This window comes from Mus caroli, unplaced genomic scaffold (assembly GCF_978045245.1).
Source record: "Mus caroli unplaced genomic scaffold, Mus_caroli_1 scaffold_16, whole genome shotgun sequence".
Taxonomy (NCBI): Eukaryota; Metazoa; Chordata; class Mammalia; order Rodentia; family Muridae; genus Mus; species Mus caroli.
In genome coordinates this window covers 23498091-23760703 of record NW_028227271.1, presented here as the reverse complement: position 1 = coordinate 23760703, position 262613 = coordinate 23498091, and the positions used below count along the sequence as shown (strand labels likewise).

The following is a 262613-nucleotide window of genomic DNA, read 5'->3' as shown; positions in this document are numbered from 1 at the left end:
CAGGCCACAGATGAGGTGCTGGAGACCATGGGGGTGTTAAGCAGTGGGTATTTTTCTCTCACACAGCTTGGGAGGCAGAGGTATCAGGCAGATTAGGGTCTCAGTACTTGGTGAGACTTATCATCCTGACTTACAGACACAGTTCCTCCAGGCCTCGTGACCTTAGCCTAAATAGAGCATCTCCTGAGAGACATCCTCTGTTTACTTTGGGTCCTCACATCTTCTCCTTTGTGCCTGGGGGTGGGTGGTAGGTGGAGACAGCCAGATCTAATCTCTTCTTGTTCTCATAAGGATGCTATTCCTGCTATGAGCGCTCTACCGTCCTGCTCTCATCTAGTCCAAATCAAAGGCTCTACCCAGAGAACCCTTGTTTTGGAATGTGAGGCCTCAATGTGTGAAATTAGGGCATAAACATTTACTCCAAAGCAGAGACCAGGCACAAACTCCTGAAGACAGATGATCTGGGGTTTGGCATAGAGGAAGGACAGTGGTATGTCACCCAGGACTCTGTGTGGGGATAGACAGGTTATGGTTTGAATCTGAAATGTCTCCTACTGGCTTGTGTTTTGAACTGCTTGTCCCCTAGCTGGCTAACCTGTTTTGGGAGGCTGTGGATTCTTCAGGAAGCAGGGTCTACCTGGTGGAAAGAGGCTACCAAGGGCCTTTCGTTCCTATCTCCTTGCTTCTTGAGTCCACCACGATGGGAGAGTACCCACCCCATAAGTTTTCACCTCCATGATGTCCTGGCTAAGCACAGGGTAATTGAGAACCGAAACCATGGGCTAAAATAAACACCTCTTTCCTTGTGTCGTTTCTGTCAAGCTTTTTAGTCACAACGACACGAAAGTATCCAATATGCTGCGTGTATGCCATGAGCCACCTAACAATTATCTAGTCTTTGATGGACCGTGCTCATGATGGTGGCTGTACTTGTATAGTCTGAGTGTGCAGCCAGCTGTAGACAGGTACGTACTGCGATATTTGCACAATGACACAACCTCCTAAATGGTGCATTTGCCAGAACTGATTCTCATTATTCGCCAACATGTTTCTAAATATTGGTGTGGAATTGGCTGGTGGGAATCGCATTCAAAAACTAAAGGGAGGGGTGGGGCAGGGCCAGCCAGGTTGGAATTGTCTTGTCACAGGTTTAAGCAGAATCCCCATTTAAGGAATGGGATGGAGTTATTCCCACCACCAGGGAACTCGGTGAGGATGAAGACATTGACAAAACACTTCCTAGAATACCTAGATTTGTGTTTGATTAAACAATCAGGCCCAGTAATCATCATGTTGCCTTGTAACCAAGGGTCACAGCTTGGTTCAAATTCCAACTCCAGCCTTGCCGGCAGCAACCAATTTGACACATTTGGATGTCATCGGCCAGAGGCTGTGACACTCCCAGGAGGCTGCTGGGGAGGGCAGCGGAGGGTGTGAGTGTCGGGTCCTAGCTGGGTCTCCTCCTGCTTGCCTGTCACCACAGACACTGTTCAGGAATGTCACCAGCAGCTGGAAGGCAGTCCAAACCTCCACAGCGATCAAGGGATTGATGGTCTCTTGACACGTTTGCACAGGAGGCTCTGGCTGCTGCCAGGCAAGCTGTCACCTGGACTGAGACCGTGGACTGAAGTTTGTTTTAGCATAGATCAGGCCTGCCAGCTCCAGCCCCGAGCCTATCTCCAGAGTATGTTACACCATTTCCAGGAGCAGTCAGACTAAACTCAAGGGTCCCAGCTGCTCCAATCTAGGCAGTGCCCTGCCTGGTTTTCTGTCCCTAGTGCTTTTACCCCAGGGATCATATGTCAGACACAGACCCACCCAAGCCTCAGCTTGAATGGGCCATCTCCTGAGACTCACAATGGCCATCACCCTTTTGTCTCAGGTCACCTACCTGTTCACCCTTGTCTGCCCAGAAACTTCTTGAAAGCAGAAAACCCTGTGGGCTAACATAGGGCGTAAGGTAGGGGCTCTAAGATCCTAGGAGGTATGGAAGCCCTTTCAGCTCCCTCTTTCCCTTTGCAGCAGCAGTGGAGTGGGCCCCTCAGGCTCTGTACCCAGTCCTGTCTCTGGATCTCTAAGCCTTGTGAAGATTTTAGCTAAGGTGTGCTAGTTGCTATGCCAGGTACACAAGAAGTTATTCCTTATTCAAGTGATATCCAGTATTGTGTGTGTCTCCCCTGTAAGCAGGACCAGTGGCCTGTGAAGCTCTTATTTCCAGCATGGAAAAGTCTGTGTGGGAGGCATTTTTGGGGCAAGGCTGGAAACAGTACCCTTCACTTGTACTACAGTGGCCACACATAGCTGCAAGGGAAGCTGGGAATGCAATCCAATTGGGATCCCCAAATACAGGAAGGTATGGAAGGCAGATGAGGTGCCAGAAATTTCTTTATTCAGTGCAGGGTTAAGTTTGCAAGGAAGTAAAAGGCATTTCTAACAGTCAGACACAAGCAGGGAGCAAGAGCTGACCTCTCCATGCCCATGGAATTGTTGAAAGAGAGCAGTATCCCTGGTTTCATTGTGAATTTTTATATTTGTTAATTCTCTCTCTCTCTCTCTCTCTCTCTCTCTCTCTCTCTCTCTCTCTCTCTCTCTGTGTGTGTGTGTGTGTAGTGCGCATGTGTGCGTGTGTGCATGTGCACATGTGAAAGCCAGAAGCTGACTTCTAGTATATCTCTCAATTTCTCTCTACCTGTCTTCCTCCTCCATCACTTTCCCCTCTTCCTCCTCCTCTTCCTCCTCCTCCTTCTTCTCTTCCTCCTCCTCTTCCTCTACTTCCTCTTCTTCTTTGTCTTCCTCCTCCTCTTCCTTTATTAGATAGAATCTCAATACATAGCTTTGGCTGGCCTTAAGCTCAGAGATCCATCTGCCTCTGCCTCCACATGGTGGGTTTAAAAGTGTATGTTACAGCACCCAGTCTTTTACCTTATTTTTGAAGATAGCATCTCTCAAATGAAGCTGGAGTCCATCAATATGGCAAGAGTGGCTGGCCTGTGAGCTCAGAGCTCTTCCTGTCATCACCTCCCCATAATTGTTGTTGCAGGCACTCATCTCTGCACCTGGACTCTTGCATGGGTGCCCGGGGCTGAAGTCAGGTCTTCACGCTCATACGGCAAACACTTGATTAACTGAGTCATCTCCTCAGCTCCTGTCTTATAAATCTTAAAGAGACTATGGTTGGAGATAGAAGTTAAAGGCACTTCTGGGCTTCTCCATCTACAAGGAAATTACATATACACATATGCATGCACATACATTCATTTGTATGCACACACGTGTACACATGCACATGTATACCCATACACATGCATGAATATGCATGCACACGCACATACACATAGACACATGCATGCATATGCATGCACACATGCACACATACACATAAACACATGTACGCACACACACACAAACGCACACATGTGTGTATACATGCACCCCCTTTCTTCTTTCCTAGTCAGCCCCTCTCCTCTTCTTCAGTTGGAAAATTTTGCAACTTTTTAGTAACCTCCTGATGCCCACCAAAAGCCAAGCCGGCGCTGACTCTGCATGGTCCTGCTGCCCTTTGTTTTGGGCTTTTTCTAAAGATCCAGTCAAGGGACCAGTAAAACATCTTTGAGCTTCTCCCGTGTCCTTCAGACACCATCTCTTCCTCCTCTATTTTCCACTCCAAACCCTCGTTTCTTGGATCTGTTCAGGGTCCCAACAAAGTCCTTTCACCTCTCTGTTGAAGCTGTCAGCCACCTGGCAGGGGCCGTAATCAGAACACCACGGGCAATTGATCCCAACAAGCTTAAGACATCCCGTTCCAGGAGAAGGCCCTGCTGACAGCAGAAGCAGCTGCTGTGGCTGCTGGCAAGCCTCCTGTAGAGGCATCTGCCAGGCCCCCCACCCCTCATGCGAGATAGGCCCTGGTAGAGAAGCTTGCTGGGTGATCCGGGGATATGGCTACCTCCCTCCTCAGTCAAAGAGCTGGGACCTGGGGGCATCCCTAAGAGATATCCAGAGGATTTGAGAGTTCCAGGGTAGTAGAGGTGGGCAGCCTGGGGTGCTCAGGTGGTTGATTTATGAGGGCAGATTAAAAAGATGGATGGCCTGTCCCTTAGCCAAGAAATGAGTCTTGTTGTAGTCCTTTGAAGGGCATGAAGGCGGAGGAGGGAGATGCTTGCCGAGGAGTGCAGTGGAGTAATGAGGAATAATGGTTTGAAACAGGGCTGAATACCAGGAAGGTACTTTGTCTATGAAGCCCGTGAGGGATCGCAGTGTCTCCCACAGCAGTAGCAGGGCTTGCCTTCTTGGGTCATGGATGCTGATGGATCAGGCACGGGAAACCCATAGATGAGGTAGAATCAAGCTCTCCCAACAGTGCTATCTGCAGCCTCTGCTGGTCCTGGAGTTGTCCTCTTCTCTCTGGGTCACTGAATCCTGAAATGGGCCAGGCTCAGTCTGCAGCCCCATTGGTGGGAACACCTGAGGGTATCTGTGGGTGGAGGCCAAGATTGACAGGCGTGGTGGGAGGAAAGCTGCCAGTGTGGCTTGAGTCTCATCTATCCTTGGTGATCGTCCTTAATCTGGATCCTGTGGGAGGGAACCGTGGGCATGAGCACCCACGACAGAGACCACCTGGGGCTCAAGTGAATGTTAAGGAGGAGGAATTGCAGGCACCATGCAGGCCCATCTCAGAGCTCAGCATTCTGCTTAGAAGTCCTTCGAGGAAGCCCTAAACAAACTACTACAGGGGACTGACCTGCTTCCTGCTTGGCGCATGCCCAGTGGGCAAAGAGCCAGAAGGCTAGGCAAGCTTCCCTGGCCACTTCACTGTATTCATGGAAAGCATTTTGTGAGATGTCTGAGATACATTCTGGAACTGAGGAATCCAGACCATTTGTAGGGGAGCGGAGGATATCTTGGAACCGACCGCAGCCACCATGAACGGATAGTTGAACTTTCCTAAACTAATGGCCCACCGGCACGGTGCTTGTGCCTTCCTTGGGTTCAGATACCACCTCCAGCCCCGACAGGGTTCCATACATCTCTGAGTAATTGGGCCATGCATGCCAAAGCCAGTTCCCGCCTGGAGGAAATGGCTGTGACTCAGTTCTGATTCAATGCCCAGCCCGTGTACGTGGGCTGTGCTGGTTGAGGTATCTTCCCAGGAGATTTTGGACCCTGGGATGTGTGGGCTGCAGGGTATGGCCCCCTCGCTCATGCCATGCTGTGCAGTCCATGTTGACTGGGTGTTTACTTGGGCGTGGGATGCCTTGGGAGACAGAAGGGAGTCTTTGAAGAGAGAAAGGAGGCCTGTCCAAGATGAACTATGTGGCTGCTACGTGGGCTTGAGCCCTGGCAGATCTGACTCCAGGGCCCATTCTCACATCCATCTGCTGTTGCTCCCCAAACTTTGGGAGGTAGGGTGCAGACCTCACCAGGAGAGAGGCAGATCTGCCTGGATCACCTGCCTTGTGGTCAGTCATGAGACCTTGTGTGAATCGCTTCACCCATGATCCCAGCCTCATTTGGGAAGAGGAAAACCCTCCCTTGGGCCTTCTGCCTATGTGGATGGGCTTCTAGACAGCCAGTGCCCTTAGGTGATGGTCACATGTGCCTCTTGCCTTATGAGAACCAGCATGAGTATGGTTCCCCCCCACACACAAACACACACCTCTGCCCCTCAGTCCTTTCAAGGTCCCTGGGCTACAAACCAGGGATGCTGAGCTCCTTGTGGAAAGCCCAGCCCTACACAATGTCAGTGTTATCCCAGTCTGCCCAGAAGGCCTGTCCCCACACTTAGGTGCCTACTTGTCTCAGCCTCACTCTGTACTTGGCTTCTTTCTGGATGACAGAGAGCAGCTGCCGGGGCACCAACTCATTTGTCAGCTTTTAATTCCCTGTGGAAGGTGGGGTGTGACAGACTGGATGAGCATCGACAGCCAAAACAGAAGGTTCACCCTGCCTCCGTGCCTGTCTGCCAGGCCCCACAAGCACTGTGGTAAGAGCCTTAGTCTTGCTTCTCAGGGTGACCTTCTGGCTCCCTAGAGCTCTGAACAGATACAGGGTGAAATGTTTACCTGCAGGGCTACTGGGGGAAAGTAATAATATGAGAGAAAATAATAATGATGATGATGATGATGATGATAGTAGTAGTATAGTATAAAATCAGGAGGAGGCAGAAGCTGCCCAACACACCCAAACAAGATTTCTCATTAGTTTGAAGGATGGACTAGGAGTCTAGCCCATAATGAGAAAAATGGATTGAGTCCTGATTAAGTTGTCAGGGGACCTGACGCCATCCTGCAGCTCCAGCATGTTCTGACCTTCACAGAGGTCCCCCAATACATTCAGCTTCCAATCCAAAGAGTCTCTGCCCAGGAGGGGTGGTTTTGAAGTCCTCTGTTAGCCTACTAACTATCTACCAACTGTCTGTTGGCTGCTCCAACATAGGATTTGATCCCCCTGCCTCACAGGTGTTGTGGGAAGTGGTATACTGGTTGGAGGCACCGTATCTGCTCCTGTGGCTGTAGCCCTTTGACTGGTCAGTGACATTGTTATTTGGGACCTTTGTGTTGTGGCTGCTGAATGACCATTTGTGTCTGGCCTGTACAGTGCTCTCAGGGACACTCATTGTGAGCCATTGTGTTTTCTGCTGCACTGGGGCAGCTGGTGACAGGCCAACTTCCCCAAGACCAGTCGTCTGGCCAAACTTCCGGTGGATCCAGGACACTTGCTTCCCTATGGGATGGAGGCAGAACTATAGCTCATCTGGAGCACTGCCCTCACCCCCAAAGTGTATGTGTATGTGTGTGTATGTGTGTGTGTATGTGTGTGCGTGTATGTGTGTGTGTGTATGTGTGTGTGTGTATGTGTGTGTATGTGTGTGCATGTATGTGTGTATGTGTGTGTATGTGTGTGTGTATGTGTGTGTGTGTATGTGTGTGCATGTATGTGTGTGTGTGTGTGTGTATGTGTGTGTGTATGTGTGTGTATGTGTGTGTATGTGTGTGTGTATGTGTGTGTATGTGTGTGTGTATGTGTGTGTGCGTGTGTGTATATGTGTGTGTATGTATGTGTGTGTGTGTATGTGTGTGTGTGTGTGTGTATGTGTATGTGTGTGTGTGATGTTCATGCCCATGTGTGCATGTGTAGAGACCAGAGGTACATGTTGAATGACTTCTTCCATTATCGTGCTCCATCTTGTGTGTGTGTGTATGTGTGTGTGTGTGTGTATGTATGTGTGTGTGTCCCACTGCTCACCATTTTGGCTAGGCTGACTAGCCAGGGGGCTTTAGGATAGTCCTTTCTCTCCCATCAACCCCCTTAGAGTTTCAGATGCCTGCACAGTGTGTAGGTGCTGAGGATCAAAACTCTGAACCTCATGCTAGCAAGGCAAGCACTTTATCCCCTGAGAGCCATCTTTACTTGGGATGCCAAGGCCTTCACATGGGTACCAGAGAGATGGACTTGGTTAAACAAGACCTGTGTGAGTAGCCCAGCTCCAAGGTGGGTGGTGGGCAGAACCATTTTTCAGCTCAGCTGCATCTTCTTTGTGCAGAACTTTTTTTTTAATGCGCCCAGTAAACAACACACACACACACACACACACACACACACACACACAGTTTTTTCATTCGAAGCTTCTGCAGTGACATTAGCATCATAAAAGTGATCAGGGCCATTTATCCTGTCTTCAGAACATAAAAACAGAATCCCAGGGCCAGGCTGTAAGATGCTGATGGCATTTTTGTTACCTGCAGCTGACAAGCAGCACCCAGCCTTCCAGAAGCCTCTGGGGACAGCCCAGGGCTATTATTAGGGAAGGTTCTACTCCTTAAATTAATGACTGGGTTTAATGGCCCCAAGGGGGGCCTCTCCTTCCCCTGGGCTCTGCTTAATGGTTTCGGCCTGCTGCCTCCTCAGGCCTCTTTCTCTTGACTGTCACTGCTTCTCCAGTGCCTCCAACAGGCTGATGTTCCCCTGGGCTCTGGGACCAGGTCAGCCCTGGCCTTCAGCTGTCTGTGCTCGGGCTCTGAGCCAACGGAATCTGGACATTACGCTCTGAGAACTTTCTAGCCTCAACCCCTCGGTGGTAAGGTGGCTCACTGACTGAGTGGGGAAAGGATTGGCTCCCTACCTGCCTCCCTGACACGTCCCCCCACCCCACCCCCAGCATCTGGGGTAAATACAAATGACCTGCTCCACCTGTCTCTTACGTTTGGCAGATCCTGGTGCCATCAGAAGGGGCTTAATATCTTGGTTGTCTGTCCACTCTTTCAGGTCAGTCAGAGTGTCCTCTGTTGTCCCCTGCCCCTCCACTTAGGGAGCCTAAATGCTCTATTTCACTGTTTTCAAGGTCTCATGTAAACCAGGCTAGTCTTGAACTCTAACTTTCTCTCTCTCTCTCTCTTTCTCTCTCTCTCTCTCTCTCTCTTCTATTCACCCTGCCTCCATGTCTAAGAGCTGGGATTATAGGTGTGCATCACTATGCCCAGTTTATTCAGTGTTGGGCCCTCGGACTTCAGTTACAGCAGACAGGAGCTCTACCAACTAGGCCACTACATCGAGGGGCTCCTCACTCTTGGAACCTGCTCAATGGAGGCCAGCTGCCCTGCCCTGAGGGCATGAAGGGACCTTGCCCCCATGAGTTCTCTACTAAAAGGGGAAAAGATCCGAGAGCAATGCGGCCCATCCAGCTGTCTTTTGGGCTCGAATCCTGCTGCCATCAGTGGATCATATCTGTAGAAGGGCCATGCAGCTCAGAGTCTCTACTCAGCCCCCAAGAGAATGACAACATTTTGGTTTCAGCGTGTTGTCACAGCAGGGCCATTGGGGGAGGACCTCGAGGTGCTGGGGTGGCATGGAACTGGAAAGCTCTCAAGTGACCGGGCAAGTGTACCCCACATTCTAGGAGTCCATGAGGATGTGACAGGGATGCAGATGGCCCTGTCAGTTTGAGGAAGAGGGTCATGGAATGCTCCTGTCCCCTGACTGTGCCCCTGCTCATCATGATGACAGGGTGGAGCAGGGAGCCCGGCAGGCTGTGCAGTGTCACTGTGGGAGGAAACCCTCCTACTGTCTAACTTATGTAAGCCTCAGCCACTGTGCTCTGGGAGACACTGTGTTCTTGTCCCCTGCTGCAGGAGCCACCTAAGGACAGTAAACTTGTGCTGGCTCTAGAGCGAAGCTGTCTTCATTACCCACGGCCTCCAGAGCCCAGCCCAGAGCTCAAATGTCAGTGAAGGGAGCCATACCCAGGTGGCTTCCCACATCTGGGCTCAGCTCACACAGACCCTGCTGCCATGGGTGGTGCAGCCTATGCAGCTGCCCTGTTCATGAGTTTCCAGTGCCTTCCATTTCTCAGTAATAGTCCCGTGCAGACCCATCCTCATGGCTGCCAGAGAAACAGATTCAAGACTTTTTCCCCTGAATTTTTGAGACTTCATAACTCAGGCCTCATCCATGCTCCCTCCCCTCTGCCTTTTAAGAGCTGAGATTGCAGATGTGCCACCATGCTTGCCTAGGACACAGGATTAAGGGCTACGTCAGGGACTTGCACTCTGGCTTTGAGAACTCTCTAGAAACAAAGGCTGTGATGGTTTGTATATGCTTGGCCCAGGGAGTGGCACTATTAGGAGGTGTGGCCTTGTTGGAGGAGGTATGTCACTGTGAGCATGGGCTTAAGACCCTCATCTTAGCTGCCTGGAAGCCAGTATTCTCCTAGCAGCCTTCAGATGAAGATGTAGAACTCTCAGCTCTTTCTGCACCATGTATGCCTGGACGCTGCCATGCTCTGCCTTGATGATAATGGACTCGACCTCTGAACCTGTAAGCCAGCCCCAAATATATGTTGTCCTTTATAAGACTTGCCTTGGTCATGGTATCTATTTACAGCAGTAAAACCATAACTAGGACAAAGGCCATGAAGGATTCAATTCAGTGGCATTGGAAGCAGCTCTCTGGTGAAGATGGTGTGCTATGTGGTTTCCTCAAGGGCCTGTCAAGAACTGTGTGGCTCTTGCTTGGGGCTGACAAGAGTCTTCAGCACAGCAGGATGGGAGCAGAGGAGCAGGAGCTATAGACTGAGCTGGAGGGGCCTTCTGCTGGGGAGCAGAAAGGTTGAGGAGAAACATCAGTTTATTGGGAGGATTCAGGGGGCTCTCAGGGAGGGAAGGCAGCTCCTGGGCCTTCTTCTAAGACTTTTGTTTCTAGCACTGACCCATCTCTGAGGCAGTCTCAGTCTCTAAGCCATGGGCTGGCTTGCCTGCCACGGCTGTCATTACCGTCCCACAGCCTGTCATGGTATGTAGGCCTAGGCTGATCTCTGTACCTTCTGAACCCAGAACCCTCTGCCTGACATCTCAGCCTTTCCAAGTGCCCAGGACAGAAATCCCCATAGCCCTATTTCCATCAGGGGTGGGTGGACAGGGGTGGTTTCTGGAATGGAGGGAGGGGTGCTGTGACCCTGGCTGTAGAACAGATCTCCTCAGAGGGCTCCTTTGTGTGTCTCTAATACCCAGGTGAAGGTATGCAGGTTATCTATAGATGGCTTTGTAGGGCTTGGAGAGGAGACTGAAGGCTGCATAGGGAACATGGAGATTTCATGGAGGAAGAGGATCTAGGTCTGTCCTGAAGGCTCTGAAGGCTGGGTATGGCCTAATGTGAATGCTCAGCACTTGGCCCAGGATCTGGACCAGAGGAGAGAAGGGATGGATGGATGGATGAATGAATGAATGAATGAATGAGTGGAAGAGTAGTTGTCAAAGCCTGAGTGGGGTTGGCTATGAGACTTACCTGGAAGCTTAAGAGAAATGGAGAGGTGCTGGGGCTGACAGGACATCCCAGCAGGTTGTAGAGTTGAGCCAGTAGGTGGTGTCCAGGGAGGCCTATGACCTTTGACCCAAGGACTGCATTCCCAAAAAATTATTGAACAAATACACAAAGCTACTTATAGCAGTTATGGAAGCAACCCAAGCTCCCATCAAGACAGGGTTGAAACTGATAATGAGGCATTTCCCCTGGGTATCATGGGATTCCAAGAAGCCACCAAAGGGGACAGACTCCATTTGTGTGGCCTGAGAGAAAAGATCTGCAAGGGGCATCTGGACCATTCTTAAATGAGACATGGCACATGCACAGCCAAGTGTGGCAAGAGATGGAAGGAAGAAAGGGAGGGTGGAGAGAGGGAGGAGGGAGGAGAGAGGACAGAGGACGGAGGAGGGAGAGAAGGAAGGAAGCAAAGAGAGAGTGAGGGAGAAAAAAAATAAAAAAGGAAGAGAGGGAAGGAGGGAGGAAGGGAAAAAGAAGAAAAAAGGAGGGAGGAGGGAAGGAGAGAGGGAAGAGGGAGAGAGGGAGGAAGGAAGGAGGAGGAAGGAAGGAGGACTTAGAGTACAGAGTTGATGTGTCTGCTTTGGTGGTTTAGGCAGAAGAACTGTGGGTGGGGGTTTAGAAAGGAAAACTGACAGTATAAACCTGGCTTCGACCCTTTTTATTTGATATCTTGGTTTTAAAAAAATATTATTAAAATGGGAAACAACATGCCATGCTTGTCCACCACCTTTCTGGCAGGCAGGTGCAGGGTCCTTGCTGATAAAAGATTGACTTTAAGACAACTTCCCTCAAATGCAGAGGTCCAGACCAGGTCAGGCTAGTGCTGAGAGAGACCGAGTTAGCTCTATGAGTATCCAGGAAAGAGCAGCTGGAGGTGGGCACAGCCTAGCATGTGGGCACAGGAAAGATTCAGGGCAGGGTGAACAGATAAATCAGGGCTACTGGGGTCTCCCCGGGGCAGGAGAGCCATGCCAGGGCCTGGCAACACAAGTAGCTGTCCTGGTGTGGACATCAGAGTGTGATAATAGAAATAGAACAACTGGGGTGTCACGGGCCATGTTCTAGGCAGTTCTTACCCAGAGCATGAAGACGAGATTGGGAAGGCTGAACATGCTGGGCAATGGGGAAAGAGCATACACAGACTGGTCAGAATTTATTTAAAAGAATCTTGTAAATTTGTGATTAAAATGCAAATAAAATAAAATGAAATATTTATTTATATGAATATATTTATTTATATTTATTTATTTATATAAATATGAGTATATTTATATTTCTAATTTTCGTCCATGCTTGCATGTGTGCATGTGTAACCACATGCATTCCTGGTTCCCCTGTGGAGACCCAAGAAGAGAGTCAGGTCGCTTAGAGTTATGGACTGTTGTAAGCACTATGTGGGTGTTGGGAACCCAACCGGGCTTGTCTGGAGGAACAACCAGAGCTCTTGATCATGCAATAATCTCCCCAGCTCCATGAATTCCTTGCTTTTAATAAAAAGTGGCTGAAAAGAGGCATGACCCAAAGGCCCTTGGGGAATTCCTGTACAAACACTAGGGGACTGCCCCCTCCCCAACTGCTCATGTTCGCTCAAGTTCTCAAGAACATTTGATGTCCCATCAGTCTCTAGATGGATTTGGTTGGATTAAACATGGTCAGTGAATCTCTATGTGGCCAGCCATTGAGATTTCCTATGTGGCCATAGAACTCAGCCTGGCATTTCCCATAATCCATTTCACTTTGTCCAACTGTGATACCTTCAAAGTCATTATCCTGCTGTCACAGATGAGGAAATGAGTGACTGACATCTCATTGTAGTCACAGCCTGGCCTGGAAGCTGCTGGCCTTGCAACCCCAGCCACAGCTCATAAGAAGCCAGATGCTGGTCCTGGGTTAGGCCTCTATCACTGTCCCATGGCTCAAACTCATCCCAGGTTTTAACAGCTTTCTCTCTTGCAAGGCTCCCAGAGACAGGCCGGGCAACAGTCATATCTGAGGAAATGCCGTGTTGGGTCCTGCCACAGCAGCTCTCTTTACTCCTTGCCTTGTCCCCAATGCTCACTGACCACCCAGAGCCTCTCCAGACTGTCATTGCAAACCCTGCCTGCCTTTCTCAGAGTGTCCCAGTTCTTGTTATGGGAATAGGTCCAAGATCCTGAGCCAGGGTTCTCATACGAGCTTGAGAAAGGTTGCTTCTTCCTTCTGAACCTGTCATGTGTGGGCAAGAACAGCCACTCCTGAAGGAAACAACAGAGCTAAACATCCCTGTATGATGTCTAACATTCTAGCAGTCTTTTGCAAACATCAGCTTTTGCGCTATTGTAAAGACTTCTTCAGGCCCCAAAGAAGGACTGCCTGTTCCTCACCTCTGGATTTCTGGTAGACACAGCACCAACATCCTGGTCCTCATTGGGTCCTCCTGTCTGCCCTCCTGGACCCTATCAAGGGTCAAACACCTAAGGCCACACACTGAGAGGATCGCTGACCCTACCATCCCATCCATCTTCCTTCTAGTCTTGAGCTCATGCTTTTGGGACGCTGTGCCCTTCCCCCATCCAGGACCCTGCCCCACAATTTTCAAGAGATAATTATGAACAAATGAATGAGATGCTACAGGCTGATCTGGCATCAATTATGCTTTGGGAAGTCCAAGTAGGGCACTGGGGTTGAGTAGGCAGGGTCAATGATATTCGATACTCAATGAACAACAAGTCACATTTTTTTTAGGCTCCAGGTGCTGCTCCCAGAGTGAGCAGAAGCCAAGACCCTGATTATTTTAAGCTTGGTGATACCTCAGCTATGCCCTCAGCTAGGCATGAAAGCCTTAGAAGGCAGTGATGCTGTTGTAAGTGAAGGTTCCCGGAAAAGCCACATCTGTGTTGGAAATCCAGAAGACTGATGGATTGCCTGGCTGTCCTGATTGTGGGGAGATGAGTTATTGCTGATTGAGAAAGAAAATTAACTTGGGCCACCTAGAGAGAAGTGTGTCATCACATTATATAAAAACCCATAGCAGAGGCTTCCCCCCTGCCTGTGCTCCTACCAATGTGTTTGGAAAATGCCTTGCTCTATCACTAGATTAGTCGGAGACTATTAAAGTTCATGTAACTTCTTCCACAACAGGATGCTATTCAGGTCTGTATTCAGACTGGTCACCCATACTTAACTTAGAACAAAATGATCTTTTCTTTGGCACAAGAGCTGTCATTTGCATTGGTAACAGGATATGTGGTCACTCACTATTTGGGTTATCCAAAGCCCTATCTGTGGTCAGGGAAAATAGCCCACTATATCGTGAGTACTGACAGGCTTTCCTGTTTTCCTTGCTGCTGGAGGCAGAGCACACTTGAGCTTGGACTTGGTAGTAAGACTGAGGGCGTGGGGCCTTTATTCTTCTCTTTTCTCTAATGGCAGCCATGTTGGTTTTCAGGTCAGTTCTTGGTGTAGAAGCTACTGTAGTGTGAACTTTGGGCAACAAGATTCATTGAAAGCAAGTCCCTGGAGGGCCAGACAATCCCCCAGGGTGGGGCTAAGGCAGCATTGCTCCTTGGTGTGGGATGTAAAGGGCTGCGTCTGGAAGCTCTGGTATGTCCTCTGATTCTATTCCTTGAGCCTGTGTTACTGACTTATGTAAGGTTGGGTATATACATAAAACCTGGAGTCCCAGGTGACAAGAAGCTCTTGGCTCATGCCTGTTCACTGCTCTGCCATCCTAGCTTCAAGTTGACAGTGATCCGGCACCTTCGTGTCCTCCATAAATGCCTGGGCTTGCTTTTGGTAGCTTAAAATATAAGTGGCTACTTGGTTTGTGATGGGCCTAACTGCTTTGAACAGCTTTGCATGTGCCTTTGGGCAGACCTGTTGATTGTTTTCTCTTGAACTTGTTGTTCTTTTCCTAGAGGAAGAATCACCCATGTCACAGGGAAGGCCTGTGCTATTGGCCAGAGATATACTAGTATTCTAGTTTGCTTCCTGCAACAGTGATAAAACACTCTACTCAAAAGCAACTTAGAGGAAGAAAGTTTATTTTGGCTTATGTTTCCAGGTCATAGTCCATCATGAAGGGAGGTCAGGGTGGAAACTTGTACAAGAACTAAAGCAGAAACCACAGAGGAAGGCTGCTTCCTGGTTCATGCTCAGCTAGGTTTCCTATACAGCCCAATTGCCTAAGGGATCGTGCTACCCACAGTGGACTGAGCCTTCCCATGTCAGCCATCAACTGAGACAATTTCTCACAGACACGGCTACAAGGCCAATCTGATCAAAGCAACTCTTCAGTGGAGATTCTGTCTTCCCAGGTGATTTTGGGTTGTGTCTTGTTGCCAATAAAAACCAACCAGAAGAATTGGTTTAACCGCCAGCTTGCTGGGGGAAAAAGCACCCCTGATCTGTAGTACTAGCTATCTAGGTGCCATGGAATAAACTACACCAGCATGATGGCTGCCATTGCACGGGCACACATGTGCACACATACACACACACACACACACACACACCCCACAAGGATCTGGAGTCCATATGAACTTGCTCATGAAGGCCACTTATGTCTCCTTTTTCTTTCTTAAGAGTGTGTGCAACTGGAACAGGGCCTCTTGATGCAGCTTGTGGGCTATGATGTGCCCTAGGATGTCTTATGTATCATATATCATCTTTCTGTCCATATTCACTTTCCTCTTGGTACTTAACCCAGGCTTTGGGATAACTGGCATGTGTCCAGATCTTACCAGACTGTGTACCTCTCAGAGCAGTGTGACCATAACAACAGGGTCCGAAGGGACTATCCCCATGGTGAATTACAATGAAGAGCTGTCCCGTGTCCCCCCACCCCTTCCCAGGAAGAGTATGGTACCCTACTCGCTTCCCTCCTACCGTAGAAGATCTGGGTCTTACTGCTTTGAAGAAGGAGACTTTCTTATAGAAATCCTGAGATCTTGAGGGCTTGCTTTAGATCACATGGTAGCATGAGGAGGTAGGCTTGGATGTCCCTTCAAAGTATGATATTCACAAAGGACTTGTTTAGCAAGGAGGTAAGAGTCTGTACTGATGTAGAGAGTAAATGGCTCCAGATATCCTAAAGAGCTCCCCAGGAGTCACTCAGTGGATTAGACTAGACCAGCCAGGCATCTCAGCTTCATTCAAAAGCCCACCCCACTCCATGTCCCCGTCACAGTCACCATGGGTAGCAAGAAGCCATCCTTCGACAGTTGGTGTGTATGATGTCTCCTCCACCCAGGTATGTGGTGGCAGGCAACAGATCCACAGATTCTCTGAAGGCCTACAGAACTAGGGGCACATCTGTTCCCTAAAGTGCTTCTTGCCAATCTTCCTCTCTGCTCCAGTCAATTGGGTTTAGTGTCCCCATGGCTTCCAGCTGCTGCCCCTGGCTCCCTTGTGGCCACCCAGCAGGGGTTAACACCCCTGATCATCTCTCAAAGTCTCTCGGCTTTTGTTGCTGCTTGCAAGTCCAAGTTTAGACTCCCGAACTTGTCCTCCAGGGTCTTGAAGATGGTGCCTGCCACCCCCGTACCCCTTGCTTTCTGGAACATCTCCTGCTATTTATTCACCAGCTGGTCTTTCCCTGAAGGCATCCTGTTCAGCCATGAACAACCTGTCCTCTCTGCTTGGTGTACCTTCCTCCCTTCCTTCCTGGAGAGCTTGTCACTGAAGGCCAGTCTTCCTGAATGTGTTACCTTCCACCTTGGGAAAACATGTCTCCTGTCATCCCATACATGACCACCCAGAACAATCTATATGGCAATAGGGTCTCTAGTCTGCCATCAAGACTGTAGTCATATCTCCTATCTTTTTGTGTTATCAGTGACCACTGGGCTCTGGTGGAGAATTCACACAGTTTGAGACTGCCACCATCAGCTTCCTCCTTACAGTTGTCCAGAATAGAGCATGGAGGGTGACAGATATGGACTCTGAGAAGGGGTCCCCAAGCTCACTGTGATGGGAATGGTAGGAAGACCCCAACCCTGGAGCCTCTTCCCTGTCTCATGTGTTTCTCCCTCATGCCTCTGCATCCCACACTCTCCTGTCTTCTGCAAGGGGGAAGAAAGACAATGCAATCTTCAGAGTCCCTCACATCATTCTTGAGCAAGTAACCAAGTTTAAGAGGGAGGGAAACACCCCTCTCCGGTTTCAGTGGGTGTCTGTTCTCCTATAACTCTTCTCAGTGGGGAGATGACCACTGAGCCTGCATCAAGGCTCATCATGAGTGGCTTTAATGTAAATCCGAGGCTTCTGTCTGCTGTGTCCCCTTGATGGTCATTCTGTGCTATAAGGAAGAAGGGAAGGAAGTGGCTGGTGCTCCTGGGGGTGAAGACTGGGATAGTGTTTTCTCTTGTTCTCTTCCAGAGGTCTGTACGAGGGTATGCCACACCCTGAGATCAGCGGGCCTCACGGGAAGTCTTGCTGAAGGTGCAGAAGGGCATTAACCAGAGTAAAATAGACCCCTGGCCAAGGTGGAGTCAGTTCTGCTCTCAGGGAGGAGGTCATGGGTGGGCCAGGGTGCTGTAGCAGGGTGGGCTCAGGCGAAGCTTTGCAGAGGCTCAGTGGCTGTTGAGACCAGACCTATTCTGATTTATCCCACGCTGTGTAAAACAGTGATTTTTCAGACTGTACTGTGTCTTGACAGACTCCATGTTACAAGCAGCTTCTGACTCCATTTTGAAGATGGAGGATGACTCTGTACCTGGGTAGATGCGGAAATGCCACCATCTATACAGAATCACCCACGTGGCACAAAGTGGCACATGGCTTCTTGTTGGCAAAGGAAAGAGAGCCACCATTCAAATTTATCCAGGTGAATTGGGAGTATAGAACCACACATTAAAATTATATCGGGGAATCCAGGAACTTACTGAACATACTGGGGAAAGAGTATAATTCCATTTCCTATGCCCCTAAAGAAGAGGATGCCCAGTACTGTGATGACAATAGTCCCCATTGTCACCCCACCCTCTGGTGTTTATATTAAGGGACCAACAGGCAGAGAACTCATGATTGGTTCAGGGCCTTCAGCTTGGATCTATTCCTGATTTTGATGTGACCTATTCGATTGCTGCCTGTCCATATGCCCATCTGTCCATCCATCCATCTGTCTGGACCTTATCTTACCCCTCACTTCACCTCACTCCTGCAGCTCCATTCTGACTCTGCAGCCTGACTCTGGCTGTCAACCTCAGCAGCTCCCCTTGCTATGTTAGCACATTCTGCTTTGCACAGAGGCTCCATTTGTACCTCCATCAATTTCCCTGCTTCTCGGGCCTCTGCAACCTCTTGAATTCTGTTATGGCCACTTAATCTTCTATAGTTATTCTATAACCTATACATATACATAAATATGGCTCTCATTGTGTATATATATATAATTTCGATATGGTCAATATGCTGGGCTGGAGCAATGCCTCAGTGGGTAAGAGCAGTGGCTGCTTTTCCAGGGGACCTAGGTGGTTCACAACTGTCTGTAACTCCAACTCCACTGATGTGAGTTACTACCTGGACCCAAATCTCTCTTTTCTCTCTGTCTCTCTGTCTCTGTCTCTGTCTCTGTCTGTCTGTCTCTCTCTCTGATACACATACACACATACACACACACACACACACACACACACACAGAGAGAGAGAGAGAGAGAGAGAGAGAGAGAGAGAGAGAGAGAGAGAGAGAGAAAGAGATAGAGAGAGAAATCGATCAAGTGGGGGGTGACCAGGTCTGGGGAGCTACAAGGTGTCAGCATGATCAGATGGGAAAGTTCTCTGGGTCATGGTTGGTTGCTTGAGGATCCAGATTTGAACCTCAGAACCAACCTAAGAAAACTGGGCATGGTTGGACATGTCTTTATTCCCAGCACTTGGGAGGCAGAGGCAGGAGGCTATTGTGAGTTAGAGGCCAGCCTGGTCTACATAGAGAGCTTCAGGATAGCCAGGGCTACATAGGGAGATCATGTCTCAAACAAAACAAAACAAAACGAGAAAAAGAAAAGAAAGAGAAAGGAATGGAAGGAAGGAAGGAAGGAAGGAAGGGAGGGAGGGAGGGAGGGAGGGAGGGAGGGAGGAACGGAGAACTGGGCATGGTGGTACATGCTTGAGATCTCGTGCTAGGATAGTGGGAGCTCTCAGGCAGATCCTGGGGCTTGGTGGGCAGCTAGCCTAGCCTGACATGTGAGCTCCAGACCAGCGGAAGAGTCCATCTCAGTGAGGAAGGTGGATGATAGCCTGAGGAACGGCACCTAAAGTTGTCTTCCAGCCTCCACGTGCACACAAAGTCCCATGTGCACAAACACACAATGGCTAAGATGCCTACTTTTGTGTCATGCACATTTTACCACAAATTTTTAAAAAAGTGTGACAGCCACTTTGAGTGTGGAAGAGGAAGGTGGTAAAGGAGATTTCATAGAAAACTAAAGGGTGTGGGTGTGAGGATTCCTTTTATATAGAAGACAGATGAAGCAAAGGGGGTTGAGGGGAGCAGGCTGAGGATGGCTGCCCCCATCCAGGTTACTGTTTCATAGCCTCTGAGTCAGTGCCCTTCACCCGGGAGAGAAACTGATATTGCTTGTAACATTTTGAAAGGTCAAAATCACTTGGAAGTTCAGTCTGCTGCCTAAATACATGATAATAGCAAATTTAAAAATTAATTACCAGGCCCTCTCCCGCTGACACCAAGAGCAGGTGGCTCTAAGGACCAGAGAGAGGCTGCCACTCAAAGGTGCCAAGGTATTCGGGGGGCCTTTTCACCGTCTCCTTCTATTCTCTGGAGCCAGCTATGTTCTGCTTTATGCCATTGTCCAAGACAACAATACATTTGAAATGAAAAATGTTCCAGGCGGACACAAAGGGGATGCCTTCTGGATTCCAAGCCCAGGCAGGGATGAAAGCGCTTTTTAACTGAAGGTAGTGGAATAGTCACCTCAGCTGGAGTCTGGGGGACCTTGAGTTACCTTTGAACTTCCTGAGCTGTATGGAAGCCCCTGGAAACAGAACCAGCGGAGTGAATGGAACACGGGTCAGCAGGGACGAATGCTTATTGGGTGCTTGTTAGAGCCAAGGGTACCACATATGTCATGCCTAACTACCCTGCAGAGCAGTTCTCTCATGTGCACCTTAAGTCACTTGCTCATGGCCTCAAACTAGAGCAGGCAGGCGGAGCGTCTTTGGATTCAGTCCCCACTCTGCCTAACTTGTCAAGCCCTGTGTAATTCATGATGGTTTCAGCCTCCTGCCTGGGTAGCCCAGGCTAGGAGACCTCAGGCAAGTGTGAAGTTTGGTGGATTCATCCTGAGATGGGAATCATTTCTGTATTAGCCCGTTGTGGCTGCGGTTTGCTGTAGGGATGAGCATCCATCTACTGCCGGATACTTGGCCACTCTGCTCTGAGTCTGTCCCAGGAAGCTAAGTCATATGGGGGGAGGCATGGGGCTTATAGAGGAAAGGCTTCATTTACATTAAAACAACTATTTATTTATTTACTTACTTATTTATATGTGTGCATCTGTGAGTGTTTATATGTACCATATGCAGTGCAGGTACCTATAGAGGGCAGAAAAGGCTATTAGATCCCCTAAAAATGGACTTACAGACAGCTATGAGTCTTTTGACAAACCCAGACCCTCTGCAGGAGCATTAAGTGCTCCTAACAATTGAGGCATCATTCACCCGCATTGTTAAGTGGCTTAGCCACAGCCAACCTCTGGGGGTGGGAAGTGCTATTCTGCTCTGTGCCTGGGCGGTGGTGTGGGGACCATGGTTATATGATGATGAGAGTATTCATGCTTACATGGGTTTTTTTCCCTTTGCTTCACCAGCCTGTCAAGATGAAAGGAGAGAATTGTGTATGAAGCACGTGGAGGAACACCAGGCTCTCTGCAGATGTAAATTATGGATGTAAACCACAGATACAAAATATTAATGTAGGGTGGAGGGAGCCGGCTATCAGTGAGGGGCTTGCTGTGCAAACGTGAGGACCTGAGTGTGAACCCCGGAACTTATATAAAAGGGGGTGCGGTGGTGTATGCAATTATAGTGCTAGGAGGGGAGGTGTGGACAGGTGGATTCTGGGGGCTCCCTAGACAGCCAGTTCAATTGAAACTGATGGAGAGAGACTGAGAGGGACACCAGTATCAGTCCCCGGCTTCCACACGCCCACACACAAATACGCACGCACATACACACATTACATACATTATATTTGCTATGGCTACTGATAATAATAAGTCCTCTTGCTTATCACTTCCTGCCAACAATGTGCTGAGGCCATCGCCCCAACGTCATGGGGCGGGGTGGGGGTGGGGGAGGAACCTCTCCCCGACAGGCCAAAGACAGAGAGCAGTCCCTGACCTGTGCCGCATCCTCTCTGCCTGGGACTCCCGGGTATTGATGTCATTAGAGTGCCTCCTCTCCCTCCACTCAAGTCCCTATCATTTTCTGCTTCCCCAGCCACTGGAGCATCAGAATTTTAATAGGCTTGAGCTCCGGAGTCCGACAGCCAAGCATTGCAATGCGCCTGCGCACGGGCGGGCTTGGTGTCTGTGGATGGTGGTGGGAGAGTGGAGTCTGAGAGCCATGCTGGTGGGCTGCTGGAAGACTTATGGGGAATTCTGGGTAGTGGGTCACCTCTTTGATTGGCTTTGTTTCCTTGCCCCTGGACCTGGATCTGTCTCAAAGTTAGGTTGGGTACCAGCACTCAGAACTATTTCATCATGAAAGGTCTTTATCTTTTTAGAAGTTTCCAAGTGTTGACATTTCTAGATGCTTTTCTCTCAGCCTTTCCCCGTTGGCTTCTGGCAGCTGTTTTTTCCTTTCCTTCCCGCCCATCTCTTGTAAGCACTCATAGCCCTCCATCTCTCTTCTCTGGTACGATATAGTTTAGAATACACACGTGGCTTCAGGCAGACCCCAGATCAACGCCTGGCTTGTGCTCTTGGGGCGTTCCCTAACCACCCTCAGCCTGATTTCCTCATAGAGCACAGAGAAAGTAGTGCCTGGATGCTAAACTTATAAACGAGCCTGCTGTGTGGCTGAGTTTCATTTTTGTCTGTCTGTCCCTCCATCTCCTCACTACCGTTCACCTCCCCAACAGCAGGGCCTGGCTTAGTCTGTTCCCCAGGGTTTTCCCAGGTTGCTGTGACAACGTACCCCTCTCCCATACACACATTGTGTCTAGAATACTGTCTCTGTTCTATGGAGGTTGAGGCTGGATGAAGTGTGGGTAGCTACAGGTGGGTGGGTGGGGGTGGGTAGGAGGTGGCAGGGCTTTTGTGATAACCAGCTGGGTAATGGGGTGAGAAAGTCCAGCACAGCTAGCTCTGTGGGAGCTGGATTCTTTAAACCTTCTAGAGCTTTAGACACTAGGAACAATAGGACCTGCTTGGCCATGGGAGGAGTAATGCCCCCACTCAAGGGATTGCTGAGTCACTCTATCTATTTAATGTATATGAGTACACTGTAGCTGTCCTCAGACACACCAGAAGAGGGCATCCCATTATAGATGGCTGTGAGCCACCATGTGGTTGCTGGGAATTGAACTCAGGACCTCTGGAAGAGCAGTCAGTGCTCTTAACTTCTGAGCCATCTCTCCAGCCACCAAGCCACTCTATCTAGCTCAGCTTTTCCTCTGCTGTTATTCAAATCCTCTGGGGACTCTGACTCTCCATCTCCCTCTTGGAAGCAGATACAACTTGAGGCTTTCACTGCAGCAGTCTCCACTGTTTGTGGGGAGTGGTCCTCAAGTCACCCTGATACCCAGAACAAGGTCATGGCTGTTGTGGCCTGTTAGCTGAGCTGGTGGCCAGCAGTGCACGGGCACAAGAGTCACTTTGCACTGTGATCAGGAGGCAGCTGACGTGCAGGAATGAAGAACATCTCTAGGTCGTCAGCAAGCAGTCACCGTGAAATGTAATATGAAATCAGCTGTAATTGTGGAACTTGTAACGTGTCATGGGGTGATGCTGCCGTCCAGAGGAGCTTCTAGAAGCCAATGAAGAATCAAGGAGGAGAGTTAAACCAAGAGCTAACGCTGGAATGGGGAGCTTCAGGGCAAATGACTCCCCCCACCCTACCCCTACCCCCTCACATTCTCTGAGCTTCTGCACCTATCCAGGTATTCTGGCTTTAAGAGACTTCCTTTCTAGAAAGGAAAGCACAGGGGCTGGAGATGTAGCTCAGTGGCTAGAGTGTTTGTCTGGCATACATAAAGTCCTGGGTTTGATCCCCAGCCCTGCATCACACAGGTGTGGTGGTGCCTGTAATCCTAGCATTTGAGAGATAGAGGCAGGAGGACCAGAGATTCAGGGTCATCCTTGGCTACATGTTGAGTTTGAGGCTAGCCTGGACTTAAAGAATGATCTGAGGTCAGAAGAGGGCACTGGATCGCTTGAAACTGGAATGACAGACAGCTGTGAGCTGCCACGTGGGTTCTGGGATGCAAACTTGAGTCTTCTGTCTGGGCAGGCTTCCTTAGGCTTAGGGTTGCACGGTCAGCTGCTTGCTTCTACAGCTGAACCCCCTTTTGTTACCCTCTGCTTTCCAGGTTGTTGCTACTCCTCTGCTCTCCCCATCACAGGAGACCAGAGCAGGCACATAGAAACCCATGCCAGTCTTTCTAGCCTTGGCTTGAAGAATAAATCCTGCCAGGCCCGATAAAGCTGGGATTCAGAGTCTGCAAACTCTGAGTTGGAAGGGCTCCAGCGAGGAACAGCCTCACATGAGCATCATTTTTGAAGTGGGCTGCATCCTTGCCTGGCCACAGCCAGGGGTGGAAGAGTGACAGTCCACCTCCCCGCAAGCATAGTGACGAAGCTCTGGTGCCTCTGTCCCTGATGAATATCGCTCCTTGGGATGAAGGCTCTTAGGCACAGTGTGATTGATTTCTGGAGGACAGACACAAAGGCTCGCACACTGTGGAACCTGGAGACACAGCGCCTGTCAATCAATTCCAGGCATGGTAGTTGGCCTGCATCCTTTTCAAAGGAGGCAGCCTGTCAGTTGGCTAGGTACCCCTCTGTGGCTTCGAAAACTCAGGCACTGAGAAATGCTTTACCTTGTGAACTAAACAAAGCACAGACTCAACTGAGGAGCGGCAGGCATAGTAGCACAGTCTAAGTAACAAGGGCGGGTCAGCGACAAATCCCAGGACCACGCAAGACATGGAGGAGATGTTAGGGAAGGAGTGTTTACTGAGCATCTGCCGCACCCAGCCATGTGTACACTCGATCTCACTGATCCTTACACCTGGAAGGAAATGAAGGTTTAGGAAGGGTGGGTTTAGGTTGCGGGGTAGAGACAGGAAGGGGTGGAGCCAGATATAAATCAGCGATGCCTGATCCCATCGCCTCCCAGGGTCCCAGCTCTGCCTGCATACAGTGAAATCCACAGGGGATCTCTGTTTCAGTTCAGGACTAGAGGGAGCCAGGTGGCTTGCTTGGGACCAGACAGACATGGATGGAAATCTTGCTCACAGGTGAACAAGAGAGGCTGCACATGAGTCCTGGGGACTTCTATGGGTGGGTTTCATTTCTGTTGCTATGACAAAGCGCCCTGACATCAAAGGCAGTATATGGGGAGAGAGGCTTTATCTGACTTACAGATCCAGGTTACAGTCTATCACTGTGGGACAGTTGAGGCAGCCGGTCATGTACCTGCCTTGGCGAGCCGGATAAGGCAAGCTAGTAAGCAATGTTTCTCCATGGTCTCTGCTTCACTTCTTGCCCTGAGTTCCTGCCCTAACTGCCCCCAGTGATGGACTGTAATCCGGGTCTTGTAAGATGAAATAAACCCTTTTATCTCCAAGTTGGCTTTGGCTGCAGTGTTGGGCATAGCAACAGAAGGCAAATTAAGACAGGTGCCACACTTTCAGGCAGGTGCCCCCTCAGTCAAAGCAATCATGGTCTCTCCATCCCAGCTGTGTCCACGAGCCAACCTGATCTGGATAACCTGAACTTGAGGCTCTTCTCAGGTGTTTCTAAGTTGTAACAAGCTGTCAATCAAAAGGACGGCTCGCTGGGGTCTGGTTATCAGCGGTCCATCTCAGCACGGAAGGATTGAGGTTTGCCTTGAGTCTTCTTTCAAAAGTGGGCCCACAGTTACATGACTTTCATGCTGTGTACTGCTGTGGGTTTCTGTCTTTTTCTTGTCTCTTCCCCAGACTAACTTACTGACCTCATCAGAGGTGGGATGCATATCTGGTGTTTCCGTGATCCACGGCTTCAGGCATCTCCCGGGAGTCTTGGAACACATCCTCTGTGATGAAGGGACTCTGTGTCTCTTCCAAAATACATGTTACATTCCTAATCCTAGGAGCCTTGGTGTAGGACCTCATTTGGAAATAGGGGTTCTAGAGAGGTAATGGAATGTGGTCATTTGTATAAACTAGCTCACTCTTGTTTTCATGAGAAGGAAGATCTGGGGCAGAAGCTGCCTTGAACAATGAGGGCATCGGGAGGGACATTGGGAAGCCATCCTAAGGTAGCTGGAGCCTGGGGAGAACGTGTGTGCACAGGACCAGTGGACATCGGGGCTAACTGCAGAGGCTGGGCAGACAGGAGCTGCTCTGCCCCCAGCCTCAGAGGACACCAACCCCGCGCACACGTTGGTTCTGACCTTGGACTCCTTGCTTTCAGAACTTCTGATTTGGGGCCATCCAGCTCATGGTATTTTGTTGCTGAACAACAACAACTACAAGGGCTGTGGTGGCCTCAATGTCCTCTCTTCTTGGAGGGATCCAGCTCTGTTTCCATGGAAATTTCAAAGCCCCCAGACCCAGCTCACCCTCCTCTGAAGGTCTACTGCTGCCCCAGGAGACACAGGAATTCCCAAGGGAGGTCCCCTCCCTCTATCCTGGAGGAACTGCGGCAAAGCTGCCAAGTATCATGTTTCCAGCTAGGTCGGCTGTATATCACCAAGGGACAGGTTAACACTCAGTATAGATAAGACGCTCGGGCACATTGCCAGTGGCCCTGCTTTCTCTAGCCATAAAGACAGAAGAGAGGCATACACCGCTCTCAACACTGTCCTGACACTATTTACCCTTTCTTTAAGATTCACAAACTTGATCTGGGGGCAGTGGAACACACCTATAATCCCAGCATTTCGGTGGAGGCAGAGGCAGAAAGATTATTACAGGTTTAAGGCTAGCCTGGGCTACTTAGTCCAGGGCAGACTGAACCATGTGATGAGGTCCTAGCTTAGAAACACTCACAGTTTTAAAACAATGCAACTTGAATAAACTACCCAAGCACCCGCACTTCCCATGTGTTAACGCTGATGTACCAAGGCTGGTGAACGCTGTGTTCTAACACCAGTCAGTGTAAACTGCAGCAGAGAAGTTGCTGAAACTCTCCTTTTAATGTTGTTCCCTATGGCTCCTTTGAGCCTGTGGATGCTCTCGCCTTTTCTAATACTGTTCTGGTAACTCCAGCCTCTGCAGAGGAGCAAAGATCAACAACCCACATAAAAACACCAATTTCCATGTATTCAGCGCCATGATGTGTGTTAATGGCTTACACAGGGCTCATCTAGGAGATTAAGAATATGGAAGTTGGTCTTAAGGGCAGAGCCTCCCCCATTGAGTTTGGGCAGGAGACTGGAATCCAGATATTTCCCCCTGTACTTCTGGGAAGATGCTAGAGACCCTGGAGGTGGGAATGCTCTTGTGGGATTTGTGCCTCGCCTTTCAAACACTGCATCCCTCCCAATGTGGTGGGGTTAGGAAGCGGGCACTTTCAGAGGTTGTGTTAGCCGGCATTGTATCACTAACAAAATACTCTAGGCTTGTTGTTATTGTTGCTTGTTTTTGAGGTTGTTTGGACTCTGATTCCAGAAGTTTATGTACAAGATTAAGTGATCTCATACCTTGGGCCTCAAATGAAGACAGGATTTCACTGCAGGAGAAAGTGGTAGAATAAACCACCTACCATGGGAGCCAGGATGTAGAAGAGTGTGGAGAGTAAATTCCCATAATCTCTTGCGAAGGCTCCATCTCCTAAAGGTTCTCCACTGTCCAACCAGCACCATCCTGGTGACCAAGCCTGTGACACATGGGCAAAGGGCGAGTGGGTAGGATCCTACTCATTCAAACCATAACAGGAGGTTGTTAGGTCTTCAGGGATGAGTCCTTTTACAAAGGAGACCCAGAGAGCCCTCTTGTCCTTGTAGGGATAGAAGAGTGAGACCCTTTCTCTCCAGCACACAGTCTCAGGAGGTGTTCCTATAATAAGAGAAATATATGGGAGTCCCAGGACCCAATGATTTTGTTTGTTTTGCTTGGGTCTGATAAAGAATGAGCAGCTCCATAGAAACTGCATTGGACTGAAGAGACCTATCAAAATGGGTACCAGAATGTTCATGCTCATCTTTTTCTTGTCATTTCTGGTTGCCACACCCAACAGAATGAGAGTCTGATGACAAGACAGATTAAAGACTTTGTACACGATTTGATTTGTGTGTGTGTGTGTGCACGCATGTGAGTGTGTGTGGGTATTTTGCCTGTAGGTTTATGTGTGTATGTTCATCACCTGCATCCAGTGCCCATGGAGTCTGGAAGTGGGAGTTGGAGTCCTAGGAAGTGGATTAACAGACAATTGTGAGCTGTCATGTGGCAGCTGGGATTGAACCCAGGTCCTCTGGAAGAGCGGCTAGTCCTCTTAACCACTGAGCCGTCTCTCTAGCCCCACACCCCCCAGGTTGGAGACTCTCAACAGCCAGTTGCTTTGTAGAAAGGTGGGGAAGGAGGCTTGCAGACCTAGCTCTCTGACATGTCCTTGGGGGGAAATGGAACTCTAGCTTCTATAATTTGCTTTGTTGGGGAGAAGTAGATGGGAGTCAGTACAGCTGAAGGTCAGGGAGAGACTCCCCCTCAGAGGCCTTCAGTGTCCTCTCTACCAGCCTCTCAAAGAACCACACTTTGGGTTCTTTCCAGGGCCCTAACATCTCTGCTGTGCATGGATACAGTGAAGACTATTCCAGGATCAGGACAAACACACTTTAGTTGCTTGTCAGCCACTCAGTCCATGGTCCATTGTTCAACAGCCAGAACAGGCTAAGGCACCCCCAGTGTCAGAAACCCTAGGGAGGCATTCCAGCAGACTCCACACCACTTTCCTGAGCCAGTGACTCAGGCTCCCTGAGACTCCCATTCCCTTTCTGGCAAGCTCTCCAAAGAGCTGTGGGGAGAAGCTGGGCTGTGTTCCTGTTCCTGTACTTTTCCCACTGCAGAATGTGTCACAAGTGGTATGGAGCAGGGGCCCCCGGGGACAGTGTGGATTGAGCAGGGGACAACTTCTGAGAGAAACACATCAGCACAGATAACCCGGGTGCTGAGAGCTTCCTAAAATGTTCTAAAAGGGGAACTTTGCAGTCCTGGGGGGAGGCATAGCTGTCTCCCACCTCCATAGCAGGTTAAATAGCCTTGGAACCCTTCCTTCCTGAGCTGCGCGTCACTGCTGTCCCTTATGGGGACACCATGACCTATGAAGTGTCTTCCTAGTTGGAGCAGCAGCAATTCAGACTGATGTTGCTGCACTTATCAGGGGTCCCAGAAACAGCTGGGATAATGTGTTCAGTCCACAGACACTTCTGGGATGGACAACTGGTCCCCCAGGGCCACACTGTGGGAATCTGGATGGATAGTGTCTCTGTAAGCCTCCTATCCCCCTGGATATGGTGACACAGGAGACTTTTGGCTTCATGTTTCCTGATAGCCCCATGGAGACTATGTCCTTTGTGGTGCCCTCCAAGATGAGAAGGGCCTTATGTGTCTGTCATAGGCTAGACCCTGTGTACCTACCCATAGAGATCCCTATTGCCCACCCTCTGCCCCTCAAGCCCTGATACCTATCTACTTGGAGCCAGATTCTCCAAAATGTCCCACCGATTCCTTCCCCGAGGGATCCTAGATGCCAGCAGAGGTGGAATGCTTGGTATTATTGACTGGCCACTCTTTTTTTTTGCCTGCCTAGATGTAGGCCCTTGTGGGAATAGCTTAATCCAGGTCTCCTGCGGCCTCTTAGCCTGTGGGGCCCTGGCTTATTTTCTTTACTCTCGCCAGTTCTCTTTCTCTTTGCTGGTTGTGCTTTTTAAGCTCTGTCTTTCTTTTCCCACGTGTGCCTCCAGCTCTGTCTTCCTTTGTGTGTTGGTTGGCATGTGAGAGGAAGGGATATGGGATAAAAGGCAGCTTCGGGGTTAGCGGCTCCGGGCTCTCCTTGGGATTCCCATATTTGGGGGGAGGTAGAGTATGGAAGGAAAGCAAAGGCCCCTTCAGCAGCGCAGACCCGGGGAATCAATCTCTCAGGGGGTCACGCCTAAGGGCTCCTGCTTCATATTTAAAAAAATAAGTAAAGACATACCGTCGCTTTGTGGAACTGGCTCCAAACCGTTTTCCCTTTGGTCTGTTGGCTATTTCTGGGTTGTTCTGTGTGGTTTTTCAAGAGCTTGTGACACGCTCAGGAGCAGAGACCCATCAGAGAAAGCCTTCGTTCTCCGAAGCTAGGGTGAGCCCTGCACACAGGCCCCAATTAAAATCAAACTGTGTGTGTGTGGCTACATGACATTCCTGAGGCTTAATTAGGTGGAAAAGAGAGAGGTTGGGCCTGCCTCTCCATTTCCAAGCCTGCTCTTAAAGCACACACACCTCTGCCCAGGCCTCTCTAATTTGGGCCTTGATAAGAAAGGGGAAAGGGAGGTGGTGGTGGTGCCAGTGTCATGGATACAGAAAGCTCCTTAAAATCAGGGCAGGAGGAGCCTGTGAAGGAAGATCTTGAGGATGTAGGGTGCCCACTTCAGCAGGATGGTGTGGGAGGCCCTACCTGCTCTTCCTGCCTGCCATGCCCAATGAGAAACTTTGAGAGGCTCCACGGGAAAGCTGGCCAGGGTTCAAGATCTGGCCTTGAGTCCCGTGATTTTGTGTGGGACCCTGAATGCATCCCTCAGATCTCTACGTCTTAGCTCTTCGAGAGGAAGCCCTGGGACACCAATCCCTTCCTGGTGGGGCTGCTGAGCAGAGCTGAAAGCGTTCAGGGCTCAGACAAGCAGATACCACGCTGTCAGCTGTGATCACTAAAGCCAGCATGACAGAGCTCAGTCACAACCATCTGCCTCTCCCAGTCTCCAGCTTCAACAAATCTCTACTATGCTTTGCGTGTGAAATATCTTCTCTAAATTTCATGTTTCTCCTCGGCTCGTGAGTCCAATCACTGAGTGGTTAAATCGTGAAGTCTCTGACCTGGTCAATAGACCAGCGGTCAGCCACTGACAAGATTCATAACCTGATGCCATTGTTAGGAGGCAATGAGAACTATTAGAGGCGAGGGAGGCCTCGTGGAGGCAAATAGGTCACTGGGGGCTCCTCTACCTATCATGGTATCCTGCTTCATGACGCACGGAAGCAACAGAGTGTGAAAGTGACTATGGATGGAGAGTCGTGGAACTCTGAGCCGATGCAGCCTTTCCACCTTTAAATTGTTTCCCTTAGGGACTCGTGAGAGTGTAAAAAACACATGAAGATGTAATCAGTTATGGAATTCTAGACCATCTTCCTTAAACATTCCCCTCCAGCCTGCCGACTTTCCCCTGCCTCTCCTCTCTGCTCTTGCTGCTTCTTTCTTGGCTTGGGCTGCTGCTGTGTGTGAGGTCCAGGGTGTTGCCTGTGAATATGGTCAGTGTCCTGGAAAGGTCTAGAAGTATGTAGGGAGTTAGAATAGGGAGGTAGGGGATGCCAAGTGTGTGCCAAAGAGGGGACAAAGTGGGACAGCAGAGGCAGGGGACGATGTGGCTATGTTGAGAGAAGGTGGGGGGGGGGCGACCATGGCCAGCTCTGGAGCTTCTGGGCTGTGGCCAGAATGGCAAGTGAGAGAGAGGCAGGTGGGGAGGAAGATGGCCAAGCTCAGATGGGTTGCAAGGTTCAAAATGGAAAGTGGAGACCAAGGTACGCCTGCATCTGTGAGTTGCTACATGAGTTCCAATCGTTCCCTTTGCCAGTTGGTTGATGCTATTGACCTCGGTGGATGATCATCTTGGCAGTGACATGGGTTTTAGGGATTGATTGGCATCAGGTAGGTCCCACAAGGAGCTGAACAAATCAATCATCCACCCGAGACAGCAATTACACAACCTCGAGATGGAATCCGGGCTTCTTAACCTGCTTCACGGTCTGGCTTAAGCCGGTTCAGCCTAATGCCTGAACAAGTTTTACAGGGTGGTTCCTGTCCCATGGCTCCCATGCTGAAGAGGTGAAGAGGGCACCTCTGAATCCTAGCTTTGTCACTAAGCAGCTGGGTGGCCTTATGACAGTTGCTCAGATGCTCTCTGTCTTGACTTCCTCGTTTGTGAAGGGCCTGTTGAGTGTGTGAGATAACACTGTCAAGACAATGCATGGGGCTGGGAGATGGCTCAGTCAGTAAAGTTCTTGCGGTGGAAGTAGGTGGGCCCAACGTTCAATCCTCAGCACAGGCACTATGGTGGTTTGAGTGAAAAAAGGCCCCGCCGGCTCATTGGGCGCCTCACTGTTAGGAGGTGTGGCCTTGTTGGAGGACATGTGTCCCTGGGAGTGGGTTTTGAGGCTTCAGGTGCTCAAGCCAGGCTCTGTGTCACTCTTCCTCCCTGCTGCCTGCAGATCCAGATGTAGAGCGTTTAGCTCTTCTCCAGCACCATGTCTGCCTGCAGGCCACCATGTTTCCTGCCATGATGATAACAAACTAAAACTCTGGACTGTAAGCCAGGCTCCAAGTAAACATTTTCTTTTATAAGATTGCTGTGGTCATAGTGTCTCTTTACTGCAATAGAAGCCCTAACTAAAATAGGTACATGTGTGTACACACACACACACACACACACACACACACACGCTCTGCAATGTTCTAGCGTTTCCTAGATGACGCCCTTTGCCATTCCATTGTTCTCATTGACATCTGTAGGTCTCTTTTGAACCCTCTGTCAGTCACTTTCCACAGTGATGAAATGCATCACAAACAACTTGAGAGGAGGTCTGCTTTCACCTGGGATTTTAGTTCATCCTGGGAGGAGCGGCTTGTTCTGAGATACTGGGAGTGTCAGGTGCGACCTGTCACATCATGGCTGGTCAAGAAGCAGAGACCTAGTGGAGATGGGACTAACTTTCAGAGGCCTGCCCCTACTGGCCTATATCCATCAGCTCAGCTCCATGTTCCAAAGGTTCTGCGACCTTCGAACACAGCACCACCACTTGGGACTAGGCATTCTAGCACCAGGGCGCTGTGGGTGGAGACATTGCAGATTCAAGTCAACTCAAGAGTGGTTTCTCTGCTGGGGCACCCATGCGTGAGGCACAAGTGTTCTTGTGACCTCCAGGTGCCCTATTGCTCGTCACTCTGTCATCTTTCCGCAGTGGTAACCAGGGATTGATGCTGTTTGTACCTGATGCCAGGAAGGCTTGTCCTAAGGCCCTGCTGGTGAGCCCATACCACCCTCAAGTCTTTACCCACAGGTCATCAGACTGAAACCTTTGCCAATCATCCGACTGGAACCACAGTTCTTGGTACCTTAGAGATTCGTATTTTACTGTGCGTGCATTCCTGTCCTAAATACAGCCTCCTTGACCTATTTTTTTTAAATTTTTAATATTTTTATTACATATTTTCCTCAATTACATTTCCAATGCTATCCCAAAAGTCCCCCATAGCGCCCCCCACTTCCCTACCCACCCATTCCCATTCTTTTGGCCCTGGCATTCCCCTATATTGGGGCATATAAAGTTTGCAAGTCCAATGGGCCTCTCTTTCCAGTGATGGCCGACTAGGCCATCTTTCGATACATATGCAGCTAGAGACAAGAGCTCCGGGGTTCTGGTTAGTACATCATGTTGTTCCAACAATAGGGTTGCAGATCCCTTTAGCTCCTTGGGTACTTTCTCTAGCTTCTCCATTGGGAGCCCTGTGATACATCCAATAGCTGACTGTGAGCATCCACTCCTGTGTTTGCTAGGCCCTGGCATTGTCTCACAAGAGACAGCTATATTTGGGTCCTTTCAGCAAAATCTTGCTAGTGTATGCAATGGTGTCAGCGTTTAGAAGCTGATTATGGGAAGGATCCCTGGATACGGCAGTCTCTAAATGGTCCATCCTTTCATCACAGCTACGAACTTTGTCTCTGTAACTCCTTCCCTGGGTGTTTTGTTCCCAATTCTAAGAAGGGGCACAGTGTCCACACTTTGGTCTTCATTCTTCTTGAGTTTCATGCGTTTAGCAAATTGTATCTTATATCTTGGGTATCCTAAGTTTTGGGCTAATATCCACTTATCAGTGAATACATTATTGTGTGAGTTCTTTTGTGATTGTGTTACCTCACTCAAGATGATGCCCTCCAGGTCCATCCATTTGGCTAGGAATTTCATAAATTCATTCTTTTTAATAGCTGAGTAGTACTCCATTGTGTAAATGTACCATAATTTCTGTATCCATTCCTCTGTTGAGGGACATCTGGGTTCTTTCCAGCTTCTGGCTATTATAAATAGGGCTGCTATGAACATAGTGGAGCATGTGTCCTTTTTACCGGTTGGGACATCTTCTGGATATATGCGCAGGAGAGGTATTGCTGGATCCTCCGGTAGTACTATGTCCAATTTTCTGAGGAACCGCCAGACTGATTTCCAGAGTGGTTGTACAAGCTTGCAATCCCACCAACAATGGAGGAGTGTTCCTCTTTCTCCACATCCTCGCCAGCATCTGCTGTCACCTGAATTTTTGATCTTAGCCATTCTGACTGGTGTGAGGTGGAATCTCAGGGTTGTTTTGATTTGCATTTCCCTGATGATTAAGGATGTTGAACATTTTTTCAGGTGCTTCTCAGCCATTCGGTATTCCTCAGGTGAGAATTCTTTGTTCAGTTCTGAGCCCCATTTTTTAATGGGGTTATTTGACTTTCTGGAGTCCACCTTCTTGAGTTCTTTATATATATTGGATATTAGTCCCTTATCTGATTTAGGATAGGTGAAGATCCTTTCCCAATCTGTTGGTGGTTTTTTTGTCTTATTGATGGTGTCTTTTGCCTTGCAGAAGCTTTGCAGTTTCATGAGGTCCCACTTGTCAATTCTCGATCTTACAGCACAAGCCATTGCTGTTCTATTCAAGAATTTTTCCCCTGTGCCCATATCTTCAAGGCTTTTCCCCACTTTCTCCTCTATAAGTTTCAGTGTCTCTGGTTTTATGTGAAGTTCCTTGATCCACTTAGACTTGACCTTAGTACAAGGAGATAGGAATGGATCGATTCGCATTCTTCTACATGTTAACAACCAGTTGTGCCAGCATCATTTGTTGAAAATGCTGTCTTTCTTCCACTGGATGTTTTTAGCTCCCTTGTCGAAGATCAAGTGACCGTAGGTGTGTGGGTTCATTTCTGGGTCTTCAATTCTATTCCATTGGTCTATTTGTCTGTCACTATACCAGTACCATGCAGTTTTTATCACAATTGCTCTGTAGTAAAGCTTTAGGTCCGGCATGGTGATTCCACCAGAGGTTCTTTTATCCTTGAGAAGAGTTTTTGCTATCCTAGGTTTTTTGTTATTCCAGATGAATTTGCAGATTGCACTTTCTAATTCGTTGAAGAATTGAGTTGGAATTTTGATGGGGATTGCATTGAATCTGTAGATTGCTTTTGGCAAGATAGCCATTTTTACAATGTTGATCCTGCCAATCCATGAGCATGGGAGATCTTTCCATCTTCTGAGATCTTCTATAATTTCTTTCTTCAGAGACTTGAAGTTTTTATTATACAGATCTTTCACTTCCTTAGTTAGAGTCACGCCAAGATATTTTATATTATTTGTGACTATTGAGAAGGGTGTTGTTTCCCTAATTTCTTTCTCAGCCTGTTTATTCTTTGTGTAGAGAAAGGCCATTGATTTGTTTGAGTTAATTTTATATCCAGCTACTTCACCGAAGCTGTTTATCAGGCTTAGGAGTTCTCTGGTGGAATTTTTAGGGTCACTTATATATACTATCATATCATCTGCAAAAAGTGATATTTTGACTTCATCTTTTCCAATTTGTATCCCTTTGATCTCCTTTTGTTGTCGAATTGCTCTGGCTAGGACTTCAAGTACAATGTTGAATAGGTATGGAGAAAGTGGACAGCCTTGTCTAGTCCCTGATTTTAGAGGGATTGCTTCAAGCTTCTCACCATTTACTTTGATGTTGGCTACTGGTTTGCTGTAGATTGCTTTTATCATGTTTAGGTATGGGCCTTGAATTCCTGATCTTTCCAAGACTTTTATCATGAATGGGTGTTGGATCTTGTCAAATGCTTTTTCCGCATCTAACGAGATGACCATGTGGTTTTTGTCTTTGAGTTTGTTTATATACTGGATTACGTTGATGGATTTCCGTATATTGAACCATCCCTGCATCCCTGGGATGAAACCTACTTGGTCAGGATGGATGATTGTTTTGATGTGTTCTTGGATTCGGTTAGCAAGAACTTTATTGAGGATTTTTGCATCAATATTCATAAGGGATATTGGTCTGAAGTTTTCTATCTTTGTTGGGTCTTTTTGTGGTTTAGGTATCAGAGTAATTGTGGCTTCATAGAATGAGTTGGGTAGAGTACCTTCTGTTTCTATTTTGTGGAATAGTTTGTGAAGAACTGGGATTAGATCTTCTTTGAAGGTCTGATAGAACTCTGCACTAAACCCATCTGGTCCTGGGCTTTTTTTAGTTGGGAGACTATTAATGACTGCTTCTATTTCTTTGGGGGATATAGGGCTGTTTAGATCATTAACCTGATCTTGATTCAACTTTGGTACCTGGTATCTGTCTAGGAACTTCTCCATTTCATCCAGGTTCTCCAGTTTTGTTGAGTATAGCCTTTGGTAGAAGGATCTGATGGTGTTTTGGATGTCTTCAGGATCTGTTGTTATGTCTCCTTTTTCATTTCTGATTTTGTTAATTAGGATGCTTTCCCTGTGCCCTCTAGTGAGTCTGGCTAAGGGTTTATCTATCTTGTTGATTTTCTCAAAGAACCAGCTCCTTGATTGGTTGATTCTTTGAATAGTTCTTCTTGTTTCCACTTGGTTGATTTCGCCCCTGAGTTTGATTATTTCCTGCCGTCTACTCCTCTTGGGTGAATTTGCTTCCTTTTGTTCTAGTGCTTTTAGGTATGTTGTCAAGCTGCTAATGTGTGCTCTCTCTAGTTCCCTTTTGGAGGCACTCAGAGCTATGAGTTTTCCTCTTAGAAATGCTTTCATTGCATCCCATAAGTTTGGGTATGTTGTGGCTTCATTTTCATTGAACTCTAAAAAGTCCTTAATTTCTTTCTTTATTCCTTCCTTGACCAAGGTATCATTGAGAAGAGTGTTGTTCAGTTTCCACGTGAAGGTTGGCTTTCTATTATTTATTTTGTTATTGAAGATCAGCCTTCGTCCATGGTGATCTGATAGAATGCATGGGACAATTTCAATATTTTTGTATCTGTTGAGGCCTGTTTTGTGACCAATTATGTGGTCAATTTTGGAGACGGTACCATGAGGTGCTGAGAAGAAGGTATATCCTTTTGTTTTAGGATAGAATGTTCTGTAGATATCTGCCAGATCCATTTGATTCATAATTTCTGTCAGTTTCACTGTGTCCCTGTTTAGTTTCTGTTTCCATGATCTGTCCATTGGTGAAAGTGGTGTGTTGAAGTCTCCCACTATTATTGTATGAGGTGCAATGTGTGCTTTGAGATTTACTAAAGTTTCTTTAATGAATGTGGCTGCCTTTGTATTTGGAGCATAGATATTCAGGATTGATAGTTCTTCTTGGAGGATTTTACCTTTGATGAGTATGAAGTGTCCCTCCCTGTCTTTTTTAATGACTTTGGGTTGGAAGTCAATCTTATCAGATATTAGAATGGCTACTCCAGCTTGTTTCTTCATACCATTTGCTTGGAGAATTGTTTTCCAGCCTTTCATTCTGAGGTAGTGTCTATCTTTTTCTCTGAAATGAGTTTCCTGTAAGCAGCAAAATGTTGGGTCTTGTTTGTGTAGCCAGTTTGTTAGTCTATGTCTTTTTATCGGGGAGTTGAGTCCATTGATATTAAGAGATATTAAGGAAAAGTAATTGTTGTTTCCTGTTATTTTTGTTGTTAAAGTTGGCATTCTGTTCTTGTGGCTGTCTTCTTTTAGGTTTGTTGAGGGATTACCTTCTTGTTGTTTCTAGGGCGTGGTTCCTGTCCTTGTATTGTTTTTTTTCTGTTATTATCCTTTGAAGGGCTGGATTCGTGGAGAGATAATGTGTGAATTTGGTTTTGTGGTGGAATACTTTGGTTTCTCCATCTATGTTAATTGAGAGTTTGGCTGGGTATAGTAGCCTGGGCTGGAATTTGTGTTCTTTTAGTGTCTGTATAACATCCGTCCAGGATCTTCTGGCTTTCATAGTCTCTGGTGAAAAATCTGGTGTAATTCTGATAGGCTTGCCTTTATATGTTACTTGGCCTTTTTCTCTTACCGCTTTTAGTATTCTATCTTTATTCAGAGCATTTGTTGTTCTGATTATTATGTGTCGGGAGGTATTTCTTTTCTGGTCCAGTCTATTTGGAGTTCTGTAGGCTTCTTGTATGTTCATGGGCATCTCTTTCTTTAGATTTGGGAAGTTTTCTTCTATAATTTTGTTGAAGATGTTTGCTGGTCCTTTGAGTTGAAAATCTTCATTCTCATCCACTCCTATTATCCGTAGGTTTGGTCTTCTCATTGTGTCCTGTATTTCTTGGATGTTTTGAGTTAGGATCTTTTTGCGTTTTACATTTTCCTTGATTGTTGTGCCGATGTTCTCTATGGAATCTTCTGCACCTGAGATTCTCTCTTCCATCTCTTGTATTCTGTTGCTGATGCTCGTATCTATGGTTCCAGATTTCTTTCCTAGGGTTTCTATCTCCAGTGTTGCCTCATTTTGGGTTTTCTTTATTGTGTCTACTTCCCTTTTTAGGTCTAGTATGGTTTTGTTCATTTCCATCATCTTTTTGGATGTGTTTTCCTGTTTTTCTTTAAGGACTTCTACCTGTTTGATTATGTTATCCTGTTTTTCTTTAAGGATTTGTAACTCTTTAGCAGTGTTCTCCTGCAATTCTTTAAGGGATTTTTGTGCTTCCTCTTTATTGTCTTCTACCTGTTTACCAGTGTTCCTTTGTATTTCTTTAAGTGTGTTATTAAAGTCCTTCTTGAAGTCCTCTACCATCATCATGAGATATGCTTTTAGATCTATGTCTAGCTTTTCCGGTGTGTTGGGGTGCCCTGGACTGGGCGAAGTGGGAGTGCTGGGTTCTGATGATGGTGAGTGGTCTTGGTTTCTGTTAGTAAGATTATTACGTTTACCTTTCGCCATCTGGTAATCTCTGGGGTTAGTTGTTGTCGTTGTCACTGTTTAAAGATTGGAGTAGAAGCTGTGTTCCACTCACCAGAAGTCTCAAAATCCTGTGGCGGGGGTTGTGGGTAGCTGGCGGGTGTCAGCCGACCCTGCGCTCTAGCTACCCCGGTGCTGTTCAGGCCGGAAGAGGCCTGTGGCCCTACTCAGGCCGGATTTCTGCCTCCCCAACCAAAGCAGTCTCAGGTCCCGCGTGATTGGACTGGAGCAGAAGCTGTGTTCCACTCACTAGCAGTCTCAAAATCCTGTGGCGGGGGTCGTGGGTAGCTGACGGTACCCCGGTGCTGGTCCGGCCGGAAGAGGCCTGTGGCCCTACTCAGGCCGGTTTTCTGCTTCCCTAACTAATGCAGTCTCCGGTCCCGCGCGCAATTGGATTGGAGCAGAAGCTGTGTTCCACTCACCAGAAGTCTTAAGATCCTGTGGCGGGTGTTGTGGGTAGCTGGCGAGTGTCAGCCGACCCTGCGCCCTAGCTACCCCGGTGCTTTTCTGACCGGAAGAGGCTTGTGGCCCTACTCCTCCTTGACCTATTTAGTACTCCACTGTGGGAGGTGTCTGTCCTTCCTACCAGACTGCGGGCTTCCCAGAGCAGGGCTGACGTATCTATTTATTTATTTAGCATGTGCTTGTGTGACGTACCCATGAGTAGCGGTCAGAGGTCCATGTCAAGTGTCTTTCTCTACCTTTCCACCTTAATTTCACTCTCACTGAACCTGAAGCTCACTCACTGGCTGGCTAGCAAACTTCTGATCCTGTCACCCGGGATGCAAGCATGAGACATCATGCTTGGCCTTTTACATGGATGCTGGGGATTTGAACACATGTCCGCATGCTTGCATGACAGCCATTTTATCCACTGAGCCATCTCCCCAGCCTCACAGTGGGCTTGTTCAAATGTGTTTGCTAAAGTGGGTTGTACATTGGCATTGACAGACAGGCCGTATTTGTATATGTTCAGCCCCGCTCACTTTTTCCTTTTGAGGCAGGCTCTTATTGTGTCTCTCTGACTAGCTGTGAGCTTACAGACATCCACCCTCTTCTACCCCTGAATGCTAGGATTGATGGTGTGAGTCACCATGCCTGGCACCACCTGTTCATTTTTCATAACCCAGGCTCAGCGATTCTTTGCCTTGAAGCTCCACCAGACAGCATCCTCCTGGGGCATTCCACCCGGAACTGCTTAGTGTTTCCCTTTGTGTTGAACCTTGCACATGCCTTTTACTCTTTGAGTGCTGCCTCTTTTCCTCTGAGGGTTCCCATTGTCCTGGCTCCAGTCTGTTTTAGGAAAGGTGCTTTCTGCCCACTTCGGAAACATGGGGCTGGTCCTGTTGGGCCCAGAGTGAGAGCAGCCTTCATGAATAACCATGACCATACCTTCAAAAACAGCTTTCCCACACATGGTCACTTCTGCACACACAATGATGACAGGCCAAGTCTTCTATGGCTACTGAATCAGTGACAGTCATCAGAAGCCCCATCATCCCCACAGATCAGTGAGCCCTCCATCTTCTAACCATGGTTTTAACCACTTTGGGATGTGCTAAGGGCTTTTCAGTTAGCAAATGGACTGTCAGGCACAGGGATGTTAAGAGAAGTATCATTTAGTAGATTTTTGATTGTGTAATTAGTGTAAGAACGTGAATGGACTCAATAGAACATGGCAAAAAGCAGCGCCTGGATATTAACATGATGTGTTTGCTTTGTCAGGGGCGTACCTCACTTCTGTCACCCTGGTCAGCTGAGGGTGTAGACCAGGCTATCTCCTCCTCCATACTACAGGGTTTGAGTTATGGTGCATCTATAGGAAGAGAGCCTACAAAGAGTCCCCAGAACCCATGTGGAAAAAGCCAGGCATATGAGTACTAGGGGCAGAAAGGTTTAACTGAGGAGGGGACAGATGTGACTGGGGAGTGGGGGTGGGAGTAATCAAAATGAAGGAGGTGTGAAAAAGCCATATGGGAACCTACTATCTTGGAACAAAATTAAAAATGTTATTTATTAAGACTTTTAAAACATGTCTGAAGTGAGACACACTTGAGTGTGTGTCTGAAAAAGCTGCTCTAAGAATCCATGTATTCTTAGCTTTCTTAGCTTTCCAGAAGGTGCTGCCCAGGCTATTGGAAAAGAAAGGGCATCAGTGGTGTGACCCAGCTACAACCCCTGTAAACTATACGACCAGCAAGGTGTGTCCATGTGTAGTAGTGGCACCACGACTCTGGGGACAACCAACTGCTCTCTGATTGGATTTGACACCTGCTCCACAGGAGTGTATCTGTGCTATAAACCTGGCCATTGGGCTACGGTGGGGGAAATCATAGGCCCCAGGGGGAACTGAGCACTGTTGTTTCTCTAAATTACATACTGTCGAATTACCTTCTAAATAAATATGTTTATACCCATAGACAAATACTACCCTCAGCCTTATTTAGAGAAGCCTCTTTGCAGTGAACAGTGTGGTGAGTGCAGAGACTTATGGCTGCATAACGTGCTGAGAATAGGTGACAGATGAGTGCTCATCTCTAAATAAGACAGTCATACCGTCTCCTGCAAAGCCCAGGGATGGAAACAATGTAGGAACCAGAGCATAGGAAGCAGGTTGTTAAATGCCGCCACTTGGGCTAGACAGCCAGGAGCTCACAGCAGCTGGGGTTGCCTGCACTGGGTCTGTACAGAATGGGCTCGTCAACTGTCATGGATGGATGGAGGAGGATGGGCTCAGGAGATCCAGCCTCTCCCTGCTGAACTGTTGGCTGTTGATAGGTTCTGGGGGATGGGTGTCTTAGTTACTTTTTCTACAGCTGTCGTTAAACTCTACCAACAATGTAACGTAGAGAAGGACACGTTTCCTGGGGCTTTAGGGATCCAGAGGGTTAGGGATCCATGGCTGAGAAGCACGGCAGTGAGAGGCAGGCACGGCAGCAGGAGCAGGGAGCTGAAAGACCATGTTTCTTTTTTAAACCACAAGAACAAAGCCGATAGATGATACATACATACATACATACATACATACATACATAGGTAAGTAGATAGATAGATAGATAGATACATACATACATACATAGATAAGTAGATAGATAGGTAGATACATACATACATACATACATAGATAAGTAGATAGATAGATAGATAGATAGATAGATAGATAGATAGATAAGTAGATAGAACTGGAAGTGGGGCCAGGCGATCAACTCCCAAGTCCTGTTCCCTATGATACACTCCCTCCTAAAGGCAACTCTCCTAACCTCCCTTAAGTGCCACCACCAACTGGAAACCAAATGCTCAAAAAGCAAGCCTATGGGAGACATTTCTTGTTCCACCACCACAAGGAGTAACTGTCTTCAGTTGAGAGCCCACTGATGACCCGAAGAGACTCCAGTGACCAGTTCCCATTCAGGGGTCACATAGATGGCCCTGGCTAAACTAAATACACCACAAAAGAAAACTGAAAGTCGTGAATGTGAATAAGGAACTGGTAGGAATGGAGTGGGGAGGGCTAATGGGAACAGGAAGGAGAGAGCGTGTGCAAAGTAGGCAGAATACATTATGTACCTGTATGAAACTGTCAAATAACATCAACAAAGCTTGGTGCTATGCCTAAGGGAGACAGGGGGATGCCTGAGGTGCTGGCCAGAGATCCTATCTTAAAAAAAATAAGATGGAGGGTGTCCTGAGGAACATCTGAGGTTGGCTCCCAACTCCCCGCACACACATGTGCATGCACAGACACCCCCACACCCATGCCTGTACAGACAAGCAAATCCATAGTATATGGCATAGGGGACAGATGCTGAACTTCAGCATCATCGAACGCATAGATTGTGGTGTTTTATAATGGAATTTTACTGTTTCAATAGCTGCAAACGCCAGCAGCCGTATTTCTGCAGTAATTACCATATCTTTGGGAACTTTCTGCACCATCAGTGAGAAAACAGAATTCGAAATTACCAAACAAAATCATGTTGAAAACCCAGCTTCTTCGGAGCCAATTTACTCTTTTCCCCGAGCCTGCCTGCTGATAAGAGGCAGCACATACGTCTGCCTTAACGACAATGTACTTGGCCTCGTCAAATTCCTCGGTCTTCTGCAAGAAATAAAAACCTCTCAATTCCATATCTCTAAGCCTATTTTATCACATCTCAAAATCCACTTTGTTGAAAATACAGTAAAGCCTTGAGAAGAGGTACCCAGAATACTAAATACATTATGGAATCTCCAAGTTGCTCTGATGGTCACACGGAAGGGTTCCGTGCCCACTTGGGCACATTACGGTCACGGTGAGTTCATGTGGCAGGACGGTTATTCAGCAAGGCCTCTGTAAATGTTCCCCAGAGTCAGCGTTTGTTTTTGTCAGCCCGAGAATGGTTCTTAGAAACCCACTCACCCCTGAGTTTCTGTGACATTTTCCGTACGATCGATGCCTTTACTTGTTACTCGTTCCTTTTCTGAGTGTGTAAAGGCCAACCTTGTTGTTACCAACAGTGCAGCCACTGTGGACGTGCTCAAACTCCTGACCTTCCTGTTGGCACATCCTGCATTCAGGCTCCCATTGTCGTGTTGCCACCACCCAGATACAATATCCTTTCTGTTTCACTCAGAAAGTTCTGTCTCCCTCCTCCTTCTTCTGGGTGCTTTCCTGCTTCTTCCAGATTCCATGTGGACTACAGTCCCTCTGGGTGATATTCCCGAACCCCCTCATCCTGCCTGTGCCCTGTACCAAGCCCAGCCTCACCACCCTGTGCCCCTAAGTCCATAGGCACCATGTACTGAACCCCAGCTACCAACTCACTCATTCAGATGGCCACAGCACTGAAGCTCTGACAGGGGTTCATCTATCTCCTTCACATTGTGTCCTGATGTCTGGCAAACTGCCTACGCCTAACAGTGCTTTATAAATATTTAAAGAACAAGCACATGAGTAATTTGACAGTAAGCAAACTGTAAAATATGTTTATAACTGCTTTATAATACGATCCCCAGTTCAGACTAAAACACTCTGAGAGTAACGTCTCATGAAGTATTTTTAATATGAGGTAATTGCGGAGTCAATCAGAATAGACCCTCTCTTGATTTAAGCCAAGTTTTCCCTACTGGTTTAATAGAGTTGGCTAAATAGAAACTCACATAAGTGCTTATTAATTATACTAATTAGCAAATGGTTGTATTAAAATATATGAGCTATGTAGAACCTAGTTATAATTAGAAGTGACAATGCAGTAAGTGCATTGTGCAGTAAGTGATAAACGAGGGTGTTTCACAAAGAGGTAGTTTGTGTTGTAGTACCCCGCTGTTACTTGTGGGGTCCCCTGTTCAACATCCTGATGTGGCAGCGTTGGGGGATATGAATGGGGAAGGGAGGGTGTGTTTTGATTTTATGCTGTTTTTTTTTTTTAAAGACTTATTTCCTTTTTTATTTTATGAGTGATTGCCTGTATGGATGATGTGTGTGCACTATGTGTATGCATCACTTGCAGAGTCCAGAAGGGGGTGCCATATCCTCTGACAGTGGAGGTACCGATGGTTGTAAGGTGCCATGTGAGTGCTGGGAACTAAACCCAGGTTTTCTATAAGAGCAGGAAGTACTTTTATCCACTGAACCAGTTCCTAGCACTATTCTTTCTTAATAATGTATAACTGAGAAGTGTTTGAGCCACAACAAAAATGGGAGCAATATCCTTACTGTAGCCCAGAACTCTGTGGATGGAGCTCCCAGATAAAGACTTCCAGGCCTTCTGGTGTCTTCTTAGCATTATATTTTAATGTACAAACAACTCTATGTGCCCAAAATATTCTCAGAGCATTTGTCCTGGAATTTCATATTTCACCAGCTCTATGGTTAATGTTCATCAAGAAAATTTTCCCAATTCCTCAGTATCTGCAGCGTCCTTGCACATCTGAGAAAAGGATTTGGCTAATCTGATCAACTTCATCCAAACTAGGCCATCTCTGTCTTCTCAGTGCTGGACTACTATGTTATTACACCTAGCTGGAAACCGTTTCTCTGTGACTTTAATTTTTTTCAAGCCTTATTTTTAATGAGGGTTTTAAACGCTTTAACCTCCCTTCTAGCCCATCACCCACCAGAGGTAGTGGAAAAGAAAGGCTCTGTGGGTAGTGGACCTGTTTACAAATGGTTCTTCGGAGCAAATCCTATCTGCATTGTCAGGAAACCAGCAATTCAGTTCACAGGTCAGCAGTGACAGCTCGATCCACTTGCAAATATTTTACGGATACACCAGCAGTCCAGTCTGGTAGAGTCCAGATAGCAAGCACAAATCAGCATTGATGGCACTACCTAGCAGAGACTGCCTAAGCATTGTACAGCTAGTTCTATAAGCAAGCCAAGCTCAGCCTCTGTCACTGTCCATTGAGTCCTTTTTATACTAACCTCCAAAGATCACACGGCCCCCATGGGTCTTGCTTGCCTCACTACCTGTCTTGACTTAGCATGTGCATTTGTCTCAGCTGTCATCACTCTGCCAATCAGCCAGAGTCCTCAGAAGTGGCAAGAAACTGCAGCACACCACCAGAAGTTTTTTGATGCATTTCTCTTTACGGAGTCCTGATGAATGCAGCTCAACTATGCAATGTAAGGTGGACCCATACATGGATTGTTAGCCAAGAATCCTTCATCATGTGTCCTTTCACATGCTTGCTTTAGCAGAACATCCTTCTATCTGAGTCTGCTTCAGCTAAAAATGTTCCTTAACTAGTCTGCATTAGCCTCTAACCTGTGTCCACTTGAAACACTCCTTCACATGTTTGCCTTAGCAAAACACCATCCAATTAACTTTCCAAAGAGCCTTCAACTTTCCACTTCCCTTCTCCCTAACAGAAGCTGTTGGGTCTAGAATCTTCCTAGTTTTATTGAATGGCTATTAGAGTAGGAAGTCTAGCATGGCTGTGCCTTCCAATAAAGTGACACCCAGTGGGTACAGAGCTAGGATGGGAAATGACCATCCCTAATGAAGAAGTTAAGTTTGGGATTAACCTGGATTTTTCTGGAGGCTTCCGTTGTGATCTTGATGTACCTAGCTAGTGTGATGGTGTTTTCTGAACCAGCAATTATACTCCATGGTGTTCACATAAAAGAACCTGTCATGACTGGTTTTGTCAACTTGACCCAATCTAGAGTCTCAATGAGGAACTGCCTAGATCAGCGTGACTTGAAGGCATGTCTTTGGGGAACTGTCTTCATCATTTTAATTCATGTGGGGAGACCCATCCTAAAAATTTCCTGTGTTTGGATCCTGGGTGTTTTAAGTGTAGAGAGAGGGCTGAGCACAAGCAAGCAGGCATGCCTGCATTCACTCTCTGCTCTTGTCTGAAGTGATGAGCTGCTTCAAATTTATTCCTTGACTTTGCTGTGTGGACAGACTTGTGTGAGCCAAATAAGCCCTTTATCTCTTCAAGTTAAAGCATTTTATCACAGCAGCAGAGCAGAAGCTAGGACAGGACCTGAACCACATGGTCTCAAAGTGTTTGCAGTGGCAAGATTCCTAACAGCAAGAAAGTGTACGCAACGCAAACTCGATGACTAATGGGCAAACAACACATGGTATCTACAAATGATGTATGTTACTTTAGCATGTAAATAAATGGAATGCTGGCTTGTGCTACAGCATGGATGAATGCTGAAATAGGATGCTTTATGACGGAAATAAGACATGGATCCTCATGTTTATGATTCTTCCCTGAGCTGGGGATGTATGCAGTTGGCTGAATGGATGCCTATATGATTCCATTGATATAAAATATTGCGGAGGCAGACAATACATTTGGTTGTCAAGAATTTGGAAGAGAGGGTGTTGTGTGATATTGTTCCTGGGGAGACTTGAACAAACATCTATTCACCTCAGACAAGTGACTAGCAACAGACCAAAATCAGGATGCCACTAAAGTCTAACTTGATGAACCAATGAGTTTTATTGAATAGGAATATGGGCGAGGGGTTATTTACATGGGCAGAAATGACTCAGTGAAGGCTCACCCCAGCACAAAGCTAGGAACCTGGAGCTCACTGCACAGCCTGCAGGTAGCTTGGATAGTTAAGAGTGTCCTTTCCAGACATCTCTGCTGGCCTCAGTTTGTCTGAGAGTACTGCTCTCAGACAAGCTGTCTTAACTGCTTATATATGCCTGGTGAATCTGATCAGTTTCAGGGACTTCCTGAGCTTGGTGAATTTCCCCCAGGATGGAATGTTTCACCTCTCCTTAGAACAACCTGAGTATTAAGGAGATTCCCTACAAGATAAAGATTTATCTAAGAGGAAAACTGTTACACAACTGAAAGGTTTGGGGTTTTAACATAAAATGTTTCCTGAAGGTGCATGAGTTTGAATACTTAGCCCCTAGATAGCAGCTATTTCCAAAGGCCGTGGAACCATTAGGAAGTAGAGCCTTGCTGAAAGAAATGGGTCACTGGGGGTGGGGTGGGAGCTGGCCTTGAGGCTTTATAGCTGGCCCCATTTTCTCTCTGCACTCTTCTTTCTGACTACTGATACAATGTGAACAGTGGTTCTGCCTCCCGCAAGCCCTCCCCCTCCCATGATGCACTGTATCCCTTTGAACTATAAGCCAGAATAAGCTCTCCTTTCTTTAAACTGCCTCTTGTAGCAACAGTGTGGAAAGTGAAGGGCAGAGGAAGAGAGAGGCACAACATCTGCCCCAGCTACTGGGTCCCCAGTCTTTTGTTGTGAGAAAAATGTTCTAGAAGTAGGTGATAGCTGTTTAGCCTTGTTAAGTCATGGCCCTTAAAGGACAAAATTTGTGGTACATGAATTATATCTCCATCTTTTTAAAATTTCATGGGATGCAGACTTGCTAGCCCTATGTTACTGGTTACTATGTCCTAGTTAACTTGTTATTGTTACCATGACCATAAGACCTCTACATTTGTTAGTAAGAACATCTGTTAACTGTTCTTAGTGAAGATATGCTTGAAAATACCTTCAAGAGGGCCAGTGAGAGGGTTCAGTGGGTAAAGAGACTTGCAGCCAAGCCTGCCAACTTCAGTTCGATCCCTGGGACCCATGGGGTGGAAGGAGAGAAAAAGGAGAGGAGTCTTTTCTTTTTTTCTTTTTTTGAGATTTATCATACGTATGTGAGTACACTGTCACTGTCTTTAGACACACCAGAAGAGGGTATTCAATCCCATTACAGATGGTTGTGAGCCACCATATGGTTGCTGGGATTTGAACTCAGGACCCCTGGACGAGCAGTCAGTGCTCTTAACTCCTGATCCATCTCTCCAGCCTGAGAATTGACTATAAGTTGCCATTTTATAAGTGGTCCCCTGACCCTCACAAGTGCTGTGCACACCCACACCCATACACGTGTGCAAATAAGTAAAAATGTGGGGAAATCTAAAAAGACATTATCTTCAAAAAGCATTAACCTATGGAAGACCTGTGAAGTAGATTTACATGTGCCCTTTCACGGCTCCCCTTTAAAGCTTCATTTACTTGTGTCAGTGAATGAGGGCACACACAGGCCACCAGGGGCCTGTAGAGGTCAGAGGTCAGTTTCCAGGAGCTGGTTCTCTCTCCACCATGGTATAGGAGCCCTGCTGGAACCTAGCGCTGCTGTGCTGAGACCAGGTAGAAAGGGAGGAAGTCAGCAGAATCTCTCAGGACAGCTAGCCTGGGCACAGTTGACCCTGCAATAAGTGTGGTAGAGCACTGGCCTGGCCTCTTGGTTCCATCCCAATACCACAACAAACAAACAAACAAACAAACAAACACTTCTGTACTGGATCCAGCATGTACCTGGGTGGGAAGCGCTGGTCTGTAATACTCAAACTAGGTCATGCTTGTCTAAGAGCAAAGATGACATTTTTGTTTGAAAAGTTGTTTTAATGAATTTTAAAATTACACAGTAAGTTGAGAAGATCAAATTTATTTATGAAAGACAAGAAAAAAAAAGAAATGCACCGGAACTTTCTGGAAATCGAAATAAAAAACACGCAATTGTCATCCTACCTGCCTCAGCCTCACTCCTGACCCTGTGGCAGCTGAGGAGACTTCAGGCCCTTGATTTGTGGGGCTTCAATTTGAAAGGCTAGAGATCAGGCAGAAGCCTGTTGGCAGCTCCACATCAGCCCTGGGGAGGGGGAGGTGCTGGGGGTGGGGAGCCAGGGTCTTTCCTGGTTCACTTGCTCACCCAAAAGCCCTCCAACAGCTATTTGCACTTTAGAGTCTCCCCAAGACCTGCACTAAGGCTTACTTCACTAGGGATAAAGTTCAGAAATGTAAAGAATGACAGAAATACCCTTCAGTTTCAAAGGGACCAATAGCTACACCTAAAATGATCAAAAGTGACTTCTTAGAAAAATCTAGCCCCACATGGCTTTGTCAGTTTGAAAGGCGGTGCTAATGAACTTGACAATGAAACATTAAGTCATTGCCTTCTTGTCTCCACAGCAACAGCAAGGAACCCCCTAGGTCTGTGGGCAGCAGAACCATGGGGCTCCAGCAAAATGGCTAGGTGACTAGATAGGGTCTGGGCTCCCCCTGGGAGACTGGGGGTCCTGCAGGGTCTCACTGACTGTTGGGCTGCTGCCACTCAGGTTGCCTAGGTGGTTGTTGATGACACCAAGTTCCTGGATCACCAGGCTCAGGTCATGATGGAGCTGAACTACAGCACTCTTCACCTCACCTAGCAGAGTGCGGATGGCCCGGGACTCCGAGTCCCTGGACAAGCCTGCGCTTTCCTGAAAGCGAAAGCTCGCCTGGGGCAGCCCCGGAAAGGGTGCTCTAGTTAGGGTGGAAAATGCTCCCCGGCCGCTGCTGAAGCTGTAACTTGGCTCCTTCATGGTTGAATCGGAGTTATCTGGAAGAGTGGGGCACTCCTCATCATCTGAAGATGCTGTGCTCGTGGGAGCAAAGGGGTGACGGACCCTGACTGCCTCGTTTTGGTCTGTGAAGGGGTCAGAAGGTGACTGTGGCTGGGGCAGAGTCCAGAAGGAAGAGCTGGCCATAACCGGGATAAAGCACCGGGCTGACTTCTCTGGATGGGCCAAGTCAGGAGGCGATATAGACAGAGTAGAAAAGGAAGATGTGACCTCTGAGGTGGCGGAGACTAAAATATAATGGAGAGAGAGATGAATGTAACATATACAAGAGTAAAAGCTACAACAACTGTGCTGTGTAAACACCTACCTGGAAGGGCTCAACCCAGCTCGAATTTTAAGAGTTAAAAATTCATAAACCTGAAAACCCAAAGCAGGAAACCGAGACAAATTTAGAGATGTCTTATATCTGCCAATAATGCCACAGAAATGAACCTAAAATAGAATGATCAATATTCATCTTGACTTCAAACCCTGCCCAGCATATTTTTACACTACTGTAGACCTTGTCCGCGAGAGGAAGGTGTTAAGTCTTCCCCACGGCCTGCCGGAGCTTGCTGTAGGCATCTGAAGCAGAAAGGCAGAGAGAGCCCTAACGGGGGCCTTTCATCTTTTTCTCCATACAGATATTATTATAACAAACTCCAGCAACTCCAGTGAGCTTCGTGAATCTTTTCCTCTCTGTGGTTAGATACAATAAAGACTAAGTTCAACCCGGCTCTGGCACCGAGCTGGGTAGCTCACCGTTACCACTCTTCTCATCAAAGATCTTTGAGCAGCATGAAAAACCACTCTGGGCCTGTTTCATAAAAATTAAAGGCTTGAGAACAACTTAATCTTCTTTCAGGCAAAAACCATATCAAATGTCTTCTCCGATCTACCTCACCCTGTTTTCCCAAACCATACTGAGTATGTTCCTTAAGACAGCAGATGCTGGGGCCGGACGGCTCAGTGGTTATGAGCGCTTGTTGCTCTTGCAAAGACCTAAGTTTGGTTCCTGTTACCCACAAGGCAGCTCGCAGCCATCATTGATTTTGGTTCCAGGGCATCTGACCCCATCTTCTGACTTCTGGTTGGTACCCAACCAGGCACATATGTACATACATGTAGGCCAAACACCTACACAAATAAAATATATCCTTCTTTTAAAAAAGCAGGTAAAAACAGGGCTTTGCGGCCATGTGAGACTGCGCACTGCTCACTGCTCACTATACCTCCCATTAGTTAACTATGTCCATTAGCACATTTAGAATGAAGAGAAATCTACAGTTTTTTCTTTTACTGGGTCTCATGTACAGAAGGCTGGCCTCAAACTCACTAAGGAGTAGAGGATGACCTTGAACCCCCGATCCTCTCGCCTCTGTTTCTCAAGTGTTGGGGTTACAGGCATGTCATAACACTAGGTTCATGTGGCGCCTGAGAATCGAACTCAGAGCTTTGTGCATGTTAGCCAACCACTCTACCCACTGAGCTACATCCCCAGCCCTCAAGCATCTTACCCAAGTGTTTCCCAAACATTTTTGGATACAGGACCTTTCTTTCCTTCCTCTCAGAATACGGACTTGGATTTATTTTTGGATATGTGGTACAAATTGGTGGAATCTAGCCCTCAGGTGTCTGCGATTCACTCTGAACTTGCTACTTTAAAGATTTACTCGGCCAGGCGCACAGCAGGGAAGCTGAAGCCTGCCACTCAGCACTGGGGGGCGGGGGGGGGCGACTTTGCTTTGTTGGTAGATTTCACTACATATTCATGTCTCTTTAGAACTAAACTAGAACTCATAAAAAACCGGCCAGGGCAGGTGGCCACTCTCTATTTTTCGCTTCTAAGCTCTTCAAGGCCCATCTCCAGTTCTCAGGGAAAGTTCCAATCACAAAACTTGTTTTTGGATGCCAAGAGTATTCTCGGCTGGTGAGGCCCCAGGGATGACCGGGAAGCAGGGACTACGCATGCTCAAGGCCAGCAGCGCTCATGGGAGAATCTGGGTCAGGCTAATCCAAGCCGCTCTGCTCTGTTCTGGGCTGGGAAGGGTGGTGCCATGCTAGTGGGCATGTGGGTGACGAAGGCCTCGCTGCGGCCCTGGACTCCTGTGTTCACGTGCTTTGTGCTGGATCGCAGCTGTCATCTGCCACATCCTTCACCTCCTGGGCTGGCTCTCTGCTCTCCAGCTTTCGTGTCCCCTTCTCTCTTGTTTTGCTCTCATTTGGGGATAGTGCGGTGCAATCACCAGCAGGCCCACGGCAAGGCGGCCCAAGAGGCAAAACGCTGGAATCTTCATGTCTGAAAGTGCTCTGTTCTACCTTCAGGCTTAGTGGCAGTTTGTGGAAAGAATTTTAGACAGAAAATCTTTTCTTGTGGACTTAAAAACTTTGTCTCTCTCTCTGTGTCTGTGTGTCTCTCTGTGTGTATACGTGAGTGTGTGAGTGTAAGTCGGAGGACTATCTAGGGCATTGTTGGTTCTCACCTTTCCATCTTGTTTGAGGCAGGGTCTTTTGTTCACAGCCCTGTGCAGCAGACCAGCTGGCCTGTGAGATTCTGGGGATTCTTTCCCCATCTTTACGCTGGAGCACAGGGATTACGGAGCTCACTGCCATGTGTGGTTTATGTGAGTTCGGTGAATGCAAACTCAGGTCTCCACAAGAGCACGGCAATTGGTGGACCACTAACTCTCGAAGGCCATCTTCCACTGTCTTCTTGTTTGATCTTCCACTGTCTTCCTATTTCTAGTGAATGATAAGCCATAGTCATTCTGCTCGTTTTGAACAAGGTTTATTTTCATTTTCTGTGTATGGGTGTTTGTATGTATGTATGTATGTATGTGAGGTTAGAAGAAAGCACTGATTCCCCTAGGACTGGAGTTACAGACGGTTGTGAGCCACTATGTGGGTGCTGGGAATTGAACCCAAGTCCTCTGGAAGAGCAGTCGGCACTCTTGACTTCTAGACCGCCACTCCAGACCTGCTGTTCTAATTCTTATTCATGGCACAGAGCCTGCTGCATCTCTGAGGTATTAGTAAATTTCCTCTTCGTCCTCAGCACACTGGAATCCTCAATGCTGCGCACTGAAGCAAGGCAGTTTTCATTGACTGAGGTCAAGCGAAAGTGAGTTTTAATCAGGCAACTCATTTCCTTCAGATTCAAATGTTTTCTGAAGGCTTCCATCAGTGACTGCTCTCTCTCTCTCTCTCTCTCTCTCTCTCTCTCTCTCTGAACCTCTGGTTTGCATGTTAGAGCAGCTGGACTATCTTCCAACTCTTCGCTTTCTGCTGTGCCCAGCGTGTGTGCACACATTCACTCGTGAAGTGCAGGTAAACACCTGTGCCCCTGCAGTCGTGGGGAGGTCAGAGGACACTCTTGGCTGGGGGGTCCCCTCCTTCCACTGTGATGCAGAGCTTATTGTTGACCACTGTGTTCAGGCTAGCTGGTCTGTGAGCTTGCCAGGGTTATTCTTCTCCATCTCCCAAGTCAACGCAGACACAGCGGGAGGGATCACAGACGTGAGCTGTCACATCCCTGTTCTGGGATCTGGATTCTGCACCTCAAGCTTCAGCAGCTCTTTATCTACTGAGCCACCTTTCCAGACTGCTTTTTTTTTTTTGCAACTTTTTATTGGTTCTTTGTGTAATTCACGTCATGCACCCCAATCCCACTCATCTCTCCCTCCCCTTATACCTGCCCTCCACCTTTGCAACCTCCCCCCAACAGAAAAAAAAAATCTCGTTGTGGGAGCTGTAGCGTCACAGTGTGTCTCACAGTACACCCTTTGTCTATCCTTCCTTGTTTGCAAATGTGCATTGCAGTGACTCCTTGGTCTCTGGCTTCTGCTACTCTTATCAATACAGAAACCTCACCGGGACTCCTCTTGGAGATCCTGCTGTTGCCCTGTGTCATGGAGATCCTGTAATTTTGGATCTGTACGACTGGCCCTTTCATGAACTCCAGCAGTTCATCAATGGGGTAGATGTTGGGGTGGGTCAACTCAAAGCCCTGGTTCTGGGCCTTGAAAGGTATCTGAGTTGGTCAGCCTGCCAGATCTACTGCTCTAACGTCCTCGGAGCTGGCTCACCAGTAACCCACCCCACCCCCAATAACCAGGGCCAGCTTTGTACCCTGTTGCCCAGGCAAGGTGCAGGGCCCACTCTCCCAAGTGTTGCAGTTGGTGAGGGACATGGCGAGTTCTCCCACTCTCATGACCCCAGGGCCGACTCTCCTGCCTGCCATAGACGGTGAGGGCAAAGAGAAGGGAGGAGGGCATCTCTCCTTCATTCACACCACTGCCCAGCAGACAAGAGGTGGAGTCAGCTCTCTAGCATTCAAGTCTTTGGAGGCCTGCTCACGTGCAACCGCCACACCCAGGGCCAGGTCTCCTGTTCTTCCTATGTGAGGTGCAGGGCTTGCTCTCCCACTCTGATGACCTTGGTGCCAGATCTCCTGCTTGCTGTAGGTGTCAAGGGACGAGACAGGGGTATATCTTCCTCTCCCATGTCACTTCATGGCAAACAAGTGGCGGGCCAGCTTTGCTCACACCCTTGAGGTCAGCTCTCCTGCACCCCTGCCACCAGGGTCAGCTCTACTGTGTTGCCCAGGCCAGGTGCAGGGCCCACTCTCCCAAGTGCTGCAGCTGATGGGGGCAGGGCCAGCTCTCCTGCTCTCGTGACTCCGGGGCTAGGTTTCCTGCCTGCTGTAGGTGGTGAGGGGCAAGGGAGACGGAGGGTATCTTGTGCTCATCCGTGTCACCACACAGTCGATGAATGGTAGGAGCACCTCGGTCACACTTGTATCCTTGGAGCAGGCTCATCTGCAACTTCCACAGTGAGCAACTTCCTGCTCTCCCGAGTACTGTAGCTGGCTAGGAGCAGGGCCAGCTCTCCCACTATGCCCAGGTGAGGGGTGAGACCAGTTCTGTATATTTCTCAACAACTCACTATCAACAACTCACTGGGCAGCAGCCCAGGCCAGGGATGTCTGCCCAGCCTTTGGTGGTAACAGACCCCTGCGGCTGCAGGGCCAGACAGACCCAGACATGGACCCCGGTGGCAGCCCAGGGCAGGACCCCACCATGGTCCCAGGTGGCTACTCACATCAGGCTGCTCCTCACTACCTTCAGGTCTCCAGCTCTGCCTCTTCATTGTGCCCACACACTTCTTTCTTCATTTCTCTATCATTTATTTGTTCCTCTTAGTGGTGCTCAGGATCTCTGAGTGACTGGGTTGTCTCGGGAGCGCTATGCCCCATATGTGCATTATGGTGCTAGCTGGGGTCATCTTGGGCATGGCCTACCCTCCCTCCCCCAGCCTGCACAGCATCAGACTGGTAGTCACCCGATGTTCTCAGGTCAGAACCCTGAACTGAGACATAGCTTCTCTCCTCTTTGCTACCTACTCATGTGACACATCATTCGACCCAGCAGCCACACATGCAAGGCCTCTAGGGGCAGGCCAGCTCTCCTTTTCAAATATTATTAATAGTATGCATGCACGTGTGTGGAGGGCAGGGCACCTTTGTGGAGTCAGCTCTCTCCTTCAACCTTTAGGTTGGCTTATTCCGGAAGTGTCTTTACTGCCAGTCTTCTTCCTGTTTCTTCTTCCCCTTTCTCTCTCTTTGCCCTGCTTCCTTGAGGTTTTGTTAGCCTGAGTGTCCTTCTGATGAATTTCTTGTTTCTGCAGGATTTTATAGAGGTTTTTTGTTGTTGTTCTCAGAAATTTTCAAAATTGCTTGTTCTTGTCTCAGGGACACATTGTATCATTATATATATATATATATATATATATATATATATATATATATATATTCAATCAATCTTTGGCAGATTTTTTTTGTCTTGTTTTGTTTTTGTTTTTTTGAGACAGGGTTTCTCTATGTAGTCCTGGCTATCCTGGAACTCACTGCTGCCCTGGCTGTCATGATATGAGCCTCCTCCACAGAACTCCACTGCTCTGCACCTTCCTCACCACCAGAGCTGAATCCTTGGAAACCATGAGCCAAAATAAATCTTTTTCAACCCCCCACCCCCACCCCCCGATAAGATGTTCCTGGCAGATCTGTGGCAATGGCAACACAACAACCACCAATTCAAGGACTTACTAATATTAATTAAAAGAATTACTAATATAAATTCCATATGAGCCATGCATTCCAGGGGAAATGGCAGGCTTCCTGACATTCAGGGAGCATGTGACTCCCTGGCAAGGAGGTCACACATCCAATGGCAGAAAGACATGTCCTTGATGAAATTTGGCGATCCTGGGACCTGGAACATATTTACGGAGTACTAAGAAACTATTTCAGAATTTGACAACAAGAGCATAAGGCCAGCGGTGTGGATGACTACAAGGAGACAGAGTCTCTGAACACAGGCAGTGCCATGTGGACATGTGAGCTCACAGAGGCTGCGGCAACATGGACAGACCAGTGCAAGCCAAGTCAGGCCAAATGCAGTGTGGAGGTGGAGGTGGGCAGAAAGCCCTAAGGAAGCCTAGGGGCTAACGGCAACCCCTTCCTGCTGGGAGAGGGAGGGCCAGCTTTCTCCAAGAGAGGAGCCCCTAACTAGAGTTCCAGGAGCATCACACAACCATCTAGCACGAGTGGCCTTGATGGAGGTGGGTAGGGAAGAACACAAAGTTGGGTGGGAAAGAAAGGAGGGCTGAGTGTGGATATGGAAAAAGAAAAAAGAAAAAAAAAGAAAATGGGAGAATTTGAGCTTGCTCTGTTTAGGAAAAAGGCCCTCAGAGAAAAGCTCTAAGGAGCCTAGAGGAAAACCAAATACAGTAGTCAACTATTCATGAGGAGCTATCCCCAAACAAGGACACATGTATGTGCACACATGTGAGGCTGCTAAGACCCCACAGTGGTTCTTTTTTTCTTTTTTTTTTTCTTTTTACTTTTTTTTTTTTTTTTTTTTTTTTTTTTGGTTTTTCGAGACAGGGTTTCTCTGTGCAATCCAGGCTATCCTGGAACTCATTCTGTAGACCAGGATGGCCTTGAACTCAGAAATCTGCCTGCTTCTGCCTCCCAAGTGCTGGGATTAAAGGCGTGCACCAGCACTGCCCGGCCCCATGGGTCCAGACTCCTTCCAGGTCACATATCAGATGTCCTGCACACCAGATATTTACATTATGATTCATAACAATAGGGAAATTACAGTTATGAAGTAGCAACGAGATAATGTTATGGTTGAGGGCCCACACAACATGCAGAGCTGCATGAAAGGGTCGCAGCGTTAGGAAGACCGAGAGCCATGTCTCGGTTCTTAACTTTGTGTTCCTGTGAGCCACACCCAGGGACTTGTCTGAGTGTGGTTCTTTCCCAGCTCCAGGTGTCTGTGACTAGGAACCAGTGCATCCTCCTCTAGCCACCTCCCTGTGGCTTTTGTGCCACCACTGAGTGACAGCCAGTGCTGGGCTCCAGCTCTGCTCTGCAGGCTCTGTGCCTGTGAAAAGCCACTCAGCGCTAATTGCCGCACACCAGCTCCCTTTTGTTTCCAAACACTTTGCAGCTGCATCGCACCCTTCAATCTGCTCCTGGGGCTCCCCTCCTCTGCCCCTTCTCTGCACCCTTCAATCTGCTCCTGGGGCTCCCCTCCGCTGTCCCTTCTCTGGCTCTCCACAGAAGCGACGTGGGCATCCTGTTAGCATCCATCCTCTTTGTGTAGCGAATATTGCAATAAGATACAGTAAGTGGCTGTGTTTTAAAAGCTGGTCGTGTGATACACACAGGCCAGTTGTCAGCTGCTCCAAGACAGCACTGACGAATTCATTCCAAATGCCGATGTGTTATCTTTAACCATTTATACTATAAATGCAGAAGACTTGCTAATTAAGAGACAATAGCTTTCCATTTAAATGGCATTTAGAACTGTGCTGCAAAGATGAAAAAAATGTATATTTCCAGGGATAATCGGATGCTGCACAAGCATACAAGTGTTTATCTGGAGCAGCAGGCCCTGAATGCCCAGACAGATTCCCCTTTCATTCCTGAATTCATCTCTTTCAGTGTTTCTGATGGTGTACAGTGACTTCCAAGTGAATAATACATACAAGCTAAAGCACTGTCACCCCCTCCCTTAAGAGATGTAACATTCTATGTGTTTGCAAAGGATTTATCTGTGCTCTTAAAAGCAGGAACAACTAGAATGTCCACTGACTTATCAATGGGTCAGTAGCCTGTCACCTGCAAAATGGAATACCATCTTGTCATGAAGAAGGATGGACTGTTGCACGCTACAACCCTCAAAGTATGCTGAGAGAACGTAGCTGACAGGGCCTCATAGGGGATGGTGGTTGGTGGTGTCCAGAAAAGGCAGCATACAGGCATAGAGAGGTTTGGTAAGGCCAGTAGCTGGGGAAAGATTAGAAAGCATGCTCACCGGCACAGGGCTTTCTGAGGCAAGGAAAGTGTTCTGGAATGTGGGCAGCTGCACAACTCTGGGAAGATATAACATGCACTAAAATATATGCCTACATGTGTCATGCATGCATTAGCGCATGTGTCATTTTCTGAGTCAGGGTCTCTCACTGAACCTGCAGCTCACCAATCAGCCTCAGCTGGCAGGCCAGGGAGCCCTGGAGATCCTTCTGTCTCTGTTGCCCCAGTGCTGAGATTACAGGTGAAGGCTGCCATACCTGGCTTTTTACACTGATGCTGGGGATTTGAACTCTGGTCCTTCCGCTTGTGCGGCAGGCAGGCAGGCAGGTGTTCTTACCCACCGAACCATCTCCCCAGCCCCACACTTCCTCACTTTTTAAAGGGAATGTTTTTGTTTTTGTTTTTTTCTGGCTCTGAAGGCTTTTACAGTTCAGAGTCTGCTGTGCCTGTTTGGTTATCTCACTAGCAGAGGTGAACCCACTGAGAACTGCACAGAACTAACTGTTGAGTAAAGACAGGAACACTCTGAGGCCAGAGCACACAGCACTGCTGTCCCGCATCAGTGCAGCTGTGTACCTCTAGAGACTATGCAGCAGGCAGCTGTGACTTGAGAGCAGGGGGTGAACAGGTCACTCCCTGTCTGTTTAGGGTGATAAGGAAACATAATGACAGAAAACAGTACGCTGTCTGAGCTACAGAGAGTAACAAAATCAAAGCTAGGGGAGGCAGTGGGCTGCCCAGGGGTCCCTCTTCAGGACCAAGGGTCATAAGGAGCTGATGCTCAGAAGACTACTGAGGTGTGCAGGTGGTGCCTCCACCTACACACAATCACCGAGACAGGCATGTGCAAGTGCGTTTGAATTTGCTCAATTTACTTCACTCCAAAGAGTAAGTGATGTCAGGCTAGGACCCTTCATATAAACACTTCGGAAAGTCAGAAGAGCTTCCTCATTCTCCATCAGCCCTAGTGTAGTCTTTGGACATGAGATGCCCACCCAGACTCATTTCCTGAATTTCTCCATGGCTGTGACCTTCAGCCACCTGGAACACGTGAATATTCAGAACTGCCCTGCTCACAAGTCTGGGTCCTCAGATTGCCTTACTTCTCGCTCCCATCCAACCCTCTCATCACCCTTCAGCATTCACAGGAGCCCCACTGAGGCTGCAGAACCAGTGGCCCCTCTGTGCTTTCCCCCACTATCCAGTCTCCTTTCTCCTCAGATTTCCAACGCTCACCACTCCCACACTCCGCCCCTGTGCTTCCTGCCTCATCTGCTAACTTGCATTCCTTTGCTGTAAGGACAAGATGTCGAGAACACTGTGGTCTCCAGCGCTGTGTGGCCTGGGTGGCAGTTACTGTCCTTTACTGCCACAGTAGCACAAAAGCTCCTGAAGCCTGTCTGTAGGGCAATCGGGCTGCATGCCAGGCACTTTCTTCCCCAGCGCAGGCTGTGGCCAGAGGCGCTCTTCTGCTGGCCTCTCCTGACCCTGTGAGAGTGAATTCTCCATCTCTCTCATCCTGCACCCAGGCTGCAATTCCTAGAGACCTGAGCTCTGTGAAGCAGAGGGCATGGGTGTCTGCTCCTATAGGACCAGTGTTCCCTCAGCTTCTTCTGCCAAGAGGCACTCTTCATGTCTCTAACCACGCCAAACCCTCTTCTAGGCTCTGCAGAAGTCTTCGGTTACTTTATTGCTGCTGTGACCCACTCAAGAGAGGAAGGGTTTTAGCTCCCTTGTCAAAGATCAAGTGACCATAGGTGTGTGGGTTAATCTCTGGAAAAAAGACAGCATTTTCAACAAATGGTGCTGGCACAACTAGCGGTTATCATGTAGAAGAATGCGAATTGATCCATTCCTATCTCCTTGTACTAAGGTCAAATCTAAGTGGATTAAGGAACTCCACATAAAACCAGAGACACTGAAACTTATAGAGGAGAAAGTAGGAAAAGCCTCGCAGATATAGGTACAGGGGAAAAATTCCTGAATAGAACAGCAATGGCTTGTGCTGTGAGATCAAGAATCAACAAATGGGACCTCATAAAGTTGCAAAGCTTCTGCAAGGCAAAAGACACTGTCAATAAGACAAAAAGACCACCAACAGATTGGGAAAGGATCTTTACCTATCCTAAATCAGATAGGGGACTAATATCCAATATATATAAAGAACTCAAGAAGGTGGACTCCAGAAAATCAAATAACCCCATTAAAAATGGGGCTCAGAGCTGAATAAAGAATTCTCACCAGAGGAATACCGAATGGCTGAGAAGCACCTGAAAAAATGTTCAACATCCTTAATCATCAGGGAAATGCAAATCAAAACAACCCTGAGATTCCACCTCACACCAGTCAGAATGGCTAAGATCAAAAATTCAGGTGACAGCATATGCTGGCGAGGATGTGGAGAAAGAGGAACACTCCTCCATTGTTGGTGGGATTGCAAGCTTGTACAACCACTCTGGAAATCAGTCTGGCGGTTCCTCAGAAAATTGGACATAGTACTACCGGAGGATCCCACAATACCTCTCCTGGGCATATATCCAGAAGATGTTCCAATCGGTAAGAAGGACACATGCTCCACTATGTTCATAGCAGCCTTATTTATAATAGCCAGAAGCTGGAAAGAACCCAGATGCTCCTCAACAGAGGAATGGATACAGAAAATGTGGTATATTTAAACAATGGAGTACTACTCAGCTATTAAAAAGAATGAATTTATGAAATTCCTAGGCAAATGGATGGACCTGTAGGGCATCATCCTGAGTGAGGTAACCCAATCACAAAGGAACTCACAAAATATGTACTCACTGATAAGTGAATATTAGCCCAGAAACTTAGGATACCCAAGATATAAGATACAATTTGCTAAACGCATGAAACTCAAGAAGAACAAAGACCAAAGTGTGGACACTTTGCCCCTTCTTAGAATTGGGAACAAAACACCCATGGAAGGAGTTACAGAGACAAAGTTTGGAGCTGTGACGAAAGGATGGACCATCTAGAGACTGCCATATCTGGGGATCCATCCCATAATCAGCTTCCAAACGCTGACACCATTGCATACACCAGCAAGATTTTGCTGAAAGGACCCAGATAGAGCTGTCTCTTGTGAGACTATACCGGGGCCTAGCAAACACAGAAGTGATGCTCACAGTCAGCTATTGGATGGATCACAGGGTCCCCAATGGAGGAGCTAGAGAAAGTACCCAAGGAGCTAAAGGGATCTGCAATTCTATAGGTGGAACAACAATATGAACTAACCAGTACCCCCCTGGAGCTCGTGTCTCTAGCAGCATATGAATCAGAAAATGGCCTAGTCGGCCATTGGTGGAAAGAGAGGCCCATTGGTCGTGCAAACTTTATATGCTTCAGTTCAGGGGAACGACAAGGCCAAGAAGTAGGAGTTGGGGGGGGGAGTGGGTAGGGGAGTGTGTGTGGGACTTTTGGGATAGCATTGGAAATGTAAATGAAATAAATACCCAATTAAAAAAAAAAAGAGAGGCAGGGTTACTTTGGACCACAGTTCAGTAGCACATTGTGGTGGGGAGACCATGAGGCCAGGAGCACAAGGCAGCTGACCACATTGTATACCTAGTCAGGAAGCAGAGAGCATTGGATGCTGGTGCTCTGCTCTGTTCAGTCCAGGCTCTAAGCCCCTGAAATGCTGCAGCCCACAGCAGGGTGAGTCTTTCCACTTCAATTAACCTGATCTATAAAGTCCCTCATAGCCCAGAGGTCTGTCTCCTGGGTAATTCTAGATCCTGTCAAGTTGCCACCACAGGTGCCCCCACCCCTATCCCCATGCCTCATTACCCCCATCTCCCTATTCCTCCACCTCCTGGCAAGAAGGAACTAAGGCTGGAACTTAGGAAGCAGGCTATATAGAGGCTTTCAGCGTCAAAACAGCAAGCAGACCCCAGGGGAACAGCCTCTTGCCTGCACAAAGACACTTCTGTTTCTTTCTGGGCTCTGGACCCAGGTCTAACTTCCAGGAACATGCCTCACTGGGACCCCTGGCTACCTCCCTGCACCTCCTCCTCGCAGTCTTTAGTTGCTCTGCACTAGAATTACTGTGAGTTCTAGTCGGAACTAGAATTACTAAGTGGTTAGGAGCTGTCAGAGTGGGTGTTGGGAACCAAGCTTAGGTCCTCAGTAACAGTAGTACGGGCGCCTAACTGCTGCGCCATCTCTCTAGCCCTCAAGTTCAAACTGCTTAACTACCCTTCACTCTCCTGTCCCTCTGGCCTAATGCACCAGTGTCCCTTTCTATATTTCTGTGACCTTGCACCATTTCTGCTATCTAAGCTGCTTTTAGCTGACTTACGAACACTAACACCTGCTGTGTACAGGTGCTGTGCCTGGAGCTGGTGGCGCAGCCACACACTGGACAGGCAGGGGTGCTACTTAGATTCTAGCTGGGGAGGAGTGTACCCAATGAGTCTATAAGTAGCTGATGTTTAGTAAGAGCAACCGAAGGCATTATGGGAGACAGAGGGGAGATCATGAGCCGGAGCATCTAAATCCCAAGGGCACATGTTTGGGATGCTCTTGGAAGGATAGACAGGGGTGGCTGGGGCAGTGGTGGGCAGGTGAACGCCAACGAGAGGGAACTGCATCAGAGGATGAAACAAGAAGTATCTGACAAGAGAACACAGGCTGCTGAGAGGCAGAAACCTGGCTGCTCAGGGCTTGGAAGGCAATTTGTTCTTTTTGTGAAAAATGTGGTAATCAATCCACAGCTGAATGGCTGCTTCCTGGGGACTGAGCTGGAGCTTTCCAGAATCTCTGTGCTCAGTTACATCTCGGTACCATTCCACAGTGAGAATGGCTTTTTCTAGGAGGAAGGTATTGTGAGGGCTAGTTTTATGTCAACTTGACACAAGCTGGAGTTATCTGAAAGCAGGGACCCTCTATTGAGAAAATGCCTCTGTACAATCTGACTGTCAGGCATCTTCTCAATTAGTGATTCCTAGGGGAGGACCCAGCCCACTGTGGGTGGTGCCAGCCCTGGGCTGGTGGTCCTGGGTTCTATAAAAAAGCATGCTGAGCAAGCCATGGGGAGCAAAACCATTAAGAAACACGCAAAACCATTAAGAAACACTCCTATATGGCTTCTGCATCAGCTCTTGCCTCCAGGCTCCTGCCCTGACTTCCAACTGTGATGCATATGGTTACCTGGAAGTGTAAGATGAAATACACCCTTTCATTCCCAAGCTGCTTTTGGTCATGGTGCTCCATTACAGAGACAGAAACCCCAACGACGACAGGTGTGTATCGTCTGAGTAGGCAAGAGAAGGACGCCAACAGAGAGATTCTGAGGGTGAGGAGCTGGCTGCCGGGCGTGCAGCTCTAAACACATGTGCATCTGAGCAGCAGGAACAGAGACTGCACATCTGAGTATCAAGTCCCCCACAGAAGGCGTGGCTTTTATGAACTCCATGTAGCAGAGCCATTATTATCTGCCCCACAGAGAGGCCGAGTGTCTCACTCAGTTACTATACTGTGAGAGGCAGGGAAACTGGGATCATAAACCCAGACGGTCTGGCTCTAGAGTCAGCGCTGTCACGGAAATGCTTCCAGCCTATTAGGAGCCCTCTTTAGGTCTCCTGGTGAGGTTTAAAGGGTTTGGTTTAGTCTCCAGTCTCCCCAGCACTGAGAAATCTGCCATCGTTCTTTATATCAAATTCAGTGTCTCTTCTGTCAGGGCTCTCTGGGCTGTTGAGATGGCTCAGTGGGTAAGGTACCTGCAGCCACGCCCGATGAGTTGAGTCCTATCCCTGGGACCCACACGGTGCAAAAGGAGAATTCTGCAGTCTGTCCTCTGACCTCCATAACTGAGCTGTGGCACATCCACACAACCACATCCATGATAGATAGATAGATAGACAGACATACAGACAGATACAATAACTTGAAAGAAGTAACCAACACAAACATAATTTAATGCTAACTTAGTAACAGAGATATTTTAACAATTTGCAGTAAGTGTAAAATTTATCAATGTCACATAAATATATTATCTATCTCTCCATCTATCATCTACCTACCCATCTTTCTCCTCTTTTAACAAAATTGGAAAAAGAAATTAAGGTCCAAATTAATTTTTAAAGAAATCAAATATAGATTATAACTAAGAGTCAGGGAAGAAACGGAGCAGGCAGATTGAGTTCCACTGCGGCACTGCAGGACAGATTAACTCTGCTGCTATTCAGCTGGTCATCCTGACTGACGGCCAGGGCCTCCCACCCAGGGCCTGCACTCCAACAGCTGTAAACGCTTCACACTATAAAATCAATGCTCCTGTCCCTCACATTTCATGCATTATGGTATCTTGCTTCATGATGTGTCTTGAATGGTTCTGCTTTGGCCTCTTTACATACATGCTTTCTGTTTCCAATGGAGAGTAGTGTAAGAGCCAACTGGTCAACTTCTAAGCTGCCTTCTACCCACAAAAGCCTTCTGGGGCTGCACTTAGTCAGCAGAGCAACACCCAGACAGACGGCATCTTGGCCAGTGATGCTGACTGGATTGGGTAGAGCACCTGCCCATTTGCTCAGGCCCTCAGCTGCTCTCAGAAACAGTACATAGTTTTCAGGGCAGGGGCTGCTTTACTCTTTCTGCGACATGGTCTCATGTACCCCAGGATAGCCTCTACTAAGTAGCTGAGGAGGATCTTGAACTTCTGACCTCTCCGTACCTCCCCAGGGCTGGGATTATCGGTGAGTGCCCCATGCCTGGTTTATGCAGGGTTCAGGATGGAACCCAGGGCTTCCTATATCCTACCAACTGGGTCACACCCCAGCCCTCAATGTAAGATTTTTTAAAGTGCTACTAATGCAAATGATACTGTTCCTTTGCTTTTTGTTATTTTTAAAAATACTGTGTGTGTGTGTGTGTACGCACACTCGCACCCAAAGAGGCCAAAAGATGACATTGGGTGCTCTGGAGCTAGAGTCACAGGCATCTGGGAACTACCCAATAAGAGTTCTGGAAAGGAAACTTTGGCCCTCTGCAAGGGAAGTGCAGAATTTAACTATAAAGCCATCTCTCCAGTCCCTTTAATTCTAACTTCTAACTGTCCACAGTTGGTGAACAGTAATACGATTTCCATTTTGTCTGGAGATAGACCCCTGTTCTATTGCTCAGGCAGGCCCTGAGCAGCACCTGGCTGTCATTTATTTTACATGGTGACCTTCTGTCCTTTCGGGGGGGTATGTGTGTGTGAATTTTCTACATAAAGAATCATATTGTCATTGGACAAAGGCAATGCTCTCTTTTCCTTTCCAGTATTCATGCCCTCTATCTCTTCTTATGGCCTACTTGCCGCACCAAGCCCTCTCACACACCACTGAATAAAAGTGGTGCCGGAACACACACAGCCTCCTTCTGAAGCAGTCAGAACAGCACTGGCTCTTTCATCATTAATTATGTCTGCAGCCCAGATTTTAAATACGCTTCTTATCAGCTTTGAGGGAAGTTCCTTTTTATTCCTAATTTGCTTACATTTTTTATAATCATAATTGAATGTACAATTGTATCAATTCTCTACACGAATCAAGACAATTATATCATTTTAAATCTTATTCTATTAATGTGGTGAATTGCCCAGATTCATTTTCAAACGTCAAGGCAATGCCACAGCTCTAAGAAGAAGCCCCTGGGTCATGGCACATCGGCACTTTTCAGGCTTGGTGGACTCCATTTGCTAACACCTTAAGAATTTCTGCATCTGATGTTAATCTATGTCGTTCTCTAATTTACTTTTCTTGCATTGTTTGTTGGACCTGGGTAGCAGATTAGCCATCTTCATGAAGCGATGGGTGATGCTCTGTCAGTGTTCAGGAAGGACAGGTGCAAGACTGATGCTCCTCCTTCCTTAGAGGTTGCCAGGAAACTACATGGGACTGAGTCACTGTTTCTAAGACGTTTCTGGAAACATACTCAGAAATATATATATATATATATATATATATATATATATATATATATATATATATATGTATACACACACACACACACATATATATATGTGTGTGTGTGTATTTGTGTCTATATGCATTTCCCTAATATATAAGTGCCTTTAACATAGGCATACATATGCATATATTATAACACACACCTTTCATATGGAAACATACACGCACATGCACATGAAGCTCTCATTTATCTATGACTTGATAAATAAAAAGGTCATCTCAGGTCAGTTTCTGCATTTACCAGCTTATCCATCTCAACTGAGGAGCCACACCCATTGATAATATAATACTCTATTATAATCCCTTGAAGTTGGTATTTATAGGATCTTCTCTATCACCCCTCCTCACACCCCACTCCCCATGGCTGGGGATTAAACCTGGGGCTCAAGCAGGCCAAGCACATGCCCTACCACTGAGCTACATCCTCACTCCCCGTTCCTGTCTTTCTTATTATCAATCATTGTTGGGCGTATTTCCTCATTTAACCTTCAGTTTCTTCTTTGTCTCATAGGTAACATTTAGGGTTCTTCTGAGAATTTTATTATCACTTCTAACTTAATCTCATTGTACCTGGAGAACATACACTTCAAGGTTTGGGTTTTTAAAAGTTATTGCTAGATTTTACGTTTGTGTGTGTGAGGGTGCGCTTGAGTGTGGGTACCTATGCACTAGAGTGTGTATTTACAAGGAGGCCAGAGGCTGACGTGGGGTGTCTTTATCCTTCCTCACTTGCATTGTTTGTTGGACCTGGGTAGCAGAGCCAGGACACTTTGCTGAATTTGCCAACTCACTAGTCTAGCTAGGCATTTTGTCCAGGGGACTGCCATCTTACCTCCCTAGCCTGGGACCTAAGGGCCTGGCATGCCCCGCTCTGTGTGGTTGCTGGAGATAAAATTCAGGTCCTTGGGCTCCCACAGCAGACATCACATTACGGTTTAGGCTGTCATCAGCTCCACTAATTTATTCCATTTGTTTGATTTTTATCCTTCTTTCTTTAAAAAATATTTATTTATTATGTATACAGCGTTCTGCCTTCATATATGCCTGCAGGCCAGAAGAGGGCATCGGATCCCATTACGGATGGTTGTGAGCCACCATGTGGGTGCTGGAAACTGAACTCAGGACCTCTGGAAGAGCAGCTGGTGCTCTTAACTGCTGAGCCGTCTCTCCAGTCCTTTTCTTTCTTTTGTATTAAATATAGCTTTAGTATTCTAAATTAATTTTCTTTCTTTCTTCTTTCTCTTTAGTGCTGGGGATAGAACCTGGGGCTTTCTGCACCCTTGGCAAGTGCTCTCTCCTGGGCTAGAGCCCCAGTGCTTAGTTTTATAAGACAAGGTCTTGCTGTATTCCCAGGCTGACCTTTCTACTCTCTGTCCTTTGGCCTCTCTCTCTGCCTCTGCTGGGTTACAGGTTTGGACCACCACACCCAGAACCACATTTTCCCCTTTCCTTTTTTTTTTTTTTTTTTAAGACTTACTATTCTAAACAATGTGTTTAAGTATGCCTGTGTGTGAGTGTGTGTGAGTGTGTGCACATGGGCGAGGGCACTCATGGAGACCAGAGAGAAGTTAAGACTACCGGAGCTGTGAGCCACCGATGTGGCTGCTGAAACCACAGTCAGACCCCTGCTGAGCCACCTTGCCAGCCTACACTCTCTGTTTTCAAAATGTGATTAAATACATGTTTACCCTCCTATGAGTCAGGGTTAATACTGCAGTGTTCTGTGTAAACGTGGACTTCATTAATGGTGCAATCTCACGAACTCCATCTTCTCTAGGCTGTGATGGTACATTATTTCTCTATGTGTTTTAAACACAAAAATACAGAATTATATTTTTGCATGTATATTTTCTACATGTTCTTTTTAGACGAGAAGAAAAATATCAGCTATTCATCATTTCCAAGACATCATTTTTGTAGATTCAAGTTATAGTATAGTTTCCTGTTTGTGTAAATTTTTTCTCAAATTTTTATAGATTTTTTTATAGATTTCTTGATTATGAGTTAAGTTTCTGTCTTTGAACACTTTTTTTCATTTATTTAAATTTTTTTTTAGATATGGAATTTCTGACTGGTAGGTTTTGTCTTCTGACCTGTGAGCTGGCCTCTTGCTGTTTCTCAGAGCTCCTGACGGAAGCTGAGGCAGAGTCCATACCGCCAGCGTCCACACCGCCAGCGTCCACACCGCCAGCGTCCACACATGATTTTTGTATGAACACAACTCTTTCTCTCACTGCTTTTAAACCTTGCCCGTGGGATCCATGTGTCTAGTGATGACAGTCTTGGGCATAGCTTTCTTTGTATTTATTCTGTTTGAACATTTTCAGTCTGGGAGCTTATTCTAGCCACACATTTAGGAGGCTGGGCCCAGGATCTCTTCACATAATGTTTCTGCCTTCTCTACTTTCTTTGTCTTCTGGGACTTCTGTCACATCAGCGTCCGACTGCCTGTAAGCTCCTGCAAGGCTGTCTCCCTCTACTTATTTACCTCCCATTTTCCAGACTGGGTAATTCCTGCTGATGTATCTTCAAATTCAGTTAGTTTTCCCTCCTTCATTTGCAGTCTACCGCTAAAGCCATCCAGTGAGTTGGTCATTTCAATTTGTTTCCATCTCTGCTCCGTTCAGTTTTTATAGTGTTGTCTTCTGAGACTGTCCTCTCTGTGCATCCATTTCGACACTTTAAAGTCCTGGAATACAATGTTTCCTTGTTTGTTGCTACAGTGCCCTGCTGTGTCAGCAAGGCTACCTTCACACTCACTATGTGCTCTAGACTAGCCTTGAACTCACTATCCTCTCGACCTAGCCTCATGAGTGCTGCATAGCCAACATGTATTCCCCAGCATGCCAGGATACTTTCTTGAATACAGTTTTAATGGCTGCCTCATGAACTCATCTGCTAATCCCAGTATCTCTGTCATCACTGCCAACTTCTAGAAACTTCTTCCATGTCTTCCTTATGGCTCACATTTTCCTATTTCTTCAAATGTCTGGAATTTATTTATTTATTTATTTATTTATTTATGTGTGTGTATGTGTGTTGGCGCATGCATGCGTGCGCGTTCGTGCATGTGGATGCGGTGTCTGTGGAGTATAAAAGAGATCACTGGACCCCTTGCAGCTGGAGCTACAGGCTGCTGTGAGGTACCCAATGGAGCTGCTGGACACTGACCTTAGGCCCTCTGTAAGAGTACCACATTCTCTTAAGCACCAAGCCAACCCTCCAGCTCCATGCCAGGCATTAAAAACACTGAAGTATATGTTTGTTGAGCCTCTTGGTTCTATGACAGCCCTCCAGAGACTACTTTCATTCCTGTAGGCAGATAACTTGCCTGACTCTTCAAACGGTCGCCACAAAGTGGACAGAAGCTAAAGGCTTTCTTTCCTTTCTTTTGGTTTCCCACAGGGCTTGGAGGGTACTCTGTACAGTGTACCAAGGGGTACACTGCAGTCCCACTGTGAGTTTAGTTAGTAATTAGCCACAGATTTGGGCAGAGTTTATACACAGTTTATGGGTTCAGCCATCTCAGTCTTCCCTAAGATTTCCTTCACACCACACTAATGCTCTGTTCACTGAATTCTCCCCTGTTGCTCTACCAGAGATTTCATACACATGGTCTAAGCTGCATGTGGCCGCATATAGCTGAGGACATGCATGAATCCAGTCCAATTAAAGATCATGAATTTACTTAACATATGAGAGTTCTGTGAGTTTTCCTGGTGTGTTGGGGCACATTGTGTGAAGGTGTGAAGGCTCTGTGTACTCGATTGTTAGTTCTGTACTGGCAGAGAGCTAAATGCTGGCAGGATCTTGGTATTGTTATTCTGTGGCCCATCACTGGTCTCATATTTTATATATATTTATTCTTCCTCACATAAAGGACTAAGGGCCACCAGGCAGTGGTGGTGCACGCCTTTAATCCCAGCACTCGGGAGGCAGAGGCAGGCGGGTTTCTGAGTTCAAGGCCAGCTTGGCTTACAAAGTGAGTTCCAGGACAGCCAGGGCTACACAGAGAAACCCTGTCTCAAAAAACCAAAAAAAAAAAAAAGAAGAACTAAGGGCCAATAGCTGGGCAGAAAGTAGAGGCTGGATCCTCTGGGCAGAGAGAGTGATGCTAGAAGAAACAAGACATGGGAGATTCCAAGGACAGACCAGGGAGGGGCTGAGAGGCAGAGCTGTCCACACGGCAGGACGTAGTGCCAAGATTAGTCCGGTTAGAGTATCTGGGAGACTGCCCTAGCTGAAAGGCCTATGTTTATAAATACTAAAAAGCCTCTGTGTCATTATATTGCTGATGGCTCCTGCCTTGGTTCTTGTGTGTAAACTTTGTAGGTAACAGTGTTGTGTGACAGTATCAAAGGCTGGGCGTGCCTGCCAGACCACATGGAGTAGCATATACTCAGGGGCTTCATTTCAGGACTCTATTTTTCAACTTTAAATTTTCCTCTGAGCCTTTATGCAACATGGATAGAAATGACTTGATGGAAAATTTTCATAAAAAAATTATAGCAGCTTTCACAAAAAAGTCTGTCTTCTAGATGCCAAATGGAGCCCGAGGCAGTCACTGTGTTCTAGACTATGTGGATTTTCTGCATGAAGGACAGTTCTGTGTCTAGTGTTGTCCTTCTTAGAGTGTAGCTCTGAGTGCAGAGCCTGTCAGGTCCCCAGGGCCCAGCTGAACAAGAGAGGAGCATCTGCCCAGATGCTGGCTGTCTCCTGGCGTCACACGGTCATCAGAGGCTCCGCTTAGCTGTTGGTCTCTAAGAAGCTCCCCACTCCCCCGCTTTAGTTTCTTCCTTGCTGAGAACACACAGCTCTGCAGCATGCACTTGCAGAGACAAAGAATTCCTTCCCTGTGGTTTCTTGTTCTGGCCCTGAGTCACTTTGGGCTTTGAGATACTTTGGAACCCCAAACTCAAACTGTCTCCAAAGCCCAGTGAGGCTAGGGACCCACTTCTTACCCAAGGTGGGGAAGGACTGAGGTCAACAGGACTCATCAGAATGCTCTTCTCCCTGGGTGCAGGCCACTGCATTTCCCCTTTAGAGAGGCTTTTGATAAACACGCTTTGAGTAATTTTTCAGCTTTAATATTATTAGAGGTGTGTCAGAACATGATCCAAGAATAGAGCTGTGAGAATTCTGAGTGCCGTGAGAACACTCCAAGAAAACAAGATGGGAGTCTGACGACCCCAGCTTCTTCAGAACATGGGTTGTCCTTGGAATGTCATTCGTGCTCCTCCCAGGTGCAGCGGACAGGAGTGGGTTTAGCTCCGATTACTTTTTGTTGCTCACTGTTGTTATTCAATTCAATGCCTCTGTGAAAAACATGCTTTCGCTGGTCCTTGTGGCTGTACACTGAACTCATGCGATTCTCTTTAACCCTCAGAGTACAAATTGTCCGATGCTCTGAGTAAAGTTGGTTATTGCATGAGACTTTGGTCTCACTCATTTATCGGCTCCATTCTCCCAGGTTCCACAGGCTTTAGACTGGTACTAAGAGGTGGGATTAGAAGGTCTATATTGGCTTCACTGTAACCCTAGCAGAGGACAGTAACCCTTCTCAGAGGACAGTCAAGTCAGAGGCCACCAAGCATAGTGCTAGGTGGCTTCCTCTGCAGGCAGTCTCTGAAGGAAAGCGAGTTTGACGACAAAACAAAGATTCATTCTTAAAATTACATTTTATTTGTTATCCATCCATCCATCCTTCCGTGTGTGTGTGTGTGTGTGTGTGTGTGTGTACACTTGTGTCACGGTGAACTTGAAAGTCAAAAGAGAATGTGCCGAGTAGCAGGTGCTCTGCTTCCTGTGTGGTATCCTGTGTGGTATCCTGGGGGTCAAACTCACATCATCACCTGCTGAGCCATCTTGCCAACCCTAAGACTCAGTTTTACTACCTTTAGATTAGTCAATACCAAAAAGGTTTAAATCTTTGAAATCTCGTTTTCAAAGAGATTCTTCTGTTGTTCGCTACCCTTGACACCAAGATCAATTCATTTAACCCCTGCATGCTGCTTCCACCGCTTTATTAATATGTAGGTTTATATGCTGGCTGCCAATATTTTTGTTTATATGCATTTTTAATTTGTGTTTGAAGCAGTTTAAAAGACTTATGTTAAAATCTTTGAATTTATATGAGTTGGTAAGCATTACCATACAGAATCACCATCAAAACCACCACTTTGTTTTTGAAAAATTCATGCACAATTTTTTTAACCAATTAACTTTGCAAAAAAACCCATAATTGCACAATGCAAGATTTAATAGCTGGCAGTCAACAGCCGGGCTCGATCCTCTATCACCTGTCTAAATCAATACCGCACACAGCCCATTCCATTCCGTTTTGTTTTACACCAGGGCTCATTGCATAGCCCTGCTTCCCTTGAAGTCTATCCCCTTCCTTGGCTCCAGAGTGCTGGGGTAACAGGTATGTCCTGCTATACCCAGCTCCTTGATGTTTATATAAAGACAGAGGAAGGAAATCGTCCCTTGCCCCATTGATGCAAATAGTATAGAGCCTTAAAGAATGTATACACAGCTGTGCACACATGTGCCAGTATACATAAAAAAGCCCCATGCCTTTTGCACACAATCCCTTCATGAGTAACCTACATGTCTAACTGGAAGCCTCAGGTAATGCCAGTAACATCTAATTTGGTTTACACAGAAATTTTTAGAACTGAAGGTAATATACTCGATCAAGTACTCGCTTGAATTATCTGCAACTATGAAAGAGACACAAGACCACCCAAGAAATCCTTCAGTGGTGCATGCAATGTAATAGAATTGACAAAAAATGAGAGGAGACAAGACAAGGACAGAAGGAGAGAGGCCACACAATGCCTCTGCAAAGCATTCTCACCTGCCTCACTGGCTTGTTTCGGGGTCCACTCACCCCGCATGGCTAAAGGCTTGAGACACATGTCTTCCATCTGGCAGATGCTGAACTGTGCAGGTGTCTGGAGGTCCTGACTGGTCTCGTTCAGTGGGCTAATGGTTTTGAATCTGGGTGAGACGTAGAGTGTTTCCACAGAGGACTGGGTGTGGAATATGGACTCAGACTTGGACATCCGCAAAGCCAGGCTGACGAACTCATCTTTACCTGATGGCCAGAATGCTGGTAAAGGTGTCGGCATTTCAAAGCTTTTTGCAGCCATCTGCTTTTCCTGAGGAGTTTGTGGGGGACTTTCTGTGATAGTATTTGCAATGGCACTCTCCAATTTCTTGCCTAAACTTACACTTGTTTGCATCGATGGGCTTTTTTCTGGGGGAGTAGACACAGCTTCTGTAAAATAGCAAGTAACCCCAAATTAAAACCGAAACATTCCATTTAAAATCCATTTTAATAAATAGGATCTTTCCTATTTAGTCCTCTGCTTTCCTGCTAGGCTGGTATGTTCTATTTCAAGTACCCTCGAGCTATAACTGATGCCTTAGTCATTTGGTGGCTGCCTTCTCTCTCCTTCTTTCAGTGGTACTAAAACACAAGGCACAGAAATTTTCAAATAATGTCCCTTTCAGTGTTTCTCCCTTCACCCACTGATCTGACTCCGAGCCACTATATCTTTAGTATCTTCAAACCTTCATCCTTTACAAGATAAACTAGACACACTACACATCACTCTATCCTTAGGAAACCCGCGTCTCTCCCAGGAGGCACATCTGCATCACTTCACAGGGCTGCATCCTTTTAGTGAATCTCTTGTCTGTGTGAGGACAACAGACACTCTTCCAGAGCTGCTCCGACGGCCCCTACAATGTAAACGTTCTGTCCATTCTGTCAGTAGATACTAGCACACAATAGCACCATGGGAGCCCAGGACAGACTGGGCATCATGAATAGAAGCGGCTGAAACAGGGTAAGGAACCAAATCCGCAGGTGAACCTAAGTTGTGACCACTGCCTGATCCCACACATCTGGGGCCTGGACAGAATTTCTAGATAGGACCAGATCCCAACTCCCCGTGTGAGGGGCTGTTCTCAGAAAGTCTCATCCTAACTTGGATATGCAAAGGAAGAAAATTGTTTCTTAAGAGATTGATGAAATGAGAAGCATAACATAGTGAGAAGAGCATGTGTATTCTCTGGCCCCTCCTCCAGGGAGAAGGATGTGCTGACTGTGAGCTCACCGTTAGGTGATTCTCTACAACACCAAGTGCACTATGTAATACGTCAGAACGAGCACACGGCCCTCAGAACTTTTGGAGGCTGGAGAGAAGCTTGTTATTGTAGTTGCTTCATTGTCATTGTGCAGCTCGTCCCAGTTCATGTGTGGTCACTCAGCAAAGATGCCTGAGAACACAGAACCAAAGCTGAATGCTGGAGGCTACTGTCTACTGTCCCGCGCTAATTTTCCCGCCAGCAAGAAACAACGCGGCACACAAACAGGATCCTTCTGTGGCAAGCTTTAATGCGTCTTGAGAGGGAGAGCATCAGCTTCTCAAGGCGGAGACCCCAAGCCCGAAAACCGCCTCCCTTAAATAGGAGATTTCTCTCGCCTCGGACGTGGCGATTCCCTATAGGCCAAATTCTTGTCACCCGAGGTGACGTTGTCAGGCGAGCACCTGGCACCATGAACGGTTAATGCCAGCACATGCGCGGATCACTTGTTCATCTCCAGAGGCAGGCGATGTCGGCGCCATCTTATAATGGCGACGATGTGGGGTGGCGCCCCACAGTCTACGTCTTCACACAAGTTTGCTGACCTATCTGCACATGTGGGTGGGAGGTCCATGGACAGGAAACACATCTGGATGTACACTTGCCCTTGGTTGGATGTAGGTGGAAGGTATGCAGGCAGGAAGTGCATCAGGATATATGCTTGCCCCTGATTGGACCTGATGGGAAACATGGTGGCCTTGTGGTACTTTTGCCTTTTTAAGCCCCTGCAAAACATGACTTGTGGCCATTCCCTGGGAACCCAAGTATGGACCTGGCCAGAGTTCATCCTCCTGGCCAGTATTTAATCAAAGCTTGCTTCAAAGTTGGCTTTAAATTGTGGTAGTGGCCTTATTCTCAACCAGTGGGATTAATAAAACCCAGAACCAAGACCAACCAATGGAGGAGGAAAAGGTTAAGACTTTTCCCTTGACCGGGGCAGCTGGGGCGCAGGGTCAGCTGACACTTGCCAGCTACCCACAACACCCGCCACAGGATCTTAAGACTTCTGGTGAGTGGAGCACAGCTTCTGCTCCAATCCAATTGCGCGGGACCTGAGACTGCATTAGTTAGGGAAGCAGAAACCGGCCTGAGTAGGGCCACAGGCCTCATCCGGCCGGATCAGCGCCGGGGTAGCGGGAGAGCAGGGTTGCCTGACACCCGCCAGCTACCCACGACCCCCGCCGCAGGATTTTGGGACTGCTGGTGAGTGGAACACAGCTTCTGCTCCAATCTTTAAACAGTGACAACGATAACAACTAACCCCAGAGATTACCAGATGGCGAAAGGTAAACGTAATAATCTTACTAACAGAAACCAAGACCACTCACCATCATCAGAACCCAGCACCACCACTTCGCCCAGTCCAGGGCACCCCAACACACCAGAAAAGCTAGACACGGATTTAAAAGCATATCTCCTGATGATGATAAAGGACTTCAAGAAGGACTTTAATAACACACTTAAAGAAATGCAGGAGAACACTGATAAACAGGCAGAAGACAATAAAGAGGAAGCACAAAAATCCCTTAAAGAATTGCAGGAGAACACTGCTAAAGAGTTACAAATCCTTAAAGAAAAACAGGATAACATAATCAAACAGGTAGAAGTCCTTACAGAAAAACAGGAAAACACATCCAAACAGATGATGGAAATGAACAAAACCATACTAGACCTAAAAAGGGAAGTAGACACAATAAAGAAAACCCAAAATGAGGCAACACTGGAGATAGAAACCCTAGGAAAGAAATCTGGAACCATAGATACCAGCATCAGCAACAGAATACAAGAGATGGAAGAGAGAATCTCAGGTGCAGAAGATTCCATAGAGAACATCGGCACAACAATCAAGGAAAATGTAAAATGCAAAAAGATCCTAACTCAAAACATCCAAGAAATACAGGACACAATGAGAAGACCAAACCTACGGATAATAGGAGTGGATGAGAATGAAGATTTTCAACTCAAAGGACCAGCAAATTTCTTCAACAAAATTATAGAAGAAAACTTCCCAAATCTAAAGAAAGAGATGCCCATGAACATACAAGAAGCCTACAGAACTCCAAATAGACTGGACCAGAAAAGAAATACCTCCCGACACATTATAATCAGAACAACAAATGCTCTAAATAAAGATAGAATACTAAAAGCAGTAAGAGAAAAAGGCCAAGTAACATATAAAGGCAAGCCTATCAGAATTACACCAGATTTTTCACCAGAGACTATGAAAGCCAGAAGATCCTGGACGGATGTTATACAGACACTAAAAGAACACAAATTCCAGCCCAGGCTACTATACCCAGCCAAACTCTCAATTAACATAGATGGAGAAACCAAAGTATTCCACGACAAAACCAAATTCACACATTATCTCTCCACAAATCCAGCCCTTCAAAGGATAATAACAGAAAAAAACCAATACAAGGACAGGAACCACGCCCTAGAAACAACAAGAAGGTAATCCCTCAACAAACCTAAAAGAAGACAGCCACAAGAACAAAATGCCAACTTTAACAACAATAATAACAGGAAACAACAATTACTTTTCCTTAATATCTCTTAATATCAATGGACTCAACTCCCCGATAAAAAGATATAGACTAACAAACTGGCTACACAAACAAGACCCAACATTTTGCTGCTTACAGGAAACTCATCTCAGAGAAAAGGATAGACACTACCTCAGAATGAAAGGCTGGAAAACAATTTTCCAAGCAAATGGCATGAAGAAACAAGCTGGAGTAGCCATTCTAATATCTGATAAGATTGACTTCCAACCCAAAGTCATTAAAAAAGACAGGGAGGGACACTTCATACTCATCAAAGGTAAAATCCTCCAAGAGGAACTATCAATCCTGAATATCTATGCTCCAAATACAAAGGCAGCCACATTCATTAAAGAAACTTTAGTAAATCTCAAAGCACACATTGCACCTCATACAATAATAGTGGGAGACTTCAACACACCACTTTCACCAATGGACAGATCATGGAAACAGAAACTAAACAGGGACACAGTGAAACTAAGAGAAATTATGAATCAAATGGATCTGGCAGATATCTACAGAACATTCTATCCTAAAACAAAAGGATATACCTTCTTCTCAGCACCTCATGGTACCTTCTCCAAAATTGACCACATAATTGGTCACAAAGCAGGCCTCAACAGATACAAAAATATTGAAATTGTCCCATGCATCCTATCAGATCACCATGGACTAAGGCTGATCTTCAATAACAAAATAAATAATAGAAAGCCAACCTTCACGTGGAAACTGAACAACACTCTTCTCAATGATACCTTGGTCAAGGAAGGAATAAAGAAAGAAATTAAGGACTTTTTAGAGTTCAATGAAAATGAAGCCACAACATACCCAAACTTATGGGACACAATGAAAGCATTTCTAAGAGGAAAACTCATAGCTCTGAGTGCCTCCAAAAGGAAACTAGAGAGAGCACACATTAGCAGCTTGACAACACACCTAAAAGCACTAGAACAAAAGGAAGCAAATTCACCCAAGAGGAGTAGACGGCAGGAAATAATCAAACTCAGGGGTGAAATCAACCAAGTGGAAACAAGAAAAACTATTCAAAGAATCAACCAATCAAGGAGCTGGTTCTTTGAGAAAATCAACAAGATAGATAAACCCTTAGCCAGACTCACTAGAGAGCACAGGGAAAGCATCCTAATTAACAAAATCAGAAATGAAAAAGGAGACATAACAACAGATCCTGAAGACATCCAAAACACCATCAGATCCTTCTACCAAAGGCTATACTCAACAAAACTGGAGAACCTGGATGAAATGGAGAAGTTCCTAGACAGATACCAGGTACCAAATTGAATCAAGATCAGGTTAATGATCTAAACAGCCCTATATCCCCCAAAGAAATAGAAGCAGTCATTAATAGTCTCCCAACTAAAAAAAGTCCAGGACCAGATGGGTTTAGTGCAGAGTTCTATCAGACCTTCAAAGAAGATCTAATCCCAGTTCTTCACAAACTATTCCACAAAATAGAAACAGAAGGTACTCTACCCAACTCATTCTATGAAGCCACAATTACTCTGATACCTAAACCACAAAAAGACCCAACAAAGATAGAAAACTTCAGACCAATATCCCTTATGAATATTGATGCAAAAATCCTCAATAAAGTTCTTGCTAACCGAATCCAAGAACACATCAAAACAATCATCCATCCTGACCAAGTAGGCTTCATCCCAGGGATGCAGGGATGGTTCAATATACGGAAATCCATCAACGTAATCCAGTATATAAACAAACTCAAAGACAAAAACCACATGGTCATCTCGTTAGATGTGGAAAAAGCATTTGACAAGATCCAACACCCATTCATGATAAAAGTCTTGGAAAGATCAGGAATTCAAGGCCCATACCTAAACATGATAAAAGCAATCTACAGCAAACCAGTAGCCAACATCAAAGTAAATGGTCAGAAGCTTGAAGCAATCCCTCTAAAATCAGGGACTAGACAAGGCTGTCCACTTTCTCCATACCTATTCAACATTGTACCTGAAGTCCTAGCCAGAGCAATTCGACAACAAAAGGAGATCAAAGGGATACAAATTGGAAAAGATGAAGTCAAAATATCACTTTTTGCAGATGATATGATAGTATATATAAGTGACCCTAAAAATTCCACCAGAGAACTCCTAAGCCTGATAAACAGCTTCGGTGAAGTAGCTGGATATAAAATTAACTCAAACAAATCAATGGCCTTTCTCTACACAAAGAATAAACAGGCTGAGAAAGAAATTAGGGAAACAACACCCTTCTCAATAGTCACAAATAATATAAAATATCTTGGCGTGACTCTAACTAAGGAAGTGAAAGATCTGTATAATAAAAACTTCAAGTCTCTGAAGAAAGAAATTATAGAAGATCTCAGAAGATGGAAAGATCTCCCATGCTCATGGATTGGCAGGATCAACATTGTAAAAATGGCTATCTTGCCAAAAGCAATCTACAGATTCAATGCAATCCCCATCAAAATTCCAACTCAATTCTTCAACGAATTAGAAAGTGCAATCTGCAAATTCATCTGGAATAACAAAAAACCTAGGATAGCAAAAACTCTTCTCAAGGATAAAAGAACCTCTGGTGGAATCACCATGCCGGACCTAAAGCTCTACTACAGAGCAATTGTGATAAAAACTGCATGGTACTGGTATAGTGACAGACAAATAGACCAATGGAATAGAATTGAAGACCCAGAAATGAACCCACACACCTACGGTCACTTGATCTTCGACAAGGGAGCTAAAAACATCCAGTGGAAGAAAGACAGCATTTTCAACAAATGGTGCTGGCACAACTGGTTGTTAACATGTAGAAGAATGCGAATCGATCCATTCCTATCTCCTTGTACTAAGGTCAAGTCTAAGTGGATCAAGGAACTTCACATAAAACCAGAGACACTGAAACTTATAGAGGAGAAAGTGGGGAAAAGCCTTGAAAATATGGGCACAGGGGAAAAATTCCTGAATAGAACAGTAATGGCTTGTGCTGTAAGATCGAGAATTGACAAGTGGGACCTCATGAAACTACAAAGCTTCTGCAAGGCTAAAGACACCATCAATAAGACAAAAAAACCACCAACAGATTGGGAAAGGATCTTCACCTATCCTAAATCAGATAAGGGACTAATATCCAATATATATAAAGAACTCAAGAAGGTGGACTCCAGAAAGTCAAATAACCCCATTAAAAAATGGGGCTCAGAACTGAACAAAGAATTCTCACCTGAGGAATACCGAATGGCAGAGAAACACCTGAAAAAATGTTCAACATCCTTAATCATCAGGGAAATGCAAATCAAAACAACCCTGAGATTCCACCTCACACCAGTCAGAATGGCTAAGATCAAAAATTCAGGTGACAGCAGATGCTGGCGAGGATGTGGAGAAAGAAGAACACTCCTCCATTGTTGGTGGGATTGCAAGCTTGTACAACCACTCTGGAAATCAGTCTGGCGGTTCCTCAGAAAATTGGACATAGTACTACCGGAGGATCCAGCAATACCTCTCCTGCGCATATATGCAGAAGATGTCCCAACCGGTAAAAAGGACACATGCTCCACTATGTTCATAGCAGCCCTATTTATAATAGCCAGAAGCTGGAAAGAACCCAGATGTCCCTCAACAGAGGAATGGATACAGAAATTATGGTACATTTACACAATGGAGTACTACTCAGCTATTAAAAAGAATGAATTTATGAAATTCCTAGCCAAATGGATGGACCTGGAGGGCATCATCTTGAGTGAGGTAACACAATCACAAAGGAACTCACACAATATGTATTCACTGATAAGTGGATATTAGCCCAAAACTTAGGATACCCAAGATATAAGATACAATTTGCTAAACGCATGAAACTCAAGAAGAATGAAGACCAAAGTGTGGACACTGTGCCCCTTCTTAGAATTGGGAACAAAACACCCATGGAAGGAGTTACAGAGACAAAGTTTGGAGCTGTGATAAAAGGATGGACCATCTAGAGACTGCCGTATCCAGGGATCCATCCCATAATCAGCTTCTAAACGCTGACACCAATGCATACACTAGCAAGATTTTGCTGAAAGGACCCAAATATAGCTGTCTCTTGTGAGACGATGCCGGGGCCTAGCAAACACAGGAGTGGATGTTCACAGTCAGCTATTGGATGTATCACAGGGCTCCCAATCGAGAAGCTAGAGAAAGTACCCAAGGAGCTAAAGGGATCTGCAACCCTATTGTTGGAACAACATGATGTACTAACCAGAACCCCGGAGCTCTTGTCTCTAGCTGCATATGTATCGAAAGATGGCCTAGTCGGCCATCAATGGAAAGAGAGGCCCATTGGACTTGCAAACTTTATATGCCCCAATATAGGGGAATGCCAGGGCCAAAAGAATGGGAATGGGTGGGTAGGGAAGTGGGGGGCGCTATGGGGGACTTTTGGGATAGCATTGGAAATGTAATTGAGGAAAATATGTAATAAAAATATTAAAAATCAAAAAAAAAAGACTTTTCCCTTTAAGGCAAAAATTTTCCCGTTAATGTCCTTGTTCATCAATACTTTCTATTCAAACAAAGACTTTTTTTTTTTTTTTGAGGGAGTGTATTTCAAATTCATCAGATGCTCTGGGTAAGATCAGCGATGAGAGTGTGGTAGATCCTAGTTATCACTCTGGGAAGGACCTGCCTGTTAACCTCATCCCCAGAAACAAGGCCAACCCCTCACTGTTATGGACACCGGAACCGGGATGACCAAGGCTAACCTTGGCACTATTGCCAATTTAGCACCAAGGCCGTCATGGAGGCTTTGCAGGCTGGAGCAGATGTCTCCATGGCTGGCCACTTTGGTGTTGCCTTTTACTCTGCCTGTTTAGTTGCTGATGACGTGATTGTGGTCACCAGGCATGGTGACGATGGGCTGTACACCTGGAAGTCCTTAGTAGGGCCATCATTCACAGTGAAGGCTGACACTGTGAACCAACAGGCCATGGGACACAGGTTGCTTTACATGTGAAAGGAAACCAAGCCAGAGTGTCTGGGGGAAAGGAGGATGGAGAAGGTTGTGGAGAAACATTCCCAGTTTACTGCCTGCCCCGTTATTCTCTCTGTGGAGAAGAAATGAGAGAAGGAAGTCAGTAATGATGAGGCTGAAGAAAAAGGAGATAAAGAGCAAGAGAGAGAAAAAAAGAAGAAATAGAAAATGTCTGGTTCTGATGAGAAAGGAGAAAAGGGTAGTGACAAGTAGAAGAAGATGATTAAGGAAAAGTACATTGATCAAGAACTAAGTGAAACAAAACCTGTTTGGACCAGACATCCAGAAGAATATGGTGAGGCCTGCAAGAGCCTACGAAGTGGTCGGGAAGACCATGTTGTGGTAAAGCATTGTCTGTTGAAGGATAACTGGAATTCCCAGCCCTTCTCTTGTCCCAAGACACATTCCTTGTCATCTCTTTGGAAACAGAAAGAAAAAGGGCCATCAAGTGGCACGTACACAGTTTTCATCACGGGTAACTATGAGAAGTTAGTTCCTGAGTATCTGAATTTCATTACAACAGTGGGGGGTTCTGAGGCTCTCCCTCTAAATATTGCCCATGAAATGTTTCAGCAAAGCAAAAATTTGCAAGTTATCAGAAAGAATTTGGTCAAGAAATGCTTAGAACTATTCGCTGAACTGGAAAGGGAAAGAGAACTACAAAAGGCTTTATGAGCAGGTCTCAAAATTGTAAAGCTTGGAATTTAGGAAGACTCAAAATCGAAGAAACTGCCAGAGCTGTTGTGATGCTGCACATCTGCTTGTGGGGAAGTGGTGCTTCCTCCCAAGGACTGCGGCACCAGAACGAAGGGAAACCAGAAGTGCGTCCACTTTATCTCAGCTGAGACCAAGGACCAAGTAGCTAACTTGGCTTTCATGGAACATCTCTGACACCGTGGTTTAGAAGTGACCCACTCGACTGAGCCCACTGATGAGTATATGTGCACAGCTGAGGGCTAGGGTGAGACTACAGTGTCAGTTACCAAAGAAGGACTGGAAATCGCAGAAGACTAAGAAGAGCCAAAGAAAACAGGAAGAGAAAAAAGACAAAGTGTGAAGAACCTCTGCAAAAGTATGAACGACATCTTGGAGGGAAGGTCGGAAGGGTCCGAGTGATTGGCGGCATCCCTAAGTGGTCTCATCACAGTACATGTGGGTGAACAGCAAACACAAAAGAATCAAGAAAGCCCAAGCCCTCAAAGAAAACTCAACAATGGGTGACACGGCAGCACAGAACTGACTGGACTGCTCCATTGTTGAAACCTTACGGCCCAGGCTGACAGAATGGCGGGTTTGTGAAGGATCAGGTCACCCTGCTGTATGAGCTGGACTCCTGACTGCTGCCTTCACTCTGGAAGATCCCTAGACAAAGAGAACAGGATCTACAGGGTGAGCAAGCTTGATCTGGGAACTGATGAAGATGATCTCACTTTGGTCGAAGCTAGTGCTGCTATAGCTGAAGAAATGCTTGCCCTCGGAGGAGACGAGGACACGGCGAGCATGGGAGAAGTAGACGAAGAGTCAGCGTAAGAACCACGAGCTCCGTGTTCATTTCCTTCCCTCTGATGATGCTTCTCCAAGGAGTTTTGTTTATTTTTGTTCACATTTTGTTAGCATCTGTGTGGCATGAAAATTAAGGGGAGATAAACTTTCCTTCTGCTTTTTTTTTTTTTTTTTTTTTTTTTTTTTTTTTTGGTTTTTCGAGACAGGGTTTCTCTGTGTAGCCCTGGCTGCCTGGAACTCACTCTGTAGACCAGGCTGGCCTCGAACTCAGAAATCCGCCTGCCTCTGCCTCTGCCTCCCGGGTGCTGGGATTAAAGGCGTGCGCCACCATCGCCCGGCTCCTTCTGCTTATATCATGAGACAGTAGGCTTGTTTCAAGAGGCCTTAGAAAGTTTGTTTTAAGATGTAATGTAACCTGTTGTTAACTTTGTGGTCTGAACTATTTAAGCTGTTGAGCTGGATTCCTTAGTAGACCAAATCACCTGTCACTGAAGTGTTCTAAGACATAGCTTCACATTTAAAAGGGAAAAAATTGTTAAGACACCTTGAGTGCCAACTTCGAGAATCCATTTTTTAAAAAGTTTTCATACTCTGTAGTTAATTCTGTATATACTAGTCTTAGAAGAATACAAGCTGAAACAACTTGACAGGAATTTCCCACAAGGCTTGTTTTCGAAAGTAAAGTACCAAGAACAAAATCCTAAGCTTCCCTAAGTCTTGTAACTCAACGATGCTTATGAATGGAAATATTCATTTAAAAGGTAAATAAATATTACATATTAATATGTAATATATTGTTATATAATTTGTATTATATGTGGGTATATGTCTATCTATAGATAGAGATTTATATTGTTTTCCATTACTTTTGGGGGGTTTGAGACAATGACTGACTCCATAGTCATAGTATGACATAGAATTCAAGGTCCTCCTGTCTGTCTCTCGAGTGCTGTGATTCCAGCCTTCTACTGCAATGTCTGCCTTCTTCTATCTTTGAAAATTCAACTCAAGTACCACTGTCTCTTCAATGCCTGCCCTGGCCCTTCTGTATTTGCCTTGTCTTACTATGCCCTCCACTACCGAAGACTGGATGGAGCCTGATGAGCAACTGAAACACCGCACTCCTTCACTCCCGCCTCATTCCAGTCGGTTCCATCACCCCAAGTTGCCTCAGTCCCAGCACCCAGCAGTGCCAGTCCTGGAGGATGCACTCAATCAATGTCTTTTCAATGGAAGGAAAAACCCAGACCCAAGAACCAACGAGAAGGTAATGCTTGTTTTCTAAATTTAGCACAGTTTAACAACTTCATAATAATGGAAGGAAACAGAAAATTGGTGGATGAAAATAACCTCTTCTGAAATATTACTAATTAGCATGTGACCCAGTTATATTTCGTTGGTAAAAGGTTTTGTTAGAAGTACTAATACATCCTAGTAGGAAACCAGAGTTATGGTATTTCAGAATGCATGTATATGTTACTATATTTGCTTTAAAGTACTCTTTAAGAGGGATTTTATTTAAATATTTCCCTTGACACTCCATTGTATTTGAGAAAAATGTTTTGCTCTTTATGTAATGAAATTATTTCCAAATGCAGCGGTACATAAATCAGGACAGCCCAGGATGGAAATCGCTTTCCCTTGAAAATGGCTTAAGACTACTTAAGGCAAATATCAGCGTTTGCATGGGTAGAGACTAGACGCCACGTGAGTACTTAGTACACAAGCTAAAAATTAAACACAAGCTTAAGAATGAATGAGATGGCAGGGGGTAGAGGCTCATGATGTAACCTCTGTCTGGCACCTGGGATTTGGAGGCAGGAAAATCAAGAGTTCAAGGCCAACCTGGGCTACATGACACCCTACTTCAAACCTACTTATTTAACCAAAGTAAATAAATATTTTTAAAATTCAACAACATCTTAGACCAAAGTCCTTCTATTTTTATCAATCCCTTTCAGTCTAGAAGGAAAACTGCAAACTGGCTACTTGGACTTTTATTAAAACTAGTAAGTTGGGTGTTTTTTTTTTTTAACTATGTTGGGAATTGAACTTAGGGTCTCATCTATGCTAGGCAAGCATTTGTCTACTGAGCTGTATCCTCAGCCTCACACTGGTAATGTATTCAGTGAACTGAACACTTCGATATAAAAAGAGTACGATGATGGCTGGGGATACAGCTCAGTTGGCAGAATGCTTGAAAAAAATGATTTCAAATGTACAGCGCATTTTCTTAAAAAGAAAAACATTTGCTTGAGCAGAAGATGGAAGTGTTCTGAAGAGTCTATAGTAAGGCAGCCTGGTTCTGCCCCGTCCTTCTATGCAACATGCCAACTTACTTCTCTATAGCCACTGCTCTAGTTATTTATAGTTTGTATGTGGAAGCCCCTCCTATGCCAGCTACCAACTGCATCCCACAGCTTCGGCTCTTTATGGTTACCTGCCACACACCCAGAAACGACCTACAGCCAGGCCCTGTGCCGTGTTCTCAGGCTGACTCCAGTCCTGCTCCTGGTGTCTTGCCTACCAGCTAACCTTCCTCCTTTCCTGGTTTAAACCCTACCAACCCCACAAGACCCATCCCAAACAATTACTGCTTCTAGAAGCTATTTCCACGGACAAGACTTCACCCTCATCCTCGCCTTTTCTGAAATGATAAAGTGTGCCTCTAAGAAGTCACTGTTTTACTTAATTACACACAATATAGTGCCAATCATATATGAAGTTCCTGTGTTCTGACCTCACAGCCTTCAGGATGCTTTTACATAGAGAGGAAACCCAAAGGTCTGTTAAATTTAGTCCCTAATGTGCCTCTCCCTGACATCAGCTTCACATGCTATCACAGCATACTGTATGTGAAACTGAGAATCAAGGATGCTCAATCAAGCAACACTTTGGGGGCTGGGATTTGGCTCAGGGGTCAAGTGTTTGTCTAGTACGAGGGAAGCTCTGTGTCTGATAGCAAGGACCATGAAAAATAACAAGGCAGGGATGAGGGAAAGACGGCGTGAGCACTGGAGGGAGAGGAATGGCCAACTAACTGATACCTGATATTTACTGTGGCTGTAGTGAGGCTCTGGAGAGACACTGCGTAGGCCAATCATCCAGCAATACAAATACAGTAAAAAGTCAGAGCAGAGGAGAAAAACAGGAGAGAGCCCGAGTAAATGGAACTTCAGCAAAGAAAGAAGGCTGTAACCAGCATCCACGTCCCAACAGCAGGGCAGGCACAAGCCATGTAGTGTTATCAGTTATTAGTGGGTGGTGGAAAGGGGAGGGTCTCCATCCAGAAAGCCAGGAGAAAGCCAGGCCTGTGGGCCTCTTCCCTGATGTGCAGGAGTTGGGAGGAAGGAAACAGAAATCGCGGGGCACTTTCAGAGGCTTGTTCCTTAGTCACCTTGGTGGAACTTTGCTCTCCTCCTATTCTCTGGGCAGCCTTCCCATTGTCTTCTGTGGCACCCTTTTCCTCTGAAATGTCACCAGCATATTCTTGCTTCACTTTTTCTGACCACAATGAAGTGTCATCTGCTGCTGGCCTCAGCTAGAACTAGGGTGGTCTGTCTGCAGTCCACTCACATTTTTAACCTGGTCTTTGCTGAGCTCTGCCGCTCCCCATCCTGACCTCCTGTCCTTGATATCTACTTTACCTCTGTTGACATCCCCATCAATTTCCCTCATACCACAGTCTCTGGATCTTCCCATCTGCCTGCTTGGTCCACCCCACACAGCACACCAGAGTGACTGGTCCTCTAGCTATCTAACACAGTTTACACCTCTGCATGATTAAGTGCATCACTACCCTTGGAGAACCATGGCTCAGCGATGCTTTCCTGTCCTCATACTCCACGCCCCTCCTTACAGCTGGCCAAGGGTCACCGCTTTCTGGGTGGGCGTTTCTTAGAGGGGCCCTTGCCTTGCTCATGAGCATGCATCAGCCAGCAGGACTCTCTCCCACTCTAACAAAGATGATTTAATTCTTCAAGGCCCAGTCCAATTTCTTACTTGTTAAATTTTTTTTTTAACTTTTCAAGTTAAAATGAATCTGTTTTCCTTACTCATTATTGCATAATGAATGCTGTATATGAATCCTGCTTTTTCTTTAGCCAACCTCATTATTTCAAATGTATCCATTCATTCGACAAACGTGTATTAAGTATGGAGATATGTCAGACAGCATCCTAAGCTCAGAGATCACAGCACTAACCAAATGTGTTGTTTCTAACTCCGTCTAACTCCTTGTGTACAGATCTGCCACCTCCAGTATAATGACACTCCTTAGAGTGTAAACCCTATTGAACTGGTGGAATATCTGATAGTCATTGCTGTCCCCAACGATCTGGTCACTAACGAAATCATCTGTAGAGCCAGGGAAGGAAGAAAGGATATCCCGAAATGGTCCTTTAATACACATGACCTGGAGGTGCCCAGATATCCAGGAGCTTATTCAAGATCAGGCAGGATTCAAGGGCAGGAGGATTAGATGAAAGACTCATGAATTTAACATTCTTCTGCCTGGGGGACCGAGGAAGGGACAGGACGTTGGTAGACCCAGCCGCACTCAGGAGTTTCTCCTTTACTAACAACCCTATGCCCGGAAGACATGCATGAGTCCATAACTGCCTCACGCCTCAGCTCTACCTCGGGATCACTTTGTTTATCCATAGGATACAGGGCCTGTGAACAGGATCAAGCTGGTTCGTCTGAGTCTGAGCCTGTTTATCCTTTCCTGGGAAGAAGGTCTGGGGAAGATGACTGCTGAGCACATGAAGGGGGCCGGTGTTCAGGGATGTTCTTCTAAAGCTCTCAGAACGTGAGGGCTCTGCTGGAGTATGGTACGGCACTGGTCCTGCCTTCCTATATTTGAACACAAATATGTGGTTGCTCCAAAAGGTGTCCCAATCTTTTCCAGGAGAGAATTTCTGTGAATTCCACTGAAAAGGCAGGGAGGGGTTCTGAGTGAATTAATTTGTTTTTTGCCTGGCTTTATCTGGTTTCTCATTTTCTCTCAATTTAAACCTGAATGTCAGAGTTTTCTCTCCAGCATCTCTCCAGCTGACTCCTCAATAGGAGGCTCAGTATTAAATCATGAGACTGCACCAGCCTGCCTTAGTCACCTGCCAATATACCTGATTAATACAACATGGAACCCTGAGACCCAGTCATCTTAGGCTTGATAGTTATCCTACAGGACAGTGCATTCTCTGTGGAAGACACCAGGCTGTGATTTTTACACAGACTAATATGAACATGCCAGAAAACACCAAACCCAGCAAACTGTCTCTGTGCCAGAGAGCCAGCCTGCTTATTGGGTCAAGAAGGGTTAGACCAGTGGAGTTCTTGGCCAGTGTAAGATCACCCTGACAGCCTTCAGGTTGGTTGAGTGAAGAGGCTCTGCTGACAGACAGGAACGCCCCCCCCCATCCCCACTCACACCCCTTTTTCATTTTTCAGCAGCTCTATGGGCTTGTTCTAGAGACTATAATCATTGCCTGTTATTATGTATTTGTTATTATAAATCTAATAATGGGCGTTCTACTTCAACAGAGCCAGCACTGTGCTCCTTTCTCTTGTTGGTCTGACGCATAGGATCCAATTACAGCTACAAAGGAGAGCGCTGGCAGACATGACTGAAGATGGATGCCAAGATACAGCTTTCTGTAGCTTAAAAAGGCGTAACTGAAGGATTTTTCCCCTTTTAGTAATTAAGTTAATCAGAGGAAACAGGATGTGAAGATAATAATGAGGTCATTTTGCTAAGAGGCCACAGTTACAAATTATTAACACAGGAGTGATTTAAACTGCTTACTAATATATTGGTTTAAAATAGGCAGGCTATTCACCTAAAATGCATATTGAATGTAAAAATTAAATCATATGCATGATACACAAAAAACTTAGCTGGTTTTTGTTTTGGTTTGGTTTGGTTTTAGTGGTGCATGCGCAAAATCCTAAATAATTATAAATCAGAACAGCTAGTGGCTCCTTAGGGTCTGTGCTAAGTATGGAAGGGTTGCATGACCCATCCAGTGGTGCTACAACTACAACCAAGTGTGGAAGAAGAAACATGGTGGGCATGGACCTGCGACTCACAGATGCATGGACTGCTGCTTCAGGAAGCCTTTCAGGAGCCTGGCTCAACCCTAACAAGGAGACAGAGATTGGAACATACAGAAAAAGGCTTCTAAAAAGCTTCAAGTGGGGCAGCTAACAGCCTCCATGGCATGAAAATGGACTGTAATCATGGAATGATAAAATAGGCACCGAGTGCTCATTACCAAGTTTCAGGTCACCGCTAAGGTTCACCAGTAATAAAAACTCCCATCCCTTCCCTAGAGAGCAGACGTAGAAAGGAGGATGCAGGCCTTTGCAAGGCTGGTGATCAGTGCCAGCCCATCTCACAGTCCGTGTCTCTAAGGAGCCAGAGAGATGAAAGCTGGTATCTGCCATATAAAGGTCACCCTGTGCTTCGAGCACACCTCGGCCCTGGGAGATAAGCAGGTACGAGGCAGTGACCGGAAGACTGACGGTGACAAATGATGACTCCAGAAGAGGGAAAATTAAACTAAATTGGGTCAGAGGTTTAATTCTAGCCAGAATTAAATTATTTTAGACTACAAAATACTTTAAACGGTGGTTGGCCCAGGGGAAACACTCGCAGGTCCAAAGAGCAGTCATTAGGAGCCAGCTGTGGCAGTGAAGCACACAGCCCTTGTCATGGCTTTCCCTGGAAGTGAGCAGAGCATGAGCAAGCCCTGCTCTTACAGACCTCGGGTATGGTGTGTGGCCTGTGCCCACAGGTCCTCAGCAGCGGCTTCTGGGACACAGAGAAGGGTGCACCAGGAAGACCGAGAGGAGACAGAGTGGGAACTCACCTATGTTTTCCCACTTAGGCATGCAGCCCAAGAATTAACTTTTTTACTTCAACAGCAAGTGAACATCTTGGGTAGGTTTATAGCATAGCAACCAGCCTTTAAATACCATTTCTACTGTGAATGAAGAAGAAATGCTGGTTCTGAAGACGCATGACTGCATCTTATTCAAAATACGCCAAGGAGACCGCCATTAAAGCCATCGGCATTCTCCCGAGAGCACACCCCTCTGGGACCACCTCACTGACTTACAGAGACAATGCAAACCGACCCCTTCCCCTAAACAGACTGCTGTATGACCCATCATTTCCTGCAGCCCTCTGCTCACATTTTTCTTGACTGGTTTGCAGTACAGTTCCATGACTTATCTATGTTTGGCTTATTCTCTCTCATTGCAGCACATTCTACATATTTTCATTCACGAAATAGCACTTGGCAGATAGAATGTGTACCGAGGAGGCACAGCCCAGAAAGGACTTCAGTCACTGCAATTGTTAGGTGTGGAAATAAAACACCAGATATACCAGCTAAGAGAGAAACATCTTTCGGAAAGATGAGTGAAGAGTAAGATTACAAAACTGAAAGTAGCAGATTATTCATTAAAGAATCCAAGTAGAATACCTAAAACTCTAATAACTGGAAGGAATTTCAATGAGTCAGTAGATGACAGGAAACAGGAGCTGAAGACAGGGGCAGAGATCAACGGGGGCTGGGGTGGGGGGAGTCCAGCAGCAGGGTTGAGCGCCATGGCTGGCGGAGAGTGGGCCCAGCGTCCCTCTGACTGGAGCCTGGCTCTTCCAGCCTTATGGCCTGCACTGCAGGCTGGCCTCTGGGCACATGAGGTCCCACCTGCTCCTGTGCCCTCTCCTCTGCACCTTCCTTCCCCACTCATCCTGAGATCTGTGTGACCTCTTCTTGTCCCTAGTGTTCTATCCTGTGGGTGTCAGAACAGAGAAAGCACACAAGTGATGGTGGTGTCTGTCTCTTTCTCTCCTGGTCACTGTCATTGTCCCTCTGCTGGTGGTGGCTGCTCTGGCTATTATGGCTCTGTGACAGCTCCTCCCCAACTTCTCCCTCTAATGGAGTGAATCTGAGAGTCCTTTAAGGTGACCTCGAGAGCCTGTTCTAGCTTCATAGGGGAGGAAAGGATTTATTTTGACTCACACTTCTATGTCCCAGTCCATCACTGAGGGAGGTCCAGGCAGGAACTCAAAGCCAAAACCTGAGGCATGAACTATGGAGGAATGCTGCTTACTGGCTCACTGAGAACCACACTGTGCTGGCTTTCTCATGAAATGCGTGACTATCTGCTCACAGTGGGCTGGGCCCACCTACATCAATTAAGGCAATCAAAACAAGTCCCCACAGACATGCCCACAGGCTAGTATGACCTAAGCAAGCTCCTCCACTGAGATTTCCTTCTTACTCCAGGCTGTGGCAAGCTGACAGTTAAAGCTGACGAGGCCCTGACTTCTACTGTGGTTCCCTTGTTGGGATCCAGGCCTGAGACATCTCCCTCCAACTCTTTGCATCTCCTGACTTTTAACCTTTGTAGATTACCTAACACCTGGAGTTCCGGCTGGAAGATGCACACCACTGAAACCTCATGGTCCTGCTGTTCAATGGAGCATCAGGAGAGACCGTCCTTTGCATGGTCTTTTAGCCCTCGTTCTCACACACAATTCCAAACCCTCACTGCTGTCTTCAAGTGCCTTTGTCAACATGACCTTTCCCACTTACTTTTTAGCAGTTGATCTTCTTCCATGAGCACCAGGGAAAGACAGACTTTAAACTGAGCTGCCCTGGCATCCCCTCATGCTAGCCAGCTGAAGTGCACTGGGCCTGTGCCCAGCCCTCCCTTCACCCTCAGCCTGGAGGGTCAGGAGCCATCTTCTCAGCTCTCTCCTTGTTCTATGGCTGTTACCAAGGCTCGCTCTGGTCAGTGCTTCTTCCTGGCTTCAGCTCTGTATTAGCTGCCCCCTGGCCCACAGACGTGCTCCTCTGTTCCCACACTAGCACATTCATCTTTATTAAGCTCCACACACAGGAACTGTGAATGTCTATGTGATTTTTGGTCTAGACATACAATATGAAGTTAAATGAAGCTAATTAAATACCTACCACCTCACTCACTAACCCTTTTGTAGATGTTTAAGCTCTCCTCCCTTAGAAATTCTCAAGCGTTATATTGTTATCTATTGGGACACTACGCTGTACAGTGAGTCGTCAGGGCCTCCTCCTCCTAGTGACATTACTTTTGACCGACATATCTCCACACCCCAGGAACTGCCTTTCTACCCTCTGCTTCTGAATTCCTTCTGCTTTGGAAGACTTCATGTGTGTGTGGAATCATGTGTGGTTTATTCTGCGGTACCTGGCCTATTTGAAGCAACACAACGCTCTTCAGGTTCACCCACGTGGCTGCTGCAGACAAGATCTCCTTCTGTGAAGCCATGAGCATTCCACTGTGCACACAGAACACCCTTTCTGTGTGCACCCCTCTGCTGATGGGCACTCTGATTACGTCCACATCTGGGCTGCAGGGGATGTGGGAGGACATCTCGTCCACATACAGTAATTTCACTTTCTTTGAGAGTGTTCTCAGAGGTGTGACTACTGGATCACATGAGAGTTCTCTCTTTTTAGCTGGTCACTTCCACTTTAAATTCTTCTCCTAGGCCCCATCTGACATTTCTGTTTTCCTTTCTCTTGTTACACTTACCAAACAACTGGCAACAATACTTCTTTGCATTAAATTCACTTCTTTCTTTACTATTTGGCTCCTTATAATACTGTAGCATGGCCCCACTCTTCTCTCATGGACCTGCCCCTGTGGCCAGCACTGGCCTGTCCATTGCTGAATCCAGTGGAAATTTTTCAGTCCTGTCTCAGGACATTTCGGTGGCATTTGAGATTGACGAGCCCCACCCACCCCTTCTGCTCCTTTCATTTTATACACTCATCCATTCAAATGATATTTATTAGGCGGTGTGTCACACACTATTCTAGGTACTAAAAATATGACAGTGCACAAAAAGATGAAGCCTGTACCCCCTTGGAGCTCAGATTACACGGTGGGGGAGGGGAAATGAATAATTAAACAAGGATTTATATTTAGCTAGTCAGACAGTGATAAATCCTATTGCGGTGGGGGGGGGGATAAAACCCTTCAGGGGGAGAGGCAGAGAACGAGCAGGCTAGTGGGGACCATGTTACTACTTCATGTAGGATGATCAGAGGGGCCTCCACTGAGGTTGATCATGAGCACTAGAGGAGTCTAGAACGTTCTAGAGGGAGAAAAGTCCCTGCAGATGGTGACACGTCCCAGGGATGCTCGTGATCTTAGATGGCTGTAGCAGGGTGACCATGTAGGAAAGGGAGTAGGAGAAGAAAGGATATAAGGGACAGGCCAGGTCACAAAGCTGCTACGGTGACGCACAGAGATCGTGGAGGTGACAGGATCAGATGCCAGTGATGAGCTGAGTCTAGATGTACCTCCATTTTGGAGGGAAAGGTGACATGAGAGGATATGAGTCACAACTGACTCTGAAGCTTGGGTTTGAAAACCTAACTGTGGGTGGCACTGTTCTCTCTGACCTGCAGTGCCTTTCTCTATCCTCCAAGACAAGACTCAAGGTAACCATGACGACCCCCACCCCACCCCCAGCTCACATACATGTAGTCCATGCTCTGACCAACCCCAGGGCACAGGCCATAGAGGTTCGCCACCAAAGCCACACTGTCCCTCTCCTGCAGGTGGAACCTGACTATCACCACCCAGCAGGAAGCAGGTTCCTAGCCTGGGGGCCACCAACCCAGCACATTCTTCAAAGCCTCTCACAAGGTTGGGCTAAGCAATGATAGTCTACCCACTGCAGAAACAAGTCAGGGGTTATGCTGAAGCCTGGGGGGGGGGATGTCACTAGTTTAGGCGTCTCTTGGAGGAACGTCTTCCCAGACTTTGGGTGCCCTTCTTCTGAGTTATCCACTCTCCAAGTCGCCTAACATGGCGACAATAGCCTGGGGGAGGGGGAAGATGAGACTCAGTGTGGCACCAAGAAATCTTACCACTGCCTTCTCACCCATCCTTCCTCTCTCCTCCCCTGCTCCCACCCTCTCTTTTTGTGTAGGTGTGTGTGTGTGTGTGTGTGTGTGTGTGTGTGTGTGTGTAGGTGTTTCAAGAGTCCTAGGGTCTGTTTTCATCCATTTTTTTTAAAGAAACTTTCATACTTGACATCTGATGTCTACTTTATTATTATCACCTAAAGCAAAATCAGATAGGGCTAAAGAGTCCCACTTTAGCATCCTATATACATATGTAGGCAGGGGGTACATAAAGCTCCCATATGAACCCTCCTCTGGGCCCTCAGGGTCCTGAAGCAGTTGCCATGGTTACTCGACAGATTAGTTTTCATTCTAACACCACAAATTAGGTGTTATAATTATTTTTCAGCTGATATTAATTTTGTTTTTAATTACCTTTTCTTCATGTGATTCACAGACGTGCGGAGTGTCCCTCCAGTCTTCCTTCTAAGTGGCAGAGGATCTTAGCTCAAGGCTTAGGTCTCTGGCTGTGATGCTGGGGTCTGCGGTCACAGTAGGAGGCCCTGTCTTTTGATTTGTTTACATTTGCAGCTACGTGCTCCAATCTTGGTTCAGCTCTCAGGTCTGCCTTTCCTTTTGCCCTATATCATTTCCCCCCAGCTCCCAACCATGCACACAACATATTTTCTCATCCTCGACTCACTTCATTCATCTGCTTAAATGGCGGGAAGACCTGTAGCAGTGTGGTCCTTACTGCTGGAACCCTGAGAGGCCAGGAAGGCTGTTCAGAAGGGTAAGTGACAAGATGGTAAACAGATATGAGGCTCAGGGAGGGAGAGCACGAAAGGAGACGCAGTCCTGGCAGGAATGACCAGGCTCCACAAGAGGCGGAGATGGCAGTAAAGGTGTGATCAGCAAAGGACTGTCACAAATTCTACAGTGGAGAATTTATGAATAGCTAACTCTCCAAGGTTACAGAAGGGAAGGGACTGGCAACGGGCATTAACTATGGCGGACTCCTCGCCGTGGTCTTCTTTTCTACGTTAAATGAATCACACACCTTCCTAGAAGCAATGCCCCTTTCTGATCCCCATTCACTTGAAGGAGCTGACCACAGCAAGAGCCACAGTGAAGCTCTGTTGCTACCACCTTTGCTCGCCCAGGTTTGTAATTGCTGCAGCCCTCTGCCTACAGCTTTGGCACACTGCATGCTGACCCAGCAACACAAGGGAGCCTGTGGCAGAACTCTCTAGGTTTATCTAGAGAGGTTCTGGAGATCTACGGTGTGCTACTGCGTTACCTATACACACTCTCGGCAGGAAAAAAAACAAAAAAAAAACCCAAAAAAACAAACCCCCCACATACCAGAGATAAGCTCACTGTGAACACAGCTTAGTTCTTGGCCACAGTGAGATGCTAAGTGTCTCCCAAAGGCCCAGAGGGTGAAGGCATGACCTCAGAGTGGGAGTATTGGGAGATGATGGCACTTTTATGAGGTGGAGCCTGATAGGAGACCTTCAGGTGTCTGGGGGCATAGCCTCGAAGAAGATTGTACGACTCAGCCTCCTCTTCCTCGCTTTTGCTTCCTGACCACCCGGGTGGGAGATCTCCGTTCTTCCATGGGCTCCCATCATAAGGTGATCTCTTACCACAGGCCCTGAAGCAGCAGAGCTGACTGACCGTGGACTGACACTGCCAATGCTGTGATCCTAAATAGGCTTTCTCTCTATGAGCTGGGCCCGTGGGTGTCTAGTACGATGACTGAAGGCCGACTGGCTGCTCTAGAGCATGCTCATTCTGCTCTGCGGAAGACAGCAGTACCCAGATGAATGTGCCAGAGACCACTCATGTTTGCCCAAACTGCCAGCTTGAGAAATGAAGCAAGAACTTGAACATGAACTGTAATCAGCAAGGAGGTCAGGGGTCAACTACTAGGTTGGTTGCTTTATTTTTTTCTCACAGAATTTTATTAAAAAGGCTGGGCCTGTCTGGCAATGACCTGCATTCAGTGTAATGGAAAAATCAGACTTCTTAAACGTACAGCATGCAATTGCCATCCAGGAAGCAGAGTTAGAATTTTTAAAAACCAGGTTTCTCAGGGAAAGAGATCCTGACAACTGCCTGCCTGCATTCTGGTCTAGTTGTCCCCAGTGCCTCGATTACAGTCAGTCCTCCCAGAGCAGAATAGCTGATGCAGTTAACATGCTGCGCCCCCACCCCTGTCACACCCTTACCTTGACAGCTCAGAATGCCTGTCTCCTTTTCTCTGTGGCCACTGCTCTGTCCAACCACAGCTGCCAGGCACAGGGGCCTCTCCATCCCTCTGTCCTCAGCAGTCATCCACACACTCCCCTGCCTCCTGAGCTAAGGATTGTATCATCTTGTCCCACTACCCACTTCCTGTGCCACTCCAGCTCTGTGGCTCCTTGTAACCTACGGGAACTTAACTCCCCCTCCTGGCCTACAGGCTTACTGCTTTCTGTCCTCAGGAGGACACCATGAGAACAAGACCCATAGAATTAGCTAAGCAGGGCTCACAGGGGCTCACAGAGATGGAGGCGACAATCAGAGAGCCTGCACGGGTCTGTGCTACGTCCTCTGCTGTGCCACTTAGGAGGAATGAGGGTGTGTCTCTAAGTCTGTTGTCTGCACTTGGGACCCTTTTCCTCCTACTGGTTGCCTTGTCCTGCCTTGATATGAGGGTTTGCGCCTGATCTTATTGTAATGTGTGTGGTTGGTAGCCCTGGGAGGCCTGCTCTTTTTATTGATGAGAAATGGTGTGGGTCTGGGGGAGAGGGGATGTGTGGGGGAAGAAGGAGGAGAAACTGCAGTTGGTGTATAATATATGAGAGAAGAATAAAACAGGCAGACAGACAGACAGACAGACAGACAGAACGTGCCTCTCCACTGTCCTACCTCACTTCCCATCGCTCTGGGAAAGGCACTTCAACACAAGGCACCACAGACTTATGGTCTCGTTTCCTCATTCCATGTACCACAGCTGTAAGTACTGTAACTGTTTATCGTCTGCTACCTTAGCCAGAATGGAATCGTCTAGGGGACATACAAGGTCTGCTGTACATCCATGTCCACCATAGCACCTGACACATGCAGGAATCCAGCAGCCTTTTGTTGAATTAAAATCTAATTTCCCAGTCTTTCCTTCTGGAACTTTACATCTACTTTGCAACTGAGATCTAGTTGATAGCTATTCTAGTTTACGTTTGCAGAAAGGGAACAATCTCTGGGTATTGGCTTTAATTTAGTGTACGAGCCTGAGGATAGCTCTTACCATGTTGCTCATCAATAAACAGTGCCTCAATTAGTAAGTCACTTAGTTTCACTGAGTAGGATTTGATGAGCCCTAACACCCCTGCTCCCAGTCCCAGTCTGTCTTAACCCTCTGGTCACCCCCAAGCTTCTGTTTCTGTCTCTTCTCATTGGTTCTGCACTCACCAGACACCCCAACAGCAATCCCTGGGAGTCTTCCAGGAACTGGGGACACAAAAGCAGAAGGATGGACAAGTATTACCAGGTGGTCTCTGTTCCCACAGCTCCACATACCACTGAATCCCCAAAGCCCTCCCCCAAGCACAGCCACCTATAAAAGTCACCACTGCCCAGCCAGATGTATGATGGGTCTAGAGACGGAAGTCTTCAATGAATAACAGACCGTGCTGGGGGTGTAGTTCAGTGTAGAACACTTGCCTGATATGTGCAAGGCTCTAGGTTTAACTCCCAGCACTGCCACAACAAAGAAACAAAACAGACACAAGCTACATTAGTAGCAGAGAAGGCTCTGAGAAAGTGGACTGACTTGGCTTCTGCAAAGCGTTTCCAACCCAGTCTGGGCTGGGGGGTGGGAGGAGGTGGGGTCTTGGACTTAAGCCTGATCAGGGCAAAGCCACAGAAGCCTCAGCGACCCAGGAGGACTCAGGACAAGCACCTTTCAGCCTACTAGCTAGCTACTGTTTGAGCATTCAGCAGTGAACAAGACTGAGAAGTATCTTTCACTCCCAGGGCCAAGAGGATTGATTCAACCGGCTTTGCAGGTAAAGCCTGGGACAGTGACCTGTGCCCTCTTCACCCTGACAGCAGATCAGGACATAGTGCTGGAGAAGAAATATCACATTGGTAGAAGGGAAGGGAGGGGAAGGTGGCCCCTGAGCCAGACACTCAGAGTCTCCCATAGGAGGTGTAGGAGCAGTTCCAGCAGCTTCTGGGGTCGGAAAGCCATTGGAGGGGATGGTGTAACGGACAGACCTCACAATGGGGTGAAAAGGAAATGGACCCGCATAGCCTGCCAACTTTGACCAGGTCAGTAGATGCAGGCAGACACAGAGGTAATCCTAAAACAATGGCATGAGATTCCTCTCACCAGAGGCCACACTGAAGAAATGCCTAAACACAGGGGAGCAGGTACTCCCCTCTGCAAAGTCAGAGTGCCAAGCCTCCTTGGGGAGCTTGGGGGAGGAAAGGAAACCCTAGACTGATCTGGGTTGAAGATGGATATAAGCAAACTCCCAGAATAACCAAGGAGATTGAAGGTTATCTTGAAACATCGAAAAACACAGCTATCCCTTTTGCATACTAACAGTCCGACTTGAAAACACTACGCCTACAGCTCAAGCATCAACAAGACACCCTCTCTACCTCTGAGGGGCCTATGCTAACTCAGCATGAACACCATCTCTCTGGCTGCTGCAGGAATACTGTTACTCTCCACCCGTAGCCCTGCCTGCTGACTTAAGTGACTGTCCCACATCTAGGAACCAGTTCCATTTGGTGGCGGAGGTGGGGAGAGGGGCACAACCACTGATGTGACATCTCTGGGGACAGCTCTCAGATTGGCAGCAGACTGAAAGGAGGAGCTCAGTGGATGATACCTGGGTCTGGCCAAGGCTCACTGCACTCTGGACACTATCTCCCATTCATTGTTTCTTGTGTGGTCCCTCCTTTCACACAGAGCCTTAGCTAGCACAACAATCAAGTGCCACCCAGGGATGGGAAAGTTCTCTGAAGCTTTAAAAGGCAGCTCTGCGGGCAAATGAAGCCAGCCTGAACTCCAAGCACTTCCATTGTGTGGCTCAGGCCACCTTCCTTTTAAAGCTGTGAGAGATGTCTTTGAAGCTGCTTTTAAAGTATATGCAAGGAGCACAGGATGAAAACCCCAAGGATGGCTGTAGTCTAGTTGTCGCCACGCCAAGTCATCGAAAAGCATTTAGGGGAGTACTAGCTGCTCCCAGAATTATGGACTAGTGTGGAGAAGCAGGGCCTGCCCCTGGAGCCTGGGGAGGAGCAGAAGCAAGCTGTGCCTTCTGCATGCCTGGGAAGGCTTCCTGGGAGAAATGGCATCCGAGATAAATGATGAATCCCAGCCAGAGCCAGACAAATACAGAGAAGTGGCAGGTAGGGACAAAGCCAGAGATCACAGAGTCTGGGAGGCAGCGCTCAAGTTGGCTTCCATGTGGGAGGAGTGAGTGACTCTTCCAAGTGAGCAGACACCAGTGCAGGACGAGACCTGGAGCATACCCCATTGTCTGTCTAACCACTACCTGCCCCGCTTTGCTCTGCAATGCACGAAGTCTCACAGGAGCTTCAGGCTGCATCCTGTCCTACCTTAAAGCACCCAAAAGGCTCCATCCATACTGTTTTGGACACCACGGAAAGCCCTCAGTGTGGCTTCTCAGGGCACTGGGCATCCATGCCATGTTGCCCAGGAATATCCAGCTTTATGGTTATCCTAACCAACACCACGGCCAATGATTAGTCATGGTGTTCTCTCACTGTCTGGAGGGTTTGGACACTAATCTATGGCTCCCTTTACCCAGAGTCCTGATTGATTCTCTGGCTTCACCTGGCACCCCTCCTGTCACCAACTTAGTCTCCAGGCCTCCCTAAGCTGCTTCCAGTTCCTCAGAGCCGCCAGTTCTCACTCTGAACCCCTGAGCCTGGCCCTCCTGCTCTACCCTCAGCCTCGCCTCGCCCCTCCCCTCCCCTTCCCTCCCCTCCCCTCCCCCTCCCCTCCCCTTCTCTCCAAACCTCGACCCTGACCTTGAGCAGGTTATTTAAACATTCCTTGTGGATTTTCCTCATTTATCTCAGAAATTTCTTATGCAGATGAAAAGTGCATTTCAAAGCCTGCAGGGCACCCAGCACACACAGGGCACACAGCACATGCAGGGCTTTGGTTGGCCATTGTTTTTGTCATTGTCCACCCCTGTGGCTCTATCCTGGATAACACCTTCTCCAGAAAGCTTCCCTGGTGTTCCAAGGTGAGGCTGGGTGCCCTGCTGGCAACCACTGTGACCTCCCCTCCTGACCCCATTTATCTGATATGCTCTGACCGTGGATGTCATCCTACTAGCCTGAAAGGCAAAGACCCTGTTTATTTGTCTTTGTTTCTCTTATTGAGACAGGACCTCGACATGGAACCTTGGCTGACCTGGAACTTTCTATGGCGATCAGGCCACCCTCCTGCCTCTACTTCTTAAGTGCTAGATCACAGGTGTATAGTGCCACCCAGCAAGGCTCTTGCTAATCACAGGCTGTTTTGTGGATGTACAATGCCTAACACACAGCAGGCATTTATAATTTTTGTGCAGTGGATAATGTATCCACTCTTGATAATAAGCACACAGCCATGTGTTTCATTCAAATAAAGTCAGCCTGGGACTTGCACCCCTAGGAGATCATAGCCATTCTAATAAGTATGTCCACTTAGTTTACATTGAACTTGATTCTCCCTATTGGAACTGTCAATGGGGCTTGCATGACAGTTTAAAAATGTATGCATTCATCAAAATGACTTATGTTGGATCACTTCTTCAGCTAAAAATGCATAAACAGTTCAGAAGCCAGCACTGCTCAGCATTTCTGAATTTTATTGTATATTTATATTGACTATAAATTTTATTGTATATTCTCTGATAATTTCATACACAAACACAGTGTATTGAGACCACTCCTACCCTGCAAGTCCTCCGTGTGAAGCAGTTACTGGCCTTATCTTCACTCGGGTAGTTGGGTTTCTTCTGTCCATTCACTCACTCAATGAAAGCCTTTTATTGTTTAATTCATGTCATCCATTCTCATACTTTTGAATAAAAGGAAGAAAAGGTGAGTTCTAAATGAGTTTAATTGGATTTCTTATACCAACCACATTACACAGTTACTATGCTGATAACATTCTGTATTCTACCACCAGTTCATAATCCCAGGCATGCTTTGCTATGCTCTGATGATTGGCATAATGGACATTCACAGAAGAAATGAAGGAACATGATGACTGCCCTCAAACAAAAGGCACTAAGAAATGAGCCTTGTCATGAAAAGAACATGCAAATTTCACACAGCTTGGAAAAGCAACATACGCATTTAGAATTGACTAATAGCGGGGTCCAAACCTGGTGCTGTACTAGTGGCAGGGTCCCTGTGACACCTGAGGGTCACATGCCTTTAGATAGGCTCATAAGCTATGCAGCATGCCAGATGCTGAGAAGTACTACAGAGAACACTCACGGGGAAGAGAAAGGCGCCATTAGTGGTGAGGAGGTGGCTGGGGATTCTTAATATCCAAGAAGGCCTCCCTGCATCTATAAAACCACAGTGAGATGAAAGTGTGACACTATGTTGCATGAGGACTTCACTAAGACTAGGTGTGAATACTTACACACACACATACAAACACACACACAGCCTTCTCTAGAGGCACTGGGAGGCATTTCCAGATGTCATAGAAAGGGAAATACACACGTTCCCCTATCTTATGTATAGTTGCTCTGAAGGGACACTGGTATCTGGAGCCCCAATAGTGCCACTACAATCTGCCAGCCAGCCACAGGGGATTTATGGGAATCAGGTAGTGCAGGGATCTTAGTCTGGAATCCACCTCACCACGAGACCTGTTGTTGCATGGTCTCAGAATGTACAGAGAACATACATGCTTCCTAATAGACAGACTGTTATGATGGCTCCACCGCCCATGGAGGGCAGGCTGCTATGGCTAGGGAAAACAAAAGCCACCTATAATTACACCATTCCCATCTTCCTGGAAGTTGTAATGGCAAGTCTTACAGAGTCCAGTATGAGCCTGTGCTGAGAAGCCAATGGGCTGGAGCCTGGCTGCTGCTGACCAGGCTGTGCTGCCTGACACAGCTCGACAGAGCAGACCAATGTCGTCTTAGTGTTCAGCTGCCAGCCTCCTACTAAATGGTATCAGCCTTCATGTGTCAGGGACAGAGACTGTACTTTTACTGTTTTGCTTCAGAGCCATGCTAACTCTGCTGCCTTCTTTTTTTCTTTGTCTTGAGACAAGGTCTCACTCCATAGCCCGTGCTGGCTTCAAACTCACAGTAATATACCTTTCCAGCCTCCTGGATACCAGGATTATACCAAGTGGTGGAAGGGGGGGAGCACTATGCCAGTTTCTGCTGAATCTTCTAAGGATTGAACCTCCTTCATCCTAACACAGAGAACATCATGCTGGCCACTCCACTGATGGCATGATGTTGACTCAATTGTGTGCAGCTAGCAGCAGGCACTCCTGGAATTATGTACACTCAAGTTCAGGCCCAGTCATGCCTGTGATAGGTTTAGAGTGCTCAGTGGCCTGGACAATGATAAGAACCGCCCCCTCCACATACACACACACATACACACACACACACACACACACACACACACATACACACACAAGTGACAGACAAATTGTGAGCAGCTTCAGTTGCCCAACATAAAGAATGAAACATAGCAGCCACAGCCTGTCTGGGTTCCAGAGAGCATGGTGCGCTGTTCTACTGGTCATTACTTGCACTGAGTGAAAACTGCAGCAAGGCAAGGCTCTGCAGCAGGTATGGGCCACCAGACAAGCCTCACAGACTGCTGAGCTGTGTAGCCTGGTGGAGCCAGTCACACTGCAAGTGCCTCAGGCAGACAGGCATAGAACCTCTTACAGGCCCTGGAAGAAAACCACAGGGCTGGCCTCTCTATCACTGGTGCAAGGCCATGCTTTCTGCCTATTATTACTGTCCACTTGAAAAACAACTCTTGGCTGATGATGGGGCCCTGATAAGAGAACATATGTCTGACCACAGAACAACAAGTAACCGTGTCCCCCCAACAAATGACTTTTATCTGATCCGTGGAGCACAAAGCTAGATGCACACAGCAGCATTCCACTGGCAAATTAGATTGGTGCACATGACACAGGTCACGCCAGCTCAGAGCCCGTGAAAGCACCACAGGCTGACAGCAAAGATGCCACACCACCGCTGCCGCTCCCTCAGCCCACAGATTCATGGAGAGCACTGCAGCTATGGGGAGGGACCAATGTCTTAGCTAGGCTGTTACTGCTGTGAACAGACACCATGACCAAGGCAACTCTTAGAAGGACAACATTTAACTGGGGCTGGCTTACAGGTTCAGAGGTCCAGTCCGTTATCATCAAGGTGGGAGCATGGCAGCATCCAGGCAGGCATGGTGCAGGAGGAACTGAGAGTTCTACATCTTCATCTGAAGGCTGCTAGTAGAATATTGACTTCCAGGCAGTTAAGATGAGGACCTTAAGTTCATGCCCACAGAGCCACAGCTCCTAAAAGTGCTGGGCTAAGCATATACAAACCATCACAGACAAGGATGGGACTAGTTTCTGAGGAAGCCTGCAAGACACTGCTCAGAAGTGAAGGGACCAATTACAGCCCCACTCAGAATGCCCCTGAACTTAAACAGGAAAACTCTTCCCATAGACAGAACTGCAGGAAGAAGATCTTCATATGAAGCAAGGGGAAAGGCAAGCCGTGGAGAAGCATCAACAGGAATGCATGAGCAGTGGCTGCAGGGTCCTCACCAGGGGCTTGGAAAGGATAAGATAAGAAGATTGGTCACAAGAAGGCTGGTAGACGGAACCCTGAGGACACGTATTTGAGGCGAGGACACTCATGTCCCTATGAACACAGGCCTGCCAGAAGACATTCACTGTGGAGCAGGCACTCCCACATCAGCTGGGGAATGCTCTGTTCAGTCAGAGGCAATGGCTGCTGGCTGGGCTGTGTTGCTCAGTGGGCTGTGGCTGAGAAACAGGGATACTAAGACTTTGAACTGCCCTGCAGATGAGGCTGCAGTGACAGAAACTTTCCCTCATAGGGTGATCTCTTTACCATGAAGAGTGCTCTCCTGACCATGAACACTACTACCCAAACTGCTTAGACTGGAGGATAACACTACACCTCAAGTGAGGCCGAGCAAGGCAGGTTCACATGGACATCTTCCAATCCAGCAAGGTGGGATCCATATGGGAGAGCCATCCCTGCCTGCCTGCAGGCTTGAGGACAGAGCACACTGTCAGAATGTTTACAGGTCTCCCCTTGTGCCTCTCAGCGCCTCGCCTTGCAGCACTGCACATCTCCATCCAGGAGGTAAAAAGAAAACACCTCCAGGATCAAAATACAACGAAGAGAAGCTGAGAGAAGATCAGCCTAATGCCACTCGAGACACGCGCACTTAGCTCCTGAATAAAACACCGCTAAACCAAATCCAGAAATAAGCAGAAAAGGGAATTTGCCAGGCCAATTGAGGGTTTTCTCTGAAATTCAAGGTTGCTTTAATATTTAGAAATCAATAATTTATAAAAGTTGATAGTCTAAAAGAGAGAAATCTGTAGGTATCAAAATAGATGCTAAGTGGAGAAAATCTGAAATATAGTCTTGATAAAAACTGCTGATAAATTAACAATGGGGATCTACAGTGTACAGTGCACAGCGAATGTCTCCGATGAGTTGGGGTTGACACCAACCTCTTGTAGGTATGAACCAGGTCTCAGAAGCCTTGGCCGTGCTGTTACCCAGCAGTGTGTGGAGTGTGTGTGTGTGTGTGGGGGGGGGGGGGATGGGAGAGCTACAGAGTTTGCCAGTGAAGAGCTAAGTCTGCCATTATTTACAGATGATGTGGTTTCCAACATGAGATGCTCAGAAGGATCTATCCACAAATCAGGGAAATTGCTAAGAGTTTAAGGGTATAATCAATATACAAACAATAATAATTCCACTCATCTGCACCATCAACAAACAGAAAATGGAATGTATCAAATGAAGCTTCTTGGAGTAGCCATGAAAACAAAGCTATGTCTCAAGACTCGAGGCGAGCCCCATGAGGCAGACCTGATCAAGCTGTTGTCAACTGACCACAGGGCAAACTGACAGTGCAGGAGGATGCCGAGCTCAGCTGCCCTCTTAGAACCCTGCAGAGCACCTTGGAGAGAGAGCCCAATAAGACCACAGGGCTGACTGAGGACTCGGCTCTCAGCCTCCAGCCAGCACCACGGCAAAATACGTGGCAGATTGCTATCCCAGAAAAGACCGCAATTCCAAATCTGAAGTGAAGTTTTTAGGCTTTAAGTTGAAATTTCATAAGTGTACCATCTTGCACTGAAAGTACACGTACATTAAGCACAAGGGACCAAATCTAGCCAAGATCACAAGACACCTGTCTGTGAAAAGTGTAAATACAGAAGGTAAGAATTAAGGCAATGAGATGCTTTGCTGTTACAAAGACGTCATTTCTCTAAATTGACTTAAAGATTCAATTCTGTGCCAATCAAAACTCCAATGGGATTTTTAAGGAACTTGCCAAACTTTGGTGCAGGAGAGTGGAGGGGCGAACCAGTCCCTGTTGCTGAAGGAAAGCCCACCAAGAGCTGTTATAAACATGGTGTAATGGAAACTGTTTGCTGTACAGCTGACTTCACATACCTGATGGCTCTAAATAGAGCCCAGGAGCACACTTGTGTGCACGTGAACCATGCTTTAGGATACGGGTGGTCCTGCAGGTCACTGGGGGAACGGACAGACTTTTCAATTAATGATTTCTATGGAGAAAAACTGGATGCCTAATTCAATTACACACCACCAGCAACTGTGTATTGGTGTTTTATTTGTGAAAAGCAAACTAGTTTTAAAACTTGGCCCATATAGTATTACACTCATGCTCTCAGGACAAGGAAGAAATGTCCCAAATCAGAGAAGACACAAATGCTGGGGTCATACAGACTAACACTCCGCCTCATTAAAGCTCCGAGCTAGTGTTCTGCGAGGCCTCCATCTGCAGCATAAAGAGCACAGGGAGCTTCAACCACACAGGAGATGGCGGGCTCGGCCGCCCACCCGGACACAGACTCCTACAGACCAATTAGGAAACACACAAACAAGCAAGCAGAAAAGTGGCCAAGAGATACATGCAGATGCTTCACACAGGGAAGCCCCGGTGAGTCAGCGTGTGGAAGGTTTCCACACTTGCAAACACACTCAGCTCCATTCAAAAAAAAAAAAAAAAAAACCACAGTTTAGAACAAGCAGGAGACCATCTCACCCGTTACCTCAGCAGCTTTTCAAACGTGACAGGATCGGGGCTGGGGAAACTTGTAGAAACTAGGTCTTTAGAAAACAATCTGGCATGGTTACGTGTTTTCAAGGAGCCCAGATCTAACTTACAAATAACTGGCTTGGGAATTTCTTGTCCATGACATCTAGTAGTCTTGGACAAGTTATAGGAGTTTATACAAGCCCTGCGTGCAATTAAAAACAAAACAAAACAGACAACCAACAAACGTGACACACAGTGCCAATGACTGAGTGCATCTACAGGGAAACGCAATGCAGCAGTGAAGGGTGATTGCCACATACGGAGGTGTAAGGCTGAGGGTCCACCACCAGGTGATAAGGAAAAGCTATAACCGGGACGGAAGGCAGGACAATGAGCAGAACGGAAGGCCTGGCCAGAATAGCTTTCTTATTTTATTTTTGCCATGGGCTGAAGTTGCCAAAATCAGAACATGGAAATCAGAGCCATCTGTTGACAGGGTAAGTTAGAGAGCTGGACAGAAACGCAGAAGAATGTGTTTTGAAATCTGCATCAAATCACAGAGACAGAAATAAAAGCCTGCCTTGTTCTAGCGGGGAGGAATAGTGTCATTTTGCCACCGTTTATGTAATAGTAAGAGTGCCATCGTCACCCATGGGAACAGCACTAAGGTGTGTTTTTAGTCGTGGTCACTGCACAAACTGAGGTAATCGGGAAGAACTGTTAAACTCAGGGCAGGTTCCAGAATCACTACAAGATTCTTCAATCTTGACCAATCCCCGAGATGCTGAGGAGATGGCTCAGTGGGGAAATGCTTGGCATGTAAGCTTGAGGACACGAGTTCGGATCCCATACCCACATAAAAGCCTGCTGTCACCACATATGTCTGTCACCACAGCACTGGAGGGTAAGACAGGTGTATTGTAGGGGCTCAATGGCCAGCCAGACTAACCACAATGACAAGCTCCAAGTTAAATGAGAGACCTGATTTCATTAAAAAAGAAAAAAAAAAGGTAGCAAAGCTAGAGGAATCTAGCGAGTATAGAACTCAGGACTCCTCATGCACATGCTGCACAGGCAAGTACTTATGAGCACGCGAGTGTCCCACCTCGGCCACGCCATCCGGAGAATGGGTGAAGTGGACTAAGCTATAAGTATTCTGAGAGAAGTGGCCGGCCAAGCTGTTGTCTGCAACCTCTCACAGACACCAAGATGGATGATGTAACTCAAGCCATGAAAATATAGCGGGGTAAAAACATCCCATGAGCTTGGGGAACCAGTCTTAGAGTGTGTGTTTAGTGTTGTGTATATGTGTAGTGTGCGCATGTTGGGCTCATTCCCTTGTGTGTGGACGACTGGGGTTGACATCTAGTGTCTTTCCTCAATCTCTCACCACCTTTACTTTTATTTTTTATATGATTTTTAATACTTAGAACAACACATGCCCATGAGCACCCTGGCATGTTTGTGGAGCTCAGAGGACAATTTGTGCAAGACCACTCTCTTCTTCCATGTGTGGACTCCAGGAGTAAACCCCAGCCTGTCAGGCTTGGCAGCAAGCACCATCATCAGGCTGGACTGGCCGGCCAATGAGCTTTAGGGGTCCCTGTCTCTGTCTCCTTTCCCTAAAGCTATGATTATAAGAATACAAGCATTATATCATTTTTTCTATCAAATAATTTAATTTTATGATTATAATATAATTATATTTCTGCCTTCCCCTTTCTCCCTCCAGTTGCTGCCATGTACCACCTCCCCTGCCTTGTTCCCTTCCAAATGCATGGCCTCTTTTCTTTAATTGTATACACACACACACACACACACACACACACTTACTTCTAAATACATACATACATACAACCCGATCAGTCTGTATAATGTTACTCGTATGCATGTTTCCAGGGCTGACCACATGGAGTTGAATAACTAATTAGGACTCGTCCCTGAGGAAGGCGACTCCCCTACTCTCAGCACTCCTTGCTTGCCTGCAGTTCTCTGTCTAGGGCTGAGGCTCCCTGAGTGTCCTTTCCACATTAGCATGCCTCTTGGTATTGTCTACATTCAGATCTTGTTTAGGCAGCCATGCTAGTGCGACTTCATGGGTGTAGAATATCTTGTGATCTCCTAGAAGGCGTCATCTCTCAGCAGACATCCTGCTTCTCTGCCTTGCACGGCCTTGCTGATCCTTCCTCTGTTATGACTCCTGAGCCTGAGGTGCAGGAGTTGAGTTGCAGATATATCAGTAGGACTGGGCTTCAATTGGCTGTGGTTCGGCAATGGTTTCCCTCTGTGACAAAGAGACATTTCCTTGATGAAGGGTGAGGACTACACTAATCTGTAAATATGAAGGTAAATATGATTTCTCATCTAGATAAGGACTGTGCTCTTTTTTAAAATGACAGTTGCAGGCTCTCCTCCGAGATCCATGACTCAGTACCCTTGAGTAGTTGGCTTCGTTTCCAGAGCCAGGCACAGTTTCCTTCTTGGTGAGAGAACTGTTGGTTCCTGCCACAGGATGCAGGTCACTGCCGCACCCTTGATGCGGTCCATAGGCAACAACTGTGCCATGCCGGCTGTTGATGCAGTCAGTCCATAGGCAACATGGCTGGGTAGCACTGCTGGTTGTCTCCCTCCTTGGGAGCTGCATGTCACCTTCTGGCCATGAAAACTAGACCTTAAGGAGGAGGCTTGCAGGTCAGAGCCAGCTCAGGTCCTCTGGGCCCCGTGTGTCTGAAGTGCACGGTGTCTTCAGGAACAGGGACTTACCTTCTACCTCTTGGGGGCAACCAAGGACAACAGAAAAGACTGTAATGTTTGGTGGTTTAGGGTCTCTTGGACAACCCTGACCAACAACTCCAAAGCGCGCTTCTCAGGCCTCCTTGGGGACTATATTAGATAGTCTATTTTGTGCCAGGCTTTTTATAGGCCCTGGGGATCTGAACCCAGGTTCAAGTCCTTACACTTGAATAGCCAGCACTCTACTAACTGAGCCACACCTCTAATTTGATGGCTGCTTTTCACCCTGTGAAACACACACTCACAAAACTATGAGGGAAAGAATCCTTAAACTTCTCTGAATACATCACTGAGAAAGCTGAAAGACAAGCCACAGCCTAGAAGTGATTTGCAACACAAATTATATGTGCATATATATGTAACGCTACAAAATCAATTCAGATGAACAACAAACAATACACAAGACAAATGGGTTAATTATATAAATAGGCAAGTCACAGAGGAGGAAATAAAAACATCCAATCAATATGTGGAAATATTCCAATTATACCAGCCATGCAATGCAACTTTCATACAAGTTATAAAAATATAAGACTTGACAATATCAAGTGTTCCTGAGGGCATGAAGAGATGGGTGCTCTCCTGTGCTGCAAGCTCAAACTGGCACTGGTGTTTGAGGAGCTCACTGGGAGCAAAGATGAGCATGGACACACAATACAGCTGAGGGAAGCCATCTCTAATGGTCCGGCCTGAAGAACACACATGTATGTGAACAAGGCTATTCATCAAAGCTATGAGTAAAATATATCCAACACCAACACGCCAACCAGCAGGGTATGAATCAGCTATACACTCAGATATTACAGGAGATTAGGAAAAATCTCTGTCTAGTGACAAACACTCAAGGATGACCAAGTGGTAGTGTGTGTGTGTGTGTGTGTGTGTTTACTGAACTCTGGTCTTAGAACAGCAAGTGCTTTTAACACTGAGCAATCTTTCTAACCACCGCCCCCCTCCCCCACACCACACAGTGGTATTCTTAAACTTCACATAGTTTCAGGAAAAATATAGAATAATGTTCCAAAACAAAATAAAGTTAGCTGTATGTAATTCAAAATACATATTGTACAAATACACAGAGAAAGGTCTAGAAAATACCCACCAAATTACTGTTAATCCTGTGGGGAGGACGGTGTTGCCTAAGAGACAGTCAGGATGTGGAATGCTTTTATTTCCAGTGTTCCAAGGGTTTCAATGAGTGAATACACTCATTAACTCATGTAATTATAAAGCAAGTATAATTTATATAAATTATATAGCAAATTTTAAAATACTGTAACAGAGGTAAGGGGAAGTCACACGAGACCATACTGAAATGAGACCTTACTTAGCACACAGAAAGATTTTCTAACCGCTGTGACATTTTCATTGGATCTTGCTATTTGAATAGGATTTTGTCAAATGTTTATAATTTGATAGAAAGCTGAATGCTGATTGACATTTTCCAAACACACATCCTGGCGCATATCAATGTGCATCTCATTCCAGTGCCTTTTTCTTTCAATGAGGTATGGCCCTCCACAAAGAGGTGGGGGGTCGGCTCTGCTCCCCTGTCTCCTGGGCTTAGGCAGGACTTTGTGACTGGCTGGATGAAGAGAACACACTGGAAGCACAATGGCCTGGCTTCTGAGATTGATTACACAGCTTCTGCTCTCTGCTTGGACAGAAGATGCTCACCCTGGGAACCCAGCCGCCATGCTGTGAGGAAGCTCTCACTAGCCCACGTGGAAAGGCCTCTTAAATGGGCTCATGTGGAGAGGAACTGAGGCGCCCCAGTGGATAGCCAGCAGCAACAGCCAGACACCAGAGGGAGCAGGCCTTCAGAAGATCCCTGGCCTGGCCGTTGAGCTCCTCAGCTGAGGCTCAGAGATCTATCCATCATGGGAGAGGCGAGCCATTCCCACTGTGTCTTGTCCTAATTCCTGACCCAGAGAATCCATGAACATAATAAATGGTATTTACATCACAAAATTTAGACCAGCATGTTACCCTGGAACAAAGACAGTCTAAAGAGAAGGGACTACACACGGGATGTCACAGAGCCTGTGAGTACTGGCTGCTTGGGATAAGGGGACCTGAACGATCAGCTGGGATCAAACTATGGAAATTTCATATGACAATATGAAAAACTTAGACTTATCTCCCTGGCAGCAGAGAGCTGTTGACAGTTGTGGAGCTGGGAAGTGAAATGCTAGGATCTGCATTTTAGCAAGCCGGGGAAAGGCTGGAGAAAAGAAGGGCTTAAAAATAGGAAAAGGGTCTGGAGAGACGGCTCAGGGGATAAAGTGCTTGCTGCAAATAGAAGCCGGGTAGGCATGGAGCCTGCCTGTAATGCTAACACTCAGGTGGCAGAGACCACATCCCAGGGCAAGTAGGCTAACAAGACTAGGAATTGGGGAACTCTGGGTTCAGGGAGAGAACTTGCCTCAGTAAAAAAAAAAAGTGGACACCCACTGAGGAAGACACCTGGCATCAACCTCAAACCTCTTCCACATATGAGAGGCACATATACTTGTACATATATGAACACACATACACACACACACACACCCCACATATACCACACACACACATACACACCCCACATATACCACACACACACACACTACATACACATATATTAAAAATAACAGGAAGCCCCCTCTGCCTGACATGGGTTCTGGCTAAGAACCCCAGGGAGGCATTCCCTCATGTAGCATGTTCTGAAGCTTCTCTTCAGGGCGGTCTCTGATTCTATACTCTATTCCACGTGTGTCAAAGTGTTAGAGGGGAAATGAATATTCACACAAAAGCCTGCCTTGCCTGTTTACTTTATACTGCAGAACCAAAAGCGACCAAGGTGGCTTCCAGAGGGAAATTACTAAACTGAGATATCTTATTCCACACTCAGAAGAAAGGAGTGATCCAGCCATGAGAAGAACTTTCAAGGCAGGTTACAACCTCAAAGAAGCCGATCTTCCTTCCTTCCTTCCTTCCTTCCTTCCTTCCTTCCTTCCTTCCTTCCTTCCTTCCTTCCTTTTTTCTCTTCTCTTCTCTTCTCTTCTCTTCTCTTCTCTTCTCTTCTTTCTCTCTTCCTCTCTTCCTCTCTTTCTCTCCTTTTCTTTTCTTTTCTTTTCTTTTCTTTTCTTTTCTTTTCTTTTCTTTTCTTTTCTTTTCTTTCTTTCTTTCTTTCTTTCTTTCTTTCTTTCTTTCTTTCTTTCTTTCTTTCTTTCACACAAGGTTTCTCCATGTATCCCTATCTGTCCTGAAACTTGTTTTTTAAACCAGGCTGGCCTTGAACTCACAGAGATCTATCTACCTCTGCCTCCCAAGTGCTGGGATTAAAGTCATGCCCCACCATGACCATCAGGAAGCCAATCTAAAGTGGTGCCCCTTGCATGATTCTGATGCTATGACATTCTAAGAAAAGACAAACAAAAGAGGTTGCTGGCTGCCAGCACGGAGGGAGGCAGGGGTGAGTAGTGGAGCACAGAGGGACCTTGGGACAACGAGGCCACAGTGTGTGGTAATAGTGTATGTATGTATGTCACGTGTTCATACCCACACACGAGTGTGGGACAAAACTACAGACTGGTGTCAATACAGGCCTGACTGTAATAAATGTGGATAGTGACAAGCCATGTGCGTTTTGCACAGGAGCTCAGTGTGGGACAAAACTACAGACTGGTGTCAATACAGGCCTGACTGTAATAAACGTGGATAGTGACAAGCCATGTGCGTTTTGCACAGGAGCTCAGTGTGGGACAAAACTACAGACTGGTGTCAATACAGGCCTGACTGTAATAAACGTGGATAGTGACAAGCCATGTGTGTTTTGCACAGGAGCTCAGAGACACTTTGCACTTTCTGCTGAGTTCTACTGTGAATCTAAAGCTGCTCCCAAAAAGAAAGTCTATATTTGAAATGTTAGGAGGAAAAAAAATGTTAGGCGATGTTAGAATACAAGAAGTTTTCCCCATTGCTCTTCCTTCGAGCTTTTAGATTTGAGCTGTTTGCTTTACAGGGCCGTGAAGACTAAGCAAGGCGGATGTGGTGGCGCTCGCCCTCAAGCTCAGCACCCAGGAGGCAGAGGAAGTGAGTTAGAGCCAGGAGAGCATGGAATGAAAAGCTGGGGTTCCATGCAAGCCAAGGCTACACATAGTGAGACACTGTCTCAAAGACAGATAGACAGATTTAAATGTCAAGTAAGCTGTCCCTGGATTATAGCCATTTACAATGATTATCTGTGCTAATGCCATCTCATACAACCTCAAGGTTTTGTTGCATTTATTAAAATTATTATTAAAAATATTCTTTTAGTTCTCACAAGAGTTTATAAGAACTATTTATAAATGTGCGCTTGTACAGAAAGTCTATGCTAACACTGTGGTTTTTCAATTTTGGGTGTTGCAGATCTGTATGAGGAAGAACTTTGAGGTATAAGGTCTGAGAACAGGGAAAGAGAGAGTCTAAACCATGAGGAGCCACCTCTGTGAGGCAGGAAAGGTCAACCAGGAGCTAGAAAGCAAAAGGCAGATAAGGCACTGCTCAGAGGTACTCAGGATGCCCCACTCATATCTTGGTGATGGACAGGTCACCCCTCTGGCTGAGCAAACCTAGAGGAGGAATCTATTGCAACCAGGATGCAGCTGGCTATGCAGTGTGCACTTAGCATGCTCGCCATGAGGCCTGGGCTCTGTCTTCAGCCCCAAAGTGTATTGCAAGTTGGGACTTCATACAGAGCAATGACAGGAGGGAGACAGACCCCAAGGGGTCCTGACAACAGCAGAACCCAGGTGGAACTCAACATTGTCATTCACTAGAGGTGACTTTGGTATCATTTTGTGTAATTTATCCTGTGCCCTTTCCCCCCAAGGTTTTTGAGACAGGATCTTATACTGTAGTCCAGGTTGGCTTGGATGGGGCTGGCTTTGAGTTTGTGGCAACTCTGTCTCTCCAGGATTGCAAATGTGAGCTACCACACCCAGCTTTCCCCTGTGCCCTTTTCTAAAGTTAATGATTCAGGAGCTGTCTGACCGAGCTGTGGGACTGACGCTCTTCATTCTGCTCCTTCACATTTCCACTTAATGCCTGCTTTAGTTGGGTCTCATTCATTAAGCTTCATCAGAAATAAGTCTCACTAAAAAACATACTAAAATTGGGCTGCAGAGAGGGCTGCTCTCACAGAGGACCTGGGCTCAATAGTCAGCACCCACATGGTGGCTTACAGCCATCTATAACTCCAGATATCCAGGATCTAACACCTTCTTCTGGCCTCTATGTCACAGGGCACACATGTGGTACACAGACATATATGCAGACAAGACACTTAGACATATGAAAATAATAAAAAAGTCTTTTTTAAGAACAGAAAATTAGTTCTACTCTTTAAAACTTTCAAAGAAAAGTGTAAGGCTAGCAATTAATTTTTAAACAAAGTGAGAAAGAAGAGAAAGAAATAAGAATCCCAGAAGCAGGTGACCAACAAAATGGGAGTCAAAGGCCACACATGGGCTGGATTTATCATGCCAGTCCTGCCGCTGATGACCAATCATAAACAAAGCCAACCATTGCTATATCTCAAAATCAAATCTTGTATTTGTGTAACCTTTCCTTCAAGTGCATCTCACTTCCGTTTCTGAAGGAAATTTCATCTGTAACCAAATTACCTGTGTCCCAGAGATTGCAGATTTCCGTTTCCCCTTCTGACAGCCAGGAAGCAGGAGAGGTAAAGGAAGGAGGTAACCTTGTCACAGGTTGCTTCGGATGCTCATAGGAGTACAACAGTGTTAGGTCCTGACAGAAACAAGAGAGGGCACAGTCACTGAAAAACAAAAACTGCACCAGAGAGGTGACCGGTCAGCCATTGAGAGTGTTGCTGTCTTTGAGAGGACTGGAGCTGAGTTCCAGGGTGTACGCCCAGCAGCTCACAACTTCCTGCCTGTCACTCCAGCTCCAGGGGCCCTGATGCTGCTGGCCTCCAAAGACACTTGCACTTCTGTGCACAAACCTTGACACACATTATCAAAAGAAAAGTCAGCGTGTGCTGGCTAGTTTTGTGTCAACTTGACACAAGTTACAGTCACTGAATAGGAGGGAGCCTTAACTGAAAAATGCTTTCATAAGATCTGGCTGTAGGCAACCCTGTAAGGCATTTGGTGTTGTTGTTGTTGTGGGGGGGAGGCTGTTGTAGGGTGGCTGGAGTGTTCCAGACAGCATTTCTCTGTGTAGCACTGACTATCCTGGAACTCACTCTGTAAACCAGGCTAGTAGGGAACTCAGAGATCACCTGATTCCACCTCCCAAGTCCTGGGATTAAAAGGGTGCATCACCACTGCCTGGGCGTTTTCTTAATTAGTGATTGATGATGAAGGGCCCAGCCCATTGTGGGTGGTGTGGTCCTGGGTTCTATAAGAAAGCAGGCTGAGCAAGTCAGTTTACAGCACTCCTCCATGGCTTCTATCTGCATCAGCTCCTGCCTCCAGGTTCCTGCCCTGCTTGAGTTCCTGCCCTCACTGCTTTTGACAATGTTATATGGAATTGTGAGTGAACAAACAGACCCTTTCTTCCCCAAACCACCAAATTGCTTTTGGTCATGGTGTTTCATCACAGCAACAGTAATCCTAACTAGGACATCGTGTTTGGAATCTGACATGAATTCAGCCAGGAAACAAAGCAAATCTATCCCGGGGTCCTATAACTCTGTTTGGCATGTCTGTAATTTTGTCCTTTAAAGTGTGGTATATAAATTGGGTGACACAATATGCAACCCTTTAGGATTGACTCTCTTCATCCAGCACAGTTCCTAAAGCTCTACCCAGGTCGTCGTGTACACTGAGAGTCCCTCCTGTCTCTACTGAGGTGTATCCCGGATACTGATGTTTAACCCTTTCAAATGTATCTGATATCCTGTAAAATTTGCAGAGTTTCAGATAAAATTTCTGGGTACAAGTTTTTGTATAATGTAAGTAAATTTCCACACCTGTGAGATGACTAGGGGTACCATTGCTGAGGTATATGGGTGGGTGTTATATATTCAGGTTCTGTTGTTGTTTTTGAGACAGTCTCACTATGCATTCCTGGCTTGCCAAGAACTCACAGAGATCCACCTGCCTCTGCCTCCGAGGTTAAACTGAACCTAGATACTCTGCAAGAGCAGGAAGTACTCTAAACCACAAATCCTCTTCCCAGCCCATGTGTTCAATAAGGTACCGCCTAATTGTTTTCTAGGGTGACTTTACCTTTTGAAATTCCTACTAGCAAAGCAGGAGTGGTCTGACCTCCCACATCCTCATTAGCATAAGGGGCTGTCACTGCTTCTGTTCCAGCCGTTCTGCTATTACACTGTGTGCATCTTAGGATGACAATGCTGGCCATCTCTCCCAGCATTTCTTTACTATGCATATCTGCTGAGTGAGACTATTCATACTGTTTATCTGCCATATGATTTCCAGTTTGCTGAGTTTTTCCATAGATGGCTGCTGGACTGTATCAAATGTACTGCTCTATCAAGTGAAATTATTATATGCTTTTTCCTTTAGCTTTTTGATAAGGCAAAAAGCATGAGCTCAGACTGACATGCCATCAACACAAGCCTATGACAATCTCTTCTGCCATGTGTCTATCTGCATGTCTTTTCTTCCATGCTAAGGATATCAAAGATAATGCAAACAGAGAGTATCCATGGTTACCTGTTGGATTCTGCACACATTAAACTCATCATCATCTCAGAGCAAAAATACCATTGCGGAAGAAAAACCCCAAGTGAATGCAACTACATTAATTTCATTCTATATTTTAGGAATTGTGTTTTATAATGATTCAAAGCTTTCCTGGTTCTCAATGACAAAAATTTATACACATGTATATGAGTCTGGCTTATTCTACCATATAAATGTTCGTGACTGTTTTATTCATGATTAAAACTTGGAAGTAAGCTTTGGTAGGAGAATGGGGGAATGGTGCTCCCTCCAGACAGTGGAACGCCATTTAACATAAAAAGAAATGCACACTTCTACATACCGAACTCATATTTCCACTGAGTTTCCTGGGTGTGCAAGTGTGCAAGAGCACGTGCCCACACACAAGCATCTGAAGCCTGCGGGATCATAAGGATCTCTTCTTTCATTCGGTGCCTAATTCTCTCGAGACAAGAGCTCTCACTGAACCTTGAGCTCGCTCACTGTGTTTGATGGTAATACTCCTGTCTCTGCCCTCCCCCTCTGCTCCCCTCCCCTTCCTCTAGCACTGCCCCCTCTTATGTGGGTACTCAGGATTTGAACTCAGGTCCTCATGCGTGCACAGAAAGTGCTCTCACTGACTGAACCATCTTTCCAGTCTCATAAATAAAATTCTTAGCAGAACAAAGCTTTCAAAAGTAGAACAGGGTTCATTAGAGTATGACTTTCAAAACTAAGGAGACCTTTTGTGTTTATGATTGACACTGGTCCATTTTCTTTCTTCATACTGTCCAGAGTTTTTAATCATTAAGTTTGGTAATAAAGTTATTTAACTATACCTCAACAAACAAACAAACAAACAAAAATGCCCTTTCCCCCCCTCCCACTAAGAAAATAAAAAAACAACGTTGCGATTTTGGTTTTTTGGCTGCAGCTGTTTCCATGGCAACTGATAGGGATGTTGTGAAGTGGCTCACACAAAATTAAGGCTGACCAAAACCTTCGATGTCTTTGTGAGTTGCTAAATCAATAGTGATGGATGATAAGTGTCTGTGTTCTGCTGCTTCCATTTAGGATTTTGCAAAACGAAGAATACACAAATTTTGCCCTTTGGTTTATTTCTGTGCAGTATGTCCTATTTGCAAAATTTTGACCTCATCAGAGTTGCTGGAGGAGTGGAAATTATGCTGATCCTGATTCTGATTCTGATTCTGATTCTGACGGTGTGTCACGCTTGTCTCAGCTGTGTCACTGCCTCTGCTTCAAAGCCCACTTTAAGGTCTTTATTTGTGCCTTTGTTATTATTTTATAGATTATAAAATACTCATTGCAAACACACCCAATAATGTGAGTGGTAAAGAGCACAGAGTTTCTGCTCACTTCCCCACGGGCTGCCATCCTCTGCTGGGGTAGCTAGTACTCTGTCTTAAGAATTTCGGGGAAATTTTCTGTGTCAACACATTTTTTAAAAGTGAAATGAAATCGTTTTATGTATATATATATATATATCCTTCTCAGGAGTAAGTACTCTATCTTGGTCATCTTCCTACATAATAATATAATCACTCATTGTGTGCTGTCCCCGCAGTGACTTCGTTCACTGAGGTATGCATTACAAACGTGCTTTTCTCAGGACAGAGCTGAGCTGTGGTCCTGACATGTAACCTGACTTGGTCATTCCCTTTGGTAATCAGTTTGAGATTTTTCTTGTTTCTGTCTATTACAACTGTTGCAATAAAACGCTTCACAGAGCCACCTATACAAGCTGTGTGGTCACAGTGACATCTCTGAGCACTCACACACGGACTTGTCTTGAGTTTGAATGATGTCAAATTCTACCCTTAGATGCCACACCTGCTTGTATCCAGCAGCGTGCTGGAGGGGCCCTTTTTCTCAGTGAAAATACAGGGCGGTAGCAATTAAACATTTTTTTCATCAGTGTGAAAGGCACAAAAGCTGTGTTTTACCTAATTCCATGTGAGACTGAGCAATAGTCTGTGAGGTATCTCACCGTCTCACGTGTCTATGTGTGGTGCTGCAGAAGTGGATGAACTTCTTAAATACATTTATTATATTGATTTCCTCATTTCAGCATGGACGGGCAAGGTGTCCATAAGGCCCCACCCCTCCTGCTTTCATGTCTTCTGTTGTGCAGCCTTTGCGTTTAGTCAGATTTACATGTCCAAGCACAGGTGCTGTCAGGCCTAATCTTGTGCAGGACTTGCTGAGTAGAAGGGCTCCTTGGGAGGATGGGGAGGAAGAAGAGGAGGGGGAAGAGGAGAGGGAGGAGGAGGGGGGAGGACGGAGAGGAGGGGAAGGAGGGGGAGGAAGAGGAAAAGGGTGAGGATGAAAATGGTTAAATGTCTAAATGTTTGGCATTGCCAACACTGCAGAGAGCAAGAAGGCCAGTTAAGACGCTGTACTGTTTTGTCAACTTCCTGTAAAGTCACAATAAAGGATTTTTAAGGCTGTGGGTGTAGTTCAGTGGTAGAGTGTTTGCCCAGCATGCACTGGGTTCCATGCCTAGCACCACCAAATAAGTAAATAAACAACACAAACTATAATATAAAGGAAAACATCACAATTTTACCTAACTGATACTTAAAACTCTGAATAACATAAAACACAAATGCCAAGAGCAGCAGGGCAGCTTTGCAGTGCTGCAAGGATGGTTTCCCACACGTGGCTGGTTACCTGCACAGCAGCAAAGGGAACCAGAGAACCTACCTCTGTAGATTTCCATGCCTTCATCCCGAGTGAAGGGAAGTACAGGGGCAGAGAGGTCCCAGCAGGTGAGGGCACGTCCTGGCACTGCTCCAGCCTCAGCCTGGCCTTGGATGTGCTTTCTGTCAACAATGTAAAGCAATATATAAATAAATATTAGTATTTTTGTATTTGTGTTTAACTTTAATGACTTCTGAAGATCTATTCTGTGTGCTAAATACATATCACACACCAAGAGCCACCTCTGAGCATGTACCTACTTGACAACATTAGCAAGCCCAGAGGGGTTCAGAAACTAGTTTGATGTCCGTAGCCTTGTCCCATCTCAGCAATTCTATTATAGCTTTATTAGTAGAAATGTTTTTTAAAATAATGTAAAATGTAGTGGTAGTTATAGGGTAACACACAGTAATGTATAACAAAACTTTAAAAGGTGAATACTATTCAAAGGGAATTTTAGGATTATACGAATGATGGCTATAATTATTAGATTACTTAAGAAGTCTTAAATACTGTAAGGGTTTTTTAAAAAAGAGTCTTAGATTACTGTGAAGTGAGTTTCATATAGTCTCTATAGGAAGAACAGATCAGAAATGTATAGATTAGTTATGGGGCAAATACACCTTTAATATAAAATAAAAACTTTAAACATAAAAGAAAAAATACACCAGTGAAAATAAACCGCTATGTCTGCTTATGTTCACTGTATTTGGCATTTTGTTGCAGTTTTCCTGCCCTTTGCCTTGTTGGATTAGTCACTGAATAAGTACCGGGATGCAGCTCAGTTACCTAGATTGACCCAGCATTTATGAGCACTAAAAGGAAAGAACTGTCTAAAGCATCAGTGCTTACTCTAGCGTGGCACGCCCTCATGGACAATAAGAGGTGTAAGGCGGCTGCCTTCGTATTGGTAGCTGCACACTTGATGTGGAGAGCATAAGTGTCACACAGGAACTAAGATTATAGTGGCCCTTTTAAATAAATCAATTTCCAGATCTGCAACATCTACAGGTCTTCTTCCAAAGGCTTATCTGCCTGGGAGGAAGTGGCCAGCTCTTTTCTCTTTGCCATTCATAATTTTCCCCACTTCACAAAACAGACGTGTCACACATCTGTTTGAGAGTGGGCCTTCTTCCCCAAACATAGGGCACCAGTAATGGAAAGAGCAGAGCAAGCAAGCCACCTCAACGTGACCTCCATTGGTCAAGACAGGGAGACTCAGCAGTCTGTTCCATCCGTAGTCTTTTGAGGGCCAAGCAATGGCAATAAGGGGACTTACACCAGTCCGTACTGGGACACCTGATGTTCAGACACACTGTATGACAGCACAGGACACCCAATGTCCAGACACACTGTATGACAGCACAGGACACCCGATGTTCAGACATACTGTATGACAGCACAGGACACCCGATGTTCAGGCATACTGTATGACAGCACAGGACACCCGATGTTCAGGCACACTGTATGACAGCACAGGACACCCTATGTTCAGACACACTGTATGACAGCACAGGACAGCAGGGAAAGTGACCAACTTCACTTCACATTCATGTGCTTTTCATCCACAACTATAGTCAAAGAGCAAATTGCTCCTAAGGGATGGTCCTCTAGAGCAGAGCAATGAAAGCCAGGGGTGTGGGGAGAGGCGTGTTTATGTTTTCAGTGCAGCAGTTCACAAGGTTCCAAGTCTGAGCTAGCCATCTTAGGAAAGGGTCTGGGAGCCCTGTGACAACATGTGACAGGTAGCACATGCCTGAAACCCTAGCACCGAGGAGGCAGAGGCAGGAGGATCCTGAGTTCAGGGCCAGTGTCTACATATAGATTCTGAGGCCAGACTGGGATCATGAGATGCCCGTCCCCTGGAAACAAAAATGGCAGGTATGATGGCTTAGCGGGCAAAGTTGTTCACACGCTATGACATGCGGGAACACACATACACAGGCCCTTACACACCCCAAATAAGTGCATGAAATATGATAATTGTAAAGGATGTAGAGATTGAAGGTAATAGAAATATTAATATTTATTAGAATAAATATGTAGGGTATTTTATGGAGAAAAAGCCACTTGAAATCCAATTCAATTTACTGTTTTGACAATGAAGGCTGCATTTGCCAACTAGATTATATGGTGGATATTTTCCCAGAATTACATAAACCAAGTCTGCAGTTACCAAGACCTGGAAACACTTAGAGCACGCACTGTAAAGTCAGTTTCTGCAAAGTCCACTGCACTGACAGCCATAGGGCAGGGAGTGTTTTCATTTGCCCTGCAACTTCTAATTATGTCAGGTTAGAGTACAACTTTAATTAATAGTTGATACATTTTAATAAAGGGTGTTTTGTATTATTCCCAGAAGCTGAAAAAGTAAATTACTCCTAATGACTGTTTTAAAAAAATCTTTCCCCAAACAATGTGTCCTCAACTCTTTGCTTTCAAAAACATGAAAGACTTCATCACCTTATAGCTGACAAGAGATAGGAAATATTTCTCTAGTAAGTCACTAGGTAATTGTTGGCACGTTTCTTAGAAGGAAAACAGGACTGATTGACAGTGCTGCAGTACAGTACCTTCTACTTCTGGCTTTGATTTATATGAACAGGTTTTTAAAAGCATTTATGTGTACAAAAACCATGAAATAAAATAGACGTTGCATGGTGCTTACAGCGAGCAGTGGATGGTACTCAGATGTGGGTAATAGCTGTGCTTAGCTCATAAAAGCATGTGTTTCCAGGGACATTGGATTCTTTATGTGGGATAAGTACTTCTAAGAATGTATGAATCCAAGGGCTTTGATAGGCTATGTGCTGGAAGTCAGTCCAGCCTGGCACAGAGGCTGCATGTGTGTAAGCCCAGCACTGGCACAGAGGCTGCATGTGTGTAAGCCCAGCACTGGCACAGAGGCTGCATGTGTGTAAGCCCAGCACTGGGGACAGAGGGATGGTTAAGTATGAAGTCAGCCTGGACTCTACAGTGGGATTCTTCTTCCAAAACACACTTTTTGCATGTATTTGAGATTTTGAGGAGACTTTCACGCATGCAAATACTACATATAAAGGTAAGACTCTGTGAGAGATGTGAAACCAAATCTGACCTCAGCAAGAGAAAGGAATGACACAGTTTCCATAGATAAGGACCCTATGTTTCCCTCCAGTGACGCGCTGCAGGTCTCAATCCTAATGGTACTTACGCTCCTTAAGATGTGAGCGGGGTGGGTGTGGTCAGTGGCCAGAGTATGCACTGCTACTGCTGAAGACCTGAACTTGGTTGCCAGTACCCACATCAGGTGACACACATCTGAAATCAGCTGTAACCCCAGCTCCAGGGGCATTGATGCCCTCTTGTAAGCCCCACAAGCTCTCACTCATGCGCACAAACCCACACAGAGACACAATTAAAAATAAAAATCACTGAGAACATACATGTGGTATGATTTTCTTCTTCTCTTTTTTTTTTCCAGTAATGGGGAATTGAACCAGACATTATATACATGCTAGGCAAGGACTCTCTATTTTGGGAGTCCTACTATGTACTTCAGGCTGACCTTGAACTCATGATGCCCTTGCCTCAGCCTCCCAGGTAGCTGGGATTACTGGTATGTACCACCATGCCAGGTTTGTTTTCCTTTTATGTCTATATTTATAATATTTATAACATACTAGACTTTATGTTTATTCCCTCTTATAAAATTCCACATTTTAACCCAAAACTTTGTGAAGAAGTTTATAAGTCTAAAATTATACATGAAAATGCCTTAGAAGCAATAGGTCGGCATGAGATGGGCTCTCCCTTCAACAAGCCCAGGGCCTGGCAGGATGTTAAGCTCCGAGAACAGACAGGCTTCTGGGAAAGAACTGACTATAACACCAGGGGCTTTGACGGGTGGTGTGAATCCCAATAAACAGGACAGAAATCATTTCTGGCAGAGGCACAAGGACAGTAGGTGCCAGATCCTGAAGAGGTAATGAGAACCTTTCATGTATGTTTGTAGTTTTCCATTTTGCTGTAAACTTACATGAAAATGAGTAATTAAAACGGACTTATTTCTGACTTAGAGATTTTCTAATTAATCCTGGCAAACAGTGGGGACTCGGGACTTCTGTCATCTATCTGCTTTCCTGAGGTTTAATCAGAAACTGTAACTGCTCCTTCAGTACTCAGCAGTAGAATTATCTCTGAAATGCCATGGGTCGGGCTTGACAGACAGCACGGGGGTAGATTAATTCCCTTCTGAGGAACTCATGAGAGCAGCACGCAGCACGGATGTGTTCTGGCCCAGAATCACATTTCACTTCTGTTGCTACGACCGAGGGAGGGGGGCTGCGGGGGAGAGGAGAGACAAGAAAGGGTTATTTGGCTTACAAGGCAGAAACTGCAGCAGCTAGTCACATCCCAGCCATAGTGGAGAGCAGAGAAATGAAGTCTCTTGTGCTGCTGGCTGGCTTGCAGCCTGCGCACAGTGAGCTTTCTCCACTCTCACACAGCTCAGAACCTGATTCAGGCCATGGCCCCATCCACATTAAGGGTGGGTCTGCCCACCTCAATTAACAATGAAGACAGTCCTTCACAGACATGCCCATGGGCCACCCTGATCTAGAAAATTCCTCACCGAGACTCTTCCTAGGTGATTCTAGGCCAGATCAAGTTAAAATGAGGCAGCACACTGGTTAAAATACTATGAGGCTACCTGTGGGCATGAAGAACGGCAGTCAGGCTGCAGAAAGCCCACAGACATTCGTGATCTTCCTCCCTCGATATCAGATCGCACAATACTGGAAGTGAGTGTGAGTGTGCTTCATCAGACTTCATGACTAAGCAGCGTGTGCTCTAGACTCCCACAGGTTAAGAAGGAGGTGAGTGCACACATTTGGTTCCTCAGAAGAAGTGAAGCCCCTCTGGCACCATCACAATCCAGCAACTAAGGTTGTGGAACGATGAGTCATGGAGGATGGGGCTGTGACTGAGAAGCCTCTGAGGAAAGTGTGGCAAGGGGACAGGAAGTGATGCCAGGGACTCACTGAAGATGAGTTGCTGAGTTGCTCAGCACTGCAGCTGTGGGACTCCCTAGAGACTATCTGGAGAGATGGAGATCCCACTGAGCCTGCAGAGCCCAGATAATACCTCGAAGCAGAACTGGTGGGCCCCGTGATAGCTCTTAGATGAGATACCGAGCTCTGAGTACAAGACACTATCAGCGCAACTGTGGCTCTGGCATTGAGATGCCCTGTAAACGCACACATCCAAACCACCCCACTTCCCCCACAGCTGTCACCGTAGATCAGCAGGGTCCTCTCGGTGGTGATGTCAGCAAAGGTGTTTCGATTACTCTGAAGTACTCTTCAGAACCAGGATGCTGGCATATACTGTAGTTTAGGAGGCTGGGGCAGGAGGAGCGCTCAGGTCCAGCTCGGAGGCCTTCCTGGGCAACACAATTGAGGCTAGGTTGTTTCTTGTTTTGTTTTAAGTTTTTAGAAAACACCCAGGTGATAGAGAGACGGCTCAGTTGGTAAAGGACTTGCTGTGTATGCACGAGGAGCGTACAGAAGAGAATGGAAAGACTGGATTCAGTGGACCACTGAAGAAGCAGGGAGATTAAAAAGCAGCTCCATGCCGACGGAGTCTTCTTTGTAATGTTGCAGACTCACACATTTGGAATCTTGACTCCAGTTTCTCTCACTGTGTGGCCCAAACTGGCTTCAAACTCAGGCCCAAGCAAACCTTCTGCCTCAGCCTCTTGCATATAAGGATTGCAGATGAGCTGCCATGCTCTGCTCAATTTCCTCTTCTTGGAGCACTGCACACCTGAGTAGCTTCAAGCAACTGACCTCTGTTCTACTCTTAAAAAACAACCCAAAAACTTTCACTTTCATCATAATCTTAAGCTTGCAGAAATCACTCAAGAGGACCATGAGGTGTTCCTGTGTTCACACTCAAACTCGGCAGCCATCAGATGTTCCTGGCATCTGTTGTCTCTTTTTTCTCTTTCATTCACACTCACCTGTTATTACTGTCTGCTAGTTTCAATCTGGAGGGAAAGCTACTGTTGAGTTCCCCCAGAATACACTGTCTAAGGCACTTGTCCACGTGGGGGTTCACCAGGAGGAGCTCTGAGGAACAAGATCTGTGGGGACTCAGGGAGGCAGGACTGGACTTGAACAAGAGAAGACTGGGGGGATCCTTCTGGAAGCTGTCAAGCTTGACCCTACTTACAGCTAGTCAGTGAGTGCACACACCCTCAGGAGGGACCATGACCCTAGGCAAGGAGGCTCTCTTCTGCTATAAGGAGTTCTCAGAGAAGGGTGGGGGTGGGGTGCCGATGGCTCAGTCACCAACCTTCTAGCAGCCGAGGGAATGGAGCACCGCAGCCTTGTAGGGAAAGTTCTGGAGGCTGTGCCCAAGATAAACCTCTCCTTTGCTCTTTGACTATTTCTTCTCAGCAGAGACAGGGGAAACAAATACAATCTCTTTCCCTTTGAAGGTGAATTTTAGGGTTTGCTAGGGAAAGGCAATTTTTAAAGGTGAGAAGAAGAAAGAAGAAAGCACATTTAGGAAGATTTTTTTAAAAACTCAATGAAGTGGGTAGGTGATAAGAAGGAGGGGCCACCGTCATCCCAGCAGAACTTTAGAAAGAGGGTTACGGCAATTTGATTTCAGCCTTTGGCCATAATCACATGTGATCTGAGTCTTGTGCTGGCCTGACACGTGAGAAGCTCAGTCCTCAGGAAGCACGTGGGAACACACACACGGGGTGGGGGGGCGGGACCGAGGGACGGGGGGGGGGGGAGAGAGAGAGGAGAGAGAGAGAGGAGAGAGAGAGAGAGAGAGAGAGAGAGAGAGAGAGAGAGGAGAGGCACACACATGCACAGGCACACACACCACATGCAAAGGTTTTCATAACTCAACACCCAACAATGAGATATTTTAAAGACAAAACTAGTTTTTAAAAGTAACAGAAACCTTATATAGAAGCAAGCACAACTAAAAATAACTAACAGTTAAAAGAAAGAAAATAAAATAGCTGATGGTCAAGAAAAGAAACAAGGCCCAGAATGCCTTTCTTCCTCAGAATCTGTGTGGGCAGGTGTGCTGCCAGGAGCCTCTCAGCACGGCCATGCTTGGAGCCTAGAAACTGACCGGCAGAGCTCTTCTTTTCCAGGTCTGTCCTGGAGAGGCAAGTGTGATGCGTGAAGGTGCTGCCACACTGAACGGAGGAACACGCACTTTCACACTGAGGTGGACAGATTATCTAAAGTGCAAGGCTTTCTTCCCTGCCCTGTGGGCCCAAATCCCAGATCTGTAAAGAATGAAATACAGTAAGAAATGAGCCCAAACTCTACCCTGGTGGAAAAACAGAGCTGGCCTCAGATGTGATGGGAAGAGTGACAGAGACCGGAGCCTGAGTTCATTGTGCTGAGGCTATGTCAGCTCAGATCCCTCATGCACCAGTTTTACAGGAGTCTACATTACCACTTCAGGAAGGTCAATTCACAAGGGAAGGGCTTAAATAATACATCGAGATCCCACCAAAGCCAGGCGACGTGGCTTCGGAACCCGACCTCAGCCATAACGTCACTGCCTTCAGTGCCTACGTCTGACCTGTAGCCCATGGGTCACGTGCATCCCAGAAGAGCTACGAATATGGCCCAGTACATGTGTAGATGACAGTCACATGTCACAATGCCAAATGATTGGCCATCCTGATGACCGGGCAAATACATAAATACATTCACCAAACAACAGGACTCGAAGGCAGAGGGATGGAGAAGAGCGTGGATGAAGAGCTCAGCGGAAGGGAACAGAGGAACAGGAATCGATCGCTCTAGCGGTTCTGAAGTTGGCATAAGTGACATCCTCTCACAAGATTTCTTTTTATGGCTGTTGTTGCTATCATGACGCTGCAAGACTGACATCCTAAATAGTGCTTCTTGGCCTCACGCATGTCCTCCATTTTGCTAGAAAATGCTTCTCTGCCTATTTTTCTGTCCACCTCTCCCCTACTTACGTCGATCAGTAGGCCATCTTTATGTACTCTGGATGCTAATCCTTTTTCAGTTATATGTGTTAGAAAATTGCCCCACAGTATTCTGACTTTTTTTCCTACTTTCTATATGGTGGGTTTTGATCTCAAAATCTACTGCAGAAAAATTCACAAAAGCTGATCAGAGCAGATGGTACGGGCACAAAACCAGACGTATAGATCCATGGATCAGGACAGACTGTTCAGAAATGAATCCACACACTTACGGTCAGCCAAGCACCAACGGCGCCCGGGATGTTGGATGGGAGAGGACAGATGGGTGCTTCTGGAAGCAGGGTGAGGAAGACCAGATATTCACATGCAGAAGAACTAAACTCCATCCTGACTTCACTACAATGCAAAACTCAACACCAATCAGACTTACACACAAAAGCAGCACCAGGAAACCAAGGGAGATGCTTCCTCACGCTCAACTGTTTCCGGGGTTCACGAGGCCAAAATCAAAGTATCAGCTCAGCAGAATTCTCGTCTGAAGCCTGAGGAAGAATTACTTCCAAGGTCATTCACATTTTGGTGGAATTAAGCTCCTCTCAGCTGGGGGCTCCATTTCCCCCATGGCTGCTGAGTCGGGCCTGCTTCTAGAAGCCTCTTGTACTCCTCTGCCCCATCTTCAGGCCAGCAGCAATGTGTTCTGTTCCCCCTCCTACTCGGGACCCTCACTGTCTCCTCTGACACCACTGGACAAAGTTGATTAGGCCCCGGTTAAATAATGTGTCACCATAGAATGTAGCAATTACAGGTAATTATCCTCAGGCTCTACCCATGTGGGGTAGAGATTAGGTAGACGCAGGACAGGCACTGGGCTAACAAAAGAAGGCTGCCACCACACAGCACACTTGCTGGCTCCTTTTTTTTTGTTGTGTTTTGTTTTGTTTTGTTTTGTTTTTTGAGACAGGGTTTCTCTGTGTAGCCTTGGCTGTCCTGGAACTCACTTTGTAGACCAGGCTGGCCTCGAACTCAGAAATCCGCCTGCCTCTGCCCTCGAGTGCTGGGAGTGCGCCACCACTCCGGCCTTCGCTGGCTCCTTTATTGTTGTATTTACATCTGTGCTGTTTGGGGGGCTGAGGTTATAGTTCAGAGGTGAGTACTCAGGTAGCATGGGTGAGGCCCAGAGTTTAACCCCAGAACCACACAAGAGAAAATAATAGGTTCTGTCTATCAAGATAGCTCAGTGGGTTAAGGCACAGGTCACCAAGTCAGAAGACCTGCGCTCAACCCCAGGGATTCAAGTGGTATAAGAAAAAAGCTACTCACTTTGGTGTGTGTGTAGGGATTTGTGTGTGTGTGTGTGTGTGTGCGTGGGGGGTTGTTTGTTTTGTTTTGCTTTGTTTTATTTTGTTTTTTTTCGAGACAGGGTTTCACTGTATAGCCCTGGCTGTCCTGGAACTCACTCTGTAGACCAGGTTGGCCTTGAACTCAGAAATCCTCCTGCCTCTGCCTCCCAAGTGCTGGGATTAAAGGCGTGCGCCACCACACCCGGCTTTCCCCACTTTGGTATATGTCTAAAAAGAGTATTTCTCTATCCTAACATCACAGAAAACACCTTTTTTAACAAATCTTCTAAACATCTTTAAATTTTGCTTTTATATTCTTAAGTCCTTAATTCATCTCGATTGGTTTTGTGGGTGTTCATGCATCAGACACCTAATCTCATTTTCTTTAGTGGTCTATTTTATTTATTTTTTAACAATTCATCTTTCCCCCATAAATCTGAACTGATGTCAGCGTCCTCTATGTGTGCACAGTTGCACAGCTGTTTTCTGGGCACACTGCTGTGTCCTGCTTGCACAGGCATGGCCTGCCCCGGGCGTGCTGTTTCTAGCCTGGTTTAGGAGGGAAGCCTTTCACCTTCCTCCTCCTTGGAAACGTCCGACCTCCATTTTTGGAGCAGCGCTCAAGATCTTCGTGCCTATGTCTCCCAAGTATTGAAATTATAGATGGGACGTAACTCCCATAGATCATAGCTTGTTTGAGCTAGTATAGATATATATGATGTGTGTGTGGTTGTGTGCACATGCACACGTGAGCACACATGCTCATATATTATTCTTGACTTTATGATTTTTCAAAATGCATTTTATTATCAGCCCATCAAGTTGTTTTTAAAATCCTTCTGGAGATTTTGATTGTAATTGCACTGAATCTGTAGTTCTCAGCTGGAGGCAATTGTGGCCCACAGGGGACATCTGGCCATGTCTGCAGACGGTGTTTTGACTCTCATGACAGTAAAGAATGTACCAATATCATCCAGGGGTGGAGGGCAAGGAGTAAGCCCACAGCGTACAGCCTTTACAAGAGAGTCAGCCTGATCAAAACAGCCCTGGTAGCAAGACAGAAAAATCCTCCCAAACTCTTCAATCTTGTAGACAACTGACATATTTGCATTATTCCAAAAAACGTGGTATATTTTCCCATTTATACAGGTTTTCCTTATAATCGATTTCAATTATACATTATAACCCACAGTATACTGATCTCATATATCCTGTCTAAGATTTGCTCCTAAGTAATCTTGATTTTTAAATTGCAAATAGTTTCTTTAAAAATTTGTGTATTGGGCCATCAAGATGACCCAGCAGATAAGGATACGTGCCACCAAGACTGACAATCAGAGTTTACTTCCTGAAATCCACATGGTGAAAGGAGAAAATTGATCCCTGAAAGTTATCCTCTGTCTGACCTCTATACATGCACCCCATGGTACCCGCATGCATGCGCGCGCGCACGCGCACACACACACACACACACAGAGGAAGGGGGAGGGGAGGGAGGGGGAGAGAGAGAGAGGGAGAGGGAGAATAAATGTTTTGAAATGTTTGTTGGAGCTAGAGAGACGGTTCAGGGGTTAAGCACGCTGGCTGCTCTTGATGGAGTTCAATTCCCAGCACCCACATGGCAGCTCACAACTGCCTGTAACAACAGCTCAGGGAATCTGACGCCCTCTTCTGGCCTCTGTGGGAACTGGACAAACAGGGTACACAGACATACATGCAGCAAACACCTGTACACATAAAATTTTAAAAATTGTTTATTGTTCATTGCTGGTAGGATGTATGTTTATATATGTGAGTACACTGTTACTGTCTTCAGACACATCAGAAAAGGGTATTAGATCCCATTACAGATGGTTGTGAGCCAGCACATAGTTGCTGGGAATTGAATTCACGACCTCTGGAAGAGCAGTCAGTGCTCTTAACCACTGAGCCATCTCTCCAGCCCCTGTGTTTTGTTTTGTTTCATATGTTTTATATTTTAATGTTACAACTAATAAGATCTTATTTTTATGTGTGTGTGTTCTGTAGACCTTTCCTAGTTCTTTGTATGAAAAGGTTTGTTTCTTCCATGCATGTAAGTTTTTACATGTGTATGTTTGTGTGGAGGGATCACCTATAGATGTACATGTACCATACACATGGACACTTTAGTGGTAACTAGACAGCTATATCAAATGTCTCTCAATCACTCTCCACCTTTTGGAGACGGGGTCTCTTACTGAACCCAGAACTTGCTGATTCAACGACACTGGCTGCCTTGGAGGCACAGAAACTCTCCTCTCCCGTCTCTGCCTTCCCAGTCGGGATTTCAGGTTTGGGACAAGTACTGTATTATGTGAACCATCTCCCAGTGCCTGTGTTAACTTGGGCTGTCTACTGTGATGGCTGGACCTCCAACACAAAGCCAAGCCAGCAGGAAGGATGAGAGCTACTCTCTCTGCTTGATCCTAGAAGAAACATTTCTATATGTAAATGTATGGAAGGTTTTTTGTGTCTATTTTTTTTAATTGTGTTCAAACTTAATTGCATTTTCACCAGAGAAACTTTTCAGCATGAGACAGGTTTCTTAAAATATCTGGGGCATTTCACCTATGGATAACTGAAAAGTATGTCTGGGAATTATCTACCATGATAGTTCAGTTTCTTCCTTCTGTCCTACTAAAGTCTGTTTCACACTCTTTGAAGTTACTTTACTGGAAATAGTCACATTTAAAAGCTTTTTAATCTTCCTGGGGAAACGGGATTTTTTTTTCATTACTTTTCTTTTCCTGTTCAATTTTTTTACATTTATTAATTTGTGGGTGCGTATGTGCATGTGTGTGCATGTATGCATGCACATGCCTGTGTATGTGTGTATAGGGGGTATTTATGTATGTGGTATGTGTGCACATGTGCTTTCGTGAGTATGCATGTATGTGAGAGTGTGTGTGTGTGTGGCACTGCACACATGTGGAGATCAGTGACAGCTTCCAGGAGTTGGTTCTGGTCATCAGGCTAAGTGACAAGCACTTTCCCTAATTGCCGTCTCAGCGGCTCCTGGGTTTATCATTATTGCTCTAGTTAGTATAGGATGCCTATCCATCGTTATCTATCCATCTGCTTCCGTGAACAGAGATGCACAGCATATGTCAGGATTTCTTTGCCCACATCTGATAGTCTCTGATTCTAACAGGAGTTCCATCTGCTAATGTCCACTGTAATTAATATTCTAGGGCTTAATAGTATCAGTTCACCTTTTGAATTTCTACCCCCTTTACTGTATAGTTCTAATTGTAAAGATTTTTCTTCTTCTTACACTTTTCTCCTTGTTGGGGTTAGTGTGCTCTATGTGTTTCTCTCGGAGCTTTACTGGAAAGCTCATCACACGCCCTCCCTTCTGAAGGTTTGGAGTCAGATACTCTCAGCTCTCAGCAAAGACCGTTAGAACCATCTACCTCCATCTAATGTGCCACAGCTACCCACTATTTCAGCTTTTTGACTTTTGTTTTTGTTTTGTTTTGTTTTGTTTTGTTTTGTTTTGAGGCAGGGTCTCATCCTAGCCCAGGCTGGCCTTTAGGCAATCTTCCTACTGCAGCCTCCAAGTGCTGGGACTCTACTGTTGTTTTTACCTAACAGTTAAGTGATGTTCTTTTCACTCTGTAAACAGGTTGACCCTTTATCCATCACTCTCTGTTTTCCAAACTTGCTTCTGAGAGAATTATTTTTCTTTTTGTTAAAGTAGGTTTCTTTTTTTAAATTTTTTTTCAAGTTCTTCTTTAATTCATCCATTCAGTCTTTATAATTTCTTTAAAACTGACTATGTGTGATTCTATCCTTCACTTATATAAATGTTTAAATGTTGAGTGTTCTGCATCTGACTATTTTTAGGGACTGGTATGTGGGGGGGGTTGAGTGTTTGTGGGTGTGTGTGTGAAGTGAGTGTTTATGTGGGGGGGGAATGAGTGTTTGTGTGTCGGTGTGTGTGAATGTTTGTGTGTGTATGTGTGTGTGTGTGTGTGTGAGAGAGAGTGTTTGTGTATGCGGGGGGGGGGTGAATGTTTGTGGGGGGGTGAGTGTGTGTGTGTGGGGTGAGTGTTTTGTGTTTGTGTATGGGGGATGAGTGTTTGTGTGTGGGGGGTGTGTGTGTATGTATGTGGGGGTGAGTGTTTGTGTGTGTATGTGTGCAGGGGGTGAGTATGTGGAGGGGTGAGTATGTGTGTATGTGTGGGGTGTGTGTAGGGGGTGAGTATGTGGGGGGGCTGAGTGTTTGTGTGTGTGTGTATGTATGGTGGGGGGGTGGGTATGTGTGTGGGGGGGTATTTGTGTGTGTGTGTGTGTTTGTATGGTGTGTGTGTATGTGTGTGTGTGTGTGAGTGTGTGTGTGTGTGTCCCTGCTTATATTCCCCTGCTGTGGTGAGTCCAGCCTGTGAGCTCTCTGCTTGGCTTTACCTGGCGAAACCCCCCAGGGACTCACTGGTAAACTGAGGTGGTCTCCTCTGCAGAGAACTTCAGACCCATGTCAGCCCCTGCAGGGCCTACACTCGGCACTTCTCACATTCCTGAGAGGGTGTCCAAGACTCTCCCTTCATGCTTCAGGCACGGAGAACTCATTCCTTAGCCAGTGCTACCCATAATGAGTCCATCCCTAACACACCACCAACACCAGCTTCAGTCCCACTGACTTCAGCTCACACATTCTGCTCTTGGAAGGGAAAGTCCTTGGAGACTCTCATAGTTCTGTGAGGACAGTGAATGCCCAGCACATCCCTTATGGTCATGCACAGAAGGGGCCCCAAATTATTGCAAGAAGCAGCAATTTGAAATGTTTTATCATAAATCAGCATGTAGTATAATTGAGCTGGTGTGCATCTGTGATTTCAGAACTTGAGAAGCTGAGACAAGAGGAGTGAGCCCAGGTTAGCCTGGGCTACACATCAAGACCCCTGCTCCTCTCCTCCATGAAGGAAAAAATAAATAAATAAAGGACACTCCTCTCAATCTGTCCCCAGCCCTTGTTAGTCACACCTCTGTGTGTATGTAGGCCTGGGACTGTGTTCACCAAGTTCTGACTACTTAGGGCGCTGATTAGAAGTGACCAGATCTTTACAGCGAGCCTGCATCATTTTACAGGAACAAAGTAACTTTTCCAAAACAAAAAAAGAAAGTCAGATGAAGTCAATACCCTTTGTAAAGACTGTTGGTTTGGGAAGGCAGGGGACATGAGTTATAGGGTGGGTTTTTTTTTTGTTGTTGTTGTTGCTTACTTTTAAAATGTAAGCATTCAGCAGAAGGCCTGCCTCATAAGCACAAGCATTTCAGTGGCAACCAATGCACGTGTGAGCCCTCTCAGCTGTTGCGTTCGTGCAGAGAAAACCAAGCCTGAGCCTCTGTCAAGGTTGTCAGTAGAGACCGTGGCACCCATGGTGCTGGCTGTGACTACAGAGGCAGCACGATGATCTGCAGTCTAACTGGTTCACCAACCACCACGTATCTTCTGACAGGGATGCTTCCAAGACACACAATGCCGTTAGGTTTCCCACTGCCCAGAGGACTCCTCGTTAAGTACTACAAAGACAACACCTTCCAGGGAGCTCAGAGGGACTGGGGTGGGAAGGCAATGCTTCTGGAGGGCTCTGGTGCCCCTCTGAGGAAGGCCTGTGAGACCCGCAGAGCCAGCGCTGGGTTGGAGCTGCTCTCTCCAGCCTGCTGCTTGCCGTCAAAGCAGCAATTAGCCTTCAGTGCATTTCTTCCTTCAAAATCAAAATCTTCCAAATAAAAACCACCCAGGCAATCGACAAGAATTAAAACGTTGGGGGAACATCCAAGAGGAGAGAGAAGGAAAAAACAAAAAACAAAAAACCAATAAGTGGTGATGTACAGAGGCTGCTTCTGCACATGCGCTCCTTTGCCTTGCTAATTTACCTCGAAGCAGTCAGTGCAGCTGTTGCAGCGCGAGGCTTTCTAGTGATGCTCTCGGCAGCGCATCCCGCTGTAACTAAATAAGGCAGGCGCATCTTTAGACTCCACTGATGCAAATGTGCCTGTACGATACCGTCCTCTTCCCTCTAACTCAGATGCGGAAGTCATTTTCAGTTTCTCCCTCTCTTCTCCAGTGTGACATCCACTTAGCCTGCTGCCTCCCTTGATGTGGTGCTGTCTTCAAACATGACTGTCCCCTCATCTGTCCCACCCAGAGCAGGCCCTGTGCCCAGACAGAAACCATTGTTCCTCGCAGTCTCCCTACCACCCATATCTCCTTCATTTCCACACAAAGCAGTAAGAATTATCTCCCCAAAACAGCTGTTTTCTGTAATAAGAAAGCGAAGTTCTGCAACTAAGCTAAACAGCCCTCCTGTTCAAGGCCTGAACCGCTTCTTAGATGCAAGTTCTAGCAAATTGAAATTTCCATACACCATTTATTATGCCTTTTGTTAATTGCTCAGAGAACTTTCAAGTATCTGCCCACATTTTTCTGCATATTCAAATTTAGTTTTTATTCCACTTAGCATACAAGTAGTTCTTACACGCCTAATCTGCCTTCTGCATGTACCCTTCCCCACTGTGGTGGGGATTATTTTACTGTCTTTTCATTCTCTCCGTCTCTCTAGATAAGCACAGTTGACACATGGCTTCCCATCTCCCTTGTGAATAGCAGTGTCCATGTGGCTGCGTGATAATGACATGTAAGGGAAAACGTCAGATGCCACTTGACAGGATGAGGCAGTTCTTCCTTCCCATTACCAACAATATGCATGTGACGCTGGTGCCCAGGTAGCTATGCGGGGTGAGTTCGGACCAGCCATGAACCAGAAAGGACCTGAAGCTGCTAATACCACAGGAAGCCGCATCATAGTCCCCCTAACATCTATCCCACTGCACTTAAGTCCTTGGGATTTCCGTGGCTCCCTCTATTGCCGACAGGTGACTACCCACTTCGCACTCATCTCTCCTTCTCTGTGTACCATTTGTTACTTCTCTTGTCTCAGGAAGGAAGCCCCTGCCCAATTCATTTCCTTTTTCTTATTCTTGTCCCCAAATATCTGCTTTATTTCTTCCTTTAAAGTGCAGCTTGTGATCCAACTCCTTCACAGAAATGGCGACTGTGGACTGGTATTACAGCAACACTGCCTCAGCCTAGTCACTCCCTTCTAAGCATAAGCACATATGTATCTAGTGCAGACTGCAGTAAATGAAACAAAATAACCCAACCGAGGTTCTGTTAACAGAGGCCTCCAGCAGCTCTGCATCCAAACCTGCACTTCCAGCAGTACTTCCCACCGCCTCCCACCTGGACCCCGTTGTCGTGGAGCAAGTACATCTCCCCATGTCACTTCCATGACAGCAGAAACACTAGATTTGCTTATCACACCTAGTGTAGTGCCTGGCAGATGGCAGGCCATTCTCTCTATATGTGTGTGCTGCTAAACAAATTTCATTATACCAAAGCTTCAGAATTTATTTTTCCTTTGAGGTATGGGCCAGCTGTGTGGCACAGGTTAGCTTCAAGCTCGGTTCTCCTGACTGGGTCCTTTAGTACTGTGGTTTCAGTTGTGTGCCACTATGTCTTTAAGTTCATGATTTAAAAAACAGCCATTCAGAGCTCTTCTTGGTGACCGAGATGTGTCATAACATTGGGAGATGCTGCTTGGATCTTACTCTACGACTATAAAATTAACAAACCAGAATTTCTTGTGTGCCTCACAGACACGGCACACATGGGACGAGTTACTTCTGCAGTGACAAGGGACTCGTTTCATTAGCTTGTTGTCACCCAAGCTGTGGCTGGCTAGAGGCAGGAGCATGTGACCCTCCTGTTCCTCCACGGGGCCACCACTTGCTTCAGCACTGCAGCCATGTCTCTGTTTAAATTCCTCTCCTCCAAAATGCTGCCCTGTCTCATATCTGTCCCCGACTAAAGCCATCCCTGACTGCTTTCCCTTTTGATAAAGGATGCACTACTATCTGACGTGCTTTATGCTCTTCTGAGCATGTGTGCCCATAGGCTGGCCTCTGCCACAGAGGCTCTGTGAGGAAGGGAACTTGACTCCCTCACCGCTGTTGCCTCCACTGCTGCGGGGCAGTCAGATTCCAAGTAAGAAAGCCCAAGAAGACAGGGAGTCAACATGTGACAGAAAGGGCCCTGGAGATGGATCCACTGGTAAAGGGCCTACCACGCAAGCATGCAGACCTATATAATCCATATGACTTGCAAGTGACCACCTTTGCTCCACAGAGCTGAATAGAGACAAATGCTAACAGCACTGAAGCTGGACTTTACATCAGTACCTGGCTACTGAGCCCAGAAGCCATGTAAGAAGCCAGCTACTGCAGCACAGTCTGTAATCCCAGCACTCTGGGCAGACACAAGTAGTTCCCTGGGGCTCCTGATCAGCCACCCTGCTTGAACTGACAAGGTCCCTGCTCAGGGAGCCACCCTGCCTCAAAAAAAAAAAAAAATAATAATAATAATGGGACTCAGTTAAGGAAGATACTGGCATTGGCCTCCAGTCTCCATATTCACATGTACCCTCAATGTGCACACACCTACATGTATATAACACACACACACAAGCAAGAAAGATGACAGAAAACAGCAAAAGTGACAAATAAGCTCAGACGAGTCGTGGCTGGTGTCACACTTCTTAGGGTCAGCTGTGGGGTGCTTATTATTTATCATGATAAATGGGTCCCCTGAAAAAGATGTTCCACTAGTTCTAGAAGTACGTGGTGGTGTTTACCGTTATAACTACAAAGAGCCCCTTTTAATGCCTCTCTTTGTCAGTGACCCACAGCTACAAGGTGACCCTTGACAAAGTCAGGGGAGGATGAGTTCAGAGCTAGTTTGTGCTGATGTAACTGCTGGTATTTTAAGTTTCTGTGCTTTGCTGACAATTGGAATTCACTGCTCATGCTGACTCCCTGCAGCTCTTTGGGGGGTTTGCTTAACAGCTATCTTGGTGAGTTCAGTCTGCTAACAGCACCGTGAAATGGGTGACTCAGAAACAACAGTACTCATTTCCAAACACGAGATGCTTGCAATCAGAGCGCTTGCAAGGGCAGGCCCTAAGAAGCTGCCTCTTCCCACAGCAGCAGGAGTGTGAGCGAGCTCTCTAGGGTCTCAGGGCTCACTCCTGTTGAGGGCTCTACCCCTGGGACCTAACCATCTCCCAGGGGCCCCACCTCCCACGTCAGCGCACTGTGAACTCCATTTCAACATAGGGGTGGGGGCAAACCTTCAGTCCAGCACCATGGCATGGATGCTGTCTGTGAGCAGGAGGCGATCTGTGATGCCCTGCAGATGCCCGCATTTCTAGCACTGATTTTGGTTGCTTTCAAGGAGCAGCTAAGACTAAGCCGGACTTCACCCATGTTTTTCTTCTCCTAAGCACCCGCCCACCTTCATGCTCAACTCACCAGTAGGTGCCTGAGAAGCTACAGTAAGAGGGCATTCTTTGATATTTCAGAAAGATTAATAGGAAAGATCACTTCCTTTCCCTTATAATGTTATATCTCTCCTACCCTCGCTTTCAAAGTTCAGCAATCCAGAGTCAAAGTTGCAGGCAAAGGAAAGCCTTACAAAGAATCATGCTAGAAAAAATATTTAAATTATGTTGGAATCTTCACCACATTTTAAAAATCAAGCCCATTTACCCAGCCCCCAACTCCCAGAAAGTAGGCCTCCTTCATATCCCAGGTAGAAAAAATATTAAGCTGAAAATAAAGATTCCAAGAACAACAGCCGCTAGGCTAACAGTTTTAGCTGAAAACGAGTTTATGTGAATTCAGAAGCAACGCATTCTGAAAACTTCCATCCAACTGTCTACTGGGCACACTCCTTCATCTCTGCTCCCTGCAGAATGGAGCCTAACAGTGGGGACGGTCCTGCTGATACTGAGTTGGTGACCTGTGTGAAGCTGGTGTTTTATGTCTAGCTGTTCTCAACAGACATCTATCAAGCGTTAGGCCACTGCTTACAGTACGTACTTTTATTGCAGAGACCTGCAGTCTTCTTGCAGTCTTGTGAGTGCTTCTTCTCTGAGGTAAGGCTTTCTGGGATGAGCACGGAAGTGCACACTGTATGTGAGGTCCCCGTGGCAGATAATCTGCTGGGAAATGACATGGAGTAGGAGGTCCGCTGCCTTGTCCATGTGGCCACTTCCCTCTCTTTATAGAGCAGCTGCTCGTCCATCAGCAGAGTTATGACCTGCTTCGACCTCTCCCGGATGTAGTGACCTGAAAAATACCCGCGAGATTGCTTAAACATGGAAAAACTGATTAAAACTATAATTAATTTTATTCTAAAGAAAATGAAGGAGAAGTGACAATGTAGCAAAGTGGAAAGGCAGGAAGATTGTGGGCGACACACTCCTCTCTGTGCCCAGTGAGCAAACACATCATCAATATGTGATGGAATTGCATCTTATCTGGCATTACACTTTTCATTTTAAATGCATTATTGGATTTTTCTTGGAAAGCCATCCATACGCTGCAATAAATCAACTAACACAGGCACACAGAGAAGGTTTGAGCCTGAGGCTAGGGAGATTGGGCAGTGGGTAAAGTGCTTGCTCTGAGGGCAGGAGAACTTGAGTACAGATCCCCGGAACCCACCTCAAACCTAGGAGTGGCGGCATGTGCCTGCAGCCTCCATGCTGGGAAACCTAGACAGGAGGCCAGAGATGCACTGACCAGCCAATCTAATCAAACTGGCACGCTCTGGGTTCAGTGTGACCCTATCTCAAAAAATAAGGTGGAGAGGAATTGAGGAACTCATCTGTCTCAACTTCCGGTCTCCACTTGCACCTGTACAGACGGGCAAGCATGTGCACAAAGGTTACTTCCTCCAGTCTCGTCTCCTAGCCACTTCTTCCTCCCGAATTTCCTTTATATTTTTTAAACCCTGTTCTGAACACCCCTAGTTTCTGGAGGACACCTCACAGTGTGTGCTGGGCCCTCTCAGTGTCATATGAAAAGCGGGCGTCTGCTGGAGCTCTCGGGGATGATATCAAGCGTGGTCTTTCCCTGACGACAGGGGCACCGTTTAGATTTGGAGATTAAAAAAAAAAGTTGTGTCATGCTGCCATTTTGTCCCGACCAGTACCTCAGCCTGAGCCTCTTCCCAAATCCACAGAAACTCGGGCAGCTGTTGCTCCCTGCAGGGACTCTCCATGCAGGCTCCCCAACTCATCTGCCCTCTCCTCAGACACCACTTCCTCCCCAGAGCTGCATTTCTCTGAAGAAGCCCCACCTCATCCATCAGTCTATCCCCCCTCCTTTGTGTCTCCCCGTGGCATCTGCCCCTGCCCACTGTCACCTGTGTGTGCCCTTGTTGTTTGCTTCCTCTCTGGGAATATAAACCCCACGAGAGGAGTCTTATTCCAGACCCTGATGGCACATAACATATATTCAATAAATATTTACTAAGTGAATGAATTAAGAAAGAAACATTATCAAAAAGTTTCAAATGTTCTCCTGGCTATGGTGTAAATGAAGCAGATTGCTGAAAGATGCTGGGAGCCAATTTACAACTTAGCTGCCTGAGAAAGTTGCTTGGCTTAAAATAGCCTCCTGCAATACCCCCAATTAGAAACTAGAAATCATGGGCTGGAATTGGAACATTCTACTTAGAATCTGTGGGGACTGGTGGGGTGCAAGAGAAGCTCACTCGCTCTAAGTGGCAAGCAGGCACAGCAAGCAGAAAGATGGCTGCCCTGGTGGGAGCCTTCTCCCTATAGCATCTGACTCCCACAAGGGAACAGAGCAGCGTCAGGAAGGCCAGGCCACTGCATCTGCCCCAAAGAGGAGAGAGCCCACCCAAGAGTGGGCATCTCATTTCACTCTGCCTAACTCCCTGAGCTACCATTCTGTGCCCTCTGTACCAGCCAGGGTTCCTCTAAAGCCCTACAGCGAGAAGTAAGAAAAGCCAAGAAGAGCCCCTAAGTCTGTTTCAAGGAGGAGATAGACAAACAACAAGAGCATCCATTCACTTCTAAGCAATATGCTTCTGAAAAGACCGAAGGAAGGCACAGCATAAAACCCTTACAGCACAGGAAGGGCAACAGCTTCCTGTCTGAAACAAGAAAGGAATGGGGCAAGATTAGAAAACACAGATTCTCTGAACTGTGTCTCACTCCAGTGTGAGGGCTCCCTTTCCTTCCTCTAAACTGAAGGAATCCAGGATGGCTGACTGGCATGGTTTGAAGCAGTCACGTGCACTGTTATGGCAGAGGGTGGGGGCTACAATACACAACCTCCAGTGGCAAAGCATAGCACAGGACTTCGAGGTGGCTTGGCAGCTAAGAGTACTGGTGACTCTTGCAGAGGCCCCAGGTTCAGTTCCCAGCACCCACGTGATGGCTCACAGCCATGATTACCTCGAGCTCCAGGGGATCCAGCTCTCTTCTCTGGCTTCTGTGAGCACCAGGCATGCATGTGATGCGCATACATCATGCAGGCAAAACACCCACACACATACAGTAAAGATAATAAATATTTTTAAGAGAGCATCACAAAGTGTGACAAAAATATTAATAAAAACACATAAAAAATAATAAAGACGTAGAATGGGAGCAAGATCACAATATGTGGTAAGTTATTTCTCCACCAGTAAAATGAGCCAATCCAAGCCAGATCAGAGTACATTAAATGCAGGCTTATGGGAAGCTGCTCTGAGGAGGGCAAGGAAGGAGAGAGGGGAGGGGAAGAGAAAAAGATAAAGTGCCCATGCAGAGAAAAGGAAAAGGGGGAAGAAGAGGAGGAAGAGAGGAGGAAACCAAAATGTCCGGGTTAAATAGCAAAGAGCCTCTGGGGGAAGGGCAGCTCAGCCCCTGGTCTGGAAAGTTCAGGGTTGGGGGTGGACTATGCTAGGTAGGGACTGAGGGATGCTGGGAGAACCTGGAGGCCAGGTCTGCTCTGATATGTAAAAGGTGCACCTCAGCCCCTGTCCTGGGTCTGAAACCTAACAAGAAAGAAGGAGGGCCAAGCAGAAGGCCAACCTGGGCCTTCTAAGCACAAGGTAAGAGCTGGAGATGAGCACCACTAGAGAGAGCAGCTGTGCAAGAACTGGTGTCCAAGCACTGCTTCTGCAGCCATTGAACCATCCCTTGAGCAGCTGAGAGAGAGAGAGAGAGAGAGAGAGAGAGAGAGAGAGAGAGAGAGAGAGTGAGTGAGTTCTGAGCACTGAGGACACAGCAAGGAAAGGGGACAAGTGCACGTATGCACTGGGTGAGTCACCCAGCGAGTATTGACAGGGTGATTTCAAGCCAAAACGACTTTTCCAAAGAAAGTACGGAAGGGTGACATGCTGCACATGAATGTGGGGTGCAGTCACATAAGTCTTAGTGAGGAGGGTATACAGACCGGGGTCTCAGCCCTGGCCACTGGGAGAGAACCTTACATAAGTCCTTTAGAGACGTGACACGGTTTGAAGCTGCCCACTTGATAGATGGCTTTTCCTCCAACATCCACAAAGGCCGGGACTCTACTTGCTTGTCCCCAGGACATTCAGCAGTGTGTGAAATGGAGACGCATGGCAATGAACGTTTCCCAAATGCTGGAGAAGGAGAGACTCAGAGGTCCTGGGCATTAATGTCTGTTATAGAAGAATATGTGTGCTAAGAGATATGCCTGCCTTCAATAACACTCAGAAGATATGTTAACAGCCTGCCTCCCTCCTGAACAGTCCTACCCATATCCTCTCTTCTTACTGCATTCCTGTTGTAGTGAATTTTACTTCCATTCTACGTGGGCAATATGAGCATACGATGCCCCTCCCCCATTCATATATCAGGTCTACCAACCAAACCCACCAACTCTATCCTTCCTCTCCATCTCCCCCAGTTCAGATCGTGTGTTGCCTATAGTAAGTAGCGTGTTATCTACCTATTAATCTTCCCTCCAATCTACCTTCTAAGAGGCCTAAAGAGGGCAGGGACAGGAAGAGAGAAGCTGCTACATTAGTGGTTCTCAACCTTCCTAAAGCTGTGACTATTCAATGCAGTTGAATGCTGTAGTAACCCCCAATCATGAGATCACTTTGTTGCCACTTCATAACTATAAATTTGCTATTGTTAGGAACCACAATGTGAATGTCTGATATGTGACCCCTAAAAGAGTCCCAACCCACAGGCACTGAACTAAAGTCTCTGACCAAGTTATTTCTATTAAAAAAGCAAACCCTCTTTCAGTCAGGGGCTGAAAGGGTGTCTCGTGGAGCCCCTGCCTAGGATCCTCAAGGTCCTGACTTCCGTCCACAGCACTATAAAAACAGACAAGACAAAACCCCATCCGTTGTGTTGGCACAGTAAAGCTATGCTTCAAAGCACTGCTCTGCGCTGCTCCACACACCTGGTAGTTCTGAGGCACTGCCAGCCTCAAAAACAAGATTAAAAAAAAAAAAAAAAAAAAAAAAAAAAAAAAAAACTCCACAGAGAAATACAAAGGAGAAAGTCACATGTGTGGCTCAAGCTACAGGGCTGCTGGGCTCTCTTGATCTGGTGGCGAGGACCTGAACCACTTAGGTGTCAGAGATCACCCTTTGGGGTGAGGGTCTGCACTCACTGCTCTCTGGGATAGATCTACTGAGAGATACTTATATGGACCTAGAAGCAGGGCACATGGAACTAGGTGAAGTCCCCTGTTGGCCCTAGCCTGGGTCTGTACCAACAAGGCTCAGACTCCAAGCCACTTTGGGAAAGCTGTCCTGCAGCCCAGCAGGGAACAGAGTAGATACAACCGAGCGACAACACGAAGGCCAAGTGAGCGTGGGAAGTTGTGGGAAGACCCTCTCCGTCCACGAGTCTGAAGCCGTCACTCTAACCCGCACTCCACAGTCAGTAAGTCTAGTCCCACTCCAATGAAGTGTGTCTAGAGGATCTTCTTCTACAGAATCAATATTCTGTAGGATTTTACATTTTTCTTCAAAAGATTTAAAAATAAACTATTGGGAAGTTACCACAGGGCATGAGAGAGGGTTCAGAAGGTAGAGTGCTTCTTGCCCACGTCTGACACCTAAGTTTGATCCCTGGGACCCACATACCAGTGAGCTGCTCGCACTGTGATCCCAGCGCCCCTACAGGGAAGTGGGAGGAATCAAGGGTATCAGCCGAAGCTCACAGTCCAGCTAGCCCAGAGTGGCAGAGACTGAAACAAGAGACCTGCCTCAAACAACATGAGAGGGAAGAACGGAATCCCAAAAGTTGTCCTGACTGCCACATACATATGCACACGAGTGCACACACACACACACACACACACACACACACACACACGTAAATAAGAACATGGAGTCATGAAACAAACTCAAGATGAGCATGAGGCAAATAGGATTTGAGTCAGAAGATAGGACTGACTCAAATAAACATCCCAGCTACGAAACTACAGTCCAAAGGGAGGCTAACCACCTTCACCATCTTAGACTCGACAGCTGAGGAGAACCATGATGGAGGCAAACAGCACCATGTGTTCCAAGTACAGCAGTAAGGCCACAAGACTAAAAGTAACTAAAAGCCATAAAAGACAGATAGCAAGGCCCAGTACTCACCCAGAAGTTTCCAAAGGCGATAGTTAGGTGATAGTAAAATAGCAGCGTTCAGAAGGACAAGTGCTAGGTGAGTCCTGAATCCTCACAGCCCTGGCTGGGGAGCTCACAGGCCCCAGGGGGAGAACCTGTGGCTATTATTTTACAAACTGACTAAAGCATCAAAGTGCCTTCTAAACTCATTTATCTATACCCACCATTAGTGCAGTTCTCTGACCTCACCAGAGAAGCCTCTCTGTACAGAGACTCACGACCCACCAACATGTAGAGAACATGTGCCTTTGGAGGCCCAACTGTAAATGGGACATCTGCATTACACCTCACTACAGAAAGACCATAAGGATGAGACAGGACTACTGTACTTGTGAACTTGAAGCAGCTATGATTGCCTGACCAAGACCTGCATAAGCTCCAGCCAGTCAACATTCCAGAACAGGAGGCAGGACGAACACATGAGTTCTTACCTCTACATGGGGAGCTATGGACAGTTAATGGTTTCCCAGGAACTTTTTAGAGACAGTTCTCTTCAAGGGTGTGGTCTTTTGTAGGCAGACATTCTAAAGGAAAACACTTAGCATGAACTGGAATCAGTGGGCTATTAAAAAAAAAAAAGTCCCTGAGTTGGAAAGGAGTGTGATTGTGTGATTGGAGAGTGCCTGGGAGAAGGGAAGGAGTAGGGTGTGAATAAGATAAAAATACATTGTATGCATGTATGACATACTCAAACACTAATAACATGTCACTTTAAAAATTGCCTTTGTTCATACATACTTGTAATCCTATAAGCACACAGGAAGCTGAGGCAGGAGGATCACAAGTTCAAGCCCAGCCAGGGCTACACAGGAGACTGCTTCAAAGGATCCAAAGGAACTGGTGAGAAAGCTCAGTGGGTTAAGGAGCTTGTGGCCAGCCTGGCAACCTGAGTTCTAGCCTCAGAATCCACATGGTGGAATAATAAAATAACAAATATAGACGCTGATTTGGTGTGAGTCCGTGCTGTGCGTGTAGTGGGGAGGTCAGAGGATAACTCGCAGAAGTCAGTTCACTCCATGCCCCGTGGGATCTGGGGCGTTAAACCCTGGTGATTAAGCTCGGCAGCAAGTGCTGTTCCCACTGAATCACCTCACTGCCAAGTCCCCAAAAAATTAATGAGAAAAATTCTAGGGTTCAATGGATTCTATTCCCTGCACTACAAAAGAAGAGTGGAGAAAACCAGCCTCCCCGTAAAGTCGGTAACAATAAACCTGCACCCAGAAACAGTGTTGGAAACAGGAGAACCACAGCAGAGGTCTCTCCCAGAGGGAGAGGGAAGGAACAAAGGTAACCATCATTGGGTTTTTAGGTTAAGACAATAGCAGGCTGTCTCTCTTGGCTGTAGGTAGGTGCTGCAGTATTAAACCAAGCCTAGATCAGGATGAATTATATCTGGACAGCATTTTCCTTGTTAAGAAAATTCTGAGGGGTTGGAGAGATGGCTCAGTGGTTAAGAGCACGGACTGCTCTAGCCGGGCGTGGTGGCACACACCTTTAATCCCAGCACTTGGGAGGCAGAGGCAGGTGGACTTCTGAGTTCAAGGCCAGCCTGGTCTATAGAGTGAGTTCCAGGACAGCTAGGGCTACACAGTGAAACCCTGTCTCGAAAAACAAAAAACAAAACAAAACAAAAAGAGCACAGACTGCTCTCCCAGAGGTCCTGAGTTCAGTTCCCAGCAACCACATGGTGCCTCACAACCATCTGTAATGAGATCTGATGCCCTCTTCTGGTGTGTCTGAAGACAACTACAGTGTACTCATACATAAAATAAATAAATAAATCTTAAAAAAAAAAAAAGAGCCGGGCGGTGGTGGCGCATGCCTTTAATCCTAGCACTTGGGAGGCAGAAGCAGGTGGATTTCTGAGTTCGAGGCCAGCCTGATTTACAGAGTGAGTTCCAGGACAGCCAGGGCTACACAGAGAAACCCTGTCTTGAAAAACCAAAAGAAAAGAAAAGAACAGAAGAGAAGAGAAGAGAAGAGAAGAGAAGAGAAGAGAAGAGAAGAGAAGAGAAAGAAAGAAAGAAAGAAAGAAAGAAAGAAAGAAAGAAAGAAAGAGCAAAGAAAGAAGCAAGGAGAGAAAGCTCTAAATTACAGGGCTGGAAAGATGGCTTTTAAGAGCACTTCACTCTTCCAGAAAAACAGATCTTAGCACTCACATGACAGCTCACAATCGGCTATAACTGCAGTTCCAGAGGATCTGATGCCTTCTCTTGGCCTCTGTAGACACTGCACATACATAGTGCACAAACATACATACAGGCAAAACACTCATACACATAAAAATAAATATTTTTTAAAAAGAAAATTACTAGTGAGAATTAGTTGTCTAAATAGCATCTTTTATGGTTAAGCCTATGTCTATAGAGTGAAATTCCCTTGAACTATTAAAAACAACATAGCAATCACTATAGTTTTTTCCTAAACTATCCTGTTGGGTACTTAAGTCCATGTAGATGAGCAAAATTAACTTTTTTGGTTGTTGGTTTGTTTTTGTTTTGTTTTGTTTTGTTTTGTTTGTCAAGGCCAGTTGAGAATCTGGTCCTCGAGTCACTTGGCTTGAGAAGGGCTTCTGGCTCCTCTGGTCTGTCTTTCTTGGCTGTTCTGCCTTTTGAGAGTAAGTCAGGGCCTTGCTTGGCTGTGGCTTTACTTGGAAGCATGGACACAGTTATTCCTGTGTTGATCCTCCTCTTTACAGAGTGGGCGCCATATGGTTAGTCTATGCAGTGAAGCCCCCATATTTCCAATAAAGAGATTATCTTAGAAGCTAACAGTCCAGTGGCTTCTGGACTTGAGGCCTTGGCTGTGGCTGTGGGGTCAGAGCTGGGATCCTTCTGCCTCCCTGACTCTTCAACCTCTATGCTTGGGTTGTGAGAAATGCCCAGTTCTAATGGTACACTAACATTTTCATAGCTGGTCTTCTGGGACCCAGCGCATGGATACTGAAGAATCAATTATGTCTGTATTACTATCTCTCTGTAGGGTTGAGATGTGCTTCCCACCAATAGGGAGCTGGAACAAAGTCTCTGGACAACGTATCCAGAAAGTTCTGCAAGAGGATAATGGCAGCATTGTAAATCAGACAACACTAAGAAAAATAGGGCAGCTCAAGCCAGCTCAGAATTATCACCAACCCTCAAAACTGTGCTTCTGGGCACAGTAATGGGAGTCCCATCAGAGCATCTGTCTTCTTGCTAAGAAAGTGCTAGGGCAGCTGCCTCTTCTATAAGTGAGAATAGAGAATGATAGGTGATAGATTACAATTCTATTAGAATTGCATTATAAAAAAAGCGATCAGGGTTGGAGCGAGCGGGGCCAGAGTGAGCTGGAGAAGGGGGTGAGAAGGGGGGCTAAAAAGAGAGAGAGAGATGAGACCAGGCAGTGTGGTGTATGCCTTTAATCCCAACACTTGGAAGGGAGAGGCAGGAGGATCTTTGGGTTCGAGACCAGCCTAGTCTATAGAGAGAGTTTCAAGACAGCCAGGCAGCCAGGGCTACATAGAGAAACCCTGGTGTGTTTGTGTTTGTGTGGAGGTGGGGGTGGGAGTGTGTGTGCGAGAGAGAGAGAGAGAGAGAGAGAGAGAGAGAGAGAGAGAGAGAGAGAGAGAGAGAGAGAGAGAGAGAGAATGAATGGTTATCTCGAGAAAAAGAAGAAACTACGGGAGAGAATATAGGTCAAGGCCTAAACTGGCTGAGACCCTTCATTTCCCTGGTGGAGACATGACCAAGTAGAGCTGAAGACCCACAAGTGGCCTGTCCACCTTCACTGCCTTGGTTGGGGCTGAGAACTAACAGAAGAGTCAAGTGTGGTCTGCTAGCTTCCCTTCAAGGAGGTTCTAGGGAGGAGTTAGGTGGGATTCGTCTTAGAGAAGGAAATAGTCAACGAAGGGGAGGAGCTGGACTCATAAAGGCATTCAGTTGGGGTTGCGGCTTCCAGACAGCTCCGCCCTGATCAAATCACGGGTGTGTCCTTGTGGGCCCTAGGTGTCCTCCCTCGTGTACCTAGCACACCAGGAAGGAATCGGTGCCTGATAAAATGTAGAAATTCCCTTCCAAGTGTCTTTAGTACCTTGGCTCAAGGTTGTTGTGCAGCACTCTGCTGCTAAGCCAGTCTCCCTGCCGCTCAGCATCCCTGGCCTCCAGCCTTCCGGAGCACATGGGAGAACAGAGTGTCAGGAGTATGCCTGAGCCTTCGGACAGACGTGGGGAATATAAAACCAGGGACCTGGAGGCTGTGCAGCGTCTTGGTTCTCTCTTAGCTTTAAACCCTTTAAGTTTTAATGTCAGCCTTCCCAGAGTTCTTGGGTTTTCTGGTTTTGCTGTTTTGAGACAGGGTTTCACAGAGCCCAGACAGACTGGAAACTCGCTATGTAGCTGAGGCTAGCTTTGAACGCCTGTTCCTCCTTCGCTTCACAGTGTGCTCTTTGGTCCATGTATAGGGCTCACGACTATCATCCCTGTACTCGATAGCTGGTTGCTTTAAATAAGGTCTCTTGCTGACCTTGGAGCTCACTGACCAGGCTAGACTGACTAGCCAGTTGTCCTGTCTCCTCTTCAGTGCTAGGATTATAGGCATGTGCCATGAGGCCTGGCTTTTTTATGTGGGTACTAGGGATTGAATTCAGGTCCACACACTTGCACAGCAAGCACTCTTCTCAAAACACTATTTGGCACTTTTACTAGGACACACACACACACACATACACACCAAGAGAGAGAAAGGGGGAGGGAGGAATTGGCATGTAAATCGAGGTCTTAATGCCAGTGTACTAAGGACTGAGATGGACATGGGGCTGGCTGAGGAGAGCTGCATCTCTTACTCAGGACCATAGGCAAGGCCTTCCTACTGAGCACTCACTCTGAGCTCTCTGTTTCAGTGAGAGCACATGTCCCAAGAAATGCAGATAACAAAAAATCGGGCCCTAATCGTATTAGACTGATGGCTTGTTATGTGCCTGACCCTCAAATACATCTCTAATGCCAATGGGCACTCTCTGAGCTCATTATGAAGTCTACTTTACAAAAGAGAATAGCAAGGCTTAAGGTGATGAAGAAACTCGCCCAAAGTCAGAGTGTTAGTGAGTTGGAGCAGAGACAGGCTCAGTAAAGACAGTACACATCTCAATTCTTTGACTGACCTTGGCCTATGATCCATTGCTATTTATCTGATGAGAATCCAAAGTAACTGTGTTGACACAGCACTGCCAGCCCTCGCCTGCCTCTCTCCCTCTCTCCCTTCTGTTTGCTTTCTCTGCCTTTGCTGGGCACGATAAATACGGAGTACAGCAGGAAGACTTAGCAGGTGAGGGAAGGTCACTTTCAAGTTTAAACGAATTCAAGCCTTGCTTCTTGCGCTCACAATTATCAGTCCAACTCTATTTGTTGAAAGGGAACAAACGGCTGAAACATGTCACTGTGTTAAGTAAACGAACTGTGCTTAAATGCACAGTGATATAAGCTAAAGCCACAGGCTCATGACGACCCAAAACCTGTAATGTTTTGGAAAGCATTCATTCATTAAAACAAACAAACAAACAAAAAGACTGTTGCAGGGAATCTCTACAAATGTACTCCGGGAGCCTGCATTAACTAGCACACCACCAATGCACATCTAAAACTGCATTTATTAGTCTGCAACCACACATCAGATTAAAGTTTTGACTAGTGCTGTCTAACAAGAGTAGGGGGGAAAAAAAGAAGACATTAAGTCTGATCCACTCTGAAGCTAGAGAGCTTTCCCTACACGGTGCTTAGCCACTGTATCATACTGGCTGAGAGCTGTCTGCCTTCTTCAACCCCAGGTCTAGACTTCTCTGCACAGGAGCAATACAGTTGTTTGATTTGTTTGCAGTTGTTTGATTTTGTAGCCTTGACTTGGCTAATCACATCTAAAGTAAATACTCATGTGTTTAAAAGGTGTTTTTCTTACATTTTTGGTAGTGAGCCTAGCCTTTAACAGCCTAGCCATCTTTCCAGGTATGGTAAGTAGTACATGTCTTTAATCTCAGAACTCGGGAGGCAGAAGCAGGCAGATTTCTGAGTTCGAGGCCAGCCTGATCTACAGAGTGAGTTCCAGGACAGCCAGGGCTACACAGAGAAACCCTGTCTCAAAAAACCAAAAAAAAAAAAAAAAAAGAAAAGAAAGAAAGAAATCAAATACCTGGTGTTTTCTTTCCTTCTTTGAGAATCTGAATCACCCCAAGAGATTTTAGTCATTTATAGCCTAAGCATAAATATTATTATAAATATAAATAAAACATTATCTTTCTAGAATATTTGCTTCTGCACTTTAATGTACAGTTGTGATTGAGGGCTTAAATAAAAGGCTTGGTTTGTTTAAAGTCTGGTGGGTTATTGGTACGGCCATCACTGTTGGAGACAGGACAGAGAAGCAGAAGCACCCTCGACACAAACCAGCCATGAGTATGGACATGAGAGGCCTGTTCCTCAGAGAGGGGCTGAGGATGGCCCTAGGAAGCCAACACAGCCATGTACCAAAGTCTGCTACTTCCAGGAAAATGGCTTTACACAGCTTTCTAATAACACTGAAATTTTGTTCTTTTAAAATGTGTCCATTTTTGAAATATGACTTTAATTTAAATGTGTGGATATATGCAAAAATGGCCTATGTAAATAAAAGCAACTGCAATTTCACAACTCACTTAGTTCAGAATAAAAAGGCACTTAACAACCTATAATGAACATATTTTCAAAAATCTAGTTTTAGAAGAATATCACTGAGCGTTCTGGTGCATGCCTTTAATCCCAACACTTAGGAGGCAGAGTCAGGTGGATCTCTGTGAGTTTGAGGCCAACCTGGTCTACAAAGCAAGTCCAGGACAGCCAGGGCTGGTTACCATGAGAAACCCTGTCTTGAAAAAACAAAAACATATTTGTCTAAGTGTATGATTTGATAGTATGACAAAGTTTCACATTTCTTTGGGCATTTACTAAACAATTTCAATTAAGCACATTCTAGAAGTTCACTGAAACCTTGTTAAGGTATTTTACAGGCTTGGTTATGAGAGGCTCTTTGGTATAGGAACAGAATCTGATTAAGTGGTGTTGGGATGCATGGGTTATAAGTGTGTTCAGTTTAGTGGTTGTGCAGCCTTACATCCCTCTGAGCTTTAGCTTCTTGTCTCTGTAAGAGATGATATTCCCAGCAGAACCCCCTACCCACAGGGATATGTTCTAAGGTTCCCAGTAGACACCTCAAGTTATGGATAGTCCAAACCCTACAGGCCCTATGCTTTTCCTACATCTGTGCCCTTGTGGTGATGTTCAGTTATAAATCAGGCACAGAAAACCCCAGCTCTTTCTGTTGGAGGAGAGATAGGATTGGAACTGTTTTTAAAAATAGACCAGAGTACTACCCTCAGAGAAATGTATTAACTAGCACTGATCTTGCCGAGCCTCACCAACCTAGGAGAAGGGAAATACCCAACTCCAATCTACTATAGTGGTCCCGCCACTGAAGAGGCAGCAGGTGTGGTAAGTGGAAAGCACAGATGGAGTTCATCCCAGAAGTACAGGCTCACTAACACAGAGACCTAGCCTCAAGATGAGTACATTCTCGCTGCCTTCTTACCATGACACCACTGTAGAGAAGCCTTTTTCCAACAGCCCCCCATACCTGTTCATCAAACCCAGTGATTGGAGAAAAATTACAAGACAGACTAAAAGGCAAGAAGCATGGTCTGAAGACAGAGCAAGCGTGAAAAGTACAATCAAACCTGGCAGGGATGCTAGAATTACCATGAAACCGAGATGACTGAGATGTGGACTGCACAGATAACAGGGCATTGTGCAATGTTAGAGGAGCAGTCAGAGGGATAGAAAAACTACAAGAACCAAAAAGAAAGCATGAAGATGAAAAATGCCAAAGAGTGCCTTTAGACAGGACATGGCTGAGCGAAGAACCTTCCAGCTTGGGAACAGAGACCCAGAGAGAAACGCATGGAAAAGAAACGGAGCAGAATCTGCACCAGCAGGACAGCCATGACAGAACAGGTGTTGGTGGGGACTGAAGAGAGTGAGAGAAAGAAACTAACGACCAAATATGTGCAGCGACAGCCACTGAGAACTGCTCCCAGATTAATATTAGGCTGCAGTCCAGGTTAGCTCAGAAACACCCCCCGCCCCCAGCTTCTTGTTTTCAAACTCCAGAAAATCAAAGGCAAAGAAAGAGGCCAAAGGGGGAAAAGCCTTTCCTATAAAGGAACAAAGACAAGAACCATATTCATCATCTCCTCAGAAACCATGCAAGCAGGGAGAAAATGAAGAGAAATATTAAAATTGGTGCAAGGGAAACCACCAGGCAGAATTCTGTACCCTGCAAAACACCCTTCAAATGAGAAGGGGAAATACTTTCTCCAACCAAAACTCAGAGATCTACTCTCAGAGTTCTCGCCTGGCAAGGAATGTTCAAAGGTCTTCTTTAATAAGAAGTAACACAGCCATGGCCAGAAACAGATCTTCATGAAAGAAAACAGCACCAGAATTGGTGTGAGTAAAGAGAGAAACAAAACCATCTTTCCTTTCCTTATTCTTTATGAATCTCACAGCAGTTTTTTCAGAACAGTAACTGACACTGGGGCTGGATATAGCTCAGTTGGTACCGTGCCTGCCTAGCTCATAGGGAGCCCTAGGTGCCAACTCCAGCACTTTGGAAACCTGGCCTGGTGGCCCATGCCTGTAATTCCAGCAGCACTGGGAAGTGTGTGCAGGAGGAGCAGAAGCCCAAATCATTCTTGGCTCCAGGGTAAGGTCAAGGGGAGCCCAGCTATGAGAGCCTACTGCAGTGGTGGTAAGAATATACTTGATTATGTGGCTACAAAATGACTGATGGCAATGATATAAGGTATGGGGAGGAAAACCTAGAATTCCTTTGTTACCATATGATACGAGCATCAACCATGAGGTCCTGCAGTGTGCACTCGTCAGCTCTCCCTAGCTGTACACAGTCCAGCTTATACAGAGGACAGGTTTATTTTGGGATCTCACTATTAGAAATTTCAGGCCATGATGACTGATTGATTGATCCTGCTGATTTAGGACCTGTAATAAGGCAGAATGTGTTTTTTAAAACAAACAAACAGACAACAACAACAAAAACCCACCTGTTCACCTCATGGCTAAAACATGAAAGAGAGGAGAAAGGGACTAGGGTCTCATAAGTCCTCCTCAAAGTTGTGCCATCAGTGGCTTCCCACTAGGCTCTACCTCTTTAAAGGCCCACCACCTACTCCCCAATAGTGCCACTGACTAGGAACCAAGCCTCTCTGGTACTTAGCCAACTCCTAGCACAGTTCTTAATAATGCAGCCAGACTGGCTGCACACATATACTACAAATTCAGAGGTCCACAGGATGAGTGAAAGGATGCAGAACTGACACACCAGAGAAGAGAAAAGGAGATCATATAAAACCAGCAATTAAACCAAAGAGGCAGAGGGTTGGTCTATACCAGGTCTTATATTTAAACACCAGTAAAAGAAGGAAAGGGAGGGGAAGGAGGAAGGAGGAGGGAGGAGGGGACAAAAAACAAGGCCAACGGATTGAAACTGTAAGAAAAACTGGCAGCTGTTAATCCCACTATCAGAAATCAGCCTGAGTGCCAGTAAGCTGAGTCACTTACTAAAGGACAGAAACGGCCCCAAGAAACAAGATCTACCTAAATGCTGTCTGCAAGAATCTCACTTTAAATATAAAAACATTCTAAGAATTAAAAGTAAATGGAGACACTGGATACAGTGGGCTGCACTTGTAGTTGTAGATACCGGGCAGACTAAGACAGGACAGCAAATTGGAGGTTGGTCTGAGTACCAAATGGAGACCCATCTTTAGGGGTCAGGGAGGAGATGCGCTGGGCCTGATAGGGTTGTTCCTGAAGATAAAGTCTTACGTATGCTAGCAACAGAGATGGATCAATGGCTAAAGACCAATTGCTGAACAATCATGAGGACCTGAGTTCAGATCCCAGCATCCACACGACTGGCTGGATGTGTTCTCTCACAAGCCTATGTCCCAGCACTGGGAAGATCATGGGGCTGGATCATACTAGCCTAGCTGAAAAACATGAACCCTATGTTCAGAGAGACCCTGGCTCAAAGGAACAAGGCAGAGACTGATAGAAGAGGATACTGATGCCCTCCCCTGGCCTCAGCACACACACACACACACACACACACATGGGGGTGGAGGGAGAAGACAAACTATTTTGTCTATGAATAGCCTCTTCAAAGACTTATGCCCCATGATTTAAAAACAACTGAACCTATAAATATATACCACACTAGCACCAATCAAGAGAAAGCATGAGCAGCTACTGCAAGCATAATTAATCTCAGACACATCAGAAATCAGACCAAGGAAACCCATCCATGGTAAGAAGGGCACTGTGTGGCAACATAGGTATCGTTTTCTGAGGAGACAGAACAGTCCTTAGCATCTACACACCCACGGAGAGCCTCCGAGTCCACAGAGAAAACACTAATGCAATAGACATTTATAGGCTACTTCATTCTCATCAAGCTCGCACAGAACATTCACCAAGACAGGCCACATTCTAAGCCAGGGCACATGTCAATACATTTACAAGAAAATAAAATCATACAGTATCTGGTTTCAGACCACAGCAGAATTCTTCTAGACATCAGTAAAAGGATAACTAGAAAATCCAAAAATATTTGGAAATTAAACAACACACCTCTGAATAATACATGGGTTAAAGAATAAAAGGGGGGTAAGGGGGGGCTGGAGAGATGGCTCAGTGGTTAAGAGCACTGACTTCTCTTCCCAAGGTCCTGAGTTCGATTCCCAGCAACCACATGGTGGCTCACAATCATCTGTAATGAGATCTGATGCCCTCTTCTGGTATGCATGAAGAGAGTTATAGTGTACTCACATATATATAATAAATAAATAATTCTTTTAATAAAAAAGAAGAAGAAAAAGGGGGAAAGGAAAATTGACTTCACTTGAGTAGAACGAAAACTCAGCTTAATAAAATTTATGGGGCACAACCAAAGTATATCTCCCCCCAAAACATACATACACACAAAGAGAACATTGAATTTAGGGGCCAACCAACAATGCCAGAAGAATTTTTTTTTTTTTTTTGTAAAGAGAATCTGGTCTCTTGTCAATCTGTGAGTCCAACAGGCTTCCGGTGAGAATTACTTGGGTCACAGTGTGTACTAGGACTTTCTCAGAGACCCTCTTCTCTTCTCTAATCCAGCAATGTCATTTTTACCCAGCAGTTTCTCGATGGCCCAGCACCTTATTTTGGGTCCCTCCTCTCTTTTTTAAATGTTCCAAAGTCTGATGGTAAAAAGATGGCTCACAGGTGGTATGTGCCCTCAGAATCTGGTTAAGGACACGCTATAGACATACATCACATACACCCACACAGCGTGTCCTAAACAGCAGCACGCTGACATGTATAAAACATCACTGCACTCGCCACCGCTCAGGGAGGGAAAGGAGAGCGGGCACATGCAGGAGAGAGTCTCTGGAGGGGGCGAGAAGACTAAAGGGAAATCAACAGCAGAAAGAAGTGAATATTCTCGAGGGAAAGAACTTCTGGGGCACAACACAAAGCAGTACATTAGCAGTGCTTGTTGACAGTGCAGGCTACATTGAAGGCTAATGGAATAAAAGCACAAAGACAAGTTGGGAGCCAAACTTTTGACTGTACATCCCATCAATAACACTTTTCAGCATCTCCACCATCCTCACAGAGGCACACTGCAATATAAACTGAATTATGCCAAGAGCATCTCTTCTACAATACAACATTTCCTGGGGCATAAACGCAAAAAGGGAGGTATGTAAAAGATAAAGTAATATCCTCCAATGCAATTACTTTTATTTATTAGTAAATAGTCAATTAATAAATGTGACATGTGCCGATGTCCGTTGCAAAGTGAATGGACAAATGCACGATGCCCCTGTAGACATGCCAGCTTTGATCCTCTGTGGACAAGCCAGCTCTGATCTATGATTTTTCTTGCTGTCTTAGTAATGACCAGTCCCTGAGGCACCTGCATTGTTGTACTCAGCTCGAATATTTGGTCCTAAGCTCGAGTGTTAGAGAATCTGAGAAACCTTCATGAAGACAGATTTGAATGTACTCGTACCGGCACTCACAGGAAAGCTGTGATGAATGCATAAAGGGGCCTGTCTGAGCATTTGTAATTCTATACTTCTCCAGCTCCTTCTTCAGAATAGCTCATGAGCTCTTTAGAGCAGGAACCAGTCTCTCTGCTTTACAAAGTCCTCCAAGTTCTTAGTCCAGTGATAAAACAGCTGCTCTAGAATTTTCCAGGGGAAATCTGCACATTTTAATTAGCATTGTTTTACCTTGTAAAAATGAATTTATGACATGACTCAGGAAGCAGAGGCAGGAAGAGTGTGGATTTGAGGCCAGCCTGGACTACATAGTAAAACAGTGAGACCTTAATTGAAAAAATAAATAAAAACTTAATTTTCATGGAAGTTGATTTGTATAAAAAAATTCTGAATGAATCAAGCACAGCAGGGTAAAACCTCATGAAGAGTTCTCCAATTTCATCATTAAGCCCAAAACCTAATCTAAAATAAACACTTAAAAAGTAAGATGCATACCGTGATTAAATCTGATTTATGCTAGGGATGTAGAAAATCAAGGTCATAGACATATTCACAGGATAAAAGGATTTTAAAACACATAATCACCTCAAAAGATGCATAAAAAGTATCAACAACACTCAACATGGTTTCTCAGTTTTAAAATACACTTGAGGGCCAGTGGAATGGCCCTCAGAAGATAAAGGGGCCAGCCACCAGGCCTGATGACCCACAGTCATCCCCAGAACCTGTTGGGGATAGTAGAAGGAGAGAATTGACTCCTGAAAACTGTTCTCAGACCTTTCCATGCATGCTGTAGCACACAAGCACCTGCACACACACACACACACACACACACACACACACACACACACAGTAGTAATAATAATAATAATAATAATAATATTGAAATACACTTAACACATCAGGAACATAATAAAACCTATTCGACCTGAGCAAATATAAAAAGCCCACAGCTAACCAATATAGTATCACAAACCTGTAATCCTAGCACTTAGGAGGGATGCTGAGGCCGGAGGACTGTGATTTCCAGGGTAGTCTGAGCTACATAGTGAGACCCTGTCTCAAAACAAAAAAGAAAGTAAGAAAAAAAAACATAGCTAACATCACATTTAATGCCCAGAAGCTTTCCTCCTAGAAGTAAGAACAAGGGAATGCTGTCTACTCTCAACGCTGGAGAAAGTACCACGACCAAGACAATTTACAGAAGGAAGGGCTTGCTTGTCTTATGGTTCCAGAGGGTCAGAGTCCACCATAATGGGGAAATATGGCAGTGATCAGGCACAGTGGTCAGAGCAGGAAGCTCCTCCAACCTGCTGTTGTGCTTTCCTGCTGTGACAGTCTCTCTACATAGTCCTGAGCATCTCTGAATTCCCTGTGAAGACCAGACTGGCCTTGAACTTACAGAGACCATCCCAACTCAGCCTCCCACGTGCTGGAATTAAAGGCAGGCACCACCATGGCCAGTCAACACCCAGATCTTCATTTACATTTCCAATGCTATCCCAAAAGTCCCCCACTCTCCTCCCCCCCCTTCTTGGCCCTGGCATTCCCCTGTACTTAGGCATATAAAGTTTGCAAGACCAATGGGCCTCTCTTTCCACTGATGGCCAACTAGGCCATCTTCTGATACATATGCAGCTAGAGACACGAGCTCTGGGGGGTACTGGTTAGTTCATATTGTTGTTCCACCTATAGGGTTGCAGATCCCTTTAGCTCCTTGGGTACTTTCTCTAGCTCCTCCATTGAGGGCCCTGTGTTCCATCCAATGGTTGACTGTGAGCATCCACTTCTGTGTTTGCTAGACCCAAGAATAGCCTCACAAGAGAGAGCTATATCAGGGTTCTTTCAGCAAAATCTTGCTGGTGTATGCAATGGTGTCAGCATTTGGAGGCTGATTATGGGCTGCCATCCCCGGGTATGGCAGTCTCTATATGGTCCATCCTTTTGTCTCAGCTCCAAACTTTGTCTCTGTAACTCCTTCCATGGGTGTTTTGTTCCCAATTCTAAGAAGGGGCATGGAGGCATTTTCTCAACTAAGATTTTCTCCTTTCAGATGTCTATAGCTGATGTCAAGTTGACATAAAACTAGCCAGCACACTTATATTACCAATCTACCTAAAAATACCTCTAATACATACGAGTATATAAAGATATATATGTAGTTTAAATGAAAATTTCCAGTCTGAGTTGACAACATTCCCTCCCAAGAGCCATAGATTATCTAACAACAAATAACAACAACAACCAGGCCTGAGAAGCGCGCTTTGGAGTTGTTGGTCAGGGTTGTCCAAGAGAACCTAAACCACCAAACATTACAGTCTTTTCTGTTGTCCTTGGTTGCCCCCAAGAGGTAGAAGGTAAGTCCCTGTTCCTGAAGACACCGTGCACTTCAGACACACGGGGCCCAGAGGACCTGAGCTGGCTCTGACCTGCAAGCCTCCTCCTTAAGGTCTAGTTTTCATGGCCAGAAGGTGACATGCAGCTCCCAAGGAGGGAGACAACCAGCAGTGCTACCCAGCCATGTTGCCTATGGACTGACTGCATCAACAACTGTGACTGCATGGCACAGTGATACCAAGGGTGCGGCAGTGACCTGCATCCTGTGGCAGGAACCAACAGTTTTCTCATTGGGTGTAAGGCTGTCTTAGTCAGTGTTTCTATTCCTGCACAAACATCATGACCAAGAAGCAAGTTGGGGAGGAAAGGGTTTACTCGGCTTACACTTCCATGTTGCTAGCAGTTCATCACCAAAGGAAGTCAGGACTGGAACTCAAGCAGGTCAGGAAGCAGGAGCTGATGCAGAGGCCATGGAGGGGTGTTCTTTACTGGCTTGCCTCCCCTGGTTTGCTCAGCCTGCTCTCTTACCAGCCCAGAGATGGTCTCACCCACATGGGGCCTTTCCCCCTTGATCACTGAAAAAAATGCCTTACAGTTGGATCTCATGGAGGCATTTCCTCAACTGAAATGCCTTTCTCTGTGATAACTCCAGCTGTGTCAAGTTGACACAAAACTAGCCAGTACAAAGGCCCTCTCATCAAGAAGGAAACTGTGCCTGGCTCTGCAAACCTAGCCAACTACTCAAGGGTACTGAGGTCATGGATCTTGGAGGAAAATCTACAACTGTTATTTTAATAAAAGAGCACAGTCCTTATCTAAATTAGAAATATTTACCTTCATATTTATAGATTATTATAGTTCTCACCCTTCACCAAGGAACCTTTTCTTTGCAACAAAGGGAAACCATTACAGAAAAACCACAACCAAAGAAAACACATGGTCGTAAGAGCCCGAGGAACAGGAAGTGTGCTGAGAGATGATGCCTCCTGGAGCTATCAGAAGCTACACCCATGAAGTCTCACCAACATGGCTGCCTAAACAAGACCTGAATATGGACAATACCAATAGATGTCTAACCTGGAAGGAAGAAAGCTCGTGAAGCCTCAACCATAGACAAAAAACTACAGATAACCAAAAAAAGCTGAGAGCTGGAGAAATACCCACTAGAGAAGAGCACACCAACTGGTTATCCAACTCCAAATGGTCAGCTATGAATACCTATACGTACAAGTAACAGTTTATGGACTGATGAGGTGGTATTTGTGTATTCAAGAATATACTCTCTCATGGATCAAAGGCCCTGACATGGTCCAGTTGGACAGAGAGAGCAGAGACGATGGGGCTGGGGGGAGGGGAGGATGTTCAGAAGCCCTGTGAGTACATTTTGTGAATAGCCACAACAGGACCAGCTATCAGAAGGCAGATAGACTTCACTTAGGGTGATTTAGGGCTTATAAAGTTCTAGGGGACTGAGAGTAGGCATCCTGGATAGGCAAATGTCATTGGCTGAGGTTTGGGTACCAAGATGTCTCATCAGCATGGGGAAGCATTCCATGAATCTCAGTGCTAGCTGAACAGGCTTTATCAGGAGAAGGAAGTAATCTAGTTGAGGCTACGTGACATTCCTCAGGTAGAGGCATATGTGGGAGCTTAGAATTCTCCAGACAAGGTCATGGTGGACTTTGACCTTAATTAGCAGAATTTTCCCACAAAAGAGACCATAAATTTTAAAGAGAAAAGTGGGAATGTGTTGGAGAGTTTGGAAGGAGAGGAGAAATGATATAATTATATTATAAATGCAAAAAGTAAAAAATAAATTAAAGTTCACAATCAGATAACAATGCTCCCCAAATTTGTCTAGAAAGCCAATGCAATCCCAACCAAAATTTTATCTACCATCTGTTTGAATAGAAACTGATAAGTTGACACTAAATCCACAAGGAAATGAAAGGGACCTGAAATAAATAAAATGCTATTTAAAAGGAAGAGTGGAGTTGAAATACTTACACTCCTTGATTTCAAATATTACTACAAAGATACAGCAATATGCTGGCATTGAAAAGACATAGAGATCTATGAGATCTACAGATTGCAGAAATAACTTAGCATAAGGGGCCAGTGTAACTCAACAGGGAAGAACATTCTTTTCAACAGGTGGTAAGGCATCCATATGAAAAAATGTTGAAGAAGGCTCCCTATTTCCTATCACACAGAAACATGAAAGTAACAGAAATCCAAGATCTGAATAAGAGAGTGTGCTGGCTGGTTTTATGCCAACTTGACACAAGCTAGAGTTACCTGAAAGGAGGGAATCTCAACTAACGAAATGCTCCACAAGGTCAGGCTGCAGGCCATTTTCTTAATTAGTGATTGATTAGGGAGGGCCCAGGCCATTGTGGGTGGTGCCAACCCTGGGCTGGTGGCCTTAGGTTCAATAAGAAATCAGTCTGAGAAAGCCACAGAAGCAAGCCAATAAGCAATGCCCTTCCATGCCCTCCCCATCAGCTCCTGCCTCCAGGTTCCTGCCCTGTGTGAGTTCCTGTCTTTCCTCTCTACCTTGCTCTTTGGTTTCGGTGTTTCATCACAGCCACAGAAATGCTAAGGGAGTCAAGAGAGTTAAAACCACCAAACTCTTAGAAGAAAATATAAGCTTCACGGCCTTGAATTTGACAGTAACTTACTTTATATATGATGTGGTAAGTAAAGCAACCAAATGAAGAACAGATACATGAGACTTCATCAAGATTTAAAACTTCTCGCAAGATGTGCTTGTGCCCATCTTTAATCCCAGTACCAGGGAGGCAGAGGCAGGTGGATCTCTGTAAGCTTAGGGCCAGCATGGTCTACAAAGCAAAGTTCCAGGCCAGCTAGGGATACACAGTAAGACTCTGTTTTAAAATAACAATAAAATTTTGTGCATAGGAAGACAGACATTTCAAGAAAGCAAAGAGGCAACCTACAAAATAACAGAAGATGCTTTCAAGCCACCTATCTGATAAGAGTCTTGTGCCCAGAATATATAAAGAACTTTCAAAACTCAACAATGAAAGAACTCATTTGAAAACAGGCACAGAATTCGAAAAGATGTTTATAGATATCACATCTTATAATAAACAACTTTATAATTATACATACTTTAAATAAATGACCCTATATTTTATAAGTATCTAATATATATATATATTTATATATATATATACACACACACATATATGTGTGTGTGTTACAATTTGTATGGTATATGCATTATATCTCAACAAACCTTTTCATAAAGAGGAAAGATAAAAAGAAACAAGCTTCCAACCTATGGAAGGATCTGGAAGAACCTTGGGGTATCCTGTCAATGAAAGAAACAAGTCTAAAGAAGTTTTACATCTGGAAAAAGTAAAACTATAAAGACCAGTGGCATCCAGGGCAAAGAGGGTGAAGGCAGGTCACGAGGCATCCTCGGGGAAGCGAAAGACGCTGTGTTATACTGGGTGGTGGACACAGGACAGTATGCCTTTCCAAAACCTACAGAACTATGATACAACCAAACTGAGCATCAGTAGTAGTGTCAACACAGGCTGCCACTTGTAGCACGTGCACCTCACCGATGTTAGAAACTGGAGAGATGATGTTTTGGTGGAGAAGGGTTCATAGAAACTATTTTTGTCTCATTTTTTTTATTTCTTTAAAGTGTCATTTTAAAATGCAGTAACCATGGAGAGTAGAGTGAACTGTATTTTCTTCTTATGACTTAAAACCTATCACTTTAGGCACAATTGTAACTTTGCATTTCTAACACAAAGGAAAGGAATGTTGGCTCTTTTCTTTGCAAATTTGGCACCAATCCACCTCAATACTCTATACCATCTTCCTATGCCATCGCCTTTCTACACCCAGAATTATCTTAAGACCTGAATTTCTGTGCTTCAGTTAAGTGAGCTCATCTCCATAGCCTTCGGAGATTCCAGAGTCCCTAGAAACACTTCCCTAGTTTATGACTAAATTCCAACTTAATTATACTCGTGAATTACAGTGACATCAACACACAAACGGCAGCGTCTCCTCTCTTCATTTGCTGTATTTACTTTTCTGTGAGGCGTCACTGGATCAGGACCTGCGTGTGTTCTGTGTTCTTTTGAAAACAAACACACTCTTCTCCCAAGTGCCACAGTCAACACAGAGGATGGAAATGAGAACCACAGCTGTGGAAGGAAAACAGTGGCTGGGACATGTAAGGACACCTCTTTAAGCCCAGGTGATAACAGGGTGCACATCAACCTAGCACGAGGGACGTTGGGACTGGAGGGCAAGCTCAGGACAGCCTAGGCTACATCAACAAGGCACTCAAAAATTGAGAACCGCCTTGCTCCAGTTGAAGATTTAAAACACTGCTATGCACGCCTGTCCTTACAGGCACACTGTCAAATTTTTACGAACTGTTACCTTGGTCTTTGCCCGCTTCATCTATGTGTTGAAAATCCTTTAGCGTTTGAAGGTTACAGACGCCCTCTCTGCAATACTGAATAACTTTCCTGGAGCCGTTCTTGATGAGGTAGTCCATCAGGGCGAGGGACTTGTACACGTGGCGCCAGTTCTTCCCATGGTCGCTGAGTCGCTGCCATAGCATGTGCATGATCTCCGAGAGGGAGGCCGCATTGAAAGTCATGTCACTGATAGCTAACATCAGAGAGCTAGAGGGGCCCCAGGGGTCATTGGAAGTTGCTTCCCTGACTTTTTTTTCAGCCTCTGAGTAATTTTTCACGAAGTTCTTCACTTGCCTCCTGAATGACATAGCTACAGTGAGTCTGTGGAGGTGGGTGAGAGCAATGGGTCAGGAGTGACTGGTTTACAGAGCGCCTGACAGATCCGTCCCTAGTTCTGCTGCTCTCAAACACAAATGATTCATCTCCACATGGTAAAGTATCGATTTCCTGCAAGGAAAGTACAAAAAATGTGGTGTAAGTTCCTCAAAAAAAAAAAGTCTACAGGAGACCAAGTTAGTCTGAAAAAAAAAAAATTTAGTTTCCAAGAAAGCCTGTCACATCACCAGCCTGAGGAAGGAAAGGACTCTATATAGGTGTGCTTAGGATGAACACGGGAAAATCCCTCACCAGACTGACCTCAGCTATCCAGAGAAATGTAGGTAGTCTATCTGCTCCTAAAAGGTTCTGCAGAAAATATTGCTCAGCTCCCTTGGCAAGGAGTACAATGAGTTTAAAGATGTACACACAGAGGAGACAGATTCATATTTCAGGGGGAATTTGCACTCTGACACCTCTTTCTTAACATACGCTGTCGTTATACACACACTGTGTCCTGGAAATAATTTGAATGGTGGTGACAATTGAGTGTGAGGTCCTCCTCGTGCCCAGAACCCAGCTCCCTGCAGAACCACGAAGCACGAAGCACTCTGACCAAACCTGAGTAGGTGCTGCTCTCTCGTCTCTCTAGGGAGCTGGCATTAAGATAAATACTCTACCTCCTGTGGATTACAGCTAATGGTACCCAAAGCAGCCTAGCGAACTAGAGGGAAAGCTTCGATTACTTTCTTTACTCACTTTCAGGAAAAAAAGGTGTGGATTTAACATTCAACAGTATCAAAGTGCTATTTATAAATGATATGGCGTGAGGAACTCCCTGAGGCCTGGAGTGATTAGCAGGAGTCTGACAGCTTCCCCATACATAGAAGAGGAAGCATTTAGGTTAATATAAAAAACGCATTCAAACTTAAACCGGTACTCGGCCCTAAGAATTCGCAAGATACTTGAGAATTGCCAGTTTCTGATTTACATGAAACTCCCTTCCTCTTTTTCATTACTCTGCAGGAAGGTGAGTCACTTCGTTTGTAATTTCTCTGGTGATTCACCTCCAACAGGGACCAAGGCACTGTGCCAAATTGATTTCAAGCCCTGATGAGCATCCAGACCCAACGAAGCCTAGATGAACTATGATCAGATTTTGCTATCAAAGCTGCACCCATCCAAAAGAAAGAAAAAAAAATCAAACTCATAACGACTGTTTGGTATTTTTAGTTTTGTTTCCTTGGCCTCCTCAGCTTCTAGCTCACGCCTGATTAATCTGTGTATCAAGGGAAAACATAATTTTCAGATGCATGGTTAAATGAACTATCACCTTAAAAAAACAAAAAACAAAACCAGATCATTAACCCTTTCAGCCCCTCCACCTTTTGATTTAAACCCAATGCAGTCTGAAATAAATTAGATACAAAATATAATTGATTTAATTAAGATTTCTCAGAAAGAGACCATATCCTATGAAGAAAAAGAAAGTGTGTTTCTGTGATGGTCTAGTTGTCTCGTGTGCACCCGGAATGTGAACATTTTGTCTGACTTCCTCCTGCAGTGAAAACCTGATTTATAATGGTTCAGCACACTATTAAAATTTTCAATTTCTACTGTCCTTTTTCCCCTCTACCAAACTCACTCAATGCAGAGCGACACCGTAACACCAGCCTAGAATAACAAATATTGATCCATGTCTTCACAGATCTATTTTTTCTTTAAAAAAAAAAACTGCCTTAGAATTATAACTTGCTGGAATTGAACAGTTGTTAAAAACTCTTTTGTTTTTATGGCTACCTATCTATATTTTGGAAAGACTGCATTTATTATTCAGTTTTCCTATATTCTCTAAACTGCATCCTCAAATTTTTGGAAGCATTTTCATAAACAAATTTTCTGTTTTCTGAAAAAAAATTAAGAGCCTTCTAACCCAAAACAGTAGTTTAAAATGGATGTGCCTAACACCATGTCAAAACTAAATACACTCTCAACTGTTACGAAGTCACAAAGGAAAAAAAAAAGTCTAGATAGGTCAATTAATATCACTTGTCACACAGAGTGTCATGAACATATAATGAGGCACCATTCGGCCATAAAGAATTCAGTAGCTGGTGCTAGTTGTACATATTGTGAGCTGATTATGTTGAAGACACTCAGCTATAGAGAAATGCTGTCTCCTCTAGGTAACCTGTGCATTGTAAGTACATTCATGTGCTGCACAGATGCCTCAGGCAAGGATGTCATACATGATTGTGGTCACACAAAATTACATCACCTAATGACATCATAGCCGTCTGAGACTGGGTAAGGACACCCTATGTCTGGGTCCATCTAATTGTGCATGTCTCAGAATGTGCCCGTTATTAGGCTCCTTGTGACTATATGGCATCTGAGACAAAATCGGTGACAAGGAGGCAAGTTTCCACACGTGACTCTCAGTTGTCTGGCCACCTGCGTCACCGTCACACTGCGAATAAGAGGGAGAAAGGCAATTCATGTCTCAGATTCATCATCCCTCTGATCTCTTATCTCACTGTAAAGGTCATCCCATAATACTCTGCTCAACACCCAATTGATCTCCTTTTTGGCACTTAGATTTCTTTCATGACATTTAAAATAATATGTACTTAACGACTTCTTGTTTGATTGTGGCAAATAGCGTCAGACTAGAAGCTCCCGAAGGGTTGAGACCTTGACCTGCCTGTCTTACTTACCACTGCAATCCTACGTACAAGGACCACCTAGCCATGGTGGGAACGCAGGACACATGAGAAGACAGAATGACCAGATGACTAAGTGAGTCTGCTGTGGGAAACCTGGAACTGATTCCACAGCTCTCAATTTCAAACATAAAAAAAAAAAAAAAGATCCAGCACCTTTAATAGTCATGTATGTAAAAGTTTAAAATTTGAGCAAATATTTTCAAAGCAATCAACAAATACCTCTCAAGAACCATTTATACAGCGTTGTGGAGACATGTAAATCACGTTCCCCATGCTCAAAAACTTCCTGTTTAGACAAGGAACTTTCTTGGTTAAATATTTCTGAAGAAAATACATGATGAAGCTCAATCTGGTTCTCTTCATGTGTGTGTGTGTGTGTGTGTGTGTGTGTGTGTGCGCGCGCGCCTGGCCTGGAAGAAGTCTCTTAGTTTTCTTTTTGCCTCTGCCCACTTCCCCAACACTGTTTCTTCCCTGTCATTTTACCAAAATTGAGACAGGAAAGCGTTTACCAGATGATGTTAGACTAGTGGTCCACAATCCCATAGAGTTTCCTTGAGGCCGGTTGAACTGGTCCTGTTGTTGTTTAGGAAAGCAAACAACACACACACACACACACACACCCCTAGTGTATGTGGTGCCTATAGCATACATTACAGAACACACACAGTAAGGGGTAGGCATGCTCTGAGCAACAAGCCCCACCAACATATTTGCAGCAAAACTTGTAGACATTTGGCATGGAGGTTATATATGACCTCATTTCGGTTCAGACTTCACTACTAAGTTAAAAGGGGAAACTGGTCTTCGAAACTTTGGATTTCGTAACTGAAAATAAAGTCTTGAAGAACCAGAGGGCAGGGTTAGAGAGATGGCTTGGTGGTTAAGAGTACTGGCTGCTCTTCCAGCAAACCAGGGTTCTAGTCCCAGAACCTACATGGTGGCTATTACGGTCTGTAACTCCAGTTACAAGGGCTCCACCACCCCTTCTGACCTCCACAGGTACTGCACACATGAGGTGCACAGATGTCCATGCACACAAACATCCGTACATGTAAAATAAAATAAAATAAAATAAAAACAAAAAAACAAAATCTAGAAAAACTATCCAGGCTTGGGCAATATTAACAATAGCATCTAAGAAAAAGACAACATTGGAGACAGTGCTAGGAGAAAAGCAGGGTTCTTGTTTCTTCGGGTTCTGACTACAGACTTGAGTTTGGCTCAGGAGGAAACTGGTTCTGCCCGGGATTGTTTTATCAAGCCATTACACTGAATACCGTAGCATTGGAAGAAATTACAGAAGTTACGGTTTGAATGGCGGGAACTCCACACTGAAAGAGGCCGAGAAACTTTTTTGAGCCACTTCTGCATTCAGCGATTTTCCCAAAGCTTATTACATGGTAGCCTCCATCCTAGGGAAGGAAGGGGTAAGGAAAAAGGGTGCACAAGTCACAGTTCCCACCCTACTCCCAACCCCCAAGGGAACGGCTAGTCTGTGGCTTTGACAGGTGTCACCTCAGTGCATTTAAGATCAACCGCAGGGATTTAAGGTCCAGTCCCTAATTAATGTCATCTCTGTGCCATAGTTCCCTCATCTACAGCATAAAGTACACCGCCTAGGATTGTGGCAAGAAAGAAAGGCAAGTGATTTGGAGAGAACGTTGAAAAACGGAGGGTAGAGACTGAGAGCATCAACTCCCGCTAGCCAGGGTCTTTCCTGGCACCTTTTCATTTTTCAACGGGAGGTCGGGGGTTGGAATAGTGGGCCGGGTCACCGAGTCACACAAGAGACACATACTGACGACTGTACAAAAATGGACACAGTTTCCTTAGATGGGGAACTTCACTGAAGAAACTTCTGGAAGGAGGGAGGAGCCGCATGGCATCTGGTAGCATCAGCCTCAGCGCCCGCAGGCCTGTCTTTTCTGTGCCTAGGCTGAATCACCGGTGGCAACAGGAAAATTAGTCCGGAAGGCGGCTGGCTTCCCTCTATCCACCTTCTCCACACTAGAGGTTACTACCTGGTGGGCCCTTTCAGCCACCTACCTGGGGATCTCTTCCCCCATCAAAATCAAACCCCCAGGCTCTTCGGCCTCCTCAGAGACGCAAGCGCCCACACCGTTGCCAACTTCCGCTTCCTTGCTTCTGCCTCCTTGCTTCCGGTTCCTAACTTCCGGCCCCCTAGTGCGTGCCACTTGCAGAGTCCTCTAGCAAGCCTGTCTGCAGCAGGTTCATTTGACCTGTCCGCAGAGGATCAAACAGATCGAAGGCAGAAGTCCTCGTTATACAGGCTCAGCCAGTGGCACTGTTCTAATATTGCCTTCAAGATATTTTACAGTTTGTGTTCCTATTGTAATTGTAATGGACCAGAAACGCCATCCTACAAGCACTGACTGTTACCTCGGAGCTGGAAGCAACTAATAGCCTAGAGGAGGAAAGCAGTGTGTCTAATGGTCAGCGACGCAGTGGCTTCGAGGACAGCTCCAGGACTCACCCAGGGCTACTCTTTGATATATTCAGCCCATAGGCAGTGAGCGCACGCTTTGTACCCGGCAGGAAGGACCCAGAGATAAAGCATAGCCCCATGCTGCATGAGTTTACGGGTTAGTGGAAGTGACAGGCGCAGTCATAGAAGATTGTGACAAGATATGTATTGCATAATGAGAGAGGAGAGAGCATCTAATTCTGCCAAGGAGTATTTAAGGGCAGATTTCACAGAACACTTTACATCTGAATTAAATCTTAAAGGATGACAGGAAGTTCACGGGGTAGACAAAGAAGAGGAGGACATGAGAGACAAAGGACATATCATGTATAAAGGCAGGAAAGCAGAGAGCGCCTATTATCTCAGTGAAACTAACAAGTCCTCTAGTGGCTGCAACTGTAGAATAAAAAGCCATTAGTGGAACAACAGTGGAGAGAGAGAAAGTGACAGTGACAAAGGAAAGACAAATCCCAAAGAGCCTCCTCCCTATGGACATTGACAGTATAATCAAGTTCGTGTTTTAAAACACTCTGGTAACTGAATGAAATTTTGACCAGGATGGAAAGATGTAGAGGGTAGGAAAATACTTTGTAGTAGAAGGTAAGGTTTGATTGTTTTAACCCTCCACAGCTTCAATTACTGTACTAGCCAACATTATTGATACTGACATGTCAATAGGAAAGTAAAATATGAAATCATAAGCTGTATGAAAAAGGTTGGTGTGTTTGAAATATTACTTACCTGGAGATAATATAATGAAGGCATAGCCAGAAGCAAAATGCAAAAGCAGCCTGGAATTCAGGTTGTCTGGGGCCTTGGCTGTCAGTCCAAGATATTTAGATTTTATTCCCCAAGGTAGTGAGGGTAGAAATAAGTAATTTATACATTGTTATAATTCACATACATCTTGTGCACATTTCAAAGGTCTGCTAAAATTGGTCATTATCATCCTATTTTACATATGGAGGAACTGCACTCATTCTGTATCATTAAGAATCTGCAGTATGCTAGGCGCTATGTTAAACCGTGAGAATGCAAGGAAATTGTCGTCTGATCAAAATCACCCGCATAAAAGGTTGCAGGATAAAGGCAGCCACAGAGCACAGTGGGATCAAAGACTTCCTGGGGAAGGTGAGCTTGTAGGGATACACAAGTGACAGGGATTGTTTAGGATAGCCAGTAAGTACATGATTTAACTGGACCCTCAACCCTAATGGCTGGTGAGCAACTCTGCCCTCCCTCCCCCTGATTGAAGACAATCTTCCATCCTTGACTGTGAATCCCATGGATATTTCCAGTCACGAGTCTACCTGCCGTACTGTGAGGCCAGAAACTGCGATTTTAAAAAAACTGTTCCTTTCTCTCTCTCTCTAGAGGGAAATTTTTGCATGCGCTCAGAAGACCTGAGAGGACGGAGTGCTGAGGTAATTCTGGGAATAAGTGAAGAAGGTCCCGAGACAGAAACACAGAAGTACCCACTTCACCACAGCCTCAAATTCAGTTTCAGTTACCCACAGTCAACTATAGCCCAGAAGTACTAAGTGAATAATTAAAAAAAATCATAAAGTTTAAATTCTATGCTATTTTGATAGCATAATGCTTTGAACACCCCCACTCCATTACACGTGGGGCTCAAAATACCCCCTTTTCCAATGTAGGTGAGTTGTATCTGCTGTCTCTCCCTAGTCACTTTAAGGCTATTGGGTGTGTTGTTGAGCCATGGAGGTGCTTTGTTTGAATAACCCATTACGGTAGCCTGCATCTAGTTTACAGTGCCTGCTCCCCTTTATGGTGGCCTAAGATTACTTCACAACGCCTGCCACCCTTATTTCCTGCCATCAAGCAGGCACTGTATTTTAAAAGGTGAGCACATGCTACCGTAAGATACTTTTGAGTGCTTTGCCTACATGTATGCCTACGCTCCAAACTGTGTCTGGTGCCCAAGGAGATCAGATAAAGGGATGGAATCCCCTGTAACTGGAGTTCTAGATGCTTGGGAGCCACTATGTGGGCTGGGAACCAAGCTTAGCTCCTCTGCAAGAACAGCAAAGGCGCCTAACTGCTGAGGCATCTCTCCAGCCCCTTGTTTTGCTTGGCTTTTTGAGTCACTCTTACTATGTAACTCAGGCTGCCCTGGAACTCGCTGTGTACACCACCAGACTGATCTCGAACTTATGGAGAACCTCCTGCCTGTCTCGAGAGCCTAGACTCCGTTATCGAAGGTTATTGACGTATATTATGGCTGTTCCTCCTCGTTAGTCATCTCTTACTATGCCTAATGTGTAAGTTAAATGGTACCATTGACACATTGATATGCATATGCAGGAAAAAAAACCATAGTTCATAAAGGGTGTGGTGCACTGGCGTGACAAGCATCCACTGAAGTCTAAGTGTGCTTCCTCCATCTAAAGGCGAATGGCTGTAAGGGGCCTGGTGTGTATTACATTCCAATTGTGCTGGAGCTAAAGTTCCTGGGCTTGACTCCAAATCATGTGGGAATGAGGGAAAAGGAGGAGACTCTCGTGATTCTCCAGTTTCTTTCTGGGGTGACAGTAAATGTCTGTTGCTCATCAAGATTAGGCAGATGATGATCTGAGATGGATTAGCAGCAAAAAAGAGATAAATTCTGGTTTGGACATTGTTTGTTTGTTTGTTTGTTTGTTTGTTTGTTTGTTTTTAGTATGAGGCGCCTGCGAGGTAAAGACCCCTGGGAGACAGGCTAGTGGTGAGAAGTGGAATGGAGAGAAGGTTTGCAGCCAACTCTGAAGCCTCGAGGGGGTTGGCACACAGAAAGTAACTGGTGAGACCCTTGGAAATAGGTGAGGCACAGCCAAAGACTGCAGCCCCCTTGAGGTGGAGAGGCCAGCCGCAGAAGAGTGGCTTAGGCTCAGCAGAAGGGGGGGTGGAGCACGCTGGTGAAATGAACACCCCTAATGTGATATTAGGTAAGGGGAGCCTTTTTAACTACTTCCCTCCATTTGGGGATCACAACCTAGTTGCAATACTGTAGTCACCCCCCCCACACACACACACACACCAGTACAAATTTCATTCTTTGATTATGAGCTGCATGGGGGGGGGCGGTTATTGTTGGGTTTTTTGTTTTGTTTTGTTTTGTTGGGTTTTTTTGTTTTAATTTTCTTAACTGGGAGTTTCTTAAGTCAATGGACTTCTGCTTAGCTTTCAGGATTCCTCTGACCCGAGTAAGCCCACTGCTACTAGCTCTCCCATTTGGAGGTGTCCTTCTTCCTCCAAAAGGTTATCTTCTCTATCTAGCTTCATGCCCTAGGAGGTAAGTGTTCAGTCTTCCATCTCTGAAACACCCACCACCCCCTACACCCACAACTCTATTAAGGTTGGCAGCCTTGGTCTCGCTTGACCTTTACTCTTGTCTATCAAGGGCTCTGAGCTCCCTGTAAGGATGCCTCACTGACATTTCTAAATCAGTGTGTCCAGACTCTCATCCTTTCCTCCACTCAGGCTCCCTCACAGTGTTTCCTGTCTCAGTGACACTACCTTGCCCCAGTCTCTCAGGCTATGAGCCTGACAGTCCTTCTGGATGCTTGACTTTTACACTACGTCATAATTATCAGATTCCTCTGGAGATACAAGATGGCTACCAAGTAACTGGGTTATCCATGCTACAGTCCAGTAGCTGACACAATAATGTTAACCAAGCTGGTCTTGGACTGACAGAAACCTTCCTGCCTCTGTCTCACACTATAACCCAGGCTGATCTAGAACTTTTGATATAGCTTAGGCTGGGCTTGAACTCATGTCAGTATTTCTGCCTTGGGCTCCTGAGTATTAGGATTGGCTAAACTTCATGATCACTCCCTGTACACAGAGTCCACTTGCTGCTAACAGGAAGTTACCTCCAGCTGGAGGGCAGGAAGGGTGCAGGAAGGAATGACTGGAATCTCAGCCTAAGGGCCATCCCCTGCCCCTCAGGAGTGCTATGAAGAAACGCCAGTAAGCCAGGTTTTGAGAACTATATGTGCACGTGAGTGCGTGTGATCACAGGTGCTGTTTCAGATGGTTGATGGCCATTATGCTCAGAGGACAAGCTTACACAACAGTCATTGAGGGCCCTCGTGAAATTTAAACCTCAAGCCAATTCACATGACTCTAGATTCAGTTTCTCACTGGCTCCCAGCTCTCTCAGAATAAAGTCTCAAGGCTTTGCCCCAGCAGACAAGGCTCTGCCTGATGCTCTGCCCTCGTTGACTTCTGAACCCGCTTCTCGGCCTCACTCACGGTGGCAAGTTCATCCTCATCCTAAGACTTGATAGCTGTGAGTCCTTCCTACCCCAGATATCCACGAAGCTGACTTCCTCGATTTGTGGCATTGTTTCTCCCTTTACCTAAATGTAGGGTTCAGCAAGGTAGAGGCTGTGTGTCATGTCCTAGCCCCGCCCCTAGAGCCAAGCATAGAGAAAGCGTCTGAACTCTGTTGAGTGACTGAACACCTGAATGCACTCTATTGAATCAGAAGTATATATTTTACTCTAAAATGGAATTAAGCACAGTTGCACATAAGAAGCTCTGTTATGAATGATGACCCTTCAAAAGGAATTGCTGGATTTTTCTTTTTAAGTAAGTGTGGTTTTTAAAGAAATTTTCTCCATTGCGGATAAGTGGGATTTCACACATCCTGAGTCCTCCCAATTACTTGCTATTTTTTTCTAAGTGTCTCCTGACAGCAAAGGCTGAAATGCAGATGTCCTCACACTGGGGTCTTGCTTCGTTCACTGTGACTTTGTCCTCCTTCAGTCACAGAGCTGATGTGAGGTAAAGTACTGAGGTGGCTTTATGCCTGTGCTGCCTGTCATTCCTGCCAGCCAGTCAGCACTCTGCTCTTTACTTGGAAGTGGAGGGGTTCCATATTAGGGTACCTGCTGAAACCCTTCTAAGAGGTTCTGGATAGAACTGTTCGCCACTTCCCCACCAGCTTGCAAGGCCCACACCCCAGCCTTGCAAGCTGAGGGGGTCATGGTTAACCAACCATTCCATGTCACTGACTTGGGGAACTGCCACTGAGAAAGATACTGACCAGGGGCTCTTGGAGCCTTGGAACTTGGCAATGGAGCTGTTTCATGTAATGATGGGACCCTAGAAGGTCCTTAGATCACAAAGGTGGGACCCTGAAGCCAGTGTTAGTGTGATGTGTTATCTTTAAAGTGCTCTGTAATGTGAAAACAGTGGCTATCCTGTTCACAAGCAACTTAGCTTTAAGAAAATTGTACAGAATTTTATTTTAAAGTTGTCTTTAAAAAAAAGAGTTGTTTACTCTTATTTGTATGAGTACACTGTAGCTGTCTTCAGACACACCAAAAAAGAAAAGGGCATCGGATCCCGTTACAGATGGTTGTGAGCCACCATGTGGTTGCTGGGTATTGAATTCAGGACCTTCAGTAGAACAGTCGGTGCTGAGCTGGCTGAGCCATCTCTCCAGGCCAAAGACTTTTGTTAATAAGAAAAGAAGCTGGAGAAATGACCCAGTAAAGATTCACGATGAGCAGCTCACTGTAGTCTGTTACCCCGGCTTCAGGAGACCTAGCACTCTTCTGGTCTCCATGGGCATTGCATTCCCATTACTAAGGATGCAAATTACTTCTTCTAGCCCATTTGATGAATATTTACTGAGCACCTACTATGACCAAAGTAATGTGCCAATTCTATACCAGGCTCCTTCCCTGTTTCAATTAAAATGCATAATCAAGCAGGCATGTTAGTATACATCCATAACCCAGCATTGGGGCTGGCTGGACCCAAATCTTGAGGCTGCAGCTGGAAGTCAAAGAGTTCTAGGCATAGCCTGGGCTATAGCACATAAGAAAACATGTCTCAAAAATAAAGTGAGAGATTATAATGAGAAAGGGGTTTTTAAAATATAAATCTTCAAGCCCAGTGGTGGTAGTACACCCCTTTAATCCCAGCACTCAGAGGTAGTGCAGGTGCATCTCTGAGTTTGAGGCCAGCCTGGTCTACAGAGCAAGTTCCAGGAAACTCTATCTCGCAAACCTAAAAATAAAATAAAATAAATTTTTAGTAAAGTTTATCATTTAAAGAAGCAATGAGATGCCGCCTCAGAAGTCGGGAATGGAGTCTAAGTTACACTCTTAGAACTTCAAATTGAATCAAATGGAAAAAAAACTATCCAAAGATTCATGCCGGAGGTATCCCGAAATGTCCCTCTTCTCCTTGGATCCAGCCTCCAAACTCTAAAGGCCTTGCTTAGCCAGTTGAAATGCGTCTCCTTTTTGTGCAAGAGATGCAAGAACAAAGAGAAAGGAAGAGAGACTTCAACGGGCTGCAGGTGGTGTGGGGGCAGGGCGAGTTAGAAATATGGAGGTGAGAACTGGGGAAGTTGAGGGAGATGATGATTCTTAAATTGTCAGAGAACCTTGGGTCCAGCTTGCTCAAGAGAACGTGAAGTCCCACGGGTCCAAGGAAAGATCCTCGCTCTTGACCATAGCAAGCTTGGACTTCGAACCCCTGGCTTATTGGCTAGTTAACCCCGATAGTGTGTGTCGTGTGTCTGTGTCGCTAACAGAACTCCTGGCTTAGAGAGCCTCCCACCGTTTTCTTCCTTCTCTCTTGGGTCAAGATTTGTATCACAAGCTAAGAGTTATGTAAATGGGCTGGCTACACTTAGCAAGCGATTTCTCTGAGATTTTATCATGATTGACCAGGGAAGACTTTAACTTTTTCCCAGTGGCCTTTGCATTTCTCCGGATGGAAGGATGTGAAGACAGGTTTTTTCCTTGAGGCCAGCAGCAGCTTGTTACCGGATCATATCCAAACTCAGAAGTTTTCTTGTGTGAATGTGAGCGTTGGGGGCAGGCCGGTTTTCAGAAGTTTTCTCATGTGTGTGTAAGCGTTGGGGGCAGGCGGGTTTTGTTAAAACTGAAACGAATAGGAGCAGGCATGTTTCGGTGAACCTCCTGCGTTTTGGTTCAACTCTAGCAGCAAGAAAACAAAACCACATAATCTGAGGCTCACGCCCAGCTCTGCGCAGCAGGGTGTCTGCTAGTTCCTGTGTGGTTTGCCTGCAGACTGCCGACTGGCTGGGGGGAGCTTGGAGGGAGAGCAAGGGGCAGGGAGGAGGAAGCTGTATTGATGGATCTGGGGCTTGAGACCTGCTTCAGTGTGGTGCTCAGAAACCAGCACAAGGCAGACCTGTAGGCTGAGGCGGCGCGGTAAACTTGACATTTGAATGCATCTTCCCACTGGCAAAAGACAAATCTAATAACTCGTTGTCAAAGCCGAGATACACGCTCAACTCAGCCTCTTCGCTTCCCAAAGGTAAGTCATGCGACGTGGGTGCACGCCCTCTGGAAACCTTGAGCGCTTTTAAGATTCTGTTCTCTGTAAGCCAAATCTAATGAAAGCTAGTCCGACTGGTTTTCTGACTTTGCTGGCAATACTTCAGCCATCAGCCCAGGCTTCTTATCTAGTTGGCTTATGTTAGTAGGGATTGGATTCAACTTCTGTCAAACGAACTAGAGAAAACTTGGTCTTTACTGGACCCATGGGGGAAAAAACGGCAGTTCCACTAACTGGCTTCAGAGCAATCTCTGGGAAAGACTTTGGATGTTGAGGTCCCAGAGGGGGGAAAAAATCCCCCTTCAATAGTGAAGTCGGGGAGTGGCAGGTGGTAGGGAATTGAGCCCAGACTCTGAGGTCTTGCTCAATTTTTTCACCAACTCCAAACTGCTGGTTCTGGTGGCATTTGCTCTCTTTACAAAGAACACTGGTCTGGATTCCTTTAATAAGAGAAAACTTCCCGTGGGAAGACATGAGGAGAGGGTGTTGTCTATCTTTGTCTCTTTATTAATAGTTGTGTGGCATCTTTAAGACCATCTCTGGTTTCTGCTCTTGTCCCCATCTGTTTCAGAACACGAGAAAGGAATGCAAAGACCAGGTTTTCACTGACTTAACCATGACTGCATCCACTTAACCTCAAATGCAGCCTTGTTAATAAGGCATATGGAACAATTTGTATATCATTAGAAGTACTCATCCAGAGACAGACTAAGGGGGGCTACTTGGTATCCAAACCACCGCAGGGATAAAGCAGTGATGAGCACACATTGTTGGAGGGTGAGAAACTTCAGTGGAAGAGTCTTGCATATGGGTCCATTTATTATAAACTGTTAATTCGCTATAGGGTCCCTTTATTTTTTCTTCATTTTTGATTTCAGAAAGAACGTTTAGTTTAACCTGGTCTCTTTTAGTGAATCAACATGCCTACAAAGCTTGATATTCATAGTATAATTTTAGAGAGGTCCTCTTGAAAAAAGCAGCCACTATTAAGTAGTGTCTCCCTCTTCCCCCCACCCCCAAGGCAGGGTTTCTCTGTGTAGCCCTGTCTGCCCTGTCTGTGTAGCATAGGCTGGCCTCGAACTCACAGAGATCCTCCTGCAAGTAGTATATTTCGATGTCAAGCTTTTAAAAAACTTCTAACTTATTCCCTTTTTAAGAATTTCTTGTGTTTGTGTTCTGGTTTTCTGTAAAGGGAGGCAGCCCCACATCACTGAAGAAAACTACCCTATTAAACTCAACCCCAGAGAGTCTCCCACATAGTAAACTGTAATCTTATTCTCCCTAAATTGTAATAGCTTTCATCTTTTAAAAATGACTTTACTGAAGCTGAGGGGAAGGAGGTGATCGATCAATTCAATATAAAGAAATGCCTTTGCTTCTAACAATAGCTTCCACGTCTCAGGCCTTCATTGTTTTATACCTACCTCAGAGGGACACCCTAAGAATAAAAGAGTTAACATGAATACCATGTACCTTAGGGAAAGGCGCTGTGAAAACGCATGATGGGACCATTATTATTTCTCTAAATCTTAATCATTCTCCTTCCCGTCTCTTGTACAAAACGCATCTCTCCTGCTGCCCAGAGCCTGCTCTTTTGGAACCATTGCCTTCTGGAAGAGCTGCCAGTGATTTCCATGTGTCTGTTGATTCCCAAAGAATAACACCTGCTGCTGTTGGCAGCTTAAAGAGCTCAGGCCTGAGCTTGAAAAAAAGAAAAGAAAAGAAAAAGAAAAAACAAAACAAAAAAAAAAAACGTGCCCCTTTTCCTGGCTCTAGAAAAGTCTATAATTGCTCACAAATATGTCATTAAGTGTGATTCCATCAGGGTTTCTTAACTGAGCAACCGTTGCTGCTGGGTGAGTCCAAGAGACAGCACCTGCAAGCTCCTGTGAAGCAAAGTCAAAGTGGGGCAGCCAGGTAGCTCAATGAGCAGAGATGCTCGCCAGCAAATCCAACTCTGTGAGTTCAGTCCCTGGGACTCACATGGTAGGGAGAAAAAAAAGAGAACCCTGCTCTTCGTTCTCTGACTCAGCCTCCCCACTGTCGCCTACGACGCACACATAAATAATAAATATTATAAAGTCATAGTAAGCAAATATTTTTAAAAGTCCAAGAGTAGTCACCGTGTAGTTATTTGAATCAAAGGGTAGAGGAGGTGAGCTCGTGTTGTACAGCTGGAGTCTTCGCGCTGCGCATCTCCTTATACAAAGGGGCGCCTCCATTTCATGTGTCTCTGCCTTTTTTTTCTTCATTATCATATTTTTATACTGTTGGGAGAATTTTCAGGAAATCACAGCTTCATTCAACGAACACGTTACTCACATTTATTGAGCAATTGCTTTATGCCACACTTGCCCTAGGGTGCCAAGGTCTCTAACAAAGTTCACAGTGGGTTTCAGTAGACTTGAGCCAATCAGAATTCAGTAAGTAATGTTTTAAAGTAGTTTTCTTTCTACGTATACAAACGTAGTCCAAAGTTTGAGAGAGTTTAATACGAGAGCAACATACACAATGATAGAAACCTTCTTTGCTCTTCAAAGATGTTAATCATACATTTCATGAAGAAAGTGAATTTATGTACAGATAGATTTAAGCAAGGCATGGTGGCACATGCCTGCAATCCCAGCTCTTGGGAGGCAGAAGCCAGGATTGGTGCAATTTCAAGGCCACCAGGCCAGCCAGCCAGCTACACAGCAAGACTATCAAAAAAAAAAAAAAAAAAGTGTACACATTTAATAGAAAGTTGAAATGCTAAATATGCCCACTCGGTTTACAAACATAACCTTCATCACACTTGCTCTCTCTGCTGTATTGCTCTTGAATTTCTTGTAAGTTGCAGATGAATGACAGTTAGCTCCTGAATAATTCAGTTCACACCCAAGAACAAGAACATTCTCTTATATAACCACGATGCCTTCATTATGCCTCCGAAGGTAGGAGTTTTAATATCTACTACTTAATAACTAGTCCATACCAATCTTCCCCATTTTTGCCTGTCACCCATACCATTACTTTAAAAAAAAAAGGAATTAATCTTTATATTTCTCTAGTCAACACTGGAATTTTTTTTTTCCAAGTTAGGCCAGTGATCTTGCAAAAATGCCCTACGTTTTGAATCATCTGTTGCCTCGTGGCTAATCTGTCACTCTGCCGCTTGTTGGTCGCGTAACCTCTGTGTTAGAACTAAAAGCATAACTAAGATTGGTTTTTGCATGTACTTATTACCCCGCGTGTATGGGTGTGGACACGTATGTGGCAGCACACATGTGGAAGTCAGAGGTACCTTGACTTCTCCCTGTGGGATTTGGGAATCAAACTCAGGCTGTCAGGCTTGGCAGCAAGCATCTTTACGGGCTCATGTTGAGATACTGATTGAACATTTTTCATAAGGTGCCACGGGGTGCTCCATATTGCAGCATATCGGGAGACGCATCGTTCTGGATTGTTCCACCAGTCACGATGCCAAGTTTGATCTGGCTCTAGGCATTGATTTTGCTCTAGGGATCTCTCTCTCTCTCTCTCTCTCTCTCTCTCTCTCTCTCTCTCTCTCTCATTATCAAGGTACTTGTTTCCCTCTTATAATTAACAAGTAATTGGAGGGAGTGACACTTTGTCATTGTGCTAACATCCTACTTCCAACTGCTTCCATCTGATGATTTTAGATCCTCGTCTTTGCCCAAATCGATATTCCATCGGTGCTCATACCTATTTTTAATATACTTTGAAGATGCATAAGATAAGCTCAGTCACCACTAGTGACAGCAGCTGTATTCATCTGAGTACACAAGTTCACATGGCAGTAATAATAAGAAGTTACACTGACTAGATACTCATCATGGAGCCAGACAACCTAAATCAGCGGAGCCCAGACCACCATTTGCTGAGTGAACTGAACAAAATCCAGTCCTCTCTGTTTTTGTTTCTTGAGCTGCAAAGGAGAGAGAGAGAGAGAGAGAGAGAGAGAGAGAGAGAGAGAGAGAGAGAGAGAGAGAGAGAGATAGGAGAGAGAGAGAGAGAGAGAGAGAGAGAGAGAGAGAGAGAGAGAGAGATGGGGTTGTCTAAGGATTGAATAATTTATACACATTTCCAAAACAGTGCGCTGTTGGTGCTGTTGCTGTTATTGCCTTGTGGCTAATTTCTCTCTCTCTCTCCCTTTCATTTTACTTATAAACTCCACCTCAGGACCTCATGTGCCAATCTAAGGCTCCGCAGGCATTAAATTGTTTACTTCCCCTGGCATAGCCAAGAAAGCGCCAGCGATGTCATTCCTTCACACATAAGAAAATTAAGGTGCAAAGAGGCCAGAGGACCTCGTAGAAGGCCACTCACAGAGTTTGACCCCAAAGAATCTGATTCCAGAACATTCTCTGTAAAGGCTGGCACGTGGAAGGCGGAATGGATGGGAATCAGCAAAGAGGGCCGCATATACCAAGGTTGAAGTTGAAAATCTAGCATGGCTACCCAAACACATTGCAAACTTTGATCTTGGAATGGGAATGGCATTCTGTAAAATGTAGATTTGTGGACTTGTTACCTTTCCATCACCTGGAACATTCCAAGAACATGGAAGAGTTGGGAGTGAGGAAAGGAGAACAGAAGGCAGGGGCGGGGAAGTAGAAGAGACATGCGGAAGAGGAGGGATGGGACCTCAAAGCCTCAGGACAGTCATTGTCTGTTGTTGTCTTCTTTGTCATCGTTGGTCGTCGTAGGGAGGGAGGAGTCCTTGTTTGTTTGTTTGTTTGTTTGTTTGTTTTTTCACATTCCTGTACTGTAAAAGATTTTGAGACTTAAACGCTGGAATACAAAAGCCACTCTGAGCTTCCTTGAAGGATGATGGATGTCCGCTGTGGATAGTAATGCCCCCAGCTGGTTATCTCAGGGTCCCCAGACCTTGCCTAAGTCAATCTGTGACTTCAGAAAAAGCCCAGTTTTAGCCAGCCAAAGCCTCCCCAGCCAGGGATTGGTCTGAGCCCTCATTAGCATTACAAGTGGGTTCCAGGGCTGTGACTATCTGCTCCTTAAATTGCTATTAGGGAAAGCTCTCAAGTGTAATTTTCTAAAGAGAACTAAAAATAAGTGCATAGACGAACCCAGCGTTATCAATGCCTGTGCTCGTTCCTTGCTGGCACCGCTGTGTCGGTTCTGCCTCTTCATGGTTTTGAATGAGAAGCAGCCTAATTGATCAATTGGTAACGAAGAATAGTTCTTCATTTATTTGGTTTTGTTTTTTCCTCCCCACTTCTCAGCCTTCTAGAACGAATGCTTTTAACGTGTCAGCCCTACCAATGGTTTATGATTTGAGTCTTTTTGTCCAGGGCTTTATGGGAATATATTAGACACAAACTGCTGAGACCTCTGTGGGAACACAGTCAGTAATGAGCCGGTAGTTCTCTCGTTAAGTGTGAATTTCAAGAAGAATCTAAATAAATGAGAAATATTAACAAGGGAAAACAGGAATAGGGGAGGAAACCCGGTTGATTTGTAACTTGAGATTTCTGTTCATCGCTCTGTAAGTTGGGGATTTTAGGCCTTCATCAAGAAGCAAAGTGTGAAGTCAGGATGAGGGAGAAGGCTCAGTGGAGACCGTGCTCGCTACAGAAGCACGAGGCCCTGAGTTTGGATTCCCAGCATGCGTGACTTGGTAGTTCGTACGTGTAATCCCAGAGCTGGGGAAGCCAAGGCAGAAAGATCCCTGGGGCTTGCTGACCAACCCACCTAACAAAATCAAGCATCAGGTTCAGTGAGAGACCCTGTCTCAAAATAAGTAAAATAAATAGAGTAAAAAGCAATTGATAAAGGGCACCTGATGCTGACCTTCAGAAAGTACACACACACACACACACACACACACACACACACACACACACACGCTCTCTCAACTGAAAAGCCTCTCTCCCCATACTTAGAATTGTTAGGAAATGTGTATTCTTGAGTCAGTAAGTGGTTGTAACAGGCAGACCTCAATCTTATATTAAGCCTGGGAAAGGTAACAAGTCTCAACACCTTATATATCAACTTTTTAAATCGCCTGTAAATAAAACTGATGGCCGTAGCACACAAAGTTCTCTGTGATGAGAGAGGAGGGGGGAGGGGAGTATCGCGGCGGGGTTGGGGGGTGGGACCCATACTTGTGCTCAGCCTCCCAACCCTCCACACAGATTCTTCCCTGCTGTCCATCCACAGACGCTCAACAGGAAAATGTCTCTAGATTTTATTTTACTCTGAGCCTGACGAGATTTTAAAAACAGGTTTCCCCCCCGCACACTATCTCACCTGATCTCAGCTGAGGTCTTCACGGCAGGCAAGCCGCATGTCTTACCTCTAATTCTTGCAGAGAGGGGAAAGCAAAGTTTGAGTTCTACATTCAAGGTACACCTGCTGGGACTTCCTCCCCAGGGGCATGTCATTGTGCCACCACCGGACCCTCCTGACCTGGCACCTGCCACCTCTACCTAAAGAGAACTAGCTTTGCGACCTTGAACAGGTCAAAGCTTCTCTGGGCCTCGGTCTCCTCTGGTCAAGGATGAGGTCAGAGCGTATGTTCTCAGACCCTTGCTGGTCTCCTACTGAGAATGAAGTATCCCTCCAGGAACAGATGGTAAATGACTCTTCTTGCCCTCCGTGGCATGACCCCTTACCCTTCCCTGTAAGTCATGAGAGCTGGTGTCTGCTTCTATCTTGATGGATTCCTTTGGAAGATCCAAATCGTATTAGGAACAATAAATATCAGTAGTGCCTCTGCAGGCCACTGTGTGTCATCCCGCCAGCAACCTCATTTGCTGCAGGGCTATTTTACTGCAATTATCTTCTGACCCTGTGCTCCGTGGCACACTCTTTTCTTATCCCTCACGGGCAGTTCAGAAGGCAACACGGACATAATGAATGCTGATAGATTTATTTAGAGCTGATAAGCCCTGTCTCCCCAAAGAGGTTGTTTCTCTGGAAGGACACAACACCTTCCACATGATGTCTCATTAAAAGTTATATCCTTGGGGTTAAGAAGACGGCTGAAGTTAGTCAAGTGCTTGCCACACGAGCCTAAGGACCTGAGTTTTGGACCCATCAAAAAGGTTAGGTGTAGATGTGTGCTTCCATAATCCTGGTTCTGGGGAAGGAGAGAGAAAAGAATCGGTGGAGCTCGCTGGCTCGCTGCTTTTGCTGAATCAATGAGTTCAATGAGAGATGCTACCTCAAACAATAAGGCGAAAAGCAACTGATGAAGGCACTGACATTGACCTCTGGCCTATACACAAACACACACACACAAACACACACATATTGCACATATCTGGATATGCCCACCTACCTCCACACACACACATCCTTTAATATCTCCGAAATGGAATTGACCATTGGAGAATCATGAGCTGTCATCTCAAAAGCCCTGAGACTAAGGAATGGCCTAGTGATTCCTTCTGAAAGGGCCATTGGCACAGACAGGCGACTAGCCTCAGAGATCACTGCCTGCATTTGTGATTTGCCATTAATGATGGAGTCTCAAGGTTGTGTTTCTCACTGTCTCCTTTTTTAAAGTTTCTAAATTGACTTTAGGTCATGGGGTCATTATCTACATCTTCCAAAGAAGTGTGTATTTTGTACCATGCCATTCCTTGGACTATTGGAGATAACACTACACCCTACAATAAAAGTCATGGAGATAACTCTACACCCTACACTGAGAGTGATGGAGATAACACTACACCCTACAATAAAAGTCATGGAGATAACTCTACACCCTACACTGAGAGTGATGGAGATAACACTACACCCTACAATAAAAGTCATGGAGATAACTCTACACCCTACACTGAGAGTGATGGAGATAACATTACACCCTACAATAAAAGTCATGGAGATAACTCTACACCCTACACTGAGAGTGATGGAGATAACATTACACCCTACAATAAAAGTCATAGAGATAACACTACACCCTACACTGAGAGTGATGGAGATAACACTACACCCTACAGTGAGTGTGCTGAAGTTAACACTATACCCTACACTGAGAGTGATGGAGATAACACTACACCCTACACTGAGAGTGATGGAGATAACACTATACCCTACACTGAGAGTGATGGAGATAACACTACACCCTACACTGAGAGTGATGGAGATAACACTACACCTTACACTGAGAGTGATGGAGATAACACTACACCCTACACTGAGAGTGATGGAGATAACACTACACCCGACAGTGAGTGTGTTGAAGATAACACTACACCTTACACTGAGAGTGATGGAGATAACACTACACCCTACAGTGAGTGTGCTGAAGTTAACACTACACCCTACACTGAGTGTGTTAGAGATAACTCTACACTTTACACTGAGAGTGATGGAGATAACACTACACCCTACAGTGAGTGTGCTGAAGTTAACACTACACCCTACACTGAGTGTGTTAGAGATAACTCTACACTTTACACTGAAAGTGGTGGAGATAACACTACACCCTACACTGAGAGTGATGGAGATAACACTACACCCTACAGTGAGTGTGTTAGAGATAACACTACACCTTACACTGAGAGTGCTGGAGATAAGATTACTCCCTACACTAAGCGTGATGGAACATTAATGAAGCCCCTGTATGTTATGATCAATTCTCAGCCTCTCAGATGACTCGAGGTGCCCCATCCACTGCTCTGTCCTTGAACAAAGCAACACTGTCCCTTAACCAAACACACAGGAGACTCTGGAAGATTCATGCGTGAAAACCCCCAAAAGCTTTTGCATATCTTAAAACATGCAGCATCTCATTGGGAAAATGCCTCCCATGGTCCTTTCTTCTTTAAACAAATTCGTTCTGTGGCATTCTGGTTTCTTATAAATAGACCACAGTGCATTTTATGAACCAAAGGCCCATACAGCATTGTAAAACATGTGGTACTGCACAAATATCCAAATAAATAAAGGGCAACTGTGAAGTCAAGAGCACCCTCCCACCCCCAGCTAGAGAGACACCCCTGGTGCCTGGGAGAAGAGAGAGGCAGCGTTTAGACAGAAGGCTCATTTTCTACGGCATGATGCTCAGCTTCCACGTGGAAATGAAGATGTAAGGTGTATGCCACAGCCAGCTTTGTCAGCTCAGCTCACATTATGTCGTAAACTAAAGGGCTGATTCAGTTATTAGCATCAAGAGCATAGCCACAATGATTTGTCATGTAGATGTTATAAGAGATTACCTGTCCAGATTCTTTAACTCATCATTTGGCTGCTGTCTGCAGAAATTCTCTCAGTCTTTTGTTGATGAGGACCCAGATGAACTGAGAACATTTAGGAAGATAAAGATCAAGTCCATAACAGAGTCCTCTTCCCTGGGAATGCACAATCTCAGGGAAAAGTAGGAGAAGTGGAAGAAAATGCTTGCTGTAGTGGGAAGTCCATGACAAGGAGACCACAAAGAAAATGGCTAGAGGTTTTTAAGGAAGGCTTCCTGGAGGAGGCATACTTGAGAGCAGGAGGTACTGATGCATCCAGGGGTTTGTGTGTGTGTGTGTGTACATGTGTGTGTGTGTACATGTATGTCAGCAGTTGACACTGGGTGTCTTCCTCAGTTACTTTCTACATTTATTTTAGCTTAATTTTATTAACTATATATATATGTAGGTGTGTGTCTCTCTGTATGAGCACATGTATGTGGTACCCACAGAAACTGGAGTTGGAGTTATAGGCCGCTGTGAGTCACCCAGCATGGGTGGGGGGAACAGAACCCTTGTTTCTGCTAAGGGCAGCAGAGCCCCCCTTAACCACTGGGCTGACTCTGCCCTTTTACCTTATTCTTTGAAATGAGATCCCTCACTGAAGCCGGAGCTCCGTGGTTAGCCAGGCTGGTTGTCCAGCTAGTTCTAGGGATCGCCCGCCTGCCTCTAGTCCACCCAGTGCTGGGATTGCAGATGCTGTGCCTGGCTCCCCTCTTCCCTATTCCATCTTGTCCCTTAGAGTCTTCTTTAAAAAAAAAGAAAAAAAAACTTGGTTGGTTTCATTCCTGGGCCACAGCGTTGCATGCTGCCACGTTGAAGTGGCCCTCTCTGGAAGGATTTCAATTTAGAACTCTTCTTCAGCCAATATGCCCAGAATGGAACAGAGCTCTGACGGGTGCAAATGCCACGGGGTGATTCTTGCCTGGACCTTCTCCCTCTGTGTCTATTACACAGCCCACGACTGCATTAGCCCTGTGGTGGTTATGTCACAGCGCTGACTCATACCGAAACCATGGTCAGCTAGAGCCCAGAGTTCTCATGTGCCTAGCGCTTCTCTCTCTCTCTCTCTCTCTCTCTCTCTCTCTCCTTTCTCCCGCCTCTCTCCCCCTGTGTGTGTGTGTGTGTGTGTGTGTGTGTGTGTGTGAGAGAGAGAGAGAGAGAGAGAATGAACACTAGGCACAGAGGTTTTATAGTGGCATTTATGCTTATTACATCTGACTATAGTGATAGCAACGTGTCAGAATATTCCCGACCAGGCGGATTCGTGATTAGTTTTCTCCCACCCCACCCCCGGGGCGTGTGGGGCAGTGGGAGGGCAGTGAGTGCTCATCTGATAGCAGGGCAGCTGATCTCACACTGCTCCCTGGCCTCAAAGGCTTTAGAACTGTGTTCTCTTTCCTATCTGTGAGTCATCTGCAGCCCTGGAGAACTCTGGATCTTGAGCCATGCCAGAACCTCCCTGTAAAACACAAGTGTGAGTGGCCGTTTCCTCTCCAAAATTACACAAAGACTTAGGTGTGTGTGAAACCTGAAGTCAGTGTTAACTGGAGCAGTGTCATGTGAGAGGAGGAGACGCTTTGTGCCAGGCTCTGGGCAGCTTTCAGAAGATCTGATTATACTTATCACGACGTGTTACGGCTAGTAGGCATTCACTCGAGCAAACTACGTTAAAGATATGACTAGGTTATCTGATTGCGTGTTATAGTAACATTGTATGGGGTTAATATAATTTTTGAGTAAAATTATTTGCCATTTGAGTAAATGCCATAAGGCCTTTGTTCTTCTTCGTGAAATCAATCAGAGGTGACTCTTGAGTGGTATAAAGAGCATGCGAATTAGAAATGGCTGTCAGTCATGTAACCAGGGTCAAAAGCACAAATTCTCTGTGCTTTAACTTCCGTGATGAATTTCTTTGTCGTGTTCCTGGAGACTCTCCAACATGACTGAGGATGCTAAATATATAAGAAAATGGTAAGCATTTGGGAGGTAGAGGCCTGTGTGATCTATATAGCAAGTTCAAGGCCAGCCTGGGCTACCTAGTAAGACACCGTATTAGAAAGAAAGAAAGAGAGAAGGGGGGAGAGAGGGAGGGAGGAAGAGAGGAAGAGAGATAGAAATAGGTGTTAGGTTGATATGAAAAGAGAACCACAATCTCCCTGTCTGTGTGTGCGCGTGTGCAGGGCGTACAGGTGTGTGCAGATGTGCATTTGTGGAGACCGGAGGGTGATGTCGGGTTTGTTCAGGAAACTGTTCTCCACCTTATGTTTTGAGACAGTCTCTCACCGAATCTGCAGCTCACCAGTTTGGCCAGCAAGGCCTGGAGTTCTTGTGTCTCTGCCCCTCTAGCACTGGGACTCAGTCTTGTGCAGCAAACACTTCACAGACTGAGCCATTGCCCCAGCCAAGAAACAGTCAAACATGGGCTAGAGAGATGGCTCAACAGCCAAGAGACTGATTGCTCTTCCAGGGGACTCAGGCTCAATTCCCAGCACCCGCATGGCAGCTCACAACTGTCTGTAACTCCAGTTTCAGGGAATCTAATGCCTTCTTCTGGCCTCTGTGGGTACCAGGCGTACACATGATACACAAACATGCAGCAGACGAAACACTCACACACACACACACACACACACACACACACACACACGGAAACTGTAATCTCCCATTGGGTAGGATGTGATTCGGTGGCAGAGCACTCCCCTGGCATGGTTAAAGCCCTGGGATTCCATCCGCAGCACTGAGAAGGGAACAAAACCCACCACCACCCAAGCTGCACTGCAGAAAGTGAATTAAATAATAAAAACTTTAAATCAAGTGGCTGTCTTCATGCCTTCCTCTCTTGCTGTGTTCTAACCCCGGCTGTCTTCTGTTAATAGTGTGCATGAAGGGCAAACACCCTGAGCTTAGTGGGTCTGTTAGACTCCGGGAGACCTCTGAAAATCTGAGCCAACTAGAAATGTGAAGATCATCATTTTAGGCTGAAACAGAGACCTAGTGGGTGACTTAAACAATTACATAATCTCAAGCTAATGCAAGTGTCTGTTTCGAAACACCCCATGTATAGTTTACTTCACCACCGTAAGGTCAGGGAGTGTCCCCACTTCTCTAACCTGTCGCCCTGATGCAAACTTTAACCGAATTGTTGTGATCTTGAAACCATGGTGCTCAACAGGGCCTCCTTCAGCCCTCAGGAGCATCTGGGACCTGGAGCTTCTGCGCTTGGTGCAGCAACGTGATCCAGGATCAGTAGCATCCACTGCCTGTGAGCACGAGAGAAAGGGTCTGGAGTCAGTTCCTTCCAACATACCAGAAAGTAAACATGAATAAAACGAGAGGCTCTGGGTCCCTTCCCCAGACCTCCTGAAGCTGATTTTGAATTTCAAAAAGCTTTTCCCGGTGATTCTGGTGCACAGTGACAGCTGGCAAGGCTTGATGTGGGGTAAAGAGATTTCACTGGGTTTACCCACCCTGCATCCTAACCAGCACAGCTTACAGACCCTGGTGGTGTTTCTGAGAATATAGTCCTTAGTTAGGACTTTTCCAGATTTAAATGTTCCCAGTATGCCACAGCCCTTTCTCAAGGTGTCTTATCACTGGCTTTCAAATACCCTTGCCTTACTAGGTCTTTGCAGATCACGCGTTCCTGTTTGCCACAACACGTCCCTAGGAGAGGTGTTTGGCGATGCCAGGAGATATTTCTGGTTGTCATCACTTGGCCATGCAGTGCTGCTGGAAGGTAGACGCTAGAGACATTGCTAAGCTGCACTGCACAGTTGCTGGCTTAAATGTGAATGGCAACAAAGTTGGGGGAAAACCTTCTGTAGGGGTCTAGTGGGTGCCACACATGTGATCAGGGGAAGGAAAACACACAGCTTGAGTAATGTTGGGGGCCTGGGGAGGGGACAGGGAGTAAGGAAGAGGACTGGTCATAGCCAAAGCTCTATGCACAGTCAGTTTAAGTAGCAGGGCTGAGATTCAGGGACTCAGTGCCAGATGACTGCCATGGGAGAGCTGGGTAGAGTGGGCTGGAGAGATGGAGAGAATAGTGCAGGCAGTAGAATGGATACTTTCTTATCAATCCAACATCCTGTAAAACCTAGAAAACAACATGTATAGAGCAATAGCAAGACGCAGGAGAGCTAGCAGGTAAATCCAGGAAGAAGATGCTACTTAAGGAGGAGGCAGAATCCACTAGCTAAAACTAGGCCACCTGAAAGCCATGCCAGCTGCAGAGGGTGACCCGTGGTAGGGTCAGCTAACACATTCCGCTCTGGTGAGCTTCCTAATCCCTCCCCATCCAAGAGAAACTTCTGCTGAGTCCACAGTGTGGTTGACTTATAAGAAGGGGTCCAGTGCACTGAGCTAGGGAGAAAGGCAGCCAAGAAGCAAGCTGAGTCCTGACCTTGGCTACTGACAAAACAAAGTAAAACAAAACAAAACAAAACAAAGCAAAGCAAAGCAAAGCAAAGCAAAGCAAAGCAAAGCAAAGCAAAGCAAAGCAAAGCAAAGCAAAGCAAAGCAAAGCAAAGCAAAGCAAAGCAAAACAAAACAAATAACGGTGGGACGAGAACTGGAGAAGTACCCTCCCCGCAATTCATTTCCTTCCATCAGGGAAGCTAAGACATTTCAAAAGATTATCTCCCCTTCAGCCTTAAACTTTGCAAGAAACACTTCCTCCAAGGACCTGTGGGTTCCTTAGAATCCATCCAAGTTTCCAGGATGCTCCCCCCACCATGTCCCTGTTCCTCACACACACACACACACACACACACACACACACACAAAGTTCTCCTCACTGGAGGAGCTTTCTTTCATTGTCTCCCAACACACACACCCTACTGTGCCCCACCCAGCTGCCCCTTTGTCCGGTTACAGAGTCACAGTTTCATTAGCTTGCTGCCCCAAGCGTCTCTCACCAACCTTTGTGACCCTCTGACCCTCTAAAACCCCTCCGAATCTTGCCCGCCTGCCAGTGTTACCACCTAAAGATATTTATTAAATGTATCCTGTGTTGCAGCTTGCCCTTTTGGCCGGGTAAAGTGAAGAGAGAATGGAAGAGAGCATTCGCATCTTTGTTGCTTTTTATTCTCTCTCCCCTTCCTTCTCCAGGGAGTTGTAGCTCTTGGCAGAGTTTATAGTCTAGCTGGTACAATCATCCTTCGGCTAAGTTTCACAGCAACATCTCGATTGTCCCGCAAATGTTTTCCCTGTGACCCTTGTCTAAGGACAGAGAGTTCACTGCCATCGACAAGTGTTCTTATGTGAATTTCACTGTAAATAAACCCGAGATCAATGCCTCACTCGGGCTCTGGAGACCGCACTCCATTGCCGTGTGGGTTTTGATTCAAATGAGCTGCAGAGGGATTTGTGCGGCTGAATTCGCAGCAACTGGATTAATCTCATTTCATATCGAGTCTCTAAGTAGGGAAGTAAACTGATTTTCAGAGACTGCCAACATCCATCAGATTTATCCTGGCTAAATTGCAACAATAACAGTGTCCTGATTGTTTTCCCTTCCACAAAGCAGTTGCCAAAGTGTATCACTTTAGGATGGGCTTTTCATGATAGATGGAATGTTCCAGAATGAGACAGAAGGCAGATACATCAAACAGATGAACATGCCTCTCTGGGCAGATCCTGAGGTCCAGTTCTTGGGTCCCTAACTATATACATAAAAAAAAGTTATTTTTTAGAGTTGAGTATGGCGGTACATACCCATAATCTCAGCACTTAGGAGGGACAGGGCAGGAAGATCAGAAGCTCCAGGCCACCCTGAACTAGCAAGCTCACAGCCAGCCTGGCTACATGTGACCTTGTCTCAAAGCCAGATGATCCTCTCTCTCTCTCTCTCTCTCTCTCTCTCTCTCTCTCTCTCTCTCTCTCTCTCTCTCTCTCTCTCTCTCTCTCTCTCCCTCCCTCCCTCCCTCCCTCCCTCCCTCCCCACTCTGTCTCTGTTTCTGTCTCTGTCTCTCCTCCTCCTCCGTTCCTGAAATTTTTGAATTATCATAGGGCACTGTTCAAGCTACACACTAGCCCTGCTATTTTAAGCACTCAGTGTATGCCTACTATGTATCTGTACCTACTGTGTATCCGTACCACACTTTGGATCTTCTGCTTTCTTGCCTGGTTCAGGATCTCCCTTCTGCTGTGTATTGTCCCATTCAACATCAGTCAGTTCCCAAAGCCACCATCTCAGCCTCTGGGGACTCCCAGGGTTTGTCTGTGTTGGGCCCTCGCCTTCCATTCCTCGTGAATTGCTGGCTTCAGCTGGCCCGTGCTACCAGAGCAATATGGCTGCTGTGGGAAGGTGCTGTTTTCTCTAGTGGGTAGATTCACTAACCAGCAGTCGCTGTCAAAAGGAAGAGGTTTCAGAGATGCATCTGGGATGGTATGAGGCTGTTATAGAGAGCAAATGTAATAATGGGTATAAAGAAGCAATTTGTAAACTGCAACATGCTCTCTAAAAGAAATTGTGACTGTATTATATGACTTTAGGGTTTAGAAGGCAACTGGATGAAAGATATAAAATTCAGCAAGGCTCCTTCTGTAGCAGAGCTGAAATAGAAAATTATAGAATTTAGGACACTGCCCCTTCCATCTATAAGCCTGCAGGCTTCTCAACAGGTTTTTTCGGGGAAAACACAACCTCGGAGTGAGGACACACATAGTTCCAAGGAACTCATCTGTTCACTACTCCAGAACAAAGGGCCTCTCTTCTCACTGGGGGAGCCGAGAACCCTCACAATACCTTCCAAGCCTTCAAGGGCTAGCCTCAAACCCATACCCTCTTCCCATTTCCCTCCAAGATGGAAGAATTCCGTTTGTCCAGATGGTCTCATCAGCCTTATGCTACAGTTGTACAGCTTTGGAGTCAACTGTGAACAGCTGATGTGCAGAGAGGCCTAGACCTCTGTTGCAGCCCTCAGCCCCCAGCACTGCTGTACCACCCTGTAAGGCAAACAGAGACAACAGCTCACACCAGTAAAGGGTCTAACAGAAGAGCTAGGTTTGGAAGCCTATCCCTCTCCCCACCCTCTGAAATAAATAGGGTTTATGAAGTAGACTCATAAAAATCCTGTGAATAGTGGGGCACAGAACAAAGTAAAACAAAAAACAAATTACATTTGAGATTCATACATGGCGGCTCACGCTTCTAACCCCAGCACTCGGGAGGCAGAGATAGATCTCTATTAGTTTAAGGCCAGCCTGGTATACACAGCGAGATCTAGATCAGCCAGGGCTATGTAGTGAGACTCTATCTCAATAAAGTACCTATTTATCCCAGCATTTAGCCCTTAATCCCAGCACTAGGAAGGATGCAGCAAGAAAATCATGAGTTCAAGAGCGAGTGGCCCAGGCTTCACAGTAGGACTGTCTCAAAAGAAAGAACAAGCTTAAGCCAGGCCGTGGTGGCACATGCCTTTAATCCCAGCACTTGGGAGGCAGAGGCAGGTGGATTTCTGAGTTCGAGGCCAGCCTAGTATACAAAGTGAGTTCCAGGACAGCTGGGGCTACACAGAGAAACACCCAAGGCATAAATATCTTGACATTCAAGGCCAACCTGGGCTACATAATGATTTCATATCCAGCCTGAGCTATGTAGCAAGACCCCCCCAAAAAAGGCCATATGTAAATATTATAAACATAAAAATTATACTCTGTACTTGTCTATATGTTTTCTATTTTTTGACTGAGCATAAAAAGACCACATCAGATCTAGAAGTTAGAGTCGAGCGTGCTTTCTCATGACTTGATTTTTCAGCTTAAAAGCTCTCCACACTTTGAGTTGTGAGCGGCATCCTTTGCCTCCCAGCTTGGTTCTGGTTCATCTGACTAAATGTGGCACCCCATAGGATCATGGGCTCCAGGCTTACACTATACACAATGTCAGATGAGCTGCTTGCTCCCTTAGTGAAAGGAATGTATACAAAATGTGAGAAAACATTACTTTTTTAGCACATTAAAAAATATATTAGTGCTAGAGAAATGGCTCAACAGTGAAAAGCATAGACTGCTCTTTCAGAGGACCTGAGGTCGGTCACAGACACACACACACACACACACACACACACACACACACACCACAGACACACACACATCTCATGCACCACTTTAAAATAAAATAAATCTCTTTTTTTAAAAAAAAATTCAGGCTGGAGAGATGGCTCAGTGGTTAAGAGCACTGACTGCTCTTCCGAAAGTCTTGAGTTCAAATCCCAGCAACCACATGGTGGCTCACAACCATCTGTAATGAGATCTGATGCCCTCTTCCGGAGTGTCTGAAGACAGCTACAGTGTACTTACATATAATAAATAAATAAATCTTTAAAAAGAGAAAAAAAGCCTTCCCTGGGTGTGATAATACACCCCTCCATTCTCAGCACCTGAGCGGCAGGGGCAGCATCATACACAAATCAAGGCCAGCCTGGACTGAATAACAAAATCCTCTCCACACACACCTGAAAGCAAATCCCTGAGCAGGTTGTGGCTGGTTGTGAGTGTGTACATGTTTGTGTGTGTGCACGGGTATGCAAGTGCAGGTAGAGGCCAGAAGATGATGGTGGGTGTCGCTGCCTGATTTTTGAGGCAGAATCCTCTAAGCCGGGCACTCACTGAGTTAGCCTGACTGGCCAGGAAGCCCCAGCGAGCCTCTGTCTGTCTATCCACTTCCCTGGCTCTAGGATTACAGGTACACCCAGATCCACCGTGGGCACTGGGCATCATGTTTCAGTGGCAAGCATTTTAGGGACTAAGACACACACACACACACACACACACACACACGTCCCTGTTTTGTTATTTTAATTAATTAGCAAAGCAGACATTTCATATTTTGGCCAGATGGCTTTTTAAGGAATCATCTTTTAAAGGTTAACCATAGAGCAACTGCCAGCGACATGATATGTGTTCAATACATGGTTTGTTTTTTGTTTTTGAAGACTGTGCTCTCCCAGACAAAAGACAACTTTGGTCGTTTAAAACAGCAGTCAACAAGAACGGCTCTTCTCGGGGCACGGGAGAAATCATTATCAGAGATGGGAAGTTGGAGGAAAGAGCCAGAAGTATTACAGCACCAGTATTGTTGAGAGCAGATTGTGATTGTGTCGGTGGTATTGCGATGCACACTCCTGTGAGGGATTTATCGCTAGACTGGATTAGAGCTGTGTTGTTAATGTAATGATTGATTGGCCCAGAGCCCTCACCTCCCCCTGAGCCAACCTCTGAAGCACGGCTCCTGCCCTCTCAGCAGCGTCCCCAGCCCATAAATGTAATCCAGTAACAGACCCTAATCTCAAACCCCAGACAACTTTCCTAACAACACACTTCCCCATCACTTGCCAGCAGTGTCCTGTTCTCCTCAAAATTCCCCCAAAAGCCCTCAAACCAGGGAGCTTTCGGGGAGGTAAAAAGGGAAATGCAGGATTGCATAGCTCTATCGGTATTTTTCATATCTTTGTCAACTTGAATCAGAACCAGGACAGATCCCTGCAACTCTTGCTCCTGAGATTCGTTAGTTCTTCCCACTGCTCTGACTGCTTGCCTCTGAGCTGTGTGAGCGGCAACTGATCACCTCTTGGTGTGTTTAGAGCTGTTCTCGCCCTGGACAGTCTAAGCGGTAATCGACACTGCCATGTGGTTGTAGAACCCATGATTTGGGGTTAGGTTCCCGTTGGACAGCAGGAATCAGGCAGAACTGTGAATGTTCTACCCAAAAAGGAAAAGGAAACTCCATGGATACTGAACTTGTATTGGAGTCTCAGCTCCTCCTTTGCCCATAGATTTGGCTCAGATAAGTAACTTAAGACACAGAGGGGTTTGTGGTTCTCTTCAAAACTGAAAGCAATTCTGTTTTCTCAGAATTGTGTGTGTGTGGCATGGTCGGTGTCCCAGCTCCAGGTTAACCAAACCTCAATAATATCCTTTCTGACTCGGGCTCCTGAAGCATTTTAAGATGTTGCCTATTTAGCCACACAACAGCAAATGGTACAAAGGATGTATATTCTCTAGGATAATGGTTAACAAATAAGGGGAAACTGGCGTCCAGAAGAGGTGCTGTAACACCCTTCTCTGACCAGTCCACATATCTTAGATTTCTGTAGGAGATAGACTTTTCCCCTCTGGTGCTGGGAACTGGATTTAGGGCCCCACACAGGCTAGGCAAGCATACTGCCACCAAGATATTTTCTAGTTATTCCCAGTCCGCCATCCCATTTTTGCTAGGTCTCATGTAGTCCAGTCTGGCCTGGAACTCATTACATAGCTGAAGATGACCTTGAACTTCTGGCCTTCCTGCCTCCTAAAGGCTAAGGGTACAGGCGTGCACCACCACATATGGTTTCTGTGGAGTTAAGAATCAAACCTAAGACTTGAGGCCTGCCAGGCAAGCACTCTACCAGCTGAGCTACATCCCCAGCCCTGAAGCATCTTATTTTGTGAGTGGAAAACAGAATGCATGCTACCATCTCAGCTGTCTCAGAATTTGTTGCTAAATTCGGAATCAACTCTTACTGAAACCTTTTACGAAGGTTATTGCAGATGATAATAAATGAAGTTCTTCTGGGATGCCCAAAAGTTATCTTTTTCGAGTTCACCACAGGGCACACTGATGGTCCAACTGGGCTCTGAGTGATTAGCACCTTTGGGAAAGAGCCTGCCTGGTTGCAGTTCACCTTGTTTGTTAGTCTGTAATGGATTTCAATGTGCAGAGTTGTATTATATAAACAATGATTTTTCATTATTATAATAACATTTTCCCATAATTGCAAAAATATTTCTGACCTGAATTTATTCTTGTCATGGCCGTGTGAGCAAGCAGAGTCTTGCTTGCCTGTGAAATATATTAATAATATATTAATTAGCTTCCCCGCACTGCCCAAACAAGGAGCAGGAAAGATTTATCTAAATCATGAGAACTGAAATGAAGCCAACACTTTATTAATTATAGTTTAAGGGACAGCCTCAGAATTTAAGTAGCACAGCAAAATTCAGACCTAACTTTTGAGAGGAGATAACAGAAAATACCACTCAATTAACAAAACACTTATTTAGCATCTAGCGGGGGAAAATTCTGGAAGGTCAAAGAGGTTGAGACATAAAATTGGCCAATTTCATTTTATGGTCATAGTTAAAAGGCAATAGAAGGCAAGGTCATAGAAGTGTTTTGATTTACTGTCAATTAACCTCAACATATCGGGTTGAGCTGTATGAAATTGATAAAAATCTGACTAATTTTTAACGCCCCTAAAGTGGCCACTTGCTAGGATTCGACCTTATACAAAGGTACTTTCGGCATAGTGTCCCAGCACCTAAAACATAATGCTCCTTTCATTTTCTTTATGTACCTTTATACTAAATGCTTCATCACTGGCTGAAGCATCCATTGTAAGAATGGCTTCTGCTAGGTGACTCCAGGTCAGGGATTTGGTTCTTGCTGTTTTATATCTCGTCCGTCCCTAGTCATTAATAGCATACACCTTGCAGTTTTAAAGTTTCTCATTACATTAGACCCATCTCTTGATTCTACTTAAGAGTCATCACCCCTCCCACCTGCCTCCTGCGAGCCCTTCCCCGACTTCATTCTCAGTGACACTTCTGTTGTTACTGTCACGCACAACCTTCACCGGGCAGAGATGCTTCAACCTCTCTTTCCTGTCTCCATTCCTTCAACCTTTACTATAGACCAAGCATCTGCTTTTAATAGGTTTGGGGATAGTCCCCCCGGCAAACATTAAATTACCTCATTAAAGATGTATACAGCCAGCTAATGCCAGCTACTGCAGCAGCTAAGGAGGAATGTTACTAGTAAACAAAGTCTGTTGAGTACACTAGAAGGGGCAGGTGATGTGAAATATATCAACTGACATACAGTGAGTGGGCCAGGGGATCTCCACGGGAGAGAAGTCCTTTACCAGTCAGGGTGAGTCTCTTTTGCATCACTTCCTGGCATGTCATATGTGCTGTGTGAAGGACAACAACAATCCACACTGGCTGGTGACAGTTCTAGAAGGTTCTCATGAGCTGTGCTCCTCCCAATTTCTCATTACATAATCTCTGCTACAGAAATCAAATTTTCGTGAATAATAGTCACGCCAATAAGGGCAGTCCCAGTGGATTAAAGTTAAGTTTCCTGTGTGAACTTGGATCACCAGTTCTGTGGGGTCAGGTTCTGAATTCCCTAGCTGTCCGTTTAGGATTGTGGGGGGACCATGCTTAGGAAACTACCCTAATGGAGAGTCAGCTCTTTTATTTTCAGGTTCTTATCAACTAATTGCCTTCCCTTCACAATATGTACATTAGCATAAGTATGAGTTTAATGCTATCTACCAGAAACCATCCATGCCCTTCCCATGCATTGATTTAATCTTATCCTACAGAATATTGCCACTGTTATATACATTAAAGAGAAGAAAACAGCCATGTGGAGTGTGTACATCTTTAATCCCAGCACTCAGGAGGCAGAGGCAAACAGATCTCTGTGAATTGAGGACAACCTGGGCTACATAATGAGAATCTGTTGAGAGAGAGAGAGAGACAGACAGACAGACAGACAGACAGACAAAGACAAAACTGAGGTCAGAAAAATCATGTAAACTCCTAAAACTCAGGGCCTTAAGCAGGGTGTCAATAACTCATTTGATTATCCTGGGAACTCTGTTTAAAAAAAGCAAATGCTTTTCCAAGAGTATGGGGCTAAGGTGTGATAAATTTATCACCTTGCCTTCTGATGTATCGGTGAGGCTAAATCAAGGGACACTTGCTCCAGGGACACTATGTTCTCTCTCAGGAAGACCTACTTGCCCCTACACCCGCAGCACAGACAAGGGACACATGCCCTGCCTGTAACCTTCTTGCTAAGTCACATCAAGCTCTGTATCTTATCATCACCACCCTGCTGGGGTCCAGATACCGTCAAGAAAACAATCTCCACTCTCCCTCCCGTTATGCCTAGTGTGCAAGGGCTGATGATGTGACTTGATTCAAAGCAACTTTACAGAAGTTCTCTCAGTCAACCTGAGAGACCGGTGACTCATTTGCACCCTTCTGAGGGGCTCCTATGGCCGCGGCAGTTCTCCTGAATTGGGCCCAGGCCTCAGGAACTCATGCAGATCAGCATGCCAGCACCCTGGCTTCCTCCCAGCTGACGAATGCTGACTTCTTTGGCACAGACTTTGGAGTTGCCTTTGTGTTACATGACAAGCTGCCCCTGTTCTTAACCACCAGGACCCCACTGTATGTAGCCCCGAGGCAGGATACACAAGGTTGCCTTGCAAAAACAGTAAATATCAGGGAGGAAAATGCTGGCTCTTTAGCCTCCACAGTAAGTGCCATCCCTCCACTCTAAAGTTAGAGTAACTAAATAGGAGTCGATTGATGTCAGGTCTTATAAACACCACACACACACACACACACACACACACACACACACACACACACACACACGGATGCTGAAACATAAAGACCCTGAAAGCCCAAAGCAAAACAAAAAAGCAACTTCTGTCTCATCCTGGAAATAAAAACTGATAGGCTAGCTCTCCAGGATAAAGAATGGGAAAATGAGCAGGGCACTATAGTAGAGAGAGCTCCTTACATGCACCTGTGGGCTTAGTTAGCCAGAAGGCTGAGGTGGGGGGCAGGGAGTAGGGCGCTTGAGCCCAGGAGTTTGAGGTCAACATATGGAGACTCCAATTTTTAAAAAAAGAAGAAGAAAACTGGATACTCTTGCTTTTCTACACATAGACACATACATACACAGAGAGAGAGAGAGAGAGAAAGAGAGAGAGAGAGAGAGAGAGAGAGAGAGAGAGAGAGAGAGAGAGAGAGAGAGTTGTACAATGAATACCAGAACAAAGGTAGTTAGTTACTGTACTGATGAAAGATCTTAGTATAGCCATGGATTATCTCCTTGTTTAAAGTTAAGCTAAGCCAACTGTTGTGGTAGATGTTCAAAATTGCAGCATTCAAGAGGCTAAGGCAGCAGCCTCTTGAATCTAGGGCTAACCTGAGCTTCACTGTAGGTTTTGAGGTCAGCCTGAGCTACATGGTGAGATCTTAAATCAAAACAGGACCAAGGAGAAAAAGAGAGGGAAGGAGGAAGGACTTAAGATAGCCACGTGGACTTACCAATCTTTCCGGAACTTCACCTCAGGCATCGTCAGAGGCAGCTCGACGTCCAGTTCAGCCTCTAGAAAAGCAGTAAGGAAAAACAAAGACACACTGGCAGCTCAGTGGGGTTCCATCCCCCCACTTCATGTCATCTGCGTGACCTGGGTGAGTTACTTCACCATCCTGGGCTTTCATTCCTTCATCAATAAAATGGAAATAATAAAATAAGAAGAGCCAGCATGGGTTCAATGGCAGGTCAGATGATGTCACAGGGAAGTGTTATTTAGCCATTTGTTTTGGCGTGTGTTCATGTGTCTTTGTATCTGTGTGTATGTTCACAGGGCACATGTGGAGGTCGGAGGACAGCTTGCAGGAGTCACTCTCCTTCTGCTGTGTGGGTTTGGGGATTGAGTCAGGTGATCTGCCTTGACAGCAAGTACCTTTACCCACTGAGCCATCTCCCTGGCTCTCCTTTTCATTTTTATTACATTTAAGATATATTATTTTGCATGTGTGCATGTAGATGTATGTGCATGCATATATACAGAGGACAGGGATTGGTTCTCTCCTTCCACCATGTCAGTCCCAGATGAAACTCAGGCTTGATGTCAGGCTTGGTGGCAGGTAGCTTTACCATTGCCATCTTGCTAGCCTTCTGTGACTCGTTTATGATAGACAGCTGAAATGGGCTACAGGACCCAATAGGAGACTAGTGAGTTTTTTATTTTATTTTATTTTATTTTATTTTTATTTTTTTTTTTTTTTTTGGTTTTTTGAGACAGGGTTTCTCTGTATAGCCCTGGCTGTCCTGGAACTCACTTTGTAGACCAGGCTGGCCTCGAACTCAGAAATCCGCCTGCCTCTGCCTCCCAAGTGCTGGGATTAAAGGCGTGCGCCACCACGCCCGGTTTTTATTTTAATTTTAATTTGTAATTTATGTTTTGCAGACACTTCAGTGTTACTCTTCCCTCTGTCTTCATAGAGAGGCTTAGCCATCGTCGGAGCACAGCCTTTCCTTTCATTACAAGTCATTATTAAGTCTCTTTAAGTTTCTCTTCTGCAGGAAATGAAGCAGATTTCTTAATGGGTCTGTTTTACATGTTCTAATCCTTTATTTGAACTTCCCAAGCGGCTCCAGATGCAGAGTACACAGAAACATTGTCAAGGAAAATGTGGCCTTGAAATATTTTATCATCTGCATCCCATTAGCTCAAATGTCTAAAAGTCCATGTTCTAAAGAGCACAGTTGAATTCTTTTTGTCATGCTGGCCGCTGTTGTAATTGTCAAAGCCACCGATTCGCAAATGTGTAGTAGGTCAGTGGCCAAACCGGAGGAGACACGGGTGACTCATTTATTCAACATTTATTGAGCACCTGCTGTGTGCCAGGCACTTTATTATGCTGCTCATGAGGGAGCCCCTTAAAGGGAGACACACAAGTAAGCAAAACATTGCGAGGGCCTGTCTATTAGAGTGCACGAGAGGTGGGAAGACAAGGCCAAGATTCTCTCAGGCCAAGGGACTGTGGATGAAGCTCTCTTAAGCAGGAGAGTGACAGCTGATTGGCATAAAAGATGGAAAGAATGAAGGAGAAAGAGAAAAGTGTTGGAGGGAGAAAAGCCTAGGGTCCATGTGTATGACCTGTGACCTTTATATGTCCTTCTGTGGCTGGCTCTGGAATGGCTGGGGTCTAGGGTCTAGGAAGAAAGTAGAAACACAGCTGTCTGGGTCAGCTGGGGCAGGGCCAAGACATAGCAGTTCACTGTACAGGTACAGCGCTACGGAAGCATGGGGATGCAGAAGTACAGTGGAGCCCTGGATGTCATGTGTCACTCTGGAAGTGGTGAAGAGGGATGATGGGAAATGTCACCAAGGAAAAGTGGGAGGTCAGAGGTCAGGCCATGAAACCAGGACCTTGGAGAGAGACAACAAAAAATAATTGGTTTAAAAGTAGATTGAAGTTGAACACGGTGATGGAGGCCTTTAATCCCAGCACTTGAGGCAGAGGCAGAGGCAGAGGCAGAGGCAGAGGCAGAGGCAGAGGCAGAGGCAGAGGCAGAGGCAGAGGCAGAGGCAGAGGCAGAGGCAGAGGCAGAGGCAGAGGCAGAGGCAGAGGCAGAGGCAGAGGCAGAGGCAGAGGCAATTTCTGTAAATTCAAGCCTGGTCTAGAGTCCAGGCCAGCCAGTGCTACACAGTGAGCCCCTGTCTCAAAACAAACAGGTATTCAAAGATAGTGCTAAGTCTGGGGAATATAGTCATTGGCACTGTGCTTGCCCAGAAGGCACAGATGCATGAGGCCTTTGGACAGGGGTCAGTGGTAGGGGCCAGTGACATCACACTAGCTGCTACAGTCCAAGGAGGCTGAAGCAGGATGATAGGGTTCAGTGACAATCTGGGCTACTCAGTGAGTTCCAAGCTAGCCTAGTGGTATAGACATTCTCTCTCAGCACTGGGGAGGCAGAACTAGGAAAGTCAGACAAGGTAGCCTACTCAGAGAGTCCCGAGTCAATGAGACCCTGTCTCAAAATACAGAGTGGATGAGTATCTGAGGAACAATGCCCCAGGCTGACCACGCCTTTAAACATATACACACAGAGACAAAATAAATAAGACAACGCTTAGGGACCTGTTAGAAATGAGTGGCAGATTTGGATGACGGGAAGAAAAGATGAAAGAATCCAGAAGGAACATTAGACTTCCGACGAGGGTGATCCCACCATAGAACCCCACGAGGGTAAATAAACACAAGCTGGCAAAAGCCTATCTCCTCCGAGAGGCGTTCAAGGACATAGCTCATGCTGGCTGTCAGGATACACCCAGGGCAGGCTGTGTAATTCTTGCTAGCCATTCCTTTTCAATACCCTTCACTGTACGTGATATATAGGAGCTGAGATAATCATATGCAGCCATTTTAATTTCCTGCCATTATGTTTTCAGACACAGTGAGATGTTAGCAGTACCTCAGTTGCCTATGTCTAGCCTGGGGTTTCCGATACACACTCTCTATAGCACAAGCTTCATGAGGTCAGTGACTTTGTCTCTCTTGTCTTCATCTGCTAGCTCCCAATCCAATAACCATAAGGTTGTTGGGGAGTGTTGTTTGTTGTTTTAGGATAAGATCTCAGGGGGAAGTTGTAGCTCAATTGATAGAATGCTTGCCTGGCACACACACAAAGCCCTGGGTTTGACCCCCTGTGCCACAGAAAACCAGCCATGATGGTCTATGTCCATAATCCCACTCAAGATGTGGAGGCGAAGTGCTTGGAGGTTCAAGGTCATTCTTGATTGCATAGAAAGTTTGAGGCCAACCTGAGCAACTGGAGACCATATCTCAAAAAAGAAAAAGAGAGAGAGAAGGAAGGGAAGGGAAGGGAAGGGAAGGGAAGGGAAGGGAAGGGAAGGGAAGGGAAGGGAAGGGAAGGGAAGGGAAGGGAAGGGAAGGGAAGGAAAAACAGACAAGGTTTGGTAGCTCAGGCTTGCCTCAAACTCACAACCCTGATTCTGCCAAGTTCTAGAATCACACACATGGTGCCGTACCCACATCTGAACCTATGTTTGAGTTCTGATGGATAATCAATAGCAATCATTGGTAGATGAATTGATTCCCATGTGATTGAAAAGAAGCAGTCCTTGGTTTGGCCATAAGGGAAGACAATAGAAAAGCAACAAGTGTGAAAATAGACACACACACACACACACACACACACACACACACACACACACACACACGGAAAGGAAGCAGCAAGCTATTTTCGCTCCCCAAAGCTCTTCTGGGAAAAATCCCAGTTGCAGCCTTAGATCTTGGTTTTAACAGCCCAGTTGCAAATTCCACACAGTTGTGCGCCGTGGCGGAACCGGCTTCCTTAAGCGCCATTGGATCCGTAAAGAAATGCTACTTCACCTTATTGATTTTATGCCAGTTCTTCCTTGTGAAAAACCCCGGGTGCTGCTCGCTGGCACATGTGCCCCGAGTGCCAGAAATTAAGTCGCTCATGTTTTCTCTCTAGCCACGTGCTCCGAAACCATTTCTACTTTGAGGCTGGCATGTTCCATCATTCTCTCTTTAAACTTAGCAGCGTGACTGTCCCCCATGGCGGGCTGCACATATGCTCCTTTGATCTGTGAAATAGCTCATTCCTGGGCGGGCTTGAAGCTCCCCAGAAACACATGTAAAATACTGTTTGCGACTCGTGAAAGGATGTCCCATGTTGTCATTCCTCAAAACGATTGCACCCAGCCACCCTCTCTCCTGGCTTTCGTTTTTTCTCCACGAGAAAAAGAAGAACTCTGGGCTGCAATTCTACAATACTAAAAAATGTTATCTTGAATGGGATGCTGTGCTGGGGGGGAAGGGGGCGGCCACGACCGCGGGAAAGGGCGTGGCTTGGTTCCCCACTCTGGAAAGGGGCGTGGCTTGGTTCCTGTCCTCTGGGGCTTACAAGATAAAGGAAGAAACAAAACATAACCTCCAAGGTAAAATGGACAGCTATTCATAAACAACGTGGTGGTTCGTAAATGCAGCTCAGGGTCCAGAAAAGAGCAGGGTGGCCGGTCCATAGAAGCGCCGAGTGAGACAAGGCTGGATAAAGAAAACATTGGTGAACACTTGTCCCAACCGACTGAGTAAGGGAGAGGGCCAACAGGGTTGGGGAAGACTGGGTGTGACCTCAAATGCCACTATAAGGACATTGAGTGTCCCCTTATATGTAAATTGAGTTCCTTAGTAGAAAGGGTGTAAGCTGAGCAATGCAATGCTTTAGAGCAGTGGTTCTCTACCTTCCTAACGCTGTAATACAGTTCCTCATATTGTCCTGAACCCCAACCATAACCTTATTTTTGTTGCTACCTTGTAACTATAGCTTTGCTACTGTTATGAATGGCAGTATAAATATCTGTGCTTTCCAATGGTCTTAGGGAACCACTGCGGTTGAGAACCACGGCTTTAGAGAAGCAAATCTAACAGGTGTAGCTATGAGGTGACTGTGGAGGGGTGTTATCTAACTTGAGACCCTGACCCGGGCTGGGAACAGTGGGGTCTCGCCATCCTTTAGTACATTCCTGTGACTACGCCTTAGGGACTTGTGTAGAATTGTGCTTTGAGGTACCTATCTGACAGTCAATGAGACTGTCAATGTCTCAGTCAATGAGAACGGATCTTCATCCCTAACGCCCCATCAAAATGCTGGGCATGGTGTCATGTGCTGCAGACAAGAGGGTCTCTGGCAGGCAAACTAGTCCACGTGGTGAGCTCCAGACCTGTGAGAGAATCTGGCTCAAAACAACAACAACAACAAAACAACAACAACAACAACACAACAACAGAAGCAAGTCAGAAAGGTCCTGAGCAACACTCAAGGTTCTTCTCTGTACAGAGGTGCACCGCACCGCCACACATACAAGTGCACATACATACACATACATGCACACACAAAGCATCTATGTGCCTCTTCATTTTCATGCTTGGGGGGGTGCGGCTGGTACTTCACTGTGTGTTGCTGGGGCTAGTCTTATTTCTCAAGCTCTGGACATAGCATAGGCCCCCAGTGCGAGCTATATATACACAGACCTCAGAGAATGGAAGCAACTGGGGTTGTAAAAGCTCCAAGTTGTCTTGGGCCCTGAGCTCTGCTTTCTTTTACTGATAAAGAAGCCAGACTGTGTTTGGGTGCATGGCGCTCACGGTGACCCAGTGCGTGACTTGGACCTGTACCTGCATTACGGCAGCTTCCCAGTGGTCTGTCCAAATCCTCCTTTGAGGCACAGGCACAAATCCAGGGTCACTCGGATGTGTTCAGTCGCTACCCTGACCTGACTGAGGAAACTCAAGTGTCTCTTTATCTCACTCTGGACGGCCCTAGTGATGGTTTGGCCCGAGTCTCCCAACTCTTTGTAACAATTCCTTAATTCCTTGCCTAACTGCTTTTGGTTTTGCGAGACAGGGTTTCTCAGTGTAGCCCTGGCTGTCCTGGAACTCTCTCTGTGGACCAGGTTAGCCTTGAACTCAGAGATCCACCTGCCTCTGCCTCCCAAGTGCTGGGAATAAAGGTGTGTGCCACAAACACCCAGCAGCACTCTTGTTTTTTATGCCCTGCATTGGTTGTGTTGTCCTCTCAGGAAGCCTTCGTGACCCTAGTTGAAGCCTCACTACCTCTAAAAGACCCTCCATGGTCTCAGGCTCCTCCTTGGGTAAACTGAGGCCTCCCTTGTTAGAGTTTCAAGCTGCCTGTCCAGGTGCTGTCACTGTGTCTCTATGTTGTTTTGTTTATTTGGGACAAGGCCTTGATATATAACTCTGGCTGGCCTTGAACTCCTGGCCCTCCTTCCTCTACTTCCCTACAGGGTCTCACTGTGTAGCCCAAGCTAGTGTTGATTCAAGATCTTCCTGCCTCAGTCTCCAAGTGCTAGAATTCAAAGTGTGTGCCCCTATGCCCAGTTCCATTCATAATAATAAAATAACAGCTGGCTATTTGTATGTCGGCCTTCCGTGCCTCAGTAATGAACTCCCTGAGAGGTAGGTAGGACTCTGGGCATGACGACTACATTCTCAACATCTACCCCAGTGCGTGGGTACCTACCATGCATTCAGTATCTAGTGAATGAATGAATGACAGCTGGCCATTTGTGCCTCCTAGGTGCATTCATTAATTTCATGACTATGTACCTGTGATGGGCACTGTAGTAAATTTCCTCAAATGTCAAAATAAACCTATGTACCCGAGCTCCAAATTATGCATGCATAAATTATGCATGCGGTGCGTTAACAGGCATATAGAGCACAGCGAGCAGAGCTACAAATACCAGAGCTAGCAAACGCAGGAAAGTGTGTGCCAGATGTCCCTGAAATCTACAAAGACCCAAAAACCAAAAATGACAGTTAGCTCCAGAAGCCCAGTAAACGGGGAGGAATAAAAAAGAAAACCCGCTCCAGCAAAAAGAAGTAACTCTGGGTTGGTTTGTTTTGTCCTAAGTGCAACAGCGAGGGGGGGGGGTGTAGGTAATGGGGGAGGGATAAGTGGTGTGGTAGGGAGGGGGGGGACAGGGGTTTGGAGGGGGGAGGAGGAGGAAAGGATAGAGGTGAAGGGACAGATAAGAAGAGGTGGGTGGGTCTGCCCTCACCTGAGTTGCCCAGAGACTGGCTCTTAGGAGGCTGGTGGGATAATGCGTCTCCATTTGTGAGCCTGGGATTGCTTTTTCATTCCCCTGGAAATTGTTAATGGGGACTGTGCTATCGGCCCCCCTTAGTGCTCTGCCTGATAGAGAGACAGCAGGTTCACCAGAGCAATTCTGGAACCCTGATCAGTGCCAATTAGGGTAGCATTGTCTGGCTGACATAATCAAGGGAGTATAAATATATTTACTGTGATTGGAATGGGGAAGGGAGAGCGCAGAAAGATTGAGGCAGAAGCTGCCACCCCGTGCCTGGCTCCAGACAGGCTCAAGCCCAGTGTGTTGCCCCGTTGAGCAAAGGTAGATGCTGGCCTTCCGAGGTGGAGGCACAGGAAGAATGCAGGATGAATACATTTCCCCCCCAAAAGGGAACTGTTTTTCTTCTTGTTTCTTCTTCTTTTTTTTTTCTCCTTAAACACCCCCTCCCCTCATGAAAGCTGAAATTTTCGCTCTGCCCTGCTGGCCGCCCGACTTGTTTAACTTCTCTGCAGTTCAAAGTGCAGGTGGGGTAGCATGACCACCACGCAGGAAGCCCCACCACCCCTCCCCTGTGTGGCCTTGGGCTACTGGCATTACTGAAGACTTCCACTGCTGTGGGGCTTCTGTGAGAAGGCCTCTGATGTGTCTTGGAGCTGAGGTTGAAAGACCCTGGTAAAAATAGTCCCCCGCAGTGATCTAGATTCAGGGGGGATTTCCAGAATTTAAATGGCTCATGAAAAGAGGCTCATTTCTGCCACATCTGATGGTGTCCCTGTCAGCCTGGAGAGGGGGTTCTGGATAGGCCACCACACACATTTCAGAGTGCAGGCTGTGTTTCTTCCCCTCACAACAAATGGCTGGGGTCAGATGCAAATGTCCCAGTTGCACTGTTGGGAAGGACAGTGGGGACAGAAGCATGTCAGTGCAGTGCAGTCGATCAAAGGCCTGATATTTTTTTTCCCTTACCCTTTGATTTCAGCTATTTTCTCTACCCTGGTCACATGTTCATTGTTCTTTCTCACCCTTTGATGGCTGACGTCTCTCTGCAGTGGTACCACCCGAGTAAGGGGACCCCATGTTTCTGGCTTGTCACATTGGGCCTGGAGTTTGTCCTGCAAACTGCAAACTGCTCTCAGGCTTGCCTTCCTGAATTTGTCAACTCTGTAGGAGGACATCCGTGGGAAGGTGCAGGCCCACCAAATAAATCATCCAGGTGGCAGAGGGCTCGCCCATGTTGAGGAAAACACCACAGCTTTCATCTGAGAGGAAACCAGATGGTTTGTTCTGGAGTCATTCTGAGTGACCATGGCCTGGGAACATAGGCAGGTTACCTCAAATCCCATGTTCCAATATGGAAGCAGTTTCATGAGGTCTTACAGTTTTACAGAACAGAGACAGTCATAAATCAAGGCAGGTTTAAAGGCCCATGAAGCTAATTGGGCTTTTGGGTCATCGGATGCTAGTGCTCCGCTAAGTTAGTAGATTCTAAAACGGCTTTGATTTGTCTTGTTTTGTTTTATCTATTAATCACCAGCTGTTACATGTGACACAGAGGTGGGCAAGAAGGTGGCTGTTGTGGAGCGCTAGAAGCAGCCCAGGATGAAGTAATGAGCCTCTGACCTGCCACATGCCAACTTCTCAACAGCACCGCAGTTCGAAGCAGTGCCTGCAGACATAGCTTCTTTCCAGTTCTCTCTGCAGCTGAACCCAAATAAATCTACTCAAATCATCCAGTGGTGGCAGTGGCACTCCTCACTACCTGCCCCAAAGTCGTGGGCTCTTGAATGAAACACACACACACACACACACTTATATTTTTAATATGCATTAAACAGCTCAAAAGCTGGGCCACTACCACACCTCCTCGTGGCTAACACACTCCCCTCCGATATTCCTGAATTATTACTAAAACCTATATTCTATCTTGGCTGCCCCAGACCCAGACCTGTAGCCCTCTCAGGCTGAGTCCCCAGCACCTACAAGACAACTATGTTCTTTGCCTGCCACACCTCAGATGTTGCTTCTACTCCTTTCCTGGCATGGCCGCTATCTCACTTCCTGCTCCTCCCTCAGTCCCTTGCCCAGGAATCCTCTGTCTCCCTGCCCAGCCATTGGCAACTTGATTTACAAATCAAAAGCAACTGGGGGCTGGGGCCGGCATTGTTTTACATGCAGACACAGACAAGTGGATTCTTGTGCAATTTTAGGGGCCAATTTAACATAATACAAGCAGTATTAGACCTAATTCACAACAGTCCTTGCTCAGACTTGGCAGCCACAAAGTCCTAGGTTTGATCCCCAGCGCCACATAAGCCAAGCCAGGCACGGTGTTGCACGCCTATAACCCTGACACCTGAGAAGTGGAGGCAGGAGGACCAGATGTTCAGCACCATCCTCTGCTACCTATCAAGTCTGAGGCTCCATAAGATACTGTTGCAAAACAAACAAACAAACAAACAAACAATTAAGAAACCTTGTTTAGGGGCTGGACAGAGGACTAGGGAATACTTGCTATTCTTACCAGATACCCAGGTTTCATTCCTGATAGCCCACATCATGCAGTTCACAACTGTCTGTAACTCCAGCTCTAGGGGATCCAACACCCTTTTTCTGGCTTCTGGGGCACTAGCACACATGCAGTGTAATGCAGACAAGCAGGCACACACACATGTAAAAATATAAATAAAACCTTAAAACCCCATATTCAATCAGTCAATCAAGATCTTTACCAGCAGAGATGTCACTTAGAAGATTCACTGTGCCCAAAGACGCCTCTCTGCCCATGTCCAGCTTCCTCCTTTGGCGGCTCAGAAATTTCCCAGGCCAACCCCTCTCTCCAAACCTTCCAAAATAAATGTTCCCTTTACTTTTCAAATCTTTTTTTTTTCCTTCTTTTCAAATTGTAACAGGCCAAACACCTGGTTTGTTTCTTATTTTCTCTTTTCTACTGCTTGCCAGATATATTAGTTCTTAGGAACCAAAGCTCATTTGTCTCCAAGGGAGAAAGAAAGCCGTTCTATATTTACCCGTTAGCAAATTATCACTTAAAGCTGAAACACAAGGAACTCTCTCTCCCCCCACTGATGACGGGTTATTCGCCTTGGCTGAACCCTGGTGGATGAACAGCCAGCATTACCAACAAGTCTGTGTCACTTTCTGTGTTGGTGAGTTTGTTTCCTAGAAGCAAGGAGACTTCTGGCTTCTAGGTACTGGCTCTGTCTGATTGTTTTGAGAAATGTGCCTGGCTGAAAATCAGTCTGATTCCATCCCTGGCACTTATGGAGGGTCTCCTATGTTGGGGGGTGTTTCTAATATCCCTCTGAAATTTTCTCTACTTACAAGTTAGATGGAGTCACCAATAGGAACACTGGCTTCCTCCTAACCCATTGGCTCTCTGCTGCGTAGACAATGACAGGAACTACCAATCACTAAAGTGATGTCCTAGTAGGAGCTTGGGTTTGAACTCAGCAGGACCTGGGTTGGTAGGCAGTGTGGCTGGAAATACATGCCTTCTCTTTTCTGATCTTCGCCTCCTAACCATGACACTGATGTGAACCACAGAGCAACCTGTGCACCTTTATCATCCTCCCTTGCAAGGAAAGAGCCAAGTGAATAGAGAGGCACCTGGTCTGATCATAGAATACTGGTTGCAGATGACATGTGATCTGAGGAAAGATTTTTTGGCCTAAGGGTTTAGGGAACAGAAAACTTCCTGAATACACTAAACTCTTGAAAGCCTTGAACCTTACAGCTTACACCATTTTGGTTCTTTTGACTCATGACACCTCTGGCTGTCAAGGACTACATAAGCAAGGGGAGGCTCCTAGCTGATGATGCGAGGTAGCTCCATTGTCTACACGACACAGAGTTTTGATACTGCACAGTGAGCGTGAGATGTCACCATTGGAAGAAGCGGGATGGAAAAGGACAGGGTGTGTTCATTACATCGCTCCTTGTTTTGGGTTCCAGTTCCGGGAATGGAGCCCTTCATGGCTGTGTAAGCACAGTAGCAAATACTCCCCCACACACTCAGGGTTCTAACAGCACTTGCCTGCTTTGGAATACTCTCCAAAACCCCATCTCTATACAGTCTGTTGATGTTGAGAAATGCACCTACCCTTCATGGGAGTCTCACTTTTCAGATTCCTCCGGGATCACTTCTTGTCTGTGTTCCCTGTTTCAGGAAGTGCCAGGGGCATCAACTAAAATGTCCCCCATGGTGGTGTTGCCATGTCATTCTTGCTAGCCACAGTGACTTGAATAGTTTCTCCATCTTCAGGCGCCCTTGCCTTCCAATCTCTGCATTGTCACCAGAGGCAAATGGGATCTCCATGTGTCTGCAGTACATTTTCCATGAAGCCCCCAAAGCCCTTGATAACTCAATGAGACGCTCTGTAACCTGCCTCCACTTCAGTCACTCACCCAACCTTCTGCCACTCCACAAGGACCACAATGAAAAGACTGGGTCCCCATCTCGCCTTTGCTCATGACAGTCTCTGTGTATATTCCACACTCACTGGGCTCTCCATTCTGCCTGCTCCCAGTTTGTAAGACTGGACTCAGTTGCCCCTTGGTTGGGGAAGCCTCTCCTTTGAACTCCTTGACACTTGCCATTTGGTTCCTTGACCAACATGACCCACATCTTTGGTTGACTGATCTATCCTTCTGACAAAGCTGTGAGCCCCCACCCTGAACCCCTAGGCCAAAAATCTTTACTCAGACCAGATATAATCTGCACTCTAGTCCTTTCTTAGGCTCCATGCTCAACAAAAGTGCCTGGCAGGAAATTTGGCTTGGGAGAGATTGTTGAATGAATGCATGAGGTGTTGAGATGGATTTCCCCTAGTGCTGGGGCTGTAGTTTAGTGGGTAGAGCATTGGCCTAGCAAACCTGAGAGGCCCAGGGCTGTGATTCCTAGCACCACCTAAAGTATGGTATGGAGGCACACAGGCCTGAAACCCCAGACACTCCAGAGTCAGATGTCCCTATATCTATAGTGCTGATTCTCAGGAGGCAGTGGCAGTAGAGTAGCAAGTTCGAGGCCAGCCTGAGTGAGTTCTGGGTGGGCCAGGGTGATTGTGTGAGACTTCCCTAAAAAACAAAACAAAACAAACAAAAAGAAAGAAAGGATTCTGAAAGGGTTCTGAGAAGCCAAGGCATTGAAAATAACCTGGAAAGAAAGGGTCACTTTCTGAAATGAAGGGAAAATCTAGGCGGGGGGTGGGGGTGGGGTGGGGGTGGGGGTCAGTGATGGGAGATTTGGAACGGGGGAATATAAAGGAGAGAGAGAGAGAGAGAGAGAGAGAGAGAGAGAGCAGATGCACATTTGGGACAGTTGGTGGTTTTATAACTTCCTCTAAGATGGTTTCAGGAAGAAGTGGGGTTCTAGGAAGGCACAGATCACACATAGAAAGGATGAGGTGTCATCAGACATTCAGGGAGTGTTTGTCACCAGGACTACATACATGGGCAACACAGGCAAATGTCAACCTGGTGGCTACGTGATGGGATTACTAATGACTTCCTGGGGCTGGTGCCCAGGAATTCTGTGCAAATGCCAAAGAGGAAAGCATGTGACAAGTTCCAGGTATGAGAAAGTGGGTAGTGATTCTGAAATAAGGATATGAAATGCCAGAATCATCACAGGGAAGCATCGGAATACCGAAGAAGGCCTGGAGCATCCCTGCTCTGCCTCACGATGGGTCGGAATCCCAACACACAAAACCTGCCAATAACGGCTAAAGCTCGACTTGGACCCACAAGTATTAAAAGTAGCAAATCACCCATGGTGGAGATGTGGCCACCTTCTGCTGCGGCTCATAGGATGCATGAATGAGGATACAGACCTCTGCATCCAACCCTCCTCTCACACCTGGAGATGGCTCCGTGTCAGCCCATGTGCCTGGCTGCACAAGGCCCTGATCTCTGTTCCAAGAAGGCAGAACATTTGATAAGAATTCTACAGACTTCCTTCTGCAGCTGCCTGGTCTGATTGCTAGCATTCGGCCCAGGCTTCAGGGGCGGACGTCGTATAAGGTGAGAAGAGCCTGGGAAAGAGGGGCTGAGAGGGAGGAGGAGCAAAGCCCCCCCCCCCACTTATGCTCAGCAGGACTCCCTGCTGCCACTTAAGAGATGGCTGTGGAGTGGGTAAACATTCACAACATGCGCATATTAACCACTTACTTGGTTAACCTGAAATGGGAGTTTAATTGAACACTTCGTGTTTTACCTGGCAACCTGGCTGAAGAAGCTGCATTTCCACACTTTTACCTCATTAGCTGCTGAGGAAAATAAATATGTTAATGCGTTAAAGGTCCCAACACCCAATGCTCCTTGCTCTGTGCCAGGTACCTCGAGAAATGGTAAAGATAAACATTTCACTTCATCAACCCAAAACACTATGAAGATGGCATTATTAGTCCTGTCATTTTCCTTCCTATGTATGTATGTATGTATGTATGTATGTATGTATCTATCTATCTATCTATCTATTCATGTACGTATGTATATATGTGTGTATGTATGTTTTTCGAGATGGGTTTCTCTTTGTAGTCTAGTCCTCGATATCCTGGAACTCTCTCTGTCACCTAGGCTAGCTTAAACTCACAGAGATCCTCCTGCCTCAGCTTCCCGAGTGCTGGGACTAAAGGCGTGTGCTTCTTTCCCATCCTTACACTGTAGCCCATTCTGGGTGGAACTCATGGCAATCCTACCAAGGATTCTCAAATGCTGGGTATGACAGATGTGAGCCACCATTCTGTGAGGCCAGCCTGGTCTACAGAATGAGTTCCAGGACAGCCAGGGTTACACAGAGAAACCCTGTTTCGAAAAACCAAAAGAAACAAAAAAAACAAAAAAAAAAAAAAAGAAAAAGAAAAAAAGAAAATGAACTCTTAACTTTAGACAGGCACATCCATGCCAGGATTTACAGCTTAATTCGAAGAAGAATGGTTGGACTTTAGCTGACATAGTCTGAGGCTGGGACCCTTGTACAGTGAGCAACCTGCACATCTATACATTGTGGTATGAGCCAAACAGCAGAAGGATGTTGACACAGAGGCTACTGGGTACCTGGGGTGTCTGGAGAACAAGAAGCCACTTCGCCAAGACATGTTTGCTTTGGGTAGTTGGAATTCTGAAGTCAATTTTGAGAAACAGGTTGGGGGGGGGGGAAGCAGGAGACTGCTGAAGGCCTGACATGATGATGAGAGAGGCTTGGGTGGCTAGGAGAGGTCATGTGATGATGTGACAGGGACAGGTTCTGAATGGGAAAACAACCCTCAGAAAGCACGCATCAGAAAGTGTCAGCCCACAGAGGTCTCCGGTCCCTCTGGCCGGAAGTGTGAGATGTAGGAAGACAGAAGGCCACAGCAGCCCTCCCAGATACAAGAAAAGTAAACTGAGTGATTTGCAAAGGGGCACGAGGACAGGGAGACAAAACAGGAGGAGAGAAAACAGACGAGAAAGCCCATGAGTACCGGCCACTCTCCCAAAGTGTGGCGTGAAAGAGCTGGCACTATGGCAGTATATGTCCATGGACGTGAGTGCCAATGGCGTATACAGAAGGGTCATAGGCATGGTCTGCTTGGTCTTTGGTTTTGGATTTTGTATTTGTTACAGATTCTAAAGGAAAAAAAATAATAACAAGGTGGTAAATGCTTTATTTAGGAGGCAGTGAAGGATGAGGAGTTAGTTAGAGGGCTTATCTAGCATGTCCCCTGGGGTTCAGCCTCAGCACCACATACAATTGGGTGTGGTCCACAAGAACACAGCCCACAGAATCATCTAAGCAGAGCTCATAGGGGCTCACAGAGACTGAAGGGACAACCACAGAGTCTGAGCTAGGTCTTCTTGTATATATGCTGTGGTTGTGTAGTTTGGTGTTCCTGTGGGACTCCTGGCAATGGGAGTGGGGGTTAGCTCTGACTCTTTTGCCTGCTCCTGGGACTCTTCTTCTCACTGGGTTGCCTTGTCCAGCCTTGATTTGAGGTGTGTGTAGTCTTATATAACATGTTATGCCGTGCTCTGTTGATATTCCTGGGAGGCCTTCTCTTTTCTGAAGGGAAACAGGGAGAAGGGATCTGGAAGGAAGGGGAGGTTGGGGGACTGGGAGGGGTAGAGAAAAGGGATATTGCAGTCAATAGGTTATTTAAAAAAATTAAACCGAGTGTGGTAGCATATGCCTCTAATGCCAACACTCAAGTGATAGAGACAGAAGGGTCAGAAGTTCAAGGTTTTCCTTGGCTACTCATGAGTTTGAGGCCATCCTGGGCTACCTGAGATGCTGTTAAAAAGAGAAGAAAGAGAGGGAGAGAGGAAAAGAGAGAAAGCTTATTCTATTGTGTTTATACATGATAGTGAAATAATCTTGACTAATGGATCAACAGTAGGAGGCTTTAGGTAAAGGGGTGGGGCTAGTTGACTGAGGTCACACAGCTAGTTAAGGAAAGAGCCAGGACATGAATCCCACTGTGGACAGCTCCAAAGGCCATATCCATTCATTATAGGTCATGTCTATTTATCATAGAATAAAGACTCAACGTCCCTTGGTTCACTTAAGAAGAAAGAGTCGGGCCTTGGACTCAGTAGGCAAGCACAAGGACATGAATTCCAGCCTCAGGACCTGCATTTAAAAGTCAAGTGTGGTTGTGTGTGCCTGTGATCACAATACAGAGGAATTAGAGATAGGTAGAACCTTGGGCTCACTGATCATACAGCCTACCTAACAGGAGTGCTCTGGCCCAGGGAAAGGCTATCTTATAAAATGATGTGTAAGGGAAGAAAAGGAAGAAGAGAAGGAAGAAAAATCAAAACGCCTGCAGGCCAACCGGACTGGCAGTTGGCCAAAGGAACAGAGGCAAACAGAATAAAATGTTCAGGGCCACGTGAAGCCCTGTGCTGTGGTTCAGAACTCCCACATTAGAAGGGGCCTAGCGTCACCATCTTCCTGTCTAACACACCTGCACCCTTAGAGTAGTTTAGCTCCTGAATAGCCAGCAGCAATGTATAACACAATTACCAAATGCGAGCAGCAGAGAACGTAATCCGATCATCCTATTCCGCCCAACCCTGCTCAGGCCACATCCTGAATACTAAGCTCAAGCTCAGTGACATATTCTAGAGCTGGAGGAGGACTGAGGTGAGTGAGGCCTTTGGACCTTGACCAGGAGATCAAGGATGGGTGAGGAAAGACTCTGGAACAGTCCCATTTAGGAAAGAAAATCTGGGATTTATGGTGGTCTGGGTTTTTCTTCTCCTCCTCCTCCTCCTCCTCCTCCTCCTCCTCCTCCTCCTCCTCCTCCTCCTCCTCTTCTTTGAGCAATGTCTGGGATGAGGAGAGACATTTTTGTTCAATGTAACAGACATGCCAAGCAGTTCGCTTACACTTTACAACCAGGCTGCTTCCCTTGCACCTACATGCCCGCTGAGGAGAAACCCAAATTGCTTTGTGAACTGCTGCCAACTTGGTGAGCCCAAAGTTAGGGTCCTTTCTTGATCAAAAGTGCCAAGACAACCGAAAGAGAGAACAGCTGGCTGTGGTGCTTACCTGTAATCACGACACTGGGGAAATAAAGGCAGAAAATCGGGAGTTTGAGGCCAGCATTGACTATGTATCCAGTATGAGACCCTGTATGGAGATAGATAGATAGATAGATAGATAGATAGATAGATAGATAGATAGATAGATAGATAGATAGATAGATAGATAATAGATGGTAGATAGATAATAGATAGATGATAGATAGATAGATAGATAGATAGATAGATAGATAGATAGATTCATATTCTATAAGACAGGTATGGCTTTTTTTAACCAAACTCATTCAAGGAAGGCCTACATTTTCCTAAAATGAGAAAATTCTAATTATTTACTTGACCAGCAAAATTCAAAATAATATCCCTTTAACTGGGTTTTTGCTTGTCTTGTTTTCTGATTTTTTTTTTTTTGAGACAGAGACTCACGATGAATTCCAAGGCAATATCAAATTTGTGATTCTCCTGCCTCAGCCTCCAAAGTGTTGAGGATCATAGGCATGTACCACCACCAAGCCCAGTTAATACCATCCCTTTGATTGGCAACTTTTAGTGCTTTTACGGGGTGACTTGCTCTATGAAGCTGTCAGCACCTCTAGGGTTTCAGGAATAAACTTATGGACTGAAGGCAGGTAAGTGACTGTCTGAGTTAATGTTCACTTCTGCAGGCTTGGAAACCAGTGAGCTGAAAAATGGCCAGTGTTCCGATGATAAACGGGGATTTGATGACACAAGGAAAAATGACAAAAAGATTAAGGTGGCTGTGATCACGGAGTCTTCTGGGCTACACGTGTGTGTGTGTTGATCAAACAAGAGTGATGAGAACCTCAGGCACGGATAGGGAGGGAAAAAAGAGGAGACCAACAGGGAGTGTGTTATGTATATGAGCAATGTTACAGCCCCAGTGACCATAGAGCAAAAAGATGGAGGGTTTTCAAACACATGATAAATATGACCAACTTTCAGAGCCCAGATCAATAAAAACAAATCTAAACTGGGCAGAAGGGAAGAGGAGGAGGAGCATGAAGGTCCCATAACGTCCTAGTGATTTATTTGAAGGGGAACCGTGACGTGCCCTGAATAGGAAATGGGAAGGAGGAAAAAGACTGGCTTCTGTAGAGATCTGTCCGACTGTCCCTTTCTTGCCCTTTACTTTCATCTTCCTCAGCTGCTCCCCGAGCCCTTCTGACGGGGTTCACAAAATGCTTTCGGAGTCAGAGAGGTATTTGTAATGCTTCATTTCCACTCGGACTTGCCCGCAGCATGGTGCGTCCATAGACAATTGCTATGGCTCTAGGAAACCGGAAGGATAACAGAGCAATCAGCCAGAGATGCATCAGCCTTTCTTCCCATCATTTCTGTTGTTGCCCTAAAGCACAGGATTGCTGGGTCAGAAGTCAGCTTGACAGCCCAGTGGGGCTGTCAGGGACCTCTCTCTAGTAGGGCCAGTGAGATCTTGGCATTTCGATGCTGTTGTTTCGAGGTTTGCATGGTGTTGTTTTAATAAAACAACAGGAGAATTTTTAAAACATACATTCTAAATATAGCCATGGTAAGTGACTAGTGTTTAAAGGAGAGAGTGAACTTCAAAACCCTTGAATGTGTTGTAGGGGGTGGGAGGGAGAGAGGGGGAGGGGGAGAAGGCAGAGGGAGGAGGAAGGGGGGGAGGGAACTGCAGTTTGTGTGAAGTGACACACGGTTCCCATTTCTAAAATTGCCTTTGAGCCCACGATTGCCCACTCTGAGGTCAGCCAGTTTATTGCAGTCATTGCCTCTTTGACCAAGAAGTAATGGGCTTGAATTTCCATGGTATGTGGGAATTGCTGCTGTCAATTTCTTAGCTGACAGCCAGCCACCCAGGAAGGTTCAGTAGGCCTAAGCTAGTTAGCAATTATCCTGACCTGGTGGGAGGAAGGCCCGTGATTTTGCTAGTACCAATGGAGGCCAAGAAACCAAGCAGAGTGAGCACATAGCCTTAGGAATGATCAGACACTCACTCTCATATCTTGCTTCCTTCTCCCGTGTCCAGTCACCAATAACAGCAATAAATGCTGAGCTCTGGAGGTAGCCCAATGGTAGAGAGCTTGCCTAGCGTGCCTGTGAAGCAGTAGGTTCAATTCCCAGTTCTGCTCCACCCCCAAAATTACAATCAGTCCCTACTGGTAAAACCCTTGGCACATCCTAGACCACAGCACGCAAGGGCCGCTTGATCTTGGCCGGTTCTTGTCTCTAGGTGTTGGTGAAACTTGGGTGGTATGTTCCCTCCCCCAGCTGCCCCCCAGCTTCCTGTTCTAAGCCAGCCACACCATGATCTTGCCCTGGGTGTTTGGGCAGAGTATAGAAGCCAAATCAGTTTCCTCCTTTCTCCTTGGCTAGTCAACCTTCTCCTCCTACCTAGTGAGTGGTCTCCATCCCACGCCACGGCTATATCTTTGGCTAACACCACAGCCAAGGCTCATGGCCAGGAGAAAGAAGTTAGCAGCTGCCCAGGGGAAGTGAGGGGAGATGGAGGCTTCAAACGAGAAAAAAGGAGCATATGTTTGGTGGATTTACACTTTTAAAAGCAGTTTTGACATTTGTTTTTCTCTACAAGAAATGTTGGTAGAATACTCCGATGCCAAAACGCTTTGGGGAAAAGACACTACGCAGGCAAATGCCAGGGCTGAATGGGGCTTTCTGCACTCGCTTTCCCTGGATGGTGGCAAGTGAGGACGTCATCTGAATTCTCAGAGGGGAAACTGAGGCATAGAGAACTAAGATTCCTCAGCTGCCCAAGTAAGCAACAGGGGTTTAAAGGCAGGTTTGCCCGGCCCCTCCCCGACCTTACCCCACCCCTCCTCTATGAGCTTCCCTTCTTCTGAGGCAGCCTCGCCTGACAGTTTGACAGGTTAAAAACAAACAAACAAAAAAACGGGGTGGGAGTTGTCTGAATTTAATAGAACATGTGTGTTAGTGTTAAGTTAAAAAAAAGAAAAGGGTATTTTTCTTCGATAAAGTTTGGGGGTGAATGACACAATATGTGATAAGCATAAAAAAATAGTTGATTATATAAGCCAGGCAGAGGGGATTACAGAGAGGGCGTGTGATGAGAGCTGGGGATGAAACTGAGGTATAGGCAGAGGGGAGGGGGCCTGCCTGAGGACAGCGTCCTCACACCTCTCTTCCTTTCCACTTCCTCTCTTCCCACTCCTTCCTACAAAACCAAAAAAAAAAAAAAAATCTTGCGAAGGAAAAGAGGGAATTAAAAAAGAGAGAGAGAAATAATGCAGGAGCCCTGAGAGGAATGCAGTCGCCATAATCACAGTGACAGGACCTGCTTAGGGGCTCCCCACCCCTACCTCCACCCCCACCCCCACCCCACCACGTGTACGTTTGTCTGTATGTCTGAAAAACATCCTGCTTAAGTGCTTCCCACAACCTGAACACCAAGTGCCTTCCAACCCACAGAGAAGCTTCCCACTTGGAAATCAGGAAAGCAGAAGAGAGAGCAGACAGATCCCGGGTTGGCAGAAATCTCCAGGAGGGGCCTTGTAGGTAATAAATAGGGCCTCACACAAAGTAGGGTAAAGCCTGGAATGACCTGCCCCACCCCCACCCACCCCGCAGGCACATCATGGTGACCACGATGACGGACAGAGCCCCAGGCTTCTCCAGATGAGGAGGAGAAAGTGTGATTCTCCCTGCCTGCCCGCTCAGCCACCTTGCTGCCAAACCAGCTGCCCCTTTGTCTCCTGTCATTAGAGACAGCTCTGTTGGTGGCTTCCCGCAGAAGAGAAGCAGCAAGAAGATGAACTGTTATTTGGGGAACACACCTGCGCACAGGACAGAAATGGATGGGAGTTGGGGGTGGGGCCCCGGGAGGCTTCTATTCAAAAGCCACTTCCTCTGGGTCTCCAGAAGCGGCTTGGGGCTGATGAGTTATTGGTCTCAGACAGGCTACAGAGGGCCCCCTTGCGTTCCATGTGTTTGCCCCTGCCCAGTCCTGACGGGGGATTTGTGCTCCCCTGGGGCATAGGAGTTAGAAAATAAAGAGGGCAGGAGAAAAATAAGAAATGTCCTATACGCCCAGGGTCACTTTGGAGGGGATGGAGAGCTCAGTGTCCCGGATAGAAGTGATTTGGGTGGGATGTGCTTCGCTAGTCTTGCTTTCTTCCGTGGCAGCGGACTCAGAGCTGTGCATCTATTTTCTGGAGGGAGATCACTTGTCTCCACTGAGAAGGCTGTTTATTCTCCTAAAAGATCCTAAACCAAAAAAAGGAAGTGATGGAGTCTCTCACTTAAGTGGACCAATATCTAGAGGAATCCCTGGCTATAAATCAATGAAGAGAGTCCTGAGAGCCACCCCTGGATGCAGGGCCACTTGCAGCAGTGGCAAAAGAAGAATACTAAGGGTCCATCCGTGCATGCACTGGTTAGAGCTGCCCGGTTCTACTGCCCACTCCACTCTCTGGCCTTAGATTCAAATCTTTGAAGAAACAGAGGTGGATTCTTGCTAGGAAGGAATTTGCAGGTCACTGCTTTAAAGGCTCAGAGGATCCGCCGTTAGAGACAATTCAAGACGACACAGTAAGGGAACATGTCTGTCTTCTTAGACATTTGGCAAGCAGGTTAACATTTCAGTTATTCAAGAGCCCAAAGTGTAGAGAAGGCAAGCCTCCCACAGCCCACATAAATTGGTTTGCGCCTCTGGTAGAATATTTAAACAGAAGCTGACAGGGAGCTGAAGGGTCATTGTCCATCCAGTGATTACGGATTTTTCAGGAGCCATTTACCTATGCCTTTTTGTCCTCCCCTGCTAAGCTAAATGCCCACTAAGGCAGAAAGATCCCAGCCATGGCTACAGCAGTCAGGGCAAGGAAATGCCCACACTAGGAACTGAAGAGATGGTTTAGTGGAGAAGGTGCTTGCAGAGAGGACCAGAGTTTGAATCCCTGAACCCACTTAAAAGCCAGTCAGGCATCGTTGCTGCCTGTGTTCCTAGGAAGTAAGAGAGAGGTGCTCCACTGAGGCAGGCTTGTGGGCCCACAAGACCAAGACTGGCCAGAATTGCTAAGCTCTGGGTTCAGCATGAGACTCTGCCTTAATCCCTAGAGAGTGACTGAGAAAGACACCCAAGTTTGCTTTTTAAACATCCACAGGCATGTACACAAATGTGCCTAAATATCTATGAATCACACAGACATGGAAGGAAGAAGAGAACAGAAAAGAAAGGAAGGAAGGAAATGACACAATATAGATTTTAATACAAGATCATTAATATATAATCAGAAGCTCAACAAAAGTCAGGCACACTAGCCTGCACCTGGAATCCCAGCAGTCTGGAGGCTGCAGCAGGAGGATTTTGCAAATATGAAGCCAGCTTGGGCTACAAAGTAAGATGTTGTTTCTGAAGGGCAGGAGAAGAAGAAGAAGAAAAAGAAGAAGAAGAAAAAAAGACAGAACCTTGAAATGAAAGGAATTATCTTTCCATGGCATTCAGAAGGAATTTAAACCCAGAAATGTGTGGGAGAAGATGGTGTCTAATTCTCTTCCATCCAAGCAAGGCTGCATTTCATAGGTGCTAGGCTCTGAGACAGTTTATAAGCCTCACAGCTCACAAGGGACAATGGGGACAGTCACCAAATCTGCCTAGATAAAGATTATAAGGCCTCAGAGGGAAAGAAAGAAAAAAAAAATGACAAAGTACAAGCCACAGTTTAGGGTGCACCATTGCCCTCTGTTGGATTAAATAAGGCAGGCTCCTTCGAGCGGGTGTATGCTTCAGTGTCTCCAGCTGAGTTTGCTGGTTAGTCAGGGCACCTTAGAGTAGGAAATTAACTGTTCCTTGTAAACTTAGATACCCAGGTCCCTTCCTCTGATGGACTCAGATGTAACTCAGGTGATAGGTTATTAATTATGCTTTTATGAATGCAACAAACACTTATGAAATATCAACTAAGCATTGCCTGGGGATTGTACAGACTCTAACACACATACCTACTACATATATGTTGCTTAGGGTCTACACACGAAGGACCTGTGGTTGTTGCAGTTTTGTGGATGAGACAACACAATACCCAGGAAGCAAGCAGCCTCTTGCAGATTCCAATTCATGTCTATGGATGGATTCCTAATCCTCACTTCATTAGTTTATAGTCTCTCCCTTTAAGAAGTCTACTGCTAGCCAGGCAGTGGTGGCGCACGCCTTTAATCCCAGCACTTGGGAGGCAGAGGCAGGCAGGATTTCTGAGTTTGAGGCCAGCCTGGTCTACAGAGTGAGTTCCAGGACAACCAGGGCTACACAGAGAAACCCTGTCTCATAAAAACAAACAGACAAACAAACAGAAAACAAACAAACAAAAAGAATAAATTAAAGAAGTCTACTGCTAAGCCTATTGTGGTAGCACATGCCTAGAAGCTCAGCAGAGCAGGAGAAACAGGAGTTTAAGGTCATCCTTGTCTACCTAGCCAGCTTGAGTCCAGCCTGGGATACGCAAGACCTTATCTCAAGCACTAGAAGAAATGAATGCCAGTGTTCACGAATAAACTTTGACTGGAACACAACTGTACCCATTCATCTGCCATCTGTGGTTGACCTAGAGGGCTACAACATTACACAACAGAGACCATACCACTCAAAGCCAAAGGTATTTACTATAGGCCCTTTCCAGAAAAAGCCTCCTGACCCCTGGTCTACACGCCAAGGTAGTCCCTTCTGTCTCTAACAGCAGTTTTGTAAAGCACTTTCAGAGCCGAGCAAGATGGCCAGGTAATGTTTACTTGGCCCCCTGGGTGGGGAAGCTAGAGGTGACACACAGGTGTGTTCTTTTTAAGACTGAATGCGCACAAGCTCTGACTTTAAAATGGATTAATTAAAAGATGGTTATTTGCATAACAAAGTTTCCTTTCCATTTCGAAAGGGTTTCACCGCAGGGCTCCTTTGTAGAGTGAGTCTCTATAATACATGCTAATACGATTCCATTTACAAATACTCTATTCAGAACAACTTTCCAAGAACGTTCCTATTGTGTACAGTGGAGCCTAGCTGTAATCACCTCCCTCCTCCCCAGGCAGCGTAAGGTGTCCTACTTCTAAACAGTAATTGAGCTGACTTTCCGCTGTCTCCAAGAGGGGCTTCACCTGCTTGCACCGAGTCTTATTTGTGTAATCCCGGCCTTTAGAGGGCTGAGGCAGGAGCATTGCTTCAGTCTAGGTATTCCAGGCCAGTCTGATCAACATAGCAATACTTCAGGTGACTTTCTCTCTACATAATAATGACAATAAGAGAATAAAGGCTGGAGCCTCCAAATGTCTGTATCAGGAAGCATTTGGGGTAGAATAGGTGACCGGTACAGACTACTACAGAAAACAAATCGATAAAAACCAATCAATATTTACTGAATTGTTCTAGCTCTTCTTTGCACCCAAACCCCAAAGTTCAAAATTGGTAAACTCTTAATATCCTACATAGATAAACTAATAAAAATTCCATTTGTGGTTAATGCTCTGATAAATATGTGGTCAGCAATAATCATAAAAGTCATCTCTGTCTCTGTCTCTCTCTTTCTCTTTGTCTCTTTCTCTTTCTCACTGCAAGACATTCTGCTGTCTAAATTACAACCCAAACTGGGGCACGCATTCAAATGAGCACTATCCCCAGCAAAATAGGAAGTGGTCATGACTGATTCAATTTAGGACCCGGCTTCCTCTTTCATTGGGTCCTGAGCCTGAGTCTCACTTAGCTCTGTGCCGTTATGCAATTGCTCCTTTTAAGAGAGACATAAAATGGAAGCCTTGGCTATTCATAGCCAACTTAGGAGGAGCTGAAATTGTTCAAGAAGTTTCTTGCCTGGTACCATTTTGATGAAAACTAGTTCTTCCAACAAATCTATTTAATGTGGCTTCTAAATGGAGTCATGTTAAGGAACTGCCCGGTGCCTTTCGTTTGCATCTTGTGCCGATGAGGTTTTAAATGTAGATAAACATCCCTTGTACATCACTTGAATATTTTTCAGGGTGATATTTTTTTTCCCCTTAGTAAAAGCAGCTTACAAGGAAACTCAAGGGCAGAGATGATCAGCCCAGGCACTCCTGTGTGGTGTGTGTCACCCTGCCGGGAGGCTGATCTGCGTCTCAGGGCTGCTAATGGATGATGCGTGAGAGAGCCACGAAAGGCCAGCGGGAAGCAGGCTGGCATTAGAACCCCACAAATGGCATCATCTGTGGGGTACGGCTTGGGGAGGGGGGGGCAGGCCGCTGGAGGCGGCTGGCTGTCCCTGGAGGCTGCAGCCTCTCATGCTGTGTGGCAGGTGGCATTTCAGCCATTTCTAAAGCCAGCCCCTGGCAGGGACCCTGCACTGAGTCCATCTGTGAGGATGGAGATCTCTGGAAAGGGGGTCTCTCTCTTCATCTCTCCCAGAAGTCAGGAGCACTGAAATTACAGAGAACAGCATGAAGACACACGTTTGAATCCAGGCTATGCTCTCCCCACCTCCTTGCCTTCCTTCTTCCCTCATTCCTTTCACCACTACTATCCAACCCTGAAATCTAGTCATCTCTATAGAAATATAGAAATGTGTTTCCCAGGTGTAAAATGTAGCAGTGACAGGTGCAGACTGTTACAGAAAATAAATAAATAAAAACCAATCAATATTTACTGAATAAACTATATTGATAGTTCAATTTCCCTCTTCCCCTAGTGGTCCTTGTTAAACTTTTCCAAATCAACACTAATGAATATACAAGAATCAATATCTAAAGGTCCATGCCTTTCAACAGTCAAACTGAAGGTGACATACTACTACTAATGTTAGCCCTGTGACCCCAACCAAAGCACCCCCTCCCCCACCTTGAATATTGCCCTCCCATAAAACAGATTTTATCTCGCAAAGGGAAATGGGAGTGGATCTCAGGAAGAGAAGGCTTGTTTAGCTGGGTTTTCAGAGTCAGGATTAAAATGACAAGCTGGGGAGCTGTGTGATAGGTCTGTACCTCTGTCTCTGCCACACTGCCAACCTTCCCTGTGGGGTGGAGGAGACAGAAAAGTGACACTATGCAAGTCGCAATTCTACTTCTGTCCGGGCCTTTTCACCAAAGTGATGTACAGCTGTTGGGAGCCAGGCGCTCAGGTTTGACCTTCCCAAGCTCAAGGTCACGGCCAGAGCACGCTTCTCTCCTCTGCACTTTGCGTGACTTTTAAATACATTTAGCATTTGCCTCCCCTTGTTCTCACCTCGCTTATTAAGGTAAATTTATATGGAAATGGGATCACGGTTTTCAGGACCGTTCACCTGACACCTGATCTCTCGAGGTGACCAAGTGTCTACTGTGGATACCATGACGGTGACCCACAGAAGTCATGTCCCCCTGCAAACCAGAGGCAAGACTTTAATTCGGAGAAAGGGTTCCGGAGCGGTAACATAATGGGGTGACTCCATTCAGCAAAAGCATTTAGCCTTAAGGAAGAAGGGCAGAGTTATTCCTGTCTGCTCGGTGGGTCGACCAACATGTTCATTTGCCTCAGATGGACAGATCTTGAAGAAAGTGTACAGAAAAGAATGTATCTGGCTAGGGGGGAGAGGCAGAGAGTCTACAATGGCATCTTGTTTGGCATTTTATGAGTGATGCTTGTCTGCCTCTAGAGATTGGTAATGGTCACCTCACAATTCATCTTCAGGAAACAAAGCAGACTTAGGAAGTCAGCTTCCTAAGCCTCTCGAGAGCACCCTGCTTTCTCCCTGAGTCAGCCCGCACTAATCCACCAAGAGCTCCCTGCTGCACCCTGCCACCTACTGCTCCCTTCCTGGCTGTCCCCAGATCTCGCTGAGAGGGAGAGAAGCTCCTGAGGAAACTGCTTGCCTCCTCAGTTTCCTGATCACTGAGAGCCCACTAGGTCTGAGAGTCAACGTATTAACTCACCCAAAGGGTGAGAATTAGCGAAATTTTGTCCAACCTAAATGCCGAACCATCACTTTCCAGCTGCTGCCCTGACAGTAAGCTGTTTTAGCAGAGGATCAGAGGATGTGACAGTCCTGCTGATTAAGTGCCACAGTCAGGGAGGACAGTTTCTAGGAGATGGGCAACATCGTCTTCTTTTCTGCTTCAGGCTGCCTCAGCTGGGGAGGGATTTCTTCCATAAAATTAGGGCTGTCATTATTATCCTGATACAGGATGCCATGTAGCACAGGCTGGCCTCCAACTCACTGCAGAGCTAAGGATGACCTTGAACTTCTCATCCTCTGGCCTCTCCCTCCTGAGTCTGGGATTGCAGGGATGTGCCGCCATGATGTGCTGCCATGCCGGCTTATGTGGTGCTGGATACTGAATCCCTCATGCATACTAGACAAGCGTTCTATCCACAGAACTACCTCTTCAGCCCATACAGTTATTTTAAAACATAAATACTCTCCAGCTGTATTCTGTGCCGTATTTGCAACTATTATTTAACTCCATTTCACAACTTGATCCACTGAATATTAAGATTCCCATTCTAAAGGTGAGGAAACTGAGATTCTCAAAGATATCTGATATCATACAGCCATTTACATGCTCACAAGCACACATACATATACATGCATACACACATACACACACTCCACTCAGTTCTTTCTGTGGCATTCCCAACAATTCCTTGAATTTGAACCTTGTTCATATTTATTGTAGTATACAGGCAGACACAGTGATCAGTACATGGGAGTTTACTGTGAGACAGGTTAATTCAATTTAGAACTATGGAAATTGAAATTTCTGAGATGTACTTGGGCTACATCATGATGTTACAAGAAGTTGCCGGACCAACTATGTTTCCCAGATCAAAAAAACAAAACGCTTCCTACTGTCAAACTGGGCAGAAGGATGCCGAGTTCCCCATTGGCCAATACTGTCTAATTCTCTTAAATGATTCAGATGTAAAAGGGAAAATGGCATCTGTCTAATTAACACTGCCTGGTTAAATATAGCTGCCGAGGGACAGCCCCAGGACAGTGTTTACAGAGCAGTCTTTTCTAGCCCCCTGGGCCTCAAGTTCCAGTTGATAGCAAGCCTTCTGTCCTTATCAGTGACAAACAGAGATGGCCTCAGAAGCAGGGACAGGCCAGGGGCTGGGGGGAGGCGGTAAGGGAGTTGGGGGGCGAGGGGCTGGGCTGTCACTGGCTGTATTTCCTACTTCTGGTATCTAGAGAATGATTTGGGGAAGCAGATCTGGAAGGCTGCAGCAGCTCTTGTTGCAAACATGAGCTCTGGCCTCGCACAGCCTTCTCCACCGCCTGAGCCTAGCTCTCCAGCCTGCAGACATCCACTGGGCCACCCTCCTGCCCACTGCTGAGCCTGCCAGGCAGTGCCATCTGCTCTGCAGCCCGTCCCTGGTGGAAAGGCAAAATGACCACATTGTTTCTCTTCCAGCTTCTCGTCAAGACATGGAAGCCACTGCCAAGTTTGATTTCATGGCCTCGGGTGAGGATGAACTGAGCTTTCGCACTGGAGACATTCTGAAGGTAGGTAATGTGGGCTCCCAGGGGAGTAGTGAGGGGCTGAGGTTCCCTGGGCCTGGCCACCAAGGCCACCTAACAACCTATGCCTCTGTTGCTAAAAAGAGTGCAGACTTCTTCTTCTTTTTTTTTTTTTTCTTTCAAAACCAGATGTGGGCACATGCTCATAACCCTAGCACTCAGGAGGTAGAGGCAGGAGGATTAAGAGTTCCAATGCCAGCCTTGGCTACATAGTGAGTTTGAGGTCAGTCTGGGTTACATGAGACCCTGTCTCAAAACAAAACAGAGGAGAGAGAGAGAGAGAGAGAGAGAAGTGGGGAGAGGGAGAGAGTGCCAAAGTTTATTTCTAGGGCAATCTACTGACCATCCATGTGTAGAGAACTTCTGTGACTTTTAGCCAATACCAAGCCTTTATCCCATTAGTACTGCCTGGAAGACATGCAGAGGAACAGGCCTTTGCTATAGGGAGGATACAAGTGCTCCATCTCTCATCCCTCATCATAATAGCTCCCTAGTCGGGCAAACAAGAGAGAGAGAGAGTGTGTGTGTGTATATATGCACATGCTCATGTGTATGCAGATGTATATGCACATACATATGTGTACATGTGCACATGTGTATGCATGCCCATGTACGTGTATGCACATAAGGGTAGAGTCCAGAAGTTTATATCAGGCATCTTCTGTTAGCTTACAGGCAATTCCACAAGGCTCCTCTCAGGGACCTAGCAACAGCTTATGTCACCTACTGTCATTACCTGCTGGCTACCACCATGTGTGCCAAGTGTGTGTCAATTATAAAAAGGACTGCCCACCACCCCAGCTCACTTTCTGTTCTTGGTATTGTCTCTCCCCAATTCTCTCCCTTTCTGCCCTCTGCTCCACTCAGCCCCCCACTCCCACCCCCACCCCCCACCTCTCATGGCCTTTCCTGAAGTCCTCACTCCTCTCCCTTCCCCCAGCAAGCCCCCTTTATATCAGATCTGTTGCATGGCATAATTACTCAAGGGTACATCTTGGCATGAGCCCACCATGGCACCACCTCACCACACTATATAACATCCTTCCACCATAATTTTTTGAAGCACTATCTCTCACTGAACCTGGAGCTCACTAATTTGACTTAGGCAGGCTGACCAGTGAGCTCCAGTGACCCGCCTGTCTCTACCTCCCCTGTGCCTAGACTCATGCCTCCATAACCAGAGATCTGAATTCAAGACCTTGTGCTTGCATGGTGGGCTGTTTACTGCCTGAGCCCCCTCCAAGCCCCAGAGAATTCATCCTTAAAGGAGCCTGGCTCTGAGCACAGCCCAGTGCAGTTCCATAAAAAGAGAAGTCCATATCCCTCCAGATTGTTCCTTCTGAGCACCTATGTGCTGGACACCAGGTTGGGCAACAGAAATTCAGAGCTGCCGTAAGTCACCCTCCTTCTCCCACCTGTGGCATGGAGTGCGCACATGGAGTGTGCAGCACACATCTCTGATGGGCTATCGTAGACGCTCTCAGCTCGGTACTCAGGAGCATGCGTGGGGGAACATGGGATCCCACCCCGAAGGGTGGGCCAAGTGCAAGTGTGGCAGTGGGAACATCAGGAAACAGTAAACTCAAAGAAATGCAAGGAAAAGGTGCAGGTGGAGGCAGCCAGGGTGACTCGATGGAGCCCATGCATCCCCAGCCACTAAGGGGCTTCTTAAAATTTGCTTCCGGGCCCCATTTGAGTTGTAGTGGCCATTTGCGGAGCCGAAGTAGCATTGGACTTCTCCCACATCCCAAGTGTCTATAACATACTCCAAAAGCTAGCCCTTATGATTTTCAAAGGAATAGAAAAGCCCGTCCACAGGACATTCGGGAGTATGTGGTGGCAGGGGACCTATGTGACCTCAGGGCACCCTCTAAGAGCATGCCTCAGCTCTTGTCCTCAGTTGTCCAGGTGGTCCTCTCACAGGTCTGAGTCACCAAGGCCACTGTTGTATCTTGCCACAGAGAATTGTGGGCCATACAAAGGCCCTTGTTGGGGTGTCAGAGGGCAACCTGGAAAAGTGCCCACAGAACACATGCATGTAGAACAGAATGGCTTCATTTGTCATCTAACACCCACACACACCCACACCCATACCCCCCCCCCACACACACACAGTGTATAGCTTTCTAACTGGTTTCAGCATGAAAGACCTCATGCTATGGTTGACCCCACAGTGTCCCAAGTTTGAAGTTTTATAAGCTCACATAGGTTAGGCAACCAGTCGAGGAAATGGTGGCCTTCGCATCTTCAGACCCTTACTGAGGTCACAGAGACACTTGTCATGCGATGGTAAGTCTCCCCTCCCTCCTCTGTGGGGCACTGTGACCATTCAGATACCAACACATAGAAGTACCCCCTGCTCAGCCTAACTCCCGCCCCGTGTTCATCACACACAGACCTAATGCCTTGCTTAAGCGCCCCTGTTATCTTCTGTTATCCAGAAGAGCGAAAGGAAAAACAAGCAAATGAGCGTTCCCTCAGCTCTGTTCCCAGGCTGCCTCTTTACTGATTTCCTGTCCCTTTTGCTCAAAAGGGAGCAGTCCTCTTCCCCTCTTGGCTCCATGGCTCTTTGAAGTCTGCCTTTTATTTTGTGTCCTGGTTTGTTTCCTGTTGCTGTGATAGCAACTTGGGGAGGGGAGGGTTTTGTTTGACTTACACTTGCACATCAAAGTCCATCACTGAGGGAAGTCAGGGCAGGAACTCAAGGCAGGAACCTGGAAGCAGGAACTGATTCAGAGACCACAGGAGGAACTGCTCTCGCTGCTTAAGGACTCTTGGCTTACTCTACCTTAGTTATCCAACCCACCTGCCTAGGGATGGTACCACCCACAGTGGGCTGGGCCCTCTCACTCAATCATTAATCAAGAAGATGTCTCACGGTCTTGCCTAGGGGCCAATCTGATTCCAGTTTACATTCCTCTTCCTAGATGACTCTAGCTGGTGTCAAGTTAACAAAAACTACCCAGCATGTGCTGCAACCGCCTTCATGTGAGTTGAATGTTCTATCAAGACACCTATGTACCTTCCCCCTCTCCTAGTCTCTCAGGTGACTGGCTGGCAGCCCCTTGACTGAAGTCATTGCCTCCTGTCTTTTCCTCCTTCAATCATTCCACACACTGGTCCCAGAAGGAGACTTTTCTAGAAGACAAATCAGAGACTCTATTGGCTGCCCCTCACTGGGGCTCTTTCCCTTGCTCGATGGCACCCCTGTCTTGTTCTCTCTCCCCTCAACCTCTCCTCCAGGTCTTGTTTGTGAGTGTTCCTGTCCTCTCTCTAATCTGATATATCCACTCCCCTGAAGCTATGTCCTTGGCCTTCTGATTCTCTTTGCTCTGAATCACCTCACCCTCTTCTCTGACTCTGCGCTCAAGATAGCCCACTCTGTACCTTTCTCCCTCACTAACCCCTGCCTTGGACCCCAGAACCAGTTGTCTGCCGGATATTACCTCCTGCCATCAGGCTCACACATCCCCCTAGACCCACCCAACCCAACTTCCATCCAAGTTATTCTTCTGTCTGTAATAGATGTACCATCAAAGTTCAGTTGCTAGACACCTCTCTTGCCAAATCCTGGTGGTCAGGACTGCCATCAGCTGAGTCTATTTCGAACCAAGACTGGCACAGGGGATACGGGTACTATTGTGGCATCTCAGCAAACCTAGGAGGTTGAGAGCGAAACGGAGGCTGAGGGATTAAACAACCTGTCAAAATCACACAGAGACAGTGACTGGGCCAGGGCCTGCATGGAGCGCTCTCTGTTCCTTATGTACTATCTCTGTTCTAAATATATTTCTTTCCCTAAGTCCCCCAAGGGAAGAAAAAGAAAAACTGTGATGCTAGAACAAAGGAACACAGGCTTTGTCACCCCATGAATATGGATTCAGTTCCCAGCCTGTGAGCTGTGTAGCCTGGGCCTAGGCACCTGCCAGTGTGAGCATCAGTGTGAGCCTCAGTGTGAACCTCAGTGTGAGCATCAGTGTGAGCCTCAGTGTGAGCCTCAGTGTAGGCATCATCAGTGTGAGCCTCAGTCGTGAGCCTCAGTGTGAGCCTCATCAGTCTGAGCCTCATCAGTGTGAGCCTCAGTGTGAGCCTAAGTATGAGCATCAGTGTGAGCCTCAGTGTGAGCATCATCAGTGTGAGCATCAGTGTGAGCATCAGTGTAAGCCTCATCAGTGTGAGCCTCAGTGTGAACCTCACCGTGAGCCTCAGTGTGAGCCTCAGTGTGAGTATCATCAGTGTGAGCCTCAGTGTGAGCCTCAGTGTGAGCCTCAGTGTGAGCATCATCAGTGTGAGCATCAGTGTGAGCCTCATCAGTGTGAGCATCAGTGTGAGCATCAGTGTGAACCTCACCGTGAGCCTCAGTGTGAGCCTCAGTGTGAGCATCATCAGTGTGAGCATCAGTGTGAGCCTCATCAGTGTGAGCATCAGTGTGAGCATCAGTGTGAACCTCACCGTGAGCCTCAGTGTGAGCCTCAGTGTGAGCATCATCAGTGTGAGCCTCATCAGTGTGAGTATCATCAGTGTGAGCCTCAGTGTGAGCCTCATCAGTGTGAGTATCATCAGTGTGAGCCTCAGTGTGAGCATCATCAGTGTGAGCCTCATCAGTGTGAGCCTCAGTGTGAGCCTCAGTGTGAGCCTCAGTGTGAGCATCATCAGTGTGAGCCTCAGTGTTTGCCTCTGTGAAAGGATGGCCTATCCTGCAGAGTCTAGGAAAGGAGTTAAAGGTCATGGTCCAAAGCAGACACTGAGCAAGCAGTGGCCATATTATCATGACGACACGCCTTCCTGCTCTCTCCACCAACGGTTCTCGGAAGCCGTTGTCTCCTCTCTCTTCCTCCCCAGTCAGGCTACGCACTGGTGCCAGAAGGACTCTTCCCAAAGACAAAGCAGATCAGATCATATCCTTCCTCAAAAGCACTCCCATTACCATTACCAACTCATTGAAATCTAACCCTTATCTAGTCTCATCACCCTCACGGGAGGCCCGTGTGTACACACGTACTCACAGCACACATCTTTGAGGTAACCCCTCTCCATTATCTGTTTCCCAGCATCTCACACACTTACAGTGTTGCCTCAGACAAGCTGTCCTTTCAGGGCCATCTCTCACCACCACAGTTCCTTACCACATGTGATTTTTTTTTAAGGTTTTATTTATTTTATGTATGTGGATACATCATCACTATCCTCAGACACACCAGAAGAGGGCGCCAGATCCCATTGCTGTGGTTGTGAGCCACCATGTGGTTGCTGGGAATTGAACTCAGGACCTCTGAAAGAGCAGTCAGTGCTTAACCGCTGAGACATCTCTCTAGCCCCACCACATGTGATCTTAATTGCCCATTTCCTTGTTGGCTACCTCACTGGCCAAAGTTTTGTAGGGATGAGGGTTACACATACTTCAGCATCTCTAGAAGCAGAATGATGCTTATTATTAAGTGAGATGAGTGAATGAATGAATGAATGAATGAATAGTGGGTTCTTCCATTGAGAAACTCCATGAGAGCAGAGAGACTCCAGTTCAACACTGTGCCTTCCCAGCATCTTTCACAAGCCACATCCCCGAGCATATGTCTTGACCTGGGGAATGTCATCTATGTGGCCACTTAGAGTCCCATCAGCAAGTCAAGTCTGCCCACCTTTCCCAGGTTTGCACGTTGCAGCCAGGGCTGCAAAAGTAAACCACAGAGAGCCCGCGCCAGAGCTCTTGTGTCTGAATGGTGGCCATTAATGATCATGTCAGTCATCGCAAGCCTGCGAAAACATGCCCAGGGACCTCTGCAGACCATTTCAAGGACAGCTCTTAAGTGCCCTAGAAAGTCACTTGGAGGTGCTCGGGTTGATTGGCCTTCAGCTCGAACGATTAGACAGACTTTTTCATTAGAGAAGTACAAAGATGCGTTTGGCTAGCTTTCCAGCGATCCTCTCCCACTCCTTCTCTGCCTTCCCAGCTAAAACAGCAGGTGGGACGGCAGACAAGATGGTGGACAAGGAGCCTCTACCAAAGGGGCTTGCTCCTTGTCCTCCAGGGAAATAAACAGTTGGAAAGGAATTGGGGGATCACACTTTTCGTGTTCATACCTGTGGCTATACAGGGTACCGATCTACACTGGGATCCGCCTGCAGCTTTGGAAAATGGCTTTTGACCCAGTTTGTTCCTCCCTGTTTCTATAATGTGTCCAAGTCGACCCCATTTCTCCCTACTAAGAGAGGCCTAAAAGCACCGACTTAATCCCACACAATTAACTTCTGCGATGCCCTGGCTTTCCACTGTGCCTCTAAGAGCTGTACTTCCATCCAATTTTACATTTCTTCCCAGCTGTACTTCCGGCCTTTCTTCCCACATCTAGCTTATTCTCAGGCCATGTAACCCAGAAAATTATTCTCTTGGGGAATATTTGAAGAAAGACGGCACAGCAGTTTAAGTGTAGAACTTCGTGTGTCTGGGCCGTACTCTTTGCCCGGGCTTACGTGAGGGGTACAAAGAGATAGGAGAACTGAATCGATGGAGAGATGAGAACAGGAAGCTCTGGGACTCAGGGCCCACACCAGCAGGAGGAAGCCATCACCCCTCAAAAGAAAAAAACAAAACACTTTTCTCTGCAGAAAATGAGAGATTAAAAAAAAAAAAAAAAACCCAACCTTCTATCTACTATAAAATGCCTGTAAATTCACCTCTCTGGAAACATAATCTCAGGCAGATCAAGCCCCAGGTGGTAGAGACAATAGCTGGCAGTCCCGGACAATCTTTGGTTTCTGGAGGAAGTAGATGACTGCTGGCCATGATTACTTGAATTGCGCTGGTTTCTGGTCAGAAGGCAAGCTATGTAGGGTGATTCGTACTGTGATAAGCCAATTTCCAAATGGCATCTCTCTCCCTCACCTCTGCCCCATTAGGATTTGACGTTGGTTACCCTGGCCAACCCCCACCTCCCCCAGGGTCGACTGTGACAGGAGAAACTAATTCCAAAGCTGTCAATTCCGGAGCAGCGCATGGTGCACCGAGGGGAACGAACGTTCTCGTGCTTTTTAAGTGGATACACGATGCCGCAGCTGAGTTTCCTCGCCTTCCCTTGACCTAGTTTGTGCCTCCCCGCCCCCTCAGTCCCCCCAGCACACACAGACCCACACCCATCCTCAGCAAAGCTGAGAGACACATTTGATGTTAGAAAGTTTCTGTTCTCAGCATTTCTCGAGCTCAAATATGGGACATGCTTTTACTGCTTCAGAGACAAATGATCACAGCCCGAACATTCATGAACAGTGCTTGCAAGAATTACAAGCCCTTCCATGTCCAATAGAACTTGAGTCCTCCCTAATAAAGAAACAGTATTAAACGTGTGTGTGTGTGTGTGTGTGTGTGTGTGTGTGTGTGTGTATGAATGTTTGCCAGCTTGGTGACCCAGGTATTTGATCCCAGCAATTGGGAGGCAGACACAGGCAGATCTGAGTTCGAAGCCAGCCTGGTCTATGGAGCAAGTTCCAGGACAGCCAGGGCTACCTAGAGGAGCCCAGTCTGGAAGGGGAAAAAAAAATACCCATACATATTCCTGTGCCAGAGGTCTGTCTGTCCTCACCTAAGCTCTGTAAGGCTCCAGTGAGCTGCTACATTTCAGATGGCTAATTGATTTGTCCTGTGTCACACAGCTAATGACAGAGCTCAAGCTAGAAACCACATTTTCCTGTTCCAAACCTGATGGCACTTTTCTTCCATCTCAGCAGTGATATCAGAGGCAATGCGGGGCATAATGGTGCCACTTTTTGTTGTTGTTGTTGTTTTTCGAGATAGGGTTTCTCTGTGTAGCCCTGGCTGTCCTGGAACTCACTCTGTAGACCAGGTTGGCCTCGAACTTAGAAATCCTCCTGCCTCTGCCTCCCAAGTGCTGGGATTAAAGGCGTGCACCACCGCTGCCCAGCCAACGGTACCACATTTTTAATCCCAACACTGGAGAGGCAAAGGCAAGCTGGTCTCTGTGAGTTTGAGGCCAGCCTAGTCTACATAGTGAGTTCCAGGGCAGCCAGGGCTACATAGTGAGACCCTGTCTCATGAGACAAATTCAACAGTGGAGCCTAGGCCTGGGGGTGAAGCTCAGCTGCAGAGAGCTCACCCGGTATTCAGGGAGCCCTGGAGACTTTTCCCAACACAGCATAAAATAGATGGGGTGGTGTCTGCCTGTAATCTCAGCACTCAGAAGATGGAGGCAGGAGGATCAGAAATTCAAGACCACTCTCAGCTGCTTAGGGATTCGGTGGCTATATGAAACCCTGTGGCAGGAAGGAGAGGAAGGAGAGAGGGAGGGAGGCATTAGCTTTTGATGTGGAAGACAGAAATCCAAGGGTTCCAGGGCTTCCACTGGATGAGTCTTGGAAACCCCAAGTTACCAGCCCCCAGCTCTCTCCTACGTCCAACACTCACATCCACAGCACACTGAGGGTTTCTCCGCGGTTGAAGGAGTGCAGCCGGAACTCACCCTCTACAAGCTGAAGCCCACGGGTCCCTCCTGCTCCTGCTCCTCTCTATTTCAGTGAGACATCACCACCCACTCAGTCTCCCAAGCTAGAAACCCAAAGTTTTCCCAGAATCCCCTTCTCCCTCAGCAACCCTAAACGGTTACAAAACCCTGCTCCTCTTTTCCTTCCTCGAATCCTCTGAAATAGGTCTTCACCTCTCCTTAGCTCAGACCCCATGGTCCCTTACCCGGTGGGCTACGCCCATCGCCCTCTGTCCTTCCTCTGGTTTTACCCCACCCCCAGCTCCTCCTCAAGGCTCCTCCTCAACTCTCATTCTTACTGTCATTTCCTGGCTTAAAAATCTTTTTATCAATCTGAAGATAAAAATCCAGAATTTTCAACCATAGGCTGCAAGGCCCCTTGCTTCTAACCTCCCCCAGCTAGAGCGAAGACGCCAAACTCCAAGAATGTACCTCAGACCCTGTTCTTGGGTCATCACAATTGGCCCAATTAGCCATTCGTTGCCTAGGGAAGTCTCCAGGCTATCTTTCCCATCTGCCCTCTGCTCTTCCTTTCTGCCCTAGCATCTCCACCCATGAAAACATTTTCAGCTACCAGAAAGAGAAGCAAAGAGTTAATATTTCCTCCAAGCCCAGAAACCAGAGGGGGAGAGGAACCGAAAAGTGGGGGTGGGAGGGAAGGGAAGGGGAGGAGAGGGGGAAGGGGCTGTTGGAAAGTGACACCAGAGGTTTGGTGGTACCATCAAAGGTTTCCCAGTCTCTAATGCTGCCACCCTTGGGTAGAGTCACTGTTCTAGTCTAAGCCCACATACTTTAGAAGCTTTCTAAGTGGAGATGGCAAGTATTTTCAAGGGTGTCTTGTTTTGTTTTGTTTTGTTTTTTTCTGAAATCAATGAAGATACATCCAGCCATGTCTCCTGAGTAAGTGAGTGGCCAAGGCAGGCAACCACATGTGGGTATCTGTCAAGGAGGGCCCTATAGTAAGGAGACAGAAGAATTCTTCGTTTTGTCTATGATCTGGTGCTAAGTTTATAAAGGGCCTGGCAAGTGTCTCTGTAGAGAGCCCTCCTCCCTCTCAAGTTCTCACTCTATTGCCCTGGAGCTCACTGCTATGTAGCTCAGGCTTGCCTCCAACTGACAGAAATCCTCCTGCCTCACCTTCCTGAGTGTTGAGATGACAGCCATGAGACACCATACCCGAACTGTCATCCCAAATATCCGGAATCCCATTCCCACCATTTTCAAAATTCAAAATGAGAATATGAAAATATGAAGCGTTAACAGTTTAGAAAGCTGGTCTCCCTTAGACATTTAAGTTTTAATCTTCTTGTTTAAAAAATAAATTTTTTGGTCAGACATGGTTTTTATACTTCTATAACCCTAGTACTTGGAAGGTAGAAGCAGGAAGATCAAGAGTTCAAAGCCAGCCTTCGTATCGTAGCGAGTTCCAGGCCAGCTTGGGCTACACATGGACTTCTCTCAAAAAAAAAAAAAAAAAATTAACAAATGAATTAATGCATTGGTGGCTGATAAGACAGCTCAGTGGGTAACTTTGATCCCTGGGAGCCACAAAGCAGAAGGAGAGGACTACCAGAAGTTGCCCTCCGGCCTCCTTAGATGTTCTCTGGCGCACTTGTGCACACACACAGTGGCAAGCACACACACACACACATACAGACATGTGAAGAACTAAAATTGTAAGAAGAGATGCAGGGCAGTCTCTGAGCGCCAGGTCTGAGCTCTGGTGGGTGACATGAGTGGCAGCATAAGTGGAGAGAAATGATGGTGGAAAGAGAAGCCAGATTCTAGAGAAGTAAGTGGTGGTGTTCCCTTCTTCCCCACTAAGCCCTGGGGCTGATGTTCCATCCAATCCCTTAGACTCTGCAGCCCCTTCCTGCTGCTTGGGGTCCTCTCATCAAAATCCTTTGTTCTTTTCCATCTAGATACTAAGCAACCAGGAGGAGTGGCTCAAGGCGGAGCTCGGAAGCCAAGAAGGATATGTGCCTAAGAATTTTATAGATATCGAGTTTCCTGAGTAAGTATTCCCAGCCTGCCAAGATGGCTCTACCCACACACGCTCCCCTTACTTTTTTCAGTTGTCACTAAAATTATCTATGCATACCCAAGGAACTGTCAGAAATGGCTGCCTTTGGAGATCTCCCTCCCCAGCCTCCAGAACCCCGCAGCGGAAGGCCATGGTGGGAGGAAGGTTTATTTGCATGGCATCACATTCCCTTTTGAAGTTTACACCATGTGCATGAATCGCCTATTTAATTATATATATGTATATATGTACACATAGAGAGAGGGGCAGGGAGGGGGAAGTTCGTTAAAGTTAAAATCACCTATAACGATTGCAGTTGCAGGTTCTCTAAGAATCCCAAAGGGGGCGCTGTTGGACATCACTTGTCAAAAGCCAGTCCTGCAAAGTTCTTGACTGCCTAATATGGCTTTCCACCCTAAGCAGGAATCCCAAACTCTATCCTCTTGCTCACCCCAGTCTGGGGTGGGGGTGGGGGAGATGGGCAGGGGAGATTCCCTCCAGAAAGAGGAAGTGAAACACAGATTGGGCTGTGTTTGTCTCAAGAATTGACCACAAGGGTTAGATAGAAATCTAATCTTGTCTCAGAGCCAGGGTCGAGCCCAAAGAGCATAGGCTTTGTAAGAAAATCATAGTAGTATTGGTGACTCAGGCAGTCACCTTCTGTGACCCAGGAGAGACCACTGAGCCAACAAGTTAACCACTGACTGCCCCCCACCACCACCATGGGTCCTTAGCGCTGCTGTCATCTGCTAGGGGGCCACTTGAGCCCAGTCAGTCTCCCACCTACCTCTCAGCTCTGTCGACTTCCTCCCAGGGAACCCACGAGAAGAGAAGCACCTTGGTCCCCTCCCCAACCCTCATGCCCACTCCCACTGGCCCAGCACCTCCAGCAGACAGGCAGACAACATTCAGATGCAGCTGCGGGTGCCTCCAGCAGTCGACGCCCCCCCCCCGTCCCGCCCCACTGCTCCCCATCTATTCTCTGTACTCAGCTGACAGGCTCGCTGTAGTCACCACCTCCCCAGCCAAAGACACAAATGAAAAACAAAACCACTGTTGCTCCCAACTCCTCCCAGTTTTCTTTTCATTCCCTCAAAAGTGTTGGCTTTCCCTATTACGCTATTTTCAACTCTGCGCAAGAGCCTATCCTCCGAAGAACCCCCAGACTCCCACCAACGAGCCAGCTACAAACTGCATCCTTACTATCTCAGGATAGAACAAACTCTGCGACCTCCACAATGCCTCTTCTTCCGGCCTCCTCCCCTTGGGGCCTCCAGTGCCCTGGCTTCTCCTCAGGCTCTTTTGCTAGGTCCTCCTCACCCTGCCATCCCCCACACTCTTCTCCAGTAAACCTTTCTTATTACCATTTTATTTTCCCCAGTCGTTGGTGTTACATGAGTATAGAAAATGTAGAGGCCAGAGAACACCTTCATGTGTCACCTGTAGGCTATCATTCACCTCTCGTGATAGGGTCTCTGCCTGGTCTATTACTTGCCAGCTAGTGAGCCTTGGAGCTCTGCCTGTGTTGGTCTCCCCAGTCCTGGTTACAGGCACCTGTCCCTATGGCAGGCTTTTGTGTGGGTGCTGGGGATTGTGACAGTTCAGGTTGTCATGCTTTCAAAGCCATCTCCTGTGACCATTTTAAATGACTTTCCATCCCCAGCATCCTGTCCACTCTGTTTCCATTTTCTCCCCCGGCTCATAATCCCCTGGCACGCCATTTTTTATTATTCTGTTGTTATTGTGTGGCTCCTGGGCCACCTAGAATGTCAGTTTGCTGAGAGTGAAGTCACTTGTCCGCTCTGTTCACCACTATTTTCCTAGCACCAAGAGAATGGTCCCAGGTGTTCAAAGATGATCAATAAAAGCCATCAGACCCGGCCAAGGTTGGGGGAAAAGGTTATCCCAGCACATACAGTTATAGGAAGTGGAATCAGAAGTTCAAAGCCAGCCTCTAACATATAACAAGCTTAAAGTCAGTCAGGGCTACATGAGACCCTGTCCCCCCAAAACAAAAGTAATAGGTTGGATGTGGTGGTGCACACCATTGATTCCAGGTGCTCGGAAAGCAGAGGCAGCCAGATCTCTGTGAGTTCGAAGCCAGCCTGGTCTACACAGGGAGGGAGTTCCAGGATATCCAGGGTTGTATAGATATATCCTATTTCAAAGTAATTAATTAACTAATACAAACAAAAGTATGAATAAATCATGTCAAATAAAGTGAAAAAATAAGCTTTCAAATAATAAGGAAGATTGAAACCCTGTCTGACACAAAATGTACGGAAAATTTTGGAAGTCTTAAAAAAAACAAAGATTCCATACTCTAATCTAGTTAGAGAATGTAGCTTTTCTAGATGCCTCTGCCTTTCTAAAGGTCTCTGCCTGTTGCCTCTGCTGCAAACTTCCCTTTGAGCTATGGCTGCGGTGGCACACGCCACCTGCCTACTCCTGTCACTACTGTGCCTTCTCCGTGTGGCAATCAGATGCTCAGCCCTGCAGAGGTGTGGGACACCAGAAACCCCAGGCTCCAGCCTACTGCTGTGGCCCAGGGCTGGAGGAAGTGTCCCTCCTGTTATCTGAGTCTGGAGTCAAGGGTCTCAGATCCTGTGAAGCACAGAGGCCTGCCGTGCATTTGTCCTAAAGGGACTCGAGCGTTAATTAGCCTTCTGACAGCAGCAATTAGAGCAGCCATCTAGAAGCGATGTGACAGGGTCCAACCTCTACTGGCTGTGATGGAAACTCTCATTCTAGAGCAGAGAGGAGTTTGTGCTCTCCTGGCAGAAGCTGCAGCCACTGATCACCCAACCTAGTGTGCTTGACTTTTTTGGAACATTCCAGCCACTGCCGCCCTGACCGGATGTGCTCTGGGAAATTTGGTTTCTCTTCTACATCTCTGTTCCCTCTGTAAAGGTTCATCAAACCTAGATTCACTTTTTTTTTTTTTTTTTAGGTAAATGACCTCGAAGTGCAGGGAATAGCTCACAAAAGAGTTAAGGAAGTTGGCTGCAGATGTTGCTGTTAGAGCTGCTGAGCTCCAAGTGTTTGTAACATTTCCTGGGCTCTTGGCAGTCTCTGCTGGACACAACTGTCAAGCCCCTGAGGCTTCTGTGTTAGCCCAAAGAGCCTGAGCCCCTGGATGCTCCTGGGGAAAAGTGCCCAGCCACTGGCATCTCAGGAAGGGAATGGGTGCCCAGGCCTTGTCTTCCAGCCTGGCCTGACGCCCTGCCTCCATGCCTACAGTAGCTCTTCTTACCCCATGCATTCTCTTCTCCTGGTGGCAGGCGACTTCATCCCACCGGGAGCCAATCCCACATGGCCCCACATGGTACAGCAGCAAACTTCCATGATTCAAGTTTCCCAAGCTAGAGAGAAACTTCTGGAGGGAGAAGAACAAAGAGAGCAAGTACAGAGCAGTGGGCATTGCTTCCCTGGAAGCAGTTAGCTGCCATTGCTAGGTTTTAGAATGCATGCCAGGGCTGGTAGGATGGTTCAGCGGGTAAGAGCACTGATTGCTCTTCCAAAGGTCCTGAGTTCAAATCCCAGCAACCACATGGTGGCTCACAACCATCTGTAATGAGATCTGACACCCTCTTCTGGTGCATCTGAAGACAGCTACTGTGTACTTATTTATTATAATAAATAAACCTTTGGGCTGGAGCAAGAAGGGACTGAGTAAACGGGGCCGAGACTGGAGTGAGCGGGGTTGGCCAGAGCAAGCAGAGGTCCTAAATTTGATTCCCAACAACCAGATGAAGGCTCACAACCATCTATGCAGCTACAGTATGTGCTCATATACAAGAAAGAAAGAAAGAAAGAAAGGAAGGAAGGAAGGAAGGAAGGAAGGAAGGAAGGAAGGAAGGAAGGAAGGAAGAAAGAAAGAAAGAAAGAAAGAAAGAAAGAAAGAAAGAAAGAAAGAAAGAAAGAAAGAAAGAAAGATCTTTAGAATGCATGCCCCAAACCCTGACTCACTGTCCCTGGCCTCCTCCCTCAAGTTACCCCTTTTCCATGTCCCTTCTCCCTCCGCACCACCATCACGTGTCTCAAAGAACTCTTTTTACCCTGTCTTGTAATAGGTGGTTTCATGAAGGCCTCTCTCGACATCAAGCAGAAAACTTACTCATGGGCAAGGACATTGGATTCTTCATCATCAGGGCTAGCCAGAGTTCCCCGGGAGACTTCTCCATCTCTGTCAGGTACTGACAGCTAAACCTGCCTTGATCCTTCTCAGCCTGCTGAAGCCACTGGTCAGAAACATGGTAGCATCTCTAACTACTGGACTATTTCTTCCCCAGAACATGTATCCTCTCAGCTCCTCCACACCCTGATTTCTGTTCAAAATGACCTGTGTAGTAGTCATACATACCTTTAATTCCAGCATTCAAGAGGCAGAGCCAAGGCTGATCTCTGTAAGTTCAAGGCTGGCCTGGTTTACATAGTGAATTCCAGGATAGCCAAGGCTACATATTAAGAACCAGTTGAAGAGAAAAAAAGAAACAAGTGTGTATTTATCTGTTTCCCTGTCCTGCCCAAATATTTTCAGAAAGCAAGTTGATATGTTTTATATGTGTGCTCTGAACAGCGCCAGACACAAGGAGTATCTATGGAAGTAGGAGAGGAAGAAGGAAAGGGACCTCCCACTTGGCTATATCTTAACCTTGTCTGTTTTTGTCAGTAGAGGGCCGAGGAAAGGCCAGAGGAGAGCAGAAATCCCACGATGCTGCTGGACCCAGAGCGAGGCTGCTTTCCCCCTGCAGGGTCACGGCAAAGCCAAATCGAAAAGAGCAGAACAGAGATGAGGGAGGCCCCCGGTGAGGGGGATCAGAGAACTTTGACACCGTAACCCTTGTGCCGCACCTTACAGGAAGTGACTCAGTCCAGGCAAGGATGTGACACAGACCTAAACTGAGAAACCCCAGCTCTGCATGCAGTGTGTGTGGTCAGCATGTCAAAGACTGCAAGTCAGAGACTTGACCACGTAATGCAAGAAATACAGCTCTTAGCAGAGGAGGCCAGAGCCTACACAGGACACACACCCCTGCCCGGTGAACTGACAGGCAATGCTACCCCACCTTAGTTGATAGGTTTCTAAAGGTGTGAGGCTTTATTGCTTCCATTGCAGAATCTAATCTCTGGTGATAAACTGGCTACTTTGTTTAGAGAGAGAGAGAGGAACTTTTAAAGCATAGGCAGGAAGGACTAATGGGCCAGTTGTCTCTAGGCTTGTTCACCTCAGAGTGTACTTAATGTCACAACCTTGTCACATTGTCTCCTTAATGTCATCAACTTTGACATCTTGCTAAAACAAAAAGAATACATATATATATTTAGTGTGTGTGTGTGTGTGTGTGTGTGACATATGTGGTAGCTGGGGCACATATTTGCACATGTGGAGATCAGAAGATATATTTAGGGAATTGAAGCTCTCCTTCTACCACGTGGGTCCCCGAGACTGAACTTGGGGAATCAAGCTTGGTGGACGCCACCTTTACCCACTGTCTCAGTCACTGATCTGTTGTCGTGAAAAGACACCACAACCTGGCAACTCTCATTGACAAAAGCATGAAATTGGGGGATGGCTTCCAGTTTCAGACTGAGTCCATTATCACCATGACGGGAAGCCTGGCAGCGAGCAGGCAGACATGGTGCTGGAGAAGTAGTTGAGAGCTACATCCTGCTCTGTGGGCCAAAGAGAGAAAGAGGTGGGGAAGAGGGAAGGAGAGACACCCTAAGTGGCACACTTCCTCCAACAAGACCACACCTCTTAATCCTTTCAAGTAGTGCCATTCACTGGTGACTAAGCATTTAAATACAGGAGCCTATGGGGACCATTCTTATTCAAACGGTCACACCCACTGCGACTTGTCACTAGGTCTATGCTCCTAATTCTCCTTAACTAAAATTTCATATGTCGGGCAGTCGTAAATATTATTCAAGCCAATATTAATATCCCAAAGTCTACACTCCTTGGATCTTCATTAGAGAAAATTTGGTCTATAATTAAACCAACCAACCCTATTTTAATTTTATATTTTCCTTTTTTTTTTTTTTTTGGTAAAATTTTGTGTGTATGGATTTTGCATGTATGTCTGCATACCGTGTATATGAAGTGCATATGGAAGCCAGAAGGGGGCATTTGATCTCCTGAAACTGGATGCTGGGAATCCAACCCCAGGTCTCATGAAGAGCAGCCTGTACTCTTAACCACCAAACCAACTCTGCAGCCGCAATCAAACTTGTTTTTAAGGGCCTCGGTCACAAGCTACACCAAGCAATTTGTTGGGCTGAAGTGCATCTTTTGGTGCCTTTGAGTTTCAGAAACTTGATCTTGACTTTTTCAGCTAGGAATTATGGGTCATATTCCTTGACTGACATGAATCATATACAATGCTTAGCCTAGACTTCTCCCAGAGTCTTGCCTGGTATTGAGACAAGGCAACTTCTCGTGATCATTAGAGTACTTTCCACACTATCTTTTGAAAATATGTACTATACATCCCAAAGCAAAACCACTTCTATTTATTCTTTCAAATACTGTATGGCATGGACACAGAGGGCTAAGAACCCATGATGGTTCTCTTGCTAAGATTCGAGTCTTTTATATCTGGAGACTTGAGTCACATCCTTTGCTTTACCCTCCTCAATACCAGAGGTCATCCAACATTATAGACACAGATGTCAAGCAGCAACGTGATATTCATTGTGATTGCTGAGAGGGACTGGGTGAATAATTATTATACACAAGAAATACTTCCTCTCCTATGAGTTAAGATGCTGTATCTTGAAGAAAAGCCACTGTTAGTGTCCAAACTCCTAGGGAAGACTAGCAGTGATGGCCATGTGTCAGTTTCTACCCCAAATCACCTGGAAGAAGTGACTATCTAACCTTTGGCTTCTCTTGACTATGAACAGAACCCAGCTTAAAGATGAGAATAAAGGCCAGAATTCCTGTTCCCCCCAAACACAACCCCCCTAAAACTATCCCTGGGAATCCCCTACTTACCTTCAGAGGAATTTCTACTCCCCAAAGCCCTTAACCTCTTGACCTTCCTGCTGGAACCAGCCAATGACAGCACCAATACTCATGCAGCTATAACACGTGAACATACATCTGTTTGGAAAAAAACAAAACAAAACTTGATAGCCAGGACAGAGTGACTTAGCTGTGGAGAAAGACCAGAGCTGAGAGTAAAATCTATCCCCTTATTTTCAGATGGCTCATCCAAATACTGCAGACCCAGTACAGATTGTGCCTGACCACCTGGGCTCCTGACTGGTAGCAAAAGGCACGTATCTAAAAGCAGTCAGCATAATTTCCCAGCCCAGCTGGAATCAGACAGTGTTCTTCTTCAGGTTGGCTACCTACTGACCTAGACTAAGCCCTTGGGCCTCTCTCAGTCTTGGAATCCTTTCCTGTAAACCAGGAAAGGCCAAGCTCTCCTCAAGGTCTTTTCCGGTTAAAATCTACAACTCTATGTAATGTGTTTCCTCCCAAAGTACAAAGTACAAAGTTCCTCCTTACAGTCTTATTTATACAAAACATAAACTAAGACCAGATCACGATGACCTCATTGCATAGAGGGAAAAAAAAAGTGATTAACTCCTTAGGGGAAAGAATAGCTTCTTGCCAGTCAGCTCAGCTCTACACTTAAATGAGATGAGTCAAGCCATTTCTAATAGCAGGGTCTTTTTTTTTTTTTTAAATCCTCTTCTGCCAGTCTCTAGCAGAGGACAGAACTCTGATATTGCCCTCTTTCAAATAAACAGTATGAAAGGTCTCTGATTACTTACTCTTTACTGAGAACAGATCTGGAGAGATGACTCAGTGGTTAAGAACATAGAGCCCTGGCAGAAGATCCCAACACCCACTCCAGGGAGCTTACAACCTATCACTCCAGCTCCAAGAGGTCCAACTTCTGACTTCCACAGGCACCTGCACTCGCATGGCATATATCTGCACAGACATATACATAATTTAAAATAAAATTAAATTGTAAAGGTATCTGGAACATTTTCCTTTTCTTGACCTACCTTTTTCTACATTTATTTGTTTGTTTGATTGGCGGGGGGGCAGTCAGAGGACAACTTGAGGGAGTTTGTTCTTTCCCTCCACCTCGTGGGTTCTGTGGATCAAACTGAGGTTATTAGGTTTAACAAATGCCTTCTCCCAGATAAGTCACTTCACCAGCCCCCCCCCTTTGTTTCTTTCAAATGTCAGTCTGGCATCCAGGACAAAGTCCAGCTTGTCTGATCACCTTCTGTTGATGGACCTTCCCATGAACCTGCTACTAGAGCCTGGTTCAGCTTGTTGTGTTTATAAAAAGATGAAGGGAGAGAAGGAATATGTTTTGGTGGATGTGTAGTCAGGTATGGGGGAGGGGGTGACTCAGTGGGCCCATGCTGAGGCATCCCTTCTGCCTGAGGGACCAGCCTCAGGATGGTATAGTATCGAATAGAGTTTATTCAGGGCATTGGGAGGGGAGTTAAGAGGGTAGTAGAGACACACACACACACACACACACACACACACACACACACACACACACACACAGAGAGAGAGAGAGAGAGACGGAATAGAGAAGTAGAGACCAGCCATGAGCAGCACATGGAGAGAGGAGGGAGGAAGAGGTGAGAGAACAGAGCAGGAGCAACAAGGCAAGAGCAAGAGACAGTGGAGGGGGAAAGCAGCCCCTTAAAAGTGAGTCAGGCACACCTGGCTGTTGCCAGGTAACTGTGGGGCAGAGCTTAGACCAAATGCTAACACCGGTTGCCCTATCTAGATCGGCTGCTGCTGTAGAATGGGCAGCTCTTCTGTGGCATAACAGGGCCACGGGCCTCCTGAACTCTTAGCAGCAATGAATGCCGACCTGAGATGGTGCAATCCTGATATGTCAGGAAATGGGGAGAAGATCATAAGGCTATGAAGGCAGTTAATAGAGGATGGGGGAAAGAAACATTCCCTTCAGGGGCATAGCTGCTTGTCTGCTGTCCGCGGTAGCATAAGTCTCTCTAATTAAACCTTGGTTGACAAAGACAGACGAGAGTGGAATCATTACTTCATTCTGTCATTGGTGCCCTATCTGGGTGAAACAGATGTTTGTTTGTGTCACCCCCTGGCCCCAAGAAATGTTCATACAATGCCTATCCAAACAGAACTTCCCCATTCCTGATTGCAAACAGCACCCCCAGCAGGGTCACGGTCACCATGTAACATACGACTTGAGTTTGCTTGATCTCCAGGCACGAGGACGACGTTCAGCACTTCAAAGTCATGCGGGACACCAAGGGCAATTACTTCCTGTGGACTGAGAAGTTCCCATCTTTAAATAAGCTGGTGGACTACTACCGGACAACGTCCATCTCCAAACAGAAGCAGGTCTTCCTTCGGGATGGAACCCAAGATCAGGTATGCCTTAGGTTCAGAGAAACTCCAGGCCAGAGATTTTAGGTAGCCTGAATTCCTGTGTAACACACACACACACACACACACACACACACACACAATGAAAAAGAAAAGAAAAGAAAAGAAGGTATTCTGATCCAGCCGAGAGCTGAGCCAAGCAGTCAGATCTCAGGTTTAATCCGAGCTGAACACTTCCTAACACTTCCTAGCTGTGTGGCTTAAGAAAGCTCTCAGATCCTGTTTCCTCAACCTTTAAGACAGCATAAACAGGGGGGGGGGGGTTCAGGGAGGTGTGAGCATAAGAATCTGACGTCTCCCAATCTCTTACATTCTAAGTAAGAGATTACATTACATTACCCATCACTCCCAAACACATTACAAGGGACTGCAAATGTTAGCTCACATTGGGGGTACTGTCCTTTAGTTCTCTGTGGATCTTACATGAATGTTCTCAGCCCAGGTCTGGAGCTACTCAAGGGTCAGGCCAACAGTAGTACTAGAGCGTAGCCTAGGGGGCAGGACTAAAGCACCAGGCAGTTTCCTGATGGCCTCGAGGAGGACAGGGACCACATAGGTTTAATCCTGACTTCATTCCAAACTACCCATGTCACCTAATCAAGTTCAGAACACTTTCCGAGGCCTGCAGAAGGTGACTCAAGAACACTTGCTGCTCTTCCAGAGGACCTGGGTTTAATTCCTAGCCTCATGTCACGTGGTTCACAACCACCAGGAGCTCTGGGTCCAGTGGATCCAATGCCTGCTTCAGGTCTTCTTTGGGCATCTGCACACACATAGTATACATATACACAGACATGTACCACAAATAAATGAACTTTCTGAAGCTGGGTATGGTGGTACATGACCATAGCCAGCACTTGGGAGGTGGAAGCAGGCTACGGCAAGCTAGACACTGCCCTTAAACAAACAAACAAACAAACAAACAAACAGCATACAAACAAACAAAAAAGGATGCTTTCTGAGTATATGTCTTCTCATCTTAGCATGGAAAGCCACTAGCAGCGTTCTCAGTGGGCCCTTAGAAACACTGAGGATGGTGTAGTTAAAGGCCCAGAATCTGGTCCAGAGCAGGCAGGCAATAAAGAAGTTACCGCTTCACACAGAAGAATCCATCCACATGCATGCATGCGTGCACACATACAAAGTACAAACTATTTTTCAAAGAAAAGACCACAGGTATAATCAAGGAAGGAGCATTGAGTGGCCGAGCTGGAATCCCAGGGAGAGGCAGTTTGAAAAGGCCACGTGTGCTTTGGGGAAGTGAGCCCGCCCTTCCAAGACACCAGCTGTTCTCAAGGCTGGGGTGCTAGAGTCATCAGAGAAGAGGGTGTTCCCAAGCAGAGCACACAGAAGTTCAGGAAAGAAAAGAAAGGTCACCGGAGATCTTGAGGGTTATTCTAACCAGGAAACAGACAGAAGTATTAACTTGGTAGGATGCAGCACGCTCAGAGATAAGAAAGGTGGTATAAAGTTTTCGTTAAACTGGATTAAATGAGTTAATATTTGTATAGTGCTAGCATTTACAGAGCCTGAGGCTCTGTGTAGTTGTTTGTTAAATAAAAATAACAGTGAAGTATTTCTGATCATGAGCTGTTACAGTATGAAGCAGAGAGGCCTTGCTCCTTTCTGGCACATGGGGCACCAGGCCTGGTTTTCACAGCTCTGCCAGACTGTTGCTATCTAGGGTCGCTGTCACCAGGCCGTAAAGGACAGCTTCGGACGATGCCAAGTCAAGAGTAGAGATATCTGGAGGGTAGGATGTCCAGCAGCTTGGCAACAGGTGACGACATGTGGATTATTTGTCACGCAGGATCTTGGCTGACCTTTGCTTTCTCTTCTGAACGACTGTGTGCCCTGGATGGGGAACCCTCTCCTCCCATGATTGTAACATGCCAGTCTCGAAAACAGCGGATGGCCTGGGAGACCACCTATCCCTGTCTGTCACATAGAATAGTTAAGCCTGATTACAGACAGAAAGAAAACCAGTAGGAGTGGATTGAGCAGAGACCGCATGGAAACAGTTAGATTGTCAACCAGAGAGCTAGGAAAGACTTGAGTATTCGGAGGCCACTTTTGATAACGTGGAGGTCTAAACCTTCGATTTTCTTTAAGCCCTACCACCACCACCACACAGTTACTGCCAGAAGAGAGACAGGATCTAGGGGAAGGATGAATCTGGATCTCCTGTTTTCTCTCCCAGGGTCACCGGGGCAACAGCCTGGACAGGAGGTCCCAGGGCGGCCCTCACCCGAGTGGAACCGTAGGAGAAGAAATCCGACCTTCAGTGAACCGGAAGCTGTCAGACCACCTTCCTCTGGGTCCCCAGCAGTTCCACCCGCACCAGCAGCCATCACCCCAGTTCACACCAGGGCCGCAGCCCCCTCAACAGCAGCGCTATCTGCCGCATTTCCACCAGGTATTTGAGGAGATGGAAGGGACGAGGGCAAAGAGAAAAGGCTGAAATAGTGAACTCCAAGGTGGTGAAGAGACGCTGTCTCAAGACATAAGGCAGATGGGGAGAGAGAAAGATACTGACTTCCGGTGCCCAACTCCCCACCACACCACACACACACACACACACACAAAGACTAATTCTCCGGTCAGCAGACTTTCAATTCCTGCCCCTTAACCTGTAAAAAGAAAACCGGATTAACACCTGCCACCGCCCTGATTGTTTATCTACCCCTGCCTGCTCCAGAAGGGAATTGCAAGAGGCTTACAGAGAGGGACAATACAATAAGACAACATTGGTCTACATCCCTCCACGGGGCACACAGTCCTTTGTGTGCTGCCTCTATCTACTTTCCCAGGCCCATATCCTGCTACCAGCCCCACTACCGTGCAAACACGCAACCCAGCAAATGGCACCACACTGTCACTGGCGTGGCTCAGAGCATTTTCTCTCTTTCTGGCTTTTTATAAACTGTTCTGTCTGCCTGATGACTCTATCCTGGCACAGCCCGCTTCTCCTTCAAACTGAAGCCCAGGCACCACCTCTTCCCGGATGCCCTCCATGACTACCCAGGCACACCTGGGCTTTCCCATTTGCTCATTTAGCACATCACTGTATATGGTTCTTCCTCTAAAACAGCAAATGTTCCTGATTTTTTAAATTTGTAAATAGGAAAAGAACCACACAAGTTAGATATGACAATGCATGCCTATAATCCCAACATTTAGGAGACTAAGGCAGGAGGATTAAGAGCCCAACTCTATCCTGGGCTACACAGTGAGTGCACAGTCAGCCTGAGCTACACAGCGGGACCCTGTCTTAAGATTAAAAGAAAAAAATAGGGCTGGAGAGATGGCTTAACAGATAAAGTGTTTGCTAGGCAGACAAAAGGGCCGGAAATCAGGTTCACAGCACCCACATACAAACTAGCATCAGGAACACATCCTTAACCTCATTGCTGAGGCAGATCCCAGGAGCTCATTGGCCAATCAGTCTAGCTGAATCAGTGAGTTCCAGGTTTAGAAACAACCCTTCAAGTGAATAGAAGAGTGACAGAGGCTACCCTGTATCACCTTCAGGCCTCTACACTCACACATGCATATACACATACACAGATGATGATGATGATGATGGTGATGATGATGATGATGGGTTGGTTGCAATCCTGAGGCTCGGGGTACACAAGACTCCCCAAATTACTGTGATTTCATTGAATAAATGGAGGCCATCATCTTTGATTTCAGAATCTAAGATCCCTTCAGATTCCCTCCTGTGAGTTTTCCAAGATGAAGGGTGATGATGGCCAACAAGTCTTCTTGGGTGTGATCTCTGTAGACAGCACCCCCCAAGCAAGGCACAGGGTTGGGGCAGTCTGTGAGAGTCACCACTACTGATCCTGCAGTGGCCCTCTCCTCCATGTCTCTAGGACCGCCGTGGGGGCAGCCTGGACATAAATGATGGACACTGCGGCCTTGGCAGTGAGGTGAACGCCACGCTGATGCACCGGAGACACACCGACCCCGTACAACTCCAGGCAGCAGGGGTGAGTGAGCAGAGAGGGCGAGGAGGTGTCTCCAGAGAGGGCTCAGCCTGGCTCATCCAGGCTGCTATTTTCAGACTACTGGGCTTTCACACTCTTCTCGATCTCCTGGCAGCAGGGGATGCGTGAGGTTTATCCTTGTGATCCAGTACACGTGGCCTTGGGACCTGCCCAGTGGTAGGGCACTTACGTAACATATATGAGGTCCTAGCTTCCATCCCCTGTACCATAGTAGCAGAACAAGACCATATCAAGAGCAAAGGTAGTATGTCCCAGTAACTTGGTGCCCAGGGCTGTGCATATCAGGTCTGCTTTAGCTTGCTGCAAAGTCCACCTTTGGGAAGGGCTCGGAGGACTCAGAATAGATCTAGAAGCTCACAGCTCCTCTGTGTGATAGTCGCATACCAAAGACCAGCCTACCGAGCTCATTCCCATCTCTTGTCTCTCCTACAGCGGGTGCGTTGGGCCAGGGCACTGTATGACTTTGAGGCTCTGGAAGAGGACGAGCTGGGATTCCGAAGCGGAGAAGTGGTTGAAGTCCTGGACAGCTCCAACCCATCTTGGTGGACCGGCCGTCTGCACAACAAACTGGGTCTCTTCCCTGCCAACTATGTGGCCCCCATGATGCGATGAGTCGTACTGCAAGGCTTAGGGGCTTTTCGTCCAAAGCCGCCTGCAAGACAGGGAGGGGCAAGGGGGGAAAGCTGAACTTTATAACGACACATACATGCATACATGTGCATGTGTGCCCCTGTGTACACAAAACATGTATATGTATGCCAATGGCTACACACGACATTTTATAATAGTAATTTATTGGCAGGCAGGTTGGCTCATTGACCAGCATGAGAAGGAACTTGGGTGGAGAGGGGGGCGTTTTGCCAGCTCTTCTCTGCCTGAGAGGGCAGTGGGGAGCTGGGAGCAGGGCAGGGAAATGACCTTTTCCAACCCTCAAACTTTCACCATTTCCTTCCTGGCTTGGGAATTTTCTAAGAGAGCAGGCAGCTCAGCAGAGATCACACCCCAGGGATGGATGAACAGGACAAGGCTGGGCTTGGTGAGGCACGTTAGGTAGTTCACCTGGCACTGTCCACTTACAGGGTAGCTCCCCTCTTTGCACAGAGCAGGCCCTGCACCCTGAGAATTAAGGTGTAGCAGATGCAGAGCTCCAGGCACCAAGCAAGTCTGAGCAGGGCGCCAGCAAGGGCGTGGTCGGGAGGCTCCCCTTGGTGTGGGAGAGCCACGCAAGCTCAGGCCTAGTCGATGTCTGGCTGAGACTTTTACTTTCCACCAGAGACTGTCCCTTGGGTAATCCTCTTCCCCTACGGCTGACAGGAGAGTTAGAACGGAGGGACACCACAGAGCCAAGCGCTGGGGAGCACGCAGAGGTTCTCCACAGGCCCTTGTGGCTTACTTCAATGTAACTTCTGTTTCCTCGGCTGCAGAGAAAGCTGCAGCCTAGATTCTTGGAAGTGCTTGGAGAAGCCCTGGAGGAGAATGTGGGATGTGTCAGCAGCCTCACTCTGTGGTTACAAGAGTGTCTCTGTGGAGCTCAATTGGGTTTTGCTCCTGATTTTCTGTGGTTGAGGACATCTTTGCCAGTGGACGAAAGGGAAGCCAAGAACGCTGACTGTGAATCAGTTGATAGATTGACAGACTGACTCTAACCCTGACAAGGGCTTCACACAAATGGGTTTCCTCTTCTGTTTGAGCACTAGGCCTTCCCCTATCCTCCCTCCACCTGAGAAGAGGAAGCCCACTGCCACTGCCCCTCTGTCACCTTAAACTAGAATTGCGTGTCCTGGGGAATGGAGCACAGAGAAGCCTGGCTGGGTGGGGAGGGACTCTGGAGAGGAAGCCCAGTGCTTTTGGGCAGCCTGGGAGTAAAGATGTCAGAACAGAAGGTACTTACAAGGGTGTTGGTGTAGTCGTGTGTGTGTGTGTGTGTGTGTGTGTTCTAAGATAGGAAAGGAAGAGCTGGGTGAAAGGGATGGTGAGCGTATGTGACGGGAGGGGGGCTGTCTCCTTTGTCCCCTCCTGCTTTAGGGAGGGACTGGAGGGCATCTGCTACTGAGGGAGACAAAAGAACAGTCTGTGACTCAAGAGTCACTGCAGTGTGGCATACACACTGTCCCTTGTGACTCTGATTCAACAATCCTCTGATCCCTGGGTTCCCTTTAGAGAGAAAGAGAGGGACCAGGAGGGAAGAGATCATAGCCTGGAGGTTCAGGGATGCAGCTGCAGCCCTGGGACGGGAAAGCAGAGACAGTGTCAGAAGATAGGTGGGAGACAGGGAGACTGTGGGGGGTGGGGTGGGGTAGTATCAATTGGGGCAGCAAGGGGAGACATGGGCAGGTGGTACAGAAAGGACTCTTACCCTTCCCCCCGGGGAAGGTAGGAGCCCCCCACCTAACACCCCCCCCCAGAGCAGATGAGGAAAGAGTGCATCAGAAGGAGGTGAAGGGCAGAGAAGGCGCCAAGGAGGAAAAATGAGGCCGGAAGCTGAGGCAAAGTGGGCCCAAGCTTGGTAGTAGGTGATGTGAGACATTACAGTAAATAAAAGCCAAAAGTGGTGTTTGGTTTTACAGTATTTGCAAACCATATGCTTTCAACATCCCACAAACTTCATCCATTTGGCTGATTCTGTGGGAGGAGCAGCCCTGGCTGAGGCAGAGATGACTAGCCTGGTTCTGGTCTAGTTACTATGCCTTGAAATACTCTATGAGAATACAGTAATAAAGTTTTGCCAGCCTGTATCTGGTGCTCATGCGACACAGCCCTAGGAGAAGGGGGTACTCCCCACCTTGGGGCAGCAAAACCCCTGGAACAGGCATCCTGTTCTAGCAGGAGCCCTGGTGGGAGAAGGTAGGAGGAATTTTTTATTGAGGTATCCTCATTAGCAGGGTTCGATTCAAAAGGGAACAGGAGAGTCACCCAAACCACAAAGGGTGACCAAGGACTCCCAGGGGCTGAGCCTAGGAGGCCAGCACCAAACTGTCTACCTGGGGCTCAGATCTCTTTGGCTTCTGCTACTGCTTCCTCGGAAGTAGGTAAGGAAGAGGGCATGAGACATCATACCCCCAACCCTTTCTCTCTGATCTGCTTTCCACACGCCAGCCTCTCAGAGGCAAGGGAGTGTGTCTACCCAGTGTTTCTCTCTGGCTGCACAGCCAACTGCAAGTACACTGTCTCTGATTTTGGCCGCCATACCATCGGTGCGACTTCATGACATCTGAGCAGAGAACTTCCAAGAAGAGCCAGTTCCTGTTGGACCAGTCAGAGTTTCCTCCGGACTTGCTGAAAATCACTTCATTCCGAATATCCAGCAGCTACCATGGCCCACTCCCCATTACATGGTCTCAGGCTGATCTAAGGAAATACTTTTCAAGATCTCAAGTATCTGAGCATTGTCTGGGGACCGTGTTAAAATGCGGGTTCTGACTCAGCCTTACATCTATCTCTAACAAGCTCCCAGGTGCTTTGATCAGCAAGGGCATCGGCCTCGCAAATCTAATTGGATTCTTTTCTGGGGATAGTCAGTCACTGTTCTCTGTTGCTAGAGAATAAGTCACTTTGGCTTTGGGACAGGCACAACTCGTTACTGTCTTTATGACACCATTCCTGTTTGGCGGCCGGTGACTTCTTTTTTGCATCTTCATCGGGGATCAGAAATTTTCCAAGTGACAGGCATTTGGCTGGAGACTCACACAGGAATTTCCTACTAAAAATCACTTTAACAGGAGCAGAAGCTGTGGAAGGTGCAGGAAGCCTTCTCAGGAAATCCTGAAAGAGAAAAATCAATGTCCATCACTTTGGGCTCTGGGCAAGGCAGAGGACATCACTAGATCTCAGCTCACAGCCCACACAAGGGACAAACCATCCTGGTCAAAATAATTGCGTGACACAATTGTTTTGTCTAGTTTCAATGTGACTATCTGTAAGACAAGAGTGTGAGAAAAATCTACCACTGCAATTCTTTAAAACAAATTTATTTTTGTTATTGTTTTTCAAGTCCTTCCACTTCATCTCCCAGCCGGCAGCATCCTTCTGTCTCCCATAGCAACTGCACTATCTTCTGTACTTGTTGCCCTGCATTCCTCCCTGTGCCTGGTACACTCTCCACTCAGACACCAAGGCAATCTTTGGACAGACAAACCCAATCACACCACTTTTCTTCACAGGCATTTAGCCTTGAACCTAAAATCCCAGCCCGGTCTTGCGAGGTCTGGCCCCTTCGGGATCGTCTCTCCAACTTCCTCTTGCTTCCATACCCTTTCCCCACTGTCCTTCCTTCAGCCTCCAGATGGCTAAGAACCTTCCGCAGGGGGAGTCATAATTGTGGGTCCCCCCCCAGGATGCACATCCTGTGCTTTCCAGCTGACTGCTGTTCAGATCTGGGTTCACACGTCACTTCCTCTCATCACCCCCATGTGGAATAAAATACCTCTTTAGATTACCTCTTGAGTCCCATGTTTTTCCTGAACACCATGCACACAGATGGGGGCACTAGATTGAGTGGTGTGACCATTAGACTGTATGCTTCTTCAGGTGTAGGGGGTCATTGTGTTTTGTAGATGCTTTATATATTCATGGCACAGGGGGAAGGCTGTCAGTACATATGTGTCTAATGAATGATATTGTGTACCTCCAAGGTGGAAACCTTCATCTTGGAGGGAAACTCAGGTATAAAATGAGAAAAGGGTGAGACAAGATGCTCTAAGGAGAAGGTGAAACACTCTATCTTAGAAGGAAACTCATTAAGACAGGAAGTGAACAACTCAAAATACCTTCAGGAAGTCCCTGAAACTGACTAGATTAACTAGGCCCCTTTCTCCTCTGTAATATATAAGCAGCAAAGACAGCTGTGATTCTTAGAAGATTCTCAAACAAAACAGCCCAGAATAATCAAAGACCCGCCAAAAGCCTGAAGAAAAAAAAAAGAAGAAGAAGAGACCAGCTGAACTGCCTGGAAGAGACTCAGACCATTCGAGCCACCAGAAAAGACACTCTCCAACCTGTTGAGCTGCCTGAAGGTTGTACAGTGAGCTCTCCGTTTCCGGTTTTCATGAGCTGTCACCCATGCTGGGGTAGGATCTGCTCTTGTAAGTTACCCCTACCCATGCCCCTGTAAGTAACCTCATTGCTTTAACACACTGGATGTTGGTGGTATCTGTACTTCAGCCTATCACCAGTTCCCTGTCTGGATGAGTAGACATTTGTTTATGTTTTTCCGGGAATAGTCTGACTACAATGAACAAGAAGTAGCTGCTCAATCTTGTCTATTCATTCACCCCAAGTGCCTGAAGCACTCCAGACCCACAGGTGCACACAAAGGGGTTTTCCATGTGACATGCATGTGGCTGAAGCTTTTACAACTTCCCTCAGATTCTCCTCTGGGTACTTCTAGAGTCCTTGGTACTTACAAAGTCCTAGCCCATCTGTTCCTGTCCATTGCGCCACAAATCCTCCACTGACTACGTTTTGGATTGCCCGGATCACGAGTCCCTGCTGGTGAAAAGGTCTGATCCTCCAGGTTATGGAATCTGCCCTCGGGAAATCCATGCAGGCTGGAGACTGGCCCATGCCCAGTTCTAACAGCATAGCACAGCTGGGCCCAGGGTCCCTCCCCGTCTCCCATGTGCTTCTCACCTGAGCCCTCACTACTAGACAGAACAGGGATGCCAACCTTCCTCTCTCTCCATCTTGTATGCTCTCCTCCTTGATGCACATTGCAGCTCCATCTGTGCAGTAAACAGCACATAGGGGCCAATGCATAGCACACAGTTCTATGTTGGAGCTTGGCCACAGGTAGATCATTAAAGCAGCAAGTGTTTACATAGCACCTCTTAGGGGTCTGATAAGATCACCCCCAGGGTTCCTCACTCACATCTCCATGCTCTGTCCAATCCACAGCGCCACCACAGCTACCTCATGTTTCACTTTAAAGCCAGTGGCTGCTCTTGCTTCCTATCTGACTTAGGCCTCCTCTGATCTAGCCTCCAGTGGCTGCCAGACAGAGCTTATGAACATGTGAAGCAGATGACATTAGGCTCCTGTTCAGATCCTTCAGGGGCTCCCATCGTTCTCAGTCTCAAGTCCTTTAGCATTCCACCCAAGGCATTTGTCATCGGCCTGCTGCATATTTGTTCAGTCACATCCCCAGCTTTCCTCTCCTGAGCCTTCTCAATCAGCCCCACTGTGGCCCCAGGATGAGTCATCCTGTCTCCAGCCTCTCTGACTTCCCCACCTTCTGTCCCTTTTGCTTAGAATGACTTTCTCCCGCTTTGTCTTTACTGTTTTTGCTTTTTAGACTAAAATGATGATAAATTAGTTCTGCAACTGTTCTGTTCAGCACGGTGGCCACTCACCAAGTGCAGCTATTGGATACTTAGCTTTTACATCGGTTTAAAGATTTATGTATGTATTTATGTAAATGAGTGCTCTATTTGCATGTATGCCTGCATGACCAAAGAGAGCATCAGGTCCCATTACAGATGGTTGTGAGGCACCATATTGTTGCTGGGAATTGAACTCAAGACCAGTGGAATAGCAGCCAGCCCTTAACTGCCAAGCCGTCGCTCCAGTCCCCGGTTATTGCATTTTAAAATTTTTATTTAGTTGGTTTGTCTGAAAGAGGGTCTCATGCAGCCTTGAATTAGACACGTTGCAGAGGATGGCCTTGAAATTCTGATGTTCCATTTCTCAAGTGCTGGGATTATACCTGTGTGCCTCCATACCCAGCTTGCGACTGATACTTAAAACAAGGGAATGCAATAGACTTACATGGTGAGTAGCTAGCTTACTAGGACTCATGGGTCCAGATGCTAATTCTTAGTTCAGAATTCAAGTTACCCATTGCCAGGGCAGATATGCCTGTCCCTCCTTTAACTGCCCTGGAGCCTCATCTCTCTGTTTCTGTCCCAGTACTCAAAGCTCTGAGCTATAGCGGGTGATTTGTTGACCTGCCTCCACACCTAGATTGAATAGCTCAAGCAAACAGATCACAGAGCAGCAAGTAGCTGATACATGAATGTAGGCTCTGCTGGTAAGGGCTTAGCAAGCGGCTCCAAGAGAAAAGCACTGATTGGTGTTCTTTCCCAATTCTGGGATATAGACTCTGCCTGTCAAAAGAACGGGAAGAGAGCCACAACCTTCAAGAAAACATTTGCCGAAGACAGCTTAGGGGAGGGAGAAAGCAGAAAAGGCAATAATATACCTTCAATTTTATACAAAGTATCTTATTTGAATTTTAATATTATATTTATATATTCTATGACGGCTAAAGGGGGAACTGTGTGTCAGGAGGCGGATGAGGAGCAGGAGGGGCAGAGAAGGAAAGGGGAAGAGTGTGGAAAAAGGAATAAGAATTCAGTGTCATGACATGTATAAATGAAGATGTCACAATAAAACTAAAAAATTACTTAAAAAAAAAAAGACAACTCTAGGCTGGGACTGAGGTTAAGTGGGTAGAGTGCTTGCCAAGCATGCATGAAGCCCTGGGTTCAAATCCCCAGTGCCACACAAGCCAAGTGCGGTGGTGCATGACTGTAATCCTAGCTCTTGGGAGGTGGAGGCAGGTGGATGGACCATTCAACGTTCTCTTCAACTATGGTCAGTTTGAGGATAGACTGGGGTTATATGAGGTCCTACCTTGAAGGAGAAAGAGACTGAGAGAGAGAGAGAGAGAGAGAGAGAGAGAGAGAGAGAGAGAGAGAGAGAGAGAGGCATATGGCATTACTACACAAACTTAATGAGCTGAGAGCTCAGGGTAGAAACATAATTGCCACTTTTTAATATAATTCTAAAAATATTTTATCCCTCTTCTTTCTAATATTTCTAATAAAAATTATTTTATTACGAATGCAGTGCCTGCATGTCCATCTGTGTACCATGTGTGTGCCTGGCATTCCAGCCAGTAGTACATTGAGAGTCATCATGTGGGTGCTGGTAATCTGACCAGGGTCCTTGGAAAGAACAGCCAGTGTTCTGAACCACTAAGTCATCTCTCCAGTCCCAGGACTGTCACCTTTGAAACTCAATGAGAAGAAATACACAGATTAGTTTGAAAAAAAAATTCAAAAGACGCAAACAGACCTCCCTGAGGATGAGGTATAGAAGGCAGCAAGCATCCTTTCAAGATCACATACCTTTAGGGAGTTACCGATTAAAACAGCAATCAGCTAGCACAACCCAGCAATTACAATGCCCAGATCCAAAGCCCTGCAGACAGGGGTGGCTGATAAAGATGTGTAACCGGGGGATACTTGGACGCTCGTTGCTCTAGGAAGGCAGCACACAAGGCCTCATTCAAAGACAGACTGGCTGCATTTTGTCATGTGACCCAGTACCTCCTTGCTTGTCATTTACCCAAAGGAGCTGAAATCTGTGAACATAAAATCTACAGGCTGACATTTTAGCCACTGTATATAGAATTTTCAAGATGGGAGTAAACGCAAGGCCCCTTTGGTGAGTAAAAGTAGGTCTGGTGAATACACATCATTCTGTGCTTTTCAGAGTGAGGTTTTGCTAGTGGATGAGCTCATACATGCAATCCCAGGCCGCAGGAGTGAGCCGCAGGTCAGAATGGACGGCGTGAGACCCTGCCTTAAAACAAACAAAATCACATGCATGTTACGAAGCAGAAGAAAAAAAATTAGCTCTGAGTTGCTACCGACTGTCTGATCCCAGCCTTACCTCTTCTTTGAGAAGATAACACTATAAAGATTGGAGTCAGAGCCATGTATGGTGCTGCACATAGGTAATTCCAGAACGTGGGAGGCAGAAGGACCATGAATTGTAGGTTAGCTAGAGTCACAGAGTATGGCTGGATCATAAAAACAAGGTTTGGCTGTTGTTTTGTTCAAGAAAGGGTCTTGTGCGTTATGGGTTGGCTTCCAACTTACAGTGTAGTAGAAGAGGACTTGCCTCTCTGATCCTCTTGTCTCTACCTCCTGAGTACTGCCACTGGGGGTTTAACTACCTCATTCTAGTTACAGGATGCTGGGCATAGAACCCAGGGTTCTGGTCACACTGTGCAAGCCCTCCACTGATTTAGGAGCATTTCATTCCCCAAAACAGGGTTATTGTTTTGTTTATTTGGTTGTTTGGTTGGTTTGGGGGAGCTGTTTTGTTGTTGTTGTTGTTGCTTTGGTTTGGGTTTTTGGGTGTTTTTTTTGTTTTGTTTTTTGTTGTTTGGTTTGGTTTGGTTTGGTTTGGTTTGGTTTGGTTTGGTTTGGTTTGGTTTCGTTTGTTTGTTTGTTTGTTTGTTTTTGTTTTCAAGACAGGGTTTTTCTGTATACCTTTGGCCATCCTGCAACGCACTCTGTAGCCAGGCTGGCCTCAAACTCAGAGATCCGCCTGCCTCTGACTCCTGGAGTGCTGGGATTAAAGGTCCTTTTGTTTTGGTTTGGTTTGGTTTTTTAATAAAATAAAATTACTTTGGAGGCAAGTGGATTACTACAGGTCTGAGACCAGCCTGGTGAACTCTACATAGCGAGTTCAAGGCCATCTATAGCTACATAGAAAGACTTGGTCTCGAGATAAACAACAGCAAAATATTTTCAAGTGATAAAATAAAAAGAAAAGAGTCAGTTTACTAAGGTTGCAGGGGGTGGAGGAATGACTGGACCAAATGTGGGTACCTTTTAGGACAGGTCAGCTACTCTGTGTGGTGGCACACAGAGTAGGCACGTGTCTGTTTCATGAAACCATGGAAGCTATAGCAGTAAGTGTGCCTGCCCCCTGCCATAAGCTATGGCCTTCAGGTAATGATGCTTCAGTACAGACCCGTCCCTGGCTGTTGACACTAAGGGAGGCTACACATGCCCTCTGGGGAGTTCTGTATCTCCTGTTTTGCTGTGAGCCTAAAATCGCTGAAAAGAAAATTCTACTTAAAATTAATAAATAAATAAATGCCCTGACTGTCGCCATGTCTGATTTCACTGAGCTTGCAGTGGGAAGAGACATGTGTGGTTGGACCTAGGGAACAAATGGAAACCCACTCCAGGATGACCTCATTCCTGTACCAACTGGAGGCGTGGGAAGGTGTGGAAGGGAAGTCAGACCTGCAAGAAGCTGGGCATGCAGCTGCAGGTAGATAACAGATCTGGCCTGGAGATAAAAGACTGGGGAGTCAGTTGTATCTTACATTTATTCAGAAAGAAGCACATTCGATAATTTTTGCAAGAGGATATTTGTTTGTTTGTTCATTTGTATCAAGTCCTGCCCCAGGCATCTATGGAGAGCCCCACTCAGCTTGAACCTGAGATGTGCTCATGGAGCCTGGACCAAAAGTACCTTAAACACAGGTTGCCATGATCTACCTGAACAAGGAGTCTAAGAGTGGGCAATGCCTAGCTTGCTTGCTTCACGAGTACAACAGTACCATCCCCTGATCCCCTGAGCATCAGCACCATCTCCTCTCAGTGGCTGTTGCAATTCTCAATATGACACATAAACATGGCAATCCCTGGTGAAGAAGAGCACACCCCCCCCCGACACACACACTCCAAGTTTAGTTAGTGAAATAAACCTACCCAGAAGTTCTCAGCAGCCATTATCCCAGATTCCACGGGCAAGACCAGATGCCACTCCTCAACCTGCCATATCCAAAAGGATGAGCCCATCATTGCTGGCTTAGCCTTTAGGGAGAGATCCTATAGAAGGCAGGACCTGGGAGTCCCAGGTGGGGCCCTGCCCACAAGGAGGAGATGCAGGTGGGTGGAGTGGAGGGCGGCTGCTGAGATCAGGTACACAAGGAACATTAGAGGAAGGACCAGCTTATTTATGACCAGCAGGCCATTCCATAAACATATCTTGGCACAATAAAGGCATGAGAAGGAGGGTAAGTGAGTAACCCTCCGCTCCCCTGAAAATGAAGTGTCTACACAGATGTCTATGGCTGTCCACCAGCCTTTCTAGACAGACTCCTTCACTTACACTAAGCCAGCAAGTCAACGGAGATGGGTCCCATGCTATTCAAAAGAATCAGCGCTGCACATAGAGAGGAGGCTCTGTGCCTGCTCTGTGGACAAGGCCCAGGTTCCCCTGGACCGTGCCGTCATCCCAGTGTCTTCCTGATCCTGATGTGAAATTCCTTTACCTAGGTGCTCCCAGTTAGCCCTTTATGCAGGTCATCTGTGGCCATCCCATTTCTCTACATCTGAATTCCCCAGGGGAGGCAGCAAGTGGTGTCTCATTCCCCAGCTCTGACCTGGTTATGGGGAAGTTGCTAGGAAACTGCTTCCCACGCTAGAGGAGGCTTAGTTACCATGGCAAGTCCAGATGGGTTGGGAGGGGGTGCAGAGAAAAGGGAGGGGGTATGCACAGCAGCCTTGACTGTCCTCACTCTCTCCAGAGCTACTGGAGTTTAAAGAAGTGCTTTAATCTCTCGGAACCTCAATTTCTTCATCCGTAAACAGAAGGGGTGGCTGGCTCTCTTCTTGCTCAAAACCCTTAGTGTGTGTAAACAGCATATGTTCAGTGAAGAGCTGGTCCACGGACCCCTCTTAGGCAAGGTGCAACTCAGGATGGGTGCA

The 262613-nt window shown here is 46.4% G+C and overlaps 2 protein-coding genes, 1 non-coding gene and 1 pseudogene across 3 annotated transcripts; 2 read left to right on the top strand and 2 right to left on the bottom strand.

Annotated features, from left to right (window-relative positions):
• Positions 1–48104: 48104 nt before the first annotated feature.
• Enthd1 (ENTH domain containing 1) lies at positions 48105–167986 on the bottom strand. Its single transcript, XM_021183595.2, has 7 exons — positions 167904–167986; positions 162776–163263; positions 138288–138536; positions 119013–119131; positions 114276–114402; positions 72214–72636; positions 48105–49246 (listed from the first exon to the last, which is right to left on the bottom strand). The coding sequence occupies exons 2-7, from the start codon at positions 163122–163124 to the stop codon at positions 48657–48659; spliced, it is 1857 nt and encodes a 618-aa protein (XP_021039254.1). The 5' UTR covers positions 163125–163263; positions 167904–167986; the 3' UTR covers positions 48105–48656.
• LOC115029487 (small nucleolar RNA SNORA17) lies at positions 54319–54455 on the bottom strand. Its single transcript, XR_003835061.1, has one exon. It is a non-coding gene; the product is annotated as a small nucleolar RNA SNORA17 (small nucleolar RNA).
• LOC110310715 (heat shock protein HSP 90-alpha pseudogene) lies at positions 74009–82591 on the top strand (annotated as a pseudogene).
• Positions 167987–175428: 7442 nt separating the features above from the next.
• Grap2 (GRB2 related adaptor protein 2) lies at positions 175429–255540 on the top strand. Its single transcript, XM_021184080.3, has 8 exons — positions 175429–175650; positions 227045–227136; positions 237566–237657; positions 241740–241859; positions 246904–247069; positions 249285–249500; positions 250963–251079; positions 251530–255540. The coding sequence occupies exons 2-8, from the start codon at positions 227059–227061 to the stop codon at positions 251707–251709; spliced, it is 969 nt and encodes a 322-aa protein (XP_021039739.1). The 5' UTR covers positions 175429–175650; positions 227045–227058; the 3' UTR covers positions 251710–255540.
• Positions 255541–262613: the final 7073 nt, after the last annotated feature.

Bases quoted from the DNA above. Each gene is read 5' to 3' on its own strand.
- Enthd1 (XM_021183595.2), bottom strand. From the start codon at position 163,124: ATGTCATTCAGGAGGCAAGTGAAGAACTTCGTGAAAAATTACTCAGAG. The intron at 119,132-138,287 runs GTACGTACTGTA...CATTGTTGACAG, and splicing joins TGCAGGTCTCTGCAATAAAA to AAAGCACATCCAAGGCCAGG. The intron at 114,403-119,012 runs GTAGGTTCTCTG...TGTTTCTGTCAG, and splicing joins AGGCATGGAAATCTACAGAG to GACCTAACACTGTTGTACTC.
- Grap2 (XM_021184080.3), top strand. From the start codon at position 227,059: ATGGAAGCCACTGCCAAGTTTGATTTCATGGCCTCGGGTGAGGATGAA. The intron at 227,137-237,565 runs GTAGGTAATGTG...TTTTCCATCTAG, and splicing joins GCACTGGAGACATTCTGAAG to ATACTAAGCAACCAGGAGGA. The intron at 249,501-250,962 runs GTATTTGAGGAG...CCATGTCTCTAG, and splicing joins ATCTGCCGCATTTCCACCAG to GACCGCCGTGGGGGCAGCCT.